Source organism: Lepisosteus platostomus, chromosome 3, assembly GCF_059453375.1.
Source record: "Lepisosteus platostomus isolate fLepPlt1 chromosome 3, fLepPlt1.hap1, whole genome shotgun sequence".
NCBI classification, from domain to species: domain Eukaryota; kingdom Metazoa; phylum Chordata; class Actinopteri; order Semionotiformes; family Lepisosteidae; genus Lepisosteus; species Lepisosteus platostomus.
In genome coordinates, this window is record NC_142613.1 from 67,995,403 (window position 1) to 68,239,195 (window position 243,793).

Sequence of the window (243,793 nt, forward strand, 5' to 3'; positions counted from 1 at the left end):
CCCGATGCCTGTGTATGTGTGTGTGTGTGGGGGGGAGTGGGGTGGAGAGGGGGATAAGGGATAATTTCCCACAGATGGTAATGGACAAACAGTGACCGGATTGTGAACAGCATTTGAGAGCTGAATGTTAGGGATCAGTGTTGGGGGGGGGGACCTTTGAAGAGAGGAGGCAGCCCACAGCATTGTTGTTCCGCGGGCTGACTGTGTAGCGAGTGCAGCTGCAGATAGCTGGATCGACTGAACTCGGAAGGCGGCGCAGACACCCTGACGCCAGCCTGCCGAGCTCACATCAACTTACTGGCAATGCCGTATTGTTTTTCAGGCCTTATCGCTTCAACTTAAAATTCTTCTCTCTCTCTCTTTCTTTTTTTTTGCGACCGACACAAAAAGCAACAGGGAAATCCTTTGTGAACGCAAAAGGGGGAAGAAAGAGAAAGAGAGAAACGTCGTTCCGGACCGTCTCGCTCGAGAAAACTGGAAGCTTGTCTGCATGACGGGGTTGCAAGTTTAAGGATCTTAAGAGGCTATTTGATATTCACACACTTCTCCCTCGCTGTCGAATATTGTAATGTAGTGCCAAAACATAACCAGACAAACAAGCCACTTGAGGTTTATAATTGAATTAAGTGTTATTAGCAGAGATGGCAAGCAGCGAGGATACTTTGGTTATCATTTCTGTACAAAATTTACCAATGTTAAAACAACAATTGCGTCATTTATGGACGCAAAGGATAGAATTAAATTACTGGATACAACCGGTCAGTGGAATTTACAGTCATTAATTTAATCCCTATGACGTTTTAGCATGTATTTCTATTTTTACAGTCCTTTTTTGATACTTTCAAAACTTATGACTGTGAATCAGTTTGTCAACGCTTGGCACGCCTGCAATCACCCCTGGGGTACTGCAATCATTTCTGCTTTACCACTGGGCAAACTGTATAGAAGTAAAATAAGTATTTGTTCTTGGATGGGATTATAGAATATCGCATATCACTTAGTGCTTGTAATTGGGGCCCAAAATGAAGCCAAGCAATTGTCATCCCGTGACGGCGCAACTTGTCTACAGCTGTAGTTGGAAGTGCTTGAATACTGTCACAATTTACACGTCCAGTCATCCTGAAGCCACGCTCTTCCAAGACATTTCTCTTTTCATTTACAAGCGCAGCTGAATTTCATTATGGCTAGGCATCTCCCCTTACACGACTGTGCGAAGGAGTGACCCCTTTCCAAATAAAATGTAATTTAAGCGAGGCATTTATCTGTGCAGGTGTGCGGGCCCCGGAGCAGCGAGCGGGCCCAGGTGACGAATTAAACCCCGGTTTCTCAGCGCTCAGGCCCCATTGATCAGCTGAGAGCTGGCGCTGACTGACAGCCCCCGTCGCCATGGCAGCCGCCTGAGCGGCGCCGCGAGGACTGGCTGGAGGGCGGCAGTGAATGGGGTGACGTCACGGGGCCGGCGCCAGAGAGTCGGCGAGCGCTGGAGCTCGCGGCGCTGCTCAGTGCTGCTGCTTGCTCGGTGCCAATTCATCACCTGTCAGGGATCAGTCAGGGTGTCATGCGAAATGTACACAGCTGTGAGAACAAAAAGAAGGGGAGAGAAAGGGGAAAAATCCAAATTGCACCAGATGTGGACAAGACGTCGTGAATCCCACATCTCATCGCGTCTCATTAGAAGTGAACGAGGGTTTTCAAGACGGAATTGAGTCGGGATTATCCTGCTTCCTTCGCGTCGCTAACAAAATGGTTCTGCAGTGCTCTGCGTGCAGATCACTTCTGTGTGTCCAGACCGTGTAATATTATACCAGTTAAGTGAAAAGTGTAATTGGAGTGATTGCAGATTAAGGCGAGATACACTCAGGTCACTTGCATCATTCGAAGTCGGTTCAATAAAAAGGAATTTATTAGCCTCCTCGGCTGTCCTCCTCCTGTGGATGTGAAAATGAACCGTTGTACAGCGCACAGCAGCACCGGGACCGAGCGTCTCGTTTGTTTTTCGCGGTACAAATGATGCCTCGAGTTGCAAGCAAACACAATTCGCAGTTTCCATGACACACGTGAATACTAAAACAAAATAGAACGACATATTTCATTGAATTTAAACCATCCTTTTAAAATGTAGTCAGGGGTTAACAGACAATCATTCGATGCTGATTAAAAGCCTCCAGTTAATTGCAGCCTAGGTACATAGCCATCCGATTATAAACACTACCCGATATCGGTATTCCGGACAGTATTGTGGGCATTGTAGACATCACAACGCCTAAGTAGTGCAACTATTGCGTGCTTACTTTCCCGTTTCAGTCCTAGAATTCATCTTTATTGGGGCGACGTAGCGTATATTACCTCCCTGCTGGAGATGGGACTATTATTGCACCTTTTTGTTTTCTCCGACGTTTTCAATAAGACACGCACTGCCCTGGATCGCGAGGCACGAAGAAGCGCGCGGTGCTCTCCACCCGTGGGAGCCCCGTGGCTGCCGCTTTCTGCGCTGGGAGCTCCAATCCCCCGGCACCAGCTGAGGAATGCTGCATGTTTACACTGATGCAGGATCACTTTTTTATGCAGTTTTAATTACGTAATTGCTACGTTCGCAATTCTTCCGCGCTTCCCTGCTCCGTTTAGCAGAACAGAATAACTCATTTATAGTTTTTCTCTTCTTCAGAATTAAAAAAACAAATGTGCGTAAAAATGCCTCCCCCTTCTTCAAACTCCTCTCGTTTTAACCTCGTTTTTTTAATAAAAGGTACTATTGTGTCCATATAATTGTCTTCTGTCCTATTTACATTTTTATACTGTATATGTTGAATGTATGTCTCATTGTACCGCTGTACCGAAAGCAAATTCCACCAACTATTGTTGTGTGGCAATAAAGATACAGATAATCAATGTACTTGTCCACATCTCTGCTCCTAATAAATGCTCAATGAATACTGTGTCGTGCCTACACACACCGTTATCACAGAAAACAAAATCACTATAGGTCACCTCCTCGTCCCCAACACACCACTTCCAAGCACACCAAATAAACAAAAAAAGTACAAGTAGGTAGAACTGTGTAGTCATTGCTATTTTAACGTTTGACTGCATTTCCAACTAATGACACTAGGTTTTATCTCCTCTTTTTATGACCTTAACAATTTAGCACACATATTAATAAGACACAGCAGTTCTTGGGAGAGAAAAACTGAGATTAAAATATACAATGCCACGACGTGGGTTCAAAAGGTCATTGCCCTTGTTTGAAAGACTAGTCTGGAAAAGTATGTCCAATACACTCTCACGGCAAATGACCGCAAGACCTAACTTGTGAGAAAACCTTGACTATTTTTTTCACCCCTGCTCTTTAATTGTGTTGTATTTTTCAATCTAGAAAAATACCAGAGAAAGCAAGAAAATATTGTATTTTTGTGCATTGTTTTTTTCTTAGTTTTTCAGTCAGTTGGTGTCCATCCGGAAGTGTAAATAAAATATGAATGAATGCGTACATTTCCTTACAAACACTTGTTTTACATTAATCACACCCCTCGGTTCTCTCTCCACTTAACTCCCATTCTCTTGGGAGTTAAGTCTTCACGGTTTTCTCGAGGGGCTTTCTCGAAAAGATTGCTCGCAAAGAAAACGTGTTCCAGGAATGTGCATTTCTGTTTAATGATTTATGCGTGTTTATCTGCGAATCGTTTCACAACGGGGCCCGGTAAAAAAAAACACCACAAAACACTATTGGATCACGATGCAAACATTCATACACATAACATATATATCAAACGTGTGTTCCATTTCCCTCTACAAAAAAAAAATAAAATGAAAAATTATGCCTTAACAAATTAGGTACGAGGGGGTGGCATATGTTCGTTAAAAACCACAAACGGTGGCGTTGATCTGACAATCTCCTCACGCAATTCATTAATTCCCTTTATCAGAAACAGGTAAAGGCTCAATTTTCCAAAATTACCCTGCGGAGCTGTAGCACTTTCTCGGGACCACCTCTAGTAAAAGCTTTCACTGGTTAAGAACGCGGAAGACGTGGGAGTGGGGCAAGCTGCCGCTCACCCTATGGAGTGGCGCTCGACCGGTGAGCGACGTCGCCCTCCCAGCCAATGCCGCTCAGTGGTGAGGCGCTCAGGCAGGCCCAGCTCGGAGCCGTATAAAACAGCCGTGACAGCTCGCCGCTTCAGTCCGTGCGCTAGAGAACAGGCGGTAGCAACTCGAGGAAGGCAGCGGTTTGCCCCCCCTCTCCCTGTTTTAGTGCAGCGTACTGACCGACGGCTCCGAAGTGAAGAAACATGAAAGCAATAAGCCCCGCGAGGTCCTTCAGGAAAAACAGCGCCGGTTTGTCTGAGCACGGTCTCGGGATCTCCCGAAGCAAGACCCCGGTGGATGATCCTTTGAGTCTGCTGTACAACATGAACGACTGCTACTCCAAACTGAAGGAACTCGTCCCCAGCATCCCGCAGAACAAGAAGGTGAGCAAGATGGAAATCCTGCAGCATGTCATTGATTACATCCTGGACCTACAGATCGCCCTGGACTCTCATTCCGCTATAAGCAGCCTCCATCATCAGCGACCGGGGCAAGCGACATCCAGGACTCCCTTAACCACCCTCAACACGGACATCGGCATTCTCTCCTTACAGGTAAAACTGCAGAACCGCTCGCACACTCTTATTGTTTTTGTCGCAGGAAAAGCGACTGTGAAGCTACCACCTGTGCCTTTTTTAACGCCTAATCCCAGTAACAGCGTAGTTCTTGTGCAGATCAGTACGACGGTAAGAAAAAAAAACACACGAGAAGCAGCTTCGTTCTCGTACCGTGTAAATTAAATGTCCTCAGCAGCTGATGTACAGTGGCCTTTGTTAGGCTTAATGGAAATGTATTCTGTAAAACCCATGTGCCGTTGTGTTTTGCGAGGGTGCTAAAATGTGTTGTTTGTTTGCAGTCGGCCGAGTTTCCAACAGAATTAATGAGAGATGACAGCAAGACGCTCTTTCGCTAAACTGGTACGTGCTTCTCTGAATACATCATTCGTTTTTTCTTCTTTCAAAAGAGGTTGTGAATTTTGCCCCGGGAGTAAGATCACTGTGTGTTCGGGGTGGGGGGGTGGTCTACCTTAAAGTCGTGTACTGTCACAAATCATATAATTTCCCTATAAATCAATGATGTGCAGTATTTGCTTGAGATTAACGGTATTTGAAATAACCCAAACTGAAGCAAAGCTGCTGTCTTAGCCTTATCTGTTATAAGTCAAAGATCTTTTGACATAGTTCCACTCATGCTGGGAATTGTGGTAATACGGGCTGCTAGATGTCTGCCCATAATTGCTGCAAACAGTAAGCAGGCGCCAACAGTACTGCAATTAACTAGATCCATTCCCAGATTTGTAGTGAGAACTTCTTAGGATGTGCAGCCCGACTGTACGACTGTGTGTACATCTGGACTCCAGGGTTTGCCCAGTATTTGAGTGTTTGGTTAAATGTTAAAACTGCGACTTCCTCTCTGGCGCCAGTCTGTCCGGATCTCTTGCCTTGTTTGCATTTTTCTAAACACGCCTCTCTTTCTCAATCTTTTGCAGGTGTTTGGTTTTGACACAAAAATAAATGGGACCCGGGAACAGATTTTTCTCCCTCCCCACACACGTCCCTCCCCAGTTTGGATTCTTTTTATGAAATCGAGAAAGACTTTGTTTTGTTTTTGTTTGTTTTTTTTTAAAAAAAGGACGATGTATGTGATGTGTTATCTCTTCGGACATTCATATTTATCGAAAGACTTTTTTTTTGGTCCTTTCTTCAAACGGAAGGCTCGTTATAATATTCCCAACAGTGGGAGCCGGAAGAAATAAGAAGAATATAATCGCCTATCACCCGTAACAAGTCTTTGCCTTTTTTTGCAAAGGTGGAGCGTGACTAGAAGACAACTTGGGTTAGTTGCTTTATAAAGTTTAGTCTGTCTTGTCAGAAGTGTTACTTTTTTGGCACGTGAAGAGGACTGGACGTTGTAAAAAAAAAAAGGTGTGAGTGAAATCTTGTGCACTCTGATTGGAGTTTAACTTGTATAGTTGCAGAGATTGTACATTTCTGCAGACAATGTAATGCTGTACTTAATTATGCTGAAACTTTTTATAAAAGTAATATTGTAAATTGTACCTTTTATACAAAATAAATCAAATGCTTTATTTGAACGTCTCCCTGAACTTCTGGACGGGTGTATTTCTCAGGACTGGTACAATCTGTGGTGATGCTTTTATCGTGAAGAATTGTTCACTTGTAATACACGTTTCAAACAGCTGTAAAAATGCCCCCCAGCGCCCACTCCCAAAATAAGTGACGTATGTTTTTTAACACATTTTTAAATATATCATGTGATGATTTGGGAAATGTTTCCTGTGTAACGAGCTCTAGAAATATACCCATCTTCCAAGGATTAACCTGTGGTTTATCTGATAGATAAACTTGTCCTGGGTTCCTTCGCATTAATTACCCGCTGGCCCGACAAATCATTATTTAAAAAAGTGTGCATCTCGTAGCTCAAATCCCATTCCTCTTTAATGAGTTTGTTTGTTTTTTCATTCTGATTCGTACGGCTGCTCTTTCTTGGCCAGACGAAACGTCGTAGTGAAAAAATGCTCATTACAGTAAATCAGTTCAGCAAGCGGGACCTCTTCAATGGGGACTTTTACTGTGAAGTGCGAGCCGACTTGGTCTCGCCGTGTGCAGCAACTTTCACCTGAGTTAAGCAGGTGTTTGGAAGGCGCTACGAGGACTGCCCTTCCCTGCCCTTGACACGCAGCCCGGAGAAGTACTTTTGACTCGGGGAGAGCAGCTACTGGTTACTCATAAACACTACACCGACCGACCGGCGAAGCGAAAACTGGTATTTAAGCCGAGAGGGATGTGCTGAGCGCAGTGAACGAACGGTGAGCATCAACATAAAAGTAAAATCCGGGTAAACTGGTCTGGTCATCAGACGCGAGACAGATGGGGGGAATCCAGTTCAGAAGTTCGATTTTTTTGTTGCATAAAAAAGTAAACTTTCCTTTAAATCCGGGAGAAAGTAACATCATGCACAGCACACCGAATTAATATAAAATTGAATTTCAAAATGTGCATCTATCGGTATATAGCTTCTGTCGGGACTGGTACTGATCATAGTATCCGTATAATACTCCTATGCAACGTTTATATGTCTAAAGTCCCAATAAAGTGGCAAAGAGCGCCCCCTTGCTGGTAACACACAGATGCTCTTCATGAGCATCGAGTCGGAACAATAATTAACCAATTAGAAGGGAAACAGCTGGGGGGGGGAAGGAGCCCTCATCTTGGGACTGTTATTTACAAATGAGGTGAGACTGATCTAAACAAATTCCCGGGCCCACCTTCCTGTAACGTCCACGCCCATACCTGAGGATATTCTTTACACCTCACACAATACGTCGTATGTAAAACGGTAAACTTGATTAAATCTAACGTAAAATAGTAGGACCTACTCTTGGTGTTTTAACCAGACTTAGGTGTAAAAGTGCAATAAAGCGGTTTTTGACTGGGGGGAAGGGTGTTTATAATGTATTTTAATTAATGTTTTCATGTTATTTAAGGTTTATATTTTATTTTCTTCAAAGAGAGACAGAACTATGAAATGATGCGAGAAGATTCACTTATATATTGGTCTTTCAGCGGCCGTGCTAACGAAGACAAAACTGAAAATGTGCATTCCTTAACTGATACAGCTTTGTGGGAGTAGCACGCACGCCCCCTATCGCTTTTTTATTATTGCGAAGAGTGTCGTGTGATTAATGGGTGACTTCAAGTATAGAAAGTACCCGTGGGAAATGGAAACTGAGCTCGTCTCCAGGGTTTTAAATGAAGGTGCTGCGGGTGGCGTGCAGTAGGTATGGAGACATTTTACTGGAAAAAAACAAACAAAACAAAAGGAAAGTAAGACTCTCGCGTGCAACAGCGCCGTACTGTGCTGAGCGGCACAGATAAATCACTGTATGGTCTTCTCATCCCACAGCTGGTAACTAGTTCTTGCTCACCTAGAGTGCCATCGCGACATTTCCTTTATTTTTTGGCTACAAACCGCAGGTTCTTCTGCAGCTTTTGAAAATGTCATTACATCAACGCCTTTCTCTTTCTACTTGCATAGCGCTTGGATATGTTGCTGACATATATTTCTATGATTATCTGATCACATCGCCAGCGGGGGCATTTCGTCTGTAAAATTCAAACTCTCGGCATTTAGAGTTGTAGTTAACCGCCAGCAATGAGTCTCTATACTGTAAGACTAGAACATCGTTTCTCCAGCGAGTGAGGACAGTAATTTACCACCAGAGTGAATTTAACGATTTGCGAGGCGTAATAGTGCATTATGCGAAATGATTCCGCATCATGGTTAGTTGTAAACGGCGACAAGTTCATCATCCTCTACGTGAAGTATGTTAATCGGCACTACACGATAGGTGTCAAGCCTTGAAAGCGGTTTTGACTGATTAGCAATACACGTCGTCTTAAAATAATACTACAGTAACCGGGGAGAAGTACGTTTAGAGCATAGTCGTGGAAAAATCCAGAAGGGGGGCCTCACTGATTACTTCAGCTGTAGCTATCAAAAAGATCTGCCCCCCTGCCCCCGTTCTGTACTGTTGCCTCTGGCATTAAACCAGCCCTAAATTTCCGTTTCTGCGGGGAGATCGCCTCAGAAGTCAACTGTCTCGAATACGCCTTCGTCATCACTCTTTATGTTCTTGTGCTTCACTTGTAAAATTGCAAATTACAGCACAATCTCGAACCCCGTTGAAGGCGAGAGGTTAAAAGAATGGCCGAAATGCAGATTTTAAAGAAATGAGATTGCAAATCCACTCCTAACTACTGACTATTGCAAATTCAAGTTGACTGAAAAAACGCAAATCCTAAAAGCCAGAGGTGATTTGTTTTTGCTTTTAAAACACCCTCCCCAATTAGAGGTTAATATCCATCACCGTGTCATTATGCGGTTTAACCTGTACTGAAGTCGTACTTGATGAGGCACGGAAACGTTAAGAAAAATGTCCTTCATTCCCATCGGTATTTCATCTCTTGTATATTCCTATATATAAATTTTTCCATACTTTTTTTACGAACTGTCTATTTCGGCAAAACATGAACTATTTAATACGGGATGAGGGAAATCCCGGAAGCAATATTTCTTTCAAACACTGTTAAATCCTCAATTCTGTTGCGCATTTTACTGTCAACATCAGCCAATGTTCTATTGAAAGTTTTTTTTCTTCAAAGATTCTATGAAGAACCTAATTTATTGAGCAATTTGGTTAGATACTAATAAACCTAAGAAACACTGGCCTTTATGTACGTTCTGCAATCGTAAAGGATACGAGTACTATTAACCTGAATCAATCGTCTATTCCGACTTGAATGAAATAGCCCTTCGTGTAGCAGTCTGCAGGCGTGACCTCTGAATCGCCTACAATGGAAGAACGTTTAGATAATGCAGACTTGTTTTAAAATGTTTTTTTGACAGGGCAGAACATACTGAACACACTATTGTGAGCTCCAGGGTCATTCTGTACGAACCTTCAGCTACGCCGTCGTTGTCACACTCCTGACAAGCTGCACTACACTTTAATCTCGCTGCCGTATGATATGGCGGTCACAATAAACTGTTGCTGCTGAAAATATCCATGATAGACATTCTTCCTAAAGATCTTTTAAACGCTACTCACTGGTGAACACTATCCTCAATTAAATCACAAAACAAACATGTACGGTATGCATGTTCTCCAAAACTGACGGTGAGAATGAGGTTTGCAGTTCTATTTAAAAAAAGCACAATCTGAACATGTTCAAAGAGTTTGTACCAGCATTTAAAAACACTTAATATATTTTGCGGAAACCCTGCTTCCATTCTTTAGCAGATGAAAGATGGACATAGCAATTTGGAAAAGCAAGTTCATTCACCACAAACATGCTTCAAGGTGGACACGAACAGGTGCTTGCGTCTCAGAAGTCTCTTTGTGATAAAAATGTATCTTCTTTTTGGAAAATGTAAACAAAGCGAGACAAGAATCAAAAGGTTCTTCTGGATAACAAATCAATAAATGTGTCAACACGGGCCATATTGTATGCCTAATTTACACTTATTCACATTAAGGTTCACTTAAAACCTCTGATCTTCAAATGATCACTGAAGTTCCTGAAGCATGTCTGCAGACATGATCGTCTATGTGATGTGGGTTAACCCCCCCGCCAGAAAACAATGGGAAAAAAATATTGACACATCAGACATTTATTTGCCATACATCTTCAAATATACTCCAGAAATACAGGAACAGACCTCTAACCAGGCCACAGCACAATTTAAGTATAGAGTACATGCTACACAGTTTGTCACCTCTAGAACGATCAACACTTTTAAAACCACGATTTACTGTACTTACAAGTTCCAGCACCACTGATAGATTGGAATTTCAAAACAATGAACACTGGCATTCTTACAACACAAGAAACGCGCTGTCCTAAAGTCTACACAGCTAGAGGCTGGAAACTGAAGTTCTGTTGACATTAACAGTATCACAAGTCATCTTACGAAATGTTTTTTTTTTTTTTTACCACCGCAGCACTACATCTATAACATCTGGCATTCAAATATGGCATGCAGTCGTGGACGTGCTATGGTTTTTGGAAGAAGTCAGTCTTTCGCAATTTTCATCATCATTCAAGGGCTGAGGCATTTTGTGAAAGTCACAAGGTCAGGCAAAAATCTGAATTGAAATGCAGCAGTTCATCTAACATGGAGTTAATCAATCAGCAGCCCTATTTAAATTACCAGACATGAATAAGCACATCACCATGCAGGTTACACTAGACACAATGACAATTTCTAAATATTGGTTTACTCTCCAGTTCCACTGGCAATTTCAAATAACATTAGTCACTCCACAATTTTCTTTGCCACTTCACAAGCAGGGCAGAGAAATGAACAGATGTACGCAAGCACATTATGAATTACGTCACATTTATAGGTCTAAAGAAGTGAAGTCTTTTTCTGAGGACCAGACCATCAGGCTGTGTTCTCGTTTTACTAGCGGCCAGGACTGGCTTGGTACAGTAATTTGCACTTGAAACTTGCCAGGTAGACTTCAATTTAACAGGCCTCGTGCACGGAATATGCTCTTGTTCTGATTAACCGAACGGGAGACTGCTTGGCCTGTAGCAAGGGCAGCGCATTGGAAGTGACGTTGTCTTGAATATACGACCCGGGATGGATTAACACGTTCTACAGACACCACAGACAATACCAAACATCTATCTGCATCCGTGAGCCCCCAGGGCCCCTAGGGTAACACCCTTCACAGGATGCTCTCCCGCTCCTCCCCAAAACTGACGGTGTCGGCCGAGGCGACGGTGTGCAGCTCTGGAGCGGCGCCATCCTTGGAGTGCCGGGCGTAGCCGGCGTTCAAGCCCCTCTTGAGGTGGATCCCTCTCAGGTTCTCGTTCTGCACCGCGGCGGGGTTGGTGCTGGAGCCGGGCGTGATGATCACCGAGGAGATGCTGTTCTCCAGGTGCCTGGAGTCGCGCCGCGTGGCCTCGGGCTCCTCCGTGGCCTGCCGGCGGTTGGCGGGCGCGTTGCTGTTGTTGTTGAGGGTGGTGTTGCTGGGGGTGCGGTTGAGGTTGTAGACCTTCGAGGAGGGCCAGCTCTCCTCTGGGCTGCTGGCGATCAGGCTGCATTCGGAGGGGCTCTTCTTATCTTCGGAGCAGATGGACATGCGGGCAATGGCGGGGTCCTGCAGGCCGCTCAGGCTGCGCGGTAGGCCCCTCTTCCTGGCCAGGGTGTCCTCATCCAGCTCAATCAGGTTGGCCTTCTCCAGCTGGGACAGATCCGCCTCCTCATCGTGCAGGGAGTGGTTGGGGGAGCTCTCATTGGACCTCACTCCGGAGTCAGAGGAGTCCTTCTTATCCAGCATGGCATCGGACAGATACTCCTTCCCCTTGGCCAAGGGCCTGCTCCCTTCCGGGCTGTTGTCGGCGGCCTTAGCGTCCGGCTTCTTCTCTTTTCCGTCTTTGAGGAGCGGAGTGTTGTCCGATTCCTCTGTGCCCGACTCATCTTCGTCACTGGTCAGCTTCTGGTAGCGCAGGCTGGTGCCCTTGAGCTTCAGGTCGGCACCCTGGAAGAGGCTGACCCTCTCAGATGACAACTTCCTCCCCAGGAGCAGCTTGGAGGCGCCGTGGTCTGGCTTCTCGTCTTCCTCTGTGATGGGGTCCAGGGGGGAGGCGTCTGCTGTAGAGATAGTGGAGGAGGTATAGTCCACCATGTCAGAGGACTTGCCACCACCTCTTTTGGCAAAGGGCTTCCTGCCATCCTGCTCGCCTTCCTTACCTTTGTCTTCTGGGACTGAGTGCAGGGGGTTGCTCTGCATGAACTGGCCAGGGTGGGGCTGCACTGGCTTCTCTCCAGTGCTGTTTCCTACTTCAAGCTGGGCCATCTGTGCTATATACTCCCTGTAGGCATCTCTGTATTCTGCCTGTTGCTTGTCTGTTAGTTTGCAGATGTCATTAGAAGATTCCTGGGAATTCAGGCTGGACATGCTTGGAGTCCTGTGTGTGGCCGCCTGAAGAGAAACAAGATCGGAGAAGAAACAATAATGAGCATGAATAACATAAGATTTTCTTAAAATTTTGCATAGCAAATCATTTCTCTTCCAAACCTGAGTCGTCACTTGTTAACTAACTTACCAACACGGGGAAGACAGCCGTGCAGAGTTTCGTCAGAAACATCCACTTCATCAAAGCCAGCAACAATTTCTCTCACTGCAAATCTAACAGTGCCTGCAAGGGCACAGCCTTAACTGGCTATCCAGTAGCTCTCACTGACAACATACCAAGTTTACAGGCACATCATACCCTGGTCGGCTGAAGCCCAGCTACCCCCCCAGCTGTGCCAGTGCTTGGTCAATCATTCACTGCCCCTTTGGGAAGCACAGTCACACTCGGCCAGTGACACGCGCCAAGAACAGGATGTGCTTCTTAACCCAAAGCTTTGTGGGAGTATGGGGTAAAAAAAAAAAAACTAACCAGCCATGTGGTTGAAGCTGATACCTTGGATTCCTTCAAAGAAAGGCCGGATGAGATTCTGGGATCAATAAGCTACTAACGGGCCAGGTGGTCTAAATGTCTGGTCTCTTCTCATCTGCAGCCTCTCTTATGTTTTTTATGTTCTTAAGCTGAACTCTGATTGGTGATGCAGAACACGGGAGTTAACCTGCACTCTGAATGACTGCCTGTACTGACTGAGCTAACTCTAACTAATGAACACACCCTAGAAATGCTTTTTCTATGTCTTCTACTACAATTAATCGATTCATTGCAGATATATTTTCCTCTTTCATCCTCTCTCATTATTCCATATTTGGAAGCATATCTTGATTTGTCGAAAAGGTGTTAGGAATAGGAATAAACGACACACACCACTAACCTTTTATCATTCAGTTCAAATACAACAGAATTTATTTCACTATTCCCCGGTGGCTGCCTTATCATTGATGCGTCTTCAGTTGTCTAAATGGTGTCTATTTAATGTTCTGAATGAAGCTGTAAAACAACAGAACTAAGTTCCATAACCATTACAACGGTTCTTACAACGGCACTCTTGCAATAGAAGCCAGAGACCTGAATCAGTCCCCCAGTAGTGAACAGAAGAGGACGATGCCAGAGGCAAAACTAGTAGTCAGATACCCAAATTACAGGGCTAAAAACAGACGGAAGTCCAGCTATAGCATCACGAGTGAGAAATAGCCCTTCCCAGTGTCTCTCAGACTCTTACTGTACTGATTCCAGGTTCTGAGTGGTTCTCTATTTATTTTCTAGCGAGATGGCATTATATTTTTGTTGTAGCCCACAGCATTCACAAGCTTCTTTTTACAAAGATTACAGTCATGCAGAACCAAGGTCGAAGATCACACTGGAAGCACCTGCTCAGCCAAAATGAATGCCAACTTTTTTTTTCTCTGTAAGCCCATATTCAGATATTAAATCTTTAGACTCTTTGGTGTCTTCATGCAAGGTAAACAAATTTCAGAACACCTTGAAAAACCTTAATTGTGTCCATTTGATTATTTTAGCCTTTGATTTTGATATATATTCTAAAACCACTAAGGGTTGTGGTAATGAAGGTCTTGTGGTAGTGGGAAAAAAAAGGAAAAATGCTCATGTTTCACCCAAGGCTTTGAAGACGGTTATCCTTCTCTCAGCTCAATAGAGTAAAGTTGGAGCTAGAAATAGTATTTACTTTATGTACTGTAGCATGCATGCACTTTGCTCCTTTATCAATGCACCTCAAGTCACTGTCTCTTGATGAACAGTGCTCTTCTTCAGTAAGAATGTGTTTGATAAAACATCAGATATTTGAAACAGGAGCTGTTATTTCTAAAAGTTTCTTTCTGTACCTAAGATAAATCTAAAACTTCCCACTCCTTAAAATCATGTTCTCCTTCTATTGTCTTAATTCATTTTATCTTAAGAAACAATGCTGCTATTTTGCCAATAAGTTAATTAAAATTCAGATTGGAGTACAACTGCACCAGTATCTGATCAGTAACTAATGCTATAAAGTCACTGTCGAGAGCCTCTCATCGAAAGAACAGAGTACAAACAGAATTTGCAACAAGCACAGAATAACACAAGGATCAAACCAGGAGCTTTGTGGCCTCAAGCACTGAATTATCTCATATTCCAATTCGCACTGTGAATAATTGTAAGACCCGAGCATAAAGATCCTAGATATACAATATCGCTATTATCAGAATAGGAAATAAAAAACATCTCATTGATAAATGACTTAATAAACTATCCATTATTTTACAGTAGATGATAATAAAGTAAGTTCCACAACAGGGTGCTGCGAAACATAGGCCATCCCGACCAGCTGTGTGAATGACCGCAGGCAGCAGTACAAACCGTCCAGGAGGGGTGGCTCTGGCGGGTCGGCTCATCCAGCCCTATGGTGCTGAGCTCCTCAAAGCTGAAGTTCAGGTTGTACATGAGGGAGCCGTCGGGGTTGCCCGCACTCTCGGAGCTCGGAGCCTGCCGCCTGGCCGGCTCGCCGTGCCCCACCACGCTGCTTCCTTGCTCGCTGACCGCCCGGGCATCTTCATGGATTATCTGGCTCTCCAGGTGGCGCAACTCCATTACCTGCGCGGGCGTGGGAAGAGGATGAAGGAACATCACAGGGGCTGAGGATTGACCTTGAGGATGAATCGGCTTTAGTGTGATTCTCTGGATGTCTGTCAGGGCCTTTTTATACAGCCTATTTCACCCCCTGGAGTAATGTACCAAAACATGTGGCATGGGATATGTGAACAAATTCGTTCTCCTTCACATTTTACCGTTCAAAAAACCGCCTAGAAAGAAGAGCCGCTACAGTCAGCACTGCAGTTATCAATGCAACAGCTACTAAAGTACAGTAATGTTAGTACTCATTTGGAAGTGCCCTTTCAGTGCAAAATATAGAACAAATGCTATTTAATTGACGGGATGCTATTTATTTGACTGCTGCAATTGCGTGTTGTGAGAAAAACACTATTGTGGGAAGCCTAAGACATCTTACACACAATGACAATTTAAAACATACACAGCAAGCTGAGTGAGAAGTGCAGGAAGTTGTAAATGCCACACTGAAAATACCCAGCAGTTCAACTGTGGCACTTTCTTCACATCCAGAATCACATTCCACCTGCGCTTCCCCAGTCCCCAGCCTTCTCGGACAGCTGTCCCCCTAGTGTACAGTACATGGCCTTCCTGTCCAGCAGGCCCCGTAGCTGTCCACAGTCGTCGTCCACGCCAGCGCTCTGCGTTGTGCCAGGAGCCACTGTATCAGCTGCAAATCCATACCCAGGTGCACACATGCCTGGCCTCTCGGGGAATTGCAAGATCACTCGGAAGAGGTTGCTGAACAACCTTCTGATTTCTTCTCTCCCCAAAAGTGCCCAGCCATTTACTTTGGAGTTACAGGAAAAGGATCGTGGGGCTGGAAGATCTCTCCAAGCAGACAGGAAGTTGAATCTACCTATACTAGACAAGATTACACTGACCTTTCTATCTCAGTCCTGGAAGTACAGAGGTTCCAGGATTCCTGCCTGATCGTTACAGACATCAGAAGCCCAAATTATTTATAATCTAGGTTCACACATCCCCATAACTCTCAATGATCAATTGTTCTTTTCAAAATCTGTCATTTACAGATCTGAGCCTTTCACACTTACCCTGGAATTAGTCTCCCCGATATCTGTGCACTCCCCTTCTCCCCTCCTGTACTCATTCTCAAGTTCTTCCTTTTGTCCTCCCTACCCACCCCTCTACCTCATATTCCTGCTCAATCCTTCATCCGGCCACACCGCCAAAAGGCTGGGATTTTTCTTTTCTTTCTGCCCCTCAGTGTGGAATTAACCTGTCCAAATACTCGGTGCCCTCGAGAAGTATACAGACGCCGGATCTATGCATAAACTTGTCACCTAGTAAATCGTGATTCAAATTTTATTACTATGTTAATAATCTGATCCCAACAACTCAAGGTGAACAGCAAACACGAAACATTATAGAATCTAATCCATCACATTTACTGATCAAATCTCATTGACGCACTGTCAGGAGACTGCTTTAATTGGGTACATAACAGCTACTGAACAATATCCGTAGGGGATCACTGGAGAATCATGAATGGGGCTCACCGGGACAAAAGGTTAGAGATCCCAGGGTCTGAGTATGTTTTTTGCAGAGATAGCTTTATACAATACTCACTCTATTCAAATGCCTACAACTGGATGCTGTTCTCGGACAATAATTTCCCCAACACACAGTCTTTTATTCATTTTGAACCAGATGGCTGGCCGCTTTTGGCTACACTAAGTGCATTTGTGTGCATATAAATGGAAATCTGCACAACAATGTTAATGTGTTCTTTATTTGAAACCTTAAGCAGAGCTGAATCTCGCAGACAGATTGTAATGAAGAAAATCGAATACCTTTTAAAGACGTTACAGCTTCCACAAATATGATCCAAGGAGAGGAGCTTGTATTTGTAATACAGAAGTATGGCAATACGCAGAAGTGAATTCAGCTTACCGTGCCTTTGAAAAGCTGCCAGTCTCCGAAGTTCATACTCATTTCCTTCTTGAGTTCATCTAAATTACACTGAGAGAGCACCCGGCCATTCACATTTGCCTGTTACAAGACAGAGTTTCAGGTAAAAATTTTTGAAGGACAGCAATTCAGTTTCTCTTTGAAGAACAGTCTATAGATTTACACACATGGTTACCGTGTCTGAGTTCATTTAAAAGAACTCCTTATTTTGAAAAGCTTTGCAAATAAGAATTCACAAGACTGGGTTAGGCCGGTTTGCCTTTATGCATCTAGGTGTCTGAACCACAAGAACTCAGTGCTTATTAGTGTGTTATTAACGTGGCCGTGCTATAACGAATTCAGGCCAGAGAGGAGAATCGCTTTTCTTCATTACACCTGGAAAACAAACTTTATTAGCATTCGGTACATGGTGCTTCTGGTAGAAGTTTAAAATTTCAATACATTCTTAAAATAACTGCATGAAATTACATGGGAGACACCAACTATATGTGGCACAGGAATCCACAAGTACCTGATGTGGAGAAGTAGTTCTTATACAGAAAACAGAGTTCTACAGAATGATATGTTTTAAGTGGGGATATGTGGTCTTACCTTCTTGATAGTGGCAGTATACTGAGGCACCATGCTCTGGTCAATCCCTTCTATAAGTTTGATCCTCTCGCAGACAGAATCCGTGTTCATGGAACTAAGCAGAACCATGGGTGCTCCAGACACCACAGAGCCAGTGCCCTGTTTAACACAATTAATTAAAAATGAAGTCACTGAGTTGTTTCTCACAGCTAAAGTATCGGAAGATGAGCACTACTACTAGTCGTGAGGAAAAAATCTAATTCAAACGTAACACAAACAACGTTAGGTATGAAAAATAGTTAGTTCTTGCCGTATTAAAATGCGTGGGAGATCGACTTCTAATATGAGCTTTTTGGTATATAAAGTAAAAGTTAATCTCAGACATGTTAGATAATTACTAGTATTAGAACTGCTAGCATCTATTGTATTTTCAATGGCTCTCAGTCTACATATATGGTAATACAAAGACATGGAACTATATAAAATTCACTTTGCAAAATGTGATTTTTCCAAAAATGAAAAATCTCATATAACAATTCTAATGTATTAACGTCTTATTTGCTTTCAAGTTACTAATTCTCTACAGCAGGCATTTGGAGAATAAATGCTTTTTGTGTCATACCAGGTGTGCTTGTGCTGATGTATTACATCTCCATAACAATTTGCTTATAGTATAATATATATTTCAACTATTTCGTAGCACACAATCCAGCACAACACTGCCCTTCATTGATGCTTAACCGCATTTAATCTTTATTCAAATGGCTGAAAGAGACTCATGTTCTCACCAGATTAAATACGCAAATGTATTCTGATGATAAGAACAGGTATGCGTGCCTCAAACAAAGCTCTTTGTTATCAACACTGCCCAAGTGAAAACCACTGACATTGTGATGAAAATTGTTTCTCACTAATAGCACAGTAACTGAAACATTTAGCTGTTCTTTCAAAGTAACTTTATATCACAGCAAAGACTGGAAATTCAGAGACAAAATAGATTTGAAAGTTATTTCCAAGATCCTCCACTCTGAAACGCTAATATTTTGAAAATGCAATATTAAAATACTACAACAGTGCATGTTTTTCCTATTGTTTTGATAAGGCATGCAAAAAACAGTAAATCCTGGGATCTCTGTTGCTAAATCACAGGATGGTAAGAACCATGAGTCCATCACACATCTTTGCTTATAATATAAGTAAAGCGACCCAATCTGGAAGAAATAAGAATACAGACAAATGGAATTTGAACTTCAATACTTATGGTAATGAGTATTTAGATTACTTTTACTTCTCAAAATACATAAACAATTTTAATTGGTTCTGCTAATTTAATTAGCTCAGAATTGCTAATTCTGAGCAATTAATTACTACAACTAAATTTCCAAAAGATCAGGACAGACAAAAATCCTGTGTGGCTGGAGTCTTTAAGACCAGGAGTAGTGAGTCACTTGGGTCACAAAATTTATTGTCAGATCTGAAACAAGTCATAAAATCTGTAAACCAAAACAGTTTGATTGATAGCAAGGAAAAGGAAGGAGCTGAAAGAATCTCATCAAAGGACAGTATACATCCCAGTGCATACAAAATATCACCCAAATAAACATCCCTTTAAAAAGTAAGAGAAATTTATATTTATATTTCTTCCCAAAAATCTTTTAACCTTGGAAGTAGCATGGCCTGACTTAATAATTTCATAGTGTGTTTTGTGTTATCTGATCGGTATGATCTTTAAGGAAAATATCTTAAGACCGTATAAGAGCTGTCAGTCTTCGAGATAAAACCACACATTATCAGATCCATCTGCACTAAATTTAACAAGTGTTTAAAATATTTTTTGTTCCAAATTGAAATAAAAAAAACACTTTTCATTCATTTGTCTTAAGAGAAAATATAATACACTAAAATCCTAAACATTTCTTGGGAACATTTAATCTAAATTCTATCAATCCTGTTGTTAGACAGAAATAATAAAAAAAAAATCCAGGTCTTGGTAAATTTTACAGTGGAAAGTAAAAAGTAAAACAGGATTATATTTCCTTGTATATTGATATTCAAAGAAAGCAACCCACTCTCCCTTTCCACTGAGTTATTAAAAGAACATATAAGGAACCAAGAAGCTGTTGTGACATGTGAAATGTTTATGGTGTAGTGCTGATGCTTTTCTCATCACAAGCTGCTGTGTGGCAAAGAAGGACTGTGAGCGATTTTCACTTGCCTTGCAGCACGGATTTCCAGAAAATGAATTTGGCCTTTCTTGGAATTGAGAGCAACGAGAACTTCTTTCAGAATGGGGGCTTCATAAGCACACTGAATTTGATTATGCATGCAGAGTGCTTGGCTGCAATTGCAAATCTCCACTATAGCGCATCAGTTAGCCACTTGATGGGCAATAAGCTATGGCAAATGATAGCGTAATGAAAGTGGATTAAAGAAAGGCAAAACTGTGTAGCCTGAGTTCACACACTGCTGCTCAGCATGGCGAAAACAGCACCCAGAAGAAAGCCAAGCTCTGTGTAAAGCTGGCACACTCCAAACTTTTTTTTTTAAAGAAGCACAGGATAATTACAAGCTTTCCTTAATATAAACTTAATTACCTAGGCCTGGAGCACTGCAAGTTAATTTGAAACACAAGAGAATGCTAGGGATGTAATCATTCATAAATAAGAACCATTTGGAGTTTTGTTTTTTCTTCAAGAAAACGATAAAGGTTTCAGAAGCAGCACAACGGGATTCAAAAGTTTTAGTTAATACGCTAGATTTAATGCACTCAAACTTTACCTCGTACCACTGAACAAGTTATGTCTTCAGTTGGTTTAGTAACTCAGGCTTTTCAGCAAACATATGCTCTACCTAAAACATCTACCATGGTTATACATTAACTCAATGTCAGAAGCACATACGGTGCTTTTACCATACTTTATCAATGTAATGCGCTGTGCAGATCACGTGAAAAGCAAAATATATACCCACTAAAATAATTTAAAGAAAAAATACTTTCCAAATGTATTGAATTATACAGAAAGTGAAGTTAGGAAGTGAGCATACCACAATAGTACAAATAGGCAGAATTTACAGAGATAAGCGCATGGAATATCCACACACCTTTCATTTCATAGAACCAAATGAAGATTCCAACATTTAAAAAAATCCATTGATTTCGACTGTGAAAACCACCAACAGGTTAGAGAGTCTTATTATCATTCATCCCACCACAGAACTCCATTAGAATTGGCGGCTCTCATACAGCACAGATCCGTGGCTCTTAATCCTAGCCCCTTTCTGGAGGACCCCTGTCTCTGCTGGTTTTCAGTCCAGCTGATTTTTAAACCATTAAACCTTTATTCACTTGTTCTGACTGATTTAAAAAAAAACATCGCTTCAGTATACAAAAGTTCAAGCAGCCGCTCCTTAACTTATGGGGGTGTGCTTCCTCATTCCTGAGGGATAGGACATCCACAAATAATAATAATAATAATAATAATAATAATAATAATAATAATAATAATAAGTAATAAATTTAAGATCATAAACTGGTGGAAAAAGCGATTTTTGTGCTACACTTACAATGATCATGTTTGCGGTAACACACCTAAACAAGGTCACTTTTGAAACTTTTTTGAACTTTTGAATCTACGGGTGGCCCATGCAGCCCATCCGGGCTGTGTGGTAGTTTTGTAGGTTATTGATCCAAAGATCTCATCTGGCTGCTTCTTAAAGGAAGCCAAGGTATAAACTGGGACAGCACAGACACCAATTACAAAACCCATTTCCCTGTTTTAAAGAGGGGACGGTAAATCTAAAAATCTAAAAAAATCTAAATATTTGAGATTGAAATCAATCAAACAGCAATTAGGAACACAAATGGGACAAAAAAACAGAAGACAGAGGTCCCATGCACCAGGGCTGGGAACCAGAGGCGCAGATGGTAAAAGGAATGGCTAGGACCTCTACACTGAGTGGTCCACTTCTTCTTACTTTACATTGGCCATATACAATTTCTTGCATTAGGAATTTGTCTTTTCATATACAAATTTTCTTGCTCTGCATGAGACACACAGACAGGGAGAGATGCCTGGGGTCAGATAGCAGGATCAGCCATTTATACGACACCCCTGGAGCAGTTGGGGTTAAGGGCCTTGCTCAGGGGCCCAACAGAGTAGGATTCCTCTGCCGGCCGCAGGATACAAACCGGCAACCTTCCAGCCACAGGCGCAGATCCTTAGTCACAGAGCCACCGCTCCGCCATAAGGGAATACTGCAGAACATGCTAAAAGAACACAGAACTATTAAGAGAAAAAATTAGCTAATTTGCTGGCTAGTTTACAATATAATAGTAGAAGTGATTATTCGGTATAATATTCACTTACATAGGGACTTTCATTAAGCTCTGGCCTCCAATGGAAAACACCTGTATTATTGAATGCCTTCCAAACACTGCCAATTGAGAAAAGGCTACTGCTAGTGTATGTAACCTCAGGCATGGCAATTAAACACAGCTGATAATACGTATCTGTCATCAAAACGGGTATTTGAATCTGGCTGCATGTCCTCACACACAAAGGCTATCAAAGGTATTCACCCCCCTTGGAATTTTTACATTTTATGATGTTACAATATAGGATCACAATGTATGAATTTGATTTCTTTGCCAGTGAACAACACAAAACACTCTAGAATGTGAAAACTGATAACACCATTCTATAGCTCATCCTAAATGAATTATATTTATAAACTAGAAAATATTTGATTGTAAATGAATTCATCCCCTTTCGGTCAATATCCGGTAGAGGCACGTTTGGCGGAAATTACAGCCCTGAGTCTCCTTGGATAAGTTTCTACAAGCTTTGACCATCTGGACACTGCACTTTTTGCCCATTCTTCTTTGTAAAATTGCTCAAACTCCATCAGGTTGGATGGGAAAAGTTGGTAAACAGCAATTTTCAACTCCGGTCACAGATTCTTGAGGGGACTGAGGTCCATATGATTCCATATTGAAAGACAACAAAAAGGAAAAAGTCCAAGGGACGTGAATAATTTTGATAACCCCTGTATGTATATTTTTATGTGCATGAAAGGAATTTAAGGAGATAATAAGTGATAGGATGAGAGCTAACTGTAAATCATGCAGTTTGCACATGTTAATTCCTACTCATGTGACACAATCATGCGTCCTGCGTTCTAATCCATTCTTACATGAAGCGTGTCAAAAGCGTCAGTCATTGTAACACGTTAGTAAGCTTTAGTGTTTGCAAGGGAAGCAAGATGAGGTAGCAAATTTGCGCTAGCCAAGCCCAAAGGATTCAGTACCTGTTTCGGTTTGAAAGACTGCAATTTAAACTGCTTGGGAAGAAAGGGAGAGACAGAAGGGAAGAAATAGGTGACATGCATTAGTTTTCAACAGGAGAAACACAAACAGAACCCAGATTTTGATTAGGTAAAAAGTTTCTTGCATTCTAGTATTTCAGGGATTACAACTGTGTAACAGATGAAGAACAATGATTTCCATATACTTTACTTACATGATTTCCATGGCTTTATCTTTGTCGTGTGGGGGCAGGGAACGGAAATTGGACTACTGAGCCGCTGAACCTACTATTGCTCATTTCACATAATGGCTGAGTTCCCCGCACAAGTCAGCACACAGAAAACGATACCAAGAACACAGCCACACTAAAAGCTAAACTGTTACACTTCTACATTTCCAGCACATTATTTCGGGAAACCCTATAGTCAAGCGAAAAGCAGAGAGTGGGTTTACATCTGGATTATCTGTCCTAAAACTCAATTCTAGAGCAGAGCAACACTTGAGGCAAAGACAAAAATAAATCGCCGAAAACATACAGCTGTTTTGTCTGCACATCTACAGATGGGTGTTAGGATATGTGCTAGAAGTTACTAGTGCAGAGGCACTCCAGTAAACATTAACACCTATCTTGTAAAACAGTGAAGCATCTGTACAAAGCAGAAACTCTGCTGGCTAAAAAAAATACAAATAAAAGAGCCTTGATGCTTTATATACACAAAAAAGAGAAGTTCCATTCTTGGAAGAACTTAAAAATGTAGCACCAAAAAACAAAAGCCAAACTGATAAGAATATATTTATACAGTAAGATAAAAAAAAATGTATACTGAAGAAATGAACACACTCACAAGGAAGTGTTCCTCTAACAGTTAAGCCCTAGTTCATTCTGAAAACAGTAAAAGCAGAACCGATAATAATCCCTCTGAAAGAGAGATCAATGCCCTGCATCACAACACAATTACGTTTTAAACTATAGACAGCAGACATTACACATCTTCCTTTTAGCAACCTAATAGCAAGTGTTTAAAGACAAAGTCTGCCTTTTTAATTATTTCCAGCAGAATGCCATATATAATTTAAGCACAGTGACTTCAGTTCTCAGTAATGCAGGTCTTCTGAGCACTGCTGTTTAGCTAAAGACCTCTGATGTCTATGGTCGCATTACACTTCTCACAAATCAGGAGTGCATTAAATAAAGTTGGAGTGCAGAGCATTAGTCAGTCATGGTCTGCACAGAGCAGTAAATACTAGAACTCTTAGCTATAAAACGTGACTCTGTCCCAGGAAACTGCCAGCTTCATTTCAGAGCTGGGGAAAAATAGTTTAACAATCACTTAAATACGCAGAGTGAATTTTAAACCACAGGCTCTGTAGTCATGGCTCATTCAGAATGGGAGGTATAAAAGAGCACAGAAGAGCAATCTGGGAAGTTTAAGATTTGGCTTTTGAGAATACTACCACAAAACCTAGTACGAAATCCAAGTCAAACCATTATTTTACAACTGTCCTTTACTACATACATTAAGATATTTCATCATAATGTAGTTTACAATAGCCAAAATCCTTTGTCCTTTAACAATTTTCAGAATTTAAGAGTGAGGTTAAAAGCAACAGAGCTTCTAATCTTAATTCTGAGGTCATTTAAAAAAAAACATAAATTGAAAAGAAGTGTATCTTTCAACTGAACTAGTTCAGAATGTTATTTCTATACGCATCACAAGACAACTGATAAGCAAAACCAATCTGTAAGGCATTTGCAAGCACGATCATGGCCTTAGCAATGTATATCTAAGCAGGTATCTTTGTTAATGATGTAAGAGCTAAATGGGGAAAATAAAGTGAAAAAGGCTAAAATAGAGCAGCTGGAAAAAAAAGATGTGAGATTTTGGAAACACTGCGCTTTAAGTAGGTTCTTGAATAAAGCCACACTGAAACTTTTTCCACACCACATACGACTTGATGACTTCTGACAACGTCTCTCCATGCACAAAAGACAGACACTGACATGCCTGTAGCATTGTTACACTCGGCTCTTCCACTATGACTGAAACGCATGTTAGTTTATCTTTAATGTCCTGAATCAAAAACACTGATGGCAACGCCGTATGCAGACGGACAGCCACAGCCATTAGTTGAGCCCTTATCTAGGTCAGTGTGTATCCAGAGTCAACCGATGACATCGTGTTAGTGACGCTCAGTGATGGACTGGGTTAATCTGTGCCCTCAATCTGAAGCAGCGACGAGATGCTATTGCTCCACACCACGCAGTCTGTACTGTGTTACCATTGAAGGGACAGTGGGGGAGGGAAGCCCTTCATCGGCATCCTCCTTGATAACATCCTGACAAAAACAGAAGGGGAGGCTCTTGGGTACAGTGACGAGCCAGACACGACGACGAATGAAAAGACCCGCCAACAAAAAGCATGGATGAGAGGGAAAAAAAAACAACTGAAAAACAGCAGGTTTTCTAAAGCGTACATAATTAGCAAGGGTAATTTTTTACAGGGTTTATTTCTTCACATTTCAACAACAGCCACGGAAGGCAACGCTCACAGAGCACCGACTCCTCGTTTCTTGTTGTGGTGCGTTTTTATCGTAAGAATACTTAAATGTCCTGAAAGCTACCCGCTTTTTTATTCCAATTTTAAAATAAATTTCATGTTAAAAACAGCTAGGAATCCCTGTTAGGCTTCTATGAATTAAAAAAAGGTCACAGTTATTTTATTAATGCCCTAAAGGATGAAAAGCTATGATTATTAAGGTGTTTTCCTGTTTACATAACTCAAATCGCTTCTATATTCACCAGCAGTATGAAGTAGAAATTATGTAGTTTCACACCTGTGCAAAAACGTAAGATTCGGTGCACTGGGTTTGCTTTCACTATGCCTGATCGACTGGTGCCCCATCCAGGGCGTGATCCCACCTCGCGCCCGGTACTTCCCGGACAGGCTCTGGGCTGCCATGACCCTTACCAGGAATTAGCATAAGGGACTAGAGCCATGCTTCACTGAACAACCTCACCCGAGTTTGTCTGATGAAGCAGATGGGATGCCACCGATTATGTCATTTTTCAGCTGCACTTTGTGTCCAGACGCCGAAAGTAAAAAGGTTCTGGAGCAGATCCTGGCGCGCACACACACTCGGGCGTCCACCTACAGTACGTCCCGACGGCACTCGTGTTCAAATCAGCTCCCAGCTTGAGTCCGTTTTTTAGAGAATATCATTACTTGTAAGTGCCAGGAGGACAGGTTTCACTGACTCTGGTTATGAACAATGAACGGCAGGTTCTACAAATGATACCAATCAATTGTTGGATTATGAAAGCCATTTATCCAATGTCACGAAGACATATCAAAACCTAGAAGGTCTGTACGCCGAGATCTCCTCTGGGGCCTTCTGCATTCAGCGAAGTGAGTGTGAACATGATGCAGGCAGCACTATTCTCAGTTTTGCTAGGCAACCTCTAATCAGGCTGGCAGAGTGAGACTCATTTACCCAGTTTTAAAACTACTGAACTCTCACTTCATGGTGCGGATAAACGCAGAAGCCAGTAAGACCACATGAGGAAACAACCGTTTTCCCAACAATTTTTGTAACTGTATCTGTTTGCACTTTCAATCAAAATGTTGTTCAAAGCTACATTATCTATAATAATTATATTATAGATTATTTATCTATAATACAAGAAGCAGAACACACCTGATTTAAAAAAAATAAGCTAAAGCACTGAGTTCTAAAGATTTGGTTTTTAATGTCCTACATTATCCTAAGAATTTATAGTAATTATTGGTAAATATCTTCTAGATGTGATGCATTCAGAATTCCAAATACTTACTAGTCCATTGTTTTGATCCCTGGGAAAGCCCGTTTTAACTGATGGACGTGACAAGGGATGATGGGAACTGCCAACGTATTGTCTTGGCAGATAACAAACATGATGGGGAAAATAAGGCTATGGAAAGGAAATGCGGAAAAAAAAGGAAAAATTTAGGAACTCAAAAATATACAATGGGGTTATAACACAAACAGGTGTGTGACAGCAAAAGTAACACAAACACACATTTAATTCAAGGCTTTTCGTTTCTAAACACTAGGAAAAAAAAACTGTGAGGGGAACATTCTGCAGGTTGACAAATATGATCTATCAGGGAAGCAACATCAGATGATTACCATCTCATTTTAAATATTTGACACAGCTGCTTGGGAACAGCAGGGGAACTAGACTCTCATCTTCAAAATGGGTAGATTCTGGGTCTCTCTTTCCTCACAGAAAGAGGCACAATCATTCTGTATGTAACGGCGATCCCGGTCATCTAAAGTAAAATACAGTTCTATGTTAACTACTCGCACCAGATTGCACAAACCAAGTTCTAAATTTGTGAAAATAAAAACATTCCCGTCTTGAAAACTACCCTTTGAGCATTCCCGGTACCGAGGAAATGTACTAACTAGATCTCTTTTTACATCCTGTTTCCAGTGGCTTATTTCAGCTCCGCTTGAGCTGGCCGGTCTGGTCCAGGCCTCGGCCTGCGTCCCAAGGTCTACTTTCTGCTAGGTACAGCTCAGGAAGCTGCAGGAAGTGTTAGCTAGAAGTCATGTGATTGGGGAAACACAAATCTAAACTTACGCTGACAGATGGAGCCGAACAAACATTTGGCGCTATTTATATTCTCATTGTTTCTAAATTTGTGAGTAACCTTATGTTCCTCTCACAGAACGAAAAGCCGTTAATGGCAGAAGACGAATTTGACTGCAGAATGTCACAAGGCATGTTTGGTAAAGCATTTCTGGTGCGAGTGCAAGTGGTTTGTTGTTTATAGTAGAATTATTCAGATTAAAATAAGAAAACCTGGGGGAAAATGAGCTCCCACACTTTCCTGGATTCAGCGCTGGCTTAATATAACATTTTTCCAACCAGCACAGTTGGGTCTGGCTGGATATAAGATACAATACTGTGCTGTGCTAGATGTACCTAAGGAAGACCTAAACCACAGTGGTAATGGATTTTAGTTACACCAGACCAGCTATTTCAGCAACAGCTGTGTAACACCAGTGGAAATGTGGTATTTGAATACCATGCTCCGCTTCAGTTACCTTTTACCAAAAAAAAAAAAGCTGTGGGTGAAGTTAAAAAAAGGTTACAAATTTAAAGGATCGTGATCTCCTCAGTCCTGAAAGAAAGATTTCAAAGGGACATGATTGAAACATTTAAAATCCTCGAATGTTACTGAAAAAGTCAACAAGTCCTCCTTGAAGCTCAACGATGACACAAAAGCACAGGTTGACGAGAGGAAATCAAAAGCAGGTGGATTTTGGAATAAAAGCTGCAAGCACTCATTAATGCAAAGAGCTGTGAGTGATTAAAAAACACCCCGTCACGTTGTTTTAAGCAGCATCTCTTCTCGAAATGCCTCGATGAGCTTCTGGGAATGGGAATGCAAAAAAAAATCAATCACGCAGGAAGGACCAAGCTTCTGCTACGTTCTAAAGAGATTCCTGTCCTGCTCTAAAACCTTTAAAAACAATTTTTCATATTTTCATTTTAAACTTGCCCCGGTCTGATTTTAAGTTTACGGTCTGCCTTACAACAATGGCTGGGAACTGCACAGGAGGAGTAAAGACCCAGCCTGACCTCCCATCATGCCATTCAGCCTTTGACACCGCAGGTCCCACAGCGCCCGACAGGAGGGCTCGTGCTGATTGGAGGAGAAGCACAGCCCTCCCAGGCTTCACTGCCAGCCTACAGGAAGGCTCGGGACCTGGTGTTGACCATTCCCATTCCCACCCACAATGGTACTCTGTCACTGGCCAGGAGATCTTCATCACAGCTGGCAAGTGGCGGGACCCAGGTTCGAACTCTAGCTCTTGCCAAGGACAACACAAAACAGACAGAAGATATTTAGATGGGGCCTCTCCCTACTGACACTGCCGTGAGTGTAGTTCTTAAGACATATTTATGTTCACTTACATCTTTATAAATCATTGGAACAGTTTCAGATTTTAAACCTGCTTAAAAAGAGTTATGAACGTAAGGAGACTGGCACACAAGTAATGACCTTCAGCATTTTGTTACTAGTGAAGCCATCCTTCGTGACCTGCAGGTTACAAGTTTTTTGGGGGAAGACTGATTACCAAAACACTGTGCAGCAATACTAAGGGATTTTTTTTTCATTTTGGAGAATAAACTAAATGTATGTAATGAGTTAAAAATAAAAAATAAACCAGAAAGAGAATAGTTTAACAACTGCATTCTTAATATTCTGTGATAATTTAAGTGAGTTAAGAACAAGACACAAAACTCTTCTGGCGCCACAAGCTGTGATATTTTTAGTTTTCTTTAAACAAGTCAAATGTTTATTCATTTTTATGAGCCCCCTGAGGGCAATAAATGTGAAAGAATAAAGCAGCCTCTTGGATTGGTATAATTAATTCCGATCTACCATGTTTTTTTTTTGCTTAATGCACATATAAATCTTTTTGGGATTTTTCAAACAAAACAACATCAACTTCAAGTTGGGAAACAGAGTGATCAGTACATTTCAGTGCTACAAAACACTTAAACGAAGAACAAACAGAAACCACAAGGGGAAATAAAACGTGCCTGAACCATCACTACTGTGCTACACCGCTTCTTTCACACGTAGCAGAGCATAATCAACCTCATTAGCCGGCTAGCCCGAGGAATAAAGTGAGTTACAAGACAGCGTAAGCCACCGCTGCAGGGGAAACAGACACGAAAATAAAGCCTTGCGTCACGTTCGGTCACCGTGGGAAAAGCAGGCCCGACGCTGCGCCGCGGCGGGTCCGGCCGAGCGCTCACCCGGTTGTAGAAGGGGTGCTGGGGCCCCGTCATGCCGCTGTAGTAGCTGCTGTGCGGCTGGGGCGAGACCACGCCGGGGGGGTTGAAGGGCCCGGTGAAGGAGGCGGCGGGCGAGCAGGCGGACGACGGCTGGCTGAACACAGAGGCGGCCCGGGGAGCAGCGTCCTGCAGGGGCAGCGTGGGATAGGCGATCCCTCCCATGTTCAGCTGTTCCCTGGCCGCGCGTACATCTGGGAAGAAATGAAGGCTTTTTAAAAAAAACAACACAAAGAGGACTTCACGAGGAAAAAAATATCACAGAATACAAAAAGGGAACGGGAAACCCATGTTTTAAAAAAGGCATTTTTAGCCGTATATGATTTTGACCGGTATATGGGGCACGTAACGCAATAAGATACCCCTTGAGGACTGGAGAATATAAAACACATGAAAAACACTCATTTAGGTTTATATTAATTACAAAACACAACAATTCAAATAATATTAAGCACTATATATATTCTAATAACATAGAAAAGTGTGTTAAAATTTTCTCAGGTCTAGCTGCAGAGTGAAAGGAAAGCACATAAAAAACTGAAAAAGCCATTAATGAGGGGACAAAATAGCACAACAGTTTAACAGACTGTATTTCAGATTAGCAATGCGTTGATATCTGTCGGAACATGCAAGGCAGGAGCAAACACAATGCTGAAGTGCTATGTTCCATAGAGGAAATGCTGAAGTGTGATGGGAAAAAAAAAACATTCGGCAACAACAAATTGATTGTCACGCACACAACACTTCAGGGGAAATGTGAAGAGGCAATTTGCAAGAAAAATAAGTTTCCGCGAACCCTCCTCGGAGGGAAAGAGAGAGAGATGAGCAAGCAGTTTCTGAGTTTCAGAATAAATATCGAGCACGTCTGTTTGTGGGAAAACATTCCTCCCAACTTCCCACATGGAGGCGGCAGGTGTCAATAAGGAGACAGGCATCTGACGCAAACAGGACGGTCTGTTCAAAGTTGTGTACCGACACTAAGAAATAGCCAGTAAAGCACAAAACTGATTTGTGGGTAGTACCGCCCTATTCAATTAAATTCATTTGTGTTTGCACAGACCTGACAATTTCTTTTATACTGAATGAATGCACTTTTACCTTTATGGCTCTCCATACATTGTATAGGCCTATACGAAAGGATAATAGGTTCAGACAAGATAGAGATTCTGTGTGGAATGAGCTGCTATTCAAACTGCCACCCTACCAGGTGACTGAAGGCAGCAGCTCATTCCCCACAGCATTCTGGGTGATGTCGTCCAGACAAGAGTCTCCATCTTGTCTGTCCCTTCTGCTTTCCTACAGCCTGTAATGTGGATGACACAGTCGACTCTCTTGAAGGTGGACTTGCAGTTCGCATGCCAAGTTCCACCTGCCATCAAGAGGCCTGGCTCAACTGCGTGATACAGTATGTGTCAAATTCATGCAATCCCTTTGAAACTTACCTGCAATAATCTCACGCAGTTTGGGGTCCAGATTGACAGTGCATGGCAGGAAGGTTTTAATGTCTCTCGATGTGAGAACAGGGGTCCGGGAGGAGAGGAAGACTTCAAAGCTGCGAATGTCGCCGTCGATTTCCAACAAGGGTTCCACATCTTTGGTTGTCGGGATGTTCTTTGAGATCCTAAAGATTTTTTAAAAAATGAAGATGAATTATATAAACATTTTAGACTACTTCACACTGTACCAATGAAACAGGAACAAAAAAAAACAGAGAGGCTGGTTTGGATTGGATAAGCCGTGTCATACTGTGATCCTCTGCACTGCACAGAGCAATGTCCAATCAGTCATTTAACTCCTTTAACTCCAGTCAGTAGCTAACCAATAGCTAACATTTTGAAATTCTTCTTGTGTCAGGGATTATAAACTTATACACACCTCCTGTAGAGTGCTATGAGGTTCTGGCACTAGTGACATTTGTTCATCTATTCCTCCAGGCAGAAATGCTCTAGGTTTTTAGGCCCATTTAGTTGCTCTTTATGAACTGATTTCTTGAGTTTGACACACACTTTTTTTCGATTGGATTGAGGTCTGCAGATTGTGATGGCCAGTCAAAAACATTCATTTTGTGCTTTTACCATTCTGCGTTTGTGATTTTCCATCTTGAAATGTCCATTTATAGCCATACGTGGGCTTCTTGAGAGAAGGAACCGGAGGTCTGACAAGAATAACCCGGCACATGTCGGAGTTCATGATTCCCAAAACGTAACAGACCCCCTGCCACCCTGTATGTGGCAATGTGGTCTGCTCTCAGAAGAGGCTTCTTTTTTGCATGCCCAGACATGAATGTCATAATCATGCCAGCGATACTGGACGGCAGTCTTCATGCTTTGTCAAGATGAACTCCATCTGTTACCTCTGGGTTTAAATTAGCCTCCGGAACCACTTGTCTCACAGCCCAAGATGCCAAGACACACTTGTGTCCTTTTACCAGCAGCCTTAGATTTCTTCATCTAAGAAGGTATACTACGCTGTAAAGTGGTAGATTCAACTTTTCTTGTGGATTCTTTTGTAATCATTCTCCATCTTGCGGAGATCAATGAACATTTGCCTGCAGAGTGGTCTCTGACCTGAGCCGTGATGAAGGATGCCACTGCTGTATTGTCTTCTGCGTGTTACCTCTTTTTATACCCCAAGGAAACAAGAAACCTTACGAAGCCTCAATACAGTTCCACAGTATTCCTCTCTACTCCCTAAGAGCAGAATATCACTCTGGATTTGGTTTTGTTGGATTTTAATGTTATAGTTGCAGATTAAACGTGACCACTGTATTTTCTGGAATTAAATTATGATCAATACGAGTTGGTTCTGCCCAACACAATCACAAATACAGTGTATCGTTTTTGCAATTGCTTTAAAGACATTATTATCTAATTTATTATTCATTCTATAATAGGATGTTTTGTGTTCCCGTATATTATACTGCATATACACGAGTATAATAAACTAAAGGTGTGAACAAATCTGCAAAGCACATAAGGGAAAACATACTGATAGAACGCTGTTCTTTCATACTTAGCTACCAACAAGGGAACACTGATTACCATTAGACAAAACTGAAAACTTCAGTATGAGCCAGCATATACCTGATTTGATTGCCCATATGTTTTTAGCTATTGTATAACGCTTCTTTATTAACCTTGTGTATGGCCACTGGTTATTTCACAGAAGCCATTCACTCACTTCTTTAGTGAATGACCTTGATGACAATGATGACCTCTGAAAGTCAAGGCATCAGGCTTAGGCACTGTCTACAAGCCTGCTGTCTAAATATACCTCTTCCTCCGTTTTGCTCTGCAACACTCTGTTGTGGCACAACTGGTTCTCTCTAAATTCCTGTTCAACACCATAGTTTGTTCTTTGTCTTGTACTGTTTATAAAACTTCATGAGTGATCTGCATATGCATATGATTCTGAAGGATCTCAATACAACTACCCTCACAATTCACACAGCTGAGTCATAACCCCCCCCCCCCGAATACAAGCAGATCTAAAACACTTAACTGTAACATGGAAAGGCACTGTTTTCAAGTAGGGTTATATAAACCTTAACACAGCCTGCAGCCCAACCCTTGCTACAGAGGAAAACCTTTGTCTATTAAAAAGGCTTCACTGAGCTGTTGCAAAGTATAATCTCTCGTTCAATAAATAATTTTATTGTTTTACAAGATGCGTGCTTGTTAGAGAAGCTGTAAACTTACATAAGATTGTCTGAAAACTCTTGCCAGCAGTGTAATACACCTCTGACCTTTCCGAGCAAGCTGCTTGTAATGTAACTCACAGACCAAGTGATGTGTACATGTTCAACAGGACCCGGTAACCACAGCTGTTCCTTCACAACATCACATGAGGCTGATTCCTTCATTTTAGCTTTTCAGCCTGGTCCATCATAATAACAACAGGACATTGTTAGTACCCAAAGCCTTGTCCTGTATCTTAAAGCAACTTGCACGAATGAAGCTGACCCTATCATCTATGCCATTCCAATCTAAAGCTACAATACAAAGGCACTGTAAAATAACATACAGTATTTGTCTCCCCTTTCACATCTCAAGACTGTATCGGACATGTCTGATAAGATAGGAATAAGTTAATATGGCAGACAAAAAGAAGACTTATCATGTAACATCATGAGGAAACCTCAAAAAACATTATTTCTCTTCAGCCAAGTTCAACTAAGAAAGATCCAGAGTCAATTCCCTGAAGAAACCTGCTTTGCTTTAGAATTACAATGTCCGAGGGGTTCAAGGGGTACAAAGTGAGAATACTCTGGCCAAGAAGCAGCTGCTGCCTAAGGACAGTCATTTAATGTGCTCAAGTCTCCAAAATCAAAGGGTCAGCAAGGAAGCTGAGAAGGATTTAAATATTAACAGTCAGCTGCCCTTTCACGTGAAAAGAAATTAGGTGAATGGTGAATATTGCTAGCAGCTTTCCTTAATGCTGAATGAGCGCAGTGTACCATGAAACTGAACATATAAGGGCTTTGTAGAGAACAGCCCACACAGTGTTTAGAGGGAACCACTTCCTCGTAGCTCAGTCCTGCTGTGGTGGCTGAAGTCATGCTCCAGGAGGAGCGGGGGAGAGTTTTATCAGCTTTTCAGCAAGACTGGATCACAGAGCGACCGCCAGTGTTACACAATGCTAAGAGCAGGCTCAGCCTGGAGCAAAGCAGTAACAAACTGAACGCACATAAAGGGAAAACGAAATACAGAAAAGTTTAAATAATTCGAAAGCGCCTTGATCCGACTTCCGGCAATTCAAATCAGTTGAAGTTTTTCCTCAAAGGCTTACAGGAAAAAAAACCCAACATGGAGATGAACTAGGGAAACGCAAGTATGAATTAGCTCTCAGTTTCTCTAAACTGGAAAGCCAGACCGAAAATGGAGATGTCTGCTATAAACCTTGAACTGCCTTTCATGAGTTGTGCCTACACTAATGCACTACTGTGTGTATTCTCAAAACCTGAATTCAGCACACTTAATTAATATTTTGCAGTGCTAGAATTCTGTTTTTGTAAGAACTGGAAAATGCTGAAAGCATAGGAGAAAGGACAGAGCTCATGATTTAACTCCACCAAGTGTTGATATCACTATATTGATGCTTTATAAATCACTAGCCTTCAACAACACACAGTCGCTTAATTGTTTCAAATCAGTGATAAAAATACAGTGCAATATTTTCAAACATTTGTTTGGTACAACTTAAGAGACAGTGTCCATTAACAAACACATTTCAAAGATACCTAAAATTCATAAATGGGAAATCAATAGTTTGAACTTCATGACATTATGTGGACTAAGTTAAATTTAATTTATAGAAATTCCTTAAAGTCTCAAATGTTTCCTATGATGGATAGCAAAACCAACAGTTAGGTAAGCTCTCAAAAATGGTCAACTCTAAATAAAAAAAACAACAAAAGACAGTCTTCTTTTTAATACCTCCTGGTGTTAAAGCTTTCTGAATCCGTGTCTGGTGGTGTTTAGCCATAAGATGTGTTTAAATACAGGGGGTGTTAAACTGTAATAACACTATCTACATCATCAAAGTATTCTAAAATAACGCACAGACTCAAAAAGACAGCTTTAATGCTAATTGCAGAAAAAACTGGCAAAACTATCAAGTAATTAAAATAAATTACAGTTGACTTTCTTCTTTTTGGAACAATAAAGAACTTGAGCTGATGCGTGGTCCATAACAGTGAAAAGAACAAGAACGTACATTTTGTGGGATTTAAAAGCTGTATCGGTGTTTTGACTGGTAAAAGTGAAGGACTCTGCAGCCACTCAACGAAAAAAACGTAATTCATGTGCTGTGTACCAGCAAAGGCTAGTACACTGCGTTGAAACAAAACATTCTCAACTTTTCTTTCGTTGATCGGAACGGTAACCGATCTGAAAGCCAGCACTGGTCGCCTTCATTCTTATTCAGTCCTCCCACACAGAGCATCTGACAAAAAGAACATAATTCTTCTACTATTTCAACCAATGAATGCGACACTTGACTCTCCATCCAGCCACATTCTGCGGGCAGTCTGTAAACACTCTCAATGAGGCTTACTCCTCAACAGCACATTTCCATAAAAACCCCAAACGTAAAATGCCAACATAGATTTATTTTTGAAGTCAATAAAAAGAATCAGTGTTCTTAATAAAAAGACAACAATGGCCGTCAGTATTCAGCTGAATTCAAGTATTGCCTCGAACCACAGCAATGCCTTTTCTATATCCAGTAGAGACAACGAGGTTCCAGTGTCGACACAATGTAGAGTCAAGTAAGTTGATTGTGTTTTAAGAACTGCCATATGGCCCCATACTAGGGCAAAACAAATGTGTTTCCAGTTACACGACTGCAGTTTTTTTTCAACTGTGGAAACTGCTGAAACATTTTCTACGGTGAAGTGTCCCTTAAACCTTATCCGTCCACCCATTTCCTAAACAATTTATCCAACACGGGGTTGTGGGAGAGCCGGAGCCTATCCCAGCAAACGATGAGCGCAAGGCAGGGCACTGGATGGGATGCCAGTCCGTCTCACTGCACACAGAGACACAGACACAGACTCACACTTGCTCCGGGGCTAGTTTTCCCAGAAGCTAATTAACCTGCCAGTGTGTCTTGGAGAAGAAAGAGGAGGAATACAAAGGGAGAACATACAGACTCCACACAGATAGCACCCCAGCACTCAAACCCAGGGCCCCAGCGCTGCAAGGCAGCAATGTTAACCACTGCAGACTGTGTTCCTTAACTTTTTGTATCAGAATAATTTATAAAGGCTTCAAATGTCTTAATTTACGGAGTATTTCATTTTGTTACAGAGAAAATGTATTTCTGTCCAGAAAGCAACTTTCCAGATCCATCTGTGAATCCATACTGGATCTGGATTAACAGAGTGATGTCTGTTTAAACTCCTGCTGTACACACCCACTGGGATGGCAATTTCAAACAGGACAGCTATAAAAATAGTTCAGTGGAAAAAGAAGCAAAACGCATCAAGCTATTTTTATTTTTATTTTCCGAAATGCCCATGCAAACAGAAAAAGGAATTAATGTGAAACATGCAAGATGAAAAAATAAAAAGCTCTTAAATGCCCTTGATGACTATGCGATTCATAATTTCAAGTTGAAAACAAGCCCCAGAACCTTAACTGACCTTAATACTGTATTTACTGTATCCTCAGCTCTTAAGGACATTGGTCTTTAGAATGTGCTATGAGAGAAAAAAGCTTTTATGAGTTCTGGAAGTGCTGGAGCTGTAATGAAATATTTTAAATGAAATTAAAGACATTTGATGTTGAAGAAGTGAACGTTTCTCTCCTCTTTAATTTTTTTCTATAGCTCGAGGCAGTGTTTCCCAACTCTTTACCATGGGTTCCTTAAATGATCCCGGTTTTTGATCCAAACCAAAACATAATAATTTATCTTAATATCTTCATCTTACATTGTAATTAAAATCCTCACATCCTGAGGATTTACTCATTTACTGTTTGTGAGAATTATTCACTGTGCAAAATCAAAATATATTTTCCTTTTTTATAGTTAGGAGAAATGGAAAAAGAGCCTGGGATGTTAGCTAAGACCAGGAAAAGGATCCCACCCCAGGGAAAAGTGGACATACATATAATATGGGACATTCACACTTAAAAGGCTTTGGATACCTTATCATTTAAAAATAATCAGGTGTTTAACAGCATGTCTCCTCTTGGTGAACTAGAAAAAGGGTTGGGTATTTGTTTTTGAATGAAATGAGCACTATATTTCTTCTAAAATGTTATGCTAAGATACAATGAAGCACTGCGTTTACTACAAAAAGTTGAACAAGCTGAAGCCAAACCTCCAGCCAAAATGACCTCACCTTCAAAACACTTTGAATAACGAAGCCAAGCTATACAGTACAACATTTTCAATCTTTAAGGAAATAAATCATGCAAAGTTAATGTTTTCTCTACTTAAGAGACTGAGAACAGAAGTATTTACCCATCTTTCTATATACATTTAGTATAGGCTAGCTGATTTGCAATATAAGCCTTATACACTTGGAAGTAGTTCTGGAAGCCAAGATCTCAAATGAAAGTAGTTCAAGGACTGCATTTGAACAGCCATGTCCTAAATAATGTGAGTTTGGTTTTTCAGTGGAAACGCATCATGCAATGATCAAAGGAGCTGATGCTCATCGGTTTGGAGAGGGTGCCAAAACCATTTCTATCGATCCATTGTCATACAGACAGACTACAAATGGAAAATAAATATCCAACACTACTGTGAATCTAACCAGGACCAGTTACCCTACTAAGTAAGCAACACAGAAAATAATCCAGGAAAAACTGAGAGTAACATTTAAATATCTGCAGTTGTCTTTTACTGTAGCTAATATCAGTGCCCATGCCTCAGACATCAGGAAAAGATAGTGTGGGAATGGTTTACATGGAAGGATAGGCACAAAGAAACCACTGCTCTCTAAAAAGAACACTGCCTCCAGTCTCAAGCTTGTCATAGACCACCTGGACAATCAACAAGACTACGAGTGGAATATTCTCTGGACAATTTTGTGTGCTGAAAATCAAACATTGCCTTCCAATAGAAGAACCTCATCTTGACTATCAGGTATGGTGTGGGAAGATCATGGCTTGGGGCTGCTTTGCTGTGTCAGGGACAGGATGGCTTGACATCATTGGCATAACTATGAATTCGGCATTGTAGGAGTAAATTCTGGAGGAAAACGTCAGTCCACGCCTTTGTGAAGCAGAGTTGAAAGTGGGTCATAGAGCAAGACAATGCTCCTAAACAACCAGGAACACAACAGAACAGCTGAAGGAGAAATAAATCCACACTTTGGACTAGCCAGGGCAAAAGTCCAGGCTCCATCAAAATGTTACCAAAGAGGTTCAGCAAACTGTTCATGTAAGTAAAAGACACCAACTTGAAGCAGTGCTGTAAGAAAAAAAAGAGGCCAAAATTCCTAAAAGTCAAAATTACAGACAAACAGTTACAAGAAATGTCTAGTTGAAGGTTCCCCAAGGGTCATGAAATCTAATCATGTTTTAGGTATAAAATATATAAGTACTGTTAATCTAGGAGGTTCACAACATTTTTCTCAGAAAGCTAAACACTACCAACATTTATTTTTTCAGTCAGTCATTATGCTCATAAATGTGGGCAAATTCAAAACTTTCCAAACCCCTAAACCTTATGTGGACTTTACAGTCATAGTCAGGAGGCGTAGTCAAGTACATGGTCAAGATGATCAAAAGAAGGTCTAAGGGCCAAAAAAAGGACAACTGCAAAAGACTGCCCTACTTTTATATCCAAATATTCTTTCATTGGTCCAAAATCAAAGATGAGCTGCGAGTTCATAACAGAAGTCTAAAAAGTCACAGATGACCACTCAGCATGCTGGCGAGTTATCTAAAGAAACGAAAAGATGTTTTCGTGTTCTTGCAAATTACGAGGAGCTCAAACGTTTGTCCTTTGACACAGGAAGATTACAGCAGCTTTGCCACGACAGTTAAATACATGCAATTAAACTGTTAACTGAACAATTTTTATGGCATTCGAGGTATTCAAATAAAAGAAAACTCATTATTCTGTGCTATATTATTCCTTTAATAATCCCATTGCCCTGGGGAAAATGAACAACGCAGTTGTAAGCATTAACAGTAGATTGCAGCTACTCTGGACTACATTTTAACATTCAGACATGTAACACCCCTTTAATATGATGTCAAAATCGGGAATTGTTCACAATTATAAAACCTTTTCATAATTTTCAAAGGGCGTGAAATTATTCGCCCGCCTGTCATTCCACGCTAATGTACGATGTAGTTAATGTGGGGAGGTCAAAGGTTTATAGACAGAAAAAAAAAAGATTTCCAAATCCAGAAATCATTTTTCCTTTTCAATTTCATCCTCTTTCAATCCACAAAAATACATGCCTTATTAATTCAAGGAAGTTAAGATTTAAGGAGGCTTTGTAAGAAAGGATGGCACTCCTTCCTTTTTGCACATCTTACCGCTGCCAAGACAGAGGAACTTCTCCCTAAGTCATGGCCGGTCGAGCGCTGCGTCGCATGGGGGCGCGTGCAAACAGTCCCAGCAGCTGTCTGCCTTCCACGCTCCGACAATGAGAACCATACTGGCTGGGCGGTCTGACTGCACAGCTCATCCCGAAGTTCCACCACGCAGCTCGGCGCTGAAGTGCTCTCGGTTCTGGGGATGACTCACCCTCCCCCCGTCACAAACAAGCGCCAGGAGGATACCGGCTTCAGGGGTGGCTCCGAGCACATGTTTAGCAAGCCCTTTGCAAACCCGCATGACATCACCTCAGGAAGAAAGCTTGCCTAGGAAGGATGTAGGCAGTGGCTTGGCAAGGCACAGGAGAGGCCAGATAAAACAAAGGACAACAGGGGGCCGTGGACCTTGAAGGACAGTGCAGTGTAGTGTAGTATAAATACCCCTGGACACCAAGATCAATGCAGATCTCCCCCCTGTTAGCACAGAAAAGAGTCCATGATGACTGGCAGAGACATATTAAACCAAAAACGGATGAGAACCAGAGCTGACTATATACTCTAAATTAAAGGAATCGCTCGCCATAATAAACCTTTTAAATGGCACTATCTTAAAACACTGTGTTTAAAAAAAAGAATTAGGAAAAAGGAAAGTTCATTTCCTGTGCATAAGGGAGAGTACTGTAAATGTGTATCAAATTAATCAGAAAATGCTACATTCACGTCAGCTTTCCAATTTTAGATTTAGGAACAGCGTCAAGCTGTACGATAAAATAAGTCTTGTAAAATATTTTAAAATTCATGAACCTAATTGGGAATATAAAACTTAAAATAAATCTGATGAAATTACAGTTTTCATTTTCTAAACATGTTAATGGTTTTATTCATAGTGATGTGCTCATGAAAAGTGGAGCTGTTGAGTGAAACAAAGCCCCAGGTAGTATAGGTGTCCAAATCTGAAACATTTTTTCCGCCCTTTCCCCACCTAATTAAATCCCCAATGCACAATACTCCCATGATTGCCAACTGCGTCACCTGATCGAACCCCCTTCACAAAAACCTGCTACAGAAAACTCCACATGTGTTTAAAATTTTTAATCCTTTACACAGAACTGACGTCTTCCCTTTATCATTAACTAAATTAATAACAGTATCTGTCTGATGCTTTTGTCCAAATAAAACGTTCTCCAAGTGCAGTACTTTGGGCAAAGGTACAACAGTAGGGCCCTACACAGGATTTAAACTAGTCCAGTACAAGACCACTGCAGCTTTACAAGGAGAAAAGTAGACCAGTCGAACAGTCAAAGCCTTATTCAGGAAAGACCATTAATATACGGCTGGCATTGCTTTTGTATGCCTGACTGCTTCTTGGCTGCGTTTCTTCTCTCACCCTGTCTCATGCTGATCGGAAGGTCAAACTGTTTTTCAGCCCATTTGTGCAGACTGAGCACTGCTCTCCACTGCAGAGTCAGACTCAGGTCTCAGGATAATCAGCTGGTCAGCAGCAAGTTTATCACGTGCCGGGGTTTGGGAACCCTGGCGAATCATTTTAACACTGAAGGACTGAAAGCAGCACTTAAAAAAAGGGTTAGAAGAAAATACAGGGACAACTCTCCTTAGCGTGACCAACACAACAAAGTTTAACAGAGACTTTCCCGTTAGTGACGAAACTATACATGGATCATTTCTTGTTCATTTATCAATAAAACTCCTCATTCAAGGGCAAGAAAGTTAAAACGTATTTTAAAAAAATGTTATGCCCTTTAAAAGTAGTCTTCTATAGCTTATCAGGATTACGAATAAAGGAAATCGCACAAATATGCTTCACAAAAGCTTTTATCTCGACACGTAATTGCGACTAAATTACAATAATTGTACCAATTAAACTAATCCTGAATGAACAGTATGTCATCTTAATGTTTCAGTGCTTTGAAGCGTCTTTCTAATTAGCTAAAATTGCTCTTCGGTATTAATTTCAAATGTCATTAGTTAAAAGTTTTAACAGTTTGAGGATCCTTTTCAAAACCCACGTTTGAGCAATTCACTGAGAGCTAATTGTTCTCTCAAGAATGAAAGAAGAAGTGGAGAGCCTAACAGAAGCCATTGTCAGATGAATCTTTCAATATTCATTCTAACTGCAATGAGTGCAACAGAAATATAGGTGATCGTCACAGCTCTAGCAGTTTCAAATTAAAGAAGTCCAAGATCCATCTTTTTGGCCTACTGCTACAAAAGGATAATATTTTAATCATTTAAAACATGCAGCAAAACCTTGGAATCCTAAATGTTTTTTACTGCATTCAAGCTATTCAGATAAAAGTAAAAATTAATTATTCTGTGGTATATTATTCCATTTATGATTCCATTGCATAGGCTAAAATGAACAACAAGCTTGTGAGGATCCACAGTAGAATGCAGCCAGCATCTCAAAAAAGACTAAAATATCCTGACAAGTCAATCGCAGCCTCTCAGCTCCTACATTTTGAGCTATAATATCTTTTCATTTCATGTTTTAATTAGTTAGACTTCCCCTTGCTCGATATCTTTAACAGTTCAAATTAATGTAATGCCCCTAGTGCTCTGCTAAGAAACAACATTTAAAGTGGTTTGACCTGGAGGAGTGATTTTCTTTTTAAACAAAGGCAAAATAGGGACAACATTTATCTCTAAACAGCTCATTAAATGAGCCATGTAAGGAAACATCTACTAGAATAGGGAAAACTCATATACAGTATGTTTAACAGAACACTATTTGAATAACTAAATCTATTTTGCATTTTAACTTAATGTATTTTTAAGCAAATATTTGGTTGTACATTTATTTTTGTATGTTTCTCAAGCTGCTCACTACAAAGCAAGATCGTTTTGCATAGTTTCAAATCACTATATCATTACATAGCACAGTTTACATCTCATTACATCTTGAAGGACTGTGGGTCCTTTAGTTGTACAGACTGTGTTACCATAGGCTTGCATACAGATTTTAATGATTTTATTATTCATTTAACCAATGGTAGTATGCATTTACCAATTACTAAGAAATCCTTTTGTCTTCCTACTTTTTTTTTTTAACTGAACAGAAACATTCTTGCGATTATTATTCTTTCAGCATGAAACAGTTTATATCTCAGTTCTATAGGGGAAATCAAGTTTTCTTCTCACTGCAAACACTGCCTATTTACAGAAATAGCCCCAACTGTGCGCTTTTAGAGTGAGCAGATACTCATTAGAAGTATTTACATTTTTGAAACACAAACACAAAACGCTATTAATCAAGAGTAAAGGCACATTTGTCGTGACCTGGGCAGTCTTTGGAAGTTTACTCTCATGTAGAGATCAGCTTTTCACTTTAGCACAGCAATCGTAGTTTCACATTAGCATAGCGTTCAGTGTTTTACTTTAGCGTAGCATTCAGTTTTTCATTACAGCTCAGATATCGGTTTGTTACAGTGACGTGTTCTCTCATAGCTACTAAGACACACTCACTCGAAAATATGTGCCTGCATCTTCCTCAGATCAGAGAGTGACAAACCCCTACTCAAATCTTGCAACATTAAAGCCCTGCTAATAAGCACTTGTTAGGACAAGGGGGAGATCAAACACACCTAAGTGTGAAGCACAAGCTCCGGGTAATTAATCATAGACCTTCCACATTGGAAAAGACACGGAAAACTGTTTTGTTTTCCCTTTTATTTGCAGTTCTGGAAATTCAGAATATGTTGTAGTTCACACTCTTTCCACTACCAGCCCTATTCCTTTCATAGAAGCGACGGCTTTAAAAATGTTGTTTAACAGTTAATCGCCACAAAGCCTGATGTTATTAACAGATTATACACATACTGCAGAAGATTAAGTGACTGGGATGGCCTGAATTTTATATAATCTGTGTAACTCTTTGTAAAGCTGAGGAAACGGCGTCAACTAAATCTGACATAGTAGCCAATATGTTGTTACTTAACTGGATTTTAAAACAATATTACTCCAAGAAATGTGTGATTTGTGAAATATATATACATATACTGTACAAGAAATTTAAGTACTGTACTTTGCACCAAGGTACTACAGCAGTGCCCTACTATACAGTTAACATAGAGCCTTGTGTTTTGAGAGGCTTAGCAATCAAACTCAACTCTTGCTCTCATAAAACTAAGAACCTAAGGCTGAAACGGAACATAAATAAAACTGGAATGATTTCCCCCACCCCCGCACAAACATACAATGTGATTTATCACGCTCTTGCTTCTAAATCATCACTGGTAAAACATTTGTCCCCTTGTGATGGGAATCAGCTTTGATAACTGCGAAAAACTGAACAACTATACGTGTTCTCCCTGAAATAAAAAAAGAACTTTCTGCTACATGAAACACCCTAAGATAACAGAGATCATCCAAAAGACAATGCAATGTGTAAACCTCTAAAATTATTATCCCAAAAGTGAGGATGTTTCTCTTCCAATTGAGAGGTGGCTACAGTATATTCACACGTGTACAGTACAAGTACACAATTCTCCTCATCTGAGGGCGTTAGAAAACAGAATGCATTGAACCAATTACTTTCAGAATCTGTACTCAGAAGCAAAATATCCCAGGTCAATAAGATATATTTGAAAAGCCTTGAGTGCGTTCTAGGAGAAGGTTAAAGATCAGCAAGCTGGGTAAAACCTGAAACGATGCACTGAGTCATTCTGCTAAAATGGCTTGGTACAGCACGCATTTTCTGAACACTGCAAAAAGTTTCCGAGCTGTGACTAATGACTCTGGTTTAATTGCTATGCAGGTAAGAACACTCACTTGTGGTTCTAATGTTTTTTTACATTTGTATCTCGTCGAAAAAAAAGCCTGACGTATAGCTGCCATGTTCTATTTTAAATAACATACTATACAACAGTATGAGCAGAAGCGTGACTGTTAAGGTACTCAACTGAAATTCCTATATCATAGGCTGCACTGCCCCCTGCTGGTCCCAAGATTCATTTACAATTTTTACTTAAAATAATTAAAATAATTCTTGCCCCCATGACGTCTGGGGTTATAATATTGTCATGCTGCATGCAATATTTGTATGATTAAATGCAATAAGGTCAATCATACTGTCAGCAATCTTCCTATGGTAAATTAAAGACTAATCTGAGAAGACTGAGCTATTTAGCTCACAGCACTCTAATGGCCAGTGTGTCTTGATCAATGAGTGCTACTCTGCCACCTGCTGGACAATATCCTGCATTCAAGTGAGCTGTTGCCAAACAGGTAAAAAGCAGCAAAAACATTTCATTACATCCAGCACAGGCACAGATCTTTTTTGTCTTTCTGGGTAATAAGATTGTGTAATAAACTGAATATGGCGAGAAAATGAAATCATTATTTATGCTGGCTAAGGGTCAACAATATTTAAAAAAAACCACAGGGTTAGTCTCAACACTCACAGTGAAGGCAAAGCCAAGAGAATATAGAATCTGATTATACGTTAGTCTGTTCAGCTTCCCATTTTCCACCACTAACAGGCACCGAGAACCACTTACAACTAGCAGACATTAAACATGAAGATCGAGAAGAAAGTAGGGAAAACAAAAAACAACAAAAGGCCAAAACAATTGTATATCGGCAAAAAAAAGGTTCAATTCATACTGTACGCTGTATAAGTGGGGGTTTGGACCTGCCTTTCATAGATTGTCTTCAGTGTGGCTTGGTCTGGGATGCCCTCAGTCTCTTCCAGGAACAAGATGAGCCAAGATGTTCTGTATGGCCACTGCTCTGTCAGGTTTATCCACGAAGCCAGTCTGTCCCAATTAAAGGTGATTTGATTGGCTCGCAACAGTCTTCCTGCAAAACAAGATCTGTTTGTCACACCTGGTCCTCAGCAATCCTGCTGGGCTGTCAAGCTGTTGTTTTAATACTGTTTACTCATATGAACTCCTGATCCATGACGAAAGTATAAATGAAGATGCTCTATTACCCTATGTTAAGGAGTTGGGACATACTTATGTTTTTGCACAGTTACCTGTAACTGAAACAATATTCAGCAGCCTCCTCATGGTCTGTGGGCTGATATCACTGAACCAGTCTTCAGTAACGAGCAGTTTAGTCAGATCAAAAGACATCTGGCGAGTTATTGTTCTCTGCATCTGTCTCCGCCGGTAAGTGTCCTACAGGAGGTAAAGACATACAGTACCATGTAGTTGTGACATCAGTTGACTGAACCATTGCTTATTTCTGGACATTCACTGACCTTTCCCATCAAATTTTTAACTAGCGTGCCTGAGTAGAAAAAAAACAATCGAGGCTCCTGAGAGTTCCATTTCCCTTCTAAATTTGATTGATATTGCTTGTAAGGTAGTGTAAAATGATGTTTATAAAAATCGCATTTTAAAATCAAACACGGGGCATACGCAATTCTAGCAGGAAGGGAGAAATGATTTAATCCACAGCCGTGTAGAGCACTGATCATTTCTGTCAAGGGGTTAAGATTCCACCACAACAAGACAGCAGCATATCCAGTGGCCTGCAAAGGACACGAGAGTGATTCTTTCAAGAAGTTAAGCCATTAATGACTTCCATCTTAACAAATAAGCCTGCCAGTGGTTTCAAACAAAAGGACCGCCGTCTACAAGGTCTCAGAAAAACACCGAACACAGACTTCTGCTTCTGTAAAGGTAACACTTTCAACAGTGAGGAGAGAAAAACTGAAAGGGCAGTTTCCGTCCTTTGCTCGATAAAACCTTTTCAGTTGGTCTGGGATGCGGACTACATAGCATCTCATTCATCTCTTCAAGGAATCCAGGGTACCATATTGAAAATGTTTATTTGAATGTGGCTTGAATGTGGAAAGTTTTTTTAGAATCAATCTTAATTTAACTGAAACTGCATTTCAGTAACTACAATCAATGCACATGATGTACAGTAACGTTGTTATCTGTTGCATAACTACCGCCAGAAGTCAGAGTGACAAGAGAAAGGTCTTGTTCAGTGGTTGAGGTTATTTCCCACATATCTTTAGGATAAATAATGCTTCAGTCATTTTTAAACAATTAAGTACTGGCTGATCTCAACATAAGCTCCAACAGTGAATACAGCAGTACAAAAATGTACTTAATGTAGTTCCAGCTGCCAGAACACATTGGAATTGCATTACAAAGTTCCTGTTAAAGGGCCCATTATCCGTAAATCTCGCAATTTTATGCCAAAATCCATTTATGCATACTCTGTACTGGATTCGGAACACTGTACTGTGAGAGCATTGTCTGAACAATTACCCACTCAAGACACTGGGTTCCATTCAGTTCTGCAAAAACAGAACTGCCCTGCCGTTTCTTCAAAGTTTAAAATCTGAGTGATGAGGGTGCAATCCAGGGAGCGCTCAGTATACAAAGCGTTCAGCACAGACGAATTTTTACAAATTAATAGAAATCTAATGAAGTACAATTAACCAAAATCTCTACTGGTCATTCTCAAGGTCAAAGGAGCTTGACAACATTAAGGCATGTCCATCGTGTTTTTCATCGTTTCCTTCTTAGTCTATTTACTCTGAGCTGCAAAGATCAAATTTAGAGGTAAAATTGGGTATTGGATATTGGGTACCAAATATTAGGTGCAAATATTATATAACATGCTAATGAAACTAAAGGAGCATAAAAAGCAAAGCTGTGCATGGATGAGACCCATTCATGCTACTGTCATTTTATAAGTTTATACTATTACATCCAAACTGAGTGCCATGCAATGACAGGGGAGTTTTTTTTTATAGACATTTATCTCCATACCTGTTTAGATGCACAAGAAAAGTCAACTTAGCTCCTTGGCTCAATGCAGCTAAGTACACAAAGCAAATCTCTCAAATCAACTGAAAACGTATTTTTTCCCCAGTGGAAATACTACATCATCCAACAAGCATCTGCTGGGTCATGCTCTTTTTTTTCTCCATTCTTGAAAGTACAGATATGCTTTGGATAGATTTACAATAATACTACAGTTAAGACACAGAATGAAACAATATAATTACAGTATGCTAATCGGAAAAATATGGTGCTCAGAAAATGCTGTAAACAAGTATTCTTCTTGAAAAACAGCAAATTAAGCAAAAGAAAACAAAGAAAGGCATCCAAAAATTGCAAAATATACTGGGTACATGTCAACAACCACAAACAGAATTTGTGGGAGAAAGGCAGAATTAGTTCATCTCCTGCAATGCACTCTTGCGTTCCAGAATTCTGTCACAAAAGCCTTGCAGCTAGACCCTGTTATTAAGCTTAGAATTGTATCTGCTCTGCTGCAGAAGGAATGATAAACAGCCATTAAGTCAAGGAGATGCACATTATCACCCTTTCCCCTGGCACATTTTGGTCTCACTACCCATGTATGCGCTACTTATATACCAGCCTAAAGCTATCTCCAGTTATCAACCTGTTTCTAATTTTCCTTTTCTCTACACGTTTTCTTGGAAAGAATATCGTCAGCTGCATCGTCAAACATATTGCCAAACACAAGAATGCCTTTAGCCTGCACCACAGCAGTAACAGTGCAAGAGGAAACTGGCACTGATCTGCTCCTTAGTGTTGACAATGGCACTGCCTCAGACCTAGTCCTTTTGGATGCAACAGCAGTCTTTGATGCCACACTTTAATTGCCCTAGATCACCTGGACTATCTCAGCAGAAGGTCGGCTACGTGTGCCAGAATTCATGTGTCCAGAAACCCTACTTTTTCTGGACACCTGCAATCAGTTTTCTTTGTAAGACGAAGGTCTCAAAGGAGCCAAGTTTTTTTGTGGTATGCAGAAGTTTTTTTGTGATATACAGATTTGTATATCAGCCTGACAGATTTATCCTGACAACAGTTCAGCTTCACTGAAACCTAACTCAGGAACTCAAGAGCAGGTACTGTTTGAGAGGTCTGTGTAAGCGCCTAGCTCGAGAAAGTTCAATCCGGAATGGATTCAAGTCTTTCATCGCATGCTTTCCCTAAACCTTGACCTTTATTATGATCACACCATGCCATTTAAAGACAATGAAGTATTTTTATAAACTCAACGCAACGTAATGTGTGGGTGTTTCTTTATTAGCCCTATACAATTTCTTGCATTAGGAATTCGTCTTTTCGCATACCCCAGCTTACTCTCCATGAGACACACAGACAGGGAGAGAGAAGCTTGGGGTCAGAGCGCAGGATCAGCCATTGTACAGTGCCCCTGGAGCAGTTGGGGTTAAGGGCCTTGCTCAGGGGCCCAACGGAGTAGGATTCCTCTGCCGGCCGCGGGATTTGAACCGGCAACCTTCCAGTCACAAGCGCAGATCCTTAGCCACAGAGCCACCACTCCACCCGCACCTGAAGAAGGCTCCACGGCCGAAACGTTGTGTTTTTTCTTCTTTTTTTCAGCATGGAATAAACCTATTACTTGTTCCTTTGCAGCCTACGCATGCTGACACAGCTAACCACCTGACCTACTTTTGTTTAACACCTTACATGGCACTGAGTGAGCCTTAGAGAGGAAACTAAAACACTGAAACACTATGTTTATATGCCACAGAAAGCAGAAAAACAAGAACGAGTTTTCAAGATATGTTTGACAGTTCAATGCAGCCTACCCTTCGGTTTAATGCAGTTTTGCTGCCAAGCTTGGTGAGCTCCCCGAGACTATGCTGGGAAAGTTTCCTGTCAGCCTCTTCATGCCAACCTTAAGAGAACACAAAACACAACAACAAAAAAAGAACAGTTACACTTCGGTTTGCCTGTTAACAAAATGATTGGTGTCATAAATTACATGCATCTAGGCTCAAAATGAATACATTCTGATTATGTTTGGAGATTTGGGAATTATCCCACCAGAACCTGAAAAGCTCTGCAAAATTTTAAAGGGCATTAGAAATGACTAGCGGATTTTCTGCATCTTTGAGCCTGCAGTTACTCCTAGTAATACTTCTGAACAATGTGAAGTGATGTTACTTTACTTCCAGGCATGCTCATGGTACCTTCACACCATTATCATCTCAACATTATATCCAAACACCCAAACTATGCATCCGCTTACACATCTATCATCGTATACAGCAGCTTTAGATTAAGTCACACACATCATCATCAAGCAATCTTTTTGGATTTTTTGCAACAGTATTGACGGTTAGAAGCAGCACTGGAAGGACTGTTTCCTGCAGTGGAGCTGCATGATGTATTGCACTGTTGCTTCATACAACACACAAAAAAGGAGCACTAACACAGTGTGGCAGACATTAATGGCTACGATAGCACTGTTTTTCACACCCCATGAACAAGTATTAGGATTTGGCAGGGGAGGGAGACTGACCCCACGCATTCAAATAAGTCCTGCCCGGAGCACAATGCAAGAGCATTCAAATGTAATGAACTCTGAATCCTGCTAGAGGGCGCACCTTCCGAGTTTGCAAGATCCCCATTGGTTGGTGCAGCCGCGCAGAGTTTCCTGGCGTTGCTGAGCCCGCGGCTATTCAGAAAGACAGGCAGGTGGACGATGTTGCGCATGTAGTCGTGGCCGTTGATATTCGAGTCCCGCAATACGCTATTGAGGTTCTGGTTGATGGCCTTGATAATAATGTGAGGGTCGCTGGCAAAAATTGCGATAAACGGACCTTTCGAGAACAACACTCTTACCTGGGGGGAAAGGAAATATGGGAAAAGTAATCGGTGTATAATAGTCACACGATTCCTGGGCCCCTCACAAGCTTTTTAACATATACGATCTGAGCAACAAAATATCACTCAAAATTATAGAAATATGTGCTATACCTATATTATTATATTCTGTAAAAAGGTAAAGGTATAATTTTGACCAAAAAAAAAATCACAAACCATGCTCTCTCTGTGTAAGAAATCTGTTACTATCCCCATCCCAAAAACTGCCAGGCCACGTGGGCTTAGTAACTACAGGCCAGTGGCTCTCCCTGTGAAAAGTCTGGAGAGAATATTGAAGCGACACACTGTAAAGGACACACGGGACCTGACTGAGCCCCCGTTTTGCTTACAGAGAAAAAAGGAGAGTAAAAGATGCAATAGTCACTCTGTTAAACACGGACTGTTGGCACCAACCATGGCCAAGCAAAGTCCATCCATCTGACTTCTAATTGCTTTACCCAATACAGTGTAAAGGAGAAGCTGGAGCCTATCTAGGCAAGCAAGTTGGGGTACACGCTGGATGGACACCCAGTCCATCACAGGGCACACACACTCACACCAGGGCCAATTTTCCTGGAAGCCAGTTAACCTGCCAATATGCCTTTCGACTGTGAGAGGAAAGCAAAGCACCTGAAGGTAACCCACATGGACACAGGGAGAACATACTAACCCCTTGAAGATAACAGCCCAAGAACTGAACCCAGGGCTCCCGCACTGTGAGGCAGCAATGCTAACCATTGTCGCCTCTGTGCCACGCTCAGGAAAAGTTGTGTGAATTTGATGTATTTTTCTTTTACTTTTAACACACTTCTACCATTCTTACTGGTACATTAACTCTCAAACTAAAAGTTAAATGAAACAGCAACCTAATTAGATGGATGTGAGGGTTTTTAACAAACAGCTATCAACGGGTCTAAGTGTGGAAAAGATGAGCTGATGTATGCTGGCCTTCTGCTGGACTCTGAGCTGTGTCTTGTCCCCTGTACTGTTTGAGCTATGAAAGGATATATAAAAAGATAGCCATCCTTCAACCCACTGGATTAAGTGGTACGTCTGTGGAGGTTGTTGATGATACGTTTTTGAGACCGGTAACAGATAAATGGGACAAATGTTGTGAGAACCAATAAAGAACCAAAAAGGGCCAACGATGATTTTTTCTCTAATCAAGCTTAGCTGCTTTAAGGTGGACAGAAATATCTTAACACTTTTCTACAAATAATGTATTGGAAGTATCTTAACATTCTGTCTTATCTGGAAGTTTGATAACACCAGGACTGCAAACTGTAATAGGTTTGGGAAAATTGAGGTAGTAAATTTTGGAGGTAAATCAAATTAACCTAAATGCTGTCTACAAACACAGGGTTCTGAAGAAGGCCAGCAGCATTATGGAGTACATAGCACACATCCTCTGCAATTTGACTCATAAATCAATGTAAAGCCATTACTTTATTTCCTCAAATTCTGCTGTCTGGAACTATTAGTTAGTGATGGTTGTTTTCATTGTATTTTTGTGTCAGGCTCTGCCACAAAACAAATTTCCCCTGGGCATAATGAAGCTTAAATTGAACATGGAAAGGTTTAAAAAAAGACATTTGATACATAAGGATTAACAACCCTGACTGCTGTGTGGCAACGGTAATTTTCATCATTAGGGCTTTCCAAAATCCAAATACATACCAGTAAGTGCCTCTATTTAATAAGGAACAAACAGGGCTTTATAAGGTACAAACAGGGCTTTATAAACTGTCAATAGCTCTCTTTAACAGAGTAGCTTTTATATTACATTAGCAATAAAGTAATAATTGTTTACCTATCTTTTAAGTGTTAGTATCATTTGAATAGTTCTTGAATTAAAGTTATGCTGATATTGTAAAATGTTTAGTTTTAATTTAATTTTAATTAATTTAATTAATCTCATAATTTTAAATAAAAATAATTTTATACGCTTACTGAAAACAAAAACTCTTCTCATGACCTCCAATAAAGTCATTCAGGCAGAATATCTAATTAGTGTAAGGAAGGTTACAAATTCAAGGATATCATTTTCCAAAATAATTACATTTGGCTAAAGGAAATTCTTTTACTCCCAATGGAGATGGAATTTTAACTCCTTCCAGTTTTACAGTCCCACCAGAATTCACTTAAGTAGGATATAAGTGTATATCAGCCATCAAAACAAGCAAGAAACAGATCTAATTAAATCTTCTGATAGGCCTTCTGATGGCAGCCACCCGAGAAGTCAAAATCATCATCTCTCTCCCCGATTTTACCAAGCACACTGATATGTTTATTTCCCAGTTAACTTTTTCTAGATCTTTATTTTCTACAATAATATGGCACTGCAGCAGTTGTTGACAAATAAGGTCATTTTTGTACCAGGAATCAAAAATTAAAAGAGCACACTGAAGCTTTTTGCTGAAAACGCATTTATCCCACAATTGTTATTTCACGAAAAACATCTCTCTGCATTTATTTTTAGTGCTTCTAATTATTCATTCCAAAAGAGTAAAATAAAACATATTACTTTGGACGTTTAATTGCTGTTATTGTTAAATTGTGTTAAATTGTTGGATGTTTGATTCTTTGTTATGCCTTTGCTAATTTGGCAGCCTCCTGACCTGTAACTTGGCAAATATTGCACATTTGGAAGAGTACATGTGTTGAATATTTTCAAAACCTGTTTTGAATATCCTGTTTTTTAACAAGGCTTTTCTGCCTGGTCTAGAACTGTCTGCCTTTTTAGAACTGTTCCTTAATTAAACTACCATCTGAAAGCAGCCAAACAGTTGGGTAGTAGTGACGATGGAGATGTACAGTACTTACAGTGTCGAGCATCTGTAGGACTTTATCCTGTTCACAGGCATCCAGCCCATCAATGATGACAACCAGTCTTGTCTGATTCTGAGTGAAGCCATCAATTGTCTTTGCCATTTTGGCCATCATCTCCACTTCACATTTTAATACCTTTTTAAACAACAAAACAACACTGGGTGTCAAACTGCAAGTAACTCAAAGAGCTAACCTGTTAAGATGGACCGTCAGTTAGCAGGTCACAGGATGTGGATTTCTAAAAACAACAATACAGGCATGCAAGAGGAACAACAGAAATAAAATCAACTGCTTGTAATGCCTCCAGGGGCAGGGTCGTCAAAGGGCGGTACTTTTCCCAGATAGTACTGCACTGCTTAGACATCCTTGCCCATACCAAGATGGCTGTAGAGAGCTGTCAGCCATGAAATGGAGGCTGCCAGGAAGCAGTAGAGCAGAAAATAGCTGTGTGTTCTTCCCCAGCCTATGTAAGCAGACTGCCGAACATGCAAGGAGAGAGTGGAGAGAGAAAGAATGGCTACCAGGAGGCACTAAACTCTGTATAAGACTGCAACCAGGAGAAACCATGCTCTGTGTGAGTTACTACCACTGCTGTATGATACTTCAAGGTCCACAATAATTATTTGTTATTGTAAGCATCTTAGCTGCCGGACTTGGTAGGACTGAAAATACAATTAGCAAAGAGTTCAAAAAAGAGGTAGGCTTTAATTTAGTTATTTTGCTGTTGATGGAAGTTGGTGTATTTCCCCATGGATGTAAATAAAGAATGTAAAAACAGTTTGCAATAGGGTGCTGGCCAGGAACCTGCCTATTTCAAGAGTCCTTTTGTGGCCCACCCCTTGTTGCATCACACACTTAAGCTAAGGAACCCTAAAAAGCCTCCAAAAATCAAAACTTGACAGAAGCCTCTAGCATATTATTTATTGTATACATATTATGGGCTACAGGTATGCCAGTGGATGTTGGTGTATACTTTAAAGCTTCAATGACCTTCATAAAGCCTTCACTCTTGAGCTTGTGCATCTTGTTGGCAGCGCTATGCAGGCGCTTCCTCTGGGAGTTGAGCACAGAGTCCAGCACTTGCCACCAGGTTCGGCAGTTGAGGACGAGGGCCAGGCTGATGACACAGGCCATGGAGATTAGCACGGCGTTCACCGTCATGTTCTTCACGTCCACTTTGAAAATGGCCAGCAGCGTGAACCCCGCGATCAGGCAGCCCAGGATGAACAGGAAGATGACAAACGAAGGCACACAACACGTCTTCTTCCACTTCTTTTTCCCTGAAAAGATAAAAAGATGCTTAATTTTCCAATAATGTCTAACAGTGTCTAGCTGCCTAATACGTCTATATCTTCCTTCAGACAAAAAGAAGGTAACAGCCCTAGATTGTATTTGATTAATTTATTGGTTATATAATAAACCTGGCAAAATATAATTAAGAAAAAAAAACATTCAATTTGTTAATTGACTAATTTATGTTAATTGTCATTTACTTGAAAAGCAGCGTAGGTAGTACACTACAATCAGAATTGAAAACAGCTGCCTTGTTTCTAAACCTTTACTCGCAGAGGAAATCACTTAATATTCATCTGACACTGCATTGTCATTAACATCAGAAGCTCACATTTGTTAATGCGAGAAACACATGAGCAAAGTTTCTCTCGCTCTCGTTCCACTTTTTTCTTGGGAAAAAAATATATAAAAGCACAAAAATTAGAATACAGTTTTCAAAACGCATTATAAAACAGAGGCAGTCCCTCACAGAATCACACTTCTCATTCCTACCCTGTGTGTCTTCTGTTTTGAAGACCCTAAACAACCTGGTTGCTAGAAAGCCAAACTCCCTTTCGCAGGCATCAGAGAGGGTCGCTATCATCTCGGCCATGGATGTCTCCCCACCCACACTGGACAGCCTGCTGTAATCTGTAAACAAAAACCTACGACACAAAACAAGTTAAAGATCAATTTAACATATACAATGAACTACAGATATATTGCCTAAGCTTTGATAAATGAGGCTTAGGTCACTGGCAAACTTAGCTGCTGTCGTCAGCAAATCGATGGCAGTAAAAAGGTAAAGTACCTCTGATGAGGTTTCACCTCATACGTCAGCTATCAATATTAACAAAACAAGGCCTGCAGGGCTCAGCGGAAACGTGTGGCACGCATGAGACCTTCGTCAACAGTAGCACACTACCGCGGTGACAAAAAGCAACCTGTATAATTTTGTATCACAGCAGTGGAGCTTAAAATGAGTTTATAGTGGAGTTTAAATGAGTTTATAGAACCTATAAGAAAGGAGAGGAGAGGAAGGAAGAGGAGAGGAGAGGAAGCCATTTGATCCATCTCACCAGCTGGGTAGTTAGTAGCTAATTGATCCAAAGATGTACTCCAGCCATTTTCTGAAGAAGGCCAGCTTACTGGCTTCAACAACAATGGCTGGGTGGCTTGTTCCCTACTCCCAGCTTTGTCTTTACAAGGAAGCCCGATTTACAAGAAATTACAAATGCTGAAGAAAAAGAGAAGAAAGCCCCGCTCTCTGTGGAAGGCAAAAGAAAGCGGGGGCAAACCGCCTCCGCCTCAGCCCAGGAGGGAGGCGGTGTGGAGCTTTACCTGACTGGCAGCGCCCGGGTCGTCTGCTCAGGCAGCTCCGGGGGGTTCACAAACATCAGCTTGAGAAGCAGCTCCAGATACCCGATGTGTCTGGCTAACCTGGTGCTGAGAACCCAAGCCCAGTTCCAGCTCTCCCCCTCCCTGCGCCCACCAAAGTACACCACCACTGCAAAAGAAACGCAGCAAAGACACGAAGGAGTAGGTCAGTTCTTGCGGGTACGGTAACCAAGTTGGAATCCACAAGAGTCATGAAATTCAGAAGACTTGAAAATCAACCACATCAAAAAACAAAATCACCAGGAGTCCTGGCATACACAGCCATGTGTATTTCACTGCTAAAAAAAATCCCTACATTTAAACAAACAAAAAGAGCTTTTGGGTTGCCATCTGGTTGCAAACAAACATGGATCAAGTCACAGCGTCTCTCTGCCTGTAAAACGTCGCCCTCTTGTGTCTTCATGGAGACTGACATCCTCCTACAGCAGTGCACAAAATGTTCTTGCCGTTTTAAAAAACCTTTTTGAGCTCATATTCCTCTCAATTTTAAAGACCTGAATAATACAATATTCAAATTCTGCTGAATAATTCTAGGTCATTCCTTTAACTTGGGAAAAAACTCAAATGTAGCTTTTTTTTTTTAAAGACTGCGGTGGGAAAAAACATTCATAGAGATTTAGTGATAAACTAAAAGGTATTAAATTACTAATAAGCTTAGTACAAATAAGCCAACTATCTGTACATTGTACTGACACCTGCACAGCACAGAGGAACTGAGGCATCTCTCTTAGGTTCTACACATTCATAATACAAAGCCAAATACACTGATGGCAAAATTATTATATGACCGACCTTATCCTGGCAAACTGCGCTCTTACCGAAAAATATGTACAGGACCGCCAGCAGGCTGAGCCCGACAGCAATGCCCAGTTTGGGGTCAACGGCAAACCCCAGGAGCAGACCCACGGCGCCACACAGCAGCAGAGTGAGGAAAACCACCAGCCAGGAGAACTGGAACAGAGGCTCGATCTGCTGCCCTGCAAACGTCTTCATCTCATCTGCACCCAGCCGAGAAAACAACACGTCAGACAAGCCCTGGGCCTCCAGTTACTTAGTAAGTACATTGCACATTGCTATTTACTGCAGTAAAACTGATTTCTTCTTTACATAGCTTAATTATTTCATTCAGTGCTTTACATCTCAGGATAACTAGTGTGCAGTCCCCTGCACTGTAATTTTCCCCACTTTCGTCCAACAAATTTCCAGTCCCGTGTAAATATTGAAATCTTAACATTAATCTCCTCTGTAAAGGGTGTTTTACCAGATGCTCTTCCCTGAGAGACATAATGAATTTGTGCACAGACGTCCTACCTAGATAAGGTTAACCAGACGGAACTAAGTATAACATCCGATTGCAAATGTGAATTATTAGTTTAACAAAAGTGCAATCGCAAATCTTGTTGTACCATCATGACTGTCTGTAACCGCCAAATCCAGTAATATCTGAACTGAGGAATTAATAGGGAACGTGTAAAGCTGCATCTCCCAGATCAGCAGAGTAACAGAGCAAAGCCTTAGAAGATCTGATGAATGACACAGTACACAAAGAGTCGGGTGAGCACCATGCACCAGAACAGACTTTACCTTCCAGCTTCTTGAGTAGGAATGACTTCCCACTCCCCCACTGAGCATACAGGCCCACGCAGATAGGCGGCTGCATGGTGGGCTCACTCAGGATGTCCGCCAGCGCGCTGCTGTACAGGTCGTAGCCCAGCATGTCGCCATCAGACTCCGTGGGAGACAGATGCCCTGAGAAGACGCAAAAAACACCAACTTGTTTTCCAGCTCGTGAAAGAGGTACCCGACAATCAGTCTCAGGCTCGTCCTGGGTTCTGATTTCCCAATATCCGTTTTTTTCCCCGAGTTTAGATAATACTTTATTAATCCTGTAGGGAAACTGAACCGTTTCCTGACGGTTCAAGTTGTTTTTTCCTGTAAATAGTTTTATGTTATCTGAAATTAACTCAAGTCAAGATTTCCTATTATTAATAACAGTAATGTTGAGCCAACAGAATGACAGTATGAAAGGTGAAATGTAAACATTACTGTGAAAGGCCATACTATCTACTTACGTGCTCCAAAAATCTGAGTTAAGATGCTCTTCTGGTGGCTGCAGTCAATGTTGTAAGGGGTTTCTCCAGCTTTGTTGGGGCGGTACAGTAGACGTCCATCTTTGGGGTTTCTCAGAAGAAGTTCGGCCAGCTTTCTGCTTCTTCCCCGAATTGCAATGTGAAGAGGTGTATCTCCTTTCTGTCAGGAAAAACAGACAATGGATTTCATTTCTTGGCTTTAACAAAGTACCCTGCTATCATGTAAATATCTCTCTATATGACAGTGTGATTTACAAAGTCTAAAAAAGATTGAATTAATGAAGATGCTGATTGTCTTTTATTATCTGTCCTCCTATTATTTGGCTCTGCTAGATTACACCAGGCTAATTCTCTGTATGAACATCACTCAAACCTACAAGTGTGACGATGGCACGATATTGTTCAACTGTGATTATTCTGTGGGTATTAATCTTTCATTGAATCTCTCCGTTACCGCTGGGTCATTGTTCCACACAGAGAATGTAATGGCACATCACCACACCTTGTCTACAGCAGACACTTTGGCTCCTTTATCCAGGAGCAGCTCCACAATCTCAATGTTTCTCATCTTCGTGGCCTTGATAAGAGGGGTCTCTCCATCCTGCCAAGAGAAAAAGACAGCTGTTTAGAATATATTTCATTTACTACAGCAGGTTCTGTAATCAGGGTTTTCCAGATGCGCTATGATAAGGTTAATTACTGCCTTTACCTTGGTGCAGGTTTCAGTGTCTGGATTACACTGCAGGATGTCTCTCACCATAGTGGCGTTCCCTTTCTCCACCGCCCAGTACAACGCAGTCTTATTATCCTAGACAACAGGACGAAGGAGGTGCACGATCAAACCACGCTCAAAATGTTCACCTCTTCAGGTGTGTGCATCACAAAAGAAAAACTCTTTCCTAGTATTAAACAAACTCAAAAAGTCCCTTCTTGAGCGGTACCATTTTTACCATAATTTCTTTGAGATAATCTTACAAATCTTCATTATTGCAAAATGATGATAATTTTCAGACGATACCTGATCTTTGCAAACCCTGCCACTTGCAGCACTTATTTTAGCCAGTAGCTATATCACTCTGCAACAAACAACTGGGCCACCCACTGAAGCTCAGCAGGTGTGAGCCTGGTCAGTTCCTGGATGGGAGACCTCCTGGAAAAGCTAAGGTTGCTGCTGGTAGAGGTGTTAGTGAGGCCAGTAGGGGGTGCTATAGTAATGGGGACACTACACTTTAAAAAGATGCCTTCCTTCAAATGAGACCTAAAACCGAGGTCTCTGTGATCATTAAAAATTCCAGGGCATTTCTCGAAAAGAGTAGTGGCGTGACCATGGCCTCTCCCTATCATGGTCTCCTAATAATCCTCATCCGTGGAATGGCTTCTGTTCTCCTCCCCACCCTCAGATAGCTGACGTGTGGGGAGCGTATTGGTGCACTATGGTTGCCGTCGCATCATCTAGGTAGATGGTAAGTACACATTGGTAGTCTTATTATTATATTTTATGGAATATACAATACGATATCATACAGTATTATATAATAATATAGTAGTTCAGGTGGGGAGCTGCGTCAGCATGCGTAGGCTGCAGAGGAACAAGGAATAGGTTTAATCCATGCTGAAAAAAAGAAGAAAGAGAACACAACGTTTCGGCCGTGGAGCCTTCTTCAGGTGTGAAGAGAGATTACTTGTTCCTAATAATAGAGTATATTATATAATAGTATTATTATTATCATCATCAAATTGCTCAGTGATTTTTTAACACAAATCTCACCTGCCCCCTGATGTCTATGTCAGCGTATTTATGCAGCAGTGCTCTAACAATCTCCACATGACCACCTCTCACTGCACCAATAAGCACTGTGTCCCCACTCTGAAAGACAAAAACAATACACACGGTCAGCCCAGACTCTTTCCTTTACCCAGGATACTCCAGTCAAACGCACAGCATCTACATTTAACAACAATGAGACTTAGATCTAGGCAATGCTCAGTTCCCTTGCAACATTCATAAACCAGTGAGAAAAAAATACAATCTTCACGCAAACTTCTAAGAGTAGGTTTCTACAGCCAATCAACATTTTTATACGGTGTTAGCTCATATTTATATATTCTTTCAATTCATTGTTTTTTCATATTAGAGATTATTAAAGGCAAGGCACTAAGGACTTCTTCGTATTGTTCTTCTAACATGAGAGGTGCCCACCCTGTCTGGGATGTTGACGTAGGTCCCTGCGTCCAGAAGGTCTTGGACAATCTCGGTGTGGCCTTCTTTGGCGGCAATCATCAGCGCCGTGTTCCCGTCCTTATCTGTCATGTTGACATTTGGGTTCCTCTTCAGCAGCTCCTTCACCACGTCAGTGTAGCCGCCTTTCACTGCCACGATCAAGGCCGTCATGGAGTTCTGAGAGGACAAGAAGGGGAGCAAGCCAACTTAAAAATGCTCTTGTATACGCTCTTTGAAATGTTTGACGAACAGGTCTGGATTCAACATATTCTTTTTTTTTTAGACATAAATTTCCTACTACAAGTGTTCAATCAATCCAAGTAAACAACGCTAAAATTGTACAGTTTAACACAACTGAGTGCTAGTTCCACACTACGATTGGTAAACAAACTTCTAACATCACTTAGCTACAAAGAATAAATAACTTTGGGTAGTTAAATAAAAAGCTGGGATTCATCACCTAGCCCTTAAGGTAACATACTGTTACATTTTCAAGGCTTTTCAATACTCCTAACTTATTCCTTTTTCTATTTTACCTAAGGGTAAACTATTAGATTTCAGAATCTTTTGATTACCCTTCAAAGGAGAACATTCTTGCTGTATACCAGTATTTATTTTTTCACAATATACATACAAATATAACCTTAAAACAGTAAACTTCATGTCGGTCAAAAGTTGTATAAACCTGGAATTATTCTGGTTAACTACCATTGGTATATTTATGCACAATTACCCTATTATCCCAAAGATATATATATCTTTCTCGCTTATAAAGCTGGAAACGTTCCAGGTGCTTGGGCGTGTACATTATTACAGTATAATTGTCTTGCAAAAACAAAAAGCAAAGAGATGGTAAGCAAAACAAAGCACCATTATGTCATAATTATAGGGAGGTTAGTAACCAGTCAGCCATTTATAGCCTTTGGTGACCGAAAGCATGTCTGTGGTCTGCAGGTTCGACACAAAATAATTCTGACAGCTGCTCCCTCCCTGCTTTAAAACAGCCTAGCAGCTTTGACTGCATGAAAAGCGGTGTTTATACGTTTGCATGGAAAAAGAAAATAGAACTATCTGACTGAGCGCAGGGGCTTCTATCTTGAAGGAGTGTCTCCAGGTGCATCTAAAGTTCAGGACCGTCATTTGGTTAAGCCTGTGCCACACCGTGCTTCTCATCGGAACTTACAGCTCCTTCCTGATCCACATCGGCTCCATTCTCCAGCAAGTGCATCACGCTGTCATAATGGCCTTTCCTGGCTGCCCAGATTAAGGGGGTGGTACCATACTGACAAAAAAAACGAACAAGTTGCATAGTTAATCACATGTACAGAGCAAACCTGAGACTACTTTGAAGACTCCTGAACTAACTTAGTTTTTGAAGCATTTCAGAGGACCCCAACATGAAAGCCTATAATAAAGGGGTTCATTCTGAAGAACCCTGAGAATGGCACCACCTTTTCCTGCACTAGAAAACAGACGTTTTACTTGTGAGGCACAAGTGTTTAAATTCACAACATATAACTTTTTCATCTTTGCCCTACAAAATCAGCGTCATGACAAATAAAAAACTAACCACAACTTTGAGTTGTTTTAAAGTTATAAAGAAACGTTTATGAAGGGTTCTTTTAAAAAAGTGCCAAAATCTTTTACATGCTCTAATCATTAACACAAATTTGTTGTTGGCTACAGGCTATATTATGTATAATATTATAAACAAAACCAGTCAAAACGGATATCCTCTCCTGTTAGGATAACTCTCTACACACAATCCAAAGCAGGTGCAACGATGCATACTCACTTTGTCTGAGCAGTTGACCTTGGCGCCATACTGAAGCAAGAGATGCACAATCTCTGCATGTCCTCGCCCAGCCGCCCAGATAATGGGATAGACGCTGTATTGCTGAGGTGGAAGGGAATATTAATATATACAGACAACAGAAATCTTAAACCAAGAAATTTCCCCCTAAGAAACAACTGCAAATTATCAGAAGGGCCTTCTCGTACCATGAGCAGTTGTAAAACACTGATGTAGCTATGCGTCAAAATAAAGAGGGGTGAAGAATGGAACCGGTTAAGTAAAGGCTTTTCTGAAGAAAAGGGTTTTGAGTCTGGATTTGAAGGAGTTTAGAGAAGGTGACTCTCCGATATCCTTGGGGAGAGAGTTCCAGGCTTGGGGTTATAACAGGAGAAGGCCCCGTCACCCATACAATGTAGACGGGCTTGGGGGACAGTAAGGAGAACAGAATTAGAAGAGCGAAGGTTGCGAGGTGGGGAGTAGGGCGATAACAGTTCAGACAGGAACTGAGGTGCCAAGCCATGCAGAGCCTTATAGGTGAGCATGAGGATTTTAAAGTCTACACGGAATTTGACCGGAAGCCAGTGCAAGGACTCCAGAATAGGAGTAATGTGAACATTTGCACTAGACCTGGTCAGGATTCTGGCTGCTGAATTTTGGACATACTGCAGTTTGTTCAGAGTAAATTTAGATACTCCAGCGAGAAGAGCATTACAGTAGTCAATTCGAGAGAACACAAATGTGTTGAATATGTTCCTAGGCGTCCTGGGGAAAAGGGCTACAACGCAGAACGTAAGAGCGTACCTGGCCAGTGATGTTGGGGTTGGCCCCTTTGGCAAGCAGCATTCTTGCCACCTCACCGCGGCCTTTGTATGCAGCCCACATGAGGGCAGTCCATCCGCCCTGCAAAAGCACAGACCAGCTATAAACACCAGCACAAATTAGTTTTGCATTTGATCATCGGAGACAGTCGATCTGACATGGGAGGCTCTTTCCCCGAAGCTAGCCCAGCCGTGTTTGTGAATTGATGCCCTGGATTCGTCGAGGAAACCGTTTGTAACCTTCCTTATGTTCTTTCTCGTGTAGTCATCCACTCTCGAGTATGGCTTGATTCCAATGAGGATGCCAAAATGTCTTTTCTCACAATTCCTGGCAGCAGAAAGCATTCAAATTCACAGAGAACATGACAAGAAGAGCTGCATATCAGGGCTTGTATTGCTCGTCCATTTCAAATTATGTGCAAAAAGGAGAATGCAGCTCACCTACATTTTGCTTTAATGTTTATGAGGTGTTTCAGATATAAATATATATATAGGAGTGTCTTAGATTAAAAAAAATAACACAGAAACGTTTAACTAGCAAATATGAAACGGCATAATATGCTAGTTCGACCAACCACTTTTCAAACAACCTGCTATTTGCTGTATGCTGTATGTTTTAAGCAGTAATTTATTACAATCATTTCACATGATCAGCCTTCAGGCAACCGTTTAGACAAACTAAGCTTTCCAGCACTCTCCTAAAATAGTCAGGTTTTCCATTTTATTCATGCTAAACATCATGTACAATCATTAATGGGTTTCTATGTCAGCACATCCTGCTATGAAACCAAAACACACTACAATTGTTTAATGAAAAGAAGTCCAATAGGCTTTTTAAAACTTCAGAAGTTTTTTTAGTACTTTCTTTGTCTTTATATATAAAAAAATTGAGTATTGCAAAAATTCTTACTATTGCTTATATCATTACTTAGTTTATGCAGCATATTGCATGCTAAAATCCAGAAGATTTACAGCATGCTGGATGAATGAATTAGCATGCCTTTCAACCTACCCGAAATAAAGTCAGACACATACACACTACCTCCCACCATGTTCAATACTGTTCTTCACTAATTTATTAAGGCCAGTTAATGTTTTTTGTTTGTCGAACTACACGTTTGAAAATAACGTCTCTCATTTATGAAAAATGTCAACACTGCTTGCTAGGATGGATGAGTTCAATAAATCCAGAAGAAATATCATTGGCATTTAAGGACAAACAATATTTACATCACTTACTACAAATACAAACAAATGCTGCAGAAGTGGAGATTCCCAACATTTACTATATGTCAGTGACTGTGCAAACACCTTAAAATGTGTCAGTTTCAATTGTAGGTTCTATTTATGTTCACGATTCAGCAGATGAAGGCAGATTAACTAAAACAGCATCTTGTGCAATGACTGAATTCAAACTGCATGATCGGGCCATAGAGACTCCATCCAGTCTCCCAATTCAGTGCATACGTGTTCACGGACATGGTCTGTCTGCATATAACGTAATATCATCATTTCAGACAGTGACTTCAGATTTCCTATTGTGACTAATGCTTTGAACCAGCACTTACCTTGTGTGACACCAAGACGCTTAACGCCAAGTGAAATTCAAGACTGGGAAATATATGGTTTTTCCCTTTCGTCACTGTCATTATTATGAAAGCACTCTCCTCCAGACACATAGGCACCAAATGGACTTACATGCAAAGTACAAATTTAAACCCTGCTTTTCTGTTTTTATTTAACTTCAATTGACTTTGGTGACAGGGCTAGGGGAACATTAAATCTTGTGCAATTAATTTTGACCGGTTACCTATAAATCTAACCTTCTAACTGATACAAATGAAAGAAAACACAAATACATCACTCCTGGCTTACATTTGAGCAGGATTATCAAGGATTCAAAAAATCTTTTTGTTAATTAGAGCAAGCATTAAGACAGCACAAACTAATCTGTGGGCAACTCTGAGTGCATGGTCTGAAAGAAGAAAAATACAGCATCATAAATTTTGTCTGCCCAGTGCAGAACCTCAGAAACGAGAGAGACATATATCTCAACATGCTGGGATTCTGTAAAGAAGGTCCAGTGTGCTTTCCTCACACAGGAACAGTGCCTGTTTCCACTACTGAACGAGGCTCTTATCCTTCATTTCACATACAGTATCAGCTAAAACACACTAAACGTATATTTACTTTGTTAAAAACTACACCCATTTTAAAATAACCTGTCCAGTTTAGAAGTCAACCGCAGATGTGAATATTTTTTAATGTAGCTTAAATTTAATTGAAAATGTTATACCAATAAACTACACACAAAATATACTTTAACCAAATCACTTGAAACCCGTAAATCAGGATACTATTCAGAGTACTTGAGGGAAGCTGAGGTAGACCGACATAAAAAAATATTTATAGTCTACACTCAAATTCCAAATTACAAAGATCAATTACAAATATTTATAGTCAACACTCGCATTTAAAATCTGCTTGGATTAGGTGTGTGTCTAATGTCTGTTTTTTACTTAAATGTGTGTTTCATCTTTAAGTAAATCTACTTTAGAGATGCATAAATATTATGATTATGGAGGACACAACTTAATACAACTACTAGTCCAAGTGCTTTTACAGCTGGAGAATGATTTCATTATTGACCAGAGCTACTGTACTTAAGAGTAATAGTTTAATGTGTGTGAAATAATTGTTGTATGTGAAGAATTATGAGAATGAAAAATAAGTTACATCACTGAAGTACGAAGACTGTTTGGAGACAAAAAGCCTTTAAACCCAAAAAGCCTTTAAATATGCAAGTACGTCCACAAAGTAAACACCATGTTCTAGTGACAGTTTGTGAAGCGGCTCACAAGCCTGTGGTACACACAGCACTTACCATATCCCTGTGTTCCAGGTTGGCATTGTGGCTCAGCAGCTCTTTCACAATCTCAGTATGGCCTTCCTTTGATGCACAGATAAGGGCTGTCCAGCTGTCCTGTGGAAGCACAGCAGGACTTTTACATGACAGACTCAATACAGCAGAGTTCAACCCATAAAAAGTCTTCCAGACATGGTTAACGTGCTACATACCAACTGGTCATACCAAGTGCTCATTTATATAATTCAATCTGTGAAGCAAGTGGTGAAGCCCTTCAACTTGTTCCTAACAGCCAATAACCGAGACCGCCCTAGAGTGCTGCTCAGAGAGTAGAGTACAGCATGTGTGTGGAGATTAATGCCTGCTTGTGGTAATATACACTCATCGTTTTGTCAAATTCTGACACGTTCAGCCCTCAGGTAAAATTAAAGGTGCACCATTTCTCCTCATAGTTGTTCATTATGGTATTTCTATAATTTGCTTCAAAGCTGCAAATTTAAGGAACTGGAATCACAAGGACTATGCAGCATTTCATTCTATCGTGTAACAGATGGGATGCATTTTTTCAAATGTGATCACAAGGCTCATCTGCTGTAATTCTTTGAAAATCTAAGACAGACAGGTTACACTATACGTATGTTTGGTTCTGGTTTGTTTCTGCTTCCAGTGTCTTAAATTGGTACAGACCACTGTATTATTTTTTTGTTTGTCATCTTTGCTCCTCACAACAAATCTCGGAGCATAGCTCCCTCATTTCTCCAACAGGAATCCAACTAGAATCTTTGAGCAGTGAAGCTGAGAAACAATACAATTGCTGGCAATGACTGAAGACATGTTTAGAATCTACAAACAAAACATTTACAGTACCAAGTCACAGTAAGAGGAGAAACGAGATTGTATGTCACAGCTTGGTCCTGTTGTTTGCTAATGTCTCATTACAAAAAGCACAGTACTAAATCCACTGATCAGTGTTTCCATATTTTGAGTTTTTGTGTACTAAATTGAGATGTACTGTTCCATATTCAAGATCATGAGTTTCAAGGAAATGACACTGCCCCTGAAGGTCTGGATGTGTTACACTAAGACAAAAGGTCCTGAAGGGCCCTATCATACAGCAGAAGGCTAAAACTAGGAAAACAAACTATAAACGCACAACAGCAGTTATACTTACGATATCATCCAGGTTGACATTTGCTCCTTTTTTCAAGAGCTCTTGAACAATCTCTAAGTTGCCTTGCTCAGCTGCCAGCATCAATGGAGTCTGTCCATTCTGCAGGACGAAGAACAACAGGCTGTCATTTAACATTCAAAACAGAACCACATTCCGGGAACACAGGAACACACTTTCGATTTGCAACAAACTAATTTCACTGAAGAAGTTCAGAATATGCTGACAACTGCCGCCTAAATAATATTAATTGGATATCAACTGTTAATAATTGGATATCAACTGTTAATTACCCTGGATGTGTTGTGGCAACCTTTGGGCCAGAATGGGAGGGATAAGGACTTTCCTCTGAAGGCCTACCTGGTCCCAGTAACACACGACGGGCTTGGAGAATCACTAAGGCAGTCCGCTAACAGACAAGCCTGCACCCGGACTGGCCATGGGCTAAATCTGTAAACACGCACCTCTGGTAGTTTATCTCATCTCGGAAGCCTCTGGTAATATTTTGTTTTTGTAATTTCAGCCCCACTTGCTTCATAGAATTGGGAGCACAATTATAAGAGGGCTTTAAAAATAAAAGGCACAACATTTTTTCAAGTTAAGCTAGGTTCCCTTTTACAATTTGTAGGTGGGCTCCATTTTTTTAGACCCATATAAATGGAATAGTTACTTAACTAGCCAAACAATAGGGGCCAGACACTGGTGGAGGTGGAGAGGAGTCCCTGTTACCTATAAATCGCTTTGAGTGGAGTGTCCATAAAAGCGCTATATACGTGTAAGCAATTACGATTATTTCAAAAGAGACAAGGAAAGCCCGACTCTGCAGTAACCCAGTATGTGAAACAGTAATGATTTCAAAACATCTACCTCGTTTCTCTCATCCACTTCCTTGTACTTCTCCAGCAGGGCCTTGAGTGCCACCACATTCTCCTCCTCCACATAGGTGAGCAGGCTCTGTGTGGCCAGGCTGGTCATCTTCAGAGAACACGTGGAATCCAGCTCTGCCCCTCACAGCAACACCTGGACCACAGAGGGGAACAACCCAGGACCACAGTGGGAATTATTACACAGGACGTTTCTCAGAATGTCTGCCTTACTCTAGTTCTGGACTGCATTCACCCTGGTCAGGGTGGCCTTGTTTTTGGTTCATCATTACTAATGCTATTCAATCACTTTGAAAAAAAAACAACAGATCCCTACAAAGATGATCTTACGAAGCCAAACCCTGAAAGAATTAGGTTCATAGGGAGAGAGGGAAGGGCATATCTTTAAAGCAGATCTAGACCTGCACACATTGTACTACAGCCAGGTCTTTCTCAGTCTGACCAGGTTTGTATGTCTTGGTCTAAGCCTTCAGGGACAGCAGTGGCTGCTTACTTACTGTAAGTATATATCGTGAATCTCTTAATATAATGTTATCACAAAAGCTTAGGTTTTAATTAAAATAAATAAAGTTTGAATCACGCTATTTCCTTTGTTATTCACAGCTACGTGTTGTTACACATTCCCACATACTCACAGTACATCTAACTATATGGATATTATATACAAGGTAGATTATTAGTAAAGAGGCAGCTGTCAGATGTGTTCTTTCCTAAACCATACTGTAAACGACAGAATATCTTTCAGCTTCAAATGCATAATTATTTAATTTGAAGAGCTAATGATCAGCTTTGTCTGCTAACTGTCCCTTTGGCATTACCTCATTTTAATTATTGCACCATACACCTTACAATCAGTTCCAATCATTAGTCAGACAACAATGGAAAAATAACACCGCAATGCAGTATGCATGAAGAGAATCATAGATTTAGATCTGCAACCCAGATATTATGCTTTCAACTAATCCCGCAAGAATAATTCAGTAAGGGTGTCAACATGTGTTGCCTGTACAAAAGAAACTAACCTTCTGACCTAACTGCAGGCAGAAAAGCAGATTCTGTCTCAGTTCAAGTTGATGCACAGTTTAATTTCTTGCAGAGTAGTTTAAGATCTTTCTGACAGGACCATGCTTTATTTAATTGGAGGTATGGCAAACTACATTTGCAAGACAACCAACAATTTAAGTTTTTTTTTCTCCCCAGAGATTATACTGTGGCGTTAGAATTGCATGTTTAGAAATACTAAATTTCCACTCCACCACAGTGATATTTTCCACATTTAGAGCTGTCCTGACTCATTTTCTTCCACCTGCTAGACATGTTACAGTATACATCTTCTATGAGAAGATAACATTACGTAGCTTTCTATAAATAGTGTACTTTACCACAATACAAATATAAAATAGTGGAAGAAAAAAGTATGGGTGCCAGGAACAAAATGTAGGCCAATATTATACACCATGTATGCAAATACATCATCTAGATAGAGTCTGAGGCGTATATAGGGCTCTCCAGATTTTTTCATAACCCTAAAAAAATAGGAATCCATTAAAAAATTTCCCTAAGTTATGCAAGACTTAACTTACGGAGTCATTTGTGTAAAAATCTCTTTATGTAAAAACTTTCAAAAGCTCTTCAAAGCAACTTAAAAAAAGCTTCTTTTTTATTATTTTATAATAATTTTATTATTTTTCATTATTTACTGTGTATTTCATATTGTTTAATTACTGAACACTCCAACTGTTGCCTTTGAATGAACTTTTATTACCCCTAAGGGAATTTGTCTTCCACATCAAGACCTCATAAACTTATATACAATATAGCAGCAGTACGGAATCGCGATACAAAACAACATTTAACAACGTTACTCAGTCAAAGCATTGCTCAGTCATCCGAATCTAGTATCACCAGATTAAAAACAGACAATTTGCTGATAAAGTGTCTAAAACAACAACAATAATAACAATCTTTTCATTGTTCAACAACTGAATGCTTTGGACTTCCAGTTCCTTGCCAAGGCAGAGTCCATACATCCTCCACCTGGCAGGGCTGATAAGTGAAGGGACTGACAGGTCACCTTAGAGTATATATACAGCTATATATATATATTTTCACAGCTTTATCATTGACTTTCCTCTATAACAAAATATGAATTTCCTACAAGAGTCATTTACTATGCCACAAGAGCTAAGAAAGTATGTAAATGAGAAGAGGCCAGTTCCAACTAGCCCAGCTGGGAACACACTGTTTTCTCTTGGAATCCGCTAATCATCTTGATATTAGGCTTGAATGCAAATTTGATGTTTTAAAGAAGAAAAGAACTGTAGCTCTTTGTTATTCTGGAAAGACACTTTTGCAAGTTTCATATGTTTTCCAACTAATAACGGAGTATTTATGAGATTTTGAGCCTTTACCTTCCAGGAAAGACAAAAGACTTTATGTGCACACTGAAGCACAAATCCTTCCATTCACTAGCAAAGAGAGGATTTAGTCTGGCAGTAGTGCTTCTATCAGTGCTGAACATCCTGCAGGGCAATCCTAACTGAAGGCCTTGAACAGAAAAAGAAAATGGAAGATGCACAGCTGATTATATACTTCAGACAATCTTTCCCCAGTCTCCTAAAGCAAGACCGCACAGTGTGCTGAGATGATAAAACCTTTCCCCAAATGACAGGCATAAAGACTTTCTCTGAACATTATGCGTTAGAAATGAAATGCTAGTATCCAATGCAAATCAACATTTCCAGCACTGCATTTTAGAATGTGAGTGTTCAAAGGACCCCAAACAGATATCTATATATGTATCTGCAATACCAGAACCCTGTGGTGTACAGATAAAAAAAATGAATCACTTTAAATCCAGCCCATTGCGAACAAAGTCCTATTCAAAAGTCTATACCACAGGAAAAGTTAATGATTACTAACTCATAACTATGCACTGTCTGTAAGATAAAATTGGGATTTCCTCTAGGCACCTGACCAATATTTCTCAATATTTAACTTTGAACAGTGCATTGATCGTTTCTTAAAATGTGCTGTCAGCATAATCATAAACTCCACATGGTGTCATTAAGTATTTAACTTGAGGTTAACACCTGGCTTTGACTTCACTCTGTAGAGCTCTATTTAACCGCAGCTGACAAGTGCTTGGTCATTTGCTAAAGAATTATTTTTTTCTTCTTTAAAAACAAAATAGCTCAAAACAGGACTTTATGACTTACTTGTTTTATAAATGTATTGGTTCACAATTTAGGAAACTAAATGATAACTCACAATTGTATTAGTTAAAAACATTCAACACCCTAGTGTTAAGCAATTCAGTTGATTCACCACCTGAAGCAGAAATGTGACGGATAAATGAAAACGAAACAACAGCAACCTAACTCTTTCATGGCAAACTGCAAAACTTAGGAGGTCTAGTCCCACTTTAAATCAGTAAACCAATAAACACATTTCCTTATAGCCAGTACTTTGGTTCAACTTTGGTTGAATACCAAAGCTGCTGTTACCAAGTCCAACTGTCCACATGCGTGGTGTACAGTCATGATATTGAAGCCGATACCCTGGCATCCTTATAGCCAGATGAGATCCTCAAATCGATCAGCTACCAAACTGGCTGGATGGACTGAATGACCTCCTTTTGTCCGTATCCTTCCTTATGCAGTGACTTATATTTAACCATCTTTAAAAGAAAAACACCATGATCCACTTTCTATTCGACCTTCTTTCTACCATGTAATCATTCATCTTCCGATGTCCATTTTAATGACCAGCATCATGTCACTGGCTATTCACTTTTTTATTCATAATCATTATTTATTCTGATTTTTTTAAACATTTTTTACATGCACCTTACAATTTGTCCTATTTATTTATTTATCATGATATGCCCTGAAATGCTTTTTTATGTCTCCGTCTTATATTTTGTTGGTTGTGTCCTGCCCAGGGACTACAGATGTAAATGAGCTACAGCATATAGCTAAGTCAGCCTAAGAGCTGTGCGCTGTCCATCTTTAAGAAATGAATTGAAACAATTTTGGAAGCTCATAACATTTTGTTGTAATTTATTAAAATATCAGAAGTAACTCCCTTAAGTGCAATTCGTTTCTCTGTCTGTAGCGTGGTAGAATAATGTGTAAGGAGTAAAGCAGGGGCCAGTTTGAAACACAGTGCTTGTCCTTGGTGTGAATGAACAGTGTAAAACAACAATATGATTTAGGATATAAACATGCAGGCGTTAATCACAACTGAAGCTGTTATCCCCTTTAGTTTGCTGGGCGAGAGATATTTATTCCAGTGATACAAACATAAGAAAAAAAGATTTTCCAAACGCACACAGAGTGCTAAAACTGAAGGGGAGCAGAGGGTAATGCAGTTCCTCTTATTAAGCAGATGCCTTTATAAATAGGTGTGTTCTCACTGTTAAAAGAGCTATTGTCTCCCATTGCGTCTCTCCATGTGACAGTGTTAAACTCCTGGGGACCCCAACTCTAATCTAAACCGACCACTCCATCACGAGTACTGTACATAGCTACACACACATGAACAGGCAAAGACCCTATAAAGACACAAAGAGGACATAGTGTCCCATTCCTCTCACTGCAAATGGGCTGGTGAAGTGGGCATGCTGCATTTTATGTTAAACATCGTTTTTAATCTATAACCCTTCATTCCATCATCTGAACACGTCTTGAATCGTGGCGCGATTTCTTCCTTCATCACCCGAGAAGCCATTTGCTCCCAGAGGCCGCCTGCTGGTCAGGAACTGTCCGAAGGAGCCAAGGAGCAGCCCGGCAGACGTGGAGAGGAAAGGGCTGACAGTATCAGCAAAGACACGACAAGGCGCAGCACTGCGGTCCGATTTCAGAGCAGGGAGGGCGTAAGCTTCGTCTAAGCACCCATCGCAAGCACTCAGCTGCACATCCTTTACTCAGTACTCAGCACCGAACAGTGCATCTCCATCTGCTCCACTGGGCTTTAAGGCCAGGGAGAATAGCCAGGATTTGAGAAGCAAGGCGGTCCACCTGCATGCAAAACAGCCCTAACACAAAATTGTGATTGACACTGTACTTAAAAAAAAATAGCAGGATTTCTGTATCAGTCTATTTTCAACCCCCAGACAAGGCACCCCTACCTGTGGAAATACCACTTCACCACCATCTTTGGATGCCACACCTATACAGTACAGTAGTAAATACCCCCACAAAGCTCACTGCAGAGTCACAAGTAATTTATCCTTGAGGACAGAAAGGCAGCAGGTTTGCTGCACTGAGGCATCAAGGGGTTGTTACACTGGATTTGGTGCTGGTGTGCATGTAAATTCAAGAAAGACTGCTGCAGTACAGATCTATGAAACCTCTTCTTTATTCAAATGCTCAAATGCACAAATGGAGAAATAGGAAAGGCCTATCACCCATTTTAATTTTCAAACAATGAAACCTTACCTAAAACAGAGTGTAACACTACAGGTATAAAAGCAAATAAACAGTATTCTACACAGCTGGTCACTTCAGCACAGAATGATCAATAGTGTGTGACACTGGCCTGTATTTAAGTGAAGTGGAACAAGTAGGAGATGCAGTGCTTGAGCCCCTTTTTAATTCTTTCCACTACTCTGTTTTCGGTCATGATACATAAATGGTAAAAAGTCTAAATCTGGGATTGGGGGAAAAGCTACTTTAAAATGTCAAATCATGCAGTTTTCAACACGCACAAAGCAGTTTCACCAGGAACATATGACAAAGAATCAAAGGTGTCACTTCTTCTTTCCAGAAAGAGAACATGACCAAATTGCAAAAAATGATCAAGAAGATAGTAGCAGTGTTAAGTCAAGCAGGAAACTCCTATTGTATGTCTTCAATCTAAGACAAACTCAAGAGAATCAAATACACTGGCATCAGTGCTGGATAGAGAACACATGCTTTGGTAAAACAAATCTGTAGGCACTATACCTACAGAAATATGGCTCAAACAATTGTTATAGTACTAAGTAAATCTGTATATAAAATGTAACTCTGAAGAGCCCCTATCCAACAGCTTTTATAGGTATCATCAATTTCTAAAGATTTGGAAGAATTTCAGCATGATCAGTATAACAGGTGCTTTGTTAAATTAAGCAATTAAGAGATCATTTGGAACAAAGCTTATGATAACTTTTAGCTTTAATAAACAGAGCCCCCTTAATTGGAAAAAAACACTTGCTCAATTTATCAATAATTTACAAGTGTTCTTAATCTTAAAAAAAGATGATTTAAGGTGAACTATAAGAGTAACTGGATGTGGGCTCTCCAGGAACAGGGCTGTTCACCCATGCTACAGTATATCCTAAAATTGAAGGATCCTTATCCTTAAATTAAAAATCCTTTAATCTACACTCATAAATATATCCACTAAAACATTACAACAAGTCAATACAAACAACCAACACATCAAAGATACTGTAAATTAGCCTAACATAGTACATCTTGTGCCAGGAAGAAATAAACAGACCTTAAACTGCTAAACAATCTAGGAGCGACCATCTTAGATGCCCTTTGATTTTCAATTAACAGGAGCACTCAAGGTTACCTTTCCATAAGCCTTATTTTCTTCATGTAAATACTGATTTTATAGCATCAGAATGAGACACCGCAAGAGGCAGGTGCAGAATGCAGAAAATCCACACTCAAAAACAAACAACAGATTCCGAATGCCTTTCCACTTGCCTGCCTATTTTTCAAACATTAAAATGCAAATTGTTTCCCGTCTCGATTGTAGAATAATTTGCTGGTTTCCTTAAGAGTCACTGGACGACAGACGTAGACAAAGACAGAAAAACCCACAACAAAGCTTTAAATTCAGGAGAATTCAGCTCTGCAGACACACCTTTTTCAGCATCGAGCAATTCAGATGGACACAGAATTGTTTGCATGTCATATCTGCTAACTGTAACTGAAAGCACAGTGGGCAAGGGAAAATAAATAATTGATCCAGGAAACCCTGCTTCTAAGAGAATTGCCCACTACTTGTGAACACCCAGCCATCTGCTAAACCATGTAACCATCAACAAAGACAGGTAATACTAAAGAAATTAAGGAGTGCTATGAAACCCAAACATGAATAACAACAGTTAACAAAAGATAAACTAGGAATCGGGTTGCTTACCCCTGTGCACTGAAAAGAGCTCCTCTGTAGCTATCAGGTACTGTAGCTGGACAGAATACCAACAAGGCAGCCTCAGCTTCAGATCCCCGACTTCTATAAATAATGTATGAGATGGCAGTGCTACGCCCAGCTTCATCATCACACAGAAAGACCGTCACAACGACAGCACGTTGTTTGCCAAACACAGGAGACAAGCTTCTGCTCTACAGGCAAGAGACTATAAGCGATGCAGTTCTCTTCACAGGCTAAAAGAGCATCGAGCAAAGGGGAAAGAAAATCAAGGATGCCCTTTGTCTGTTAATGCACGAGACAATTAACAATTGACAGATCCATCAACCTGGGGAAAAAAATACAAAAGGTCTTAAGAACTGGGGGAACAGACTACATAAAATACACTGCAGAGTCCATTTTGTGTCATTTTACTAAACAAAAAGCCTTGCTTACACCTACGCGTTTCAATCAAATTACAAATAAGAAATAACTGCAGCCCCAATCGCTGGAGTTAACTTGCTCCGCCGCCCCCCGATTTATTATTATATTTTTTATTTGTTCTGATTAAAAAAAAATTCAGGCACTGGATGTGAAATATACTGTCTTCACTATTCCATGCCTTGCTGAATTTGCACGCTTTAGCTTTCATTGCCTTTAAAACATGTGAAGGTCAGGGAGGTCTAGATTTCTATATTAAGAGCAGACAGCTAGTCACTGGAAAGGGTTACAAGTTACCAGACGACTACTCAGAAGAGGAAAATTCCACGGGACGTATTTGTCACAATCCTGAATTTCAGATCAAGGTCTGCTGTGGTAAAATGGCCCCGAGACGCTGTTGGCTGGTTTTAAAATGAATGCTGTGCAACTAAATGGCTTTTAAGTATACGCATACATGCCCATACAATGCACTGCCTAAAAGACCTTGCCACAAAAAACAATTTAAACTGAAGCGAGTCACATCAGTCATTTTTGCTCCCAATTACATTCGTACTCTTTTTTCAGATTGCTGCTGGGGATGTATTTTATCTAGCCCACATTATATCATATAATGAGGTTTTACTTGCAAAAGTGAACGTTACTTACAAAATGAAATTGACTGTAATGGAAAAGGTCAGCGAACAGACTGCGGATAGCGACAGGAGACTCTGAATTCAACCCTCCATCTGTTTTCTGAGCTCTGGCTCCTGGTGAGGGTCGCGGGGGTAACCGGCTGAGCAGGGCAGCCCAGGCCTCCCTTTCCCCAGCAACAGTCTCCAGCCCCTCCTGGAGAGCCCAGACACTCCCAGGCCAGCTGAGAGATACAATCCCCTCCAGCGTGTCCTGGGTCTGGACACCTCCAGCAGGACGTTTCTAGGGAACATCCTCACCAGACACCCCACTTTCTCTCCTCTCGCTCCAGAGGAGCAGCCACCCTCAGACTGCAGAGCTCCTCACCCTGTCACCCAGGGAGGCCAGGCTCGAGGCTATGTGGAGCCCTCGTGTGGGCTCACCACCTACAGGATGAAGGATGGGGGCCGGGTGCGAGCACAAGCACGAGCACGAGCACGAGCACGAGCACGAGCACGAGCACGAGCACGAGCACGAGCACGAGCACGAGCACGAGCACGACGGATCTGGAGGGACTGGACCTCTGCATTCACTCTAACGATGTTTCATGTGGTTGCTGCCCTTCTGCAGTGCTTTTGCAAAAGGCAATGACACCAATCAAGCAATCGGGTAAATAACTGCTGAAGCCAATACATGATATCAACAGAGTTCGAAATAATTTATCTGGCACAATCTGCTAAGCATTTGTTTACACCAATACGTGACAACAGGGGGCGTTGTCACTGGTGTTGCGGTTAGCACACACCTGACTTAAAGCTCTCAGGTCAAAAAATTCGATTCCTGCCAGGGATGTTTTATTTGCGGAGTCTGCACATTCTCTCCGTGTCCGTGTGGGTTTTCTCTAGGTGCTCCAGTTTCCACCCACAGCCCAGAGACAAGTCTAACAATGGCCCCTGTATTCCCGTGTGTGCGCGCAACCTGCGATGGACTGGCATCGCCTCCAGAGCACAATATCCTGCCACACACACACCCTGTGTCCTCTGGCTTAGGCCTGGGTTCACCATGACCCTCGAAACCCAAGGACTGAAGAAGTTTCTGAAAACAGATGGATTCTTGAGAATAACCACACTAGGTGTACCACCATCACAGAAGATGTTTTGTGATTTTGCAAGACAATAAAATCCTTATAATTACAGAAGTGAAAGTTACACAAAGCCTTCTGCTGCACATTTTGAAAACCAAGATTCTTCCCATTTTGGAAAATGCTGGAGTTTGAACACCAGGCCACTCAGCAACTTCATACTTGACAGGTTTACAAGCCGTCGAATTAGTGAATAAAACAGGGGTCCTGTATCAACCAAAACGGCAGCCAGACAGTTAGTCAGCTTCTTGTGACTGAATTGAAATTTGGAAGATTTGGTCAGAAATGACCAAGGCTTTTTTATGTCCCTGAAAAGTAGCTATGATCTTTTTTACACCTGCAGTGGGTCATAAATTGTTTTGAGAATGAGGACCCTTTACTCAAACTCCTCCTGCTCTAAAACTGTTTGACCTTTGAATTTCATACTTCCTAAGCCTGGAGGTCAGTTCTGATACCAGTTGGGGTGAATGTGATTTGAAACAGGGTGTCAGCAAAAACCAAGGTGACTGCCTGACCACCATTTTCTTCTGAGAACTCAATCTGCCCCTATCATCTTCAGAACTAACCGAATCGCAACTTAGCAGACCTCAGGAGCAGCCAGCGCCACTTGAGATCTGCAACTCACAGGTTGATGTGATCATTTCCCCACCCACACCAGGTCATCAGCTGTTTGATAAATGCATCCCATTAAAAAAAAAAACCTTCTTCTGTTCAAGGCCTGTTTGCCAATTAACTCCACACCTAATATGATCAGCATCCCACATACTGTAGTTCTGACTCCATGTACGGTAGATATGTCTTTTGATCTAGTATCCAGAATTTGGGATATGGGTTAAACGTTTTATTTGAAGAACTGTTCATTCATGAAAAAAGGAATGAATCACTTGAGGGACTTTAATTGTTGCATAATCGCAATATCAAGGCAGAGCCATCAGCCATCTATGAACTAGAGCTGCCTGACTGGCATTCTGTTCTCAAACTTCAAACTGCATGTTTTATGAACTGTTGCACCGACTAACCTGAAACTCAGAAGGTTTCATCACATTAAAACCTACTTTAAACTGAAGCTCTCATGTTGCTGGGACACATTTTATACCCACCTGGTGGATCATCACCTGGCTGTCAGGTCGTCACTTGGGTTGCAAACTTTGCACTGCTAAGTGGTGTTCTTCAAACAACAGACAACAAAGGTCCTAGATTCCTCTTAGTTTACATGCAGTTCACACACAGTTAAGGTAAGGGCCTAGGATTTGCTTCGAAGTCTTCAAATCCTCTTGCAGTTTGTATTTTTAAGGTGATTCTGCAAAGACTTGAAATTCCTAAATGAAACGTTTCCTCAAATAATAAAATGCTTATCCCTTAATGATGTTGTGATGTTTTACACAAATACAACTGTTATTCATGTAAATACGATAAATCTAACAGATTATTTTTTGCATTCCTGTATCCCATGTGACTTATTTAAATTAGGCCTTAATTATAGTATTTAGATCAAACTCTAATCAACGTAGTCATTTGCTGAATTTGATTTTTGTATTTTTCAGAGACCATTAAATACTCTCCGGTTGTTTCAGAACAATACTCTGCCCAGCCTCTGTAAATTAAAACAGACCGCTGTTTCCAATAATGTCCGATACCAACAACCCCGCATCCCTGCTTCTGCGATCAAAGAAGCTTCAGAATCTCTACTCCACACCAAAATAAGGAAACTATAAAGGAAAAACACAACCCAAGACTCAACAGACTTCGTGAAACAAAAAAAGGACACACCGCAGACGTCGAAGAACCTTCTGACAACACGCAAAACCAAATTGTGTGCTCCTGCAGGCTTAAGCCTCACCAACACACTGTACACACCTTTGCCTGTCATTATTACACATTAATACAAATCACATAAATTGGCATCATGAAATGTACAACAGGTGACACTATATTCAAGTCCAGGAAAGGGTACTCTACAAGCCGTATAACAAGCTGACTGATGCTCTAATTAGGCACACGGTTAAAAAATAAAGTACATTATGGGCACAGCAAGGTCTCTATGAAATGAAATGGCTGTTCGATGGTGTTTAGGAAACGTCTGGGTTCATATAAAATAAGAAACCAAACATCTCCAAATAATAAGGGTACCACTATAATATAAGAGGAGTTAAATTCACGCAGTACTGCTCCTTAAATCAATTAATATTAATTAGCACAGTTTCCGATGAAACGACACACATCAAATTGAACACACTGAAATCTATTCTATTCAATCCAGTCTAGTCCTCGTATTAAAGAAAGACGTCAGGGAATTTAACGTCTTTAAATGGCGTGTCCAGCTGAGGACCCTATAGCTGCTCCATTGATGTATTAATATCAGCCGGGGTAAGTGAACTTCAGATTAGCGCAACATCGGTTTAACCTCCGGTTCCTCAACAAGCCGCACCATTTTCACTTACTAATCCAAGTCTTGTAACGTCGCCACGTTTCACTCGACCGTCATGGTTACATACCTCTTTAAAAATAACAGTGACAAGTCTCTGATCAGGACGGCTTGTTATTCTCCCTTCGTGTATGTTTCCGTCAACACAGAAGCCCCTTGCGCTATACCACGACAGCCATTTTGTACGCAGTTAAACAGAAGAGAGCTCTTGTGTCACAAAACTCCCCGGCTGTAGTGACGTGCTGTACACTTGAATAAACGGGCTCGGGTAGTCCTGCGCTTTATAACTGATGGATTATTATTATTATTACACCTTAAATGTAGTCATTGTAGCTTAATATTAGCGTCTCTTTTCTGTTAGGTTGATGGATATTTATTTTTTTACTTGTGATAAATACGAACGTTAGTTTTTTGTATATTTTTATAGTATTTTCTTTCTTAGCGCAGGTAAAGGAACAGTGGCAGAAAATATAAAAAGTTTAATTCATTTTGCAAGCATACGATCTTTGCTTTCAGTTTGCAAGTATGGGATTTAGTAGTATCTCAGGACTGCAAATTTAAAGTTAGGTTTCGAAGGCCATTGTTGCTACAGCATGCCTTCCTTTGGTGAATTCCATGTTATTACTTGTCAAGGTAATTGATTACATGAGAAATAAAGTGCACTTCTTTCTTTTTTTTATTAAGAACTAACTTAACAGGGTGGAACTTCAAGGATTTCTCACACTACTTTTATCTGGTATCAGTGCTGTGATGCTGGAAACCAGCAAGAGGATTCTACCAAAAAAGTATGCCAAGGGCTTCAGAGGTGTCTGGAAATATTTAATTTACTTTTAAGCATACTGCTGTGGATTTCTAACAGAACTCGGGCAACAAAAGGAACCCAATTGAAATTGTCACACAGAGAAACAAAAAAAAAAGTGCTTTCAGGACAGTAGTGAGGCAGAATCTTGGCCTATTGAACTGGAGTCGAAATTTAGGTGTTGCAGGCAGGCTGTTAGAAAGCTGTGCTATCCATGCTTCCCAGACGGCCAGTAACTCGGAGCTTCGGCCTCCAAACACCTGTCCTGGCCAGAGGCACCAGCCGACACACACACAGGCAGCACTGACAAGTACCGTAGAGAGACATCTACAGCACACGAGCACAAGGTCAGAACAGAAGGTGAGCTAAATAAGGGTAACAGTTGAAATGCTTCACTGGTCTAAGGGGTGCTACACCAGCAGGTGGAGCTATGTGTAAATACAGTATCCCCAATCTTCATCAATACCAGTCTGCTAACCTACCAGGTTCTCCTGCGATCATGCCTGCTCAGCTTCTGTCCTGGTTTTGTGTTGTGTGTAATGTCTTCTCTCTTAAAACTGCTCATTTTATCAGCAGTGATGGGCTCTGATCCACAGGCAAGGAGGATTGCTGGGTCTCTGAAGGTTTCAGCGGTTTAAGACTTGCGAAGAAGATTTCAGTGGGGTCAGTTCTCTTTTTATCTGACTAATTTAAGCATTCAGCACCTTCAGACTTGAGAAGATTGGAAGCCAAACCCACAGAATGTGAGAATGTGGATGGGGGACCCCAATGTGTAAAATAAAGAACACTACATGATCCTTCACTGGGGCACCAATTCTTAATATTTTTGTTTTCTGACAGATCCCAGATTAAAAAAAAACATGTTCTATCATAATATTGGACTTAGATGATGTCCTGAGTAAGAGTCAGATTGGCTTTCTACCAGACAAAAGCACATCCATCCACCCTACTCACGCTTAGAAAAAACATGTCCACCACAAAATATTTGTTTTATTGATTTCAAAAAAGCATTTGACTCAATTTGACACAAATAATTGTTTTACAAATTCCTTAAAAATGGTGAAGGAGGTAAAGTCTACGATGTAATTAAGTTAATGGAGTTGGGGAACAAATGTGCACTGAAAATCAGTAACAAAGGGACAGAAGTTGTGGGTTGTGGGGAGAGACAAGACTGCACCCTGAGCCCAGCACTATTCAGTATGAGCTTAGAGAGATGTTGGACCAGTCTGCAGCACCTGGTCTTAGTCTGACACTGCTGGAGCAGTACTGTCTGACCTGGGCACTGACAGACAATCTGGACCCAGAGCAGGGGCTACAGCAGAGTCTGACACTGCTGGAGCAGAACTGTCTGACCTGGGCACTGATAGACAATCTGAACCCAGAACAGGGACTACAGCAGAGTCTGACACTGCTGGAGCAGTACTGTCTGACCTGGGCACTGACAGACAATCTGGACCCAGAGCAGGGGCTACAGTCTGCCGTTGCTGTACAACAACACATTGGAACACACAACCAACTCCACGTACCTCAGACTGACAATCTGTTCATCTGGGAGTCTGGACCTGACAGTGAAGGCACTGAAGGAGAAGGCAGACAGACCTTTCTATGCCATTAGAAGGCCCTACAACATCAACACCTCCATAAGAGTTGAGGTGCGAATATTGGAAATTGTAAACCAACCCAGTGCCCTATATGGCAGTGAAGTGTGGGGTTCATGTGCAGACCAGGTTTACACTAAATGGGCAAACACCGCCTAGAAACTCTGTACACAGAATTCTGTAAAAGAGAAAAAAACAGTTGGATATACACACACACAAACGCAACACAAATTGGAATGCTAAAAAATCCTAAACAGATGATGCATACTGACTGAATATCTGACCAGGATAAGAAACAGCAAAGAGAAGCAGACGCTGAAAAGGAAAGGAACAGTGACACAATCTGGCAAGAGAAAGTGGGCAACATGAGCAAGCCTGGATGCCCAGAGAGGACAGGTTGTGCTCCCACTGCCAGAGGGGAGAAACAGAGATAAGATCAGATTTTATTGTCCCCTGAGGGATTTTTTTTATGGACACCCAGCACTCCTGTACATTTAAATAGAATGCAAACAAAAAAAAAGACGTAGAAAAGAAAGACATTGCACATTATTCTATTACACAAAATGAGAAAAACATTGCATATCACTCTATTGCACATGTACAGTATAACACATAACAGCATGTAACATTTATATCACATCACAAAACATATTGCACTCAAGTGGGTTGTAAGAGTCAAAAGTGTTTATCCCTGACATTTGCATTGACAGCTTTAATGGATAGTGGGACAAAGGAATGTACCATTTTAAAATGTTATGGTTAATGGACATTTGCTTCAACTTGCTTATCAATAGATAGGGCTGCAGCGTATTAAATGCAGAGCTCAAGTCCACAAACAGCATCCGAGCATAGGCATCAGGGTCCTCTAGATGTACTTTCTACTGCACTGTGAGAAATATTCTGGGATTAGACAAACATTCTTCCCCAAAATAACAAGTCTAGTCCCAGAATTCCCACACCTACCAGAATCAAAACAGCTCCCAACCCTACTGGGAGAAGAAGGAGGGAACTATAATTGAGCTGGCAGCACAGTACGTGATCTCATGTCACAGCCTGAGGAACAGCAAACCTGTCTCTCAGTAATGTTCTGTGCTGTATGTTGAATGTAAATGTCCTATGATGTTTTTGTATTATACATGTATGAAGGTGTTGTATTGATTGTATTTGCATTGGCAACACTGTAACGTACTGGTCATGCCAATAAAACTGTTTGAATCAGAATTTTAATTTGTCAGCTTTGTTTGTTCCAGAACACCAATGGTGTCTTTTTAGAGAGGCTTTACATTTCATATTTTCAAATAAAAGGGTAGATCAGGGAGAAAAAAGAAACCTTGACCCACTGCGAACAATACAATGATTGAATAACTAGAGCACATAATGTATTTCTTGGTTGCGCATGTGGAATGCTACTTTCCATAACAAACACCTTATTTATCCCATGTTACAGACTGCTTTTGGCTGGGTGCAGATAAGGTGCATTTTGGGAATAAAAAGCTTATGAGACAGGTTACGTGACCAGACTTCTTATCGAACAACTGGAGTGCATTGAAGATGCAATTATTAACACTTCTCCGCATTTGAGATTCTGGAATTATTGAGAAAAAAATACATTTCAATTATAACGTAGAATTTTGTTTACAACATCTCAGAGCATAGGTAAAAGCATACTAAATAAACGTGCCTGTTTGTATAAATTCATGTCTTACTGAGCTGAATATCCAAATTAGTAAGCAAAGCAGTAGTCCAAGACAAGGCATGGGGTGTCCAACACACTGCTTTATCTTGGAAGGAAGGGTACTTGTGTCTGCTGTGTTGGCATTGTAGGTGTTTATGTCTGCTCGCTCAGACTGTTTTGCGTTTTGAGCATCAACAGATCTGGCTGTAATCAAGAGAGAGAACAGTGTGTGTCAGCAGCATAACAAAGAAGAAATACTTTGGCTCGAAATCTTTTTATTTCCTTAAGGTGGTTTTCTTCGGGATCCTTCTTCCAGGTAAACTCTGGATTAAGATAAAAACAAGCCATGCACATTTGTAAAACCTTGTTGCGTTGCAGCTTGTTACACAGGTAATGATGTTAAGTGCTACACAAATGTTCTGTTATTAACAGGTTGGAAAAATTCCATTTCCATCAGAAAGTGCTAAAAATAAAAAATAAAAACTCCCCTCATGTTCTTGCTTTGTGCAGAACTAGCAATGAGCCACTCTGAACTAGTAAATCAGTTAACCTTCCAATTTGAATACAAGGAGAGATACCTAATGTCCAATGATACCTTTTCATTTCTTTGCCTTTCTCGGAGCAAAGAAGCTACTGTATATCATAGAATTGTGGTGCACTGCTTTTGATCATTTTGAGAGTATAAATATATTCTTATGTCATGGCAGAGTTCACAGCATTCAGATAGTATATAGTACCTTCGGGTTTTCCCGTTTTCTTTTCTTTTTATATATAGTGCAAACAGATGAGCCCCAGTTAGCTTTTCATTGCCAGTTCCACATGGATTCAAAGATTTTAATATGATGCCAAATATTTTTAATTGATCATTTTTCTGTTGTGCTAATAAATGAAATGGTGACTTTGATCATATATAGTGCAAACAGATGAGCCCCAGTTAGCTTTTCATTGCCAGTTCCACATGGATTCAAAGATTTTAATATGATGCCCAATATTTTTAATTGATCATTTTTCTGTTGTGCTAATAAATGAAATGGTGACTTTGATCAGCCTCAGAAAGGAAGCAGGTGATACATTACAAGGTTGCTATTAGGTTTCTTAGATTTATTGTACATTATTCTAATGAAGTAGCATCTAAAATCGAATATTTGGAAATATGAAGAATATGGAATTTGGAATATGAAGTTATGCCACAAAACTGCTGTTCTCCTGCCCTTTCACATCTCCTTCCGTAGGGTTTTTAATCAAAATTTGAGTTTACTGTGATTCTTTGCATGCCAAGTGACAAACATATCTGTTAAGATTCATTTTTATCCAGAATAGCCCTAAGCAAATGATTGGAAGAAAGACACAGAATGCGATTCTCGTGAAAACAGAGACGATCCCAATAAGGAAACACTTTATTGTCTCTGTGTTTTGATAGTGCTGTTTTTCACGAGTACCCACAGTGACTCTTAAGCAAATAAAGACGTGAGGCTAAGTAGCCATCTCCAGCAGCAAGCAGATAAGCTCAAGGTCACATTGAGAGAACTAAGGCTGAGCTGTAGCCCAGAATATCTTGTCCTACGCATCAGACATTACCGAACAGATCTGGTTACCCTAGATTATTACTTCTGTGGCCACTGAATTCTGACATATGAACACAATGTCTTATTAGCTAAATCCCAAAGAATTGATATGTGAGGGACATAGATTTTGCATAAGGTCATGCTGTAAAGTAAGTCCAATAGCTGGTTATGCACTAAGGTTCCATTTTCCTCATTTTGCACACATATATCTTTTGAAATATGCTGTAGTTCCTGGTTATGAAGGACATCAGTTAGCAAAATCTTAACTGTATTAGTTTAACACAGAAAACCTGGTTACTGCTGCGTGCAAACATTTAGGACTTTTAGCTGGCTACAGGAAATGTTTGGAAGTTGTGAATTCTGTCAATGGAGGTGTTACCAAGTACTGACTGGTGTCGAATGCCACACGCCGCATTCACATTTTAATTTTTTTAATTGAGCATTAAGACGTCATCTTTACGTTTTTACTACGTTTAAGTTTAATAGCGGTCGTGACAACTTCTTTTCACTTAGACATTCACATACAACAAGACCAAGAATGACTAAACTTTTGCACACAACTGTTAAATTAAATATTTATTCATTTAAAGAGTCCGTGAGAGAGTATGCTGTGCAGCTCTGGTTTGTTGGTTAACAGCCATCAAAAACACCCTTGTTGTCAATTTTTTTTTTAACTGCAGATTCGCAGGTCTCATTCCATCTTCTATTATAAACAAAAGATGGAATCTTAGACAAAATGTATACTTACTGTAGATTTCTTGTCGCTTGGAGATATCCAGTCTTGTTTTCAGTTTATTCTGTCACAGATGCAAAGTGTAAATGCTCCAAGTCTGCTGTCCTTTTCAAGTCTATTCTGTTTGTATTTACAATACATAGATTTTTCTAAAATACATTTATTTAGACTTCTTACTATATTCTCACATAATTCAAAAAAGAAGTAGGATTTCATAACCCCCAATCCATTCACTGTGTTTAAAACATAACCTTGGGGTGTTTGGTACTCACTGCACGTGCAGCTAACGTCATTAATATGCCAGTCAGAAACGTGATGTAATATCCCGGATACACGCCGTGCCACATCGCTGACAGAATGAAGGTGGCGGCCGTGGGGTTGTACGGACATCGCTCGTAGCAGACCCTGGGCAGACCACAAAAAAGCATCAGCTCATTACGCGGCTGGAACACGAGAAACTGCAGCGCAGTCGTACTGTGGTACGGGTTCTCTGTCATCTAACGTGCACTGGAAACCTCCTAGAGTAGCAAGAAAACACTCTCATGCCATACAATTACAACAATAATAATAATAATAATAATAATAACTGCTTACACTTATATAACACTTTTCTGGACACTCCACTTAAAGCGCTTTACAGGTAATGGGGACTCCCCTCCACCACCACCGCAGCCATAGTGCAGCAGTACGCTCACCACACACCAGCTCTAAGTGGGGAGAACAGAGTGATGAAGCCAGTTCATAGATGGGTATTATTAGGAGGCCATGATTGGTAAGTGCCAATGGGAAATTTGGTCAGGACACCAGGGTAACACCCCTACTCTTTTTGAGAAACGCCCTGGGAATTTTAAGGACCTTGGTTTTACGTCTCACCCGAAGGATGGCACCTCTTTACATTATAGTGTCCCCATTACTGTACTGGGGCATTCGGACCCACACAGACAGCAGGGCGAGCGCTCCCTACTGGCCCCTCTAACACCTTTTCCAGCAGAGACCTTAGCTGTTCCAGGAGGCCTCCCATCCAGGTACTGGCCAGACTCACACCTGCTGAGCTTCAGTGCGCCGCCAGCTGTGAGTTGGAGGGTGATATAGCATGTATAAAAAGCCATCTTTCACCTCAAAGCAACAAATCACTTCAATTTATAGTCTCACACAAGCAAGTAAAATGGGTCTGAATGATAATGGTGTAAATGTGATTTTTGTTTTTAATCAGAAGAGAGGAATTGGACACCAGGAATCACCATTTTCATCAGCTGGTTTAATCATTACTGCCAAGGAACACACACTGACAAACGTTTCCCGGAATACAAATGGAACATTTAGACAAAAGGTACAAATGCCCCTAAAACAGCCACTACAATGTTACAAATAAAGCATTATTACCATAAAGTACAAAATAGTGATTTATGCATCACAGTGTTGACAAAGTGACAATTTTGGAGCACACTACCGCCACCAATATCAGTTTTGTAAATAAGATTAAAAATGTTGCTTGTTTCAAAAATAAATGTTATTTAAAAAAAAGAAAAACAGTCAGGTGAATCCAGGGAAGGCAAGTTTGGTTTGTCTCCATTGTGAAGTCATTAAACACATAACCCTGTCATCAAATTACCATTACCAACAAATAGGGCATTACCAAACTCACCCCTTTAGTGTCATTCACTTCCAAAGCACTTGACATCACCAATAGTTACCATTCAAAGTTTACTATCAGTATAATAGTATATCTAACCATGGTATTTAGTAACAACCCCTCTAACCAATAATTAAGGTTTAGAATTTAAATGTTCAGACAAAATAAAACATTAAATCTTAATATTGAGATAAAGCACAGCAGACAAATGCACTAGTCAGACGACTGCCTATTAAAGACACACTTACAAATGAACAGGCTGATCTGCAAAGCTGTATGTTAAGTGAACAGTATTCATTTATTACGTATCCTCACGAATCCTCTTTTGATGCTACAAATGTAGATGCATTTTTAGATTTAGGTAAAAATTTAAAAGGAGGAGTAGCAGAGATGATGATGCGGGAATCTGTGTGCCTCCTTAATTGATGTTACCAATCACTAAGCAGGGAATTAATGGGGGTGAACCACCCACTGAGGATCACTGCTGAATCTACTGTGCACAAAGGGACTCATGTTCACTGCACAACATGGATATAATGCATTGCACTGATTTTAGATGAGAGGCATGATGCAATTAATTATGTAGAGATGGGTTAATACCAAACTACTCGTGCACACCCACAGTGTCAGGGTCCCCACAACTGCCAAGGTTACTAGCTGATCAAAACCCTTTGAAAGATGCATATTCGAAGAACACTGGACAAACCACTTTAATGATTAATAAAACACACTTCCGTGGGCTGGGAAACTGAGCTAAGGGATGTCAAGAGGCTAAAGACAAGCATAAAACAGATGGGAAACATTCATTATTCGATTATCCCCCTCCACGTGACACATACCTCAAGGGTCATGAGAAAGCTGTAAAAAAAACTAATTTCAATACAGTACATCTCAACACAGGGATTTTACAAACTATCAACATCACATAACGCCCACTGTAGCCAACATTTCCAGCACCCCACTGTAGTTACAATGTTGTAGAAGACTAGCTGTACTGTACATCTGAGGACCTGGATGCAGGGTGTAGCTGAATTCCTTTGCAGAAAAAACAAGAGGGGGACACAGAAACAGACCATGAAAAATCATGGGGAAATTTTAGATTCTAATAAAAAAAAAAATGTTCTCTTATGTTTTGTGAAACAAGTTTTCTGTACACTGTATATGAGTCAGTTTTCAAGGGAAAAGGTCAATAAAAAAACTAAAGGTTCGTCGAAAGTGGCTGATCCTGGATAAAAGAAATGGCAACACATTACGATTCATTTTTAATACACAGCAAGCTTTGGTTTGAAATCAGTCACGATGGTAGTAAAATACTGAAAAAAATATATTTTCTCTTCACATATAGTTAATATTCTAAGACACACATACATTTACAACAGTTAATTCAGCAGTACTTAATGCTGCCCGTTGTGGTGTTCTAAAATGTTATTGCTGTGTACAACTACACATATTTTTGCAAGCATAATCATTTTCGTCATTAATACAAAATGAATTGTAATAATATATTTTTTTATGTTGTAAATGCATCCCAAAAACAAATGTGCAAAGGACTTCAGTTACAGATCTATCCTGCAGGTGCTCCACAATCCTAACACATTTAGAATGCCTCCTTTTCATTTTAACATCCTGAAATACAGAACAAGAGCAGACATGTGACAGAAGGGGAACAACCGTCTACAGCATCCTTGTAAACACTGTGAATACCGAAAAATGAATTCAAGACACCTTCGACACCTGTTTCGCTTTGCTTTCTCTTGTTTGTTTGTACGGAATTATTTTACGTGCCCTTTGCACTGCTTGGCTACCTAATCTATTTAACACTGCGTAACCTTGCTCATACTGAAAGTGCAAAAAATATCTTTAAAATCCTAAAGTCCTGAAAATATTTTCTTTATTTGACTAAATACAGTTGATTCCCTCATCGTCTGGGTTATATACTTTTTCTAAATTCTCACTCCTTCACCCCCCTCCCACCCCACCCCCAAAAGGAGAGACACAGTCAGAGACTTAGTTTGGCACTTCCATTTATCCACCCATTTTCTGACCGTTTCATTCAATTCAGAGTCCCGGGGAAGCCAGAGCCTATCCCAGCAAGCAATGGGTGTGAGGGACGCCAGTCCATCGCAGAGCACACACACTCTCACCAGGGTCAGCTTTCCCTGAAGCCAGTTAACCCACCAGTTTGTATTTGGACTGTGGGAGGAAACCAGAGCATCCGGGCAGAACATACGAACTCCACACAGACAGCACCCCAGGCCTGGAACTGAACCCAGGACCCCAGGGCTACAAGGCAGCAATGCTGGCCGCTGTGCCACCGTGCCGTGGTTTGGCACTTTCTCATCTAAAATCATTTGCATTGATCTGCTGGTTTGCTTCGCCTTATGGTGGGGCCATCACCTGGATGGTAAACAAAAGACTCTTCATCCCCTCCTTTGCCCGACAGAATTCACAACGCATCACCTAGAAAAACACGCTCCGGCTGAAAACAGGATCACGTAATCCATGAGAATCAGAGAGAAAGATTAGAGGGTTAAAAAAAAGACCATAAGAATAATGCGAATTGTTGTAGAAATGGTATTTAATTCAAACTTCTTTTTTTTTCTTTTACTTCCGACCAAAAAATGCGTCGGTTCCCCGTACTGAATAAGCTGAGGCCGAAAACTTGCTGAGCACAAAGGAAAAAAATTCAGCTCAGGCAGCTGTCCTTTAAAGCTGTCAGTTTTTTAAAAAACAATATTAAAAATTGAAAGTATATCCGTGTGCTTATACACCTGAGCAGCTTGGAATGTTCCTTGTCAGATCAGAAAGCAATGCCTTGTGGTTCTAGATATACTATTAATTCAACGTGAGGATGCCTACACCTCACAGTGAATGACTGTTGCTCTGCTCTCTCCAGTCCCCAAGAAACAGTTTTGTGAAAGTGTGTAATATGCCACTCTGTATCTCTCACTGTAACTCACAGAATCATTTAAAGCTCTCAGGTGGCTCATACTCCACCACTTGCTTTAATTTACGAATCATATCTGTCCCGCTCACTACGACAGTACCCATCTCTACCATTCTTAGCCCTCCCCCCTCAACCCCACACCACGAAGAGTCAGAATATTAAAGCCATCAACACCTTTGATTCCTAAAATCAACCAACAGAAAAAATGGAACCGATGAGAGTATCCCATTCTGCCATGTAACGGCTTTCTGTGCGTGAAAGAGTAACATAGGGACATGTTTGTCAGACACCTCAACTGAGATGCAGGTTTCACATCATGAAAACAGAAAGTTGTAGAACTGACTGCAGGTTTTGTTCAGGTTATGTCAGTTTTGCACAAACTTCTGCTTAGGAGCACAGGTGATATTTTTCATCATGATCATATTTTTCACACACCTGCTGTATGGATTTGTTTTTATTTTATTTTATATTTATTTTGAATTACTGTATGTATTCTAATTTTTTGTCTATCCTGATGTCTGGTTTTTTTTTTTTTGCTTGTCTTGGGCTTCTCTTGGGCTGCTGTAACACATCAATTTCGGGATCAATAAAGTCTTATCTATCTAGGTCCTTGTTAAGCCATCTAAGTTGTGCCACAAAGGGGATTTTAAATGGTCATTTGGAGGATTTGAATCTAAAGAAATCCAAACCATAGTTAATCTACAAAGGAACAAGTAATAGGTTTATTCCATGCTGAAAAAAAAGAAGAAAGAGAACACAACGTTTCGGCCGTGGAGTCTTCTTCAGGTGTGAGAGAGACAGGGCAGTAGGCATAGGTAAAGTAGTGGGAGAACAAAGGTTGGGAGGGAGGAGGAGTGAGAGGTGGGAGCAGGGGACAGAAAGAGAGGTAATCAAGAGGTGTGAAGTCAGAATGGGTGCAGACAGGTGTGAAATGAAACTTCCAATGAATGGAGAAAATTTAAAAGAACAGTAGTCTGTCGTTAAGAGAAGGGAGAATGTGTGATCCTAGCTGCAGAATAATTTTAGTTTCGGTGGTCTTTCTGATGTATGAGCTCGGAAAACCGTCTTTGAGAACACAGACGGAGAGATTAGAGTGGTCGTGGCCGTCAGAGGTGAAATGAGAAACAATGGGCTTGGAGAGATCTTTAATCTTCACAGCCCTGACGTGTTCTCTGAAGCGGTCTCCGAGTCTCCTTCCTGTTTCTCCAATGTAGATGGCTGGGCATTTACTGTAAGAGATACAGTAAATAAGGTTGCTGGAGGTACAAGATGCTGTCTGGGTGATCCGGAATTGTCCTGAGGGGCCTTGAATGAGTGTGGTCTATAAAATCTATAAAATAATGATTATAGTTAATCTACAGTACATATTTATACTGCTTTTTTAAAGTCCCCTAAAAAACTTTCTTCTCTGCTTCATCTCGTAAACCCACATTTTGGAATCGGCAATGGCTGCTTTGGTTGAAAAATGACATCGAGGGTCAGTTACTAACATAACATAAAAACAACGTGTCAACAAGATATCAGATGTATGGAATCATGTAAGTAACAAAGGACTACACTAGTTATTGCCACACACTCTCAAACAATGCTAAAAAATAATAAACTGCCTCAACCGAAATTGCCCATATAAAGAATGTTTGAACCTGCGACGTGCAACAGCTGCTGGATTTGTAATAGTGCAGAGTAGCTCCTGAAAATGAGCAGTACATATTGTGTGCACTTTTCCATCTTTCTCAACATGAACTATAGAATATTGCTGCTTCTCCTTTATCGTTTGCCATGACTGCCAACTGTTTCATAAAGAAAGCTTCTCTAAAGACAGGAAAAAATATATCTCCAATCTGAAGGATAGGAAAAGAAGTGGGGAGACATGAATATATGAGGACTACATTAGTGTTAAACTGGATAAAGGTCTTACGTCTGACTCTAGCTTTTAGGAATCTTTCCAGATCCTGTTTTTTGCTGGAATAGCAAGAGTGATAGGACAAGCAACATTGTGAGAAGAAAGGCAACCGAAAATCAACACATAATATTTTGAATAAAAAAGTCTGAAATGAAACAAAGGGAAAGCACAATTTATAATACTTTCCTAATGACATTTCTAGTCTTGAGGCTGGTCTACTACAAACTGCATTGATTTTAAACCTTAAAACTCGTACTAGAGCACTTATACCAGCTCTCAGATATACAATAGGTAATATGATTAAAATTTGATTTTAATATTTTAATCCTATTAGAGGCAGAAAGTAGTCAGCTTGCTGATAAAACAACAGGAAGATACATTATCCAGCCCTCCAGTAAAAGAGATATTGCTACATTAAACAAATACATTTTGAAAGAACCTTTATCCCCCCATGACATGAAAGAAACACTCAAACTATTTCCTCTTAGAATACAAACTCTTACCAGAATAACTGCACACTGAACTACAAACTCTAACTTTGTAGTATTACCTGTAGATTTATTGCTTGATTACTGAGAAGTTCTACACAGCAGAAGTAAACAGTAACACAGACTAGATAGGTAAGGCTGAAATATTAGAAGAAAGACAGGAAATCACAACAGAGGCCTTTCACACTACGAATCAACTATATGCCACTACAACTTCAGTGCCCAAATGCCAATTTAATTGAATATCCAGTGGCTGCCATCCCAGGAGATAAAGGGCAGAGCTGAGAACACCCCTGCATGAACAGGAACTCAAGTCTATAAAACATACAAGATCTCAAAATAATGATTATAGGAGGAATAAAGTTACCTTACAGAAAGAAAGATCAGTGGCCAATATACTGTATTGCTGTGAATCTGAAGAACAACTAGAAATCCTAAGGTCATATCCCTTAAAAGGCTACAATGAAAACAAAGCATTGCTTTCAGCCGGTTATATTACATACTGTATACTGTAACTGTACTGCTGACCTCAGTTTGATAATCGGTTGTTCAGTAGCTAAAAACATTTTTCTGTTATATATTATTTTATACTTCATAAGATCTTGCATTTTTCATACAATTTTCAACGGGTGCACTAAAAACTAGAGATAAAGTCGACGTTAGCTGCAACTGTATTAACCACATTCCTGAACCACTAATTTGAATTAAAATGACTTAACTTTCATTTCCAATGCTTGCTATTTAGACTGACCTAAAAGGAACATTTTTAAAAAACGGGTGACAGTATTTGACCAGAATTCGGTGGTTTATAGAAGCAATGTCTGCCGAATTGGGATTGAAAGCCTTTCAGCTGTAGTGTGGCTTTGGAATCAGTCATAGATCCAACCGTGACGGCTGTGACTGAGACTCACTGGTGCTTTGGAGTCCTTCCTGGACCTGTGACCAGAAGACCCTGAAGCCTCCATATAATCGCACCTTAACTATCCAAAGCTTTTGTTTCTGTGATCCTCCCTTGATCTGAGCTTGTCAGGCTGACACTGAGGAAAGGTGCTGCTATTGACAAGGCTTTGAGTTTCCGAAAAAAAAAACCTGCGATGGATTTTAAAACTTCAGGGGAGAATAAGCGGGATGAATCCACAGGAAAGCAATAACAACAACAAAAAATGAACCCTTAAGCTGCACCAGAAGTACAGTCATGGCAAAGACGTCCATTTATCGTACAGTCATATTTCTCATTAACACTCATGCTTAGGAATATTACGACTTAGGATTGACAAGATTGAAATGACCTCTTGACTTTAGAACAGAAACCCAGAAACAAATCAATATGGCATGAATGGATCCTAAGGCTTATCCGAGGAGCTTGGCATCGAACACAGCGTCACGTTTTTTCTATTTCTTTTTCAAAAACTGGAGAGGTCGTAGTGTATTCTTTACAAGGACCAAAACCCTCTAAATACCACGATCTGCCAAAGACAGCAATGCCTGCTGCTTGAACCTTGACCCCGAAGACCGCTGCTACTGTCGCCATAGTTACCGAACCTCTTGAACCACACGGCAAAATTCACTGCACGTGTACGTCAGTCTTGGGGCCGGTTAGTAGATAGAGGGTTTAAGGCAACTTTAAAACATCATTTTGCATACTTCTGCATACTGCCACTGGATTAAACCACAGTATTTTCCCCCATCCCCATTACGATTATTATTACTCAGTTTTGACAATGCTCATTTGTTGAGTTTACAGTGCTCTGCATGAGTTCCCTCTTCTTCAAGTAATATTCATCCCTCTCCTTAGTGCTACTGGAAGGTTGTTTTTGTTGGTTTTTTTTTCTTTAAAAAAAAAAGAATCTCGGCACTTGCATCAGTGCTCTGGAGTTCACCACACTGCCTCCAGGACCGTTCTTCATGTGGCTTTCTGTTTCTGGTTGCAGTTGTTGTCTGTGGCGGTGTGGCTGTTCTGTACTGCTGGTCGCCCCTGCGGGTGTGCCTGCTGAAGACTGTTCTCCTGGTGACTGTTGCGTTTATGCCTTGGTTTCACCGGTAACACCATTACCAACAGCAAGCACGCCACGTGTAGACAGAAGTACCAGGACCTGGAAAGGAGGGAAAGATTGCTTTCTAACTTGACAGAAGTTGTTTCAAAGGTTCAGCACAAAACACGCGAGCAGAAACACAGACACCAGATGGCTTCCAAATAGAATGACATACTGTACAGTACAGGCACTAAAAGCTTTTATGTCTTGGATGTAATGCAGGCATCACCAAGAGGGAAACAATCATTATTCAGAGACTTCCTTTCTTCTGCTCTACATACATCTGCTCCCCCGTTTAGAATTACAGTGCAATCATTACAATGTTACTCATTTCTATGGATTTCTAAAGCCGCTCCACACTGAAATTCTGAAGTGTGATTAAACAATACACACTGGCTATTCTGACTTCATTCCCACATACGCATAAGTGAGAAATAAGTTGTTGTAACCAGTCTATTGTTACAGAATTTCTACTTAATAAGAATGATTAATTTTAATACCACTAAAATATTTTATCTCCTTAACAAGACAGTATCAACCTTTTAATTCATTTTGATCTCCCAGTCATAAAATGTCAGGTTTGATTCCAATCCACATAATACATTGTTTTATCAATTCATTAAACTGTCTGGATAAAGCTTAATGGTAATGAAAATGCAAAAACAATAGCAAAATATACGTTTTCCAGTTATTAGATGTCTTCCTATACTGTATACCTTTATTTTAAAGAAAGCTATACTGATGGAAAAAAGAAACGCATCATTTTCTGGAATGAGAATACTATAGTTAAAGCTTATGTACTTTCACAAAAAGTTGTCAATTTGTTTAAAGCCCTCTGACCAGCAATACAGCTTGTGCAGTGAGGCATTGCAACTTGCCAATCACTTGAAAGGTCGTTAGGTCCACTTTTAACCAATGAGGTCCAGGTGGAACAATGCCTGATCAGGTCACCTTTAAAAAGGTCCTAATTCAAAGCTTAGGTCACTGCAAGAAAAAGGCCACACTTCCATAATGCCTTGAATGTCACCAGAAGCAAGGGAGAGGCCATTGGCACGCTGCAGGCAGGCATGTCATGTGCCAGCGTTGCCAGACACTATGGAGTGAGCCGCTCCACTGTGTCCCGACTGCAGAGAAGGTTTCACCAGATCGGCAGGACAGATGACCGTCCAAGATCCGGTCGCCCTCCAGTGTCCACACCAGAGCAGGACCGACACATCAGACTGGTCCATCTGAGAGATCGTTTCAGATCTGCCACCTGTCCTGCTGCTGAGACTGCCGGCAGACACAATGCCCGCATCAGTGACAGGACACTGAGGCTCCATGCTGCTGGCCTTAGAGCAAGGCGACCTGTCAGAGGCCCTCTGCTCACACCTCCTAGACATCACACCTGACTGGCTTGGGCCACACAGAGGCTGCGATGGACTCATCAGCAGTGGCATCAGGTCCTCTTCACGAATGAGTCACTCTTCAGCCTGTTCCACGCAGACGGGAGGGCCAGAGTGTGGAGGAGGAGGTGTTGTGTTTCTTTTTTCCACCACAATATTTGCAGCCTGTATTCGCACTATTTGGAGAATTTTTAATAGTACCAGCCAAAACAAAAAAATAAAAATAGTCTATTAACACAGCCTTTGAAACCTTGATACTTACTTGTAGAACTTAAGAGATGATTCCACAGATAGCAGCACAAATGGCACCACTGTGTAGCATATAGCAATCTGGGTTCCTGCCCACGTTATGACATCATAGATGAGTTTGTGTGTCGAAGAAGCCAAGAAGTACTGTCTCACGTTGTGTCTTAACTGGAAAGCAGGGGGTGAGAGAGATTGATAGCATACATTATTTTACTCCACACTAAATATGCTCAATATTACCTTTAAGATACAGGAGCATTTCAATGTTCTGTCAGGAAATAAATGTAATGCATAATATGCAGAACTGGTGCAGAATATTTGCATAATAACAGGCATATTGTTCATACAGTACATAAATGATCTCTGTAATAATATCACTTGTCTATTACTATACTGAAGGGTGCAGGTCTTTTGATCAGACAGTCGGTTCTAATTCAGGAATTTTTCAACTTTTTTTTACAAGGGTGGCCATATAAGCTCTCCAGATTTCCAGTAGCCGGAATGCTAGCGGTGAGTGATATTACTGTACAGACAGGTCATTACCAGCGATAGTCAGAGTGAGACACCATCTCGCTGAGCTGCCTGAACTGCTCATCAGAAGACACGAGGCCTCTCCAGGAAATGAGTCCGGGACTCCTGGTTTGGACTGTCACCATGACGCAGAGGTGAAAGGCTACTTTGCCATTTGACTCTTTTTTGGGGGGAGTCCGCCATCCCAAAACATTGGGCGGGCTGACAGATATCCACCCTGTTAATTTACCTGACAGCCGTAAAAACCTTAATCTCTGTGTGTTTCACAGAGAGCTCCCTGAAGAGTCAGGTCAGATGGATCTCTCCGCAGCAGACAGAATATTTAACGCTGCGTTTAACGCTGTGAAAGCTGTTCCATCCATTTTGTGTCTCTGGCCTCTGGAAAGCTGAAGCACCGCTGAAAGTTTAACTTATTCTGTTAAGCCCCAATTAAACCATTTTAGCTAAATTTAGACCTCTTCTGAAAGCACCGACTTCTATAATGGAAGTGAGGTCAGTCTACTGGAAAAAATTTAATTACCTTTTATCTTCCATTTCAGTAATAGTTTCAGCATTATTATATTAAATTCTGGCCAAGTGAAGATCTAGACTACTTGAGTTTTAAACATACTGCACATATATATATATATTTGAAAAAGTAGGTCATCTATCTTTGTTTATATGGATGAAGGATGATGTTCAAATATTTTTCACTAATTTAATTTTATACTGAAAGAACTGTAATGCAGTAACACTCCCATAAAGTCAATTATATGCTTCTTTGTCCTAATTGAAGGATTATTATAATGAAAGAAAATCATGTCAGAAATGCCCTCAAGCTTCCAATCATCTGCTCATTTGTTGTTTTTTACGTGCTTCATAAAATTAAAAAAAGACTAAGTCTAAAGACCCTTTAAAAAGTTTAAAAAGCAGGGATATCTATTTTTTATGCTGGAAAAGAACACCAAATTCAAATTCTTGTCCAGACGCCAAATGAGCTGTACAATGTTTACAGATTATTTCAGCTATTACTGATCATAGAGCCATTATCTATTAAGTAGGACCACTGAGCAATACTGAATTAAAAAAATCCCTGTACACATTTTTATCAGTATAGCTAAGTACAATAACATGATAGCACCATAAAATCATCATATTCTAATCATTTTTAAAAGCTGTAATAGGCCTAGTTTAAATTGTAATGTATTTATATATTTTCAAACACACTCGTGTTGTATATGGCTCTTGTGAACACTGTCATCCATGGGGTTAAAATCCATTTTAAATCAACAACAGCATCTGACAGTTCATTAGCCTCAGACAGATATTACCTTTGCAGATTGACTGGGCTCACTGCTTTCATTTTACAGATAAGTGTTTCCTTTCTTGTGCCTTAAATTTCACTTTCAGAAAAGAGATCTTATTCATCTGCAGTATTACGAAGAATGACAGGTCTCCTTGTACTAAATCTAAATAATGTCCAAAGTTCATTTTTGATCTAAAAATAAGACAGACTGGCATTTCCCAAGAGCCTCGACATTGCTAGATTCTAAGGCTGGATAACTGATATTTCTGGTCAGGACTTGCCATTATTTAAGACACATTTTGACAGCCTTAAGTTATACCCCAACTTAGGGTATAACAGCCTGAAGTTATACCCCAATCTACCTTTTTAATTAAGGAATTTTGAAATTTTTACTTTCAACATTTTTCTGATTTAATGAACATTTTACTCTGACTGCTTCTCATTTAATGACTTCTTTGTATTTACACAGATTTTTCTAAAATACATTTATTTAGACTTCTTCTAAAAAAAGAAGTGGGATTTCATAATCCCCAGTCCATTCATTGTGTTTAAAACATAACCTTGGGGTGTTTGGTACTCACTGCACGTGCAGCTAACGTCATTAATATGCCAGTCAGAAACGTGATGTAATATCCCGGATACACGCCGTGCCACATCGCTGACAGAATGAAGGTGGCGGCCGTGGGGTTGTACGGACATCGCTCATAGCAGACCCTGGGGAGACCACAAAAAAGCATCAGCTCATTACGCGGCTGGAACACGAGAAACTGCAGCGCAGTCGTACTGTGGTACGGGTTCTCTGTCATCTAACGTGCACTGGAAACCTCCTAGAGTAGCAAGAAAACACTCTCACGCCGTACAATTACAACAATAATAACAATAACTGCTTACACATATATAACACTTTTCTGGAGACTCCACTCAAAGCGCTCTACAGTTAATGGGGACTCCCCTCCACCACCACCAGTGTGCAGCACCACCTAGATGATACGACGGCAGCCATAGTGCACCAGTATGCTCACCACACACCAGCTCTCAGTGGGGAGGAGAACAGAGTGATGAAGCCAGTTCATAGATGGGGATTTTAAGGAGGCCATAATTGGTAAGGGCCAATAGGAAATTTGGCCAGGACGCCGGGGTAACACCCCTACTCTTTTTGAGAAACGTCCTGTGATGTTTAATGACCACGGAGAGTCAGGACCTTGGTTTTACATCGCATCTGAAGGACGGCGCCTTTTTATAGTATAGTGTCTCCGTCAGCCACACAGACCGCAGGGTGAGCGCCCCCTACTGGTTCCACTAACACCTCTTCCAGCAGTGACCTTAGCTTTCCCAGGAGGTCTCCCATCCAGGGACTGGCCAGGCTCACACCCGCTGAGCTTCAGTGGGGCTGCCAGCTGTGAGTTGCTGGGTGATACAGCTGCTGGCTGAAAATAATACCTTGAACACCTTTAATCCAAATCAGAACCAGCGAGTCGCCTGCTTCACCCCTGGCGGGTCCTCTCTTCCCACACGAAGTGCAAACCTCTGAACGGTCCTCTTTGCGGATTCTGCCCTTTCTGTTGCTGTGAGGTCAAAGCGCGTTACTCCCGGACACTGTTCTTCTGACTCTTTAGCTCCTACCCGCTGGAATTCTCAACCCGTTTGCGTTTATAGCGCTCCTGCCTTTTGTCATTGCTCTTCTGTTACATTTCAGGGTGTGTTGCCGGCTCATGAACTAAGGTGCGTCATGGGTTTAAAAACTTGTTGTTCCGACCTTACGTACGTATGGAAATCCCCGTGCTGTGAGGTATAGAAAATAGCCTTAAAACCTTAAGAGAGCGTTTTTTCACTACACTGTATTAACAACAGATTCTACCGTGGCAGTATTCATTCAACGAACTATGCTTTTTGTCTTCCATACCTTTTGAGCCAGAGTGCAGTTTGTATATTCCAATTATCAAGAAACATCTTAAAACTGGTGGCAAACTGCGAATAAAGAAAACAGCAGGTATTTATTAAAAAATCCATTTTGCAGTAGGAAAAATTGCATCTATCGACAACACGCCGAAATGGAAATGGGAGTCTCACCTCTATGTCCACTATTCTTAAGTTCGAGATCAGATCCCATCGCGGCGATCCATCTTTGTTATAGCCATTAAAGCCAAATCCCGCTGCGTTGTTGATTGCGTCCGCTGTCCGAAAACAAGAGGGGAGGAGAGCCTGTTAATGGTGAAAGGGACAGCCCCAGGGCCCCAGCACTGTGAGGCAGCAGTGCTAAACACTGCACTACCACCCCACCCCATAATAACACATGCATTGAGAAAATAGGTTTGGAAAAAAAGTCTACACTTCCAATGCACCTTCTGAAGCATGAAATCAGAATTTCACAGATAATTCTACCCCTCTGCTCAATAGAGAATAAACACCACCAATCAACAGCAGTTCCAGCTGTGATTTGAAATGATTTGGTAACACTTCAGTTGAGGGGTTTAAAATGACACTTAATAATTGCACATCAAATGACAAGATCTGAGTTATTAGCATTATTCATTGTCAATGAATAATACATTAACTTTGGAGTACAACTTAAGCTTCATCAGTCATTTTACTAATCACTAGAAGCAATTAGTTACTAAGTACGTTATTGTTGTTCTGTTTATGTTGTTAGTCACGATATATTATAACTTAAAATGCTACCAACAAGTCTTAAGCTTAAAGCTCTGCAAATTTAAGGAAAAAATAAAAAATCGATAAGAAAGCAAATTTCACAGAATTTGAACCAACTCACTTAAAGATAAAATAATTTAAATAAAATACATTTTACTTTTTGGTTTATTTCATGCATCCCCTACTTCTATTAATGACACAGTTTTTTGTTTTGTACATCGATAACACTGCCCCTTTGTATTGATATTTGTTAAATACCACTTAACTCATAACACCATTAATAATAATAAAAAATAAAAAGTCATGTCAAACACACTAGAAATGAACGGCTTTCAATTCCTCACACATACACAAGAGGGCAGTATAATACCATACAACTACATCTACAGTCCAGCCGAAGAACTGAAATGTGCTGTTTGTATTTTAACATTACAGACTCTTCCAGCCTTGGTGGCAAATACACCTTGACTTGACTTCATCTGGATTTTCTCATATGTTCATAGTGTATGCTGAACAGTCACATTTAGGCCCGGCTGATTTGCAAGCCAAGACTGCACAGGTTAGCAGCAAACATTTAACCACTGAACCAGTGATAGAAACCAGATTACATATTTAACCATGATGTACACAGGCTTCAACCGTGGAAGAGAACTTGCAGCACTATGCCATTCATGAACAGCAAGGTTTCCTTTGTAGCCTTGAGAGGTTTAATAGCTTTATAACTGGCACTCAAATTTATTTTTACATCTGGAGTTTAAGTACTTAAGCAAGCCAACGTTAACATTACAATAATAGAGGAGGATATGAAATGTGGAAATGTGGTATTATTGAAGCATTTTAAATTTCCTTTTCTTACTTGTTGAACAAAGCCTGAGAATGCCTGAGCTTATTATTGACATTACAGTCTAATTACAGTAAGTTTCCTGGGGTTACCTATGAAGGTAACTGAATTCTTAACCTTTAAACCTTCCGATTTTTCTGGATGCTGACATACACTTTATTATGGAGCAGGGTCCTGCGTCAGTTTGAGTTGGTTGCAAAGGAACTAGGTAAGTTCCTCTGGCTGCTGTTGAACCTTCTTCATGGCTCATTTCTTCTCCTGAAAAAGGCTTAACAGGTGGACTGTTGTGTTTTTGTATTTCTGCTTTTCAGTCTGGCATTTTTACCTAATTACTCTGGGTGCGTAACTACTAGGGATTTGAATGGGTCACTATATATTTATCTATTGAGATAAAGGGCTGTGTGTGTATGTGTGCGGGGGGTTAGGACAATTTTACATTAACTTCTGTATCACAAAACTTTCATTTTCAGGTCATTTATTTCCATGCAGAAATAATGGATGTCCAATTTTATACTCATTCAACAGGAGGAATTTTATGGGTCCAAAATACCAAATACCGGATCCAGTTGCACAGAAAACACATTAGCTAGGGAACAGAGTACAGAAAAACACGCCACCTGGTATGACAGCACTTTTTTGCTTTTATGTACAGTGCTATAAATACCTCTTTTAATGGAACAGGAATGAATCGTTTTATTGGAAGTTATTGATCAATGGCAAAAAAAAAACCCAGCTAGAAATGAATTCTGGAGTCTCTTCAATATGTTCAGTTCTAATGAGCTCCTCAGGAGCAGAGCGAATAGCTGTGTTGCAATTTCTAAGCGTGCTGCGAGACTGAATAATTACGTAATGCATCAATACACTACGTCTGGAAAACTGGCCGCAGTAAAAACGCTTGTATTTTTGTCCACTTATGCAAGAACCCGATAGCGATAGAAGGCGCTTACCAAGAGTCCACACAAAGTAGTACTTTGGTCTGGTCGCCAGCATAGACAAGTAGAGATAAAGGACCTGGGTGTAGACCGGTGTTGAGGCAGTGAAGACGTCATCCACATTGCGCTCCACTGTAAATCTTCTGGAGACCGTCAGATATACCAGGAGAGAGACTGCACACACCGCCAGCTTGTGAATCACATCCGTCTGAGAGTAAAGGAAAAGGACAGTTTACAGGAGGTACCCCGCAGCTTTCATGTTTTAAGAGTGGAAAAGACACGGCTAGTTGTAAAGGACTAATAATGCATGCATCGTAGGGATACACTGTCACGTGACTTGCGTTGTATTTGAACGAGGAAAAGAAATATCAGCAACCTGAATTCTTTGTCTGCTTTTCAACACGAGTTTATTTTAACAATGATTTTGAACGACGATCTGAGGACCTTTAGCCTGAACAGCTTCATATTATTGGAGGCTATGTTTTTAACTAACGAGCTGTTCACTCTCACATGCACACGGCTTGCGTAATTGGCAATGTGGCAGAAAATTGGGAAGAAATACCTAAAATGGAATCAATCTTCTTATTCTGCAGTCCTTGTAGCAACAGACACATTAGTTCTGCTGGTTATACTTTTAATGATTGATTTCTGAGGCATAATGAACAAGTTGTTCATGAAAAAGAACAAGGCTATTTTCTGTGAAATACAGAGGATCCTGTTAAGATTTAAACAGATTCAAGAATAGAAGATCCGAATGACAAATCTAAATGGTGTTTTTAGTCTTAGACATATCTTTGGTTTGGCAATGCACTCATCACACCTAAAGGCCAATGTTCATTCATTTTTTTAAATCACACTATAGACAGTTGCTACTATAACTCAGTTTTGCATCTGTAGGACACAGAAAATGTGTATGAACATTTGGTGTGTTTATAAGACTGCTAAGTTAACTTTTGATATACCAGGAGAATAAATGCTAGGCTTCATAGCCTCACCTGGTGAGCTGTAGGAAACCCAGACAGGGTTAAAATAGAAAGTGCTGATTCAGACTTTCTTTAACCTGACTTGCAGTTTAAAATGAAATCTCAAAAACACTGGTTTCACAATAGCTATGGCATTTTTCTATAAAGGTGCTGTTAGAATCTGTCTATGCTGACACAAGTTATTTTGTGCTTTACGAAATAAAACCCTGAAGCTGTAACTTTTCACATCAGCAAATCAGATATAATTTACTATAGTGTACAGTGCCTTGCGAAAGTATTCGGCCCCCTTGAACTTTTCAACCTTTTGCCACATTTCAGGCTTCAAACATAAAGATATAAATTTTTTATTTTATGTGAAGAATCACCAACAAGTGGGACACAATTGTGAAGTGGAACGAAATCTATTGGATTTTTGAAACTTTTTTAACTAATAAAAAAATGAAAAGTGGGGCGTGCAAAATTATTCGGCCCCCTTGCGTTAATACTTTGTAGAGCCACCTTTTGCTGCGATTACAGCTGCAAGTCGCTTGGGGTATGTCTCTATCAGTTTTGCACATCGAGAGACTGAAATTCTTGCCCATTCTTCCTTGCAAAACAGCTCGAGCTCAGTGAGGTTGGATGGAGAGCGTTTGTGAACAGCAGTTTTCAGCTCTTTCCACAGATTCTCGATTGGATTCAGGTCTGGACTTTGACTTGGCCATTCAAACACCTGGATACATTTATTTGTGAACCATTCCTTTGTAGATTTTGCTGTATGTTTGGGATCATTGTCTTGTTGGAAGATAAATCTCCGTCCCAGTTTCAGGTCTTTTGCAGACTCCAACAGGTTTTCATCCAGAATGGTCCTGTATTTGGCTGCATCCATCTTCCCCTCAATTTTAACCATCTTCCCTGTCCCTGCTGAAGAAAAGCAGGCCCAAACCATGATGCTGCCACCACCATGTTTGACAGTGGGGATGGTGTGTTGAGGGTGATGAGCTGTGTTGCTTTTACGCCAAACATATCGTTTTGCATTGTGGCCAAAAAGTTCGATTTTGGTTTCATCTGACCAGAGCACCTTCTTCCACATGTTTGGGGTGTCTCCCAGGTGGCTTGTGGCAAACTTTAGACGAGACTTTTTATGGATATCTTTGAGAAATGGCTTTCTTCTTGCCACTCTTCCATAAAGGCCAGATTTGTGCAGTGTAAGACTGATTGTTGTCCTATGGACAGACTCTCCCACCTCAGCTGTAGTTCTCTGCAGTTCATCCAGAGTGATCATGGGCCTCTTGGCTGCATCTCTGATCAGTCTTCTCCTTGTCTGAGCTGAAAGTTTAGAGGGACGGCCAGGTCTTGGTAGATTTGCAGTGGTCTGATACTCCTTCCATTTCAAGATGATCGCTTGCACAGTGCTCCTTGGGATGTTTGAAGCTTGGGAAATCTTTTTGTATCCAAATCCGGCTTTAAACTTCTCCACAACAGTATTACGGACCTGCCTGGTGTGTTCCTTGGTCTTCATGATGCTCTCTGCGCTTTCAACAGAACCTTGAGACTATCACAGAGCAGGTGCATTTAAACAGAGACTTGATTACACACAGGTGGATTCTATTTATCACCATCAGTCATTTAGGACAACATTGGATCATTCAGAGATCCTCGCTGAACTTCTGGAGTGAGTTTGCTGCACTGAAAGTAAAGGGGCCGAATAATTTTGCACGCCCCACTTTTCATTTTTTTATTAGTTAAAAAAGTTTCAAAAATCCAATAGATTTCGTTCCACTTCACAATTGTGTCCCACTTGTTGGTGATTCTTCACATAAAATAAAAAATTTATATCTTTATGTTTGAAGCCTGAAATGTGGCAAAAGGTTGAAAAGTTCAAGGGGGCCGAATACTTTCGCAAGGCACTGTATATCACAGCATAAACAGGGGATGAGAGAAGTTAAGAAGCACTGTTATCACTGCAAATGAGTATACATCTCAATAGTAACAGGTTAATTCCATGCTGAAAAGAGAAGAAAGAAAACACAACGTTTCGGCCGTGGAGCCTTCTGCACACCTCACCCACCACCTGTGAGCCTTCGCTCACACCTGAAGAAGGCTCCACGGCCGAAACGTTGTGTTTTCTTTCTTCTCTTTTCAGCATGGTATAAACCTATTACTTGTTCATAAGTGGACTGTGACATCTTACAACATTTCATGTTAGCAGCCCATAGAGTATTACTATTACTTGTTCCTTATTGTGAGCTGACTGGCAGAGACCAGGCCTGTCACAACACAGAAAGGATCCCTGATCAAGGGTGACAACAATGAGCTTCAGTTAAGAACTAACAAGTCTAAGAAACGCAGTCAGGCAAGTCACAGGTTTTTTATTTGAAGAGATGCTTTAGGTTAATTTAATATGCAGTCTAGTCCTTCAATCATATTACGGTCGTACAAATCAATGTGAAAGAAATGACAGCCTACCTTCGGTGAAGGATCACTCTGTTTGTACTTTCCATTTTCTTTCCCGTTTGCTTCCAAGTGTTTCTGGTGATAGGCTGTGCCTTCGATGAAACTGATATAGTCTTTGTAAGAGCAGGTGGGTCCTGCCAAAATACCCATGAAGTTGCAGTTGTAACTTAAATACTCCAGCAAACTTGGCATTCTCCTGTATAGCAAAAACAAATGACACCTGTTATGAGTATGGGCCAAACCTAGTTGAAGAGAGAAAGAACAACTAAAAATAACATTAAGGAACAATAATAAAAAAACACGCTTTAATTTATTTGCCGTTAATTATACCCCAATATGCAACAGCTTTAAAATCCAGATCGAATCTTAAATCTTTTGCAAACAACCCAAAAAAAACAGCCTGAATGGTTTTGTCCTATTTATAAAATACATGATGTTTTAAAATAAAGACACTGTTTCGATGTAAAATTCTACAATGCCTCTTTAATTAAAAGCATAATTGAATATTAAATAACACTGTTTGATTTAATAAAAACTCAAGAACCTTTGCAGAAGTGTAGCAGTTGTAACTATACTGAAAATATCTTCATGAAAAAGCAGGAAAAGACAATTATCAACATTACAAACAAGGTTTCTTGTTGCTAATTGATACATGATTTTCTTCCAGTTATTTGTTGAAATAAGCCAGGGTATCTGCTTCAAAAATGTGGCTAGGCAGCTTGTTCCAGACGAACAGTTCTTTGCTTTTCCACGTTGTTTCCACTTGTGACATCTGTTGTTGGGTTCACTGTTGATACTGTAGAAATCCATCTGGTTCCTATGCCATATATACTAACCTCTGTATTCTGATTACCTTTTTTATTTCTTACACACATTACCTAGAAGGTTAAATTGACGTGCAAATACAGTTGTGAGAGAAAGTTTGTGAACCCTTTTGAATTATCTGGATTTCTGCCTGAATGGCTCCTAAAATGTGGTCTGATCTTCATCCAAGTCATAACAATAAATACAGTCTTATTTAACAAACAACATACACAACGTCAACAACTCTTCTTCTGAGGTCCTCTGAAATCTCTTTTAATTGGGCCATATTGCACTTCAACAGAATTCTGTTGTTAACAGCAGGCAACCAAAACTGTGTGATTTTTTTAATAAGGCAGAGCAGGTCAATCCCAAACCTGAATTGATTGGAACACCTGAGTCATTGATTGGAATACCTGACTCCAATTACCCTCTTTTCATTATCCTGCCACCTCTAGGAAAAGTCATTATCCTAGAGGTTCATGTACTTTTTCGATCAATGATCTTGATTGTTTAAACCATTTGTTCAATAAAGATATGGCAATGTAAAATGTTGTGTGTGCTGCTTGTTATATAAGACTGTCTTTATTTAATATTATGATTTAGAAGATCAGATCGCATTTTAGGAGCCCCTTAATGCAGAAATCCATATAATTCCTAAGGGTTCACAAACTTTTTCTCAAAACTGTATAAATAAACATCTTTTTCATAAGCAGCTTCTAAAAATGCAGTTTCCCATTTTATATCTTTAGTTTATTATTTTTTACACATGTGTAAAACATTTCTCTCGTTTGTATTAAATGTCTTCTTCCAGGCATTTTTCCAGACTTAAATTCTATCTAAATCTTTCTGAGTTTCCATGACAGATTCTATAGTATTTGCTAATTCTCCTAATCTGCTCCATGCAAACTGCACTAGTTTAATATCTACACCAGAATCAAGTTCATTTAAATTACAGAGCCATGACCCTAATATAGATTATTGTGGTAGTCCACTAATTACCCCACGTGGAGCACTTATCCCTTATCTGTAATTTTCTTAATATCCAACACCAATTCCCAATCCACACACAGGCATTACACCGAATACCTACTCCCTGTAATTTGAGAGTTACTGAAACTATTCTGAATCTACCATATTGTATGCTCTGTGTATGTCCTGTCATGCTCTGTGTATATTACTGTCATTGCTTATTTAAATAACTCCCAATAACTTTTTAATATTTAATAAGTTAGTTAAGCAAAACCTATCTTTTCTAAGGCCAATCTGACCTGTGATCCTATTTGCATAAAAATGATCCACTAGATTTCTTCAAATAGCTGTTTCCTAACCTTGCAGGCACAGTAATAGAAGTAAGACTTAATGGACTATAATTATTTGGTTCATTTTCGTTCCCCTTCTTTTGAGTGGGCAAGCAATAGCACATCCTGAGAGACTGTCGGAAGAGTATTATTAACAGTCTATGAATAACTGCTTTTTTTAAAGTGCAATCAATAGAATACCATAAGGGTCTAGAGATTTGTTTAAGTGCTTCTAGTATGTGCAACCTCTGCCTCTTCTATGCTAATATTATTTAAAAGGGACGTTTGTCTTTTCTCAGCCGGAAGCACGTTGCCAATTTCGTCCTTAGTAAACAGTGATTGAAATATTTACACATCAGCTATTTTCTTTCTTCATCTAGATGCTTCCCAATACAGGTATTATCCCACATATCTTTATTTTATTGGTGTTGTAATAATAAAATTCTTTATTATTTTACATTTTTTCATTTTTGGACTTTTTAATATCCCTTTCTACATGTTCATCTTGAAATTCATTATAATCCTTTCCTTTAACTGCACCCTGGTATTTCTTTATACATTTATAACGCAAAGGCCTTTTCCTTGTATTTTTCTAAATTCATAAAATCATTGGGGCCATTGCATTCTAGCCTTTTTTGCTACCATGTGCAAACTCTCTTTTGGAATATCGTTAGAGGCTCTATTACGTAGGAAAGCTTCATCTAGTTCTTACAGCGACGTTGGTTTTCTTAGAAACAAACGTGTTCTCTACACTCTCAAAAGAATGTACAAATTATGTAATTTTAACCAAACCCTTGCTCTGCCTAAATTCAGCTTTTGGATCCATTTAATTTCTGAAGTGATGGTATGACTTTTGGTTGAACCCAAGTTAGTTGCCATGGAGTTACAACCACGTGCTGAAGTCAGGGGGTCCCTTCTCCTGAGCTGCCACAGGTCCCTTGGTTCCACATAAGTTGGATACTTAAAGGGGAGCTGCAGTCCCAATTTCTCAGACCAGTTATTAAATCTTGGTTACAAAATAAATTCATTGGTGAAACAGAAACATTCGACAAATTTTGAATTAAGCACACAATTGTGAACTTTGCGAAAGTACTGTAAGTCGCCATGTTGTTGCGAATTGCCCTTCCTGCTCACTAGTCACTGTAATCACTAATGTCACGCAATGACCAAGCGAATAAGTACATGTTGTGTAAGCAGACATTTCACCGCAAAATGTTCCAACGTGATCTGCCTGCTAGGTTAACAATTATGTAGTATTTCTTCGGCAAAACCGTCCCGAAATCAAAAGCAATATTTCTATTGGGTTAAAAGAGCTGTATTCACAAGAGTGCTTGTTCGCAATGTCAAAGGGACGTAACATGAAACCGGAACGTTTTTTGCCTCATTCTGAATTGCAGAACATGACAATTTAGTCTAATTTGTGATCTAGAAGTTAATGTGTACATTTTACTTTTATTGCAGCTTGAAGAGCACGCGTTAATGCCGATTCTGTCGAACCCTGAAATGTAAAAATAGCGTCGCAGTTCCCTTTAAGATTATAAACCTGCTTTTCACCTTTTGATGAGAAAAACCCATCAACGCATGTCCCCAGATGCTCCAGTTTAAAATCAGTGCCACTTCAGTATTCTCCATAGCAACACCGCTATGACACAGAGAGAATGTTATAACAACGTTGCCAGTTGTTTTCAACTTCTTCAGCAGGGCAAAGAAAAATGCAAGCGGTGCCATGAGAATCTGAGTTTTTCACCTAGAAAGACACTACTCAAATGTTGAAAAGCAAACTCCGGAAAAAGGTTTTCCATGGAATTGGAACTGTTGAAAAAGCTGCACTGGAATGGATTCCTCTTGATCCGCAACCAGTTTGCGCTGCAGAATAGTCTGTATCAAAGACATTTCCCGTATTGTGTAGGAAATATGGGTTTACATCTTTACAAATATGTTATCTGATTCTAAAGAGCGAATGTCCGTAAAGGTAAGCTGAAAAACACAGCACTGCGTGTTTGTCAACATCAAGTGAAAGGTTTCACAGTTTCAAAACTGAGAATGCTAACAATTGACTGTATTCACAGAATTTAGAAAGTAATTGACACTGGAATTTCTGAAAGGCCATCAAGTGCTTGGCTCATGCTCAGCTGTATCTCACTGAATTTGGACCACAGAAATATCCAAAGGACTGTGTTGCAAATGCAACTCAAGCTTGCCAACGATCAAGCTTGTCTGTGACAGTGCCAGCCCTTGACTGCACTGATCGAAAGAAACCTGACGTACTGTACCTGACTTAACTCACATTAGCCATGTCACTTGATCTTGTTAGCGGTCTGGCACCATACAGCTTCTGTGCTTGGACCTCGCCACCCCCACCTCATCACCCAGGATTCTAGGTCTTACATTAGTCTGCTTCCTTCTGCGATTCTTCCCTTTCTCTTCTCATATGTAAGGCCCCGCATTGCCATGATTCACCCTCCAGCTCCCTGCTGTTGATGTCTAAAAGAGCGCACTCCCAGCACTCTCTCATTTCTCAGTGAAGATGCTTTCAATCTGACTTACTCCATAGGAGCCTGACGCGCTTAAAACCCTAACGCTTTCTCAGAACTCTCACTGACACTCTTTTTAGTGACTGTACTCAAACTCTCTCACAGTCCTCTGTCCCTCTCAGCTCACTCTCGTAATTCGAGGTCTTCAAAACCGTCGCCTTCTCTCTCACCCAAGGCCCTCCTCTATCCCTACCTCTTGGGCTGCTCATCCATCTGCAGTTGTTATTGTACAGAATATTCGTAAGAATTCGCCCTGCTGCGTCTTGATCCTGTTGCTCTCATCTTTGGTGATAAAAGTACTACCACGACTTCTACTATGGAGCACGGAAAACTGCAACTATGGTGAGACACTACGACCTTGCCAGGCAGTGCCTCTCTCCTGCAGATGCTAATTCCTCCAGTCCTCCGTGGTCCGGCAAGCTACTCCTGTTCCTGGGCAGCACACTTGGCAAAAGAGCTACCTCGCAAACCACCTGTCAAGAGCCTGTGGTTCACCTGAATACGGTGTTCGACACATCTTCTCAAGCTACAGTATCTTAGAGCTTGCTGATGTCCACAAGCCTGTTAGCCATTCCAATCTGTCTTCCAGCATGAACCCCTATCCACTTGCTCTTCTTTCAGGCTGATCCCATTCTGTCAAGATTCCTCCATAACCTCCACAACCAAACCCTGGTTTCCCGGGGCTGAATCCTCGGAGTCTAGATGCAAACTTAATCTCTCTCTTCACAAGCCTCCTTGATTGACATCCAAGGTATGGTTCATCCCACTGTGAGCCTATCCTGACCTCTCCTTTCCCTCCCTTGGAGTTCCATTCTTTTTGGGTGCTAAAACTCATTGAAATTCCCAGTTGTGGCTACCTATCCAGCTCTCTTCCATATCCCAGCTGGCCCATGTTGTGAGTCAATATACTGTACAGTACTCTCAAGGGAGCCAGCTCTCACTCTATCACGTGGCAAAGGGTTCATGCAAGCAGAATGGTCAGAGACTCCCCCTGTGCAATTGAAGAAACCCACACAAAATATCAATTTGAAAAGATAAACTGCTCCATCAAAGAAGTGTATGAGATACTGAAACCACTCCAGGACCCTGCCGCAATTCTCACTGCAGCAAAGTATCGAGCTGAACCACTCATGGTCCCTTAAATGGTGAATTCACAGTGTGTTTGGAAAGTAGATAAAGCCAAGCCTGAATCTGGCTTGAATATGAATCACTACCTTTTAAGTAAAATCCCATCAAGGGTTATTACTGTATGCTTAGAAAATGACTGATTATCAAAACCTCAGCCTTCTTTAATCCACAAAAAAAAAATGTCTTTGAGAACGAGTAAACCTAGGCTATTATCCCAGGCTTGCGTATTACCCTAAACGCCCTGTAAGTGATACAGTTCCACCCAAGAGAGCACGTTCATCTGCAGCCCTGAGGACAATGGCATGGAAGGGATCAGCTTTGCTCAATTAACTAAAGGGGCGTGCAGGGAAGGAGAGGCACCCTTTGGACTCCAGCCCTTGGGCTTATGAGAAAACAAACACAGAGAGGCTTTGCCTTTGTTGACACAGCTGTCTCACCTTCTCTTTTGTGTGCTGGTACACATCAGTTCAGAGTGATGGACTGTTCTCAAAAGCAATACTGAAAATTATCCTGATAAGCTGTAACCAGTCCTCGAATAAAGACTGAGAAAGGAGAAACTAGAAAATGCTAGTCATACTGTATATAGAACAAATGAGCTAGAAAGATGTATGATTCATGTGTGCAAGTGCCCAAATTCATGTCGCGTTAAGTGGGAAACAAAGTTCTTAATATTTTGTTAGTATTCAGCTAATTTTATACACATTCCTTGCATAACCATGTTATTTAATATTATATAATATACAAGAAAATACGTTTTTTTCCCCTATTTTCTAAATTTATTTGTCAACCGGTAAAATTATTTTTTTAGAATGAAAATGTTGTTTTTGTTAAACAGATACCTAAAAAGGTAAAAATAAGTCAATTTTAAAAGCATGCATTTTTTTACTAATAAACAATCACGGAGTATTCGTAGCTAAGCAACATCACTAAAAACACAACATAGTGATACCATAGTGCTTTGCATTGTTTCCTGAAGAAGCACCTGGAGCGCAGCAGGTAAAGCAGCTAGAGTGCTGTAACGAAGCACTGAAGACGCCCCAGAGCTAGAGGAAGCCAGGAGCCAGCCTGGAGCTGGGGGTCTGTCTGAGTCCTGAAGCCAGCATGAAGTTTAACCATGGAGCCATTCGAGAGCTGGACAGCTAGAGGAAGCCAGGAGCCAGCCTGGAGCTGGAGTTAAAACCCCTGGAGACAACTGAGAGTTCTCATGCCACTCCAAAAACAAGTTTTCACAGCATCTCAAAACTTTCTGTCTAGCAAGAATGCACCTATTACAGTATGTGTTGCGGCTTATTCGCTTTCGTAATTTTTTTAGTCAAGGAAATTTCAAATGTTTACAGTTTCATACTATACATTTCAGCCCCCTTTATTTCAGATATCTTCTTGAAGCACAGAGCTACATGAGTAGAGGTTTGATTAAACCCTTCTTTCTCTGCCTTTGAATCTCCCCCCTCTCGCTCTTCCATCCCCCGTCTCCTGCCTCTCCCCTGGTTGTGACAGCTCCTGGTTAAACGCAGTCCCACAGTGTGTTGTGGGAACGTGATGTTTCCTTGGCAACAACAGGGCATCTTACTGGCGCGAATCTGAGGTCCTTGACGTCACCCTTTTTACACTCACTCTGATGTCATCTTTGTGAAAATAAAAGCTGATTAAGAGTCAGTAGCTGATCACACCCCCAGTACTGCTGGCTTTATAATTACATTAAAAATGCACTAATGTTTCTTGCATGTCAAGGAGAACAGAGGTCAGCTTTCAGAAAAAAAATATAAATATCACCTCAGGTTGTGTTCAGACTCTCAAAATAATATCTTAGTGAAAACCTTATTGCGGGAGAAAAATGTTGCGCTGCTCCTATGAAGTGGCAGAGCAACAGGGTTTAAATGCTTTTATGGTAATAAGTACAACAGAATGTAAAGCTTATAGATGTATGATTGTGTTTGGTTATGTTTCATTGTATTCATAATAATTCTGCATATTTCATTTAAAATGCTAGGGTATTAGATGTAACCCATCAATTCTCTAATCCACATTTACCCCCCCCAAACATTGACCACTTAATTATTATGAATGTATTTAAAACCCTGCAGAAAGATAGCCAGTCTTTATTAACGTTAACCACATCGGACAAAAGGGAAATTTATCAGGGCTGACTAAATAAAGCCAGCGTTTTGGAGAGGGCAGAATTGGATCGGACTTGAACTTAAGACAGCACAGGAAACCGGACTCACTTAAGGGTTTGGCTCAGGGTGGTGAATAAAGTGTAGGACAGACCACTTGTAAATGCAGTATTGTGTGCTCTTGTTACTTACTGCGGAAAAAGCTTCGGAAGTAATTTAGGGAAAGGCTAGAGTTATAATAATAATAATTGCTTACACTTATATAGCGCTTTTCTGGACACTCCCCTCCAACACCACCAATGTGCAGCCCCACCTGGATGATGCGACGGCAGCCATAGTGCGCCAGAACGCTCACCACACATCAGCTATCAGTGGGGAGGAGAGCAGAGTAATGAAGCCAATTCACAGAGGGGGATTGTTAGGAGGCCATGATTGATAACAGCCGATGGGGAAATTTGGCCAGGATGCCGGGGTTACACCCCTACTCTTTTCGAGAAACGCCCTGGGATTTTTAATGACCACAGAGAGTCAGGACCTCGGTTTTACGTCTCATCCGAAGGACGGCGCCTGTTTTACAGTATACTGTCCCCGTCACTATACTGGGGCATTAGGACCCACACAGACCGCAGGGTGAGCGCCCCCTGCTGGCCCCACTAACACCTCTTCCAGCAGCAGCCTTAGTTTTTCCCAGGAGGTCTCCCATCCAGGTACTGACCAGGCTCACACCTGCTGAGCTTCAGTGGGCTGCCAGTTGTGAGTTGCAGGGTGATAATACAAAACCAAATTGAAAGGAGCACATCAGCCCAGACGGGCTCACAGTGGGGAGCCATGCTGCCTCGCCGCACTAGGGCCCGGGGTTCGATTCCTGTGGCGCTGTCTGATTGGAGTTTGTATCACCCATCTGTGTTCACATGGGTTTCCTCCAGGGGCTCTGGGTTCCTCCCACAGTCCAAAGACATACTGGTAGGCTAACTGGCTTCTGGAAAAACTGGCCGTGGTGCGAGGGTGCGTGTGTTCACGTCCGCGTGTGCGCCCCGAGATGGACTGGCGTCCCATCCAGGGTGTACCCTGGCTCACACCTGTTGCTTGCCGGGATAGTCTCCAGCTCCCCCACAGCCCTGTACTGGATAAGGCAGTGGAAAGACAGATGGAAGGATGGATGGACTCGCCCCAGGCATGAAACTCGGGAAGCATTAATGTGCAAGCTGTTGCTTTTTCACCCGAAAGAAAAAAACATACCTTCAAAACGTACCTTACAGCTAAGCTTCTTTGACTTGGCGTCAGCTGTTCTCCCCTCCTTGCCATTCCTTTAAGCACAAGGGGAAAAAACACAGGAAAAGTGGCTTCAGGCAGAACGGAGCCAGAGACGTTATGTTCTGTTACTTCATGTTGAAGACACTCACTCAAAGGCAAGACTAAGAAAGGATGTTACAGTGATGTGCACATACTGTACTAGCCAGCATGACCAACTCTACCATGCGGATGTGTCATATACAAGGGATCACAGCAAACCTTTGCATTGACTGTAAACTGGCAGAGTAACATGAGTGCTTTCCATAAATCACAGGACATCTGTGTCATCTCTTAGTGTATGTTTGACACAGTTGGCTCAATATAAATTGTACATGTGTCGGAAAGAGGAAGTACTTGAGTTTCAGAATATACAGTAGCATGACTTGACAAGGGAGTGAACTGGGGGGTCATTTCTGAAGTATAATAAACGTTCCCTAATGACCTTAGACCCATTTCACTAGTCAAGTGAACCACAGCTGTACCACACTAATAAATCATAAGAAAGGTCAAATGGAACTGTAAAATGAAACTGTGGTTTCTTGCCTTGACCAAATATATGTGATGGTGAATTAAGTCTTATTAGATTTCTTTTCTGATTTTAACAAAGAGAAGAACGTTAAAGCAATTCTATGCTTTCTAAAAGACTAACTATTAAGAGTGTTCCTTATCAGAGGAAGGATAAAGTCTGTGATGAACAGGTCTTTACCTTCAATTTCAATTAATCAATTTATCACAATGGCATGGCTTGGTCACTAAACATCTGAGTATATTGTGAAACACGTTTTTCTCTACCACTATCCATGTGAATTATTTCATGGGCAAACATGCACTAAATGTCCATACAGGGACACTGCATTATATATCTATATGAGACAAGTGTTCACCTTATTCTGCTAAGGCTGTTTTTCACAGCCAATGGCAACATTCATACCCTGTCACATGTATTCAAAATCACAACTCTACCTGCACAAAGGTAGAACACATAATGACAAAACATATCCCAAAAAAGAAACTTCATTCTATAGCAGCATGAAACTTCCATGACACATTCCTTCCTATTACAGCAATCAGACATGCTAGATATAACTTTAAAATAGCAGAGATACACTCAGACAGGACACTTCATTTTACACTTTTTTTGGCGGGGTGGTAACAAATGCTTTATTTAAAATAACACATCCAATTATGAAAGGAACACATGGAAATGTGATTCAGTAGTAAGTTCAACTAAAAGTTCACTTTGGTTTTTCGTTAATGTCGTGTGGTTGAGATAAAACACTTCCATGTGACCAAGCATTATGTAGAAAGAACATAAAAACCTGAACCTCCTTTCATCTCCTGAAAATTATGGTGGCTCCACCGCAAATGTCTGAAAACAGATTATGAAGTAATAAAAATACTAACAGAAGCTAAATTATAGTACTTCTTACTGCTAATTACAACAACTGCAATAGCAGTAAAACTATAGCTCCAAAATGAATGCTTCGCTACTGGAGAAAATCAGACAAAAAAATGATGTCTGACTCAAACCCAGTGCTTTCTACAACACCCAGTGTTCCCTGCAGGACCTCTGGGCAGTTGTCATCATAGTCATCTTCTGTCCTCCAACTACGCAACAATGATCCCCATTTCCCACATTCTCTCCACTCAGTCCCAAGCTCCTTCCTGCGCTGACAGATTTAAGGCATGTCTGGGCTTCGCCTTGCACAATAAGAAAAGTCAGACTTGCTCCTCCTTTGCGTTACAAGCTTCTGCGATGCCAACAGCGACAATATATAAAATGGTTTTCAAAAGAGAAGCGGGCCGTCTGGCCTACCCAGCCTGCCTGGTTGCTGGTAGATAATGGATCCAAGAATCTCATCCAGCCTAGTCTGGGGTGCTGGAAGGGTAGGTTTCTCCAGAACCCTACCACGCTTCAAGTAAAATAATGCCCCTGTCTCAGTTTTGCTAAAACGTCAACAGAAACAGAGATCTTTCAGTACAGAAAAGGCCTACAGAAGACGCTTGTAGGTCTGTTTTAACTGACCTGTGTCAGTGTACTGGCTGCAAAGAAGCAGAGGTCACTTTCAGACAGGAAATTAGATAGACATTTTGTTTTGTTGACCCAGCCTGGTACACACCTGAAGTAGGCTCTGCAGCCTTAACATTTTTTTAAAACGTTTTTTTTCTTTCCACTTTCCAGCATGGAAGTAACCTCTGTTTGTTCCTACTGTCGGTGGTAACAGCTGTTACTAACTGCAGCTCTTGAACAGAGTGCCTTCACTCCCTGGAGTCTGGATTCAGCATCCGTGGGCTCAAACCGATAATGATAACGTGTGATTCAGCAGTCATGTTATAAACAACATTCAATGGAGGTACTATTAACATGCTCTTTATTCCGAGGCAAAAAAAACATAATCCCCAGTATATTTCACACTGTGTCACATCTGAGGTCTTAGGGCAACACCATCCTATTTCAACACTGTTCTTTCAGGGACTTAGTTTAAAAACATTTTAGTACTAAAAAATAATTCTAATACTCATTTACACCTTTAAATCATATTAACAAAAATGGAATTAATCTAAAATTAATGCTTACTTTAACAAAACAAAAATGCCGATTTCTGAATTTCTGTTATCACCAAAAAAGGCCGAGTGCCTGCAATGTTGTCTTGTCTTTGGCTGTAAAGATGAAAATATACCTCTAATAATCTCACTGGGTTTTACTTAAACTACTGTAAATACAGTCGTGCATAGTGCCAAAGAAGAAACTTAATAGAACATCATTATAAGAAGGGCATTGGCTAAAATACATTCGAAAACCTAAAGCATTTGTCTTTATATAGGCCATCACACATTTTAGACACTACATTTAGTTATTAGCACCAAGCCTTGCAGACCACAGATGGGAAGGGAGATGGAGAGGAAATCAGTTCAAGTGTCATTATTTAATCATTTTAGTCCTGTATCATACTTGATTCTAGTCCACAGTATCAAGATCATTTCCTTCTGTAGGATTGCAGCTGTTAATAAGCTACTTCACATTATCCCCCTTAGATATGAAATGAAGGACACTCTGCAGTACTACACACTCACAATTCATACACCGAGAAAGCTGTGGATCTTGTAGGTTTAAGTGTTCCTCCAAAATCAGGAAAGAAAAAAAAACTAGAGCAAAAAGCTTTGATGCTTCTCATTAACTGTTATACACTAGTCAGATTAACCCTGCTCTTTAGTTGCAAACCTAAAGAAATCAGGAATTATAGAATTAGAGTGCCTTGTAAAAATATTCAGACCCTTGCACTTGCACATCTTGTTACTTAAAAGCTTGTATTCACGACACTTTGAATATCTATTACAAGCACAACCTACTCCACACCTTCAAAGCAACAAACAAATGGATGTAAAAAGGTTATAGGAAAGGAAAATAGAAAAGTGATGATTGCATCAGTATTCACATCCTTTGTTGCGTCAAACTAATTTAGCAGCACAAAATTACCTTAACAGGCCACACAGTTAGTTGAAAGTGTACAATAATATTGATTTACATGATTCAGGATAAATACACCTCTCTTTGTAAGGTCTCTCAGTCAGGTAGTGAATTTAATGCAAAGGGTCAACATGAAGACCAAGGAGCTTTCACAACGACTCGGGATAAAAAGTTGGAGAAAGCCATAGACCAGGAGAATATACAGTAAAAACATTTCAAAGACTCTTAGTATCTCTTTGAATGTGGATAAGAAGGAACCTGGTTAGAGATGCCACTGTGTGACCAATTACATTTGAAAGAGCTGCAGAGTTTAGCAGCTGAGATTGGAGAATATACTGATTTCACAGGTCTGAAAACTCTTACAATCAGCATGTTTTATTTTTATCTTTGGTTTTTGCTGACCTTTATTGTAGCTTCTCTGACATGAGAAGTCTTCAGTTTTAGCATTCTTTTTTTAATATAATATTCTTTTTTTAAAAAAAATGTCTATTTGTAGTGGGAGTTTCACACAATTGGAACCGAACCATAGGGAGGGTCTGAACACTTTTGCAAGGCACTGTATATCTTTTACAACATTGGTTAGAAAATGTTGTATCACTGGGCACTGCAGTCCTGAATTTAATAATAACTGTTCATCTGCTTTACATTAAGGACTATTTGCAAGGAAATCAATTCATTGCAACACTAGTGTCACGGACGTCCAAAGGGACAAACCGTGGGGAGCAGGAGAGCGGAAAAAGACCCATATGCGTAGCGGCGATACGGGAAAAAGGCCCGGGCTCATAGTGCAAAGAGTTCAGGAATGCCGTATAGAAACCTATGCCCTCAGGGAGCGGACGTGGGGCGCCCTGGTGCTAGGCGGGTCTCAGGACATCCGAACGTCAATGCTGAGCGAGGACAAAGTGCAAGACCCGGAAATATATAGCCCAAGGGAAAGAGAGGGACAGGAAGGACAGCAGACCAGAAACTAGGGACAGGACAGAGAAGGAGCGCCCCCTGGCTGCAGAGGGCGTGACAACTAGGACCTTTCTTAATGGTTCATCCTAAGACTCTCAGAAATCACCTTTCAAACAGGAGGTTTTTGCTCCTCTCTGTGTCACAATCTGAGCTGTATTCTTTATAAAACACAAAATGTAAATAACATCGAATGTCTATTCATATACTGTATACTCTGTTTGGGCAGCTCTTCGAGACAGAAATCTAACTGTCCTCCCCCTACAGTATGTTAAGGTAAGGCTATGGCTTTTATATTTTATCACAAAATGCTGTATTTGATTGTACGCCACCACAGCATTTTAAACCTGAAGCACAGAGAACACATTACAGTAACCCTTCCCCTCCTGCAAATATTGCACTGCTACACACTGAATTAGACCTATTCATCCCCTTGACCACATCACTCGGAATTCAATATATTTGTGAATTTTACGACATATGGAAGAAAATATTTAAAAGACCGATGGAAATCTTGCTTCCCTGCACGGACTTTGGTACACACGATCAAGTGTACAAAACACATTAAAACACATTCATCTAACAGAAGATTTTTTTTCAACAGTAGATTTTATAAGAAGCATGAAACCCTGCAAACTGGTCAGCTAAGAGCGTGTCCTGAGGGCAGAGGCAAAGGCTGTGCTTTACCTTATTAGCAGCATCTGCATATGATCCAATTCGGTACAAGAAAAAAAAAACATTTCCAAAGCAACTGCTGTGCTCATAAGCCATTGTTTCTGAGTGAAATGACAAGAGTAACTGCATACAGACTGGGCTTAAATACTTTTGATAGTTTGCAAAAATGACACTTAAGTACAAGCTCAACTATGAAGCAACAGGAAAAATACTCCTCATCTATGAGTGCCCACAAGCAGATGGGCACCAAACTGAGGTAGTTGAGGTACCAAACTAAATGACCCCAACGCTCACAGTCTCACAAGGAGAAACAAGCGTGTCTGTTCCTGTTTATGCAGTGAAATGCAGAGCCGTCTGACCAAATTAAAGAGCACTGTCTTTTCTTATTGCTGCACTGTGAAATCTCAGAGAGGCTTGGACAGCTTGAGCGACATCTGCTTAAGCATGACTTGTTTTATGCTATTCCCAGTCCCCATTGTTTCCTAATTCAAAGTGTTTTCTCCTTAAAAGCGGAACCTGTAATCATACAGTACATAAGTGGACTGTGACATCTTACAACATTTCATGTTAGCAGCCAATGGAGTATCTAACATCACAGGAAAGATTCGCACAAGATTAAAGCTGAATCCCAGAAGCTGGCCATAATATTCCCTTTGAGTCAAAGTCAAATAAAAGATTTGTCATTTTATGAATAGAGCTTATCCACAGTTTATCCACAGTGGAGAGCTCGCTGAGGGAGTCCAGAAATGGTTATGTCTGTCAATGCATATTTTGCATTAAGGGGCACAAAGTCATTGCTGTAAACTACTTATTGCCTTAAAGTTGAGTACTGAAAGGGAGCTTCCTTGCCCAATGCTTTTTCTCTTTAACATATACAGTATTACCAAATGCTGTGCACTAGTGTCTGCAGAGCTGCCATTTAATTTAACATGTTTTAACACAAGAAATGAGAAATGTCCAGTGTTCCTATATTTGTACTATATTTGTTCCTATATACTGTACTTGTGGATTGTCAAAACGTACAGAATTAAAAGAGAAAGTTTCAATACACTCCTTGTCACGTTGGTCTTTTCTGAAGCTTAGAATAAATTACAGGTTTCTAGATGTAAATATGAGGAATACTTTCTTCAGAACAGCATTTAATTTAGTGACACATATAAAACAATTAAACAAGTTCATGTTAATTCCACTAAGCAAAGTAGAAAAAAGAAATACAATGTGTTGGCTGTCGACCCTACTTCAGATCTTATTTTTTCTATATCCTGCATCCTTGCAAAAAACACTCAAAAGCTTTCTGCGCTTCTTTCAGATCACTGCTCTGCTCTCGGCTTCCTAAATAAGAAGCAAGCATAAACTATAACAAACCTACAGTACTTGGAATATGAGCATTACCTGAGCTTGTTTTTTTCTCTAAATAAGATTAACACTCTTGATTTTACCCACAAAACCTATGGCCTTCTGATCTTCTCAGACCTCAGAGGAACTGACACCTGAAGAAGGCTCCACGGCCAAAACGTTGTGCAATTCGTCTCTTTTCGGCCTGGAATAAACCTTTAATTGTTCCTTCGAAGCTGTACAATGTTGAGCTGTGAATAAATCACGTCTGTTATTACTCTATCTACTCAGGGTGTTTCACTGGATTCTGTACTGGGTCCTTCACTTATTTATTTCCACAGAACCTCCTGGGTCAGATATTTCTGCCATAATGAATGTGGAATTCACAGCTGTGCTGGTTACAATCAGATCTGTTGTAGTTTCTGACTAAATTAGATACTACCACTGCAGGTTTCATGAAAAGTGCATGTTGGAAACCTGCATAACACTGTTTAGTTAAGATCCTAGCTCTGTCAGATACATAATGTAAATTGTTGCCAGGGACCTTCTGCTGTACATACTTTTCAGAGGCGTAGCAACATCTGAAATGTTTAAGTACCGATCGCCCGGAGTTTTACATTCGTTTTTTCCACAATGGAAAAAAGGCAAATGAGAAAATGTCCGTAAATGATTGTCACACTAAACAGTATTACTAAATGTTGAAACATACTTCTACATCCTCATAATTTGACTATTGTAACACTTTACTTAGTGTGTTCTCTTTAATGTACTAAATGAGCCTCTGTAAGCCCCGTGTGCAGTGATGCTTTTTGCTCTACGTCAGCACATCCCCTCCTCTATAAATTGCACTTCAGAGGTCAGAGCCATCAATCAGGATTCAGTTTGTGTCGTATGATATTGCTGTCAAAGTACGGGCAGCAGCCCCCGTGGTTCTCTACCTCCATCCAACTGCGTTGCTACTGACTGAAGATGCCATAGTTCTTGTTTGACAGGAGTGAGTCTTTGTGTAAAAATGGTGGGAGGGGGAATAATACACAAGACCTGTGCACACAACCTCCATGGCACCTCAGGCTGATGGCGTCCCCCCTGTCTCTCTTCCTTATTACCTTCCCAGCCACCTCGTTCGCACAATACACCCGCATTCAAACTAAAGATCGGCCCTTTACAACCTAGTTCTCAATCAGCGGCCTCCCCCGCTGTCTCAGGCTGCTCTCCCTGCAGCTCTGCAGCTCCTTTGGCCGGCAACACTGGGCTACCCAGCTACTGTACGTCATTTCTCCGGAGAACACAGACACACGAGCCGCCCATCAGGCTGCTTGCTGAAGGTGTTCTTCCAACACGCATTTGTGGTTTCCGAGAGGATTTCTGCAGTCTCGCAAGAGACCTCAGACAGCCCATTTAAACAGGACAGCTCACAGCTGTAGCTCATCAAGACACCAATTTCCTGCAGCTGTGCCCTCCAGGACGAACACCAGCTATCGGCCCAGCACAAACACGGTATCGTTGATCGCCTCGTCCCTCACGAACTGGTCAAAACGCTTCAGCCGCAGGGTTTCGACTGACGGGTCATGGAAACTAGCAGCACTTGGGCCTGCTATCACCCTTGCAAGCATACTATAATTATTAAGAGGTACTGGACCATGAGGACATGATATTGGGATAGTACAATGAATAAAATAATTATCTACATTGAAATATATACAGTAGCAAATAAATACATTTTTACACTCCACCACAAAGACACATAAAATTAAACCTGAAGAATAAACAAACATGAACAGGATGTGGTGCCTGAAGCTCTGCTCTACATGCCTTCAGTGCACCGACTACAGACGATGTCAGAAGAAGGTCACAAATGCGGAGAGTGGAGATCAGCCTTAACTAGCATTGCAGTCCTGCAGCTTCTCCAACCCCACCTCAGGGTTTGGAAAGGTAATTGAGCAATTGTGCAAAATTCAGAGTAATGAAAATGAAATATCTGTTACATCACAGGTTAAAACGTATGACTCGTTCTAGAGGTCTAGAACTTTTTTGTTATTACTCGCGGTTACCTTACGGGTGCAGGCTTATTCAAATGAGAATACTGCTCTGTGTTTTTGATAATCTGACCAATCAACCTGGCGAGGTAGTTAAGATAAAGACGACACAGCCAGGTTCAAGGCAGTACGTGTCTTTTGGCTTTGTCAGTACTTTCTATTGCTTCAAGCTTTTATGAGAATGCTTTCCTTATTTTGCTTCTGCAGCAGCTGTCAGAAATAAGTAGGCTGTTAAATGGTAAAAATCACTAATTAAGCGAGATCAAAGGGGAATCAGCTCCAGACAGAAAGACCATCGACGCAGTGTAAATTAGTCAAAGCGTTTGTATTGTGAGGAGTGCGGTGTCTACAGCTGCACATTTATTTTCACCAACTGGTGACTGAAATGTCCCAACAATATTGTTTTAACAGAACAGAGATTTATAGTCTGCTATAATCGCAACCATGATATTGTACATAACTACAGTTCTTAATGGTAAAAAAACACTCCAGATGGATGGTAAACTCGGAGGGTAATGACCTACATTCTGCATCTAGTGAAGACAAAATGACTGCTGACTGCATGTTAACGGGGGCATGTCACTGTAACATACATACCAAAAACCGCTGAACACTAAAAATAAATAATAGCGCTTAACAGCCGTGCCTAGTATTTCAATAATTTATGGTATGTACTGTATGCCCCCTCTTGAAGTGCACTTCAATCAATCTGGCCTCCTGTAGCAAATGGGTTCGACTCCCCCGGACAGGAACACTGTGTTCCATCCAGCCGATTCTGAAGTTCTGACTCAGCTGAAGACCAGGCCCCACACCACTACCACCCCAGTGAGTGAACCCCCTGTCCAGATCTATTAGAAGCTCTGCCGCCCGCGACATTTTCTTCATATGCTCAAGCCTGATCTTTTTACTAAAGCTTTTCATGTGCTGTTCAGCCGTACTCTTGGTCTCGCCAGATCAAGTACAGTTCATTTTTACCTTCTGTTGCGCGCTCTTTGCAGAGCAGTTTGGAGGTCCTTGAAAAGCCCTCATGTGTAAAATTGTATTACTGTTCTGCTTCTTCTTTTACAAAAACACGGAAGATATCAGCATCGTTGGGGAGTAATTAGTTATGTGCAACTAGTTACTCTAATGACATTCAGTAGGGTATAACTAATCATTACTTAAAGGAAATACAATAGTGGATTATGTTTTTGTGAAAGGCAACTTCACTGCTCCTCATTAATGAAGGACTATGGCTAACACAGGGTATTAATCAGAAAATGCTTCATTAATTCAGTTACAATCAAGAACAAGCATGTGAAACAATTCTTGGGATAAAACATGGTTTATGCTAAGCAAGGCATTATGCAATATACAGATATTTTAGTACAGTACACCACTGGTTTAATGGGGCTAATGTGGGGCAAGGGCGTCTGTTATTGCTGAATGTTTGTTCAATCACAAGTGATGTTTTGTCAGCCCAACAACACAACATCAATATATACTGTACATAGTATTATATGCTTTCTGGATCTTTTGACTAATGTTTTAACTACCATCAACACAGTCAATGAAAATTATTTCTGTACTCTTTTTATCATAAATATGCAAGGTCTTCATTTCATGTGTCGTAAACATACTGTATAAAAGTAGCTACAGCGTGCGAGACACAAACAGCGCCTACCGTGATCACAAGCAACTGACCTTCCCCTATAGGGCACCATTGACATTCCTGAATTTTTTACCTATGTAGTATTTATTTTGCACTTGTTTTATTATTTATGCATTTTACAGTGTTTTTTTTTTACATATTGATAGCATTTTAGTGTGCTTTTCAAAATTATAAAGAATTCACTAAAGCATACAAAACACAAAACACCCATCATTAGCAATTTCCCTACCCTATAGGGCACCATTGATATTCATACCTTTTAGACCTATTTAAAGGTATATTGTACAAAAGATGTTAATTTACTATTGTTTAGGAAGTTAGTTGTTTTATTATTTTTGCTTTTTACTGTGTTCTTTATTGTGAGGAAGGTCCAGTATTTCTGATTTTACAGGCAAAACTCCCTATTTTGTCTGTTAAATCCCAAGTTTGTTAAACTGAGGGATTACTCTATACTGTATATATTTTAATTCTCGTAATGGTTTTTAAACTTCTGTTTTATTGGTGTCCTTCCATTTCTCTTTTTCTAATGACATGACTCCACCTGAAGTGAAAATCAAGCATTCTTGTGGCCTCTAAACTGAAGACAATATACTGTACAGGTTGAGGTTAGCAACAGAGTAGCTAATGTGATTTCTTCCACACAGTACATACCATATAGCAAAAAGGGAAGACCTATGCAATTATATTTTCAGCAGGATATAACTGCTGAATAGTTCCTGTAGAACCTATAGTTCCTGTAGGTGACACAGTGGTGCAGTTTCTGCCTTGTAGCGCTAGAGCCCCGCGTTCAATCTGAGACCTGGGATGCCAACTGTGTGGCGTTTGTATTGCAGAAAGATACAAGATGTGAAAAAAGGGTTAACTAATTCCTTTCTGCACAAAGACTTCTTTTGGCACAAGAAATTCCATGCTTAAGCACTTCTGAGTTATGGCAGGGGCAGGAGTTAGCTGATAAGAGATTCCGAGTGCGAGATAGAGACTCCAGAACCATGGGCAGAAGAGACCAGCCGTGCAGAGTGTTCAAGGTCTGGAGAATGTCCGAACACAGGTGACCTCCCCCCATCACCATAGTAACAATCGGCGTCAGAAACGGCTGACGTTGGCTATATAAACTGGAGCTTTTCAACACATTCTCTGAGCAATTCTTATTGTTCCTTGCTTGCAATAAACTCGGGTGTTTCAACTTCATCTCGGGATCCAGAACTTATTCGTCTGTTACAACAGTATGTTCTCCACATGTTCGCCTGGGTTTTCTTCAAGTGCTCTTGTTTCCTTCCCCCGGTCCAAAGACATACTGGTAGGTTAATGGGCCTTTGGGAAAATTGGCCCTGCTGCCAGTGGGCGTCTGTGTCTGTATATGCCCTGTGAGGGACTGGTGTCCCGTCCAGGGTGTATCCTGCCTTGTGCTCATTGATGGCCAAGATAGGCTCTGACTCCCCCTGTGACCCTGTATTGGATAATGCAGTTCCAAACCAGACAGATGGATGGATAATAGTTCCTTGTGTGTTTAACAAAACATGAATATAGACCACTTAGCCAGAGTTCAGCTGTTTACATTTTTAAATGTAATAAATCATCAAATATTATGAGATTTACATTTTTAACTCCTCATCACATTATTAGGATTTATTCTTGACTTTCTTCATTAGTGTTAAACTATTGTCTTTTACTGTAAATACCGAGTATATAATACAATACACCTATAAAATCTATATTAAATATTACTTGTAAATGCTGTACTGCAGTCCTACAATACTACAGGGAATATTGACTTTTAGTGAAGTATTCATTGAATGCAAGACCTGGTCATGCATTCACAGTACCGTAGCTATTCACTAGTATAACCCCAGCAAGCTGCATTTTTTTTAAAACAATAGCATTTTTGCTCAGGTAATTGAGCAAATTGCTTCTGAAAAGAAATTTCCACAGCACCTTGATGTCAGCACTTATGTCATCATGGACTTATGTCCCTTTCCTTTTATCATACTGTTAGAAGCCATTAACAGAACCTGCTGCTCTTTAGTTTTTATTGCTGCTTTATTCTCGCCATAATTGAAGATGGCGATGCAAAACTTTTTTTTTCCCAGCCGAGACAGCAGTGACATTAAAATCAAGCATCCCTCATGTGTGAAATGTCAAGGGAGTAAAATTAATTGAAAGGACCACTGTAGGCCGTGTGCAAGCCATCAGTGCTCTGTACTGTACTTCATTTTGATGAAGCTCTTTTATTACAGCACACACATCTGTCTCTCTTGCTGGCAAAACAGATGAATGCTGTGACAGAAAAGGAAGTTAGAATTTATGGCCACGTCCACGATTCGCTAACACTACACTCATCTCTTCAGTTCTTGGGCTCCCAGGATCCTAGATCCTGTTGCACCTTTCAGAATCCACGAAGGAAACACTGGTTATCTTTCCATCCATGCCTCTTCATCTTTTCTGTTCTGCGGCCTTCGTGAAGGATACAGCAGATGACCAACGCGTTAAGGCCCCGACACCGAGATTGAAATGCCAGACCCCGTGTTTCCATGGCGACAGCCAACAGCCGCCAAGAGCTTCTGTACCACAGTCATCTCTGAAATACTCAAGCAGCGGTTGAGACGCAGGGAAAGGTGGAGGAAGGGGGAAAAAAACACTGAAACGTGACTTCTACCGTCAAACAGTGTATGGGAAGAAAACACAAAGTAAGCAGAGCTTCAAATGGGTCATTGTTCTGAACGAAAACCTTTATACCTTTATGACAATTTGAACCAGCCTGTTTTTTCACCACACAAAGGCCATTATTTGTGTTAATTTTTTAAAATGCTAAAAGACTTACAATAAAATCAGCTTGTCAGCTATCTGTCCCCAGTGGATCGCTCTCAAGAATAATCTCTAGCTGGAGTCTCTAAGGAAACCCTCTTCTCTGAAACCCTTTGCTGTGCTGAAATCCCTAATGCTCACAACCCAAACAGACAGATTTTTATCATGCGATCACTTGAAATTTCATTATCTTAATAAGGCGATAGGTCACTTAGTTTATTTGATTCCAGACAACACAGGACGAGCTGAATAACTAAAATGTAAAAGGTATGAAAAGCCAGACTGTTCTGTACTATTAATTGCACTTGTATATAAGAAACAGCATTAAAAATAGCCATTGTGTTTCTAATAATTCTAATGAATAAATGCGTTTGGTATGATATTTATAATGTCCACTACAGGACAGGGTTTGGTTGAATTACTTAATACTTATTAAACCCAAAACCATTCCCATTGTACAAAAGACAACTGCACCAAAAATATCTTGATGTACAGCCCAGCTAAACAACTTTAATATCGATTCATAGCAAATGTGCCTTTAAGAGACAGTAAATTGAAGGATCACAAAAAGGATGTTGCCTCTTCCATTTTAAGATGATCCATTTTAAAGATGAATTGCATTTGTCTGCCTTGATCTACCTTCAATACTTTACCATTTACAGTATACCTGAGAATAATGCTGAAATGAAACATTTTCATTTGTGTAAGCTGCCAGTTAGAGTGAACAGCTTTCTTTGGACTGCAACTCAAATATTTCACACTGATCTGCAAGGCATTAGAGCTTAAGTGGGACCAGCATTCCTAAAAGTAAACCTGGACAGAGGGACAGAGGGAAGTGGAATGCAGACCTATTTTTATGTCATTTTTCATTGTTTCTGAAATGTTGTCTCTTGTGTCTCACTTTTGTCTCTCAATAAGTTAACACTTATAAGCACACTTTTCTTTGCAATTAATTGTAAGAGAAAATCAAACATCCTGAATTTATTACGGTTTTATGCTTCATAATGCTTGCCAGAGACATACAGCAACTACCGGATAAGTGGTCGTTTCACAATAAGCATTTAACATGGCTACAGAAAGCAGACAACCTCTAGATTAGTCATGCATTGACACAAGAGGGGCACTGGTTAGTTCATTTTCACAGGTAATACTGAATACTAAGGTTTAACACCTCACTGACAGCACAACCTGCAGAAGCCAACAAAGAAGTAGTATTCTACATAGCAGCCATATCACCCTGCAACTCACAACTGGCAACCCACTGAAGCTAAGCAGGTGTGAGCCTGGTCAGTACCTCGATGGGAGACCTCCTGGGAAAAACTAAGGTTGCTGCTGGAAGAGGTGTTAGTGGGGCCAGCAGGGGGTGCTCACCCTGCAGTCCATGTGGGTCCTAATGCCCCAGTATAGTGACGGGGACACTATACTGTAAACAGGTGCCGTCCTTCGGATGAGACGTAAAACTGAGGTCCTGACTCTCTGTGGTCATTAAAAATCCCAGGGTGTTACCCCGGTGTCCTGGCCAAATTTCCCATTGGCCCTTACCAATCATGGCCCGCTAATAATCCCCATCTAAGAATTGGCTACATTACTCTGCTCTCCTCCCCACTGATAGCTGATGTGTGGTGAGCGTTCTGGCGCACTATGGCTGCCGTCGCATCATCCAGGTGGGGCTGCACATTGGTGGTGGTGGAGGGGAGTCCCCATGACCTGTAAAGCGCTTTGAGTGGAGTGTCCAGAAAAGCGCTATATAAGTGTAAGCAATTATTATTATTATAATAATTCCTTAAACTTATTCCTTAGCATATGGCTAACAGTGTTCATATGGAAAAAAACATATACTGTCAGGACAATAAAAGGGTTCTGGAAGGCTACTGCCTTTACCAAAACTGCTTCCTTCATATATATGATTTCATGCTTGAATCGCTCTGAAAATGCAGGACACATTAATTACCTTAGAAATTTTACAAATTTTGAATTAGAATGGTTGCATAGGATCATGAGTGTATCTCTGCTATTTATACTTGACTCTTGGTTAAGAAAAAGGAAAATCTGTGACAATAATCTGCCAGGAAAGATTTTTGTACCTTTCAAGACAAAGGGAAGTTGTCTTCCAGCCTGTCAAAAAAAAAAGTTAATATTTGAATGTTGTAAATCAACCTTACCATCATGAATTTCAAACGCCAGACTTGTGATCTTCTGTGTAATTATCATCATTGGTCTACAAGAGAAACAAAACAGCTGTAACTGTACTAGAACACGGAACATGAAGACAAGCAGGATGCAAATCAGTGCAATTTCAGCTGTGACCCTTGACAAGGAAGTTAAAAAACTTGCCCCCCGTATCCTGTGCAAGAGTCAGACTGGAAATAGCATGTTACAAAACACAAATACATTATGTTCCAAGCTCCATGGTCAATTAGGTGAAAGACCTCTGGCTTGGATACATGGACACTTCAGACCCCTTGAGTGAGCAGGAACCAGGCTGGGTCAGAAGGACACAGAACATCTGCATCGTAGCAGCACTTCGTTCAGGGGGCAAGAGATTATTTACACATACAGTATGCATCATCCCAGCCTTTTGAAACCTTGCATAAGGAGATCGTAATATCTGACATTTACTGTAGAATAATAAGACTGCCAGTTGCATTAATTTTGGCACTTGTGCTGTAAGGTATATAATAAGTAAGCTGAAGGTTTGCTCTTAAGGGGACACTGATTAATACTGTGTGCCCTCCTACACTACAGAAAACACATTCAGTGAAATTATCAGGAAGCAGGCAGCTGTTGTCCAGATGGCTTTATCAATGAAGAACCTATTAAATTAAAATTAAACGCAAAGTGATATAAAAGTAATTTCCTTGTTTACCTAGAGTTGCCACTATCGATCTTGCATTTCCTAAACATGACAAAATGTTTAGAACGATCTTTAATTCCAATGAGGTAAACCTTTAGTTTCATGCACAGTGCATGCTACCTTCTGTGAGGCCTGCTATTAATATTGAAGACTTTTGAGCTGAGCAGTAATTAAACACTCGATCTCTCCTTTAGCTTCCCCTCAGAACCAGAGACAAATTCAATTACAAAATATACTGTGCTCTTATCATTCTAATTAGGCTCTTACACACAGAAGTAATTTCCCTTTCTCATACGAAGGCCAACTCTGGTTTGGTAAGGTAGAGCAATTGTTTTGAAATTGTCTACTTTTCAAGCCTTTCTAAATCGGTATGGTCACTTGCTAATCTACTCAACTCTAACTTTCTCTACAGCCTTCACAAGAGACTCACACCAGCACTAGGGTGTGGTAGAGTCTCTGCACATTGTGCTCTGAAATACGCACTTGTCAGACATGATGTCTGCATTTCATTTTGATGAGTCCCCCAGCACCAACCTGTGTGTGAGCATTGACTGGAGGTGTGATGCAGCTCTCTCATGCAACAGGTGTGTGAGCATTGACTGGAGGTGTGATGCAGCTCTCTCGTGCAACAGGTGTGCGAGCATTGACTGGAGGCATGATGCAGTGCTCTCGTGCAACAGGTGTGCAAGCATTGACTGGAGGCGTGATGCAGTGCTCTCGTGCAACAGGTGTGCAAGCATTGACTGGAGGCGTGATGCAGTGCTCTCGTGCAACAGGTGTGCGAGCATTGACTGGAGACGTGATGCAGTGCTCTCGTGCAACAGGTGTGCGAACATTGACTGGAGGCGTGATGCAGTGCTCTCGTACAACAGGTGTGCAAACATGGACTGGAATCGTGATGCAGTGCTCTCGTGCAACAGGTGTGCAAGCATTGACTGGAGGAGTGATGCAGTGCTCTCGTGCAACAGGTGTGCGAGCATTGACTGGACACGTGATCTAGCTCTCTCTTGCAACACTGCAAGCTCCCCGGTGTGTTACAGGAATCTCTGCTGCACAGCTGGTAGCTCCCCCGAGAGTCTCAAGCCCTACATGCCACCCATCCCTGGCAGCACCACAGCTTCGGGGATCCTGGTCGCGGTGAGTTTATCATACAGCCAAGACGTCGTCCAGCATCACTCAGCCCGCACCCTGAACAAGCCCCAGCACTGATTTAGCCACTCGAAAGCCATGGCCGAGCTATTGTTAAGCAGCAAAGCAGAAAACACGCAACTCTATTTCACTGCTAGGGTGTAACAACTGCCTCCACAGCAGCTGTCTCCAACCCTGCTTCCAAAGAGCTCCAGTCCAGCAGATCATTTTCAGATTTTTGAAAGACCTGGGACAATTTAATTATGATCTGTTAAACATGTGTTTTTTTGTTTAAAGTAGCAATCTGGAGATAATTTAAGACCACATTCTGAAGATCAAGAGCCTCAAGACCCAGAGGTCCTTAATTAAACAAATAACTGGGGTGTTACAGGCTGCACCCAACACAGCTCAAATACACAGAAAAGCTGGCACCCATGGATACATATTGAAAACGCATCTTTACAGCCCTCTGTAAAAACGTCTTAGACAGCTTGTCTTATTTTGCCAGAATGGTGATTTAACAATAGTGCCTTACCTCTTCATGATCTACATCCTTCATTTTAATCAGTTTTTAATCTGTGCCTAGTACAACCCTCCTAAACAAGACAGCTTATGGACAATACCCATTACTCATTTCCATTATTGTGAGTACACAGTCTTGCCAACGTTCACTGCAGAGAGGAACTGCTAATGCGAAAATTATTGTTCCACAGGTCTACACACGACCAAATAAGTCCAGGAACTCTTGTGTTGAAAGGATGAGCTTTAGCTGACCTTACTGCAACACTGATGGCCAGCAGTCATATCACCCTGCAACTCACAACTGGCAGCCCACTGAAGCTCAGCGAGAGTGAGCCTGGTCAGTACCTGGATGGGAGACTCCTGGGAAAAACTAAGGTTGCTGCTGGAAGAGGTGTTAGCGTGGCCAGTAGGAGGTGCTCACCCCGTAGTCTGTGTGGGTCCTAATGCCCCAGTACAGTGACAGGGACACTACACTGTAAAAAGGCGCCGTCCTTTGGATGAGATGTAAAACAAAGGTCCTGAATCCCAGAGGATTTCTTAAAAAGAGTAGGGGTGTTACCCCGGTGATCCTAGTCAAATTTCCCATTGGCCCTTACCAATCATGGCCTCTTAATAATCCACATCTATGAACTATTTCGCATCTTCCAGATGGGAGTCCCCATTACCTGTAAAGCTTTTTGGTGGAGTGTCCAGAAAAGTGCTGTACAGTATAAGTTTAAGGAATTATTATTGATTGTATGTACACAATCCTGACTGCTGGCTAGGACCAACTGGGATCTTTCCATGCCTTCCCTTATGACTAAATCAAACCTGATCCACATTTTGCCATCGTGTATCTGCAAATATTGCAGTTCTCCAGTGAAATTTCACCACAGACTCAATTCCGAAGACTGCAAAATGAGAAAGAAAAATCCAGATAAAAAGGAGAAATATGCTGCTTCTGGGTAGCAGACACTTCAGTAGCATTCTGTAACCTAGCAACCAACAGAGTCTCCGGCATCAGATGTCCGTGTCTGTTTTGCAGGATTATCAATGCGCACCAGGCCTTTCTCCACCCACGCCGAGCTTTCACAGGGGGTCGCCATTTGAAAAAAAAAATGCTTACAGCACCATCAGCATGGACTTCATAAGAAATCAATATAAAAAGTTTGTGAAACTAACTCCCACCAAGTTACCATGGCCAAAAAAGTAGACCGGTCAAGACAGCAAAATGATACAGGCTAATACTAAAATTATACCTTGCCATTGAAGACTTTTGGGCTTGTCAAGTTAGTCAGGGGTCAGGGGTGGTCAGGAGTGCTTTCCGAGATTTTTTCGAAAGGTAACACTGACTGGGGGCCTCCTGCTGTTTGCAGACTGCACTTCAAGTCTGGATGTTTAAATTCCCTAAAAAAGGAACGTACTGCCCCGGTTGATAAGGGCACTGCCTTACGAAGCACTCCCAGACTCTATAAACGAATGAGGTTGCACCCAAGTTTTGACACTCAGTGAATGAGAGAAAGGGGGAGGCAACACACTGTGGTAGTTAGTGCTGCAGTCTCACGGTTTTAGGGCCTTGAGTTCGATTGTGGGCTATTAGCTATTCTACTGCACATCATTCCATCCATCCATCCATCCATACTGTGCACTAAACTAGTACGAACTGTGCATGATGCCGCACAAAGGAAACCCAGACATCTCTCTCACTTTTCACTCACTCACTTTTTGCACACCTGAAGAAGGCTCCACGGCCGAAACGTTGTGTTCTCTTTCTTCTTTTTTTCAGCATGGAATAAACCTATTACTTGTTCCTTTGCAGCCTACACATGCTGACGCAGCTGCCCACCTGAACTATCTCTCTCACTTTAGTTTGGCATCGGTGTTTCAGAGAGTAAACTCCCCTCCGAGACCACTAAGGTTTGTTTTTCTCGGCTTTCGTGAATACCACTCAAATTTAAAGTGGCAGAAGGTTATTGAAACCACAGTGTCTTTTTTTCTTTGCATTGGGTTGTTCTGTTTCACCAAAACCTTTTCATTATCCGTGTCTTTTCTCCGGGGGCGCCTGCATTCTCTGAGATCCAATTAAAAACGAGACAAAATGTAGTTAATTCCTTCACTTTTTCTTTTATGTGATCTGGGGCTTCCAGTCCATGACCATGCAGCATTTCGTAATAATTAGATTCACAACACATGTTTGATAGTTTCAATACATGAATCTATGTATCATATTTGTCCCCATATAAAAATTCAATTCCTGGGACATTCTGTTGTTGAATCTTACAGCTAGTCTGATGATACATTAGACTTTTTTACATTAGACCTCTCATCCAACACTATGACATGCGCTGAATATGATGGATTAGCAAGACCCTTTCTTAAATATGGAAGAAGGATCTGGACTCCGTGGAAGAATCTGGACTCCGGACTGAACTGGAAGGCCATGCACTCAAATCTTTATGTGGGACACAGCTCTTGCACCCCTGAGCAAGGTACATCATTCAAAATTGCTCCAAAAAACTTCCTACTGTATAAAGGAGTGCTCTGCAGGTTGACACTGTAAACAAGCACATATTCCGAGGTGATTTTTTAAGATAAGATAAGATCACTTTATCAGCCATATACAATGTCTTGCATTAAGAATCCATCTTTTCACATACCCCAGCTTGCTCCCCATGAGGCACACAGACGGGGAGAGAAGCTTGGGGTCAGAGTGCAGGGTCAGACATTGTACAGCGCCCCTGGAGCAGTTGGGGTTAAGGGCCTTGCTCAGGGGCCCAACGGAGTAGGATTCCTCTGCCGGCCACGGGATTTGAACCAGCAACCTTCCAGCCACAGGTGCAGATCCTTAGCCACAGTGCCACCACTCCGCCCTGTCTGATTCTCTGATTGTTTGTCCTTAAATAAGGAATTTAAATACAAATTACTTGACATTTCTTGAGATCCACGTGACGGGGACAGAAATGCGCACTTTTGCAGAGCTGAGGGCCTTCATGTCGCAGAAAACAAATGTTGTTCCGACAAAATAAATAAAAACAGTAACCGACAAACAGCTCTCTCGGATCATTCAACCGAACCTTTGCTTCCGTTATCCGACCCAGCCTCTCAAATGTCCCACGACATCAAGGAGACGTCTTCAGAGGAAATATGTACCGCAGACCTATTTGGCTTTATTTTACACCTCTGTCCGTGTCAGTTCCACCACTTGTGAACAGAACCCACATTGAAAACACTCAATAAGAGAGACACTAAAAAACACTAATATGAGAGACATGGGTGACTCATTACATACAAAACATCACTCCGCAGACTCCACTACACACTTAATTCTTTAGTCACAGCCAGCTAGCATAACCCCACTTTGAACCAGAAACCTCAAACCTACAGGACCCAATCGGCACTGAGTGGAGTCTTTTTCGGCATGAGGAAAGGAGAAGCCTTATCAAACGCCTGCAGACACAGCCCTGCAACCTGAGGATCGGTGACAAAGCAGCCACAAAGCAAAACACAGTCATTTAGACAAAGGAGCAGTTTAAAAACACAGCCCCAAAAGACAAATGATCTGAGAGCCTTTAAGAAAATGTATATATAATACGTTCTCAATCAATTAACAACCCAGAGAAATCGTAATAGACATGATTAATCACTGTTTAGAAATCTTCATCCACAGCAGGGCAACACGTCTGGCCTGGTAATTCATAGCCATCAAAAGAAGTCAAGAACCACTGGTGAGATTTATTCCGCTTTTGCCTTGGAAAATGTATGAATGGTATACAATTACCACTGACATCATTGTTAAATCACCATACTGGCATATCACTGGTATGTTTTTAACAAAGAACATAAGATATTTCAATGAATTTAGTCATCATAAATTTCCAACATAATTTCTGACATCATTCAAATAAAATGACCCAGAATCATTATACTTATCATTTACAGTAAATTAGATACAACAAAGAAAATAAGGATTAACATGTTTTGGATTACCTGGGGCGAATTATTTGGTAGTTAAGGTCCGCCAACACCTTCAAAACTCTTGTTGTCACCATAACCTAAAACTTACTGTAGACAACAACTCTAAGTATTTTACTACTGCCATTGCAAATTTCAATTTGCGTTTGAGAAAATAAAAAACTTTTTATGATTTACAAAAACTCGGGATAAAGCCAGAGTCTCTGAAAAATAAACCTTCAGTATTAATTTATCACACAAAAACCAGTGGCCGCATGAAATACACCACAAGTTAAAGAGAACCAGCCAACAATGTGCTACCAGACAGTAATTTGTATTTTGCAGGATGTAGTCAATACTTACTGTAAATCATTACTTTACTCTGCTAGAATGGAAGAAAAAAAATGAAGTACAAAAGTACAAAATCATGCACCATTCTGATTGTGAAGCAAATGTTTTAAACCTTTCATCAAACTAGGGTACAGTATCCTTATCGTAAGACTGTTTGGCTGGTGCATGCTAGAACAGCCAGCCCATTCACAATTACAGACTTCAGAAATGCCATTCCTGGAAGAATAAATGAATATAAAATGTGGCCTACAAAACTCAACAGAATGTGTGAGAAGTCATCCAAACGCTAACACTTCCAGAGTAATGGATGTCAAAGAAGGGACACGTAAGCCTGTTTCACAGTAATCAGTTGCAGTAATGTCAAGCCAAATGCTACAGTGATTGCTGCAGCCTGCTCAGCGGACAGGGCCTTACCCAGTAAAGTCTGCAGAATACAGGCCGTAGTCAAAGACGTAGACCCGCGTGATCTGACAAAAGCTGAGGTATCCCAGAGCAGCTACAAAACAGTACCTGGAAAAGAGGAAAAAAAAACAATAATCAATGTTTAAATTACAAGGCCCACCAAGTAAGACAGAGAGGTGTTGTTCACTCATGAGCTAGAGTTTAAAAAGAGAAATACAACACTTTCTGAGAGGGAAAAATGGAATCCCCCTGTCCCACCTCTCCTGCCTGTCCATACTCTTCTTGTAAGAAAGAGTACCACACTGGTTCAGTGCGACTGTCCACAGAGAATTTACACAGATTAGTTTAGTCGTTTCCATTGGAAGTGAGTCAGCTGCTGTGATCTCCTAGCACTAGGATAGATGCTTGCAGACTGGAGAACGAAAATGATTTTTGACGTAAGAAACTCCGGGCAATGTAGGGAGGGTCCTTCTGAAGGGAAACCTATTGTCCCAGTAGGCTCTGAGCTCTCATATTGGTGCCTGTGGTGCCTGCTGAGCTGTGGTCTGAGGGCCACAGGCCACCCATAGACCAAGAGCGAGGCCGGGAGGACACCTGAGGTTGACGTGACGTTCGCACCATGCCACAGTGTAAACACCTGAAACTAATTTGTCACACTGCTCAGAAAACAAGGGCTCCTAAGTGGCTCAACTGCTAAAGGCACTTGCTTTTAAGCACAGGTTGAACTCACAGGCCTGAGGGTCACGGTGGCAAAAACGTCACTCAGTGCAGCTGGAGGCTGGGTGTGGTGAGGTCGTGAAACACGATTTCCGAGGGGTCAGCAAGCTTGCAATGACATTAGTGAGGGACGTGCCTCTCCTGCAATCACCACTGACACGTCTGTACTGTACCGTATGTCACTGCAGAAACGCTGCCGAATGGTTTCAGGGGCGCGCTGCTCAGAGGAATCAGTTTGTCCTTTCACATTCTCACTGTGTGGGTAAAGTGGCCATCGCTTGTAAAAACAGCAATTTCAGATTAAGTACTGTAGGAACAGAGTACAAGAAACGAACCTTTAATTCAAGAATTTAAAAAAATGAGCCTTATAAGAGTTTTTAGGCCATTTCTGTTCATCATGGAACATGAGATAGGATATATTAAATGTGCCTCTGTATAAAAAACAGCGGTCAGAGAGAAGTGACAAAAGAATTACTGCTGCCCCGTGTCCACTACTTTGGGAATAGCTGTTCCACACTGCTCCAGATGACCTTTACAATGCTGTTAAAACTTTTCCATTTTTAAACTATTCCCTCACAAAAATAATAACCGAAAATCTCCAAGCCGCACTGTTCTGTTTAACATGCGGCACTGCTGTCGTTACTCTTCCGTTACACAAAGCAACCTTCTCTTACGGTTTCACCACAGGAGCCATCATGAGTGAAATAATGCGTCTCCAACTGTGCCGCGACTTCCCACAGCTCGATTTGATAACCTTCGGCACCAGGCAGCGACAGGGTAAAGACTGGAGTGTGTTGGACTGATTGTATGTGTACGGGGTTTTTTTTTTTAAGAACAACAGCTTTTCTTTCATAAAGAGACATTGAGTGCTGGTACAACGGCGTTAGGGCTTGTTCAGTGTTCCTCTAGATTTACAGTATTGTTGATCGACGGTTTGAGAAACAGCTACGTACTGTATTCTAGTCTGCATGGTGCTCCAACATACAGGATGTGCATTCATCTTTTGCGATATTGAGAAGGCAATATTTTAAGGATTTGCCCTGGACTAATGGATGAAATAATTTCTTCCTTTCGCCCACAGCATCAGGGTTTTTTAATGACATACAGTACATTAAACTGCATCTGGACATTTATGATCAATATGCAAGACGTAATGACATTCTGTGGATTTTTCTAATCAGGGCTGCAAACCAGCATAGACATATAAAATGAAATGTAGACGTACACGGCCTTCCAAAAGCATTCACCACTCCTCCAACAACGTCCCGTTTTGTGGAACTACAAATGAGGCGCTTTTTTAAGTGAATATTTTTAATGAAAATAAGAATGTTCGCACTGAAGACTTTTACGAGGGGAACGAATTAAGCGTTACCAAGAACTGCAAATAAAAAATGACTAAAACCGCTGACGAAGCAAACCACTGTTGCAGATCAACTAAACGCACTTTGTGGATTCTGTCTCGATACCCGTTTTCCAGTCAAACAGCACTGAAAAACAAACTAGAAGCCACCAATTAGCTGAGGGCAATTGAACTGCACTTAAAACTGAGAACAGAGAGCACCTCTTTACCCACCAGCTACACAGACCAAATGGTCTCCTCTCATTTGTAAAATGACTTACAGTACGTTCTTAGGATTGTATAAGACGCAAAGGAGTCTTATAGGAGTCTGTAAGAAACTAACTGCCATTGTGTCGGTCAGTCAGTGATCCTCAGATCATCAGCAACTACACTCCTAGTGGCCTAGATTATGCAAAAAGCCTCCTCACATGCACAGAAAATAAGTTCCTACTGTATGCAGACGTGGCCATTGCCCTACCCAAACTATAAATGCCATTTAATTTGATGTTCTGGCCACCGGAGATGCCCTGTGAATTGGGTTCATCAAGGTCCGAGTGCGATTCCCCACACGCAGGAAATACAGGGAAAGACTCCTTCTGGTGCCCCACAGCTTCACTTGCTAAATCCCAATCCACCAGGACACTGGGTGTGAAGTACAGCACTGTACCCTTGCTAAAGAATCCTGACAACTAATCCTGGTGGGAAAAGGTAAAGACAATATACAAATATAAAATGGGTCTTGGATCATCTATGACACACCAGCCTAAATTCTTTTTTTTTATGCAGGACCTTGCAAAACTATTTAGGCACTTGCTGAGATTTCACAACTTAGTGCTCTAAAGCTTGCAGTCAGGACACTCTGAAGTAACAATGAACATCGGTTATATAGACGACCTGCTTCAATCGTTCAAAGCAAAACTCAGAGAGATGCAAAAATATAATCTGACAGAATGGCTCCCAGATACTGCCCGAGTCAGGCTATCCCTCCAAACTGAGCAGAAGGCAAGGAGGAAACTGGTTAGGAACGCAGCTGTAATTCCAACGGCGCCTTGGTAGGAGCTAGAGAGCTCAGTGCATTGTGATGGGGCGGCACAATGATGTATATATGATGTATATGATGGGAGAAAATACACATGAATCAACAACAGTTTCCCAGTCACTCCACAAAGCAAGCCTGAATTCAACATGGCATTGGTAACAAAGATTGAAAAAAACACAGCACATGTGGCAAAGGGTTTTGCGGGCATACAGGACAAAATGGGAACTATTTGTTTTAAATGCAAAGTGTTACTTCTGATGCAAAACCCAACATTTTGCAACCCTCAGGCAACACCATCCCTATCATCAAGCGCGGAGGTGGCAGCATGGTGTCAAAGTTCTGTTTCTCATCAGCGGGGATGGGGATGCTTGTAAAGACTGATGGGAAAACTGATGGAGCAAAAGCACCGGCAAATCCTAAAGGAAAACAAAATCTCACCTTTCAGCAAGACGGTGATCCACAGCACAAGGCTAAAGCGACACTGGAGTGGCTTCACAAGAAGGAAGTGACTGTCCTTGAGTGGCCCAGTCAAAGTCCTGTCTTGAATGAGGAATTTCTAATTCCTTTCAAATTCCTTGAGCTGTGGATAACTGTCTTGCTGAAAGGTGAAGTTTTAGGGCAGAGCGGTGGCTCTGTGGCTAAGGATCTGCGCCTATGGCTGGAAGGTTGCTGGTTCAAATCCTGCAGCCAGCAGAGGAATCCTACTCTGTTGGGCCCCTGAGCAAGGCCCTTAACCCCAACTGCTCCAGGGGTGCCGTATAAATGGCTGACCCTGCGCTCTGACCCCAAGCTTCTCTCTCCCCATCTGTGTGTCTCATGGAGAGCAAGCTGGGGTATGAGAAAAGACAAATTCCTAATACAAGAATGGCCGATAAAGTGATCTCTTATAGAATCCGATAAATGAACGTGATAAGGCCATCTGTGGCAGTTCATCAACAATCCCCAACCAAGCGCTTGAGTGGATTTGCAAAGAAAAATTACCAAAAAACATGCCATCCTGGTGCACAATATTGGTAGATACTTATTTAGAAGGACTTACAGTTGTAATTGCTACTAAAGGAGCAACCAGCAAATATTGACTCAAGAGCATTTTCTACGGAATACGCATACCTTATTATGAACAAGCGTACCTATTTAAGTCTTTCTTTGGAGTTTTTGCTCACATTACATGTTTAGCTTGAGCATTCAAGTGAGTTTTTTCTTATATCTTAAATGCGCACGTATACAATCAGTTGTTATTAAACAAAATGGGAAATGACTGGAGAAGAGGGAAGATGTTCGCAAGGCACTGTAAAACCGTTCATTGCAAACTGCTCAGAATGACCTGCACCGTCCTAAGAGCTGGTCAACTTTTGTTTTCTCTATGCGTCCAGCTGTACGAGGCTATCATTCCTTTCCAAATGCATGGAAGGAAAAATAAGCGTATGAATGGTTTCAAACCGGAAACCCAGCAACTCAGAATTTTCTACGTCACTTCATAGCACTGCCCAGAAATCCACCTCCAACGAGGCTTGTGTGGGTCTTGAGTCTATTTTCAAAGGAAGCCTGATAACCACAAAGACCCCCAGGACAGGGTGTCGGACCTTCGTCTTGGTGAAAATTGTTGATGCCCCAGGCAGAACTGTTCCGTCTCAGGGATGGGAGGCTCCTGGTTGACAGTGATCGAACCCTAGCAAGGGAACAAACAGCGACTCCTGCACACCACAGAGCTCACAACAGAACTCCTGCCTCTGTACCACACATTTCCCTACTTTATAAGCCAGCACAACGACATCACATATTAAGGCGGTCGCTACAACAAGCTTCCACTGACTGTTTTCTGTGTTGACAAGGCGATACCTTATATATATTTCAAAGGCTTGTGAGGACTGAAGTGATTTGTAAAGAGCAAGTGTAGTGACTGGCTAAATATGAGAAAGCCCCCCTCCATAAACGTTTAGTACCCTGTATCAGACAAGCTGACACAGGCTCAACAGGCCTTAACCTGAGCTGGCACCTTATATACAGCAACCAGCGCTGTACTGTACATTAATGAAGACACCGTGCATCGCATTTCAGCGGTAAAATGTTGAAATTTACCGCATTCAGCCTGTATACAGGCGTCCGACTAAACGCACTTAGTTGCAAATGCAACATAACCTTGTGCTCTCATTCCGAATGCTGCAACGATTAAGAGTGCGGCACAGGTATCACAACAGCTGATCATGGCTCTTTGCACAAACCTCCCCACAACCTGGGCCCCCTGGGATCAGATAAGCAAAGAAGCCTTGTCCGCAATGCCTTAATGCTGCCTTAGTATTTGCGTCAAATGGAAATACTGCAGGAAAGGACCATTTTAAAGATAGAGCACAAGAAGCGTACGAGAGCGCACACCACCGTGTGTCACAAAGGAGATCCCGACAAGCTGAACGATATTTAAATACGCGTGAAGATCAACCTGAGCTCATGAAATGTGTTCTTTCATCCAGGGGATAGGAGCCTAAAAAGGGGTCATGGTGAAAAACTAAAAGCATTGTCTGTAAAAAAAAAACGTTTAAGAAGAATACTGTTGACGTGTTTTGCATGCATTGAGTAGGCGAGCGACCGTACGAGCCGGCACAGACTGCGCTTGTCTGGGTGAATTAACGCGGGTGGATAGCGACCCGGCGGCGTGCGTGAGGCTCTTCTCGAGCGCACGCACGCAGAAACAGGCTGTTCCCAGCCATTCACGAACTCCAGCCATGCTCGCAGAAAACGGGGTCTCCTCCGCGGGAAGATCGTGAGGAATCCCGCCACCCACGCCTGCCTTCATTTTCTTCAGCTGCTAAAAATACATGTTCTGGCTAAGGTGCCCAAGCATGGCTTGTACTCTTTTCACTTAGCAGAGCTCCAGGAGTCTTTGAACCCAAGCAATCATACAGAACAATATCCATGCCATTGTACGACTGTGCATGTGCACAGTACATTTCATCTGTAAGTACAGTGAAGACGTTTATGATCAAGAAACCAGGGAATAGCTAGATCCTCGCTACCTGCATGCAGTGCTCCCGACTTTTAAAACATCTCTGGAAACCCTCCCATGTTTGTTTGTTTGTTTTGAGAAAATAAACTTTTAAAAAAGGAATCCCGTGTGAGCTCTGTCTGTGCTGTGACAACACACGATCAGCTGTGTAGCCGCCAATACTGGGAGGAACCTGCTACACGTCACCATAGTCAGGCAGCATAGGGACTGTGACGTAACGTCGTCAGGAAGTCGCTCAGTGTGTTTAAGGGAGTTGTAGTTCTTAAAGCCAAAGCTGCGTCTGAGAGAGTTTGATACCTTAAAACGGAGATACAATAAGATCTTAAGCGTTTTGAGTGGGGTGAAAGTTTCGAGTCTTCACGAAAAAATCCATCAAGTCCTAGTATTGTGAACACGAAGAGAAGCAGCTGTGTGCAAAAACCTTGGCAGAAGTCAGAGCTAAGGCTCGTAATGAAAACACACTGGTGCGAAGCCTCTCCAGACAGTAAGATAAGGGCGTCTGATAATTTTTCAGACTGGCAGAGCTATTGTGTCGGAAAAGTAGATAAGAAGATTCTGTAAATTCTTTTCAAAAGGTCTTCAAAAACAAATGTGAGACTTCCTTTTTTGACAGACTGCACACACGTAAAAGAGCCATCAGACGGGTAGACGATATGCGATTACTGGAGCCACATTTCAAACACACCAGCCACTGTTCAAGGAAAAAGGTTCAATAGGGGGCTGTAGTTGAAATTGTAACACTCACTGGCTGTCTGACTTGCAATTAATGAGTGAGAGAGAGAGGGGAAAAGAAGAAAGCGAGGTATTTCACTTCATTTCAGGGAGACGTTCACTGAAACAACCAAAGACCACACAAATTCAACTTGTAGTGCAAAGTGGGTGAAGAAATTTGTCGAGAACAGACAACAACTCATAAAGATAGGCGTCTAGGTACGAAGTATTGACATAAAGCTATTATTTTGTTAACTACCTCATTTTGACTGACGATTTTTCATTTAGCTCTGGAAAAATATGTACAAGGAAAGATGATGTATTTAATAGTACAAAGCTTTGCCAGGTTTACCTTATTTAGTTTACTTTGCCCACTGTGCTTCAGTCCTGCTCAACATGAGTGAACATGTTATGTTCCTCGTACTGTCATTTCTGTACTGGGACAGACAAGATGAAATGTATTTAATAGTAAAAAGCTTTGAATTAACAGAGAGCGTTATTGCCAGGTTTTCCTTATCCGTTTTGAGTCTGTCCTGGATGTTGTTCTTACTGTCACTACTTTTGTGCGGGTGCCGACGAGACGACATTCAGTTTGACCGTGATCCATAATCAATAGGCGATGTTATGTGAGGGTGTCCCAAGACCCTCTTTAGAATGGGATTATAACCCTCTTTATAATCTCTCTCTAATGCTCGTGCACCTTAAGTCCAAAGCTCCCTACGTCACAAAGGCACAGTCTTGGAGGAAGGCCTTAGAGCGTAGTGCAGCTTTTGTGACACGGCCTCAGTCTCTTAGAGCAAAATGCACAGCGTGGATGAAAGAGTTAACATGTTTTGGTAACAGCGAATCCTGGGGTATGCTTCAGTTTATTCAGTTTCCATCAGGAATGCATTCTGCATTGTGTGTACACCTGTTATCAGAGTAATGTTTGAATGTGACTCAGTGTTGTGCTCTGAAATAAAACACTGTGGTCTCCAAAAGCTACCAGTCTCAGTTCTCAAGGAAAAAGATAAGAAAAAAAAATAAGCAAGAGAATAAGACAAATTGCAAGAGCAGGAGTGTCACACAATGGCCTGAGCAAGGCCAAAGTAGGTCCGTTTTATCTCAGACTGGCTCCGCTGCAAAAGCACCCAAGCAAAACAAGTGCAGTCTATTCACAGTGCTCCCAGTCCCCCACACCAGAAAACAAAACCCCATAAAGAAACAAAACTAATTATTCAAATAAAGGTAAATCCTCTCTGTTGATATGACACTACCTAACCACCAACAACCAACCACCTCTTAGGCTGAGGAGCCAGCTTAACTAGCTTGTAAGCCCCTACCCCTATGGAACAAACCATTTCTCTAACTCAAAGTGGTTTTTCCCATTTCCTTAAATAACCCTTGAGAAGTGGGGTTAGGTTTGGCCTTCCGAGGCCACCATAGGCTGACTCACCCTGGAAGTACTGACACCAAACAAACAGTAAGTATCATCCATTGAGAGCGCTCTCCATTCACACCACAGTACTCATTCATACCTGTGTTTAAGTATGTGAATGTATATGAAATTAAGTAAAAGCAGTTACTAGTCAAGCCCTGAGTGTCCACCCTCCGGAACTTATCTAGGAACCACTCAATGGAAGGTGTATGAATGTTGTATTTTCTCTGCTATCTGTACCCCGTGACAGACTCCTCTGGTTAAGAGGGAAGGGAATGAGTACACTTAATTCACTTGTCTGTCATTATGGAGCTGTAATAATCTTTATGGCAATACAGTAGCTATGCATTTTGAATAGTAATAAAAATAATTTTAAAAGAAAAGAAAACGTGCTCTATTTAGAAAGAAAAAAGAACTCTAATACAGGAAAGCTATAATATTATAACAGGAGTCTGATTTATTCACAAATTCACCGTTTTGCAGAGACTTCAAGGTACCCTAACCCACGCAAAATACCAAGGCTTTATTGTAATGAAAAATAAAAATAAAATGTGATTCCTCCCAAAACACATTCAGGTTTCACAATTCCAAGCTGCTCCAGCCAGTTACACCACTGCTGGTACAGCACTACCTCGCGGACGGGGAAGTGGTTAATACCAGCCACACAAAAGGCAGACAGAGCAACAAAAACTATCCAGACCCGAGAGAACAAGCCGTCATTTCTTTTTATTTATTAAAACACTTCCACCCCAAAAGTCCGAAGAGTTTACACTTGAGCGACTGATGCTCGGGATATGACAAAAAAAAAAAAGGAGCTTCTACCCATTTCACAGGCTGTTTGGAAAAAACGAGGCCTTTAAAAACTAGAGCTTCCACCACCTCTCTCGCAACCCGTCCTGTCGGCTGCCAGCCTGCCTCACCAGACGCCTCATCTCGAAACAGGGGTCGATGTGTTCAAATAATGGCCTTAACTGTACCACATATTTCACTGCGCATTAAATAGAACCAAACAGCGCTCGGATTTATGAGATGCGCTCCACACACTGGAAGTGACATGCTGGCATTCTTCAAGGTCATTAATAAAATGCCACGCAATTGCTATTATTTACAGGATGCTCTCCTTACGCTTCAGAGAGGTTGTGCAGTGACTTGCTTATTACTTGCAGACCGCTCTCCAGCTAACATAACGCTGCTTCAGTTCATTCATCCCTCTTAACTCATGTCTGCACCAAACACATTTGCGGTTATTACTAAAAGATGAACGCTTAGTACTGAAATATTGCGTGCACTTTAATAAAGTTGTTTTCCAAAATATTTTTTTACTATTGTTTTTTGTTTTTACTATTGTTTTTGCTATTGTAAATCTACATAATTAGGAAACGTAATCCACAGTTATTTGGATTACCCCCCCCCAATTATCCTGTGTGTCTGCCCGTGTGGGAATCAGCTATGATAGTGCACAGACAGAAAGAGTGCGGAGACACTGGGTCCTCTGACCCATCCTGTTCATCCACTGGCCTGTCTCGGGCCCTGTCCTGACACGGAAGAGGCTCAGAGCCAATTGGAGGGTGTCGACTGGGTCATTGCAAGCCCAGAAGCAAAGGGGAAATTGCAGGGGTGGCTGTGCAGCAGCCTGAGCAAGACAGTGGAGGTAGCCCGCAAAAACTACAGCTGTCGGACATCAAGGTCAAACACAAAGAACGGAAGGCTAATGTAATGAGGGACTGTCATGGCCACTCACCTTGCACGGTGAATCTGGGCGTCGATTTAGACTACTCAGATTCAAGGGCCAAAGAAAAAGCTATATTTTATTCCCAGGGCTATTAGCCTTCTTCATGTGGACAATCGATAGAATATTTAACAGTATTTATATATTTTTTTCTGTCATCATACATGGAAGTCTCTTATTTGTTAATGAGGTCATATTGTGTTAAATGTTATGCTTTGCGAGCAGGTGAAAGACCTATTTTGCATCTGAGACAATAAGAAAGGAAGTCGGAATTAAGACAGTGTTACAGGGAGCTAAGAAAGCCTTGGCTGACTAATCCCAACCATGAACTCCAGCAGTGCCATGTCATATTTTTCCCACCTTCCAAAACCCAACACCAGACTTTTCTAAGGGGTTTTGGAATTTAGCTCGAAGAGATAACCCAATCTCCAGCTCTCTACAATAAGATCGTAGAGCACAGCTCATGCCCGCAGAGACAAACTTTAATAGTTGAAGCGCTGTTGAGAATATAGGGCTATTAACCCCCTTATGAAGAAGCATATCAAGAAGCTGACTGCCTGCAGAACTATCGAGCCTGTGTGAAGGTTCTACCGGCAGATTGACGTAACTTTCAAGGTACATTAATCGCAACCAGCAAGACTGTGCCGAAGCGAAATTATACCAGAGCCCAGATATGCTTACAGTTCAGCGAAACACATTTGCACCGGGACTAGAAAACAAATTATGTATTTAACCGTCGGGAAACTATGTCTGTTGGAAAGGCCTATTCTCTCCCTGTAGCACCTCGAATATCCAATGATGCAAAAAGATCACAGTGTGTCTAAGGTGCCAAAAAATCAGCAACAGTTCAACACGCAGAAAGTGTCTTTTCTGCATTTACATTTCTCCGTCTCTTCTCGAAAGTCATTGAGGTGTTTTAGTTCTGAAAGTCTTTGCATATGCAATGAATTAATTCCATAGCACCTTAAGCTGATTAATATGATGTGTTATAAGGGGACTGTTTCTTCTGTATGTTGCTCGTTGCCTTAAAACCCCGAGAATTTCACTTCACGGCTGTGAGACTGTGCTTTGCTGGCATCTCGGTTGGCTGTTGGTTGAAACCAGCTGCAGACATGTCCCCTGACCTCGGTCACAGGGAGAAGGTGACAAAAGCACAGTGGGAAAGACTGAAAGCCTATTGACTATATATTGTTTTACATCCAGCACATAGAAGAAAAGTCAGAGACAAATGTGCCTGGCAGGGAAATGCAGCAGGAGGGCTAAACAAAGCAATTACGGTAAGATTCATCATAAAGACTCCCTAGGCATCCCAGGTCTTGCAGACATGAATCCCCACCGTTAGTTCAAACGCCAGGGGGACCAAGGCCCTGTGGCATGAAAAAAAAGGAATGCAATAGGACCTTTATATTTTAATCTAACTTTTGATGTTGGCGGAAAAAAACAAACAAAACAGGTCTATTTTAGCAACAGGCAAACAAAAACCTATTTTAAATAGCGACATGACGCTGTGAAGTCTGCCTGTATAGTACCTCACTGGGAAAGGGGTTGCATATGGAGCCTAAAACTCAGGCAGACTGAAAGTAGAGTCCAGCTGGCAGTAGGACATGAGCCTCTTTGAGAAAAGCCTTGCAGTTTGACTGGAGAACAGATGTCCTGTCACAGCAGACGCTGTATCCCTCGTTTTTAGGCCGACATGGAGAACATCCCCAACTTGTGATTCGGGACTGTGTAACAGGCTGACAAGCTCCCCGTTAGGCCCTCATCTGTTACTGCCAGCACGCGTCCAGGTCGTTTTCTCCAGACGCGACACGAACATGTCAGAGAAGAGCGAAGATAGTTCTCAAACTCTGGCTCGTGGACAGACGCAGAGAGACAGTGAGGGGGCATAAAAACATATCTTGAACAGGCTTTTAAGAACAAGCACACTGAAGTTCCCAGAGGAGGACACAGGAAGCCCTTTCGGTTGCTTAAGAAGAAAATGAGTGAGTGTTCAGTATAGTAATTTTTTTTATAAACTGCAAGACAGCTCACTGAATTATTGAGAGGCAGTTCAGTTTCAGAAGAAATATTATCTGATGCCAAACAGGACGAGTGGACTGTTTTTTCACAATGTAAGCCAGGCAAGCTTGACAGATGGCAACAGACTCAGTGACATCCCTAACACCTTAATAGTACAGAGCATGGATCCAAAACAAGGGATCTCTTTTTATAGTTCGAGGACACCAGAACAACACTGGCCTCTATCCAAAAAAGACTGGCAGCAGCTGTCTAAAGTAAAAACGATACTGCCTGGCATAACACACCAAATTAAATCAATGATAAATCAAACGTTAAATCGATCGCATCATTCTAAAAGCCTTAAGATGGGTAATGCGGTACATATACAGTACAAGAAGCTTTATTCACTTGCCTTCTCCAGTTAACTTTTGTGATTAGGTTTACTTAGGCAGGGAAAGAGGGAAGGAAACTGTCACGTGAATGGATGAAAATTAAGAAGGGACACCTGTACTGTACAGATCGAGAGTCGGACTGATACCACATCATGAGTTGTACTTTAGCGTTACACCCAAGGTAACAATTACACGCTTTCTTATTTTTAGCTACCATGAGTGCCTTCAGACCGATATCAAGGATAGCCAAAAAAAAAGTGAAAAATGTAAATTGGCAAGAGTCCAGCGCGCACAGCACTTGGGCAACTTAGTCGATTACAATATCACCGAATTAAAACTTGTATTAATGAGAAATACACCCAAGAGCAGCTTCTGAATCTGCTACTTCTCAAACATTTTTAAAAAGAGACTGTAAGGCGTTTCTGTCTGTAAAGGCTGCAGGCCTTCACAGATGGCTGTTCCTGTGTGGTCTACCACAGGTGTGTGAAAGGGTGAGTACGTGTAAGTTGAGGGACATCATACATATTGTATACTGCCAGTTACCTGAGCCTTAACAAATATACAGTCTGTGCAGTAAATTTTACGACAAATGTGAAGGTTTACACATCCCTCCAATGCACAAAGGCCTCTTGAGATAAATCTGTTCTTATGCTGTAACAGAGTGGTGGTGTAGGACTTTTAGCAATCATAATGGCTTGAGTACAGAGTATTTTATGGAATTATGTCCAGTTGTGCTGCAGGCTCTGTACTTACAGGATTATCTTTTTCTAGGGCTGATTAAATGTAGAGGGGTTAAGTGCATAAATATTACTCTAAGAAATGAAGGATACTGCTCACGACTTGGCCACTCACTGGACTCTTAGAGCAGGAGCTGCACTTACTGATTGGAAAATTGAAAATGTTAGACCCACTGAGGTAAGAGGAGGACAAAATGGAGGCCAGCAATTACCCTCATCAGTTTTACCGCAAGCACATGTAGTGAAAAAATACAACAGCCAAATGAAAACCGTTTTCCAAAGGCAGTCGGCATAGATTTAAGGTCCGAGTAAAGGATTACAGTTCTTTGATCAAGCCACTACAGCAGTGAATAATTTTAGAGCGTATGATTTATTTGGACATTCACAAAGCCTTTGATAGAGTGCCTACATGAAAGACCAGGCTTAAGCCACAAACTGTGTGAGAAACCTAGCTAATATAAGAGCACTGTAGCACATTCTCTGATGTGGTAGAGTAATTTGAAGGACCTCCAAACATTTGTAATTTACCATTCAATCTCCCTGGGAGTTTCACAGTCTGGCTGTTCCACTCCTCCTTAAAAGCAAGAGAAATCAGTTCACTGCAGGTTTGTGCAGTGACCTGTTGCTTGTGTCCGGACTGATCCTGCCCTATAAAGATCAGAAACATTGTAAATTTTGATCTTTAACATACAGGAGTGTGGAATCAAGTCATGATCAAGCCACAATCTAAGAAAATCTCTGAAGACCTCAGAAAAAGAATGATTGATGCTCATCGGTTCAGAAAGGGTTTATTAGTTACAAAACTAATAATAATAATAATAATAATAATAATAATAATAATTAACAATTGCTTACACTTATATAGCGCTTTTCTGGACACTCCACTCCAAGCGCTTTACAGGTAATGGGGACTCCCCTCCACCACCACCAGTGTGCAGCCCCATCTGGATGATGCGACGGCAGCCATAGTGCGCCAGAACACTCACCACACATCAGCTATCAGTGGGGAGGAGAGCAGAGTAATGTAGCCAATTCATAGAGAGGGATTTTTAGGAGGCCATGATTGGTAAGGGCCAATGGGAAATTTGGCCAGGACGCCGGGGTTACACCCCTACTCTTTTCGAGAAACACCCTGGGATTTTTAATGACCACAGAGAGTCAGGACCTCGGTTTTACGTCTCATCCAAAGGACGGCGCCTGTTTACAGTATAGTGTCCCCGTCACTATACTGGGGCATTAGGACCCACATGGACCACAGGGTGAGCGCCCCCTGCTGGCCCCACTAACACCTCTTCCAGCAGCAACCTTAGTTTTCCCCAGGAGGCCTCCATCCAGGTACTGACCAGGCTCACACCTGCTTAGCTTCAGTGGGCTGCCAGTTGTGAGTTGCAGGGTGATATGGCTGCTGGCCATATTTCTAAGGCTGAGGGGCTCCACCATTCCAGACAGGTTAAGACAACAGTCACTCTACCCAGGAGTGGTTGTCCTACCAGAATCTCTCCCAAGAACAAACCAGAAAATCAATTAGGAAGTTACAAAGAACCCCAGACTAAACCCCAAGAAGCTGCAGACCTCTCTCACCTTGGCTAATATGACTGTTCATGACTCCACTATCAGAAAATGGCTGAACAAGAATTATATTCATGGAAGGAGAGCAAGAGAAAACCAGGGATCTCCAAAAAGAACATTGCTGCCTGTGTGACGTTAGCCAAAGAGCACAAGATCATCTTGTTGAGGATCCACCAGGCTTCTGGCACAATCTTCTATGGGCAGAAAAATCAAAGTTAGAACTCTCTGGCTTCACCATGAAACGTTACGCATTGCGAAAAACCAACACTACTTCTGAACGGAGAAGAAGCTCATTCAAACTGTCAAGCATGATGGTGGGAGGGAGTGGGTTTGAGCTTGCTTTCTGGCCTCATGTCTTGTCATTGGGTGGCTTGTCATTATCGACACAACCACGAATTCTACATTGCATCAGAAGATTACAGAGGAGAATGTCAGATAAGGTTTGTGACCTGAGGCTGGACCAAAAGTGTCTTGTAGGAAAAAAATGATCCAAAACGTACAAGTTGGTCTACACAAGAATGGCAGAAGGAGAAATTTCGCATTTTACAATGCCTTAATCACAAGTACGAACCTAAACCCCCCCAAAAAATGTTATAGCGAGACCTGAAGCGAGCTATCAATCTTCTCATGTCACAGAGCTGAAGGAGTTCTGTGAGCAGGAATGGATCAACTAATCAATGGCTACTGTAAATGTTTAGCTGCATTTATTTCTTCTCAAGGGGGTGCTGCCAACGACTAAATATTGAATGTTGATCATTTGGGGGATAAATAAATGTCACAAGAGAATCTTGTTTCGTGACGTTAACGTTCAAATATGTGAAATGTGAAAATTCTCACAGTTTCTCCGCATTATACAGTACACAGATTAACTTATTCACAGTAATGACTTGTGACAGTCACAGCCGTGGGATAAGTCATGTGATGAGGATATGCCCAACCCCTGCAGTCACACTGCCCTTAGCATCGGCTTAGCAGGCTGACTGACAAGCTGAAACCAGACACAAGTACAAGATCAGAGAAAAGATAAAACAGAGCGAACGTGACATGACAAAGTAGTGCATGGACTTGGGCAATGCCTGACTTAGAATCTTAAAACATGCAAGGTTCAGATTTTTCTCCTGAGCTCATGAGAAATCCTACCCAAAAGGAGTCAATACAGCACTTTAAGCCCCTCATTTTCTAAAATCTGATCGCCGGCTCCTTCCTTAACACAGCAAACAAGGTTGTGCTAACAATCCCAGCAGCAGGAGCTTCAGGGGAGCAAAGTTTTTCCAAAGGTAAAACTGATCAACTACAGTATAAAAGACAGCCCGGTCTCAAGAGAGGCCGTGTAGCCTGGCCACACAGAAGAAGGAGATCCCATCAACCCCAGAGAACAGCAACCTGGTAGCAGAGGTTGCAGCCAGGAAGGCCCGTAATGTGGACTTCACAATTCAGGCAGAGCACAATATGCCATGATTGGCATCCATTGCAGTTGGCAACATTATAGTTTACACAGCTCGTTGTCATTTGTCTTGTAGTACGCACTATACCTGGCTTTCGATCAAGTGTCGAACACAACAGGCTGCTGCTACCCCTGAGGTTCATTTTCAGCCGTATGAATTATTCAGGGGGCCTCCCCTCCCCTCAGGGATGGCCCTGGCTCTGCCTGTGCAAACTCACTACACACAAACACCTGCATGAAAATAAAGGTGGGGCTCTAATATTTCAACAACATCAAACCACTCTGTAAGAGATCACTTTATTGGCCATATTACATTTCTTGTATTAGGAATTTGTCTTTTCGCAGACCCCAACTTGCTCTCCGTGAGGCACACTGACGGGGAGAGAGAAGCTTGGGGTCAGAGCACAGGGTCAGCCATTTATACAGCGCCCCTGGAGCAACTGGGGTTGAGGGCCTTGCTCAGGGGCCCAACGGAGTAGGATTCCTCTGCGGGCCGCGTGATAGGAACAGGCAACCTTCCAGCCACAGGCACAGATCCTGAGCCACAGGCCCACCACACCGCCCGCAAAACAAAATATATACTCATTTTAAACCACTTTGTTCTGATTGATATTTTCACTTTGTGACGTTTGCATGTCCTTAATAATGGAATGTAGTGGCAACCACTTTTTTTTGCGTTTTTTTTTGCATTCATGCGGTAGGAAAGACAAATCGGGAGTGGGCTGCACAACCCAAGCTTGAAAGTGGAGGTGAAAATGAAGAAAAGGAGAGCAGAACAACGATCCAAATGTGTGATTATATGTTGTGCCACCACAAGCAGAAATGGGGAATATTCTCAAAATATTAGCTGGTGACTCCAGTCCCCAGATCTCAAGGCTCTAGAAATCTTGTGAAACAGAATCGACAGAAAAGAGCTGGAGAGCTGATACCGAAAAATAAGAAGCTACAAAGATAAGCTAAGCTAAAGATGCTATAAGAACAAGTGAATTATTCCTGGCATTCCAAACATTCTGGGAATGGAGAATGTTAATTTTAGAACGCCTAGAAAAAAAGCTTATTCTTACACAGGCAGTTAGGAAATAAGTTTTCAGTTTTGATCTGTTGATTCTGTTGAAAAGGTGACTTTATTGTAGTGAGTAAAGTTGTAGTAAATATTTTTATTTTTATTCTAAAGTGATATCTCTGCTTTCAGTTGGCCTGCACTGCTTGTTGCAAATAAATATGTTAATGTATTTCACATACTTGTTAAGATTACCTTTGGCAAATGAAATATGTAATTAGCAGACACTTCCTAAAATTATCAATTCTCTGAAGATGACACAAGATCTCACATTTGTAGGTTTTAATTTCTCCTAATTAGGTAACATGTTGAGAGATCAATGTTTCTGCGACAAGCTTTATATAAATCATTAAATTAAATACAGTATCATGAACATTATCCCTTCTTCATGAATATTCACTGATGTGTTACATCTCAAAGGCTGAAGTTTTAAATCTGTAATGGCAAACTCTTCATATTGGAGCAAAGGAAGAAATCATAAGAATAAGGATACGTTTGTATTCTTAGGCAGAAATATTACTATAACAAAAAGCTGGAACCTGGAATGTTCTGAAAGAAAACTAGATGGAGCAAAGTATGTAAAAAAAAAACAGGTCTTTGGTTTCCAAATCTGCTCATGTCAGTACTCATTCCAGGTTTACTTGCAGTTGGCGTTGACTGTTTCTATTTTTGGAAAATGTCATTAACTAGTCAGGTTAAGCTTGAGAGATTCAAAGCCACCTCCTCCGGTGCAAACAGCTCTTTCATACCGTGAGCCTGAAGAAGGAAGTTCTTGGCAAGACTGAAGTAAATATAAGGCTGCCAAGAAGCTGTCACGTAAATATGGCTTTCTGTATTCTGCTCATGACTGTCAGGTGAGACAGAGGTGTATTCACAGGAGCAGCACAACGCACACAAACCACACGGCACTTTGACATCTCCCTCTGCATCAGCCAGCAAGAATTCAGCAAATCAAACACAGAATGAAACTAATATCACTCCAGGTTTGTATTGACACTCGCAGACAGACACCTAGTATAGATTTTACAGGGTATAACAGGGACCAGATACGCTTCAAATACCTTTCATTTAAAATAATAATAATAAGCCTGCTTGCTAAGGAAGTCTGGTTTGCCTTAAGCCTTTTTTTTGCCAAGCAACAGAAACATTTATATGTGATTCACATGGCAGAACAGGCACTGCCCTATCCATAGATAACTGCAAAATGACCTCTGATATCTTCATTGTCAGACTGTAATCCATCAGGAAGGCTTCTATAAAACAGCATAACAAAGAAACAGAAATCTTTTTCACACCAGTGCCACTAACAATGTTGTGGTACTTGAGATGCAAACGATCCTTTAACATAAACACCTGTTGTCTTTTTCATAAGTAGCCTCTAAAAGCTCAGTCTCAGCATTTGTATTTATTTTAGCTCCCTCTACGTAATACTGTGCACTTACTACATGTCAAGATGATTTAACATCATCTGCTGTTTGCCCGGTCTTCAATTTGATCTAGATCGCCTTGAATTTCAGTATTTATGTTACTCATTTACTTACTTTATCAGAATTTAGAAATTCATATAAATTATGAAAAGCAGAGGTCTTTTTACAGTAACCTATGGTAACTCCTCTTATTTTATCATCAAAGTCTAAGATTCAAGCAAAGTCTAGCAATGATAAATATATATAAATAAAACAATGAAGGTGAAAAATAAAAGAAACACAGAAAAAGAACCAGGGAGGTACGGTAGCCTGGCTTTCAGGCGGTTTTGCCTCTTGGTTTCGAGGCGCAGTTGCAAACGGGGTCACATTCTGTGTGGAGTTTGCATGTTCCACCAATGTTTTGATTGTTGCCAGGTATTCAGGCTTTCTCCCAAAGAGGTCCTGTCTCTGACTGGCCATGTGTGCGGATGGGCGTGTGCCCTGCAACAGACCGGCAGGGTGTTGACCCACCTGGTGCTCAATGTTTCCAGCTCTAGGTTGTTGCCCCCTTTACCAGGCAGCAGGGTCTTTCTGAATGGATGGATGGATGGATGGATGGATGTAAAATGACATTACAATTTTATTTCCACCCCCACAATACCAGACCCATAAACCCCTTTTATGGTGTACGCACAAGACATGAGACAACATACCGTGTTCTTCTTCATTTGAGATGAATAATGTGTATGTATTGAATCACGAGAAATGACACTTCGGTTACAAAACGCATGCCTTTGCAATTGAACCAGAAATAAGAAGAAAACACAACTGCCTCGAAAACACCTGTGGTTTAGCAGATTATATCCCGTCTTAAATTTTTACAATTAATTAGGACCCCCTCTTAACTGGCTTTCAGGGTGATAATGGCAATGGAAAAACACATGAAATAGTTTTTATTGCACAAAGAACCCCATAAAGCCAACACGATGCAATATGTGTACTAGAGTTGGACTTCATGAGAGCAGGGTGACTCCAGCAGTATTTCTGCTGTGCCTTAACTGCCTTAATTCACTGAAATAAAAACTATACACTTTCTCTTCGGACTTGCCGTCCGGTGCCCATCAATATTTAATGTCTCCCGTCCTTGCATCTGAGCTGAAGCAATCACGTAATTATGTTTTTATTTTTAATCCCCTCTTGAAAACTTGCTCTGAAACAAAAATCTGAAAATAAAACCAACCACAACTTCATCTTCCAGTGTTTTAAGATCTACAGTATCTTAAAAGCACACCTGCTCATGAATTTACCCACTTTATAATGGAATAAACTGGAAATGAGCAAATAAGCAAAATAAAATATTCATAACCGCCAATAAGCTACAGACAAAACCAGTGGAGACAAGGGGGAAAAAACAGATACTCACTTGTGCATGTTCTCAACTCCTGAAAAGATCATCATGCTGTATGTAATCCCACTTTGAATAAGGAAGTGTAAGGCATACCTATAATCAAAAAGAAAAGATTTCAGTGCATCCGTTTCCTGCACAGCGAAGCCCTTATAACGAACCTGTAAAATCACTCTAACATAAATTGTACATAAAATCTCTTAAAAAAAACAGTGATTCCATTAATCTTTATAAACAGAGCCCAGTGTCCTTGATTGTGTTTCGAAGCACCGGATGAACAAGCTGGAATGCTGTCAAGTTGGGATGAGGCTGCAGGATGGACAGCAAGTGAATACCCTGGACTTGACAAACAGAGCACAATGGAGTCAGTCTACCATCAATCACTTTTAGCAGAGCACTGTAGTAACTTGAAACGTCTACCCAGACCATCACACTTGGACCTTCTCATCGTCTGGGCTTTTTTACACAACAGTTAGGAGTATCATTCTGCACACCAGTACCACAAGTGCCGACGTCCACCAGGGCCAGTCAACACAAAACCTTGATTCATCACTGAACAGGATTTGACTCCACTGTGAGCACCACCTGAGGTACAGGCAGACTGAAGGCACTAGGGCATTGGGTTTCTTGTCTCTGATTCTCCTTCTTCGTTTTCACCAGGAATGACATTCATCAGATTAAGTCTCATCACCTGTGCCCAATCAGCTCCCTCATTAATGAGGCAATACAGTGCTTCTGCAACAGTCAAACATCAATCAGGTGTATCACTAAGAAATTATCGATTAATCAAAGAATGCCAAAATTAAACCAAAATCTGTGGTGCTCTCTAACCATGCACACACAACAGGCTCAGAACTGAAGAAGGTTCCACGGCTGAAACGTTGTGTTTTCTTTCTTCTCTTTTTAGCAAGGAATAAACCTGTTACTTGTTCCTTTGCAGCCTATGCATGCTGACACAGCTCCCCACCTGAACTACCTAGGCGATGACTTTCATTTTGATGCTCAGTGTGGTTTGAAGTACACAAGTTATACTCATGAGATGTACAAAAACAGAAATAATGGCAGAGGAGTGGTTCCTAGCCCCGGTGTTTGGGGAACATATTGTCTTCTGGGTATTTGTTCTAGCCAAGTAGGCTGGAAGTACTTTAATCACAGGCTAATTGATTCCCATTTCCTGTTGGAGGCAGTTTGTTTATACAGTTGCTTTCAGATCTTAATGGGATTGTAAATTCTATCACCTCTGTAACAATTTGTGAGTTTCAGATATTATGACACCTGAATAAGGGCGGCACAGGGGTTAGCTTTGCTTCCTCACGGCACGGAGGTCCTGGGTTCAGGTCCAGACCTGGAGTGCTATCTGTGTGGAGTTTTTAAGAGTTCCGAAATAGCCACACGGAAATGAATAAAGTAATTTGTAATTTAATTGAATTCATGTTCTCCCTGTATTCACAGGAGTTTCCTCTCACAGTCCAAAGACTGCCATCCTGCCCTCCCTGACAAAATCACGAGGCAGTTAAGTGTCCTGCTCTAGGGACATTAAGAAGACGACAAGCTAACTTTTGATTAATAGACACACGTGTGTGACTTTACTCTGAATTTTCTGTAACAGGGCCAAAAGCACAGAAGCAAATTACCAGGCAGGGTATTATTATTGGCTGGGCTAACAGAAGGAACTAGCTAGGGACAGTGTCAAGGAAAGTACAGGAAAGATGCCATTGTCTGACTTAGGCATGTTGTACTTTCTAGACACAGCGGGGAAAGGGAAATTCCCAGGGCAAAACTTAATTCAGTGCTCTGGCAGAGGTAAGTTATGCAACTTGGCAATATATTTTAGTAGTTCTGGCACAATTAAGATCACTTTATTGGCCAAATACAATCTCTTGCATTAGGAATTTGTCTTCATGAGAGACACAGACAGGGAGAGAAGCTGGGGGTCAGAGCACAGGGTCAGCCATTTATACGACACCCCTGGAGCAACTGGGGTTAAGGGCCTTGCTCAGGGGCCCAACAGAGTAGGATTCCTCTGCCGCCCGTGGGATACGAACCGGCAACCTTCCAGCCACGGGCGTAGCTCCTTGGCCACAGTACCACCACTCTGCACTTAAGGACATACTGTGCAATACTACAACTATACCTGAACCTGACTTCCTGCATTTCTCCCTAAAACACCTGCTTTGTTTTTCCACCTTTTTTTGGAAACCGCACGTTACAGAAGTGCTGACGCTCATTACTCTTTGGGGCTTGTCTGTGTTAGTATTTTTCTTATTATCACAGGCATTATCTGCTTAGTGTAAAACATGACATCCTTACCTAATGTGGAAACAAAAGGAGTTAAACCTTGTGAATGTCTTACAAGAAACATCCCAAAGGTAACCAGCAAGAAGAGAGTGTGCAGAGCATACTGCTCGTTTGGCTTTTTATATCTAATTGATCCCAAGAATGCAATTTAGTCATTCATTGAAAGTTCCCAGAGAGTCTCCCCAAGTTTTGGTACAACCAATTAGCAAGCAAAATTAATATACATTATCTGCTTTAGTCTTCTTAAAATAAATGATATGCAAAACTATCTCTCAAAGCAATTCTCTAGGGTAACTGGTCCTTTCACAACTCAGTGCGATGAAACAGTTAGGAAATTACTGTGGAGAAGAAGGAGGTGGTCAATACCCACACCAGGAACAGTGGAGATCCTCACAAGGACATTGCAGGGCCTTTAAGTAACTTTATTTCTCATATTTTCCAGAATATACAGTACCATATCACACACATGTAATTATTATAGTTATTAAATTATTGCGTGATTTGAAAGGCAATTAATTACACCAGAGCTCATTTACAATGGCTTCTATTACAGCTTGTGTACACTTATCCAACACATTTTTTTAAGGCTTTCATTTGTAATTACTTTGTATTACTTGTGTTGCACTTTCTGTTTTTCACTTGGAGGTTGTGCGTTACAATGTGCAATAAAAAGGTACATTAAATTCTATTTGAATGTGTTTTGATTTCAGGCTGTGAGGCCACAACATGCGTTACTCCACACATTTTGTATAGTCTTTCCATAGGCACTGTATGAGTTACCTATGTGAAAAAAAAAGGAAAGCGAGACGTATTATCAATGATTCTTCATTGCTTCAGGTGTCACTCCCAAAAAAAAAAAAGAACTTCCAACGTAGTTATTAAAAAAGAAAAACTAAACCTTTTTGCTCATTTATAACACACGGAGGACTTCTAATTAAAAGCATAAAATGGTATTTTGACACACCTAATACCCTTATCTTCTGTCAGCCATTTTTCACTTTTAAGAGACATATTCCCTGAACCTCAGGTGAACCCTAATGAGACCATGATGAGAGTGTCAGGCCTTCCTTATTCCCTTCACAGCACACTAACTCCTAAGGCACGGAGCTGAGAGCTAGGAGATGGCTCATATGCCAAATAAGTCTGGCTGTTTCAATTCACTGCGCAGCTCACTCTGTGATATGTTTCTGCACTCCAGCCTGGAAACAGTCCACAGTGAGTGATGAGGGGAAATCCTACAGGTCAACACAGACTAATCTTTTTGGGCCACCAGCCAGAGCTTTCAGTCCCTCGATTTCATGTACTGTTGATAAAATTTGTTTAAAAAAAAAACACAACACAGTAAATGAGGGAAAACCTCCAAGCTTCAGTATTTTGGATCATTCACCGGCCTCAGGATGTTTGTGTAAGGGACACGCAGAGGACAATAGCATATCTGCTTCGAACACTTGTTTTCCTGAAATACACAAGACTAAAAGCACACAAAACTTTTTTTTTTTAAGTTTAGGAATCTCCTATCATGTCCTGTTTGTTTAGAAATGTCTTGGAGCGCAACACAATCGCTCTGTTAAATAAACAAAGACTTTGATTTTCTAATAAAAATGAGCAAAAAGCAGTGATCCATTTTTCTGATATATATATTTTTTTAAACACAGTAGTCAGCACTGATGGCAAGACCAATTTTAGTACCGGATTTTGAGCTCTAAAAATAATCTTGCCAAGAAAAGTCAATACACTGTAGTTTATGGATCTCAAACATATTTAAATCTCTAATATTTACTTTATCAAATAGTCTTAAAGTTTTCTACACAGGATTCTTGGTATCTACTACTAATTAATTGATTCCTTGAATATTTTTTTATCTTTTCACCCCACCGCACAAGAAAGCAGGTAGAGAAGTTAGGAATTGCTTCAGGGGCAACTATAATAATAATAATAATAATAATAATAATAATAATAATAATAATTGCTTACACTTATATAGCGCTTTTCTGGACACTCCACTCAAAGCGCTTTACAGGTAATGGGGACTCCCCTCCACCACCACCAGTGTGCAGCCCCACCTGGATGATGCAACGGCAGCCATAGTGCACCAGTACTCTCACCACACATCAGATATCAGGGGGGAGGAGAGCCAATTCATGGATGGGGATTATTAGGAGGCCATGATTGGTAAGGGCCAATGGGAAATTTTGGCCAGGATTACACCCCTACTCTTTTCGAGAAACACCCTGGGATTTTTAATGACCACAGAGAGTCAGGACCTCGGTTTTACGTCTCATCCGAAGGACGGCGCCTGTTTACAGTATAGTGTCCCCGTCACTATACTGGGGCATTAGGACCCACATGGACCACAGGCTGAGAACCCCCCTGCTGGCCCCACTAACACCTCTTCCAGCAGCAACCTTAGTTTTTCCCAGGAGGTCTCCCACCCAGGGACTGACCAGGCTCCCACCTGCTGAGCTTCAGTGGGCTGCCAGTTGTGAGTTGCAGGGTGATGTGGCTGCTGGTAGGCTACTTTAGGTAGGCCAGACTGTGTAAGCTCCAGTGGGCACTGGGGTTAACACATCCACTCGTAAAAACAGTAACATGGGTTCTTTAGACTTCCAGACCAGTTCAGTTTCACTTTATTTGTCTAATGCAGAACTGCAACGATATGCTGATTTGCCTTTATGCTCAAATACAAAGACATTAAGCAAACACCACAAAACAAACAGGACAGCAGCAGCAACGACATCAACAGAGTTAAGTAACATACAATTTAAATAAAAGTCAGCACAAGCAGTGTGCAAAAAAAAAAACATCTTCAAACAGCATACGAGTCGAACGAAACATGTCTAAATTGTTTGCAGGCCAGCTTGGACAATGCACTTTTCAGGGACGGAATACAGCACATGTACTGTACATTCATCAAGGAGTCAGGAGAAAACAGAAACAGAGGTCTCCATCACTATATCCAGCTGTCTTCCATGGTGAGTCCTCAGAGATGCTGTAAGTGTCTGCTGACCTCAATTGATATCGGTCACAACTGAACATTTAATGAGCTACTTGCAGTCACCTTATTTTCAAATTTTACAGTAGGGCTTGGGAAATCAGTATCACAATTTGTATTTATCCTTGGCATCCGCAGAACTCATAGATGTTCAGCTAAATGTGTTATGTAAAACGTGTGAACAAACCGCAAGATTAAATCCTATTAGAAGCACACCCTGCTTTCAAACAATCCTAGACGTGATAATTTGCAAATTCCTAACTGCCCCCTTATATTACCATGTTTTCTTAATACCTTCCTAAGGAACGGGCAGGAAACGGTTTTATTGTCCCAGTTTTGTCTTAAGTCTGTTAGTTAGTTAAATATTATAGTGTAATATTGGGAAAGGGTTTGAGAATCCTTTTTTAAATCTCACGCTAAATTCAATCACCACTCTGCAATAGGTGGGGAAAAAACCAACCAAGGGTAAGAACAGAATTAGAAGCTTTCAGAGCATTGAGCTAATAAACCCTATGACCTTATTTAACCAGAATGGCTTTTTAAGTCACTACATCATCAAACACTAATATCGGACGGTACCACTTCATAATCGGGAATGATATATGCTTGTAACGCAGGTTGCAGTACTTACCACCCAAAGCAAAATAGTGCAAGATAAAAGCCCAGAAGTGTAGCCACGACATGTCGGACGAAAGTGCTGGTTTTGCTTGGATGGAGATAAAGTCGGAACCAAAAGGCCGTGAGCAAGGCAAACAGCTGGCAAACCACAAAGTTGACCTGTGGGAACACAAAACAAGCCGTCCGTGAGCCAGCGCCAAGGAAACCGAGCTGGCGGTCCTGAGCTCGGGAGTATAACCGCGGGGTCGACTCTTTTCCAGCGAAAAATCTGATTCATGTCTCGTTTCGTCAGGAACAAGGTGCGTTGGACCTTCGATATATTTCTCCCGTCTTTTGCTACGCAGTCCAGAGCTTCTAGCTGTCGTTTCTGCAATGTATGTATAAATCTGTACAAACCGTGACACATTTATAGAGTTGAGACAAAAAGACATAGACACAGGCAGCTTTCTCGAATCATGAATTGGGCTGGTGAAACTGTACTTTCTTTGAAACTAGTTACATTTGATCAGTTACATGGATCAAATTGGTGTGAGTTTGTGTGGCTTCCCATCCAGGGTGTATCCTGACTTGTGCCCATGGATTACATGGATAGACTCCGGCTCCCCTGCGACCCTGAATTGGATAGATTGGAATTCAGTTAGGAAATGGATGATTGGAGTTGTTTATTTAATTTTGAGTTATTGGGTTTGCTGGCTGTGCCTGGTAACAAAGACAACTATGACAATTAAAAAAGCTAGGACAATAATGCAATGACAAGATCAGTGCCATCATAAAGCACAACAGTAGTGGGACTTCAGTAAACTGAACCCTGATTAACATGCTTGTATTTTATACAAAAACATATTTACGGCAAGCAGAAACTTAAACAAAAAGACAAGCAAATGAACATAAAATATTAAGTGCAAAAGCATTATGGTATTTCTGACTGTAATATCGGAGAAAGAAATGTTATATATTTCACCTCTCATTTAATAGAAAAATCTAAGCTTGTGTCTGCAGTTCATCCACTTTTACTCCTATGTGAATCATTCAGGTCATTAACAAACATTTATAAATATTCGTTTTAAAAAGGAAAGATGCATAAAAGAGGTACAGCACAGCCTACAAATCTGCAGCCTGTACTACTGTCTCCTGGCTGGTGCTGTTCAATGTGATGGATCGATGCCAAAGTGCACAATTCACCCCATGGCCTAAAACAGTTCCACTGTGGACATGAAGTCCTGAGGATAAGGAGATCAGGAGCCTGTAGGGACCTCCTGAAGTCTGACCTCCCTGGCTGTGTGAGAGAAATGGCCAAAACTGCATTTCCCTGGAGCCCAGATATCACTCTAACCTCCATCTCTTGCACTGTCATCTAGGCCCAATGCAGATTAGAACTGGTAAACTGGCTGAAAGTTGAAACAAATGAAATCTTAAATCTTAATCTTAATTTTTTTACTGTTAAGAAAAGAAAATGCTCAAGAGTTTTTCAATAGAGAACCCACGGGGGTTGCTAGCAGAGGATAGCAAAATCATTCTGTTTCATACAGTAGATGGGATTTTTAACTGGAATAGGTCTGGGTGTAACAGTGCGTCTTTCTTCCTTAGTGGCACAGCTTTCATCCTGGCTGACACCCCAGGGGAAAGAGGCTTGTGTAGCACACCACTGACATCTGGCATGGCCTTCATGGTGTTTACAGGGCTGGACAAACACACTGCGGCTCGCCTTGGTAAATTATTTTTGCAGTACACAAAGTGCTGCCTTTTTAAAACACACAGGCGTGACAGACAGACAATCCATAAGCGCTTAAAAAAAACACTAACGCAGCATAATACACATACTGTAACCAAAGTATAATGAGCAAAACAGAAGCACATTGAAGCAACTTAAAGAAAGGAGAAAAATTACATTAATGCACGAAATGCTACAGGAAAAAAATGATCTTTTGTCTTGTTTAAAAAGTGGGTATTTTGAAGGATGGAGCTTGGTCTTTGTAAAAGAAGGCCTGAACCCACAGCTGGAAAAGTACAGGAACCTGAAATTAATAAGGAATGCAGTGCCTCACGAATGAGCAGGAGAGCCTTAAATTGCACTCGAAAGTTCAGTGGGAAACGGTGCTGTTCAAAGTGGAAGGGAGTTAAATGATGAAACAGTAGTTCTAGTCAGAAGGTCACCTGCAGGGTTCTTGGAGTAACCTACCAGATTTCACCTCAGGGGCTGGAGGGTAAGGCATTCCAGTAGTTACACCTTGCTGGTGTGCATAAAAGAGAGAATACAATGGAGATGAAGATGAATGACAGTAGGTGAAGCTCATGTAAACCAGTTCACAACTGGCATTTCTGTCCTTTGGGTCACACAGGGCCTGACATAGACAGGCTGTGATACAGAAGGTTTGCTTGACTCATCAAACGTGGAACCAATCTGAAATGCAGACTATTCGTGATGCCCCGACGAGCTCCAGTGCTCCTGCATCAGCACCCCCGATCACCACGGCGCATTCCACACGTGCAAGGAGCTCATCAGGGCCATTGCAAACGAGATCAGGCCGGGCTTATCAACCTCGTTAAGAACGTCGCACACTATTTAAACCCTGAGGGACCCTTCCTCCGGGCTCTGACATCGAGTTGGCTAACAAGAGTGTGTGTTTGTTCTTTGTTTCAGGTTTTCCAGGAGTTACAGTACCTAACAGTGTTCCCCATTCACAGCCTTCCGGTTCCTGTTTTGCAACCTTACCACTCGCTAACGATCTATCCTCCCTTCCTGTCTCCAGCCCAGATCCGACTGCTTCCCTGCGCATCTCGGCTACCTGCTGTTTTCCTTTCTGCTTCCCTTTACTGCATTATCATCACCCAATCACATAATAAACTCTGTCATCTTCACTGCGAATCGGACTCTGAGAATAAATACTTTGTCGTGCCCTTTTTCTTTCCACCTACGGGCCCGGTGGAACACTATTATTGAGACACTCTGGGGGTACCTTATTTTGAAAATAGCAGGCCATATAAAGTGTGTTACATAATTAAACCGATAAGATGCGTATTCTTGTAGTAATCCATTGCAATTTGAATCCAAGTTAACATTTCTACTATCTCATGGCTGGGAAAACAGAAGCTGCAACTAGAAATGGTCCGCGTCCTTAGTTCAGCTCAAGAAGACAGAAAGAAAATCCTTTCATTCCTTTGCTCTCTTGTTTTGTAAAGACGCTCAGACTCCGTTTTCTTCATAAAGGCACAATGCCAGCACAGCTGCTTCCAAACGCAGGATGAAAAATGTGATGACTCTGCGTTTACTCTCGGATTAGCAGGGGAAGACAAAAAATAGTACTGTAAGTTCTGACAAGAATGCTCTCTTGCTGTAGGGCGTTTAATCACGAGACCGTTTTATGTGCTGCATCCAAACTACTTCAAGGTATCCCAGTAACTGAACAGGGAACAAGAAATAAATGCATGAAAACTCAAACAGGGGACAAGGGCGAGTGCATTATATTTGAGGGAAATGTTACAAATTTTTATTTCCCCCAAGTAGCCTTTCTTTGTTTACATTGTTGTAAGGCAGTTCTGGGGAGTTCATGATTTAATGATGTCTATTCCTACACAGAAAGTCTCGCTCAACTGGTATTTGGTTGTACATTGACATGTACATTTTGGACTGCTTAATACCGCATAATGTTCTGAAGTCTGCAGGACGATCTCTATGCAGGTTTCTGAATTCAACTCTTTGCACACATGGAATCAAGTGCCACAAATATAGATTAATCTGAAGTGAAACAAGTAAGAGGCATTTTGAGCTCTGTGACCTGGTCGTGATTGGATGTCCTTTTGGCAGTATTTGGAAAATATTCCGTCAGGACTCCTGGCACAACAGTGACTCCTGCAACTTCCCAGACTCCTCCAAGCACTGGGAACAGACCCATCGAGAGCCGATTGGCTCGCATCATGTCAAGAGACACACCCAGCTCCTCCGTGGGTAAGCAGAAGAGAATGATAAGTTTAGATCACTTTTAGAAGCCCTATACAATTTTTTGCATCAGGAATTAGTCTTTTTGCATACCCCAGCTTGCTCTCCTCATTCTCTCTGTGCAAAACAGGAGTCCCCACTGCGAGTCAATATGAAGAAAGAGCCGGGTTTCCGATTCCAAGCACGTTTAAGACAAAGCACTACACAAACAGTGCTCAAAATACAAAATAAAAAAATGAGTACACTGAGGATCTCCCAGCCTCAGGCCCGGTGTACTTTACCTAACAAAATAAACCAGGTGGCAAAAGCACAAATCACAGGCAATCAATCACAGTGATTCAAAAGCAAAAATAGCTGAAGCTCGCCTAGCATACTAGAACGCACTGTTCATTGAGCATGCTGTAATGGTTCATTGATAAAGCTTTCTTAATATACTGATCGCTGCAAAAACCAATGTTAGACATTACCTGCAAGGGTAGATGATTTTGTGCAAGGAAACAGCCCTCCAAGTCAGGCAAACTGAAGGAAAAATGATAACTGATTGCAATTCGTACAAGAATAGTTGTACTAATTGTTCTTGAATAATACAAGAATAATAAAACAATCTATTGAGATGTGGTCTTAGTAAATACAGCAACATATGAATCCTGTACTGCTTTTCAAAACTATCTTGAACAACAGCAGTCAACATATTTAATGGGAAAGAGAATTTGGGAATGAAAATGCATTTGAAAATGTGGACAACTGAAACTGACTGACAGCATTGTGAAGCAGACAGCCTCACAATGTTGTTTAGAAGCAGAAAGCCCTAAAATAGAAAGCCCATACAGGTGGGCTGTTCACAGTGGTTCTGCAGTTATTTTGGTTTATACTCCAAAAGAGAAAGTTATTTTGTAATTTTGTCAACGAAATTATCCTGTTACTCTGTAATGTGGAACTTAATTTTTATGTAGTTGCAATAATTGATGCTCTTGAAGCGCCATTCAGTTTTCAGCGGAACAACACCTACAAAACGAAACAATTTTCTTCCTAATTGTGGTGAACTTCAGGATTGTTTAAAACCGTTCAGACAAAGATGGGGGGGAAATTAAATTAGTCATGCAAACTGCTGTCTGCCTGAAATTATTTTTATCTGCTTTCTGTTACACTGTCACACTTTTTCAAACAGTTTAATCAAAGCACAGTGCCAGCCAGCTCTCAGCTCAACTTGTTTCCTTCTTAAAACCCTAAGGGCCTACAACCTCACAAACACTGCAGACCCCCCACTACCTGCCAAAAATCTTTGGGAGACACTTTACAGAGCATAGTTGTCATGACAACAATGCCAGCAACAAGCCCTCACACTCCTTTTACATAAAAGATTAAGGTTATGGAAGCAGAAAACGAACAACAAACAAATTCTGAAGACAAACCTGTTTCATAGAGAATGTATACAAAACTAAGGAATCAGAACTAAAGGAATCAAACTACAAACTAAATTTAGAAGCCTAAAAAGAGCAACCAAGAGCTCTTTATAGCCCTGTATCCTTTTCTTTTCAAAAAGCTGTATCTCACGAGATGATTACTGTGCAGCTGCAGATGACTCACCAAGTGAGGGGAGAATTAACAACTCTAATTAAATAATCATTTCTTACTTCTGTGATTAATGTGGTTGTGTTTTGTAATCAATTAATAATTTTGGTTGTACAGCTGACGTTTCTGTTTTCTTGCTCTTTGTGAAAACTCTGCATATTTCTTGAAAGCGGACTGGGGTCCCTTTAAGGTTTAAATATTAGTTATTTAAAAGAAGTAAAACAGAATGCATGAAATGAAAACCAAAAAGAAAATATGTGAATACAAGAATAAACTTTAAAATCACAAAACAATGTCTTTCAAGACAGATAATTGTGACAGACATCTTCTGAAATGTATTGGTCGTCAACTAGACTTAGCACAAATGGCCTGCACACAGACAGAAAATGAATAGGTAGCACCTTACTTCAATTATATATCCAATTGTTTATAGTGAATGTATTCGTATAGTGTTTACGTATTTGAAAGAAATTTGTGAACATTTAGTGCACATGTGAACCATGTGAACATTTAATATCTTTGAAAACGTAGCTTCTGCTGTGTCTGTGGTCTGTATGAAAGTGTAAAACAGTATTTTTTCACATACTGTATGGGTATTTGACGTACTTCTGACAGGCAGGTGAGAAGGCACCGTTAACATTTCTCGGGAACGGCTCTAGTACATATTTCTTCTTAGTAAGACTGCAGTTTTATTCTGAAAAGAAATATACTGCACTGCCGGGTTAATTACTCTCAATCCAAACACAAACACCCAATAAAACCTTTTTATTAACTTAAAAAGCTTCAGGCTATCAATTACAAACTCCGCGGCGCTCCATATTAGAAGTATGCCTCACAACACCCCAACCACAAGTGTGCAGTAGCTCCCCTTTCTGTCAGTCTGACGTCAGTAACACTTAGAGAATGTGTGACCGCTGTTCATCAGCATCTGCTGGCTGAGTTAAACTGGGACGCCACCTAAATGTAGTGCAGAATCATGGCTTGACTATAGGATAACAGAACTCTCTCTCACAAGCTCAACTCAGGGGGGCCTTTGGTATCTCCGTGGCAAATTCCCCCCATCGGAAAGCAACACGACTGTTTGTTTTTTTTTTAAACGGTACCAGTTGGATTCCAAAATACTTGTAGAAGACCTGTAGCTCAGGGTCACCCACAGTCTTGAACCGTCCTGCATCTGCATTCAGTTTGCAATGACCTTGTTTTCAATGCGAAATCAATATTGATTTCAATAAATAATAAGAGTCTTCCTGCTAATGGACACGGCGCTGTTTGGTGTACTATGGGGACACAGGCAATGAAAATACAAGTACAAAATCTCTTCCTAGGAGGTACGGATTTCAGAGTTCTGAAAATCAGAGTCAAACTGACGAGGCTGTGAAAGTGCACAATTGGCTTGAGACCCAACAGAGCTCTGAATCTTCGCTCCTCCCAACTCCAAGATTTGCCTTCAGCAAATAATAGAACAACTCAGGACCGCTCCCAAGGAGTTATTTCTGGAAAAGGCACCTTGTAATCACATTACATTGTATGTGCCATTTATTACTTCAAAGGATACATTAATTGGTCCATAAAGCTTACTTTCATGCTCGGCGATAACTAAGCATTATCACACATTTGTTTACGGTACTCTGCCACATTAACATCTTTACCATTTGTCACTTCAGACATCACTGCCCGGTGAAGTTTTGGTTAACCTGCATGTCTGTGTGAGTGTTTCCTCTTCAGGCCACTCTCGGACACTGTGCATGCGAAGAATAGGCAGCGAAACCGCTACGTCTTGAAAAATGTATGTGCCTGTGTGCATCCCAGTCAGACACAGGGCATGGGGTATTTTATGACCTGGTGTTCCAGGAGCGGGACTGCTTCCACCCCTGTGGTGTCTCTTGTCAATGACTTCTTAATGAGGTAAAGTATATCGGGGATCAGTGGGGGTCAATCATCTCATGTAGCGGGGGGACAGCAGATAGTCTGTCGTTCTCGCCTCTTGGTTACACTGAAGGTTTCAATGTCTGGACTCACACTCAAACCTTTTCCAAGCCGATTCCTGATGGATCTCGCAGAATATAACTCCACCACACGGCTGGGTAGTTCCATACCCCCGGAGTCCTGTGTGCCCTCAAGTTCGAGTTTCACCGTTGAACCAGAAGTCGCTCCCTGGGTGTCCCCTGGGTTTCCTGGGGACAGTCTAAAGAGGGGGCGACAGTGGGTAGCGTTGCTGCCTTGCTGTGCTGGGACCCTGGGTTTAATTCCAGACCTGGGGTGCTGTCTGTGTGGAGTTTGTATGTTCTCCCCGTGTTCAGGTGGGTTTCCTCCGGGTGCCCTAGGTTTCCTCTCACAGTCCAAAGACATGCAGGCAATTTGCAAATTACAGCTTGTTGGGGTTAGGGGCTTGGAGTAGCACGTAAAGCAAAATCCGCGTATATTCAAATTTGACCCTCATACGGTAATAAACAATATCGAACAGAAGTATAAAACCAGTAAATAAGAGAAAATAAGATGACAGAATCACTAATTAGCTCTCGCAGGTGTGCTTGATGAATTCTTCAGTGAATAAAGCATTTTTTCCAATATTTTACCGCACAAGTTGAGAGTCTACTGTACTGGTAGTTTAATTGGCTTCTGTGAAGACTGGCCCTGGTTTGAGTGTGTGAGTGTGCGCGTGCCCGTGTCCGAGCGTGCCCTATGATGGAAAGGCCTCCCATCTCTACAGAGGGAGACGTGGCAGGTCAGTGGTCAATATCCTCAAATAAAAAATGAGAAGTATGGAAATTATTCTGAGTGCGTAGATTTTCACCAGCTGCTTCAATTTCCTTCCTTCTTCCTTCCCAAGTCGTTCCTGTTAAGCAAATGAGCATCTTAAAACTGATCCCTGTGTGCTTGTACAGTAATTCCACCTTGTGTCCTGTGTTTTGAGTCTTCAGGATAGGTTCCAGGTTGTCACGACCCTTGCCAGCAATCAGGACTGTTCCATTCAAGCCGCCTGACCTGTTGAGTGGCAAGTAGCGTATTGATCCAAGGATCCCATCCAGGCATTACTTGAAAGACTGGAGAGGGATAAATAGCTGAGAACCTTGTTCCACACTCCCACCACACTGTGTGCAAAGACGTGCTTCCTGTTCCCAGGGTTAACTGCATTTCCTCGTAGTTTCTTGTGTCCTCTGGTTCCTGCTACACCCTTGATACTGAAGAATCTATGATTGTTCCCATAAAACATCTGAAAAAAACATTCACAATTCTGTTTCGTGATAAAGGATGAATAGCGTGGGAACTTTAAACCCCGACTCCCGACTCTAATTCCAATGCTGGAGATAAATCTGCATTTCCAAACATGTCACTGTGACTGAAACAGTACTGAAGTGAAAAGACTTGTCCATTCTAGTAGTCACACTTTATGAATCACGGTGGTATACAAGAGGCCTACCAGTACTTCAGGAGATGGCTCTTTCTTATGGTGTTCTAACACCATGATTTCATTCGGCACTACACAGAATCTGGAGGAAATTACGGAGAACTCTGATTCAGCACAGCTCTAAATGAGGCCGAATGATTTCAGGTTTCCCTTTCATTGCTGCTGACAATATCTTGGCAGTGTAGCAATTCAGGTGTCCCTAGTCCTATTCCCCGCGTGAGGGAGGATAAGCAGTGGGCGATCAGAATTAAGGCTGGAGAGAAACTAACTGCCACGTGGGCCCTGTAGACAAACAGCTGGCATAAAGAATTGAAAAAGGTGAATTTATGCTTAGTGTTTGCACGCCTGTGGTAATGAGATTTTCTTCTCCGCTGAGTAAGTCAACCAATGAACCAATGAAATCTGTATCTATTGTCCCCTGGGCTTCAAATTCATATAAAGTCGGATCTGAAAATACAGGTGAGTCCACACAATAACTGCTCTATATCTGACAGAGACAGCAATCGACACAGTTCAAGATTCACAGATTACGTTCATATCCCGTTCAGACAATATGACTCACCATAAATAGCTTTGCTGCCGAATACAAAAGAGGTCTTGGCATACAGAGAACCCATTAGCCACATTAACCACTGGTAGTGCACTTAGGGGCTTATTCTATAAATAACCCCTTTCTAAACATGCTTAATTTCTAAGAGTGAATTTAACAAAACAATATCCAGACATGTTTTCTAAGCCTTGTTTAAATGCGCACCATTATTTAGATACAGTTTATATTCCCTTTTGTCTCGTACAAGAAAATTTCAAGCACGGCACTTGTACTGCATATTTAACACAGGCAAAAAAAAAAGATACAATATGATACAATAATACAGAACAGTAAAATCTGATCACAATCATAATTTAGTCATTTGCAACAGTTACAGCTTTATCAGGGGAAAGGTCTTTGCCCTGATAAAACTCATTCTTGTGGTGCATCTCAGGAAAGGATATATTTTGGTTGTGAGGAATTAAAAATTCATCTCGAGTCTCGCGTACAAATAGTTTCAAAGCTTCTCACACAGGGGTCGCACTCACACAGCAAGTTTAAAAAGATCACAGAGCTGGGAGCTACTGTAATTTATCAAGAAAACTCAACTGTTTCTTTAGATCAGATTTTCTTCTGAAATCCAACCACTCACCCCAGAAATCCTGGAAAACTGCAACAATCCCACACACAATTCCTTCCTAATCTTTCTTTTTATTTATTTTTTTAGTTTGCTGCATGCACAAGTCATTTTTTAATAAGAGAACTGGAACACCTTGTGTTTCCACAATGGAGTCCGTCAATCTCAGCTGTTCTATCTGGAAACATGCTGCATGGGCAGAATCGGACGAGTCAGATGCACCAACGGGCCTCCCCTTGTTTTCAAACTCCCCTTCATTTCCTATTCCACAAAGACAAGGACGCTGCTCGCAGCAAATATCCAGTAGTGCTTTTTTTTTCGGATATGGTCCGTGCGAGCTGAGATCGCAAAACCTTCCACGGTGAATTTCTACTGCACATGAGAACAGGAGAAAGATGACAAAATGGGAGCAGCTCATCCCACCCCCCCAACGGAGTTACTGGACCCAGAGGTCTCATCCAGCTGTTTCTAGAAGGACAGCGAAGGGCACTGGCTTCAACAACATGTTCGACACAAGACATGTTCTTCACGACTCCCAGGCCTCTCTGGGCAAAGACGTCCCTCCTGGTCCCAGTTTTAAATTCACTTCCACGGTCTTTCACTGCTCATCCTGAAATGAATATTTCCTAAGCTTGGGGGGGGGGGAGGCAGGAGGGGGGGGAGTGTTTGCAAAAGCTCAACGGCTGATAAATTCAAAGGGGCCCCCAGTACACATAACCGTCCTGAGGAATTGAACTGGCTACCCTCTTCGCGTGGTGGCACAGCCATGATGGCAGGTAGCATGGTGGCACAGTGGTCAGTGGGGCTCTGGGGCTCTATCTGCGTGGAGTTTGTCCGTTCTCCCTGTATTTGTGTAGGCTTCCTCCGGGTGCGAGTGTGTGTGTGTCTGTTTGTGTCTGTGTGTGCCTTGCGCTGGACTGGCGTCCCATCCAAGGTGTACCCTGCCTTGCGCCCGTCGCTCGCCGGGACAGGCTCCGGCTCGCCCCGCGACGCTGTACTGGCTAAACAAGTTAGCAAGTGGACAAGTGGATGATGGGAGCTCCTTCCCATTCTTACCGTCACGGGCTCCAAAAACCGTAATAAAAACTTGGGATGAAATGTTAAAAAAAAAATGTTTGAATCAGGTTTAGCTTTGCCTTGCAAGACAGAAAGGAGATGTAAAGTGGGCAGGTCCTTTCTCAGGGCTGTGCAATTCTTGCCTCGGGGACGTTCGGAGGAACCATGGGAGGGCCAGTGAACGAGCTGTACACTCGCGCGGGAGCTTTCAGACCTGACAGAGGCAGCTGCACAGTCTGTAGACAGCTGCTCATACGCCCATTTGTTTTCTTTACGCTCCATGGATACAGGCGTCTACCGTTTCTAAAACCCGAAATGATTCGAAAAAGAGAACCGGTTCCGCGTCAGAGAGCTCAAAACCCTTAAAAAGCATGTAGTCTCGAATAAACCGACCAAGCACCAGAGTCAGATTGCACATACTGTACGGTAGCCGAAGTTCACAACCAAAGCTTCGCTGCATTTTGACGACATGATGCCACACACATTTTCTCCGGCCTGGTAATGTTTTCAAAGTCGGGCAGCTCAACTCGCGAGAAACACTAAGGTGCACTTCACTGAGGGTGACTGGGATCCAGACAATTCTCACACAATGACTATAAAGCTGAATACGGAATAAGAGGAAGACGATTTGCAATCAAGACCAAAAATCAAGACTGGTTTAAAGGGCCTTATTTGGGGATGGTAATGTCTAATCAGAGAGTTGGACAATGGCAGTTATTCATAATTAAACCACTCCAAAGATTCAACAGGTCCCAGCTACGAAGATGCCACAGTGGTCACATTCAAAATAGCTCCATTTGACTTCTAATGGTTAAATCCCCACAAGTCCAGTGTTGCATTGCTCTAATACTTACTTATCATAATGAAATGTTATTTATTCATTTTATCATCATTGGGTTTTACACCAAATTTAGGTCTGCTTCATAGGTAGAGACCAATACAAACCGGATTATGCCTATAATTCAAGCAAACGTGCTTCCGGCAAGTATTAATTCGGGGCTATGTGCACTTCTGCAACCCCTTTTTCTAGGTTTAATTTGTTATTACTTCTCCGAATCTTTGCACATTTGCGTTTCACTTGGAGGTTGGGTGTTACAATGTATAAATAAAGGTAAAATAAATTCTGATTTGACGTTTCTTGATTTCAGGCTGTTAGACCAGAAAAATGTGTTACTTTGGAAATGGTGTGTAGACTTTCTATAGGCACTGCAGTCTGTAGCGCTAAACCCTAATTTAGCCAATACCTGTTTGGTAACAGCAACAGAACACGTGCTTCCTATATGTTACTGGTGTGTATTGAGCCTATACGGTGTGTCATATTTCACTAGGAGGTGGGGTTTATTAGATCTCATTAATTCCCCCTTCTCTCTTTCGTATCTGCTGCCTTTGTGGAAAAAAAAAAGTTTCTCTTACTGCTGCTTGGTTTTCTTTAATTACCAGTGAAACAACATGCAATCCTGGCAAATTGGGAATCACTTTGGTCAATCATTGGTCACATCATGTTGATAGAGACTAGGTCTGGGTGGTAGGAAGCTGTTTCATGGGACAGTGTGGTTATACTGTAAGCATGGTGATCACTTTGTCTTTCTTTAAATAGGAACAAAACAACTAGTTTAGAGCTTGTTTAGAAGGTGCTCAAATTACAACAAACAATTATAATGTACAAAATCCACATACTGAGAAAAAGATCTACACAACTGTATGTCTGATTGTGTGGTAAAACTGCATGAAAATGACAGGTTATTCTCTTTGTATGTCAGATGAGAATTGGCTTTTTAACAAAACAGGGTCTCTGGCCAACAGATACCAACTGCTTGGACAACAGGTGCGCTTGCCAAGGGGCAAAAGAAGCCCGATAAAAACAGGCTGTACGGGCCTGTCGGTTTGGAACAGCTGAACAGAAGATGTCTAACTCTTCACACAACTTTAATTACAATACGTCGATCAAATCTACATTTAGGCTAGAACATTGAAGTTTGTTTGTGTTGAAACTCTTCATTTACAGCAGGTCCAATACGTACAAAAACATTTTACCACCACACTAAACGATTTTTTTCTTTTTTGAAATGCCTTTCTGTTATCCACCTAACAAAGGTTGCCACACCCTTTCACATTTTTTAAAAATATTTTGTGTCCACACCACACACGATGTTGCATCTGTTCAGTAACTGACTTTATTCCGTTGCCGCCTTCACTTAATATACTCCCTACGGAAACCTAAGAGGATCATTTATGTTAACGCTCATCCTTACAGTGTGTGTGGTTTTCTTATTACCGATTGCGGCTGAGCTCATACTGGAAAACTCCTGCCTGGTGTTGCCACACGACACGGCATACAGCACCAGCAGAGATGGGGAGGGAACTGGCGGCCGTCCTGAGAGCAGTGTGCAGGTGAACGACAGCAGAGCTTAGTCCTCAGGACCAGAAGAGCACAGAGCATGAACGCTAGCGTCGAGAGACAACTGCGTGGAGTCAAGGGCAGGAGGAACGAGACAAGTCAATTATTAGATCGGGTAGTAGGTCGGCAGAATACTAATCTAAATAACCTGACACCAATGTAAAATGATGCAGTACAGAACATTTACAAAATACCCTTTACGGGTGAGTACATGATGCTCTGGATTGAGAATACGGAATACTACAGGTGTCAAGCCCACAATCACGGCCTTAGTACGGTAACATTTTTCATAGCCCTAAACGTTTTAAAAGCAGGAAATCTGAGTTAAAAAAAATCAGTAATGCTTAATTTAATTGGGTACCTTGTTAACTCAGTAAAGAGCAAATCTGCTTTACCTTTATCAACTTCCACAAAAGGAAGAATATCCAGGCAGAAAGTACCAAGGATGGAATGCCAATTCACTGCAGGGCATACGCACAACTCAAAGATGCTGATCAACCACAGGCAGAGCATGCTCTAAGACTCTCATGGGAAACTGGACTTCCCTGAAAAATCCATGCAGCTATGGGGAGAACATAGAATTTCCACCCGGAGGTCACTAAAGGCAAAAGCCCAGGACCCAAGAGCTGTGAGGCTGTGGTGCTATTCGCCACACCACTACGCTGCCCAAGAAAATAAAAATAAAAATCAATCAAGAAATGAAGGGACAAAATCAGAACCTTTCTTATGTTCTTACAAGTGCGAGAGGGGGCCCTAGTGACGGATCCGATGGTTCACAGGAATTAAACCGTGAAGACATTATGCTTCCCTGAGGCAGCTTCATAGCAATTCTATAAACCTCATCTTTATATCCCAATACTGAATAAAGAAATGAAGGGGTGAAGAGGTAGACAAGGAAAAATAAAGAAGAAAAACGGTTTGAGATGTGAGGCCCCTCTCGAACTGCAATTTGTCTCCCAGATTTCCAATTCTTCAGCACCAGTTTCACTTTATTCCAACCCACTCTCACAGCCTCCTTCATTCATATCCCTTATCCACCGGTTTGCCTGCTCTCCCCCTCTCTTTCACCCACACACCTTTGGCTCCACAGCCAAACAACAGCAGTTTCTTATCTTCCATTTGCCGTTCCAGTGCGTAATTCGTGTTCGCTTGTGTCAGAACAGGATGACGTCTCAGCCAGCCAACCAGCAGTGCCAGAAATGTGAACAACAACATAAATGAAACGGTTCTGCGCTCAAAACACAGAGGGGATCCACCCACAAAACAAAATAAAGCAGCCACTAACTGGTGCTTGACAGCTATGCTTCCTTTCTGCTCCTTTTGAACACAACTAGTAATACATATTGTTTATTAAAAAAATCAACTTTTAATCAGATTATGGGATTTGCAGGCTACAAAACAGAAAAACCTTTTGGATCACTACAGTGAAGCTTTTTATACAGAAGAGAGCAGTGTCACTAAAAAGGCAGTTGCCATGGTACTAAGAAAGAGAGACTAAGACTTAATACATCAGACGAGTGCAGAACATGCTTGGACAGGGACACTGAGAGCAAGGAGTTTGCACACGTTTTCCCAGTTTAACGTCTGGTGAAATACGTTTGGTAGCACTGAGCATGGAGTGTCTGATGTCGTGTAAAACAATGCACTAATAAGAGCAGCGCAATGAGAATAAGATACAGGTGTTTACGTGTGCGCGTGTTCTGGACAGTCAAGAATGTCTGTGGCTGAGCGCAACTGCACACCTCAACGGTGCAGTTCAGTGAATGTCTCGCAGTGAGTGCAGAGCTTGTCACATTCTCATTACTGGAAGGCTGGCTCTTGGGTTGATTGTTTACAGGTGTCAGGTGTGTGTCCAGTATTAATATTAATATTAGCCAGCAGCAATATCACCCTGCAACTCACAACTGCCCACCCACTGAAGCTCGGCGGGTGTGAGCCTGGTCAGGACCTGGATGGGAGACCTCCTGGGAAACTAGGGTCTCTGCTCGAAGAGGTGTGAGTGGGACCAGTAGGGGGTGCTCACCCTGCAGTCTGTGTGGGTCCTAATGCCCCCCCAGGACAGAGACGGCGAAACTATGCTTTAAAAAAGTGCCATCCTTCAGATGAGATGTAAAACCGAGGTCCTGAGTCCAGAGTAACATCAAAGACCCTGTCCTCTCTTTCACATGTCTCCTCATCTCCCATGATGAGAGTTTAAAAAGGCTACGGTAGGATAGCAAGGGCAGCCTGGGAAAGCCACACCAGTTTCACACTTTCACCGACAACTGAGCTGTCTGCCCACACTCCTCAGATTTAAAGCACCCTTGTGGTCTGATAATAACCTAAACAATTTCATCTGATCAAGGTGAACCAAGCTTTATACAAAATGATGCGTCTGTGTCTTTGGCCAATTATTTATATATTTCTCACTAAAGCAGAGAAACATAAAACTGTCAAATGTAGACACGCGGACCCACACTAGCTTCCAGAAATAAATGACTGGAAATCCAAAATAGCACACAAGCCTCTGTTTATTGGATTTTTTTTTTCGGGGGCAGGGGGTTGAGGAACTCGCACAGTGTTTGATGACAACAATGTCAGGTCATTTTTTACAACCATGTGATGTTTGCGTCAGTAATGCTGTTTACATCCTCGGTCATTTCTGCTTCTTCCACTTTCCACTTAACTTCATCCCGCCGTGTGACTTACAAAATTAGCCAGGCTCGTCTTGGCAAAAGAGGAAGGAAAGAACGTCGCAACAAGCACGTTAAATACAAGAGCAGCTTTTAGCCATTCAAAAACCTGAAACTAGAATCCAATCACCCATTTTCTAACATCTTAATCCAATACAGAGTTGTGGGGGAGCCGGCGTCTAATCCGGCAAGCAACTGGCGCAAGGCAGGGTACGCCCTGGACAGGACGCCAGTCCACTGCAGGGCACACACAGACACAAACAGGCTTGCATTTCCACCAGGGACAGCTTTCCCAGAACCCAATTCACCTACCAATATGCCATTGGACTGTCGGGGGAAACGGGAGCACCCAGAGGAAAAGCACATGAACAAGGGGAGAGCGTACAAAACTTCACGCAGATAGCACCCCAGGAACTGAGGGGTGCCGGTACCCCAAACCCAAGGTCCCAGCGCTGCAAGGCAGCAAAGTAAATAAATGACTGGAAATCCAAAATGGCACACAAGCCTCTCTTTATTTTTACTTTTTTTTTCAGGGGCCAGGGGGTTGAGGAACTCGCACAGTTTTTGATGACAACAATGTCAGGTCATTTTTATTTTTTTACACTGAAAATACAATAATAATAAAAAGGAATTCATTTATTAATCCCCTGTGTTAGACATCTTGTATCCAAACCCCTTTTGTTTTATCCACATCATTAAGCACACTCGCTCAACACAGACTTTTCCAGCAGGTAGGCATAATGAATCTAAATTATTTCCAGCAGGCTGTATGCCAAGATGATATAAGTAATGAAAGTAGCATCAGACTACAATGGTTGAAACGTCTATTTACTCCCACTCGCCCTAACTTACAGCAGACACAGAGGACTGCGAAATAACTTACCATTATGTGAATAACAACATGCTAAAATTGATTGAAGAAAAGTTGCCTTCTGTTTTACCCAACATTACCAACCAAATATGCTAAATGTGAATATAAATTGAGTTGGAGACTAGTACCATAAAAACGTGTTTTTATTTTTACAAAAGCAGAGTTATGTTTGACATTCATCTGCTGGGCAGGGCTCAGAGAGCTACCGAACCGGTATTACACGTTTTACAGAAACATGTGGACTCCTTGTCTCCCTTCAATCAAAAACCTCAACCTTCAAAGAGCCAAGCATACTCTACCTCTCTTTGTTTCACACTGCGGGCAACTAAACAGACATCCAAGAACAAGCAAATACTTTGTTGGAACAATTTTCCCCCGCTTCCCCTTTTAAGACAGTCAGGAGTCTGTCTCAGAAGTTAAAAGTCGTTTTTATTTCATGCTCATGGGGAGCGAAACACACAGAGATGTTCAGTGTATTTTTCTCAAAGTAATTAAACTAGAACAGTCCTTAAATATTTTTATCTATCACGCTTCCCTGTGCTTACAAGATTGGCAGCGTTCCAAAATCACGCACATCTTCCAACCTCCCTGTACGCTAAAGATATCTTCTTTTAATACAATTGGTTACTTACTGTAGGTTGGCAGCACACATTCCTATATAACAGAACAGAGTTACATACAGTAGCAGCCCTTGTGTCCAGCCTTCTTCCAATCCAGTTCAAACCAGTTCTAAAGGTCCACCTTATAAAATATTGCATCTACTGCAGGAAAAGTGTGTACAAAGTTCACAGAGACCCACTCAACAACATCCAGCAAAACATTTTCTCAGAATTAACTTGTGTTGTTTTTACTTCCTTTTTAGAAATACATGCTTTCCTAAACCCTATAAGCCTTCATTCAACAGAACAATTTGGGGTATTGTAAAGAGTATGAATGAAATGTCACTGCGCCGGCGCCCTGGGTTCAGTTCCTGGGCTGCTATCTGCTTTGAGTTTCTGTGCTCTCCCCATACTCGCGTAGGACTGGTTTCCTCTCACAGTCCAGAGACATACCGGTTAACTGTTAACTGGTTAACCGGTGAATTGGCTTCTGGGAAAACTGTGTGTGTTTGCGTCTGTGTGTGTCCCAAGTTGGACTGGAGTTCTGTCCAGGGTGCACCCTGCCTTGCGCTCACTGTTCCAGGCTCCAGCTCCCCATGTCCCTGAATGGGCTACAGTGGATGGGTGGATGGACAAATAAATATGACTCAATTACTATTTACAGTGGCATGCGAAAGTTTGGGCACTGCATCCGTAAGCGAAAAGAAGTTAGCACAACCTCTGCAGGGTACAGATCTAAGCACAAAATATTTCTGTACATTTTTTTTCCATAGTTACTATTTATTTGTTGAATTGAACAGATTGGAAAAAAAATCAAACAGCGAATGTGCCACGTGCAAAAGTTTGATTCATCAATACTTTTTTTAAGGCCTCAAAACTCGATTGACTCGTTAGGCCTTAAATTAAGCCTGTTGAAGGCTATTCCACAGTCAAATAAATACTCTGACCCTTCTAACCTCTCAGGGTGTTGTGCCTACTCTCAACAACCATGGGCACCTCTAGGCGGCTGACTGAGGACTCGAAAATAAAAATAACTGAGCCTTACAAAGCAAGGGAAGGCAGTAAAGAGATATCTAAAAGCTGCCAGCTTGGAATTTCCACTGTCAGAAACATCATTAAGAAATGGAAGTTAAGGGGAACCGTTGAAGTCAAGGCGAGATCTGGAAGACCCAGACAAATCTCTGATAGAACTGCTTGTAAACTGGTCAGATATGCAAAACCAGAACTACTGTACTGTACATATCACTGCAAAGGACCTGCAGAAAGGTTTAGCTGACACTGGAGTAGTGGACCACAGGTCCACAGTACAGCGTTGCTTACACAAGAACGATCTGCATGGAAGAGTTGCCAGAATGAAACCTTTCCCGAACTTTTGCACACAACTGTATATTGCAGCCTTAGGAGCACACACATAGATGTATGCAGACACCCCACCCATTCTCCAGAGATCTACAGAATTCTTCATTTGGCTTTCGATTTAAAGTACTTCATGTTGAAGGGGCAGCCTGGGATCATTACAACTTGAGAGCTATTGTACGTCCAGAGTGAATTCTGGCATCATTTGCAGTCATGCCTCGCCTGCCAATAATTAAAAAAATACATTGCAGATACCAGAAATGTTGGAAACCAAAAGTGAGAACTGAAACCGACTGTATGTACTCATCCAAAAAATATTCAAAGCCAGTTTTATTCAAGATTTCGTATACTGTATGTCCCTGAACTTCAGACCTGGAAATTAAGGAGGGCATTAATATTTTAGACTCACATGAACCCCCAAAAGGTATCTTAAATGGTGACATGACATGACCTTTTCTGGAAATATCAAGGAATACGGTAATTCAATACAAAATACACACCAAACTGCTCATCATGTTTATCTCTAGGGCCTGAATTGAGGTGGGGAGGAGGCATGGTTTTCCTTGTTACAAGAAGCAGGCCTATATTTTGTCTGATATTTCTTTCTGCAAAAAGTTATACAACAATACAGATCCCCTTTAAAAAAAAGAAAATGCAAGGTGGACAACTCTGCTCATGGGGAGAGTCCCCCAACACACACACACACCCCAGAGGACGAGCAAAACGTCTGCTCACAAGACCAGTGATAAGTAGCGATAGTGTCAGTGTGTTAGTGATAGTGGCATCGCTGACACCATTGCCCTGGCTCTCCTACAACAGCTCGAGTGTGCTTCCCCCTCCTGTGCCACTGACCAGACATTTCTTTTGTTCCAATCTTAAATGTTATCAACGAGAAAAATAATACGTTTCGAGATTCGAGCCAACGCAGGGACTGAACTACATTGGATCCGTGGCCCTGGAGGGTAAGAACCTGAATATCAAAAGGGATTTTGCCTTTATTATGTAGATTCCGGTGATATAATTCTCCTAAATTGGTCTGCTATTGATCTGTAGTCCTGATAGGAGGATAAACTAACTGAAGCCTATCTTTTTCTGAAAGCTCACCACTTCGTTCACAGCAACATTGAAGATTTTTTCCACAATTGCACTCACTACCATTTTTGCGGACTCGTTTTAGAAAGCGGAAGAGCTTGCAGTTAATTGGGCTAAAATACAAATCATTTATTTTGCCCCACCTGGTCCCAAGAAATACAACTCAACTGGCCTTTAATTAAAAGAGGACTGGATGCTCTTTCCCTTTAACTTCAAAAACAACACCCCCCCTCCCACACAAACACACCCCTGGTGGTCAGCTCAGACTGAACAGCTTACATAAGATCTGTGCTTTGTTTTACCAGCATCTGGAAGAGTGAACTCGATGTCAAGGGTAAGAGTTAGAGAAAGCCCCACTCCAGGCTACAATGCTTTTCCTCATCCTGCACGTTGGTTTTGCAACAATTTACACAGCTCTTGACCCAGAGTGGTCTGTAGGTCATCTTTTCACAAGATACTTCTCATAGCAAGGACGTACTATGGAACTGAAACAGGATCCACTTGTCCCATGGTCGAGTTGGGGATGTCGGCCACCAGTCAGCCTGTCACCAGATCACAGATATAAGCCTACACATCTAATCAATCATGACCAGGTGGTGATCCAACTCACGTGCAGGATTGATGGAAGAGTTCAAAAGGTTAAATGACGACAGCAGGAGAACACAAAGCAATTGCAAGGTGTCTCAGTGGTTACAGTATTGGACTATTCTGTGTGACTGGAGGGCTGCAGGTTCAAATTCAAGGCGAAACGCTGCTGATATGCTCCTGTACCTGAAGATAATTCAACCAAACTGCCCCAGTAAAAAGCTCGGCTGTAGAAATGGGTGAAAACATAAGTCACTTTGAATAAATGCATCAGCCAAATAAAACGAATACATTTGTAAAGCTATGAAATCAAACAATCCAGACCTGCACATTAAGAGAGGTGTTTGAACATATGTAAACTGGTCACCTTTGCCTATCTCAAAATGGTTGAAATTGTACAGATCACTATTGGTGATCAGGAACGACATGAAAACAGAAATGAAATGAATCTGTTCCATAGTCATTAGCAGAAAACGAACTGCACTAAAACCGCAGAGAACCAACTGTGAGAAAAGCCGCTGTCAGCCGGAAAGAGACACACACAAAAAAAAGAAAGAGGACACAGTTGTTTCTGACCTTGTGAAACTAGACTTGCAGTTCTGCAAAGGGACATAATTGGTCATTGCTGATAAGACTGGCTGTAAAAATACAGGCTCTGAGTAAAAAAAAGGAAGAGGGAGCAAAAGATCCAGAAAAACAGAAATAATGATATAAACATGTTCCAACAGGACAATGGCAATGTTTTTTTCACCAACATCTGGTTTCCACTCCAGAAGGCCATTTGAAAGCTCACCGAAACGCACCTCCTCTGGGAGAGAAACGCCTTAAGACAGAGCAAAAATCACTCATCCTCACTCCACCTGCTCGACCCGTTTGAGGGCGTGTGTGTGTGTGTCTGTGTAAGTGTAAGTGTCTGTGTGTTTGTGTGCGTGTGTGCGGTACAGACTCCAAACACCTAGACATCCTATTAAACCCAAGCACGAGGCGAGTCCTCAGCTTCTTTTAACACCTTCACAAGCAGCAACAACCCATGCACTTGTAAATTAACACAGTGCTAAAGAACACTTAAATTAGGAAACTAAATTGGCTCCGGTTCCACCTGCAAGACAGAGACTATAAAGAGGCAATCATTTGCATGCAGCTCTTTTTCCGCTGACATTATTTTGTCAACTATCACTGTACACTCAGCTGCTTAAGATGATCGATACAATTATTAAAGAATCTGGTAAGAATCCAAACTGAAAAAGTAGGAAGTAATCAATGACATACTGTATCAGACACAGACTACTTTTCCTCTCTGGAGTCTCAATTACAGACCAATAAGGGAAGCTCTCTGTTATGTCATCTGAAAAGAGCATGTAATTTGTTTTATCACACACTGGAAGCAATCGTAGCAAAACAAAGATAATCTGCACACACATCAAGAGATTCCAATACATCCTTCAGCTGCAAAACAGATGGGTTTTAGAAAATAGATTTTAGAAAACAGACGTCAGAGACATTTGGCCCTTGTGGTTTGCTTGGCATTAAACAGTGAATAACGAAAATAAAAATATGAAAACCCATCCCCAGTTGAGATTTATGAATTTCGTTTCACTGGCCTGCAAGTGTAATGCAAGTATTTTCCTACTGAACAAAGAAAAAATCAGCTAGATAAAACTATCCCAATGGTGTTTTTCCCAGTCGCGCAGCTACCTTGAGATTTAGGCTATGCTGCTCTGAATACATCAGTGGAAAGGCTCCACATCTAGGAAGACTAATATCCTTGCAGATGCAGATGTTTTTAACCTGTGGATTCATCTCTGTCATAAACCACCAAACACTAGTTTTCGCCTTCCTTATATTTATTCCTTAAGGTCTGTGTGACAGTACTAAGGATAAGCGTTCCAACGAAAGAAAAATGCATTTAAATTGAAAAATAATGAATAACACGTTAACTCCACAGTCAGCACGCGATTTCAGTCGTCTCAATGAAGTTATCACTGTCATCAAAGTTTCTGCAGCAAATGACCAGGAGTACTGTAGTAGCCAGGGCACTGAACTCCTAGACAGGAGAGCTGCAAGTTCAAATCCTAGGTGGGGCACATCTGGTTGCGCCGCGGGTGAGGTACTTCACTCAGGTTGGTCCAGTAGATCCCAGACTGTTTTAATAAGCACTATCCACGACGGTACATAACAATTTGGTTTTCAACTCACTGTTCGGGTTAAAAAAAAAAAAAGGTTGAGCAAGAGAGACAAGCTGCAGCAGATGCGAAAATGGATACCTTCAGCAGGGACTGGTCAGCACACATTCCACGCGTGAGTTGAATAACGGGACAGAATAATGGGACAGCAGTTGATCCTTCACAAAACAGGGTTTTACTGTATTTATAGAAAGGAGAGGGGGAAAAATGACAACCACACAATACATTAATAAATACATAGAACATTGTCTGGTGACGAGCAAGCCTTCAGGGAGGCACAGATACCCACATAACCAGAAATTATAGGGTCAATGGTTGGAGCAAGTCGGTGGAGGTGGACACTGGTTGAAATGATTGAGCTAAGAATGGAATATTATATTCCCTTTGCTGTGAATGGCCTTGTGTTCAAGGAAAAGGCTGAGTGGATCACTCTTCTTTTTTCTTTATCTTTGATAGAGATGGTGTCTTCAAGAACAAAACTCCACAGGGTGACTTCAAGAAAGGGTGTTAGAAATAAAACAAAATCGAGTGTTGGCAAAGGAGATGAAAGATTTGAGAAATTATTTGCTTCTCTCTCTCTATATATATACACACATGATATTCTAAATCGGTATGCATCGTTAGTCCAATGTTAAAACTTACATTAATCCAGCCAAACAAGTGATGATGGGACAATACCAGACCAGAGCTTGATGAGTATCTGCCCTTTTTCAAGTTTAACAAGTTGAGGGCTCTTGTATAAGCTGTGGTATATTCAAAGTAAAAAGACTAAAAATATTCTATATGCTAATATAGGCAAATTAAGCTTGACTTGTGCCGCACCTGGTTTTGACTTATATGATGGTTCAGATTACTCCACGATTACCGAGCACTACTTCGATTCTTTTCTTAATACAATGGAGATGCCACCAGCTAGGTTTTAACTAAAAGCAATAGATAGTATGACGGTTAATTAAAAATCCATTAGCACGGATTCTGATGAACTTCTCCACATGGCTGGTAACAGTTTCAAAAGGAAGAAGTGCGGCGTGATCACAATCTAGATCGGATTCTGGCAAACGTTCGGGTCTGCTCAAGTCACGTTTTGGGCCGTGTTAGAAATCTGATGGGAGTTCCTCACCTCCTCCTCCTCTTCATCTCACTCAAGGTGACAGCCACTCTCATGTATATCCCGAAAGATCTTTAAGAAGCTAACAGATCAAATAAATTTAATCTCAACGACAGATAAGATAAATAGCGGAGAATGCATAAATTAATGTTATTGCCCAGCCCATAGTCAGAAGACATTGCCTTCGAATGACAGATTTAAGAGGTTCTCAACTTGTTACCCAGAGAGTCTCAATTTGGATTGATCTTGACAAATGGACTAGAAATGATATTGTTCTTCCTGTTTTCTGCGATGCCCGCTTTTTTATTTTGTTCAAATCCAGAGAACCTGGTACTGTACAAGCCAGCTCAGCAGGTCCCAAGTGGGAATGTACACTCAACACAGTCCCCTGCCCCTGTGCACCAGCTGGGCCAGCTGGGCTGTGCATTGAGATCCCCTGCAGTCTGCAAGGGGAAACAGTCATGACCGGATTCGAGCATCAGACAGCTTCTCACGGAACACCACCGGCTGCGAGCGCACAACAGGAGGAAAACCGCGCGGTGTGTGCCCCACGTGTACTGGGAAACCGAGAGATTCAATCCCCTCACGGGTTTTGAAAAACCGAAACTCATGTGGCTTTGTAGACTTCACAGCCACATTTAAAACAAGGGTAAGTGAAAATAAATCTAAAAGAAATATGTCCTCGTTCACAAACAACCCAGGGCAAATTCTTAAACCAGAAACTACCGTACACACAACATAATCAATTATTTTTCATATGATGGAATTAAAACAGACATTTTGACAGTAGGATTTGAACAGGTTTCCAAAAGTTTGTTTTATGGGGCTTTTTTATACACTTCAAGTCCTACAGTACAGCGTCCTACAGAGCTAATTCAGGGATGAATCGAGATTCGGGTCGACTGTCCTGGTGGATGTCAGAGACTCTGCCACAGAGGAATACATAAATTCTCCTTAAACTCTCTATTTGGTTGCTGAATGAGCTAGCTTATCCAAGGATCGCCTTTAGTTTCTTGAAAGAATCCAAGTTATTCGCTTCAGCAACAGAGCAGGGTAGCTTGTTCAAAATTGATTCATACCTTATAAAATTGGCAAAGCATTAACAATTTTCCAGACAACAGTTATTACCCCTCTCTAGAACCAGTACTGGTAAAGCTTAGTTAAGGCCTATGAATGGTTGTTTATCTTAAGTGCTTCTAGAACCTGTTATAATTCCGTGCCTTCTATGCTAACATTATTTAATAGAGAACTTGATCTGTCCTCAGTCTGAGGCAAATTGATTTCTTCCTTGGCCTATTTATTTTATCCTCGATTGCAATGTTACCTTTCTATCTCAGTCTTAGCCTTACACATATGATATTTTTATCTACATGTTTGAATTCAGCATGTTCCTTTTTCTACCTGGTCCCCGTTTTTGAGCATTTTAAAAAATGATTTATTTCTCCTTATAGTAGCCACAAGTCAAGTAATAAACCACTTGATTTTCTACAGGGTGTACAGTAGTTTCTGGTTTAAGAAAAGACACATGCTTGTCAGGGGTCTAAGATAGAAATGGGACAGAATCTCAAAAGACAGCATGTGCAACCTGGAGCAAAACATGTGTCACAGGCGTACTGTACAGTGACGTCTACTGTGGACCCTCTGTTTGACAAACAATGTTGACCAGTAATGATTTTAGCTGGCGATATCATGCAAGTGACCTGCTAAGAAACAGATTGCCATTTCCTGATCACAGCATTGCGAATTGCTTGCAGTTATAAGCAGCGAATCTCAGTCTGAAAACAGAAAGACGGAGTAAAGCCAGGATTTAAAGGCTCAACCATTTACCCACGGGGTACGAACACAGTGCTGCTTTTTTAGCAGTAACCTTATTTGTCACATTCTAAAGCCAGGTTTTTTCCAAGAACAGAATTCCTCACAAAAACAGAGCCAAGAGTGAGATCATTAAAAAGCTCTCTCTAACAACACACGCTTGTTAACTGCAGTGACCTCCCAAAAAAGGTCACATGGTCTTATAAGTCGCAGATCAATACACCTTAAACACAGACTAAAATGAATGCAAGTTACAGAACCTAAAAAGGCACCATATAATTTCCTTTGAGGCACGGGATAGATTTTTCTTTCCAAATAGAAGCACCAACCATTCTGCAATTAGATACAGAAAAGCGGCCTTAGATATTTGACTGACATGAACTTTGTCAATGATCAAACTATAAATAGCAAACAGGACTGACAGGCTAAATTCATTCTGCACGAATCTTAGGAATGGGCACGTTGTGAAAACCATCTTCTCAAAATCCCGTTGGACATGTCATACCTAGTATCCTCCAGTTCACTGTGATTTGGATATTGCTTCAAACGGGAATTTGGTGCTGCAATACAATGACATTGCTGGGCTTTGTTGCCAGTCTAGCCTGCAACGAACTGTCATAACTATACTGGAAGGCCCTTGGCATTTCTAGAACATGACTTTAAACTGACCTACAGTGACTATTAATCCAACTGGCAATAAAACCATTAAACCATGCCGGACATCAAGCATCAAAATTCACAAAAGGGTCAATCTCCTCCATCAGCTACAGAATACACACCTTGGTGGATCTCAAAGACTAGGTAAGGCTGGCCAATACCTGGGTCGGAGCTACTCTACCTAAAAAAAAAACCTGATTCCTTTGGAAGTGCAGTTGGTAAAACCACTAGGTAATACTCTTCACAGCTCCCCACAAATGGAAAAAAAAGGCCTCCGTGTGGGAAAAAGAAACCTGCCAAGCTTCAGGATGAGTCTCCTCTTTTTAGCACGATGTTAAACCTGCTAGTCTTTAGTACTCATTGGCAATGAATATCCCATGGCAATATTCTTAAACTATTACTTGTACCCAAGCTAAATCCCTATTCAGGCATTCTGTAGCAGCACAGGCTTAGGGGTTTTGCCATTATCTGGTATTATTATCATTCCTATCAAGCGCAGCAAGCTGTGTCGGATGTGGACGATGCTTTGGATTAGACTGTTTTCACAAAATGGCCACCAAGGACTCTTTACGTAAATGCTGCAAAAAACGTTGCTGCATCTGGAGGATAATACACCAAACGAGAGGGCCCAAAACACCGTGGATGAGAATCCCACTGAAAAGACACAACATTGATCTTAAAACCATTTCGAAGTTTGAACAGATTTTTCAGAGGCTAGGTAGCCTCTAGTCTCTACTAGAACATTTATATAAGATTTCTTATACAGTGCCTTGCGAAAGTATTCGGCCCCCTTGAACTTTTCAACCTTTTGCCACATTTCAGGCTTCAAACATAAAGATATAAATTTTTTATTTTATGTGAAGAATCACCAACAAGTGGGACACAATTGTGAATTGGAACGAAATCTATTGGATTTTTGAAACTTTTTTAACTAATAAAAAAATGAAAAGTGGGGCGTGCAAAATTATTCGGCCCCCTTGCGTTAATACTTTGTAGAGCCACCTTTTGCTGCGATTACAGCTGCAAGTCGCTTGGGGTATGTCTCTATCAGTTTTGCACATCGAGAGACTGAAATTCTTGCCCATTCTTCCTTGCAAAACAGCTCGAGCTCAGTGAGGTTGGATGGAGAGCGTTTGTGAACAGCAGTTTTCAGCTCTTTCCACAGATTCTCGATTGGATTCAGGTCTGGACTTTGACTTGGCCATTCAAACACCTGGATACGTTTATTTGTGAACCATTCCTTTGTAGATTTTGCTGTATGTTTGGGATCATTGTCTTGTTGGAAGATAAATCTCCGTCCCAGTTTCAGGTCTTTTGCAGACTCCAACAGGTTTTCATCCAGAATGGTCCTGTATTTGGCTGCATCCATCTTCCCCTCAATTTTAACCATCTTCCCTGTCCCTGCTGAAGAAAAGCAGGCCCAAACCATGATGCTGCCACCACCATGTCTGACAGTGGGGATGGTGTGTTGAGGGTGATGAGCTGTGTTGCTTTTACGCCAAACATATCGTTTTGCATTGTGGCCAAAAAGTTCGATTTTGGTTTCATCTGACCAGAGCACCTTCTTCCACATGTTTGGGGTGTCTCCCAGGTGGCTTGTGGCAAACTTTAGACGAGACTTTTTATGGATATCTTTGAGAAATGGCTTTCTTCTTGCCACTCTTCCATAAAGGCCAGATTTGTGCAGTGTAAGACTGATTGTTGTCCTATGGACAGACTCTCCCACCTCAGCTGTAGTTCTCTGCAGTTCATCCAGAGTGATCATGGGCCTCTTGGCTGCATCTCTGATCAGTCTTCTCCTTGTCTGAGCTGAAAGTTTAGAGGGACGGCCAGGTCTTGGTAGATTTGCAGTGGTCTGATACTCCTTCCATTTCAAGATGATCGCTTGCACAGTGCTCCTTGGGATGTTTGAAGCTTGGGAAATCTTTTTGTATCCAAATCCGGCTTTAAACTTCTCCACAACAGTATTACGGACCTGCCTGGTGTGTTCCTTGGTCTTCATGATGCTCTCTGCGCTTTCAACAGAACCTTGAGACTATCACAGAGCAGGTGCATTTAAACAGAGACTTGATTACACACAGGTGGATTCTATTTATCACCATCAGTCATTTAGGACAACATTGGATCATTCAGAGATCCTCGCTGAACTTCTGGAGTGAGTTTGCTGCACTGAAAGTAAAGGGGCCGAATAATTTTGCACGCCCCACTTTTCATTTTTTTATTAGTTAAAAAAGTTTCAAAAATCCAATAGATTTCGTTCCACTTCACAATTGTGTCCCACTTGTTGGTGATTCTTCACATAAAATAAAAAATTTATATCTTTATGTTTGAAGCCTGAAATGTGGCAAAAGGTTGAAAAGTTCAAGGGGGCCGAATACTTTCGCAAGGCACTGTATACAAGAATATACAAGAATTTCTTGTATTCCGAATTTGTCTTTGTGCATACCTCAGCTTGCTCTCCATGAGATACAGACCGGGAGAGAGAAGCTTGGGGTCTGAGCGCAGGGTCAGCCATTTATACGGCGCCCCTGGAGCAGTTGGGGTTGAGGGCCTTGCTCAGGGGCCCAACGGAGTAGGATTCCTCTGCCAGCCGTGGGATTTGAACCGGCAACCTTCCAGCTTTCCATCCCCTTTCTCTTGGGATTTCAATGCAGGGTGACAGACAGTGTCATTTGCACAATTGCAGTGTCCATTCTTTCCTTGCACAACAGAATTCACTCCCCCTACTTTCTAAACATGTCATCTACTGTACTTCTAAACAGTCGATATGAAAGGGGGAAAGAAGAAGCAAAAACAAAAACGACACAAAAAAAGAAATTACCTCAACAAATCATTTATGTCCTCTAGAGAATGTTGGTATACACAAAGGAAAGCAATGTTAGGATATATAAATGCGACGTTTTTGACTAGAGAAAGGGATGTTAAAATTGCACAATACAGTTCAATAAAAATAATTCATTTAGAGGTCGCTATGTTACAAACAAAAGACACTACAGAGTTGGAATCAGTTCAGAGAACCCAACACACCATCACGGTTGTCCTACACTGACAGGCTAAAAGAGCTGAACAAACAAACAAGACTGAGACAGGACAGAATCCAAGCACACCAAATTCGTCAGAAAATTCCTGAGGACAGGAGCACCTTCTCCTGTCTTGGGGCGGAGCGGTGGCACTGTGGCTCAGGATCTGCGCCTGTGGCTGGAACGTTGCCGGTTTAAATCCTGCAGCCGGCAGAGGAATCCCTGAGCAAGGCCCTTAACCCCAACTGCTCCAGGGGTGCTGTATAGATTACTGACCCTGCACTCTGACCCCAAGCTTCTCTCCCTGTCTGTGTGCCTCATGGAGAGCAAGCCGGGGTATGTGAAAAGATGAATTCCTAATGCAAGAAATTGAATATGTCTGATAAAGTGATCTGATCTTATCTGCGCTGAAGTCCAGCTCCTTATATTTCAGCAGGCACAACAGAATGAGAGCAGCCCTGAAATTCACGGATCTGCATAGAGTTTGCACCAATTACAATGCACATCTCATGCGTTTTGAGAACTGAAAGTAAACAGAATCTCAGGTTAACAATTTAAGCAAATTAGCCATCTGGTGAAAAAACCAGAAGTGCCAGGAGTGACTCAGGACTGGGACTGAGAACTACTGAGTAATCAAAAACCATCTCAAGTAAAAACCAGCACACACTGGAACCTGAATGAGGAAGCTCTGCCTTCAATACAGCAATTTCTATCTGCTCAACTCAGAATATATAACATTCTCTGTCATCTACTGACAGAAAGAGAAAAAAGAATTTCAATAACCTCAGATTAAAAATATTATAGATTAAAAAACATCATATGCCATAAAGATTTCTTTAGCACTCTTACGAGTTCTGCATTTTCACAACATTCCAGTTTTTAAAATGCTATTTGCAGTCACTGCATTTTTCACTAGATCCCAATTTAATAACATGTATTCCCTTCTCTTTCAGACGCTGGATGGTCTTTAACATGCAAATTTAACAGTTTCATAGTGGTGTTTCTTGTACACTACATATATCTCTGTTCAGTTTAAAAGAATGCTGCTGTAATGTCTCTTAACTAATGGAGAAAAAAATAAATACACAACCACATGCAGTTACATCACTTAGTAAACAGCAGGACTGAAAACCATTTTAAAAAAGACTCAGAGATTAGCGAAAAACATCACCTGCAAATTCTGTTTAAAGAGCTGATGAGGTAAAATCCTCAGTGGCCGTTGAGTGATGTTGAGGGAAAAGCAGCTCACGTTGGCCTTAGTCTTTAGTTTTAATGATTTTTAACTGGGAGACAATTGACCCAATGCTGGTTTAAAGGAACGTCTCGCAATGAAAAGATATGCAAGAGCTATTTCTTATATTTCATTAATAAATCACATTATTAAAAAAACATTATGGGCTATTTTCTTCATGCCCATTGTTTCTTTAGGAAAGATAAGTGATTTTTATGCAATCTGCTTTTCCAAACATATATAAACAGATTTATGGCTATTTATTGGTTCATAAGATCAATTTTTGATATTACAAACGTTAGTGAAATTAAACAGAAACATTAGGTGAACAACTTTTTAAACGTGTGTGCTTTTTTTTTTTACTATGCATCCTGTTTAAAAGGAATCAGAAGCCATCTTTCCTTGCACACCTATGAATATGACCAGCCTTGTGCTGGCTCATTGGCACAACTGAAAAAGTATTACCTTCTCTAGACGACGCTGTTAATAATTTCTTGCTCTCTCCTCACAATTTATGATCCACAGAAATTCCTTTCATTGCTGCATTAACTATTACCATAAAAATGTCATGTTTTCAAGTTTAAAATGTCCTGCTCATCTTTTAGCCAAGCAGGCGGCTCTCAGCTTGAGCCTGTCTTGCAGGGATAAGACGAGGAAGCACAGAGGAGCCACTCCGACCCTCCCACCCTCATCACAGGAGGAGCACCCCCGACCGAGGAGATCAGATCGGATCATTTTATTGGCCCAGCTTGCTCTCCATGAGACACACAGGCAGGAATAGAAGCTGGGGGTCAGAGCATTTTACACGGCGCCCCTGGAGCAGTTGGGGTTAAGGGCTTTGCTCAGCTCGGGGGCCCAACGGAGTAGGATTCCTCTACCGGCCGCGGGATACGAACCGGCAACCTTCCAGCCACAGGCCCAGATCCTTAGTCACAGAGCCACCGTTCCGCACTGCGCTGCACCAAGCGCGTCTCTGTCCTACAGCTCCTCGGGCTGGTGCAGGGTGGCCTTGTCTCCGAGAGAGCTCAGTACTTAAATCCTCAGCAACACTGAGCCACCGGTGCGCCGCTGCTTGGGGAATCCCAGGCACATCCGGCAAGTGACACTGCCTTCCTTCAAGACGCGGCTGGATGAGATCGTTGGATCAATGGGCCACTAGCTAGCAAACGAGCTAGATGGACCACATGGCTTCCTCTGGCAGGTAGCTGTTCCTACGTTCTCATGCCGAGAATCGAACCGGTGATCATGATCGGACTGGCGTAATTTAGCACCAATTCAAGTGGGATCATCTCAAAACTCACACCACGTGATTACTCTGGCCAAATTTCCCATTGGCCCTTACCAATCATGGCCTCCTAATAATCCCCATCTATGAACTGGCTTCATCACTCTGTTCTCCTCCCCACTGAGAGCTGGTGTGTGGGAAGTGTACTGGTGCACTATGGCTGCTGTCGCATCATCCAGGTGGGGCTGCACACCGGTGGTGGTGGAGGGGATCCCCATGACCTGTAAAGCGCTTTGAGTGGAGTGTTCAGAAAAGCGTTATATAAGTGTTAGCAATTTATTTATTTACTCACTCTTCTTTATTGCCTCAAATAACCTCAAATGCTTATCAGTTAGCATGGCTTTATCCATCCCATTCCTAACCACATCATCCAATTCAGGGTGGTGGGGAGAGCCAGAGTCAGTCCCGGCAAGCAACAGGCCAAAGGCAGGCTACACCCTGGACAGGACACCAGACCAACGCAGGGAGCACACAGACACGCTCACACCAGGGCCAGTTATCCCAGGAGCTAATAAACCTGCCCTCGTGTCTTTGATCTGTGGGAGGAAACTGGAGCACCTAATGAAAACCCATTTGAACACAGGAAGTTTATTATTATTATTATTATTATTATTATTATTATTATTATTAAGACTACCTACTGTACTTCTATCATTACCAACAGAAATAATGAATTGTGAATGTTTGTATTCCTGGTTTACTATTGGTAGAATAAAAAAACACTAAAAACGGCTTCAAAACATGCTCAAGTGATGTAGTTAGACTGCTGAAAAACAGACTGGGACTCACAGGCTGCCTCAAAAAACCAATAACAAATCTGTCATCAGCCTTAATAAATGCTAGTCATATTAATGTGTACTTATAAAAAGAAATTGCTCATTAACCTTACTGTAAACCAACCGTTTTTTTAATGGCCCAAGCAAAAACTGCTCATCTAATTCGCACAGTTGAGCAGAGTGTGAAATGCTTTCACACTGAGGCTGACAGAAATGCGAGTTAAGTGTTAAACTTTCCTATGACAAACTCCTGTTTTCCACCTTCCTTATTTATCCACGGTGCTGCATCCAATCTCAACAGAAGCCTTGCGTTTTGACGTGGCTGTTGGGCGTATTATTTCAGTTTCCAATCAAAAAGTGGCATTCTATAGCATGAACAAACATGACCAGTGGACCAAGTGCTTGCTGTTTCGGAGACAAAGAACAGATCCTCACTAGAGCAACGCACCAATGTGGAACTATTATTGGTTTTAATATCTGGGAGAGTGTTTGTGGGAGGTGCACTTCCTACTGCACTGTGACAGATACTCTGGGATTAGAGAAACATTCTTCCCGAAATTCAGAAATCTAATCCCAGAGTTCCCACACCTGCCAAAACCACAACAGGTCCCAATCCTACTGGGAGAGGGAGGAGGGAACTCAGTTGATCTGGCAGCCCAGTATGTGATCTCCTGTCACAGCCTGAGGAACAGTGAGTCTGTCTCCCAATAATGCTCCTGCCGCCTACAGTATATGTCAATATTATATAATATGTCTTTGTTGTAAATGTCTGTAACATGTCTGTAGATTTTATTTTACTTCTATTTTTTGTTTTGTTCTATGTTAATTTTATTATTTTTATTTGCTTTGGCAACACTGATTGTACCCATCGGTCATGCTAATAAAGCACTTTGAATTGAATTGAATTGAATTGTTTGTGAACAGCCTTGATCAGAGACTGTGTTTTTGAACCTGGAAGTCTCACAGAGAGACTTAGGTTTGTGAGTCACTGAGAAACTTAAGAGAAGTTTATCTTGGCAAAATTTCCTACTGGACTTTACCAATCATGGCCTTCTAATAACCCCCATCTGTGAACTGGCTTCGTCAATCTACTCTCCTCCCCACTGAGAGCGTTGGTGGTGGTGGAGTTGAGACCTCAGGATCTGTAAAGCGCTTTGAGAGGAGTGTCCAGAAAAGCGCTAGATAAGTGTAACGATTCTGCTTGGGAGGCCTTCAAGCAGCTTTTACTTCCTAGTAATGTGAGTGAGTTAGCTTGAAGAAATCAGGCAGAAGCCCAAAGAGCTTGTCTTTGTTTTGTTTTATTATCCCTGCACTAGAAATAAAAAAGCACTTGGTTCTATAAGTCATGGCTGCATTTGTGCGTGTGCGGCCCGGAGTCTAATTCAAAGATCCCTTTGTAACATGCCCAACTGGGGTGTCACGCCCCTTTCATCCTACCTCCCCATACGAACGCCCTCACCTCCTCAGGGAAGGAAAGATCTTCCCACTGATCTTACCAGTGCTAATTCTGCTGACAGAAACGATTTGACTAAAGCCCTGTCGATGTAGTAGCTAATCTTACACGTGCACAAACACCGCAAAACCAGGTACGTACATAAAGGAGACATGTGGATGTAGAGAAATTCACGAAAAGCAGGAGTTTGCCGAAACGGTTACAGTACCCACGAGGCGGTTTTATTACTGTCATAAGCTTTTATGTTCAAATCAATTAAAAAAAAGGCCCCGATCTAACTGGTTATCTACTGACATGGCATTATAAGGCTCTTCGAACCAACGATTTTGCGTTTCAACTGAAAAAAAAAAACAAAGATCTGAAGTCTAAAAGTACTTCGCAGACAGTTACCACATGAAGAAAACTATAAGACATTAACTGCTGCAAGAAACAAAACATAAATGAGGCTACAATCCGAGCAATCCGAGTAGAAAAATACGTGTTTTGTTTTTTTCACAATGCTGGCTAGCCCACTAATTAAATACAAAACATATTTTACACTTCGCACTTTCGAGAATTATTAGTGTTGTCATTTGTCATAGCTAGTGCTTAATATGCAAGAGATGCCTTGTTCTTTTTAGAAGTGTTGACAGTACAGTATTAATATTCTGCCTTTGATCTGCACTTGTAATATGAACTAAAGTAGAAGTTGAAGACCTATGTGTGCGTTCCTCATTATAGCACTCTATACAGTACCTCACTGTCACCAGAAGCAAAGAGTGTACCTGCAAGGATAAATACAGTGTGATTTCCAGTTAAATATACTCAATCACTTCCACTTATAATAATACCAAACTGAAAAAAGGGGGCCATTCTCATCAGTATAAAAAATTACACCTTTAAAGAAAAACAAACCCCAAGTTTTCTCCAAACGTTCTGTACACTTTTAGTGTACCACAAATTCAGATTCTTTTTTTTCCTCCATTTTTCATTCAGATAAGGGTCTTTATTATACTGAAACCTGTCTGTGGCGCCAAGTCACATGTTGGTTCAAATACTTTAACATTTTTCCTTTCCAGCTGCAATAATGACCCACTTTAAACCTTACGTTCCAAGGAATTAGTATGTCAATGCATACTTGAGTGTCTGTAAAATCAAAACAGAAACACAAAAACAAGATTGTACTATTTTATTCATGCAGTTCAAACTATTTCAGGATCCTTGCCCATGTCTCCACTGTTACCCCCTAAAAGGCTCACTGAACTTCTTCAGTACTAGCATTTATAAGCTGTGCCGTCTCGCTGTGGCAGCCCCTCTCAGGACAGAGGAGGGGGAACACTATTCAGCAACCATACTGTCACGATTGTAGTCCCTCCCCCTTAAGGGCGCTCCAGCTCTTTCACTTCCGAGTTGATTTTGTGCACCTGCCCCCTGTTCCTGCCTCCTATCCAGCCCACCTTAAAAGCCAGACGCTCACTCTGTTTCAGGCTCTGCATTGGTTCCTGTACCAAGCAAGTCCGGGACCTGAGCGCCTGGTCCCGTTCCCCCCTTGTTCCCCCCGACCCTCCGCCGGATCCTGCTCTGGTTTGTATCCTGTTTGTCTTCGTCTCGGACGGACCACCCGGCTTTGGACTTTTGTCTCATCTTGGATTTCCCATTGGACTCTGTTTTGGATTGTTTGCCCCGGACTCACCCTCCTGAACACCTGCGCACCGTGGACACGCCCCCCTGTTTTCATTCCCGACTCCCGCATGCTTTTCCCCCGTGTTTTCTTCACTCATCCCCGGATTGTGTCGTCTGCATAGGGTCCCGAAAGAACACTTTCGTTACACATACGAGAACATCCCAACACATCCTGGCACCAAAGTCCCAGCAAACTAAGTACGTTGCAATTTCTGCGAAACTCTGCTTGTGTTTGAGCACTTCAGACCTTGCCCAACCTTGCCTCTGTGTCCGAAAAGATCATCGGCTCTTGTGGGGGGGACTTCTGCTATAGCGGAAGACGCTTACGCATGGCGGACAGCAAATCTATCAGGTAGCAAACCCGGGCAAAAAACAAACAAACAGGAAAGTTCCAAAGATTGCAAGCATATGGGTATGAACTAAGAAACATACTAGACAAAAATAAAAACAAAAGATGCAATCGATACCCCGTGATAAAATAACACTTTTTTATAGTACAGAATTAAGTTGCTCCTTTTAACTTGCATGCACCCATTTCTTTGGATGGGGAAGTGACTGTGGTTTGTGTTCTTCCATATTAACACCTGAATTAGGGCTGTTTCCACCAATATCTGGCTGTACTGTTGTGCTGTTAAGTACAACATAAATTAAGGACCACAATCCAGTTCCACTCAGGAATTCAAATTGGTTACCTGAGCTGCAACTCTGTTTCAAATAAGGATTCCTCATGACTAAGCACAGCTATGGCAGGTGAATCCATGATGGATAAAAAAACTCACCTGTATGTAGGCCAAGGCTTTGAAATCTAAGCAAAAATAGTACAGATGCCCAACAGTTCTCAAGCCTGCAGTATGGGGGCCCTGCGATAAGACAGCTTTAAAATCTCCCCCACAGCTTCAGCGCTGGAAAGACAGACCGAGAGAAAGCAAGTGTCACAAGGTTCCTCCCGCTGGTTGCTAGGAAACCCACAAGTGGAAACTCCGTGGCCGGGAGCTGTTAAAGGCGATTGGTCTTCGGCTCCGCTTTCAGACGTCAACCCACAGCAGCCATGGCACACACAGACAGGACGTGGGCAGAGGCCTTGTGCTTTGGTTTGCATGCTGCCCTGTGGCTGTAATGGGACCAATCACAAGTGGCTGCCTCACAGCTCTGGGGTCCCGAGTTTGAATCCAGCCTGGGACATTTTCTGTGTCTGCATGTCCCGCCCCCCTCCCCCGATCCAGCTCACCGACACCCAGGGGACTCCTGCCGCATCAGCGGTCACACACGATGGCAGCGGGCACAAATGGAAACAACATGAAGATCATTTCAATCGGAGAACAGGAGGTACAGCGCAGAGCGGTGGCTCTATGGCTAAGGATCTGCGCCTGTGGCTGGAAGGTTGCCGGTTCATATCCCGCGGCTGGCAGAGGAATCCTACTCCCTTGGGCCCCTTAACCCCAACTGCTTCAGGGGCGCCGTATAAATGACTGACCCTGCACTCTGACCCCAAGCTTCTCTCTCCCTCTCTGTGTGTCTCGTGGAGAGCAAGCTGGGGTCTGCGAAAATACAAATTCATAATGCAAGAAATTGTATATGGCTAATAAAGTGATCTTATCTTATCTTCTATGAGCAAAGGGTTGTAAGACTGCAGAACAAGCTAACCAGCTATGTTGCTAAAGCCAAAAAAATAATTTCTTTCTAGAAACAGCTGGAAGATCCTCAGGTCAATTGGCTACCAAAACAGGCTAGCTGGGCAGCTCCTGTCGGGAGCTGCTGTTACTGTATTGTGTTTTCCTCGTGGTTTTCTATGGATGCTCCAGTTTCCTCCCGCAGTTCAAACGCATGCTTGCTAGGTGACATGGCCTCTCGAATTCCTCACCGCTATGTGAGTGCCTGTGTATCTAGGGGGCCTGCAGATGAAACTGGCAGGGCTGGGTGTGTCCTGTCTTGCACCCACTGCTGGGTTAGTCTCTGACTTACATCACAACTAAGCAGTTATTGCACACGGTGTGAAAGTTACTACCGAACAGGTTAGATGGGCTAAACTGCCTTCTTTCCTTTATGCCTCTCTTCTGAATGGAAGGAATTGTACACATAAAAGATCTGATAAAAGTTCAATTTCTGAAGTATTTAAAACATCCTGATATTTCCTCCATTAGTTTATTTTTAGTATCCATTCTTTTTGTGTAGGAATTTATGTCAGAACAGGATCAACAAAGGTGAAAGCACCTTTGGAAATCTTAGTGCATCTCAAAGCTTTCAGTCTAGCTTGTGTTTGATTTTATCATATTTCTCGCGTAACCTGCTCTTAGGATTTCAAAAAGTTAAACGCTGGGATATTCCATCAACAGATTAAACCTGTTTGAAACAGGTGTTCCAAATTGCGAGTAATTAGTTATTTTCTAAAGAAATTTTCACTTGGGATTACGGCGTAACATTTCCAGCAGGACACAGCTGTTGACACTGACTGTAGTTTGCTGCATTCAATAACACAAGCAGGCAGTTATCTATAAAAGTATATTCATAGTAAATTCAAAAGTAAATTCATCTCATTGATCAGATATAAGAAACAGCAACAAAAAGTGAAGTTTACTATTGCAGGCAAGTAGGTATCTCAACTGTATGACACACTGAATCTCATGATCAAGTGTGAATGACAAAAAATAGAATACAAGTTTCATAACAGAGTCTTGTGATTTGCTGATGTAATGGGTCCTGATGATTTAAAGCTGTACTGTTCCATTCTGCACAGTGGTGCAGTGGTTAGCATTGTTGCCCTGCAGTGCTGGGATCCTGGGCTCAAATCTAGACCTGGGGTGCTGTCTGTGTGGAGTTTGTACGTTCTCCCTATGTTCGTGTGGGTCTCCATTGAGTGTTCCAGTTTCCTCCCACAGTCCAAAGGCATACTGGTAGGTGAATGGGCTTCTGGGAAAATGTGTCCCTGGTGTGAGAGTGTGTGGCTGTGTCTGTGTGCGCCCTGCGATGGATGTCCGTCCTGTCCAGGGTGTACCCTGCCTTTGGCCTGTTGCTTGCTGGGACAAACTCTAGCTCCCCCACAGCCCTGAACTGACTGAAGCAGTTAGAAAAATTGAGAGGTGTTCTATTCTTAAAATCTACAATTTACTTGAAATCCACAAACACTGTAGGAAAGGCAGGAAGATCAGGCAAATATGTAATTAGTCTATTGTTTGTACAGGGAACATACTCATGGATTTGAGGACTTTGTGACACTAAGGAAAGAAACTACAGAGGTATTTCCATAGGTCCAGTCATATACATATAAGAAGTCTGCACTGGCAGCAAAAGGTAAATTCCATACTAAGAAGCAGAAGGAAGAAGCATGTTTTAGCTCTTGAACTTTCTTCAGGGGCTGTCTGTACCTCTCAGGGACCTTGACTCGTTCCTTCACATACAAACACAGTTTTGATCTGGTCCCCAGTAAAGCATCCCAAGCTGTCCAGAGGTGTGATTGGTTATTTGCACTGTTCAGTCTGCACCGTACAGTACCTGGAGGAGGTCTGGACTTCCAACACAACCATCAGGTTTGGAAAACACGTAACAGGTTCTATACAGGTGCAGCTGGGCCGTTTAACAATTACCATACAGGTGCACATCCATTTAATCCACAAAACGTGACCAAAAACAAAACGTTACAGAATAAAGTCACAGCCCACACCAGATAATACCACAAAAATGCAGATGCATAACAGGACAGAATTTTAAAAGTGAATGACTAGCATGGCAATGCTACATTCAACCCATATAGTCAAGCAATCAGTCTGGGGGCATCATTATCATACAATTTGCTTTAAAATGAGTGCAGAAAGCAACATATCGCCTGCCCCTAAACCATGACCTCCTCTCTCTCCCATCTCTATACCTCGATGTGCATTAAACACACAAATCTTCTTAAGCGGATTTTATTTTTCAATATGATCCCCCCCCAAAAAAATGCAAGTCTCGTACAGAATGTAAAACCCTTAAATGGCTAAATGTTTGGCACAAAAGACCATATGCTTCTCGCGGGGCACTCTGCCATGTTCTCAGCCCTGGATAGTGAGGCAAAGATCAGACACGAACCAGCCATATTCTCATACGCATCAGCATTTGTGGAAGGGCACACAGCACCGACAATCAGTCTGCAGCACACAAGTGAGTAAAGACCATAGAAGAAGTGATTAGCCTCTCGTTTCTGAAATACTAAAGCATAATACTTTTGGGATGTTTTATTATATGAAAGAAAGGGAAAAAAAGGGACATGAGTAAATTTGGTCTAAAAGCTGACAGGAGTGTGAATATATTTTACAAGTAAAAAGAAGAAGAAAAGAACAATTTTTGCAGATAGTAAAGGTGAACTGGATTCATTTTTTTTATACTCTTGGAGGTTTTTTTTTATTTTGCATAATTTTATTTGCTTTGCAGACACCCACATTATGGGTGATTTACAAGGCAGACAATAATACACTAAGTAAATAGGAAAAAAAACTAAGATTGAAACCGCCATAAACTTTGGGACGGGCGCGCGCTACGAAGGCAACGCCTGTGCAGAGAGAAGCGAAAGCGATGTCCATCGAGCACGAAACCTGAAACCAGGAATCACAGATTACAGGAGGCCGCCACCAATGGCCGTCAATCCGAGGGTCATATCAGCTGCTGGGACAATGCAAGAGGGATCTTTGAGGAAAGAGCCAAGGGGTGGTCAGGGATTGAGCTGGTCCGAATTCAATGGGTGGATCACTCCAGTACTGTGAGTGTGAGAATGAACGACTGGTCCCAATCCTACTGGGAGAGGGAGGAGGGAACTCAGTGGAACTGGCAGCCCAGTATGTGATCTCCTGTCACAGCCTGAGGAACAGTGAGCCTGTCTCCCAATAATGCTCCATCTGTTTACAGTATATGTAAATATTTTATGATATGTCTTTGTTGTAAATGTCTGTAGATTTTTTTGTTTGTTTTTTCATGTTAATTTTATTTTTATTTGCTTTGGCAGCACCGATTGTACTCATCGGTCATGCCAATAAAGCACCTCGAATTGAACTGAATGAGTCCTGGAGGAGGAGGAGGATGGGAGAGGGACCGGTGACAGGGATAGCAGGGGCAACTTGCAACGAGCGATTCTAAAGCTAAACAAATGAAGTGGAATTTTAAAACACTGAGCTGCGACTTACTGCACGCTGGACTGGACATGTACAGTATAGGCTATTTATCTTTCAGGTTATTAGTCTGTGATGAACGTGTCGTATGTACTATGCACCCCGTGAGTACGAGGAGTACATACGAACTCCACACCATAAACTCATTTAAATTAACTGAGCCTGGGGGACAGGGCCAGGGGAAAAATCTGTAGGGGGGCGTCTGAAATTCCTGAGGGGGGCGGTGATATTCCGGTTGGAACGGAGCCGTTGAGGCTACCCAAGTGAAATCTTGCAACCAGGCCACTGATAAGCGCTTCATGACAGACGATAACGACGAGCCATCTGGTATTTAGCGATGAAGTACAGTTTCACGTTCATCAGCACTCTCGCGGTTAGTATTGCCTGGAGCGACAAAGTACCACATGCGTTCATTTTTGCAGCTACACCGACAGTAACGAGGTCCTGAATCGGTAAGAAAAAATAGTGGTAAAACCGCCAGAAAGCACAAACTTTTATAACTACAGGCCTAGTTATATAACGATTGTAAGTAGAAGGATAAACTACTGCAAGGCATCGGTCCACCTGAGCAAACAAGATCGTAATAATGTTGACACCCAATAACGCAGACACCCTGTAATATGTGCTGTTCCTGGACATCAAACAGTCCGATGTAATAACTGTGAATTCGGGGTTAGTGTAGTTATCTGACCACTGACAAAGTACAACTATTTTTTAGGCCACAAGTTAAGTAAGCGAAGCTGTTCAAGAATCCCTTTGTCCAAAACCTATGGGATGGGACAGTTCAGTTGAGGGGGCGACGTCCCCTTTTGCCCCCCTCCTTGGCACCGGGTCTACTGGGGGCTTTTTTGGTCTTCATCATTAAAACCGCAAACTCAAAATGGATTTTGCACACGGTCCAGGCATTGATTTTCTAGTCGTTTATCCAAAACAGGGTCACGGGGGGAGCCAGAGTCTATCCCAGCAAGCAACGGGCACAAGGCGGGGTACACCCCACATGAGACACCAGTCCATCGCAGGGCACACACAGACACACCAGGCCAACTAACCTACCAGTACAGTACGTCTCTGGACTGTGGAAGGAAAGCGGACCACCAGGAGGAAACCCACGTGAACATGAGGAGAACATACAAACTCCACATAGACAGCACACTGGGAATTGAACTTGAACTCTATTGCCATATGTAAACGATACATGTACTGGTACAATGGAATTCTTACTTACAGAAAGTCTCTCGATTGTTACAAAAAAGTGTAAAACACAAAGTGCAGATAGTGCATCAAGACAACGTACAAACAGTAGACAATGTACAAGTAAACAGTCAAAGGTAAACAATGCAGACACGTAAGCAATGACTGCAGATGTGCAATAAATAAGAAATTACAATGAGGTAGGTGGTGTAGGTGTGGTCCGAGGGCCATGGCCAAATGTGGGGCTGCTAGCTGTGTTACAGGGTGATATGGCTGCTGGCTATAGTTTATGGTTTATCATTTCAAAAGTGAGGGAAAAAAAGCTCAAACGTATGGTTTAAGTAGACCACCATTACTCAAACTGCAGTAATGGACAATAATCCCCTGGAATGTTCTAGAAATTAACTAGTTTCCAAATGAGACTCGCAACACAGTCGTTGCTCATTAGTTTTCTTTACCTTTCGTGAACTAATTTCGAAGTTTGAATTCTGTAGTCTAATATTACTGTATATGGACAAAATGATATAAAACCTGATAAGTAGCAGCGAAAAAAAAAAGGGAAAGTGACACTTGACTGGCGTAATGCATTCCCGAGTTCAAACATCATCACAATCACAGATCAGTACAGTTGAACCTTCTGGTCTCAGCGGCTCTTGAAAACATCTACAACACACCAGCCTGCAGTGGTTCCCCGCCTGGTGGGCGGACCTGAGTTTCACGAACAAGATCCCACAACATGAATTATCTGGGTGTCACGAATCCGCGATACTTGACACAGCACGCAGGACGAAAGCCGCGAGGGGACCAACTGGGGCGGCGCGGAAACCCGTAAGCTTCTTACCGCGGGTCACACCGAAAAGCGTTATTTGAAAACTAGCGATAGTATGACATTCATTTTGACAAAACCGAAGTGGAACTGATCTGCTTAATGTTGAAAGGGAACGCACCAGCTGGCGAGATGTAAAACTATACAAAGCTGTGCCATTTGTATCCTGTGGTTCTGAGTCTGCGGGGGAAAAAAACGACCTGTTTTGGATCAGCACATATGAACACAGTGATTACTGCAGAATCACGAGAATATTTTTTTTCAAGACTATTTTAAGTCCATGCAGCCCGGTAAATGTATTTATATACTGGGTCCTGTGCCCAACAAGGCCACTGACAGAAGATTTCTCAAACTGAGAGCAGAATGACAAATCAAAGCACCACTTTATCGCCAGGAAAATGAAAACTGCAAACAAGTGTTTGACCCTCTAGTCAGGTCTCTGAGTTGGTCCCCTCAACCTTTCAGGAGACAGATGAACTGAATACATACCAGCCTGAAGTGTGGACAAGCCTGGGCCAGCAGGTTATGGTTGTGTTTGTGTTTGTGTTTGGTTTGGTGGACCGATGTCCCCAGGTTACACTGCTGCTGACAAGTGTCGTCAATTCCTTCAAGCGGTGAAGGACTGCAATACAACCTTAACAGCACTGTCAAACTGGAAATGATAACTTGAGTCAGAATGTCTAGGGTCTTAATATATTTAAATACAATGCAAAGCTTAACTGCGTTTGTGGGTATATTTTTTATAAAGTGTGCACAGCTGACATTTTATTTAATGTTTTAAAACAATCAAAAAACGTCAACCTGAATGCATGTAGTTCAGTATGGAATTAGCAGGTATCGTACAGTATCTCTGCTCTCCACATATTACGGAGAGTTTGAAAGCCACAGACATTTACCCGTCGTAGGAAAAACAGGTTTTTAACTAGCCGGCACACCGCTGTGTACAGGAATCAAGACGGCATCATAAAAGAGCTCAGGGACAACGAGAACGTAAAGACGAGCACTCCCAGAATCCCAATTCAATTCAAAGGCGATGAAAAGCAGGGCACGCACGCAGCCTAGCTTAAAAACAGCAGTGCTAATGAAATACACTGTGGTGTTCCTCGTCTGCCTGCAATATTGCCCCTGTGCTCCCGTGAGAATTAAGTCAGGCGTTAAGAGAGTTCCCTTCGCCTCATCTGCGTGTGCGTGGAAACGAGCAGCGGAGCTCAGGTGTAAAGGGGCTCTCTCCGAACAGAGGCTCTAGAGCACAGCCTCTGTGCGGAGGTTGATTAAAACCCCTGCACGAATCAGTGGGGAGGGAAAAAAGTGCTTCCAGCGTGTGCTTCTAATTTGTATTAAACCGTTGACATCAGCCAAAATCAATCAATACAGCACTGGCTCCCTGTGATCTTTCAATTAGACTTCAGCACAGGAGGAGCGTCGAGGGAAAATATTCCTCGGGCGCTTCAGAATTCCGCGGTGTGACATCAGCTTCGGGAAACAAGGAGGGGAGCAGAGCTCAGCAGCCCCGAAGGTCTCATTTCGTACTGAGCAGTAAGGAGTGGCGCATTGAGTTTAAACATTTAAGGGGGTTAAGAAATCGACGCCAGCTTGCTTAAACCATCACGTTTTCAACCGTCGGAAAAAAACAAAACAAAACAGGCACTAACGTCGGACTACAAGAAAGAGGTACTGTTATACGCTTACTCTGAGCAAACTGCAGTTCGAAGACAAGTAAGCCCCAAGTATAACAACACTCCGTTTTCCTCTGGAAAGAAATCGTTACAGACTTAAAGGTCAAATGCAGCACTGAAGAGCTAGACTAAAACGCTCCCAGCCACAGCTCTTAGCTCCAAAGATCTCTCTCAATATACACGCACACCACATCCTTAAATCTTTCCAGGCACCTATCCGCAGCGGTCAAGACGCACAATTCCCCGCCACCCCGTACTGCGTCAGAACCTGGTGCTGGACTGGTCAATCTGAAATACGGTACCGTGGATTTAGAAACAGGAATAAAATGTTCAAGGCTTCCCTTTCGTTCGGACCTCCTGGTTTCCCAGCAGGTAGCCCCGAACTCGCCCCAGGTCTTGGGCTGGGATGCTTTGCTTACAGTACTGTCCCTGCCCTACTCCACTGAGACAGCAGTCCTGTTCAATTGGGCAGCCCCGGAAAGATAAGATCTTCCCATTACCGTGCAGCTGAAAGAGGTGAAGCCGTGTCAAATTCAAGCGACAGGCCTCAAGGACAGGCTGTGTCCTACTGCCACAGGTGATGCGGATTTTGTGACTGGAGTCTGCCTCCGACCTCCTTGGGATGCCTAAAAGTGAATACGCTGCCAGGACCACAGGACAGAAGACACCTCCTCCTACTCATGGCATGTTGCATGCTCCCAAAACTGATTTACATGGTATCCAGGGTTTATGCCTGTGTGGAGGGGGAGGGGGGGGGAGATTGTTAGTCTCTGCCCGTTTTTTATTTTTGCATCCCTCACACCTGAGAGGCAGCAGTAAAAACACGAACAGGGAGGATCTGCGCAAACGTTTGAGAAGCAGAACCCAGCTTTACCTTTCTGCACGAAAGCTGAAAGAAAAAAAAAAGAAGCTCGCCATATTCAGGCAGCTTGTACTTGCGCCCATCTGAGGTTTCCCTTGCGGAAAAAAGGATTCCCATTGGCAACAAAACCACCACCCCCCCCTTTTCATAAATACATCACAACCCGATACAGCACAGCCAGGCTCCAGATTCAATCCGAGGATAGCGATAAGCAGCCCAGCTAAAAACAGCAGTGCTAATGAAATGCACTGTGGGCGCACCTTGTCTGCCACTCTTTATTTATATAAGCACTGCAAAAAAAAAAAAGTGGTTGAAAAGTGACTGCTCAGTACAGAACAGGAACACAAGAACAGTCACAAAGGGCCATTCAACCGATGACGGTGGTGTTCTTGTTCGGTGGTGATCCACCGAACTGATCCACAGCTCTCGTCCAGTCGTTTCTTGACAGAAGCCAAGTTATTGCCATCAATACCTTAGCTTGACGGCTTATTCCCACAGCACTTTGTGTAAAGCAGTGCCTTCTGTTCACAATTTGCACTTCCCCGTGGCTTCTGCTAGTCCCCTTGTCCGAGTTTCCCTGCCAATTCTGAAACAGTCCATTGATGATTTTGAGGGCGGCACATACTTGGCTCAGATCCCCTCGCAGTCTGCGTTCCAAGTTTACAACAGTTCGATTTTTAGCCTGTCGGTATAGGACATTTCTTTGAACCCAGGAATGCATCTGGTGGCTTAGTTCCAAAAGCAGAAGGCGTGCAGCCTTATTTTACGATCTCAGAGTTCAAAAGGTTGTGAACTGAATTCATACGCGACAGCATTTATTTGCGAGTGAATTATGGCAAATGACTCGTTAGCTAGGGCTGCAGATGGACCTATGCATTAAAATTCTCACAGGTGACTTGAAAAACCTACTGTAACTACTTGGCTTTTATTTCAAACTGGCCCTGTCACGCAAGCAACTAGTGTTAAATGGATCTTAAAGGATAATTAAGTAAATCAAAATGACATCTATTAGCTAAAATCCTGACCAATTATGAAACAGAAATTCCTTTCCACAAACTAATGTTCTGAGAATTCTGGGAATTCTTTGTACTCCATGTGTTCATCTGGTACTGTAAGCTGTAAACCGCATTGCTAGGGCTAATGTGGGCATGTAATGTAGAGTCATTACATTCTTTGCCTATTTTTTCCCCCTAGAGTGTTATTTATGAAGACAAATCCTTCTTTCAAATCATTTGCCCACTGTATTACATGAATCTTTGTTTTACAATTGTTCTGTCCACTAATGATTTATTAATGAGAGAAAAGCATACATGCTTTGGTCTCTCATACTCTTCCACAAAATACAAAGTGTTGTACTTATGTCACACTGTAAACAGTAAACAGCCGCCCCTCATTATTTGTAAATATTGTTACTTAATTAGCTGTGGGTGTACAGATTATGCCTGCACAAGGTCTTCTTTAAGCCCGTCTTTTCTGAGAGGCTTGACCTAATCTGTTTGATCTTGGTAAAAGACGAATGCCGTAGCTCACGAGAGCAGGAGACCACGACTGGCTCAGCAATGTCTCTCCGGCGCTGATCTTGAAGAAAACCCCTTACCTCCTTGCTGGCGTTCGTTCAGAATGGGAAAAAAAAGTGCAACTGCGATTTGAAAACCATACTGACTGCTTCAGTATACAACACACAGAACAGGTGGGGAAGATCAATATACTTTATAGATAGCGATCAGACGCCAGAATGCAACCATTGACAGTGCGCCCGCCTTTATACGCACATATACTTGTTGCAAAAATTCTGTTTTTTTTCTTCATAGCAGCCCCCTCACTACATAATGTCCATGTGCGCAGAGAGTAAAAACATATCTCATTAGTACGCAAAGACTGCCAGAACAGAACTTAACTGAATATTATTTCATCTTCGTTTCATAACGGAACATCTTAACCCTGGTTTCTGAATTAATGTTCGGTAAAGTAACTAGCCATCCAAGATCAGCAACAAGCACAAAGATGTTAACCCAGGTATTTCCGAACTAGTCAGGAGAAATATAGAATATATGTCACAACTTTACTGCACCTGAAAAACACTTTTGTTTATGTTGTGATGCAAAGGGCCCACTTGTAAATTTAAATGATGTTAAAGTCCAGTTTTGTTGATCAGATTGTTTTTAATGAAGATGATGTCTAATTTGTCTAACCCTGTAAGAGTGAAAACACATAAGTACAAGCCTGGGCAAAGTGGAACCAATCAGACATTGGTCCTAATTGTCTCTAAGTTGAGCACAAAAATGTGTATCCTCAAAGGGCTGTCCACATGGGCTGTAAAACAGTTTTCTGAAAGCCTCCACAAATCTCGTTCTAGCATAAATTCAAACTGTAGCATTAGTGTGGCATCTCATCCCAAGCAAGATCAAGACCTCATTCTGGATAACTATAGCAATTTCAATCTGTTTTTTTTTTTTTAAACGACAACTGAAATTGTTATACTAATCTCGCAACTTTAACATCATCATGATGGCAGGTCAAGTAACATGTTGGTGTTTGAGAACGTGGGCCCAATCCATGGGCTTGTTTGGAGGGAATGGAAAAAGATTTCATGGGAAACAAGCGCTCAACTAACAAACACTTGATGCACGAGACGGTGGGTGGTGTATTCAATGTCAGGCTGACATTCAAGAACCAGGAAGAAACTAGTACGTTGGGCTCATGAATAAGAGATTAAAAGGGAAATTATACCCAACTGTCTGCTACTTACTGTACAGAAATCGTCACAGCAAGACCACCCCCCCAAAAAAAGAGAAAACACTGGCCACAACGTACATTGACAAGTGCTTCACAAGCCTGGAATCTGTCAGGGAAAAATACCACTACTGCCCAATATTATGGAAAAGCAGGAGATTCTCCAACGTGCTGCATCATATGTAATATTTACAAAACACATTAATATGAAACAGCACTGTCCAAAACACATTCATGCAGGTGGACCTGTTGTGTGTTTATGTGTTCAGCCAACCCCAACCAGGAGTTTCCCAAGCTCAATCAGCCAAGTCTCACCAGGCATGAGTGAGTTTGAGTCTCTTCTACCCCTAGGAAGCCACAGACATGCTTGCTGTCCTTACTCAACTGAATCCTTACTTGAACTAACAAGTGGCTTTTTGGAGTCTTTTCGCACTTTGTACTTGCACAGAATTCGCTTTGTGGGAGCCTTCAGAAAAAGGATCCACAGCTCACGAGGACAGCCCCTACACATTATCCATACTGTACCAGAAAAGAGGGACCTTGGCCCCCAGTTCCAGGGTTTGTAACCCCTGTACCGAGGTATCTCCAGCCTGGCACAGATGTGCGACCCCTGGGATGGCAGCCCAAACAGTGCCAGGTGTGCCCGCAAGGCAGCCTGGAACTCCCAAAACGTCGAAAGATCGGTTACGACCTCGAAGGAGCCGGAGGAAAGCGGAGGCGATTAGTAATTGGAGATTCAAAACTGACGGGAACACAAACAAAATATTTAGCCATTCCAATACTGAAATACCTACTGAAGAAACGGCCTTTTCCAGGCCAACTCCACTTAAACAAAACAACAAACTAACATACAATTTCAGACTGTGAAAGCAATCTAAGCTGGCACACCACAAAAAAAAAATGGAGAGACATTTCAAATATGCATGCCAGAGCCTCAATGTAATCACTATCCCCATATCGTCTGGGACACATTTCAAAGGACTTTACAGCAATCAATTTAGCACCAGAGGTGTGTGCAAAGTGCAGCAATCCTCCCTATTGGCAAATATAGGATTGGTGTGTAAGATAAGTAGTACTGATAAGGAACTGAACACTAAGGTTGCAATTCAAGAAAAGGAGCAACTGAAACACCAACTGGGTATTAAATCAAAAGCTCATAAAAGGAAATCTGATTTTAAAAATCGTTCTGGTACAGGAGGCATGTGAACCAAAAAATAATTAACTTTCCTGTTAGAGATGGTTAAATTCAAGAGACCAGAATGTGAAAGAAAGTGTCTCAAGGGCTTATTCTAAACTTTAGCTGCAGTCACTTCCTAAAAGCATGGATTCTGCATCCAGGAGTGGACTGTGTCACATGTGCGTTCAGACCTCTCTCTAGACTAACGGGATGAGTGTACTGCTTGGGTTAAGTTTAGCCGATGTGACGTCAGCTTTAAACATTTGATCCTCTTGGTCACTCCAGATAAAAGAGCCTCGTCACGCTCCCTCACACTCGACTCACACTCAGGAAAGTGTATCCACAGCCGTATTAATATGGTGCCCCGGGGTCTGACATGCTCCACAAGATTCATATTGGCAAATAAAGTCAGTCAAATTCATGATAGCATTGAATGAGAATTTGTTATAAGACGTGTGAATAATACAGCATGCAGACAGAAAGACTGGGAGTCACAGAACAGTATCCTCAGTATTCTCCTCAATAACTGGAGTGTAAGTCCTGTCCAACATGATTTCTGTCAACTAGAGAGAACGTGCGTGTTTCTAAAGTCCCCTTCAGATACCCGAATATTAAGTATATTGGTTTCTCAAAAAACAGATTACCATCTTCCCCATACTACTGTAAACTTTTGGAAACCTGGTGCTTATACCACATCGCCCCTTATATGCTTGGAGAACTAATCTCTTCACAGCTCTGAAAGGCCATTTAAAGATGCTTTTCAGACACAAATGAGAAAGCATTCACATTTTTCTGCATTACACTATGAAAGCAGGCTGCAGAGCTGCTGAAACGTTTTCATGTCCACAAGAAAGACTGAACTTGGGTCCCCATGACCAAACAAGTGCTATGCAGTCAGCCAGCAATCACTCAAGTGGAGTTCTTTTTCAGTTTTGTATTTAAGAAGTTTTGAAAGTTTTGACACGATAAACAAAAACTACCCAAAAAACAGCCAGAGAACAAACAAAATCTCAAACCTGCTTATGCCCTTTTACAGTTTTCTTGTTGAGATAAGAATAAAGTCAAACTGTGTGATAGGAGTACAATAATGTAATCACAAAATGATCCTGGCGAGGTGTTGAGACTTGTGGTCTCCAGGATCTCGTACTATAACTAACAAACTGCTTTTTGCCAGGTTAACTGGCTGTGAATGGGCCTAGATCACAAGAGACAGGGCACTGACTTAGCATACCGCTGACACAAAGACTTAGCTCTCTTGATAAGTGGGGAAAATTGGTTCCTTTCTGCGTTTCACATTAATTTTCACCAGGCTTGACGCTGAAAAGACTGAATCACCTCATTATCTGTACCCAACCAACTCTCTAAATCAATTTTCACTACGTTCCCATGCAACAGTCAAAGTAACTCGAGTGCATCACAGTCCACCATGAATGAACAATTCATCAACATGATGCCAAAAACATGTGGAACAAACACACATACTGGATTTGCTCAGCCTTGTGCATCACAGTGCGTCGTGGAAGATGTATAAGACCAGAAGCTTATTATTATACCACAGGGGTTTTGAAAGATCATGGAAAGGAATGGACAGTTCTTCTGTGTCTGAGGATGCATTAATGACAATAATCAATGCAACAATCAATTGACAATCCTACCATTTTCCTGCACTATGGAGCAGATATACTGCATTGTGCACATATACACATCCAATGACAGATCTGAACTCCGAAGTGCAGTCGATATTCATAAATATGTATAGAACATACCTCAAACAAACGTGCTATCAATGACACACATCTGTGCTCACACTACAGCAGAAGGTGTGCTTCGAAAGAAGAAGGCTTAGTCTTCAGCTGAAAGTAGTAGTATTATCACCTTGTAACCTGAGCCCATCAAAACTTGGATGCAAAGCAAGACTACAGGTGGCACTGATCCCTCTGGACCCAATTTACCAAACCAGTGTCCCAGCTGAGGTGACCAGGGACCTGTGCTATAGGAGATGCTGTCCTTTGGATGAGCTGTTAAATCAAGGTCCTGACTGCTTAGTCATTAACTGTCCAAGTGGCATTATTCCAAAGGGCAGGGGTGTTAACTCAGGGGCCCAGGCTAAATTCCTCTGGGTTGCACAAGGGCTCTTGCCTGTCCCGCAGTGTAGTGGAGCTGCTGTGTGTCACCCAGGTGGTGCTACACTCCAATGTAGCATAGTGCTCTGTGATCCTTTTTTTAGATTAATATTATGTGAACGCACAAAATTAAGCGCGCTGAAAAAACAACTGCTGAGGACCGAATTACTTTTTCACAACCCCACTCGGGGGGCAGCAGTCACAAATTCTGAGACTGGTTATAAAAATCTCAGTAACAAAAGAAATTAATTGATAGAATCGCAATAAATTGACAAATTCCACATTAAGCGTCCAAAGAAAATTGTGAACTTTGCTGCCACTTGTCAAAAACCTCTGGTCTCACCACGGGGGAGAGCGAGGGTTTGTTCGAACTGTGACGTGATGCGGCCCTTCCTGCTCACTAGTCCCCATAATGACTAAATGTAATGTTAGAGCAAATAAGTAGAGGTTGTGCAGCAGACATTGCGCCACAGAAAAGTTCCAACGTGATCTGATAACGTGAGAGTTAACAAATAGGTTGTATTTGTTGACACAGCCATCTCTGAGTTGAAAGCAATATTTATATTGGATTAAAAAAATGTATTCACAAGCCTCATCAATGTTTACAATGAATAGGGCCGCTTCACCTTAGTGGAGGTTTTGCTGCCTTATTCTGAATCACAGAATATGGAGCTGCATGGACCTGGAAATTTAATCAAGTAAATTGGAGGTTTTACAAGCTTCTGTGTACATTTTGCTTTTGCTGTGATTTGAAATGCACTCATCAATGCTCATCAATTTCTAACCCTGAAATATAAAAATTGCCCTGCAGTTCCCCTTACAGTGGCAAATGTTTCCGGCAAGACGTAAAGGAACCTCAATACCAATGAACTTGAATCTGCAACTGCAGCACAAATGAGGCATCGGCGCCTGCGTGCGAGGGGTGCATGTGGAACCCCTGTTTTTTTACCCAAACAAAGCACCCCACCAAGACCCACTCAGCATGAGCCCATCAGCCAAAAAGGGGGTTGAGGAAATAGAAAGTTTAAAAGGGGATCTTTCAGCAGCAGACGGCAGAATAATCACACATACTGTACACACAAATCTGGTTCAGAATATGTACATTATATGCAAACATTGGAGCGGCAGCTCTGTGGCTAAGGATCTGCGCCTGTGGCTGGAAAGGTTGCCAGTTCAAATCCCGCGGCTGGCAGAGGAATCCTACTCCGTTGGGCCCCTGAGCAAGGCCCTTAACCCCAGCTGCTCCAGGGGTGCCGTATAAATGTCTGACCCTGCGCCCTGACCCCAAGCTTCTCTCTCCCTGTCTGTGTGCCTGTGTGTCTCATGGAGAGCAAGCTGGGGTGTGCGAAAAGACGAATTCCTAATGCAAGAAACTATATATGGCCGATTAAGTGATCTTATCTTATCAGCTTTGAACTCATGCTCCTCAGTCACCAGCTGAAAGACCAGCGTCTACTGTCTCCTGCTCCAACCCCACCCCATCTTTAACAGATTCAGATTCTGTTACAGGTCACGACAATCAGAGGAAACCCCGTCTTCCATTACTGGATGAATTACAGCACTTGTCTTTCTCGGGAGAGCGTGCGTCCAAATTATCTCCACTGCACTGTTCCCAGAGGCCCCTCACATAATGGTACACATTCAAGAGGAACGGCGTGAATGAGTACCAGACCTTATTGCTTCAAACTGGGTGAGCTCATACTCTTTCATGACATTCTGCTAATGTCAGTGCTTTGTCAATATTAATAAATTAGGGAGAGAGCACCAGCTGCACTTAGATTGAACAATTTGACATTATATTTGAGGGGTAGGGAGGGCTGTTTATAACTTCAACATTTATGCGTTACAAAAGGACAGAAGTCAAACTACACCAGACTGGAATTGTGAAGACTCTCATCTGTGTGCAATTTGGCATTAAATTATACACACATCTAAAAAAGTTTATTTTGTATATTTTTGTATTTATAATGAGGATATCATCTTTTAACTAAATATGAAAACAGCTTTGGTGGCTCAAAGCCTATTAGATAAAACAGCATTACCAGATTTACCAGAGACATGAAACAGGTCTTGGTATTTGTCCAGCTGTAGAAAATCAAAACGTTTTGCTGCAGCCAAGTTTTAACAATCATTTAAAAACAAACCTCCTCAGTTTGAGCTTACAGTTGAGTTGTTTTCAGATTGCAGTTTTGGACTGTTCACTGTCACCGTTTGTCTCATTGTGAACTGTGCTTTTGATAAATGCAGAATAAGAATTAAATATGTGTTTTTTACCTTATCTCCTCAATTTGTCTCTTAAAACAGAATGAAAAATAGGGCCACACTAGAAAATACTTACAGCAGGGAAAACAATGGTTTTATTTGCAATACTATGGGAGATATGAAAATAGTCCACTGAACAGCAGGTTCAATGTGTTATTTATTCTTTCTAAAGATTTATGAAAAATTCAAAATACTGGAATGACTCATCACCGTTTTCCCTGTCATTGTATGTGATAAAAAAGCAATAAGTAAAGTTAAGTAAAAATGTTATTTTTTACATTTAAAAAATAAAATGACACCCTTTTCTAGTATAATTCAGCAGTTTTTAATGCATTTGGCTCAGCTGTTAAAACACCCCATAAAAAAAAAACACTTTGTAGGAAGATTTAGTTCGGTTGCACCTTTTCTGACATATTTCCTTCAAATTATTTAAGCTCCAAAAGTATTCAAATGAAGTATTCAAATAAGAGTGAACTGGGCGTTCACAGTAAAGTATGTGCACGAACAATCAACAAGAACTCAGAAAAAAATGTCAAACTTCAAGAAAATACTGCATATTACAACGGATATATTTTAAGTGTCGAATACTTTATGAGTTCAGGTGGGGAGCTGTGTCAGCATGCGTAGGCTGCAAAGGAACAAGTTAGAGGCTTATTCCATGCTGAAGAAAGAAGAAAACACTACTGAAGAAGGCTCCACGGCCGAAACGTTGCGCTTTCTTTCCTCTCTTTTCAGCATGGAATAAACCTATTACTTGTTCCTTTGAATACTTTATTATACTAAAGTTTTTTAATTAAAATAAAGCATCAAAATTCTCTGGCTCAAGACTGTGTCTTGACGTTCTGCCCTCTTCTGACCTGCTGCATTATGAAATGAGCCCCCAGGCCACAGTTGGGAATATTGAACTATTGAACACACATGGTGTTGGTGTTGGTGTCGGTGTTGTGACACGAGGGCGCAGGAGCTACTGTAGCACTGCTGCCTCAGAGCTTGAGCCCTGGGTTTGACTGGACCTAGGGTTCCTACTCTAAGTCATGACCTCCTCACTCTTCCACCTTCATCAACCAGGCAAGAGTTGACGCTCTTCCTCATGGACGGACAGTGTGGCTTCCTTCCAGATGGTAACAGACTCGATGTCACAGCTGACACAAGCCATACTGGCCACGTGCAGGACCCCAGCGCCCTATTAAGTGACGTAACATTGGGATTTCCATGTTCCTGCCCACTACCTGCAGATATGACATTCAGTACACAAAGCAAATGGTTTTCAATGGTCAATCTTGGGCTGACAAAAAGCACCATACATGATAAAGTGATATCATAGATGATAAAGGATGATCACACAGCAGCACCATCCTGCAAGAAATTCTCAGATTTAGTCACGGTTGAAAAGAATATTGTTTCTGGTGACTGTTTACTCATGGAAAATGCAGCCTGTCGGCACCTGTCCACCACACTGGATTTCCACAACTAGAAGATCATCCTGGCTGGTGCCAGTTACTACCCATCCCTGTGAGGTGTACGTTACGGATAAGCTTGGTTTGTCACGCAATCTCACTGACAGAGTCTAAACGAACCAGCTCGTTCAGTCTGCATTTTACTCAGAGGACAAAATCCCACATGAACGGCACACCACTGCTGTTTCTTTGGCCCACTGAATTAAAAGAAAAGTTGCAGAGGAATACCACTTGAAATTGTTCAAGTGTTGCGTAAGTGCATGCCTAAACTGGTATCTCAGCCTCACCCAAAACCTCTCCCACAAAATACCCTTAAAACAAACAGCCAAAGACAAGCCAGCACTGTGGAAGGAAACTGGTTTGGTCTGGGAGCCACAAAGATCACAGGAGAAGATATAACAGAGATAAGTGTAAAACCCCAGATCTCCACTACTACATTACCAAACCCTGGACATGCCGTTTCAACATAAACTCTTCTATAGCCACCAACAAAACTTGTGCAGTGTATTTGTGCTGCTATAATGCAGAATGCTAGAACCAACATTACCAAACATTGTCAAAAAAAATTTCATAAGCACTGCATTTACCACCAAAAACATGGCTCTTCAGAGTTAATTCTCAAGACTAGGTTTGAAGACACCCTGATTACATCAAACCAGCCTCAAGGCTCACGTGTATATACTTAAAAATGTGAAATGTATTCGACAGATAATTCAGTTCCTTTACAATCAAAAACATACTGTGTTAATATGTTAGCAATACTGAGTGTGACCCGAGTTCCCAAATTTGGAAATACAGTAGCATCATGTGACTGAAGTGGCTGCAAAAAACAAAAACAAATCAAAAGGCCAAGATATGCAGACTCTTGAGGATGTGTTATAAGTTAATAGGGCAGCCACTTGAGCAGAGCTTTCAAACTGCTTACAATGAGACTCTTTTGAGACAAGCTGTTAGTATGTCCTTTGAGTCCCTCACATTAGGGATAAGTATGAAGAAAGTCAACTGATACCTTCAAACAGATGTTTCAGAGTCCCTCAATGCAGACTTAACAAAACAAAGGCTTCATTACCCCACAGTCAATCAAGTTACTCCAAGTATTTGATATGGGCAGGTCGCTCAGTGTTTAAGTGCAAAATGAAAGGGTGTTGTGCAAATATACAGGCTGAGGTTGAGTATGTTGGAAGTCAACTCACAGACTGTGGTGTAGCTGTGTGGATTCCTGTGGGAGTGTTCTGTCATTAACGTAACGTTATATTTAGTTTGAATGCATCCTCTCAACAGTAAAGCTGTTTGGATGCAAAACAAATTTCTGAGAAAGCAAACAAGAAATCTTATTGTATTGTAACATTGCTAGCATCAATTTCCGAGTGTTTTTTTATGGATTAATACTTACTGAAAAAGCACATCACTGTATACGACATCTGAAAACTGAAAAAAATAGAACTGCTCCTTGCCATCGCTTTTCTCTACCATCCCTAAACACAGCGCTGAGATAAACAGGTTCATGCTGTGTAACGCAGTTGCTGGGTGTAAAACACGTTGTTCTCTGGTCCTAATTATTTCCTGAATTAGTGGAGGTACGTTTAAATACCACTTTGAAGCCGGGCCGATGTTCAACAAGACTAAGCTCCAGGAAAGAAAATAAAGCCTACGGATTATCCATCTATCCATGTTTGAACCGTTCTCCCAGTTCAGGGGCATGGGGGAGCCACGGCCTATCCCAGCAAGCAGAGCCAGGCTGGTGTACAACCTGGACACCTGTCCATCACAGACACGCACACTCACACCAGGGAACACGTTCCAAGAAGCCAATTAACCTACCAGTGTGTCTTTGAACTGCAGGAAGAAACCAGTGCACCCAGAGGAAACCCACACAAACCTGGGGAGAACATGCAAACTCCACACAGACAGCACCCCCAGTGCAGAATTGAACCCAGGACCCCAGTGTTGCGCATCACTATGCCAGTCCATATCGATTACCTGAGAAAGTAATATTCATTTGAATTAGTTTCCCCGAAGACTGATTTAATATTAGTAATAGTAGTAACGAACTGTAAATACCGTACTGACTTGTCATGACAGGCCAGATGTCACACTTCCGTGAGAAGAAAAGCCTTACTCCTTTCACTGCACGTATTTGAAGTTGCGTGGGGGGCCCACGGGAGACACAAAGCGCGTTTGTGTTTTGAATACAGGGCTAACTGGAAGCCAACAGACGTGTTCTCTGTATTCGGCTGTTGTTAACTGTATTGTTGACTGCACTAACAATTGTCGCCGAGATGTTAATAGCGTTCACGCCAAGCGTTCGTCTGTTTTCCAAGGCATCGATCTGGAGCTGTGATATGATCCGTGCACAGCAGCGACCAAGGGTGTCGGTTTGTTGGTACCCTTAAACCATTGTTTACCCAGTGCAATGTTGCAAGGGCACTGAAGTTACGATGCAATTTTTTTTTTCTAAAAAAGGAGCTCGCATAAGTCATGGTTCTGCTCTTCTTTTACAAAACGTGACTGCACAAACCACTTAACACCCCCGGACACATCGTTGATTTCAAACGGAAGGCAAACGCACAGCTGCCACCGATCTTATCTAATCCAAGCTCAAACTGTCATGAAGCGAGATAGCCGTCAGAAAATGTAAATGATAAAACTTAAAAGGCTTCCATGATCCATCCCGTATGAAAATGGGTAGACAAAAGGAACGGGTCTTTTATATTTCGGTCATTTTAATCGATTAGACACACACGCCACAATTCTTATAGAACTTGATTGTAACTTGTTCTAACATTAATTTCAGTTCCCGTAAATAAATCAACCGAACGTCAAAACAGATTAGATATCGTTGTCAATCTTCCAAAATTAATGCAGAAGGCAACTATAAAGGTGGGACTGAGGATTACCTAAGGACATTATGAATAGGGGGGACAAGAAAGATTTAGCGAGACGAATGAAAAAGTAGAAAGCCAAATTTGCCGTTCCGTTGACACCCGGACGTTTTCTTGACCACAAGGTTTTTTGACCGTGCAGTGTATCAAATAAATACGTTCACGCCTCAAAAAAAAGCCACTCGTTCAACTTCATGCACGGATTCAAATCAAACTGGGCAAGACAGGGCGATATCCGTACCCTACTAGCCAAACACCCAAATCTGAAGAAGTCGACAAATGAACCAAACACACACGCCACACACTCCAAGAGATTGTTGTGAACACGAAGACATTTCAGAATCGTTTTAATTCGGGCTCTGCACCAACGCCTGAAGTTACCGGACAACTTTCGCCCTGCAAATATTTTTGCGACACGGCCGGTGTCACGCCGAGATCTGCGAGGAATCGTGACAGAGGCTTCGGCTGGGGTCGCTTTTACAGATTAAAGACATGAAGACGTGCCTCAGTTCCCGATGCGAGGATGCGAGAATGACCCACATCGAGGACAGAGACGCGGATCCAGGCAGCGAGGAAGAAGACTGCCCTGCAAGCAGCCAACTCCCTCTCCCCCAGTGTACAGAAAATCCTGAAAATATCCGTACAGCAACTTCCAGTCCCTTTTTTAGTGGCGATTTCAACGCATCGCCAACAAATCTGCTTCGCTGTTCTAGTATTTTTACCCAATAGCCTCGCAAAGAAAAAAAAAACCACACCGAGTTACAAAAAACAACAACCTTTCCTCGAACTGCAAATGACAATTCGGCAGATCCCCGAGATCATTTCCAAGAATGAATGAAAATTTAACACTCAACGTCCACGGCTGGCAAAAGACCAGATTTACTGGAAACCGCTACGCTCGGGTGCAAATAAAACCAACACAGTGCAAACAACGTTTTTTTTTTGGAGGGGCAGAAAAAAGATCAACAAAATCCCCAACATCATCCACATCGCGTCGTGCCCGAGAGAAGCAAAGAAGAGAGACTTGGTCATCGCGGGTGACCGAGCTGTGCAACACGACCTGCGGACGCTCACATAACGCTCTGTACAAGAAGCTCGGCTTTTTAAAAAAAAAACACAATCGGTGCGTGTAAAAATGTTCATGCATTACCTGGTCTATAGGGAGACTGATGATATCGCTAATTGGCTGCAGCAGGGTCGAGCCAGTGCAAGAGGATATGGTTGCTGTAGCCATGATTAGGAAGGTTTTTTTTTTTTACAAGATCCCCCTCTCTCTCTCCCCCAGTGGATCCCCAGATTCGCCTGCTACTAGCTGACAGCCAGCCGGGCTATAGCTCCGCCGACAGCCAACAGCCGCTCACAACAAACAAACCCTTTTCTGTCTGCGGGCCAATCGTTCAGGGGAAACTGGCGGCTCTCAAATCCAATCAGAGGAGGAGGTCGCGGCGGGCTCTGCGCTGATGTACAGGGCCGGCAGCTAATCAGAGGGCCCCAGCCGGAGCGATCCCGGTTTTTACAGCCCGCACGCCGGGGAAGGGAGAAGCTCGCCGGGCCGCGGATTATACTCGCCCTGCAAAAACGTCCGGAGAGGTACCAACAAGACAAACGCGGACAAAAGACAAGTGTGTTCGTGCAGTCTGACGACTTAAACCGCACAATAAGTATAAAAACAAACCAGTCGGTCCAGTAGTTGTTTTTGTTTTGGGGGGGAGGATATAAACAATTGCATTTTTCAAATACTGCCCGGAGGGAGTGAGTGAGTCGTGGTGGTGGTGGTGGGGGGAACAAATAAGGACAGATGCATCGGTGGTGCTGAAGGAAAACAAAAACGATGGCAAAGGTATCGCGTTTGTTTTCAACCGCGCACAGCTGAGGTGTCAGACGCCCCCCGGCTCCTGTGCTTGGCTGTTTTAATTAAGCCCTAACAGCGCCGCGGAAACGGCGAAGTGACCCAACTCCGCCAGCCAGCGAGTAGGTGGGGGGGGCAGTAAGGCTGCCAGCCCCCCCTAACCCCCCGCCCCGCTGTGAGTTTGCCCTTCCGCGCCGCCAGCCTGAGCCCCGGCTGAGACACGTGTTTTGCTGCGGTTCCGGTGTGCAGCCCTGCTTACTTCAGCGGCCATTGGGAGTGGAGCTGGGGAGGCGGCTGTTTTGTTTCGTTTCGTTGTGCTGTGTGTTCGTGTGTGCCTGGCTCCCCGTGAGCGTCCGAGCCGGGCGCCCGGCCGCGATGGTGCAGTGCGTGGTCCAGGGGTGCCCCAACAAAACCTACCCCAAGGCGGGGTTCGCCAACCGGCCGCGCAAGCGCTTCTTCAGCTTCCCGAGAGACCAGGCCCGGGTGAAAGTGTGGCTCGCCGCCCTGAGGGAGACGGAGCGGGTGCTGTCCGACCACCACCGCATCTGCGAGGACCACTTCCTCAAGCACCACATCACCCCGTTAGGGGTCACGAAGGACGCCATCCCCATCATGCCGCCCTACCTGGACGGTCCGCTGGCCTCGAGTGCGGGGACGGAGCTCGGCGAGTTTGCTGGCGACGCGGAGATCGAGGTAGGCGCACTCACATTAAAAGCCCCGTTTGTCGGCGAAGGTTTTGGAGACATGATCAACCCGAGGGATATTTATTAGATTTTTACACTGTATTTAAAATATTGTCATGTTTACACTTGACACTTATTATAATAATAATAATAATAATAAGCTTTATTATATAGCGCCTTTAAAGGTGGCTTCTCAAAGCGCTTTACAGGATGAGTTTTAGTTTTAACTAGTTTTAATATACACTATTAACATAGCGCTATAATGTTTTTATGATTTGTGTATGGTAAAATGTACCAGCTCTTGTAACATGCTCTGTATGTGACATTGGAAAATGTATTTTTCTTTAATACATTGTTTGGCGTGCCTTACTTCTGACTACCTAGACCCGCGGTGCTGAGCCCGCAGTCAGGCCGGAGTTTGTTTTTATTGGTCGGCTGCACAGATGCTGCCACAAAGTGAGATGGATCCGAATACCGGAAATACAAGCGCAGTGAAAACAGACGCTTTTCTACAGCGCAATTCACAAATTGCTCCAAGCGTAAAAGCCCTGGTTCACAAATATTACACGTTTTGGGTAGGCGCTTCTTTTAGGTAAGATGCGCTGTTTTTTTTTTTACAAGGCAGCGAGCAACACCCTTGGTCCGTTACAGAAGCTCAACAGGCCCTTTAGTACCTGATTTCTTGTGTTTTGCCTCGCAGTACTTGTTCATTGCAGAGATTCTGATTTGTGGACTTGGAAACTCTCCTGCCTCATGTTTTTTTGGCTTTAGTTATGCTGTTTGGACCCTTTTAAAACGGATTGCAGTCATGTTTTTAGCCCCTTGGAATTTGGATGGGGCTAAAAATGCAAAAGCCTTCTAATTAGTTTTTCAGTGAAGCGCAGGAGCTTATCTGAAACTTCAGCTGCTTGTAAGGGGTGTGTCTGTAGTATAATTCTCACCCATGTGCTGTATGTCTGCTTTCATTTCATTGCCAACAACGACTGCTGCACGTTGTGCATTTGATAAATAAACTTTGGTTTTATTTGGCAATATTAAGCTGCACTGTTTGTAAGCAAACCGAGGAGTCCACAAAGGTTAATGTTTGGTTTACGGCAACAGTACACCAATATAATGATATTCCTGAAACCAAGCACAGAGAGCGGTAAAATATTATTGGTCTTCAGGAGCACAGGTGAGATTTACTTATAGTTTCATTCAATAATGAAAACTCTCTTGAATATGTATGCTGTTTGTCAGTTCATATGCTTCACTTATTACTTATTATGTTCTCAAATGAGGATATTGTGATCTGTAAACCTCATGACCACATACTTTAGATGCAGAGCACGCAGTTAATTTCACTTTCATTTCAGTTAATTAAATAGGTGGTTATTTTAATTGGACAGTAGGAAATCTCATTGCAGTTCAGCTTATTTGTGATATGCCCAACTGCCATGCTTATTTGCATGTATGCTCCAATACAGAGAAATTAAGGGAACACCAAACTACAGCAGCAACAACAAAGTTAACACACAACGTAAATAAAAGTCAGCACAAGAAGTTTGCAGAGTAGAGGTGGAATTTAATAACTTGACAGCTTGCAGGAAGAAGCTATCTCTGAATCTGGAAGTTCGTGCCTTTATGCTCATATTGCTTACCATAAGATAACGTCACTTTATTAACCCTTTACAATTTCTTGCATTAGGAATTTGTCTTTTCGCATACCCCAGCTTGCTCTCCATGAGACACACAGACAGGGAGAGAAGCTGGGGGTCAGAGCGCAGGGTCAGCCATTGTACAGCGCCCCTGGAGCAGTTGGGGTTAAGGGCCTTGCTCAGGGGCCCAACGGAGTAGGATTCCTCTGCCGGCTGTGGGATACAAACCGGCAACCTTCCAGCCACAGGCGCAGATCCTCAGCCACAGAGCCACCGCTCCGCCCCAAGGGCAGGGGAGAGGAAAGTGAGAAACCAGGATGACTGGTGTCCTTAGCGACACGTCCAGCCTTCCTGAGACAGCGAGATGTAAAAATGTCCACAGTAGAGGGGAGCTGTACTCCGGTGATGGACGGGGCTGACCTGATCACCCCCTGTAACGCCTTCCGGTCAGACAACGAGCTGCTGCCAAACCACACTGTAACCCCACACCTGAGCACACTCTCAATAGCGCACCTGTAAAATAGAGCACATTTTTTTCAACTGAGGAAGTAGAGGCGCTGTTACACTTTTTTGTAGCTCCAGCTACATGCTGGGACCATGTAAAATCGTTAGTCATGAAGGTACCCAGGAACTTGAAGCTGCTAACCATCTCTACAGCCACCTCATTGATGTGAATAGGGGTGTGGTCCCCAAACTGCTTTCTAAAATCCATGACCAGCTCTTTGGTTTTGCTGACGTTGAGAGAGAGATTATTGTCAAAGCGCCACTCCACCAGGCTCCTGACCTCATCTCATCCCTGTAGGGATATTTCACCATTACTATTGATTTGGTCAAATGATGATAGTATCGTCAGCTTGCTTGTAGATGGAGTTGGTGCTGCGTCTGGACACACGATCGTGGGTAAACAAGGAAAACAGCAGGGGGCTAAGCACATAGCCCCGAGGGGCACCTATATTGATGGTCAGAGTGAAAAAAAGCTTTCCATCCACCCTCACAGCCTGTGGTAAGGAATTCCAAAATCCAGCTGCAAAGAGAGGTGCTGATACCCAGATCATTGAATTTGCTGACTAGTCTGGATGGAATTAGAGTGTTAAAGGTGGAGGTGTAATCGGTGAATAGCATTGTAACATACGTGTCTTTTTCATCCAAATGACCCAAGGCAGTGTGAATTGCTCGGGATATAGCGTTGTCAGTTGACCTGTTGTTATGCAGACTGCAGGGGGTCTAAACACTCAGGTACCATAGAGTTAATATACCCCAAGACCGGCCTTCCAGAGCATTTCATTCCAGTAGCTGTGAGAGCTACCAGTCTGTAATCATTAAAACAGGCCCCCGTATTTTTCTGTCATGATGAGAATCATATCTAGTGGCATATTCTGCCAACAGTGTCAAGAAATGTACTACACTCTATTAAAGACTAGTGATGTGGGGTATTGAAGGAAAATGAATGCAAAGCTTCAAGGCTAAGAGAATTGCTTTGGGAGGTACAAATTAAGTACGGTCTCTGATCTGCACAGTTGATCAATTACCTGCAGTTGATTAATAAACTGAAGTGTGTATAAAATATTGCTTTGGCAAAACTGATTTAATTTAGTTTATAATCTGAAGCTGAGGAGGTTCCCGTCACTGCTATTTGAATTTCCTTAATCTGCTTTGTAAACTAATCATAATTATTCATATCCAGGGCAAATAGTTTCTTACTGCCGGTGGTCACAATCAGGAACCATGTGTTTTCAAAACGTCGGCCCTGTTTCCACTTCATTTTTTTTTTTGTAAGATACTGTTTGTCAAAGACACATTTACTGTCTTGAACAGGCTAGGTTAGTATTTTGTCCTTAATCACAAGTAATATAGAGAAGGTTGGCATGGGTGAGAGAGTTTAGCATAAAGTGCTGAATTATTAAATCGCACATAATTATAAAACATAAACACCACTATCCAAGATTAAATTCTTCTTACCCAGTCAAAAGTTGTTCCAGTGAGTATGTTGGTATTTTTGTAACATCTGGACTGTGCTTAATGCTTTTGCAAGCTAATGTATCTAATAATAGTTATATAGTTAATAATAGTTATTATTATTATAATATAGCTATATAATAGACTATAATGTTACTTTAATTTTGTTGGAGAAAAATATTATCCATTGAGGGACCTTCTGTAGAGTGGTTAAATTTTCTTTTATTTTAAGACAAACGGAAACATTCAGGAGACTCTGACAATAAACTATCCCATCTTAAAGGCACTGGAATACAAATGACAGCCTATCTTCCACTGTCAATATTCGTAGTTTATTTAATATTGCAGCCACCTGTGAGACCGGCAGATCTGATAGGGAATCGAATCCGGATTGCTGTCTTCCAAGACAAGTGAATTACTCCATTGTCAGAAGGTCCAGACCCAGTGGCAAGGCAAATACTCCAATTTAACCCCTGTCTACTTTAGGGTCCGTTACAATGTAAGGTGTAGGAGGTAAACTAGTTTTGATCTCTTCCACAAATTCTGTTCTTTAGGGCGTTTTGGGGAATGTGCAAAAAAATGTTCGCAAAAATGTGCAAACTGGTGACTTGGTGTTTTTTTTTAGCTAATATGACATGAATACGAGCTCCACAGACCCCTTTCTCTGGCTTTTCCCCATGGGCGGAAGTGCTGAAGTAAGCAGGAGCTACAGCACTTGATGAATTGCAGCTCTGCCCCAGTTCCGCACAGCACCCAGGGAGTGTCGCACTGAGGCACCTGAAAAGCCTTGGCTGTAAAAACACTTTTTTTTTTTCCCCCCTGTACCTGTAAAAAAAAAATTAAATTAAAGAACCAAGCTTGTATTACCATTTTCCCTTTATATCTTTTTAAAGGTACCTGCGAAACTGAACAGCTTGGAACGCATACCTAAACGTGGTGATTTCACCTGATTTATTCACTGAGTAATTGTGAATACTCTTTACAGGTCCACTGTAGAAGCTGCTCTTCACTGACATGGAGCCAGAAAAGCAGTAATACTGCATTCTTAAACAGCGAGACTGTCAGCTCTTTCTCTAGCCACTCAAAATGACAGATACCCAGGCGTTTCAAGGACAGAGTTCTGCACGAGGGACAAGGTGACCGCTGGGGCTCTTTGCTGTTTTTCACCACCCTCAGTGCCCCGTTTCAGAGATCTAGTGTGACAGTAGCTGTTAATGTGAGCTGATCTCCCTGTCGTGTTTTTAACAGATCCATATTCTGCCAGGCTGACCAGAGATCAAGAAACCTGTCACTTCAGATTCTCTCTTTATTTCCTTCCGCTGAGCTTTAGTGCTGTGGAGGCAGGGCCATAAGCAATTTTTCATTTCCACAAGCCGGTTATTTCGGTCAGAAGCACCACTTGACATAGCGGAGTCAAAAATTGAGATCTGCGGCCGTTTTGGGTGTTTTCACCAACTAATAAAGCTCTTACCCTGTTGGGGGAGACTTGTCACGTGCGGTCCAGAAACAACGCTGCCAAATCATATTTATTACCTTAACCAAATTAAAAATGAAAGGGGGTTACAAGAATTCTTATTATCCAGGTTGTTGATTTCTATTTGTATGATTTATTTCTAAAATATTGGATAAAGGCCATTTGATGATGGGGCGTATAGGTGTGTCAGTGCAAATTGTCCAAAGGAATGTACGTAACTGTAAGACCACAATCTGTGCATGTACTGTGGCGATGTCACTATTCACAAATGTGTCCTTGCACGAAGAGATGTGCAGAAAGAGATTAGGAAGATGTGGATACTGTCCAGTGCTCTCGGGTTCACGTGGGTATGCGCCCTCGCCGCTGCCGCCTCAGGTCGGCCCCCCCCAATCGTCGGGGACTCGAACCCGGGCCTCGGGCGTCACTCAACGGGGACCCAGCCAGTTGAGCTGAAGGGAAATCTCCCATCAGCCCGGCAGCTGCGGTCCCTGCCATTCACAGGGAAGGGCGGCGACGTCGCCCCGCTGGTGAGCCGGCTCGCACCACCCTGCAGTGTCGGCCGTATGCGTTACAGTGTTATAAAGCTGATGTCTAGTGCTTAGTGGGAAAACCCTTGGATTACATTGGCTATATTTTCCAAGTGTCGTGCTTATTTCTGCTTTCAACTGTGCCATCAGAGGCATTTCCTCTAGTTATGGCCTTACAGAACTAGAGGCACCTGTTATGTTTGCTCTTTTATGTGATGTTAACACAAAAGTTACATGTAGAGTGTTAAGGCGTCGTCTCGGTATTATGTTCCCTGTTGAAGCAGGCTGTCGGTGGACTGGGCTGATGGCGTTGTGGGAGCATGCAGCAATGTAGTCATGTCCAGCACTCTTTCTACAACGCAGACAGAACCTGAGGCTCTGGGTGGCTTTTGTGGGGGCTTTTGGGCAGAACCAAATGTCTTTCCAGATGCCATACAGTGGCATACATATGGCAGAGGAGTGTCAGACTGTTGCTGTTGTACATTGATGCTGTGCCACTTTCTCCTTGTTTTCCAGTTTGGTAATGCAAATGAAGCCTCTTCCGAGGATACCTTTTTTATGTTTTCCAAGTATACAAGCAGGTAGATGGATCAAAGGGACAGTGGCATTCATTTTTGAACTAATTCAAGTATGAAAATGCCATCCGAAATACGTTTTCTAATGCTGATGGGTGACGAGTTTAAATGAGCATTCTGATTAATTGGCATATAGTGTTTGTATACAATTTGGATGCAAATACAATTGAAGGGGTCAAGAGGAAAATAAAGGATGATACTGTTGAACAACAGGAAGTCCTAAAGCCGTTCGATGAAGGTTCATTGCCACAGCCAAGTTGTCTGAAAATGTGTAACTTTTTTTTTTTTAAAAACAGGAGGAGAACCGCAGTCGTTGTTATAAGGAGCGGTCAGTGAACTGGGAGACCCCTCCAGAGGAAACTCTTGAGTAAGTGTTTCTACTTTCAGTGTTGGTGGAGAACACGGCAGCAAAAATGTCGAAGGCGGTACCAGTGTCTGAAAATGTGTTTAAGTCTAAGCATCATAAAATGTAAACAATAACATAAAAAATAAGGTTTCCGTTTTTTTAACTTTGAATAAATGATGTATTTGTGGAATAACAGTCCACATTCATCATTCATCAATAAATGAAATGTATTACTACAAAAATGAATACATTTTGTGCTTGTGGTATGTATCACTGAGAACTAAAGCTGTTATGAACTGATTTTAAAGTACTCTCCGTATTTGTAATCGAGAACGAAATTTGATTTCTATACAGGGGTTTAATCCCAAACACGAGTGAATTAAGTAGGACGAGATCCGCTCATATAGCTGTGGAAAACGGCGAGCGCTCCACCTAGCGTCCAAACCTGACATTACACCGCCGTGAACAACTGTTTAGGACAGCGGTGGTGCGGTTTCACTTTAAAATCACGAAGCGGGCAGGAGTCAGTGTCGCGTTTTGAAAGCCACTCTGTGCCCTCGGATGGATACTTCACCGACACAATCGGATAAATGTCCGAAAGTCGTGTAGATTGTCATCGCATTGGGAGCCGCTGACGCAGAAAGTCAACTTCCGCCCTGCAGGAGGAAGCGGCGGGGGGCGGGGGTCTGTTGTGACAGGTTTGTCTGAGATCAGGCCCGGTGCTAGACCTGCAATAACAACAACAAAAAAAAAGCAATAACCGCTGAAACGCTTTGCTTTGATGCTATTCATTATGCAACATGCCTGATACCTTTCTAATGTTTTTTTTTTATGTTCCGACTAGTACTCACGCCCAGTGAACTTCCCTGTCTTGTATACTCAGCCCGTTCATTTCACAGCGCTGCGAGTCGGCGTCGCAATAACCGATATTGACATGACCAATGACACCTCGGAGTGCGAATGTCGTGGTTATATTATGATATGTGAATGTGTGCGTGTGGTCATCTACCCTATGCTATCAGTAAGCCCTCTTGCTGCCAGGTTTATGTAGGACTCTTTGACGCTGGGCAGCCTTATAAAATGAACCCCGAGCAGAAAACGCTAAATGTGGATCTTGATTCAAGGCTTTGATAAATGAGTGCTGTACAATTGTGGTAACACGCCAAAGTAAAACTATAGTCCGGTTATTGTTGCGGCTTTTTAAGTTTTTTTTTCCACTTTAAAGTAACTTTAATCTGTTCGTCTTTTGCTAATGACGCCATCCTTAAATTGTATACTTCCTCCGATAGCATTAGAGATTTTCACCGATAGAGATGCCAATAAGAGAGCCTACGATTTCAGCTAACGTACATATTTAATAGCATGATCATATGTGAAATCTGAGTGATTGCATGAAAAATATAGCATTCCCAGCTTGCAGAGATGAAATGTTTCAGTTTATATGCTGATTTCATTTGGTTCATTTGGCACACAGCCTTTACATTTTGCATAGGATGGTCAGAACACAGGTGTTTTGGTCGGTGATTTTTTAATAGTCTTCAGCCTTTTTCTCTCACCACATCATCTCTGCAAAGGTTTAACTGTTGTTTTGCAGATTACCTTCCTCAAGGAGTTTTTGAAGTAGTTGTCAGAATAAACACCCTACTTGTGTTCTTTTATAACTTGTGTTGGACTCCTAGCCTATTCACTGCAAAACCTGTGTGAATCTGTATTTCTACAGCCAGACATTATGATCTCACACAGAAATCAAACTCTGACGTATACAACTTTTTACAAGTCCTCGAGTTACTTCCCAAATTGTTTCATTTGTCATCCTGATTTTTTTAAAAGAATATTTATCCTCCTTTAAGATGCATCAACAGATTTAATAAAGTAGAAAAACCTTCTGCACTCATAGTCTGTGAATAGATGCGTAACTTTTTTATTCCAAAACCATATAATTCAGGGTAGCACCCTTTCCAGGAATCCCGCAGCCCACTCCTAGCTCAGAAATGTGTGTTGTGTGAGCTGACGGGATTGGTTTTGCCCAGGATCTGGGCGAAGTGACTCATGCCCAGTGATGGGCTTGGGCATGGAAGAGCTGCCTTCTTCTCTGACACTTGCCATCTGTGTGCGTCACGAGCCGAGGGGCTGCACGGCCGTTAGACTTTCGATTCATGACAAAACCACGTCATCTCAAAGACCGGGCCTTCTCCGACTTCAGACTTTGACCTGATGTTTTGTTTTTTTTCAAGTTGGTTTATAGAAGAACCTATAAATCCTTCTCAAGCATGCATGTTAATTAAAAGTTATTGGTTTCGTTTTTTTTCTCCCTGAACAAATCACAGACGTTCAGCAATGGATGAAGAGGGGCTGGCAGGGAGTCCCACAATAAAAGGTACGGGTCACATTTTTTTGCTGTGTTGCCGTGATCTTTGTCTTGGCTTCTGCACACAAACACAGTGCCAGTCAAAAATATTGGGGCATCTGGGTGATCGTGCTGTAACGCAAAGAAGGAAGGTGAATTGGGCATACTCCTGAGCATGTATGGCCAAGCGCGTGCTGGCACTACACTAAAGTCACATCAACTCATTCCTCCTCCTGATACACAAATGAACTTCTCTCTAATGAGGCAGCAGCATGACACCTTGGACATAGTGGAGGAAGACAGGACTGGCTGCTGGCTTCTGAAGTACATTAGGCCTGGCCTCTTGTTGGGCAGATCTTGTTCTTATTCCGATCCCTACGTCACAGCACTGGGGCCCTGGATGCAGTTTCTGGGGAGCTATCTGTGTGGAGTTTGCATGTTCTTCCTGGGTTCGTGTGCGTTTTCACCAGGTCGCTGAAAAAACGACAGACGTACATGAAATGGTTGCAACAATCTGAAAGTCCTCCATTACACTTTCCAGAATTTCCTCATCGTTCTTTTGCGGCCATAATTTTCTCACGTATGCCCGACACTCGTAGCTGGAAATCGGGTGCCTGTCGCCGTGAGCTCAGTCCGTTTCTTTCCGCGCGTTTTTGTTTTCCTGCGGTTCGGTTCCGTCAGCCCGGCTCGACCGAGGTCACACCCGGGTGTGCGTTTGCACCGCTGCGTCTCTTTTCAGAAGAAAAGATGGGGCGCGTCCGTTGCGATGTCTCCCTGGTCTACCTCACCAAGAAGTTCATGGACCTGATCCGGACGGCTCCGGATGGCATCCTGGATTTGAACAACGTGGCGCGGACGTTGGGAGTACGCAAGAGGCGCGTTTACGACATCACCAATGTGCTAGACGGCATTCAGCTCATTCAGAAACACACCAAGAACCAGATTCAGTGGGTGTAAGTGGTTCACTGTCGGATGTTTTTTCTACCCGAATCAAGTAACCGTCATCCAGGAATGTGCCTTAATGACACACAATACTAAATACAATTTGTATGGATGATGCAATGCTATTGCTTAACTCCTTATTGCAGGCTCGCTCTCTCTCTCTCTGAGAGTGGTTTTCTTCCACTGTCAATCGTGTTGTCAGGGTCTTCATTGACTTGGCAGGACTTTGGTGCCAGAGCTCCACACAAAATCAGTCTTTCGGGGGGAGTTTCTACAATAATAATAATCCCATACACTTATATAGCGCTTTACAGGTAATGGGGACTCCCCTCCACCACCACCAGTGTGCAGCCCCACCTGGATGATGTGACAACAGCCGTGGTGCACCAGTACTCTCACACCACACCAGCTCTCAGTGGGGAGGAGAGCAGATTGATGAAGCCAGTTCAGAGATGGGGATTATTAGGAGGCCATGACTGCTAAAGACCAGGGGGAAATTTGGTCAGGATGCCGGGGTAACACCCCTACTCTTTTTGAGAAATGCCCTGGGATTTTTACCGACCACAGAGAGTCAGGACCTCAGTTTTGTCTCATCCAAAGGACGGCGCCTTTTTACAGTATAGTGTCCCTATAACTATACTGGGGCATTAGGACCCACACAGACCTCGGGATGAGTGCCCCCTACTGGCCCCACTAACACCTCTTCCAGCAGCAACCTTAGTTTTTCCCTGGAGTCTCCCATCCAGGTACTGACCAGGCTCACACCTGCTGAGCCCCAGTGGGGCTGCCAGCTGTGAGCTGCAGGGTGATGTGGCCTCTGGCGTGTACAATGCACTTGAGTGTGTGTCTTGTTTCCCCATATCTCCGATGGACAGACCCGCTGATGTCCCTTTGCTTTTGTTGCAGGGGTTCAAACCTGATCTTTGGGGGACAAGGAGAAAAGAGGCAGCAGAAGCTGAAGGATGAGCTCCTGGATCTAGCGGTGATGGAAGAAGCACTGGATGAGCTCATTAAGGACTGTGCCCACCAGCTGTTTGAATTAACAGACCACAAAGAAAACGCAAGATATCCTTTGGTTAGTTTTTTGGTGGGGGGACACGGTGTGTGTGTGCACATTTTTAGGGTTGTGCCTGTTTCTCTAGGAATATAAGGTTACTACATCACATTTCTATTGTTATGACTCCTCGGTCTTAAAATCACTTCATATTAAAGGCCTTTTGGACATCCTGGAGTGATGGGACAGGGTTTTTTTCTAAGTGATGGACACTGACAGTATTGTTGGTCACCAGAGAAGAGGCTCCTCACAGCCCCTGATTGTGAGCTGGGTGGGTGGGTTAGCACAGCGTGAGGTACTGCCAACAGGAGTAGGGTCACAGTAGTGGAAAGGGGACTGGAAAAAAAGTGTTTTACTACATGAAATCAGTGGGATAATCACATTCTCCTGTGCCTTTTACCTACAGTAGTGGTAAAACCAGTACAGGCACCTGAATGAAATGAATACCTTTCTTTAAACCGTTGTTGTTGTTGCGGGATGTTGGGACCTACGAGACTATCCTCACAGCCGCGCGGGTGCAGTGTGGAGGAGTAGGGGCGGTCAGGGCTCTGGGCTCGGATCTGCACGCCTGCTTGGGCACTGCAGGGTGCGTGGTGTTATTGTTAGACCGTTCACACAACTCTTGAAACGCACACGCAACGCGATATTGACTGGCAAATTGTTGATGTAGCCCCCATCGATCAAAAGGGCGGCAAAATAGAATGGGTTTTAATTCCATTGATTGTAAGATTATGGAAAGAGTAATTGGAGCTCTACATAGCAATAGTATTCTAGGGAATAGCAAATGGAAAGGTCCTCCTTAACTAACTTTATAGAGTTCTTTGAACAAGCAGCAGCATCGTGCATGGTTTAAATTCTTGATTATACGTTAGATTTTCAGTAGGCTTTCGATAGTTTTTCATAACAGATAAATGTACAATTTGCAGGCTGTCAGCATTCGAGTTAATACAAGCCAATTGAGAATTATGGCTAATGGATAGAAAAAGATGTGCAAACAAGGCAAACACTCAAACTGGGGTGATGTAATTAGTGGAGTACCAAAGTGTTCTCTGCTTTTCATTATTTATATCGGTGATCCAGACTGTGTACTGTGTAGTAGGCTAATCGAGCTCACAGCCGAGACCAAAATGGAAGGATGAGCAAGCAAGCAGAAGCTGCACAACAGATCCAAAAGCTTGAAGAGAGTTCAAGACTGAGCAGACACCTGGCAGATGTGTACGGTAGACAAGTGCAGAGTGTTCCAGGCAGGCGGCAGAAATGAACTATAGCTATTAACAGGAAATGCCTCAAGAAGCGTCTTTTGAAAGAGGATTAGTTTTGTCAATGAGTGACTACGATGACACACTTTAAATCTTCTAGACAGTTTGGTGAAGCGATAAAAATGTCAGACGTTGAGCTATGTAGTTAAAGCCCGGTGCAGTGGCTCTTTGGCTAAGGATTTGCGCCTGTGGCTGAAAGGTTCCTGGTTCGTATCCCGCAGCCAGCAGAAGAATCCTACTCGATTGGGCCCCTGAGCAAGGCCCTTAACCCCAACTGCTCCGGGGGCGCTGTATAAATGGCTGACACTGCGCTCTGACCCCAAGCTTCTCTCCCTGTCTGTGTGTCTCATGGAGAGCAAGCTGGGGTATGTCAAAAGACAAGTTCCTAATACTAGAAATTGTATATGGCCGATAAAGTGATCTTAAAAAAAAATAATAATCTTAAGTGTACAACACGCTGTTGAAATGTCTTTTACTATACCATGTACATTTTTGGTCGCCATGTTACAAAAATGTTCTTACTACACTGTAAACAGTCTAGAGAAGAGCAGCCAAATACCTCCTACAGCAACAAATAAATCTTGAGCTGTACTGTGAAGAAATGTACTGCGTTTGACGGGCTAATAGAACTGAAAGAATTGAATTATTTTAGTCTTTAACAGGGAGGACTTTGAGGAGATCTGTTTCATGTGTTCCGAATCCTTTAAGTCAACCCACTGGACACTTTCAGAGAAAGTGAAAGGCACATCTGAGAATACAAGGGTAAAACTACATGGACATGTACTGAATGGAAACTCAGAACAGGAGGCCCTTCTGTGCTCTGAGGACTGTGGAACAATAGGCCAAGTGGCATATTATCTAAGACAGTATCCTGGCGTTTTTCCAGAAAGCCTAGATGAGATCCTTAAACCCAATTATCTCCTAGCAACCAAGCAAGCCGGCCACATTGCCTTCTCCTGTCTTTAACCCTTCCTATATTCTCAATTTGAGAAATGTTTGGGTTGAACCACCAGATTCCTAAATTAATAAAAGAAAAGTGAGAAAATGTACACAATTACAAAAGTATTTTAGGTATTTCTCACTTATGTTAGCATGCCCGTTATGTGGTGTGATGTAGATGCGCTGTAGCCTTCTTCCCCGATGAAGGGGCTATGCATGCAGGTAAACCTGTACTAAACGGCTACCTGAACAAATGCTGGGTGACTTCAGTTATTTTGGTCTCCAGATGGTGGCAGCAAAAGCCAGGTGGAAGTCTTTCTCTTGGCTTTAGCATGACTTGAAAATATTGATTTACACAACTTGGTTTACAGAAAGCTTTCTAGAAGGGTGAGTGTTTCCTAAGATATTTTAAAAAAGCAAGCAAAACTTTTCTTGAATTCTGCTAGGCAGAATAAGCTGTTAAGCTTCTTTTTTGGAATGGAAAATTAGTTTGTTGTTGGTAAATTTAACTACAATGAATGCAGCCTGGGACAAGAATGAGTTTGAGTACACAGCGAGAACAATCGTCCACGTGAAAGACAGTTCTTCAGTTGACAGTGCTTCAGAATCACTTTTTCTGTCACAAATTTTAATTTTGAGAGCCGGAGATTTTGGTTTTGAGAGCTTTCAATAAAAACCTACAATAAATATGCTTTTCGCCCATTTGACTTAACGCGTTGGCTAATGCGAAGGTGGAGTTGCGCTGTTTAGTTGTTCTGTACTTGGCTGATTCATAATGTACCTTATTCATAATTCCAAGAATTAGGTGAACATTTGTACAGCCGTTTCATACTTTTGTTTCAGAAAGCCGTCTCTCTTATGCAGACTGAGGTGTTGTTACAATGCGGCCCAGATCTTGGGTGCTGATATCGAGAAATGCGCGAGTGACTCTCCTTGACAATGCGGCACCTCAGCTTATGTGACCCACAGGGACATCCGCCAGATCCACGCCTTCCAGGAGCAGGTGGTCATAGCCATCAAGGCACCCGAAGAGACTAAGCTGGAGGTTCCTATGCCAAAGGAGGTGAGGCGCTTATTTCACCTGAGAGCACGGGAGCGCGGCACTGTCTTTAACATTCAACACATTCCTCCATCCGTTGGGAGCTGTGAAGGTCAAATGGCCTCCGTTTGAAAGCCATGCTGCCAAGCCCAGTAAAGTTCTCAGGTTTTCCCCACAACTCTTCAGTGCTTGCAGTATAAATGTTTGCCTTCTGCATGTGAAGAATATCAGCCCCTGCAAGACACCCAAAGCTGAGCTAGCACACAAGGCTGTGCTTGTACTGTACTGAACATGCTTCTGCACTTGGTTTTTCAGTTCTGAGTTGCAGGTTGACATCACACAGTCTAGCATGTGGTCCAGTTAAGTGTAAAGTGGTGACCTCAATGTATGTAGCTTGCGTTGCATTATTTAAATGAAAAAACGTGAGTGTTGGCCTACCTTTAAAAGCACATCTGATATCTGACCTACAGTATTTATGCCCACAAGGCCAAGACTCTCCTTCCGTCTTTCATGTGACTCCGGGGAGATTAGGGGTCATCCATGAGATCTCTCTTTCAATAATCAAGACGTATCAAAGGTTCCAGCATAGCGGGTTCATATCCTGTGGCCACGTTTACAGCAGTGCATCCTGTAAAAGGTTCTCCTGGGATTAACACGCTTGTGCTGTATGTGGCTCCTTAAAAACAAACCGCTTCTGCTCCGACGACGTGCAAAAGCTGGGGGGGGGGGAGAAACCGAGCCCAAGAACAGAACTTCTCTCGTGGTTCCAGGACGGCATCCAGATCCACCTCAAGGGCTCCAGAGGCCCGATCTCGGTGCTGCTGTGCGAGACGGACGGGTCGGAGGGAGATGCGGAGGAAGACGGCGGGACCTTCTGCCCCCTGGAGGACAGCCGAGTTCACGTGGCGCCTCTGCTCAGAGGTAACGGGTCGGCCCCGGTCCGTTTTCACGGGGCATGCAGAGCAGCGTGCACATTGATCCTGCTGGCATTGTAAACGGCAGCCTCTCGTAGAGCCCGGCTTACACAGTGTGTTTTTTTCTGGTTTGGACTGCAATCGCTGTTTGGTAGCTGTATGATCGAGTGTGGGCTTTCCATGAAGGGCTTCAGTGAAATAGCCGGCCTGCGGGGTGCTCCCTCTATACAAGAATATCGGACCCAAACGGAGAACGCCCCTTCTGTTCTAGTGAAAGTGCACCGTTTCCAACACTTTTCAGCACATAGGACATTGTGCCGACTTTCCCCGACGTGTTAATGAAGAATCTGCTCCCTTCCTTCTTCTTCTGACCGCACGGATCTTAATAGGTGATGTATTCATGACGAATAGAAACGGGTGGGAGTCGTGCCACATCAGACAGCTCTGTCAGTGAGTCAGAGTTTTTCCTTCTGCTAAAGTCCAGTTGGTTAGATTTGCAGCTGGAAATTCCTAAATTAGCACAGTGTTCATGCCAGTTCCAGACTGCATTCCGCTGTGGAAGAGTTAAAAGCAAATCTTAAAAAAAAAAGGTGCAGGTAGAAAATTTAAACCGGCAAACAGATCTGTTTATTTCAGCGGGGTTTTTTTTTGTGTGTGTGTGTCTGGAGCAAAGACCGTAAGAAACAGGGGGGGTCACCCAGTCCGGGGACTGAGAAGCAGGCCAGAGTGCAGACGAAAAGAGTGAGCAGATTAATTACTGGCAGCAAACAGCAATGCGTCCAGTGAAGTTTCCCATTTGTTTCTCTCGGTGTTGTGAGCGTTGTGTGGCGTATCGCCTTGAGATAGGGGAAGCTTGAGAAGCGAAGTTTAAAAAAAAACAACTTTTTTTAGGTCTTCTTCATGGGCTTGAAAAATAAAAACATTGTATACCACTGTGCTCCTTGGGTTCCTTATTGATAAAAAGAGCGTTATATAAATTAATTAAAGTGTCAGAATGCGTGGGGGTAACATCAGCGCTAGCCCTGTTTGAACATAAACCGGGAGTGGTACTAAGTTGATTGTGAGGCGGTCACTTTACCGTGATCGAGACTTCTTTTTTTTTTAGCAAGTGGTACTTTATCTTAAGCAAAGAAAACTGGAGCAATCCTGGAAAAGCTGGACACGAGCCTCGAGCCTCGGGTGCCATCTCCTCTTCACAGTCTGTAGAACATCGGACCCGAGCAGCGGAGCTCATGCACCCTTCTGTCTCGTGACACAATTATAGAGCTGCTGCAGCAGCAGCTGTTATCCGGGTGTTGTTCACAGCCTTCAGGCGCAGCAAGTGCCGAGACGTTCTGTAGGCGTGTCGCATGTCGGAGCGATCAATACGGAATGCAGGAGGTCTGCAAAACTCGGCTTCCCCCTGGAACGGTCACCTTTCTGTGGATTGTTGCGTCAGTGTGCGCCTTATTTTAGGGCTGGAAGTTTGCGTGCTGTTATGTACTGGTGTATTGCCAAGGTATTCACCCTCTCCCATTGGCGTTCTCCTTTGCTGGTTTGTAAATGATGTATACCCATTTTGCTGCATTTGTATTTTATTGAAAAGCAGAAACTGAACAGGTTTATGGGTGAAAGACCCATGTAGAATTCTGAAATCTGATCTGTTGATAATGTAAATATTCACCCCCCTCAGCGATACTTGGTAGAACCATCTTCAGCTGCGGGTTACAGTTCTGAGTGTTTTTGGATAAGTCTCTAGCACCTTTGCATCCTAGGATGGTGCAGTTTTCACCCCCTTGTTCTTTACAAGCCTGCTCAGGCTCTGTCAGGTTGGCTGGGGACTGTTCATATAGAGCAATGTTCATCTCTTTCCTCGAGTTTTAATTTTATTCACTCCCGATAGTATCAGCCTGTCTTTGAACCACGTTATCCAGCACAGGGTTGTAGGGAAAAATCCCCTACAACCCTTATCCCGGAGCTTATCCCGGCCAGCAACAGGTGCTAGGCTGGATACACCCTGGACCGGACGTCAGTAGGTCGTCAGGCGCACATGGAAACGGAGACACACTCACGCCAGGGCCTGATTTCTCAGAAGCCAGTTAACCTGCCAGTATGACTTTGGACTGGGAGGAAACCAGAGCTCCCGGAGGACACCCACAAGAACACAGGGAGAACATGCAAACTCCGTGCAGACAGCACCCCAGGTCCAGAATTGAACCCAGTGCCCCGGCGCTGCAAGGTAGCACTACTAACCTCTGCACCACTGTGTTGGCCTCGTTTAGCGTTTTTGTTTTGGATTTTTCTCCTAGAAAAATCATGTATGTTAATATAAACTCTCTAAAAAATGGAGAGGAAGGGGGAACTGCTCTCACTCCAGGTACTCGTATACTGCATGTAGGGAAAGAAACCAGCTTTACATCGGCTGACCCTGAACAGAGCAGGTAAATCACGCCCTGCTCTTCCCACTCTCTCCTGTGCTCGTCTAGTAATTCATTTTCACAAGCCAGCTGAAACTACAGTGCGTTACTTTCCTGCGGGGCTCAGTATCGTGAATTGTTCCACCCGTCCGCTTCTGTGGCTTTGCACTTGTGGCGTGCGGCGTCGGCGTGTCGGAGTCAGCCGTGAAACTGAGACCCTGAAGGCCACAGCACAGAAAATCGCACGAATACAGTAGCTGCAAAATCATTCAGCGTTGAGGGTTTCAGAGTGTCCGTTTTTTTTTTCTCCTTGTTCCAGCCTCTAACTTCAATGTGGGTTCAATAACCGACCTTGTTTTTCTTCTTAGACGAACCAACTGTTTCATCGTCATCAGCTGCGAAGTCCCCGCACTCGGAGAACGGCGACTAGACGGCCTCGTCTGGGCTTTTGAGTGGCTCCTGCACTTTGTACGTGGTCCCGAGAAGAACTAGAGGGCAGTAATCATCGAGGATGTATGACTGCGCTCGTTTCGAAGTGAGCGTGTGTAAAATAATCATGAGTGAAGTGAGCGAGTCGTTGAAACAGGGATTTTGTGTTCCTTCGAATCTGATTTGAAAGATGGAAAAAAGTCTCGCTGGGCTTTACAGCAGTCCTATTTCTATTGATCAACTGTGAGTGCGTGATGTAATAATATGAAAGATTTATTTTTATGTCTGACTGTGGTAAGAAATATTTTGTAATAGACTTTCACTGCTGCTCTGAAATGTGAAGCTCCATTGGAGCTCTCCAGTGTAGTGGCAGGATCAGGGAAGCTTTTAATGTGTCTTTCATTTACCTGTGTACATGATACATTTTCTCCAGGTAAGCAATCGTTCCAAAATCTAATTAGGTATTGAAATATGATATTAAGTAGCAGAACAACCAAATAGATTTGTGTTTATTTTGTGTTCTTTTTGTATATTGGATTTGATAAAATAAACTCAAGTGATATCAAGCATTCTGGTTTTATTTACAGTTACCATTCAGGTCACTACTAAGTGCGTTTCTTCTGTCGTCTGAAATGTATGCTTTGAAGATTGAAATGTATTATTGTGTAGCATGGATGATTTTAATCTGGAAATGGTGAACACCTTTCTCTTTATGCTCACGGTGTACATTGAGAAGTGCATTTTCAACTAAAAGCATTGGGCATTATTTAACGCAAAGAGACAAGCGAGTCTGATACAAGCTGTCCAGCCATATTGTTAAAGCCAGCACCCTGGCTTCTGTCCAGAAATGGCTGGCTGAGATCCTCAGATCACTTGGTTAGCTTAGGCATGTAGAAAAACATCCTCATTCTCATTTTTAGCATTTCTTGTTTTTTCAAGTTTCTATATTATGAACTTTGCGCACTTGGTCCTGTCTTTCTCATCTGTACATTACTGTGTACCGGCAGTAGCTCTAAGCCAATAGAGCTGCAGGGGTTAGTGATATTCAATCCAGCCAAACTCTCGCGTCTTCTTGTCATCAAGCCTTTTAACCCCTGTAAAGGTGCTAGGGTCCGGACAGTTGTGTGTCTGAACATCCAGAGGTGGTTACTGCATCCACCTGTTTTCTCATCACTTTATCCAGTGAGCTGGGGCCTGTCCCGGGAGTCCATGGGCACAAGGCAAGGCAGGGTACACCCTGGACGTGATGCCTGATGGGACCCTGGACAGAGCAAAGACACACGCACGCACGCACGCACTGGCCAGTTTTCACGAACATACTGGCCAATTTACCTGCCAGTATGTCTTTGGACAGCAGGAGGAAACCGGAGCATCTGGAGGAAACCCACACAAATGCAGGGAGAACACACCAACTCCAAACAGAGCACCCCTGTAGTTAATTCTTCTGTACTCTGAAGTCTTAGGTTGAGTGAAAGAAATGCACTGTTGCAAGTCGCAGTCAGTGAGGACTAGAGTAACTCATCAGCAAGCAGCAGTTAAAACTACAGTCTTGGCACAAAAAAGCCATGTGCTCCGACTGACTACTGAACATGGAGACCTTACTAAGAGCTGTGATAGCTGAAGAGTCAGGATACTTCTTTGAAGATGAACATTAAGGAAAACATTGTTAAACTGTGAGGCAAATACAATCCAACAATGATCGTATTGTCACAGAGCTTTAAGATATGATGTTTTTGTTGAATGCTGTTCAGAGAAGAGTCGAGATGCTTTTCCCTCGTGACGTAGGCTAATATTGGACAGGGTCTTGTGCGCTCAGCA

General features: G+C 41.9%; 4 protein-coding genes and 1 long non-coding RNA gene across 18 annotated transcripts; 3 read left to right on the plus strand and 2 right to left on the minus strand.

Moving 5' to 3' along the window:
• The first annotated feature begins 4,159 nt into the window (after positions 1–4,159).
• LOC148675327 (DNA-binding protein inhibitor ID-2-like) lies at positions 4,160–6,182 on the plus strand. Its single transcript, XM_088626554.1, has 3 exons — positions 4,160–4,637; positions 4,940–5,000; positions 5,573–6,182. The coding sequence occupies exons 1-2, from the start codon at positions 4,287–4,289 to the stop codon at positions 4,994–4,996; spliced, it is 408 nt and encodes a 135-aa protein (XP_088482680.1). The 5' UTR covers positions 4,160–4,286; the 3' UTR covers positions 4,997–5,000; positions 5,573–6,182.
• A 4,080-nt stretch (positions 6,183–10,262) lies between these two features.
• Positions 10,263–79,796, minus strand: kidins220b (kinase D-interacting substrate 220b). 11 transcript variants are annotated; one of them, XM_088626565.1, is made up of 32 exons: positions 79,645–79,796; positions 67,814–67,966; positions 66,950–67,048; positions 65,797–65,895; positions 62,896–62,994; positions 62,095–62,196; positions 61,483–61,581; positions 60,279–60,476; positions 59,847–59,945; positions 58,788–58,886; positions 58,581–58,679; positions 58,061–58,238; positions 57,573–57,737; positions 56,807–56,986; positions 55,932–56,097; positions 55,104–55,255; positions 54,309–54,598; positions 53,313–53,453; positions 50,231–50,468; positions 49,430–49,518; positions 45,851–45,995; positions 45,510–45,672; positions 31,297–31,475; positions 29,819–30,048; positions 26,834–26,950; positions 25,282–25,338; positions 23,004–23,036; positions 17,718–17,855; positions 17,109–17,207; positions 14,946–15,179; positions 12,370–12,601; positions 10,263–12,267 (listed from the first exon to the last, which is right to left on the minus strand). In XM_088626565.1, the coding sequence occupies exons 2-32, from the start codon at positions 67,919–67,921 to the stop codon at positions 11,342–11,344; spliced, it is 5,253 nt and encodes a 1,750-aa protein (XP_088482691.1). In that variant the 5' UTR covers positions 67,922–67,966; positions 79,645–79,796; the 3' UTR covers positions 10,263–11,341. The 11 variants fall into 11 exon arrangements, with proteins under 11 accessions (XP_088482691.1, XP_088482690.1, XP_088482684.1 ...); XM_088626564.1 differs by having other exon boundaries at positions 10,263–12,270; XM_088626558.1 differs by having other exon boundaries at positions 10,263–12,601; positions 23,004–23,033.
• A 6,150-nt stretch (positions 79,797–85,946) lies between these two features.
• On the minus strand, positions 85,947–222,899 carry LOC148675329 (membrane-bound glycerophospholipid O-acyltransferase 2-like). 4 transcript variants are annotated; one of them, XM_088626568.1, is made up of 13 exons: positions 222,760–222,899; positions 163,399–163,544; positions 157,496–157,573; positions 137,526–137,621; positions 130,489–130,544; positions 115,364–115,418; positions 106,246–106,429; positions 102,833–103,025; positions 100,466–100,569; positions 100,299–100,363; positions 98,977–99,109; positions 96,596–96,747; positions 87,182–95,008 (listed from the first exon to the last, which is right to left on the minus strand). In XM_088626568.1, exons 1-13 carry the CDS (start codon positions 222,841–222,843, stop codon positions 94,819–94,821), a joined length of 1,536 nt encoding a protein of 511 aa, XP_088482694.1. In that variant the 5' UTR covers positions 222,844–222,899; the 3' UTR covers positions 87,182–94,818. The 4 variants fall into 4 exon arrangements, with proteins under 4 accessions (XP_088482695.1, XP_088482694.1, XP_088482693.1 ...); XM_088626567.1 differs by lacking the exon at positions 222,760–222,899 and adding an exon at positions 181,099–181,239; XM_088626570.1 differs by lacking the exon at positions 163,399–163,544 and having other exon boundaries at positions 222,760–222,891.
• On the plus strand, positions 203,352–204,304 carry LOC148675330 (uncharacterized). The gene is made up of 2 exons (XR_015935491.1): positions 203,352–203,419; positions 203,690–204,304. It is a non-coding gene; the product is annotated as an uncharacterized LOC148675330 (long non-coding RNA).
• A 209-nt stretch (positions 222,900–223,108) lies between the features above and the next one.
• On the plus strand, positions 223,109–242,541 carry e2f6 (E2F transcription factor 6). The gene is made up of 9 exons (XM_088626571.1): positions 223,109–223,199; positions 223,233–224,151; positions 230,607–230,677; positions 232,984–233,033; positions 233,743–233,956; positions 234,852–235,010; positions 238,146–238,260; positions 239,007–239,157; positions 241,915–242,541. Exons 2-9 carry the CDS (start codon positions 223,834–223,836, stop codon positions 241,974–241,976), a joined length of 1,140 nt encoding a protein of 379 aa, XP_088482697.1. The 5' UTR covers positions 223,109–223,199; positions 223,233–223,833; the 3' UTR covers positions 241,977–242,541.
• Positions 242,542–243,793: the final 1,252 nt, after the last annotated feature.

Excerpts from the sequence above, each read along its gene's own strand:
- LOC148675327 (XM_088626554.1), top strand. The coding sequence starts at position 4,287 with ATGAAAGCAATAAGCCCCGCGAGGTCCTTCAGGAAAAACAGCGCCGGT. Across the intron at positions 4,638-4,939 it reads TCGGCATTCTCTCCTTACAG|TCGGCCGAGTTTCCAACAGA; the intron begins GTAAAACTGCAG and ends GTTTGTTTGCAG.
- kidins220b (XM_088626555.1), bottom strand. The coding sequence starts at position 67,921 with ATGACCAGCCTGGCCACACAGAGCCTGCTCACCTATGTGGAGGAGGAG. Across the intron at positions 58,680-58,787 it reads ACACTGAAACCTGCACCAAG|GATGGAGAGACCCCTCTTAT; the intron begins GTAAAGGCAGTA and ends TTCTCTTGGCAG. Across the intron at positions 17,856-23,003 it reads AGTCTTTCAAACCGAAACAG|GGCACTGGCTCTGTGGTGTC; the intron begins GTACTGAATCCT and ends TGTGTTAAACAG.
- e2f6 (XM_088626571.1), top strand. The coding sequence starts at position 223,834 with ATGGTGCAGTGCGTGGTCCAGGGGTGCCCCAACAAAACCTACCCCAAG. Across the intron at positions 230,678-232,983 it reads CCTCCAGAGGAAACTCTTGA|ACGTTCAGCAATGGATGAAG; the intron begins GTAAGTGTTTCT and ends AACAAATCACAG. Across the intron at positions 233,034-233,742 it reads AGGGAGTCCCACAATAAAAG|AAGAAAAGATGGGGCGCGTC; the intron begins GTACGGGTCACA and ends GTCTCTTTTCAG.
- LOC148675329 (XM_088626567.1), bottom strand. The coding sequence starts at position 181,224 with ATGCAATATTTTATAAGGTGGACCTTTAGAACTGGTTTGAACTGGATT. Across the intron at positions 115,419-130,488 it reads GGCGTTTGAAATTCATGATG|GAATGGCAAGGAGGGGAGAA; the intron begins GTAAGGTTGATT and ends TTGTGCTTAAAG. Across the intron at positions 95,009-96,595 it reads TCATCTCTTAAGTTCTACAA|GTCCTGGTACTTCTGTCTAC; the intron begins GTAAGTATCAAG and ends CCTCCTTTCCAG.